We start from the raw sequence: 286,765 nt of genomic DNA, 5'->3' as shown, positions 1-286,765 counted from the left end.
ATCAGCAAAGCTTTGCTGGTGTCAGGCAAGCTATTCAGTTTTATGCAAGCAAGGAATCCAGCTCCATTTAAGTATTTGGTTCAGTGGGACTGTGTAGATGGACTCTTCAGGTGAATATGGCTTGTAGCTGAGATCCTTGAGAAGATGCTTGTAAGACAAAAGTATTATCTAACTTATCCGTGGCATTAGCATGTGATGCCTGTTGTTTTCAGTACTGATTACTAGTACAAATCCTGTGTGCATGGTCAAGTATTGCATGAATTTACTTTTGTACTCCTTCACTAGGAATATTAAAAGTTGCATGACTTCCAAGTCTTTCTATGTGCTGTTGATTAGCATTCCACCAGGATCACTAACCTATTAGAGTGTCTGTCACTATTGGTGGAAAAGAGTCTTTTATTTCCTTCTCAAATGATTTTGCTTTTCTTCAATGGTGTCCATAGCAACACATACTGGTAGTGATGAGTCCCTGATTCTGTTGCAGGCTTTCCACAGCAGTGTCTTGCCAGTAACAACAGTTGACCCGACATTGTAAGGCTGCTCAGAGGCACGTAGCCACGCTGGTTCTCCTGATGAATGGGAGGTAACTTTCCTTACGTGGCAGGTCAGTTCTCATAAATGAATGACATGGCTGATTTCTAATCAGACTAGCATCTTATGTTACTCTGAACACAATTATGGGAATCTAACTTTGGAAGGTCTTTTGACTGAAACTCCGTTTACAAACATGTGTGTGCATACCTGTGTTCCTGTGAATGGGTGTAGCTATTTCTACAAGTATGAGTTTGCCACTCAAAGCTGAAAGTTAGCTCTAATAGCAAAGAGTCTGTGGAAGAGATTGTCCAGAAGGTAGCCAGGGGACAAGGAAAGCCATTTGTCCCTTAATCTTCTCAATCTGCTCTCCCTATTTTTAACCTTTTTGTCTAGGTAAAAGACATTTCAAGGTAATGAGTACTCTGCAGTATGGACTATCTGTGCTGCGGACTTTAAATTAGAACCAACAATCTAACATCAAACCCAAATAAGAATGACTTCATTACCTAGACTGAAGCTGGCAAGGAAGACAAAATGCTCTGCTCTGTGGTCTCCTGTGCCTTAACCTACTATTCAGACCTAATAGGAACAAGTCTGGGAGTTAGTAAGAGTTGGCTTTATATCACAATGTGCATAGAGCAGGGACCAGATCCAGTAACCTTTCTTCGTGCAAGTAATTCTTCCTCACATATGTAATCAATGGGATGATTTGCTTAGGTAAAGATTCTCCGTATGTGTAAAAGCGGAAAGGACCTGGACAAAATTCTGCAGTTTTTCTTTCTCTGACTCATACTTGTCTCTGGATTTTCTTTGTGTGTGTATGTATTGGCACTGTGGTTGCCTCCAAGCCCCAAGTACATATCTGCAGTTCTTTATATTGTATTTTGGATGCCAAATAGACATCCGGAGTTTCTAATGCACCCATTGAAGAATCTGTATTTTGGAAGCAAGAAGTCTTGACCAAATGCCTATTGCATTAAATGAAAATGATTTGTGCTGACTGCAATACTCCTGCCATCTTCATTTGTGCTAGCAGTGTGTCGTTTCTGGGTTTCAAAGTTATTTCTTCCAGGGACAGCTTCACCGTGATGTCTTGGTGTAAGGGTCCCATCTGAGCTGGAGCCAAGCACAATGAATGTTATGTTAACAGATGGACATGACTGCAGTCAATAGACCATGCTTAAGTGTGAGTGTTGAGAGCAGAACTCACAGGTGGGAATGGCCAAATGTCTGTCTGTACTGTGGTTAGGGGGACATACCATTGCTAATTCTGCTGTGGGCTGACTTAACCGAAAAAAGAAATTCTTCCTTCACCACATAAGGAGAGGTTTTGGCCTGTTGGAATTGCCTGGGTGGTGCAAAGGAAGGTGGGATGTAGAGAGACATTCTAATTAAGTCTCTATCCCCTTTTGTTCATATCTTTTTAGGAAGCCCCCTATGGAATAGACCAAAATAAGCTCCTACCCCTAGCTGAATAGGTTGTCAGGGTGCAGAACTATATTCTGAAGACTTATGCATGTGTAAGGGGTGTGTAACATTTTTGTCTGAATGGAGCCCTATGTTCTCATAATTTATAGTAAGTAATCTTATTTGCAAAGCATGCCCTTACAGTTTTAAAAAACAAGTTAATTGACTTGCATAAAAATCAAACATGTCAAAGTTTTCCATCTCGACACAAACACCACATTGAGCAGCACATTGCTACAATAGCCATGATGCAGTCTGGGCTACCTATTGAGATATTTCATAAACCAAAATGGAATCTTAAAAAGTTTGTCAGTTTTGCATACCTCTGAGTTGCTGAATTTAGGAGTCCATTACTTGACTAATTATACAATGTTTTATTTTTTTCCTTGTGTAAATAAACAAACTTGTGTCTGAATTTTGGCAAGGGGCACTAGAAGCCAATTAGAAGGTGTTCCCAATGTATTACAGTATTACAAACAAGATGCCTTTTCTTAGAAAGGCGAACACACCGTGTTTCTTTTAATGAGTGTGAAAATATACCAGTTGCTTAATCACTAGCAACTTATAGTTATAAGCATAAGTGAGTCCTTTCTCAGGAATGAAAAACATAGCTTAGTTTCTTTACTAACAGATGACATTTTAATTTAAAGCTCCAGTTTTTGTCTGGAAGGGATAAAACATCTGAATTATTTGAGAGCGAATTAAGGGGCAGAGTGGAAGTATGAGAGAGCAGGAGAGATTTTCTTATCTGAGTAGACTTCACCTCTGGCTCGTTTGAGTGGTGAGGACAGTGTGTCCCTCTTGGTTTGTGCCTGCAAAGCCATCTAAGATAGTGTGTAATTTCCAGTACAGTTCATCTACTTGGTCTCAACACACTTTAGCACTAAACTAGATCCAAAACTAAAGCACCGTTGAGTAATGGATGTACAGTTACTTAAGGGTGGATTATGCTTTCTGAATGTTGTAGGTATGGGTTGGAGCACAACAGCATCCCTGGAAGAGCAAACCCCAGGAAGCACGGTGACTCAGCTGTAGTTTTTAATCATGATCCTCTTCTGGGTAAAAAACAGGGATGCAGCCTTGACTTGCTTTGAAATGGTAAAGCTTCCTCCTATGCAGTCTAGACAAATCACAATATGCAGGCTCATTATGAAGCAATAAAAATATTAAGCTGGGTAAGAGACTGGATAGAAAAAATAGCTCCATATAGAGATCCTTTATCCTTGTTTTTCTTGAAATGTTTCTCTAGAAACATAAAGATCGCTTGATTTATGACTTGTTCAGCCAGCTCCAAATCAGATGGCAACGCATTCAGAGCAGTGAATCTGTCAGCCTGGTATTACTCCACTGCAGTCAGTGGAGTGGTACAAATTCCACACGATACATCCCTAGCTGCTAGTTGCTCGTATTATGGCAGGAGTATGTTACTTGTCAGCAGATAGAAGTTTGGAAGAATCTGGCCCATCATGATTTTTAATCCTTCTCATAAAAATAAAATAAGCCTTGGGAAAGCTCTCCAATGTTGTTTAAAAATAGAAGAAAGAGTGTTAGTGGTTTTATATGGATTACATAAATTACTAGTTTATTAGAAAAAGGGATAATTTTTAAAAGAGAGAATTTCCCTCGAAGGGAATGTTTAACTTCTTTGGGTTACTTTATGGATATTTTATTTTACATTTCGAAATAATTAAATCTTTTAAAGCAGAAATTTTCATTTTTTTGTCAAATAATGCTTTTCCTGCGTCAGAGCTACACAGCCACTTGTGAGCCAGCCTCCATGCTACTCAGCAGTAAGGCATGTGCTTGTGAAGCCGTAGCTCAGTAAGTTATTGTGTGGAGCTTTGGTCATAGTCTGTGCATGTACTCTTAATGCAAGGCAAAGGTAATGTTGACTAACTTGAAAACCCAACACAGGAGATTTAATCCAAAACCAGCTATACTGCCCAGCTTTAGTTATGTCAGGTACACAAGTTAGATTTCTAAATTAGGAGTTTAGTGTTCCTAGTTCCAGTGGAGTGTTCAGAGAGGCAGAGCATGGCTAACAGCCTATTTACCACCTAACTTACTTGCTCTAAATCATGGTCAAAATTTTCACACAGGCTTTATCAGAACATCGCAAAAGCAGTTCAGGAGTCCGTGAAAGTTAAATGAGTGCAAATTGCCCAGTAAACACACAGCCTAACCCTTCTGAGGTGCAGGGAGTGAGGGCCAGTGATCCCATCTGGAACAGACTCTCTGCCTGGACATGAGTGCAGGAGACAAGGTGCTGGGGCGGCGCTGAGGATGAGAAAGCCATGGCTGGTGAACCCCTTGCATGCTAGACAGTGTAGTGCAGATGTAGATCAAAAGCAATTTCTGCTCCCTGCTCAGTACAAGGAGGGGACTGGGAAGGGGCTGTGACTAGTGCTGAGCCTACGTGACTGCCTCCCAGAGCTAGTCCTAGAGCAGTGCTGCTGGGACACAGCCCCATGCTTCCTCCCACCCACCACGCACAATTTTGATGAAGGGGAAGAAAACATAGAAAATTGCTCCTTCTGCTGTGATTTTTAATGGAAAGTTGGTCTTGTCAAAAAAAATGCTTTTTTTTTTCTCTTAGTAATGCATCTTAAAATGTTCAGGTTCAGATTCTGAAAAAATTGTGAGGCTCTGACTGAGTAGCAAACTTTCTGTTAAAACCAGGAAAAAAATCAGGTTTGCTTGTAAAAATTCTTTGGTTTTCACTACCCAAAAGCAGAGAGGAAGAACTTTGTTCAAAACTAAAACATTTCAGCTTTCTGTCGCTGAAAACCAAAAAGTTGTCATTGAATTTTTTGTGGTGAAAGTAATAGTTTCTAATCTAGTCCTGAGATTTTCCAGGACATTTAGGGAATAGTAGGCTGTGCTCTGAGTGGGGACACAGGAGGCCAGAGCTCAGTTCTCAGCTTTGTCAGATGTTTTTGACAAGCTACATAATCTAATTGGGTATCTCTATATGCCCTGATAGAGGTGGCCCAGGGCTCTGCTGGAGTCAGCTCTGTCTGGTTTGGTAGAAAATAAAAGCCAATTAATGAAGTGGCAGTTTAATGCCACTTCAAGCAAGCTCAGCTCCCTGTCATTGCTGTCCTGTCCTGAGAGAAACCCTGCCATCTGCCTGTGCTCAGCTCAGCAGGGCATTTCTCCTGCTTTCCTCGCTCCCTTCCCTTTCCCCTTTCCATTCACACCTGAGCCCCCATTTCTGCTCCTACCCCCATGCTCCCAAGGCTGATGGTGGGTGGCCGGGCAGCACACCCCTGCTGAGGCTGCCTCCGCCCAGCCTTGCCCTCAGGGTGGGAGGCTTGCCTTCAGGGGCAGCCTCAGGATGGCTGAAGCCTGTCCTCCTGATCACGCAAGACCCCAGGTGTCCAAAATGCCTGGTGGATTATCATGCTTCAGAGGGCATGGCTGCACCAGTTGCCCACAGATGGTCTCCAGGCTGTCTGCAAGGCTCCATGTGGTCAGAAGACAGCCAGATCCTGAGAGCTACTCTCATAGTCACATATTGACTGCTTTTCTGACTCAGTTTTCCTTCTGTAAAATGGGAATAATACCCTTGACCTGTTTTTTCTCTTTAGTTCTTTAGGGCGCTTTGACAGGGTCTGTGCCGATATACACTGCCTTCACAAATTAGGTCCCTTTCGAAGCTGCAGAGACATTGCTGCTAAAGGTTCCCTGGTACTACTGCTATGTAAAGAATATATATACATCTAAATACTCCCTGTTGTTCAGATTTTTATAAGCATTTTGCTTCACTGGGAAAGATCTTCAACTGTTGTAAATTTGGCAGGCGTCCACCAAAGTGAGAGCAGCTCTACAAACTTGCACCAACTGAAGAGCTTGGCCCCAAGATACGCCTGAAAAAAAAGTAAGCATGGTGTAGGAATCCTTTTGTTAATACAATTAGCATATTTTGTGTTTTCAACATTTTTTAAAGTTCTGTTAAAAATAAATTCCTGAAGTCCTGGATAAATAAATAGTTGTACAGAAGAGTCCTCTGTAGCCACGAAGTTGCCAAAAATTATCAGTAATCCTCAGTCAGATGGAATGTACAGTTGGCAAGGGGATGGCAGGAAAAAGTCCTCACCAGTTCTGCCTCATATTCCCATACAATGAGAGATGCCAAGTTTTTCCATTAGTGTCTGTGATGCAGTTGAAGATGGGAGTGTTTGTCATTAAGGAGACCTTGTTTTAGTTAAATAACCAGTGAAGGGCTCAGTTCAGTTGCATATTTTTCCATCACTAGACGTTGATTTCACACGAGCTGCTTTATTTTGTTAATGAAATTTGACCCTTGTTTCTTCTCCCTCTACATTTAACTCAATTTAGGTCAAAACACAGAATATGCAAATGAAGAACCACAAGTCCAGCCCACTAGTGATGTGGTTTTAAAGTCCTGAATAAAAAAAAAAATTATTTACAGACTAGTCTGGGGCAATATATGCCTTGAAAACTGACATCCAGGATCCTGGCAGCTGATGTATGTATTTATTTAGTCTTTGACACTGCTAGGATTTATAATTTTAGGGGTTTTGGTTTTCTTGGAAAGTGACTAGTGATTTTAAGGGCCTTTATTCTGAGTGACGAAATTGAGACAAATGGAACTGGCATGTACTCCCTGCTGTCTGAAACACTGCTTTATTTAAGCCTGATGTAGTAAAGCTCCAAGCTCTTGAGGAACCCCCAATCACTTGTCAATTCTGTGTATCTTGGCCCCTGGGCACAGTGCATGTAAGTGGATAATGGGCCAAGAGCTGTTTTTATTTAAAACTGTGGAATTCCCGCTTGGTTCAACAGGAATTACACCTGTTCAACCAAGGGCAAACTTTGGCCCAGGAATTGAAATCTAAAGATACTGCTGCATCAGAGCACAGACACACCATGCAATCACAGCCTCGCTTCACAGTTTTGTTTCAGCCTACACCAAGCACACCACGAAGATGAAATAACAAAGTAGTAAGAAAATGGGAATGTGCTCAATCTGAGGTTCTCCTGTCTGTTTGACTGGATCCAGCTCTAATAAATATACCTACTAAATGTTCCACTGTTAAATTTATGTGATTGCATTGTTCTATGCCAACAGAAAAGTTATAAACACTTTGCTGCTTAGAAAAAAACATTTGCTGAAAAGTTTAGTAGCTTAATTGCAAACTTGAAGTGTGTAGAAATGTTTAACAGTCAGAAGAGTAGAGCTGTAGTTAAAGGAGTGACTGTGTCTGCATAACACTTGCATCTTTTCAATTAGCCCTGAAGGTAGACGTCTGAGAACAGAAAAATTAAGAGAGACTGAAAAGATTTGCCATCATTGCCATGATTAAGCTCCATTCATACTCAATTTTTCAGTGTTTTCCTGACCATCAAAACATAAAGGCAAAGTCTGAACTATTTAAGGACTAATACAGCTGCAGATTAAATTAATATCTGCATTATAGCAGCTACTTACTGTGACTGTCAAAAGTTAGTTTTACCCCAGAGAGAAGGTACAAAGAAAACAATGGAGGGTCTTCTGTGTGAAACCCTGAAATCAGATACTAACAGTCACGCAGAGTTGTGCAGATGTAATACAATCTAACCTTTTCATGTTTAGACTAAAGCATTTTCATTTAACATTATACTTAACGGAACAGCTTTAAACCAGCCACAAAGAAATGACCTGGCATGTTTTGACTATAATAAGCATTGATTCCATGCCTATAAATTTTATAGTTGAATCAATTATACTTGTTCTTTATAGGATTAAAGAAAATGTTCCGTTTCAAATGGAATTTTTTTTATTCTCATGACAGAGAGGAATTGAAGGGGAAAAAAAAGAAAAATGAGTGAGCAATGCTAAAATTATTAAGAAAATGCCTTGAGTATTTTCTTCTAGAATAAAAGCTGTCTAGATAGAATATCTCAGCCTGTGGAAAGATCGACAATACTGAAAATATTTCTTACTTCCTATGAAGTGAGAAAAGGACCAGCTGTGGTCTTTCACTTCCCAGAACAGTTAGGAGATGACACTCAGATCTCACTGCAGCTGGGCCTGTGCCATCAGAGTCAGCACTGAATGGGAAGGCACATGCTTTTCTATCAGAAATAGTAGACTGGGCTTTGGAGTAAGCTCAGTTAAGTTTTCATCTTTGCCACAAGTTTCCTTGGGCTACTCAACTTTCACCTGACAGTATGAAATGTTCAGGCTTGGTACTGTGTTTTCGTAGAATGCCCAGTCAATGGGACTTTCAGTCTTTGATGGGACTGCTTGAACACAAATCCTAATTATCTCTAACTGATACAATTCAATGATGTCTATGAAATGCAGTGTTCTCAATGCTTTTTGCCTGTTGAGTGGTAGAGTTGCAAAACCAAGTAGTAGGAAAATGATACAGCTCCAAAAATCTTTGGTTTTGTGGTTTCTTTATTTGGCCACTGAAGTTGTATGGGGGTTTTGAAGTGTTTTTCAAATTACTTATCAGTCTACCATCATAAAGCAGACATATTTCTAGGTGTTTGCAGAGAATTCACTAATATTTCAAAAGCCATTCTTAGTCAAAGTTCATCTGTTGCAAAGCAAGGAATATAAGCTAGAATAGAAGCTCTGCCTGTTGAGCCACATCTCATTCTGGTGTGAAAACATCCACTTCACTACGCTGAAGTGAGATTATGAAGTAGTTTGTGACAGATATCAACAACACAAACCAGAACCCTTCACAGTCTCCAAAACTCAGACGAACTTGTGTACTACAGTAGTCTTTATTTACAAGTGCTCTGAGTAAGGTGCCAGTCCAAAAGTGCTAAAGATTACATCATATGTAAGGATTGAATTCGTACCTTTGGTTTATTCAAAAGCAACGGGAACACATTTTATATCCTAAAATTTGGGGCATACATTGCAATACGTATTTCTATGTATCCACACAAAATTTTGTTTCAAGTCGGTAAAATCTAATGTGTGACCCAAACAAAACCAACACAGTGAGCAATAAATTTTCAGCCGTAGGCAGTAAAATACTGGTATGGGTGCACACCTCTGAAAGCTCTACTAAGAGCTTAGAAACCCTTGGCTTTTGCCTGTAGGATATGGTGTGGTATGCTAACAAACATTTTCACAGTGAAAATGAAAATAGCCTTGAGCAACAAAGCATGCACTCTCATCCTAGTGACAGAGCAGTGTCTACCAGCGTGGAGGTGGGAACTGTCAGGAATCCTCCTGCCATTATCACCACCCAGGGCAGTATACGCTTGTGACTGCAGAAGCATCTCTGCAGTTGCACAATCGCTGGTGTCAGTCTCCATACTGCAAAGCAGTACCAATTCAGAGGACAGCAAAACATCCTTGCCCGGACCAGCTCACTCCACCTGTGAGGGATCCTCTAGATCAATGAAAGATCATCTGAAAAGAGAGAAAAGGAGCCGCCGGCTGCTCCTTTGCAGTTCCTGAAGGCCAAGGCCTGGGGCAAATGTAATCATTTTGAGTAATGGAGTGCAGTAGCTGGTCAAGGTGGACCAATTTGATGCTTGATTTTATAGGTCTAGATTAATTATACTTTCTTCCCCTTCCCAATTACTCTAAGTGCCTGACAAAACAGTACCCAAGCAAATTTCCATAAAATGAGGGGGGTGGGAGCAGCTTCTTTTGAAGGATACAACAGAATTTTTACATCAGAAACAGTAAAACATCCTTGAAGCTTCTATAAGCTGCTGCTAATTCAGTTATTTGTACTGTGTTTTAAAGTAGATGAGATTTTAAAAACTCTTTTGACCTAAAAATGTGTGAAAAAATACTGATCTCTCTTTGCTTCCTTTTTTGGAAACAGTATAGTTCTGATAGTATTGTAAGCATCATCAAAATAACAGGTATCAGGAGAGCTGGGAATCCATGAGTAGCTGGGATTGCTGAATTTCTTTATACTCAAAACTGTGTATGTCATTATGTCTGGTATCTGTGTAGCATGGATGTCCAGATCAAGAAAACTCATATTCATATATTACAATCTCACTTAGTCCATAAAATTTTGTAAATACATAACCTTTAAGACCTGTTGATGCAACAAGCATGTGTTTAAAGTTGTTCTTCAAAGATTTCCTGAACTCAGGCTGGAAACTGTGGCAAAGTAGTTCTGACCAGGTGAAGATGGATTCTTTTCGTAAGGAGTTTTATTTCACCCACAAATAGCATGCCCTCATTTGCCATCTTTAATAACCTAATATGGTGAGTGATAATGTAACATTTCCCTGATTGTTTTGGTTTTTATTTTTAGAATAGTAGCATTTATATAACAGTCTTGGTAGAGATTTAGGGTACAAAAAACCCCTAACTGAGGCTACAGCTATTAACCTCATCTGTTGTGTTTATAAAAAGCCACTTTAATACGGTGCTGTATAAAGTATGTATAAAAAGAAAAATCCATTACAACCAAGGGGATTTTCAATGAAGTATTAGCCTGGTAAGAGGGTTAACAAGGTTGGTGCTTTTTTTTCCCTTCCTTTATTATTTTTTTTTTTAATCAAGGCACAACTTAGTATAAGCAGTTAATGTGCAGTTTTGGTGCCACAGATTAAATTGCACAGGCAAAAGTACTGCAGGGTTTTGTAAAGACATATATTCAGTTCATTGATACATATAAATAAGATTATACCCTTTCCCCTGTATTTGCATTAGCCAAGACAAGTATTAGACATCATAATACAGAATGGTTATTCAGAGTTCACTAATTATGACCTCGTATCTTTAAATGAGATTATAATATGGCCAGCTCTGGATCCTGGTACAGCCTGACTGAGTTATGCTGTGACACTTGGAGGCAGCAGAAAAATAGCCTGGAAAAAAAGTTCACAAAATATTTCTATATCAAGTTGGTAGGAGTGTGTGTGTAAAGGGCAGGAGAGAAAATGGATATTAACCTCCTGGTTATAAACAGTTGCTCCAGGGCTGGGATTTCTGATGCTGTCAGCTGGCAGTGCAGGTGCTGAAGGTAAGTAATAGCAGACTGCATTAAACCTGTGAGTGAGGAATTGAGGATGGCTGCCTCCCAAGCACTCCCACGCTGCTCCAGTAATAGTGGAGTTTGTCCCCGCTGGAATGTTTTCAAGGACTTCCCAAAGACTTCTGATTCAGCTGAAGATGCGGCCATGCAGTTGTTATATTGGCTCTGGACTGTAGTAGGCCTTTTTCAGTTCTGTGCTGGCCACGATGGCCTCCAGGTGTTTGGGCAGACAAAGCTCTGTAAAAAAGAGAATGCAAGCTGGGTGAATTTTTATTTTGTATGTGACTTTTATGGGGATGTTATCTACATATCATTAATTTTTCTTATACCTGTCAAGTCTCTGCTGCTCTTCCCCTTCTCCACCCTTCGCAGTTTTTGAACATGGTTGCATCTCTGCCTTGCTGGGTGACAAAGGGAGCAGGGCATTGTAATGGAGGTGGCTGAGTTTTCTTTCCATTTCCTACTGAGCTACAGCCTAGCATGTTTAACATCATGTGTAAATCACCAATAACATTACAGAAGTCAGTGTAACCGCAGTAAAATACGGAAGAAGAGAATCAGGCACTCCATACTCCCTGCCGTAAACTGCTCTATAGTATTGCTCTGAGCTGTTGCTACTAACCAGGCTTCACCCCAGAGCTGGCTGCATTTCAGTGATGAATGAAGCCACCCTGTGTCCAACATATCTGTTTTGTTTTAATTCTGCAGAGCTCTTTGGAATCTTCTAGGATGAAAGGCCCTATATAAGTGTGAGGTTGTTTTTATTTGGATTTGGAAATAGCCTTTCTGAAAATAGTAACTAGTAGATTAAATGCCAAACCAGGATGAGGCAATACCGCTTTGTACATAGAGAGGATTATTAGAAATATTTCTTTAGAATGATACCCAGAATGTGAATTACTCAACTTGCCAGGTTACTTATGAAACAGAAAAAGTTACAGAAGCGCTTATGTAACATTGTTTTTCCAGAAAAATAGGTGGTGTTTTTTCTTAGCAGTTCCATCTGCTAAATGGACTAACATCTTGCAAAACCCCCTCACTGCTTTTCCTCCCAGAACTTCTGTAAGGCGACACATACAAAAGCATATCCATGCGTAACAAAGAGCAATCTCAGATGTTTTAAGTAGGCAATCGGATACAAGAACAAGCTTGGACTATTTGATGGGTGAGAAAGGTCAGTTTGTTTTTAACTTCTCTGCATATAAATCATCTATGAAAAAGTTTATTTTGCAAACATCTTGAGCAGTACAAACAAGCAATACAAAGTTCAGTGATTTGGGGAGCGGGGTGGAGGGGGCAAGTTATCCTAAAAGGTCTCTTGACATGTGTGGCTTCCTCCTTGTTGCACCAGCACTGTTACACCACTCTAACAGCAAGCCCAAATTAGCTCCTTTCTGCACAGCAGCAATGTGAAGAGGTCCGATGTCAATGCGGAGTAACTCTTGCAATATTCACCTCTGCTGGGTGCAGCAGTATTATAGATTAGCAACTGCTCCCTCTGCTTTTGAAAAGACTGGCTGGGATGCTTAATATTTGGGGCTGAATTCTTCTAGAAATGTAATTATTATTTAACACAAAAGGAAAAAGCCTTAGTCAACTCAGAGTATTCACTTCTAGGCAAATGTATGGGAGGTCTTTAGTGATACAAAGTTATGTTGTCGCTATGTAGTCTGGCTAATAGCATGTTCAATTTTTGGTACTGATCTGACAGAGATCTCTTTCAGAGGACGTATGATTTACCCCTTCAAAACAATGCTTCTTGATGCTTATTTTTTATAGTATTTTAAAACTTACTACAGAACAACAACAACAAAGAAACCTTCCTCCTTGGCTCCCCAGTAAAGCTCCGAGTGGGTGTTTATGTCACTCCTTTAATGGGAATTTGTATTTTATGCCCTATTTTAAAAATGCATTTACAGATTTCTTTCTAATTAAATTTTATGGGTGAATTTACTGCTCATGAAAGTGAGTGATTAATAATACTAGCTTGAGTCAGATGAAGTGGGGTAGGCATTATTCAAACTTCCCTGCATGGCTCTGCCAGGGCATCTCAGTCTTGACCTATTTTACCCTGGAGAGCAGGCTAGCCAGTCGTGTGGTAGTCGTGACACATGGCATGACTTTTTCATCACGTGCCACCAAGCAAGCCGCCAAGGCAGAATTTTCCTCTGGAGTGTCAGTGGCTGGCATGGTTCTGTTATTTCTGCTGCTGACATACATGGTGCTGTACTGGCATTAATAACAACAGGAGAACCTGACTGGGAGCTTTGCACTTGGCTCCCATGAAAACAGAGTAGCCTAACCTTCCTGTCACTTGGAGAGGGTCTGAAACTTCAGTGCCTGAATAACTTCAAGGATGTAAATAATCTTACTGCCTTTAAGAAGAGAGTCATCTTCTTAAAGGCAAGCATGTGCTGAAGTCATTTGTTGCCTATGAAAGTCAAAAAACAGCAGAAGCAGTAAGACAGGGGAAGTAAACATGCCAAATACTTGAAATCAAGTCATCAGAAACTAGAAATTGCTATTTCACTAATCTATCTATATTAAAGCATGCCTTAGAAAGGCAATTAATAAATAAGATTCTGTTGTTAGTCTTTAGCTGCTATTCCTTGAGAAACTTACATTTTTCATGTGTTCAGAGCAACTTAATGGCAAATATTAGGCCATTTATGATGTGACCTGAAGTAATTAGAGGAATAGCTCCATTTCCAGAAGCCTGTAATGCCCAGTGTATTTCCCAGTGACTTCTTCACAGTTCTGAAATGCGTGTCAACTTTCATGGCTGTAATACAATTCTGAGTTGATACTGTGTCATCTTCAGAAATCCTGCCAATACCAGAAACATGAAGTTATACCAGCTCTGAAAGGTACAGATTTGAGCTTTACACAGTATGATTTTTGCAACCATAATTTCGAGTATCACTTGTTCTTTGACATTTTCTGTCTCACAGAAATCCCCATCTCTTTTATTCATCTGGAAAGGAATCTTGTCTTTGTGATGACTGTCAAAATAGAGCATTTCTAGAAAGCAAAATTCCCTGTGACAGCTGTTTTAGTCTTTCTCTTCCTATTTTTAGACAGTGGACACATCCCTCAGTGGATATAATCTCAAGTAGCACTATTAGTTAAACTTAAATTTTCAGTAGCCAGAGTTTAGCCCCAACCCTTTAGATATTTCTTTCAAACACACTTTTAACTGTGACAGCCTTTAGCATATTTCATTTATATTCTTGTTACATTTTTGTAAAATAGGCCCTTTCTTCACCACATAATTTCTGTTAGCAGTGTTGCCAGCCCTCTTAGTACTTAGCATTTATACATATAGGCTTGGCCTTGGGATTTGCATGAAGACATTAGAATAGTAACTTTCAAGTTTTATATTTAAAAATATATATCTCACTACTGTGGTTATAAAGTTTGGACACGTTTCTTAGGACAAGAAGGCAAACAGGTCAGTAAATATTTACAAAGTGTCATGTGAGTTTCTTTTTTTTCTCAAAAGACATTATAATTCTGAGTCTGCGACATCATTTATTTGAACACTTCATAATGCTGTAATAGATATAAATTACAATGAGGAGGCAAAAAGGGCTCTGGACAGAATGAAATGATGCTACAGTTATATGAAGAGAAATTAACTGCAATATATAAATAATGCCTGTGCTGCTTGCCCAGAATTAGCCAAGCCTCACACAACTCATCTGATAATGCTATTTGTTCTATTTTTTCTCCCAGAGAGAGTTCTAGTAGTCCAGAAAAGTCTAATGAAAGGTATAAAGACTAATGAGAGTCAATGGAGATTTAAAGTAATGCTGGTTAATACTGTAGAGTTAGACCAAGGATGGTTGGTGAGATATTTTTAGAAAACAGAAGTTGATCCAATAACATTGGTATAATTGATAGGTGTTCCCCGGACCCCAGAATTGGTGCTGATATGGCAGTAGGTTGCACGTGGAATAGGCTTTTGCAGGGTGAGAGTCTATAATGGCATTTGAAGTATGGACTACACCTACACTCTTAAAACTGAGTTGTAGTACTGAATCAAGACTCTTGTATTGCAAGACTTCATATGAACCAGTAGTACACTTTGAGATGAACTTACTGCATTATTTTCAGCACAGATTTTAGGCCACTTCATAGGGAAGTGGCTACTTACATGTGGAAAATGCAGCAATGTCTTCCTAACCACAAACAGGATTTCCAGTGAATAGTTAATGTTAAGCAAAATAGGCATCTACAGTAAATAGCAATGTGGTTACTGTAAGTGCATATTATATATATATATATATATATATATTGTACCCATATTTTCTCCCACCTTTTAAAAATTTAGCCTTAAAATCCCAGGTTACCAGAAAGGATCTTTATTTCTAGGCCCTTACATAAATTACGTTCATATACTGCTTGGAATATATCTATCTCACAGTGATTAATCTATAATCCATTTTATTACACATTAACTTTAATTTACTCATACCGTATTCTGCAAGACAACTGTTATGGAAATTGCTTATGAAGAATATTCCACTAGGCAAATGAAATGCCAGTTGAAAATCTTAAGGAAAACTCTGATTAAGTAAAAAACTGACTGATCATGTAATAGGTTTTGTTTCCTGGTGAAAATTATGCTGTCCGTGCTGAATTTCTAGCTGTTTTTACAATCACTGATTGCAGAACTCCATAAAGAACCTTCCATCACTCCTCCTCCTGACTTTCACTGATGTAAATCTAATCTAAAACCTGGTAAACAAAAAAGAATCTTCTTGAAAGAATTTAACATTTGCTCCTTGGAAAGTGTAAAGAGTGACCATTAGATGGGACTTTGCAGAGAAAATATTTACCTGCAATAGCATTGATGTCTCAGTAACTGTGGAGAGCATTCTCCAATGAATAGTCAATGTTTGGCTTAAACTCAAGTGGCCCAACAGCTAATTCAAGTTGGCAGGATTTGTTGACCCGCAGACCTAATTATTTACACTCTCCAGGTATTGTGACCTTTCAAGAGCACATTTCAAATTGAAGTAAATGGATATATGCCAATTTACACCAACTGTGGAACCAGTCCTTAGTTTTACACCCTGTTCTTAAACATTCTGAGTCAAAACCAAAGTACAAGGATTCATGGAATTTAAGTAATTTCTGGATGTGCTTCTGGATCCATAGCCATGATAGCTTGGCCCCTTCCCTCACCTTCCTTTCCATCATTATGAGCTTCAGAAGGTGTCTTCAACATAGTTTATGCCTTCAGAAAGGCAGTCATTGCTGTTTCAGTAATTTCTATCTACACAAAACATTGCTTGTTGAGGCCTAGTCCTCTTCTGGTTAATACTGGTGAAAATCAGGAGGAATGACACTCATCTACAAAAAATTGAGAAACTTTGCTAGAGACCTCACCTAAGGAAGGAAAAGGAAGAAGTAAGGAATGTAGCAGCACAGAGCAAGTAAACTATAAAGCCAGAAATAGCACTCATATTTTCCAGCATTCTCTTAGCACCCTGTCCACTGGACTACACAGGTGTAATTAGGAGGCTGAAATAAGCTGTAAACTAAATCCATGGGAACTCTGCATAGAAGAGCTCGCCAGAATATCAGGGACAAAACTTCGTTGTTGGAATTTGAAGGGCTCTTTTGCCAAGTTCAGAGACCGTTTCTGGAGTCCATGGCGTGTAGAGCACTTAACCGTAAAGCTGACTCCAACCTCTAGATGCTAACAGACAATTCATTTTTATCCCTTGAGCAATGGTACACTTACAGTGAAAAACTGGAGAAATAAATGGGTATTAGTGCAAAGAACTGCAGCTGTCCAACACATATCAGCTGGAAGGACTAGAGAGTACTGCACTGGTAAACTTATTGCAGAAAATCAGATTCTGGTCAGGAGAATTTGATCCACTTTCTTACCAGTAATCACAGTAGGGCAGATAAGAGCACTCTAAATCTACTTATCTAAAAAATGGAACCAGATTTCGAGAGCCCCACTCTTAATTTTGCCCATGTATTGCTATGATAAGGGTATCTGGATGCACCCTAAGCACATCAGTTTATGCAGTTTTAGCCCATAGGAGAGGGCACACCACAGAGAGATCTACAGTCACTGGAAAGATTTCAGGGGTTCCTGACTCATTGTGTGACATGGGTGCTTTGATAAAAGCAATGACTAGCACTAACTCCAACCGTTGTATTATTTTTCCATAGAAAAATGCCAGATTATCAAAACAGACTTTGAATTTTAGTTCAACATTCTGATATTTAGGAAGGAATTTTGGATCAAAATCAGAGACAGACAAAGAGTGAAAGAAATTGTTCCTTCCACCCATTTCAAAACAGTCAGTAAGGTGGTAGCTGGGACAGTTACTTGGAACATGAGATAACTGGCTTCTAATCCCTCTGATTCAGAGATTTAAAGCTTATCCAACATCTTTACACTAATTGTTACTCTGGAACTGTTAGCTTTTTTTTTTTCTTCTCTAATTTTTGCACATGAAAATTCAGAGGGACTTATTTTTGTTCTGCAAGAAATGCTTAAGAGTAGGTGCTAAAATTTAACAGTTCTTACAAAGTTCAGTTCTTATTTTCCCTCTGAAGCTATGTCAAGCTGAAGCTTTCCCTCTGAAGCTCCTCACATAGCTGTCAAGAATAGTTTCTGCAGTTTTCCATTCCAGTTTCAGCTTTGGGTATGCATAGGGCCAGGGAGCCCTAAGTGTATGCACTGAGATTTCTTAGCAAACACAGAAGTAACTCAGTTACACTACACAGGAACTACTAGAAAATATAAAAACATTCTTATTATTTCAAAGTCATATTTTTATCTGTTGCCTTTAAACTTACAACCATATGTATGAGGAATTGGGTGTGCCAATCCCATTAACAATAATGGGAGCAGAGGGCTTAATTCTCCACATACTATGCTGAAAATGTGCCCCCTTAAGAATACTGCGTGTGTAATTGATTTGGGCTATTTGTTTGAACTTGCCAAAAGGATTTCTTGAATATTTGTAGCTAGTTTTGAAAGCTTTCCCATCCTCAACCAGACACACACGTTATTAAAGGATTTGATTTGACATTTAACAATTTTGTATATTAATATTCCCCTCTTTTTCCTAAATAGACATAATCCTCCTAAATCCTAGCATCAACAGTCATTACACCAAAAGAACAAGATGTTGCTGGTGTCGCTGCGTTCCAATATTGAATTTTGTATGAGCTTGGCTGATTTGGACAGATTTATATTCTGCTATTTCCTGAACTGTGAGCAGGACCTTGCAGGTTCAGCTCTTTGAAAACATTCACATAAACAATCTCACTTCATTACTTTGAAGGAAATAGATTCAGTGACATCTGATAGAGTGGTGATATTCTGTGACACAGAAAGATATCTTTTTGCTCTCAACTCTGGCTAAATAAGACTCAACACTAGGTACCAAGAGACTAGTATATGATGGAGATCTGATCTCAAATATAGTACGGATTCACATAATTTTGAGCTACTCTGGATTTCAGCTGTTGTGGGTGAGAATGACAGCAAGAAGCTTAGTTTCAATTGATGTAATGATTGGTAGTTCTTTCCATAGCCAATATGAGTTGCAAATCAAGGAGTTAAATGTTTTTTCCCCAGCTTTTCCTAGGACATTTTGTATGATAGGTCTTCATTCTATCTCACAACACTAAAGTGCTTTTCATGTCGTCTCATTCTGCCATCACAAGCTATGGTTTGCTGTCCTGCCTAAGACTGAGTATTGAATCACTCAACAGATAACTCTGTCGCAATAAACTGGGCTACTCAGAAAATTCACCCTACAGCTTCAGATCTGGGTGTGATGGAGTGAATGGGATTCACTCATCAAATGACTTCTCATTCCAGTAGGTAGTGTGAAGAATGAATGTTGGTTCTAATTTTAGAGTCATTAGCCAAAATGGCAAGGTCAGCATAGCAGGAAGATGTTGTAATTTGCTGCTGGTATAAACCAGCAGTAAGTTTCTAACCCAAAGGGCCAAGAGGAAATAATGAAAGAATAGTGACTCAGAGGTGTGTCTCTGAGTCACGAATGCCCTGGGGATTATCTTCAAGACAATGCAATTAACACTCAACCCCTTGTTTGAGGCTGTGCCTAAAGGGACAGTATACCCTAAGTGATGAAGATTGGTCTTCCCATTCTGAGTCATAATTACTGTTGCACTGAGTAAGGTGAATGCTAATCCTGAAGTCCAAAAGTTGAATATAAGTAGTACAACTCAGTCAGCCTTCAGCAGAAGAATCTTCTGAGAAATAAGAATACCTGAAATTTTCTGTGGAAGATGCTTAACTTTTTTTTTTTTTTTTAATTTTTGGTTAAAAAAACCTCTCATCAGACACTTCAAACCCAGGCTAAGGAGCTTGGAATAGGTTAATTTAGATACAGCTGAGTGCTCGTTATAGCAGAATCCCCCAGTGAGTGAATGAAGAACTATGTTTAGTGCCATCCATTTATCAGCACTGTTTTGTCCCAGTGTATCTAGCCTTATGTTAACATTGTAGTGTTTTCCAGGCCTGATTGCATCTCTCCAGGCTGTATCAATGGCAAATGGGAGAGAACAGCTGGTATTCTACAGAAAGGCTTGTTTTCCATCCCCTCCTTTGGTCTTACCACTCCTAACTGAATACACCACACTGAGCACCTCAGAGAGCAATTTCTGACCCCTTTGCCTTTAGGTGTTAGTTCAGACTTGAGACATCTGGGACGTTCTAAAGCTTGCTCATCATATAAACCAACAGTAACTACCAGCATGCATACACCTCTTCTTTTTTTTTCTTTTCTTTTTTTTTTTTTTTTTTTAATACACCATACCACTCTTCACATTTCTGTTATGATTCATGGAAAGACCTTCGGTCTATGATTCACATATTTTGAAAATCACCAGTGTTATGACCTTTATTTCCTAATGTTCTGACAGAAGTTGTGGTCTTGGTTGTGTTTTGTAGTTTCCTCCTATTAAAATGTCTTGAGAGAAGTTGTGGTTGAGGTTGTTATGTAAAAAAGGACTCTCACAGTTAAGATGACTAAGAGTGTAGCTTATTTACTGGACTCAGCAGGACTGAGAAGGGCTGCATTAGCAGCCCAGGCATTAGCTTTTGTAAGGCTACTTAGGAGGAGCAATCCAAATCTCAGTAGCATCTCCTTAACCTTTTCTGCTTCCAAAGCAAATGAATTAATTATCAGAAAGAAATGGGGTGAGAGCTTAGTCTTCTCTAACCAATCAGGAACATGTACTTTTAGCAAAAGAGCGAGATTTTTTTAGTAAAAATATTGTGTTCTTGCTGATGGTGTTGAGAACTAGCTCTTAGTGTTGGAGCCTCATGGATCCCTAAAAGAATGAAACTGGCAATCTGTCCATTAATGTTACCCCTGTGGTAACACAGCTGACTTGCCCATGGTGTAGGGGATGAAATGGTGCAGCTGGCAGTGCTTGCCTCCATCCTTCTCCACCTTCATGGCTCAGTTACTTAATCCATTTTCTGTCCTCAGAGGCTACAGCTCAACATAAAAGTTACATTAGCAACTTCAGGAGTAGTAAGCCAGATAATGGCTCCAGTGTTGTGCTTATGTAGTTCCCTGCCTCTACTTCTATCAGCTCCCACTGGCTCAGTCACTGCCAGGGAGAAGAAGGATTTCCCCTGGAAGTGAGTTCCCCTGAGGCCAAAACATTTTTGTGACACTGCTGGTATGCGGGAGAGTGACACACAGCAAATAGTATTTGTACATTACTGAAGAGACCATTTGAAATTTCCTGTAGTATAAATGTTGAAGAGATAGAATTTCTTGGGAGGTGACATTCAGTGATATTGTAATATTCCATTCCACCCTCTCCAGGTTAAGGTGCAGTATTGCAGCCTTGAAGGAAATTATTTCCCCTCTACAGTCAAACTTTTCATCTGGGCTTACACGTTTGATTTACAAAAACCTTGAATTAGGCAGGAGAAGAGAGAACTCTGAACAAAGGGAGCCCGTAGGGGAAAATGGTATCTCTCTTGTATTTATTTGAGCTGAAATTAATTACTCTGTTAACAGCCTGTCTTTGGCAGCAGCACTAAAGAACTGTCCCACATCCTGAGGAGAACAGGAACTGATCCACCCAAGCCCACCTCATCTCATGTACTTGTAGACTGGCCACACCACGTCCAGCCTGGACCTGGCTCCTGGAGCAGGAGCTGTGCACAGACAGCGGGTCCAGCCCTCCCACATCCACCTCCTCTCTCCCTACAGGGCTGCTTTTGCTGGCCTGTCACCCGACACAGTAACACATGGTCTCGCCCAAGGAAGGACAGACACCTTGCGTGGACTGCTGTAAGAGAGGCTGCCAGGGTCAGGCCCACTGTGTGAAAAGGGAGTGAGTAGAGCAGCAATATTGATGTTTGTGGTTTTGATCAATGTGGTTATTTTAAGATTTTCATGTCCCTAAAAGCAGTACATAGCCCTTTATTATATGTCAACAGTCTGCAGCTTAGCTCTGTTAGCTCCACTGAGTTCTGTGCACGTTCCATAAATATGAATCATATAGTGCACTTAAAAAAAAAAAAAAAGGATCTGATTTATCCTTATTTATTCTGTACAACTACAAACATCTGTGTAGAAAATAAATATGGACACTGAAGAAAAAAAAACACTTCACCCTTTTTCCTCCCCCTGCCTTATTTTTAAACCTTACAAAGGCAGGCCATGTGGTCAACATCTGGAATGTATGTGGGAATTATTCAAATGAGCCTTAGTGGTAGTAGTTGCCTTGTGCCAGGCTCCTGAAGTGGCAAGGAGGAGTGACAGCCCGCCATGGCTGTGTACATGCTACACTCCTGCGCACCACATCCACATTCCAGTTGTCTTCTTGTTGCTGGGTTTGCCAGTGGTGGCCCACAGGCCTGGTGGAACGTAACTCCACCTATTTCATATCAAGTGTATTTTGCATGTCTATGGTCATGTCTATTCCAGGATCTCAGTGCTTGACAGTACCCCATCTTTGGGAGAGAGAGGATAGATATCATTGCTAGTTTTAGTTCTGAAGGATGATGTTGAGCCACCTGGGCAATATGCTGTTTGCAAGGCAGAGGGAGGACAGTCACATCCATTCTTATAACTACAGAGCCCCCATAGAGCCTGGGGGAAAGCACCCAGTTCCTGCTGGAGTTGAAGCCCTTGCTGGAGCTCTCACTGTGGTACCTGCAGTGAAGCAAATTGGTGCTGTTTGAAAATTGAATTTGGTGGATCAGAACCAGGAACAGCCCACTACCCAGACACAAGTGCAGCTCAATCCTGCTCCCCAGTCAGCGCCGGGGAGGCCATGGCACTGAAGGTGAGCTGCCATCAAATAAAGTCTGTGGCCCTCGTGCTTGGGCTGGTGGCTTCTCCTCTGACTCTGCTTGTCTGAAGTGCACATCACAGGCTGCAGTTTGCCTTCCACCCATGCAGCCAGGTTTGTAACACCCCACCACCATGCTCTAGCTGGCTTCACTGAACTTGAATAAAAGCAGTAGAAAAATGTTTGTCAAGTAAAACATATTTATTTGCCATTTTCTAGCCTTTTAGCTGTGAGTCTTTAATCTTACACAGGTAGGGGCTGCAGTTAGTATCAGATAGTTTTGGTTTTTTTTTTTTCTTGTTACTACCAGGTAAGAGTCAGCGTCCATACTGATGGAAAACTTTGGCAAAATCTTTCTCTCTGTGCTACTGTGAGAAGAATCACAGAAAACACACTGAAACTAAACAGACTCTCTTCTGACCTGACAAACCTTGTTCCTTTTCTTCCCAAGTAGCCAAGCATCTTATAATTAGATGCTGGATCATGAATGCCTTACTCACATCAGCGGCTCATTACATCAGTCATCCCACTTACGTTTGTGCTAGGCTAATACTCTCCCTATTAACTTCAATGGGAATAAGCGTGTGTGAGTAACTCACAGTCCCGAGCTAAAGCCTGGCAAACCAGCCCTAAATATGTAGCAATTTGTTCTGTGAGATAAATGGTGACCGAAGCGACTGTGGTTTCATCAGCTGAGTTTACTGGGTTGGAAAGGGCTGCGTGAAGAGCGCGCTGCCCGTCCCGGCTGCTGTCAGCCCTGCGGGCCGCGGGAGCGGAGCCGGGCGCGCTCGGGGAGAGGCGCGCAGCCGGCCCGGCGCTCCGGCCTTGGCTCCCAACCACATCCACAGCTCGGAGAGAGAGAGGGGGGGGGGGGGGGAAAAAAACCATCCCTCGCAGAATGAGGGTTTTCAGCAGCTCTATTGGCTCCTCTCCTCGGAGCAGTTTGAAACTTTTTGACAGCTTAGCAGCTCAGCGGCGCAATTTTCGCACAGCCCAAGCAGGAGGCGGGTGAGCGGGCGGCAGCGGGTCGGGCCGGGGCTCCGGCAGCTCGGCCCTCCCGCCGCGCCGCTGCCCGGCGCCGGGCGGAGCGGAGCTGCAAGGCTTGCCTGCCGGGCCGGGCCAGGCTGGGCCCCCGGTGCTGTGACCGAGCCCCCGGTGCCGGTGCCGGTGACGTGGCCGGGCCGCCGGTGCCGTGGCCGTGACCGAGCCCCCGGTGCCGGTGCGCCCCGATGCCGGTGCCGTGACCGAGCACCCGGTGCCGGTGCCAGTGCCGCCCCGATGCCGATGCCGTGGCCGGGGCCCCGGTGCCGGTGCGCCCTGATGCCGGTGCCGTGACCGAGCCCCCGGTGCCGATGCCAGTGCCGCCCCGGTGCCGATGCCGTGGCCGGGCCCCCGGTGCCGGTGCCGCCCCGGTGCCGGTGCTGATGCCGTGGCCGGGCCCCCGGTGCCGGTGCCGGTGCCGCCCCGGGGCCGGGGCCGGGGCCGTGGCCGGGCCCCCGGTGCCCTCTAGCGGCGGCGGGGCCGCCCTGTCGCGGCGCGGGCCGGGGCTCGGCCTCGCCCCCAGGCACACAAAAAGGAGCCAAAGCTTTCCGTGGTGCAAAGCGGCGTTACGCCGTTGGCTTTATTGCTAATTGACTCCAGCGGAGGATCTGGCCCAGCTTGTTCAAACAAATTAAAAACGATGCAAATCAGCCACAAGTACTTGATGATTTCACTGTGCTAAGGGGAATACAACTATTTGGCACTGGGTGTGCTGTCAATGGGAGGATTGCTAAGTATTTTGCAAGCGCAGCACTTTCTAAGTGCAAAATGGCTCACTTATGTTAGGGCTGATCAAAAATATTTTGTCAAAACTGTTTTCCAGTGGAAAATTCAATTTCAAAAAAAAAAAAAAATCTTTTTCACAATGGAGATCTGCTTTTGCAGAAGAAATATACTTCCGTCATAAACAATTCAGCCAAAATTTTAAACTTCTGTTTGCAGGCTCTTAGTTTCTGTCGAAGTTATTCATATTTTGGTTTTTAAAATAAAAAGTTTGCATTTCTGCAGCAGAGGAGGAGTCATTTTCCATACAGGTCTATGAATTAACTCTCATAAAACCCCAGCCAGCAACACAAGCATAGTTTTCTTTTTATGGATGAGAAGCTGAGAAGCAAAGAGGTTAAGTGATTTGGCTCCAATCCCTACAGGCACCATTAAAAGCTCCTGGCTCCCAGTTCTGTGCTCAGAATGTTAGATCGCATGACATATCTTTGTGAGGCAGTTAAATGCTTTCAGACTCCCTTGGATTTCAACGGGAGAATCAGTCAGTCTACCGAGAACAAAAAGAATGATGGAGTAGTCTTGCCCCAAATCACAGAGTGAGTCCTCAGCAGAATTAGAGCTAGGACTTTTGACTCCTAGTTCTTCACATTACACGTCACACAACATGGCTCACGGTACAGAAAGCTTCCCCTTTCTTCTGGACCATCTGGGCAAATCTTATGTCTTAAGATGGAACAGCAGTGGCTGTTCCATGGACAATGGTATTTGTCCTGGATTTGAAATCTAGTTGATACCCATCATTGAAAATTGGAACTGTTAAGTCTTACTGAGTGGATAGTAGTACAATATTAATAGTACACTATCAGCCCCAAAATGGTGATGGTCAGCCACTAAGAAGAAATCAGAAGACTAAGTAGGCTGACAGGGTGACTGAAGGTGTCGGTCATTTCTTTGTTAGAGCGCATGAGCTGAAGTTCCCAAGCTGTATTTCTAGTTTTGGTACTTTCATAATGTCTAAAAATGGTTAAATCATAGCATTTCCTTATACCTCACTTTTCATATATGCTTATAAAGTGTTTCCAAACCTTGTAAGAGAGCAAGGTCTTACTAAAAGGAATGGTATTTAGCTGGGCAGAAACTTAGGTCAACCACACTGGAGTTTTTTGCGTATTCTCCAAAATTTCAAGAGGCAAGATTACCAGATTACCTCCCACCTGTGCTCTAAATTTACACATGTAACTCCAGAGGCCGACATCTAAAGACAGGTTCCTGCTGTAGTTAGGCATCATAATTTGAAGTGACCTGGTTTTTAGTGATTGCCATTAACATATGTCGCTTCCCAAATGTTTTGAAAACTGAATCACTTTGTATATTGACAGAGTATCTCACTGTGAGCAGCCAAGAAAATGTTACTTAAATTCTTTTGTACACTGGGAAAACACATCGTTTGTTCCTGGGTGGTACAGATCTTTTCACTTAAGCAGCTCTGTGGTTAATATTTTTACATTGAGGCTTTATTATCTTCATTCACAATCTCATTCTTTTAGGACTCGCTATTCCTTCCCTTGACATTTTTCTTTTATTCTGGACCAGTATCTTGATGAACCAGGTTGAGGAACTACACTGTATTGCAGTTGTATTACCAGGTTGTAATACTACTATATCTTCTCACTCTGCCAATCAAGTAATTTGTAAACTGTCTAGAGTACAGTGATTTTTCTACAAATAGCTGGTGTAGCGATCTCACTAACAAATTCAACTTGCATGATTATCATGTTCAGGAAAATTCAGTTTGGCAAGAGGTGTGCAGGAAACACTGCATCCAGTTCAGAGGCCACTGACCAGAGCACACCTTTTATCACAGGAGCTAGTATAAAGAAGCCATTTTTCTTCTCCTTTGCCACTTAACAAATGACTGCTTTAAAAATACAGTTCAAAAAATGTTAGTGATTAATTTTTAATTCAGAATAAGTGGTTTAAGGAGTCCTTACATCCTAAATACCAGTACTTTTTTATGAGCAACGTGAGATTATTTTTGTTTGCTGTTCCTTAGCCTATTGTGGCGTTGATAAATATTGCCAAATACTCTAAATTTTAGGAGAAAAAAAGAAAACATTTTTTTCCCACACAAAATGTCTAATCCTATTTTTCTTTGAGCTCTAATTTCTGTTCTTTCCCCAGAAAAAAAAATTACAAATGTTCATTGTGTCATGGCTCTACAGGCACTAACAGGCCTTAATTGCCCCAACCAGCCTCACCTGGGGCCTCCCCACACGGCCCTGCCCATGGAGCACTATTTAAGCTCAGCTCTGGGCCCTTGTTTGCTCTATGCTGTTGAAGTGTTTGTCTGCAGTTACATTAGGGCTCTGTTTGGCTGTGGGCCCCCATGATCTGGCACTTGTCTTGAAGACTGTTTTTCCTGCTTGATTTTGGTCTTGACTTATTGCCTTGGACTCGCCTGGCAGTCCCAGGACAACATCTGACCCCAGTCATCCTCACCAGAGCTGATCTTGACTTGACTTCTCAGCTTGGCCTCACCGCCAGGTTCTCCCCTGATGTGGATATTTGGCTGCCACCCCCAGGCCTGCCTTCTCACCTTGTTCAGGTACTGTGGGACAGGGCAGTGGCTGGCAAGGTCACAGCCCAACCAGCCTTGTTATCGCTTCCGGCCCTGCATCCCTCAGGGAGCAGCCAGCCCAGTTATTTCAAACACTTGGAAGCTAGACAAGTGTTCATCTGGCTGTTTTACTGTATGCTTACTTTTCCTTGATAATGAGGAGTTAGAAAGAGTAGGCTTCTAATGCTAGTCTTGTTCTTTTCCCCACTGTCTGAAACAGACATTTTGAATGTTTGATATTGAATCTGTATAAATAGGAGATTGAAAGAGACACACTGAGAAATTACTTATGCTGTAGCCTGATAGGAGAGCTGGAAATTAAACTAATTTCTTGAAGCAGTGATCCCCTACCCACTGAACCAAGTTTAGAACTTATTAAATGCATATTCCCCTCGTTTGGAAAAGGGAACTTCTAGTAATTCAAACAATTTTTGTGAAATTCCTCTACTCTGTTAATAAGTAGCTAGATAAATTGGCTCCTTCTAGTTCCCAGTATTTCTGCTGGTTTAAATCACAGACTTCATGTTGGTTCCATTTACTTTGCCTCTCATGCGAGAAGCTTGTGTGCTTTATTGCACTGAAATTACTTTTATTATCTGGTCAATCAAAATTTGGCAATTTCCAGTTAGTATTGATCTACTTTCCAACTCTGAGAGCAAGCAGCTGAACATCTTGGTCTGGATACACCTGTAGATGAACCTGGGACTGGTATCTAACCATTCACTTGGTGAAGTTTAGGCAGTGTAATATGTATCATATACATTGTGTAACAATTCCTGGAGAAGCCATTGCTTTGTTAAATCTTAAAAATTAACATAATCAGCCAAGAAACGCAGTTTTTCTGTCTCATACTAAGGAAATACAGGTACTTGGAGTTACAGCAGCATGAAGTGATGAGTTAGTAGCTGCTAGGGGAAAGTAGTATGTTGCGTAGTGGTGTCCATCACTGAAGTACTCTGCAAACATCAGCCCTCATAATCCCTCTTTCAAAGATACACAGAGGCAGAGTTGGTTTAAAATAGACTATGCTGTGTCTTTGTCCAAGAGCCTGTATTGAGTCACTGGCAGATGCACTATGAACCCAGGCTGTGTCAGTCCTGTTACTGTGCACCCAGTTCCCCCACTCTGGGATGGTGCTTGTCCTGGCCAGGTGCTGCCTGATTGAGCTGGTAGCCTTCATACTGGGAGCAGCTGGAAGAAAGGCCTTATACTGGCAAGATCTAAATTGTGAACTGGTGACCTACATTATTTCAAGTCTTTGACACAGCATTTCTTCACTCTGAAGAAACGGGCCTTGCTATCTCTCACAAATGGAAGGAAAACAATATTCAATGTATTTGAAGGAGGGAACAATGAGGAGCACTGCCCCAAAACCTTGTTTCAAACATTTTGTGGAGGTTGGAGCTTTAGAGTCAGGAAAAAGCAATTCATCTAGGTTTTCAATTTCTTTTTTTTTTTTTCAGCATGCTTTATCATAATTTATTATTGCTGAGGTCTAAAAAGGAGTTGTGTAAGTGGCCAGAACTTTTTCTGGTGAAAACCGCTAAAATTCACTGTAACTTGAGTAGTGTCACATTGATTGGCATCGCCTGGGCATGGTCTCTGGAATTCAGTGGAGCTCCACTTGCATCAAAAGCAGTTTTGGTCCAAGATGCACTCTGATTTGTGTTTAAGGTGCCTGGCAACATGGTAATGAGCAGCTTTATAAATAACTCTGTATTATTATCTTTATGTCTTAGTAGTAGTATTGTTATTTTTATGGTACTGTAATGTTTATTATGGCTATTTTATGGTGTAATTTGATTAGTGTGTTACCCTAATGTCACATAGAAAAGGGGAGGGCATTCCTGTCATACTTCTGAACACTACCCCTTCTGTTTTCATCTGAGGAACCCAAAGCCCTTTGGCGATCATTAATTGTCCCACACCATATAAGTAAACTCAAGCACAGAGAACTTAAATGATTCCCCCAAGCCCACACAACAAGTCAGTGGCAAAGCTGAGAGTTAGACCTCAAGAGTCCTGACTCCCTGATGTCTGTGTTAACCACTAGAAAACATTCCCATCACAGTAACAGCAGGTATAATAGAAATGAAGATTGCCACTTTGGAGTTTTTTTAGGTCAGTTGTAATGAGAACACTCAATGTTTTATAAACCCTTTAGGTTTCCTGTTTAGGACTTGATCAAACCATAAACTGCTCGTTTAAATAAGCTCCAAAAACAAAATGTACTAGAAAGCTGAGGAGTAAGGAGACAACATCCAACAGCAAACTTATGTTTATTGCTCATTTGCTTTCCTTGCTGGGATGATGCCGTGTACTTAGATTAAATATGCAGAGCCAAATTTATCCCTAGGGTGTAATTTTTTTGGACTCGGAATGACACCAGGGTGAATTTGGCACATTTACACTCAAAATTAATATGGGTTTTACGAATATTTGGAACAGTGTCAAAATGTTGTGGGTTAAATTCTGTTCTCAGTTCCACCAGTGCTAACCCAGGTTAACACCGTTCTGATCTCGCACTGGATTTACAGCAGTGTAATTCCACTGGCCCAGCATTCAGCTGGTGTGAATTAGTTTATCTGCACTGGAATGTAGGCAGCTCAGCTGCTTTACACCAGCTAAGAATCTGACCCATATTTAAATAGAATTACTCCTAAAATACACAATGGCAAATGCAATGTGAATTAGGTCCTCTGTGCCCCTAATTTGTGCTGGGGAAACACAGCTGAAGCTAGTTCTGCAGCTATGCTGTGCAACAACAGTGTCACAAACCTGAACCTGACCCCTATTCGGTTTTCTGATGCTTTGTAAGTTTTAAAATAACACTGCAGTGTTACACATGCTGTGTGTGTGTAAATCATCCCGAACTGCTGCAAATCATCATTCGTTCTCTTGTTTCAAAGCAGAGATTGGGAAGTGCTTGGTGATATTTGGGCTCAGTTCAGATATTCCAAAGCTTGGATGGATGGATTGTTTTGATTCTTTCTTTGAACTCCTTTCCCACCCCTGCTAAAAGGAACAGACAGATCCACTCAGTTAAGCGACAGACAAGTTGGAGACAATGCGCCACTGCCCTCCCCAGTACCACCCCCCACATGCCAAATTTGCAGACATCTGCTAGCTGGAGCACAACTCTGCGGTAGTAAAGAAGTGCTGGTATTCATGTGATGTACTGCCCTCAGCATTCACAAATGACTGAAATTAACCTCTGTTCTACGGGCCTTAACTTGGTTTACGACTGGGGGTCTTTTGTTTTATACCACTATACAGAGGTGCCTTTGCCATGCTAAAGATTTAACTAAATTATAATGAATGATCCTCACCAGCACTGTGCCCCTAATTAGAACAAGTCGCACAGACATATTGTCTCCTTGATTTCCTCTGTTACATTTCTCTCACTCTCCTTCTCTGCCTGAGACACATGGGTCCCATTAAACATTTTAGCATTTAATGTGGTTCCCTTAAATGACTTCTCAAGTTTTCAAGTTCCATTTAGAATTGTATGTTACTCTCCTGACTGTGGTTTTGATTTTGTTATGTTTCATGCATTTAGCCAAAGCAATTGCTCTTCTCCCCCCTCTAGTGGGGAGTAGCTTGGGTCTGTGGAAGTGTAGTGTAGCATCTACCTAGACATTTGGTAGGCATTTACACAAATCTCTTCATTTATATAAAAAATATAGATGCAAAAATAACTCCGAATGATTGGTGTATGCTAGCATGGTGGTTGTGTGATGTTTTTTCAGTGCAGTATAGTTGATTTGTTAATGAAAACAAAGCATCTGTTAGTTTATTATCATTATACTTCTATCAAGATGTTGCTGTGTTTCTGTAATACACAGAGCTTCTTATTAATCTTCAGATATTTCCAAACTAGATAGAAATGATTGACAAAAAGCTTCTGTAACATGGTTATGTGTGTGATGTATATTATCCTCATAACATATCCCTGTTGTACAGATGGAGTGCTGAAGGACAGAGATTTTGTTGTTGATCACCCTGGCTGTAATGCACTTCCTCAGTAACTGCTACAATGAGAATACCAAATTGTCCTTTCCAAGAGTATCAAGTCAAGTTGAAGGTCTGGACCCTAATCCTCAAGGTATTTTGTGGCCTGGGCCCAAAGTGTCTCATAAAGCTTGTCTGTGGTTGTCTTAAAGCTTGTCTATACCACTGTAGTTATCCCATTTCAGATCTATGCCTGGATAATTATTTTGGAATAAGAATGCCTTATTTCTCCCACTCTTTCCTAATTTAGCTTATGCTCCTCTGAAACTGGTATATATCTATTTAAAGGAAAAGGGCATTCTTGTTCCAAAATAAGCATTTCTTTCCAAATACTGTCATAACAGTAAAGAATATTATAATAGCATAACTTAGCAATATAATTATAAAAGGTAAGTTTTATTTAAGAGAAAAGCCTTGCTACAGTCATGAAGGAAATCTGTTACAAAAGTGAGGAGTAAACCTGGATTTCCAGGCATCATATTGAGAACCTGTATCTTTAAAGCTGTTGACTTCCTGAGTAGCAGACTGACACTAGTTACTGTTAGGATTGTGAATCCAGAAGCTTATTTCTGCCTGTTAAAGGCATTAATACCCTGGCTCTGGTACTATTGTCACAGTATTTTAGTGGTGAATTTTGACATGCTGTAACAAAAACATAAGACATAATTTCAATGACAATGTCTTGCTGCTTAGATCTCTCAGATGTGAAATCAGCTAAGATTTAATTATGGCAACTTACCAACATTACTTGTTCTTTAGATAATTCTTAGAAGTTTCCGTGATGTACTGGCTTCCAGGTTTAAGCCACAAGAAGCTTGAAATTTATCTCTGGAGCTGAGATTTAGGTTTCATTAACAGTTAAGCCTTCGTCTGGAGTGCTGATGTGTTCTGCAATGGGTAACTCGGCTTGTTAGTAACATTAGCAGATTTGTGAGTCCTCAAACACGTCCATGGATAATTGTGTTTCAACCTTGTGTTCTTTATTATAATCCACGGTCTGATAATGGGTGACAGGGTAGATAAGAGAAGGAAATGTGCCAGTAAGATTTCATTCAATCTTGTACATTCTACCCGCAGCTGCTGTTTCCTCTAAGGTGATGGCTGACTTGGCATCTTTTGCTTTAAAACAGAGAAAGCCACGATTGATGGCAGGCTGCTTAATGCGTTTCTTACCAGCAACTCATGGAGACTTTGATTACTGTAAAGAGATATCACAGGTATAGGAGCTGCTTTCTGGAATCATTCTTCTTGCAGTAGTGCAAATGGACAGCTTTTGTTTCTATCACAGCAATGATCACTGTTTAAATTAAATAGAGCTCTTTGAAATTTTTTTGACGGAGTAGTTTTCTGTTGATAAATGCCGTTTCTCTAAAATTGAAATGTTTCTCCAGGGAGGGTATCAATTTTGGCAAAATTTTCCATGGGAAAGTTAAAAAGAAGCATCTTGGCTTTATTGAGAGGAATTTTGTGAAGTTGAAGTATTTTGTTTTGACTTAATTTTAATTTTTAGGTTTTCACTTTTATACTGAGGTTGCAAAGATAGATATTTAATAACATACCAATTGTATTAGTATATTTCATTGTTCCTACATGAGCATAATAAAAATGTTTAACTAATTCTAAATCTTAGAAAGTCTTAGAAATCATGATTTCTGGGGAAAATATGACATTTCAATTTAGAATTAAACCAAATTTTAAATATTGACATTTCCTGTTAGAAATTCTGGTTTCTGACTACTTTCTGTATTAAATGCAGACATTACTAATTTCTCTAGTTGATCTTTTAGTTCTTTATAGCACTGCAGCCTTCTGAAAAAAAACTATTGCATGAGAGCTGTTGCCTAGAAAAGATTATTGTGATACATATTTGCCTTCCTACACTATAGAGTAGTATTTGTTCATCTTTCACAGAAAGGTAGCCCTGTTTCCTGTTGAACTTTTGCACAATACTGATCATTTCACTTACATTAATACTTTATTATGAGTGCTTCTACTGTGTTTGCAATTTCTTGTAATCATAATGCTGCTGTTGATGTAGAGATTAATTTCATTTTATGGGTTAAAAAATAAGAGGTGGCAGAGAAACTAAGATCCAGACTCTCAAAGACTTACGCTGCTTTGGCTCCAAGTTACATTTGCTCTGTCATAGTCTTCCTGTATGATTTTGGGTGAGGAATCAACATTCTTAATTTCCCTGACCGCTTTGTGGCAAGCTTCTAGCAGCAGTTATGTGCCTCTCAGACAACAGCCCATGCTGAAAAATCCTGACTCACGTAATTTGAAGGGTTAAAAATCAAGGAGGCAAACCACCACCAACAAAATGCCATGCCTTTGATTTAATAAAGAGATAATCCTCTTTCTATTAGCTACGATAATAATGACTCACCAGTAGTAAATGAAGGAATATACACAGAATGACATCATGTGAACAGCACAGTGTCTGTGGGACTTAAAACGAAGAGGATTATTCCAACATATCAGTTCTGAGCCTAAAACTGGCAAGGATGGATCTGGAGTAAAATTTAACATGAGAAATGTTTATTGAAGCACTAACATGAGAAAGGAATTATATAACTGAGGTTATTAAAAACAATAAGATCCTATTTCAAAAGTTTTCATTTCGGTAGAATAACATACACCCAGATCAACATAAGGCTGTAATTCTATTGAGTCATTCCAATGACATCATGAACCCCATGAGGGGATGTGCCATGGTTTATCGATGTCTGCAAACCACACCCCATCCCCCAGATGGAATTACAACCTCCATTTTACACTGGAGACTGGAGTCTCATCTGGTTCCTAATATGGAGGGAATTGCCCTGAAATCAGCAGAGTTAGTCTGGACTGACACTGGTGTAGGAAGAGGAGTTAAAGCACTGATAGCTCATGATTTTGAATTTCCAGACCTTCTGCTTCTAGGTGACCCATCAATGTGCTTTATCACAGCAAGAGTTTTCAGTTCCTTTATTTGGACCATAGATTATTTAAAACAAATTACAAACTGTAGCAAATTAACATTTTGGTTATAGGGTCTAAATCTGATTTTTACAGACAAAGGATTTGCTTTAAACTGATTTTGTGGGTCTGGATTGTCCCTGATCACCACAATGGTTGCCCTTCTGCCATGAAGTAGGAGCTGGGGAATGGCTGGAAGTAGCCATTTTGCCTAACTTTAGGACTAAAATAGTAGTTTTACTGTACTGTGAGAAGAGATGGGTTCTTATAGAGAACAATTCAGAGCAAAAGTCGAGTAAAATGCAGATGAGATGCTTGAGATATACAGATGCATAGTGGGAATGAGTGATACAACCACTCTTCAGTGCCCTGATACAGGCTTGGAAAAGTTTTGTTGTAGCTCTGGTGGCCTCGTCTGCAGGTACAGCTGTATAGGATGCACACCTAAATCTGGTCCCACAAAATACTTTTGAAAAATCTTGCAGCCCACCTATTTCTGTCAGAAACTGCAGATAGTATCATTTGTGTGTTATGTTGATAGTTGGGGTAGATACCAGTAACATTTTACTCATACTAGTCTTGGATTTAACGTTTTACTATAACAAGTAAGGAAATGCAATTTCGATCTAACAGGCCAAAGCCTGATTCTCTTACTATTCTTATATTTAGATACTAAATCCTGAATATCTATTTCTGGTAAATTAGATTCCAGTGTCAAGCAGAAGAATAACTCAGAGGTCAATGAGATTCACAGTGGTGCCACTAAGGACAGATCCAGTGAGTCTTGCTTGTGTTGATGTCAACAGCAGTTCTGGAGGAGAGGAATCTGCCCTGCTCCATTACTCAGAGGGTGCTGACAGAGTATCTTTTATGAGGAGTTTGAAATAGTCTGGAATCTGTTTCCTACCCTAGTCCAAAGAAGTCCAGATTTGGTGACTTTCCAGGCATGTTGCAAAAGACATCCATTTGTCAGATATCTGGAGAAAATGAGAATATGCCTCTGTTCATCTGCCCTATGAAGAGGGTCGATGAAATGCTGAGGAGCTGATGTCGGGTTATTTTATCTATGCTGAGACACCTGGGCAGACAACTTCATTATCTGAAAACTAAATAGAAAACATATATAGACTTGATTGGGGCAATAGGGAATTCGACCTACAGTTTGGGGGTAGCAACAATTCCTTGCACTTTGGAAAGAAGGCATTGTTTATAAAAGGACAGTCACAGTTTCTGACAGTCCTCAGCAGCTCTGTATTTTCCCTGAGTTTCTCTTGTCTTCCCTACTCACCTCTCCTTCTCATTGAATAAGTGTAGAAATACTTTGTTATCATTCAGTGAGCTGATTTCTTGTTTTAGATGTTGGTCTTTGGTAACATAAATTTCTAAATGCCTGATTAAATTTAATCCACTCTGCTGCTGCAGATTGTGTTAGACAATTACTAAGTGAAGCCACGTCAATAGAAAGGTGGATAAATGAACTGGGAAGACAACATTTTGGAGCAGAGCTCTAAAACTTCTAAGTAGGGTCATTTTTCTAATTATAGGATAGTGAGGCTGAAGACTCCAAATGCCCAGGCAAAGGATGAAAAAAAGTATCCAACTGAATAAATAAATCTTAAAGAAAAAGATAGTTGTCTGCCAAGAAACTTAATATGAAATGTTGAGAGCACAGTTCTGAAAAAGATTTAATTGGAGATATACTCCTAAGAATATGTAAATAGTCTTTCAGTTTCTTAACTAAAAGGAGAAACAGATGCCAGCTCCAAGATCAAATATGAAAAGTACTGAGGCCTGTAAATGTCACTTTAAACATATATAATTAGATTCTTATCTTGCTAAGAGGTTGGCCAGTGCTTTTCCAGTGGAAGGTATAAACTCTTTAGATATATGTTACAGCAAATGGTTCAGTTGTCTACTTTAAATGCAGTAAAATTCAAAGATCTAGATTTTTAAATGTAACTTAAAATTTTCGGTGGTCTTAAGACAAAACAGTGATATGTCAGTTTTGACTAGCCAGTGTTTTGGCGCTCATTAGCTTGGACCTATTGATTTGGGATCCAAGTATCTATTTAGTGTTTGGGTACCACAGTAGTAAAAATTTCAGTGATGGCATGTGGACTTGACTGCAATGTCAGTTATAGATAGATCAATGAATTTGAGTAAAATAAGTAAATCCATTTTTATTCATTTAAGGCCCCACTAGTCAACAGAATCTTAGTCCTTACACATGTCAGACAACAATTCAGTGGGGTTGGAGGTCAGTCATTAAAATGCATATATTTTTGCCCTCCCTGACTTTGGTAGGGACCATCAAGCAAAACACCGATTCATAGAGTAGAAATTAATGTTGACAGAAGGGATGGCTCAGTCACTGCTTGACATTGCAATTTTTCATTTACATGAAACCATTAGATAATTCAACAAAAATTAATATACCCCGCTATGCCTTCATCATCAGCCAACAGACTACGACTCAGGAGTTTATTTTGTTTGTCTGGGCAACAGCTCAGACTCCAGTTCTACTGATCACCAAAACATAAAATGATTGTGACATTTCCGATCCAGTAGGAATTTGTAAGTACCAGAAAATTCAAGCAGCTTTTACTCCACAAGTCACAGGTTCAGGTAGGAGGCTTGGTCTTGGGCTGATTTTGTTCAGGTTTGATTACTGCAATAAATCTGAAATTAAACCGAGCTTTCCAACACCGAGTTTCCAGTGATGCCAGGCTAGATTTATGGTTCTGGGAACAAACCATACAGTTTTGGAGAGATTGTGGTGTTGCCATAGAATCATAGACCTAAAGAGTCTAGTCCAGTCCCTCTGCCTGCTCTGAAACAGAATGAACACTACTTAAATCCTTTCAGTGAGATGCTTGTCCGGCCTGTTAGAGACCAGTAATGGTGATTCTCCTTAGATGCTCATAGAAAAACACTTAGAAAATGAAAATAACATAGGCCAGCTCCTTTGTTGGTGCACCCAGATGTACCTCAATGACAGTGTTATGTGGCTGTGGCCCTTGCATGATGAAACCAGATCTTACTTGTATTTAATGTTTCCATTTCACTGTTCAAAAACATTTCAATGAAATAGTTTGTACAAAATGATGGGGGGAAAAAAATGGTTGAAATGAGTCCATTTCCCTTATCTTGGGAAAAAATCTTGGTTTAAAGCTTAGAAAAATCAGTACTTTCTAGTTTTTCCAAAGAAATGTCCTACTGTTATGAAATTGTGACAAAATGTAAAATTCCCCAAAGCTGAAGTTTTCCAAGCATTCCCAGCAGGTCTTCAGCACAGTGCTAGAAACAGAATTTTGTACTGTTTCCCTCCCCACTCCTGTTTTGTTGGATGTGCTTCTCACCCATGTTTCAAAACTGCTTTAGAAAGACAAGCAAAGAAATAGCAAGTGAATGTCATTGTCTGTAAAGCCAAGACGGAGCCTCTCCATTGCCTTCTCCACACTGTGGAGCAGACCCAAACATAAAATCAGAGGAGGATGAGGGGTGCCTAGTTCTCCTGGGTTCTTCTGTGTGGCCCTCTGTTATCCCCAGATACAAACTGCAGCCTTACCAGAAAGCACTTCTGTCTCCACTCACTGTCGTCTGTACTAAACTTCTGCAAATCCACACCATAATCCCAGTGTGCTGCTCCATGGTAGTGCTGTCCTTTTTGGAATCGACAGCAAATGTTTAGCCTGCCCAGGAGAATATCTGGGAGGGATTTATATTTTTGTGGGGGACAGTAGCACTGACCCTTGCGCGGGCTGCGAGGGGGCCAGTGCAGACGGATGGGCACCTCTGCAAAAGCCCAAAGCATCACCTTTGCCTTTGCTGTCTGCCTCAGTGCTCAGATCTCCCACACGGTCCTGGAATGTGCCTCTTGTCTGCTACCCGGCTGGCTGGGGAAGTTTTGAAAAGGTTTAATTTAGCTCTCATTTGAGTCCCTTTGCGTTGCCAAAAAATCTGAACTTTGGTTCCAAGCAGAGCTTAGGAATCCTGGTTCCCAGGAGGGAGGGGAGGACAGGGGAGAAAAAGTTGGGCATTTTAAAGGAGAGAGGGACAGATGATACCAGATAATTTATTTTTTTTGCTTTTTAAAGGCATAGTTGTTTCATGTTCTTATCTGCTTCATGCTGTAGCACGGAAGATGAGTGACCAGCTCCAAAATTTGGGGTAACAGCGACACTCCGTGGCCAGCTGGAACCACCCACCCCGGGCTTTCCCGGGCCCTGGCAGCTTTTGTAGTAGGTGACAGTTCTCTGGCTTATACCTGTTTGGCATGTACAGATGTGTAGGGCCAGCCTGTGCTTTGAGGAGCCCCAGCATGGTCCTGTGTGTTGCTCACAACACATCCTGCTTCATGGCATCCCTAAGGCAAGAGAGCTCCTGCTGTGCCTGAAGCCGGGGATGGAGGTTTCCCAAGTTATTGCAGGGTGCCAGAATATCTCTGTTATGCTACAGTCTTGCACCTCGGAGCACAGGGGAGGTGGACAGCAGGCCAGCTAGCCTGGCTGTGTGTGATGTGAGGGCTCAGGGAGGGATCACAGAACTGCACAGCTGAGATGCCCCAGGCTCAGGTAGGCAGCAAGGGTCTGAGGAGTCCAGGAGAGTGAGTCTCATGCACTGTGCCACTGTGAGCACGCTTATGTAAGTACAGCTGTGAACAGTATCTGGCCTACAGAACTGTACCTAGGTGCAGATCAGAATCAAATTTATTGCTTCACAGACAAACCAGGAACACCGTCTTGCCTGGTGTAAATCACCGTCGCTCAGCTGAAATCAATACAGTGTTGTTAAATCTTGTCACGTTATTGGAAGTCTAGCAATATTTGGTGTGTTGCTTAGAGCCCCAAGTCCTGTCTCATGTGGATGCACAAGAATCTCAGCTTTCATTTTGAAAAGTCCTTGTGCTTGTGGGTAGAAGCTTGATAATGTGACCCAAGTAATCTATAAGGACTTAAATATCTGGAAGTGAATGGAAAAAAAGAAAAAAAGAGGAAAAAACCTAATAATCTCTACTACACTTTCAAAATAGCTTCATTATTCTGGAGATCCTGGTGGCTACTCTGATACTTGAAATGAAATTAAACATTTTGCAGTGTTTTAGGATTTGATCTAAATATCCCTAATAAAATAGCATGGGTAGTGAAATAAATTTTTCTTTCTTGGAAGAGAAGGATATACGTTAATAGCTGCATATGCCTTTTCCTACTAATCTTCCCTTTTTAGTCTGTTTTCCCCCTTTTCAGTGACATTAGTATATCTGATTACCTATTAAAACACAGCAGCTTTGATCTTCTGGCTAGCTCAGATAGTCAACATTTGTGCATTTATAGCTTTGAATAGTTTTTGGTGCCATCCCAATAGTTAGACAAACAAGACACTCCGTGTGTGCATGTAAGGAGCAATTACACAAAGTAGCAGGCAGAGATACCACATTTGCAGGAAGATATTTCTTTCCTATCTGGTTACGGCATCTACAATAGGCAGTTTAACAACCAGCTGTCAGGGAGAAAACTCTGAGACTCCTCAGATCAGCAGTGGGACATTTCCAATGATCTTGTTGACCTCAGATGTCAAACATAATCAGGTTAGCACACCAAATAGTGAGCTGTGTAGAGCTGTCAGCTTATTCCAAAACTAACACCCAAAGAGTGCAATTCTGCAGCCTGCTCACCAGTCAGTGGGACTCCCAATACAGGGGAGGGCTGCAGGAGTGGCCCCTATGAGGTATAAACAGGAGGATTTCTCCAAAAAGTTTCATACGAAAATATTACTGGTCATTAGCTTACTAATAGCTGTAGGCTAAATTATGATGGAAAGAACAAAAATAAAGACATTTGTGTCTAGAGAAAAGAGGTTTCACTGTGAAAGTTATTCATGAACTGGGGCAAGGGACACCAGTGGCCAAACACTGTCAAGTTTTCAAGCTGACTACAGCATAGGATGTGAAGATGGCACTAGTGGCTACACTGGAGATGACAAAAGATCTTAGGGATTCGGGGACCTAAATGCCAGGCACATCTGAATGGTAGTTAAGTAGAAAATACAAAAATCCCAACTTGCCCTTCAGAGGTGCTATAGCATTAAGTCCTCTACCACCATGAAATGTAGATTGCAAGGATCTAATTCAGAGATGATTATTGGAACTGTACCTCAAACTTTTATGCTATAAACTATACTATACAAAATTTTAAGTTTATACTTTAGCTGAGAATTATATCCCCTGATACCAACCATTTCCAGATGTGAGAAATGTTACCTGGTTTTGAAAGTGACATAAACTCAGACTAGGTAAAAGCCTGACATACACTGTGGGAAGGTGAAGTGCCACAATAATCTGCTGCTGGATGAAAAAGAGAGCAGAGTGAACATCTGGGAAGGAAGGGGAATGGGGTAGGTGTGTGGAATAGCCAGCTGGGGAAACATGCTGGCCATTTCAGCTTAAAATTGAAGTACCCTCACAACTGAAAGATCTTTAGTAAATTCTGAAAGCAGGAAACCTCAGCCTGAATCTGCTCTTAATAAATAATTACTTTGGAGACTTGTAGTGAAATAAGGCTGAGGTAATTAAGAGGAGAATTGGACTCTCTTGAATGGTTAATGAAAAGCCCCAAAGTTTCAAAGGAGCAAGCAACAGTACTTTGTTTCCATGTTGCTCTTCATTTGAAGTTCTTGGATGCTTCACAAGTAGTAATTAAGCTTCCAAATAACTATTTTTCAGATTACCAGAATAAGGTGTAAAGAGATTAAACAGTTTGTCTAGATTGACAGAGTGAAAGCAGGAGAAAAAGCATGGATGTGTCCTGCTTTCCTTCGCAATGCACTGACCAAAGTGCTGCCCAACAATGTGAAAATCCATTATTTGTGGAAGCAGTATCCCATATGATTGGGAGACTGGTGCTATTTCTGTATATACCCTATGCATAAAGCTAGTTACAAATTTCATCTTCCAGGATTATATTGAGATTGGCAAATAGTCCGTAAGAGGGCTGAAATAGTTCTGCTGGACATCACCAGCAGTTCTCAACAGCATACAGTGCCTCCATATATATGACTACAAATAATGTTTTATAAAGAGGGAGACTAGGAAAAGAGTTTTCTAAGAGGGTTCAAAGGTATCACAATTATAGCTCTGTATAGCCCAAATGCTGCATAAATACCACTCATTTCATACTTAATTAACTTCTTTTGTATATTAATCCATGTTTGCACAGAATGCTTTAAACCCATCCACACTGATCCCATGTATTTGCCGCATGCCTCGCAGCTGAGGGCTGGCTGATCTCACTCCACTAGCAGTTCTGTGAGCCACAGGGTATGAGCTGGCCAGCGGGTACGTGCGCCTGGCTATGGACAAGGCACAGAGGTGTGACTTCTTTGCCTTAGTCATGATAGATCCATTTCTGCAAAGTCACTGTAAATCACCATCATTCTGATCTGGCTTGATTTCCCATTTCATTCACACTGCTCTGAACATACTGACTTCAAGTGCTGTCACACCTGATTATAGCTAGGTGGGTAGAAAAAGAATTGGGTTCAAGTGTAGCTAAACATCTTAAATTCATGACGTGGGCCAGATCTTGAGCTGATGTATTTCAGCAAGGATGTTATTCTATATCTGCTGAAGACATAGCTTCTGTTTTTTGATTAGCCAGAAAATAGCTTCTAAAAAGCCTGGGAATATAATATGCTGGGAATTCTTCACAGACTGTTTTTCCATTAGAACTGGCTGCCAGCCTGCTTACAAGGCTGTCTGACATCAGGTATATCTTTCCTAGGAAGTCTCCATTATCTGATACTGGTATTATTTTTGTGCCAATGATTGAATTAAACTATTCTGTTCTTATTTCAAAATGAAACCATTCTAATGTAAAATCCATGGACAGATAATAGTCCAATAAGTTCAACTGGCTGAAGACACTTCCCTTTGTTTTAACCAAATCAACTTAAAAATTTAAACAAAATTGTGATGGTCAAGGAACTGCAGTGCAAAGCAGCTCACAAGTTACGTGACAAAGGGCTGATCAGACAGCCACCTGAGACCGTGGACATAAATACCGGTCTCATTCATGGTGATCTAAACTTATTTACACGATAAAAGTAGTAGGAACCACTTCGATCAGCTTCAGACTGAGGTTGTAATCACCAGCTATCTAACAGCAGTGTTTGGCTACAGTTGCAAATTAAATCTTACATCTCTATAAGAAAGCACCCTGTCCAACTTCAGCAGTGACTTCAGGAGCAAGGAGTGTTTGGGGATTATTTTTTTTTTTTGTCATTGACTAGAGTTGAGGAGAGACTGATGAGGTGTTATGCTGAGACACCTCAAAGAAACTGGGTTTTGGAAATCCTCAAACTATCAGGCTTTTCTGAGGGCTGGCTCAGGTTAGGCAACCCAGAACAGGCAGGCAAAATCACTAGTCCCTTTTAAAAAACATCAGTCTTCATCTGTCTAACAGACATATTGGGAAATCAGGCTAATATAGAAGTATTAGCTGTGAAAAGCCTTGAAAGTTCTACAAATCTAAAAAAGGTACTTATTAGTGCCTGCAAAATCTGTGTGTATAGTGCAGGATTTCTTCTTCCACTGAGCAGTAGAACATGCTGTACTGTAGCTATCATCCCCATAAAACTGCTAATGATGCTGTATTTATGAATAGTCATTAGAAAAAGCTCTGTCTTTGCAGTTTTGGAACTCAGCCGGTCTGTCCACTTGCCCTTATTCTAATAGAACCGTTGCTGACTGATGTGTTGCTTCTGAGAATGAATTAAGGCAGAGAAGGAAATATTTCTGATAATGATGCAAACTGAAAATGGCTTGGTTTGGTTTAGAACTGTGCTCTAGGTTGTTTGGGAACAAGCCCAAATCAGTTTGAGCCACGTACACAGAGCAGTTTACACACATTTCTCTGTGTTATCTCCTAACAGGACTAATTAACATCAATGAGATAATTTATTAAATATTTTACTTCACTTTGCAGTTAGAGACCATGTAAATAGGAGTTCCCCTGAAACATATTAAGAATGACTGCAACACATTAATACAACCACATTGTACTTTCAGCTTGATTCCAGGAACATGTAAAAAGGTATTGGTAATCCACCACTGGAAACTGAATACACTGATACATTTTTTCAGGGATTGGATTTCTTTCACTTCTGTCTCTCTTACCGGGAGGTCCTACCAGTCCTGCCCGTGACTCTCATCCTGGGATTCTGATGAGGACAGTAAAAATTCATGTGTTGGCTTTGAGAAACAAAATTACTCTACCCATCTATGATGATAGTGACATTTACTAAAAACTAATGAAATGGGTGGCATTATGATGTCAGGAGGATCAGAGCCAAAGGTGGTTTTCTGAACGGAGACTCTGCATGAATCTCCCCAGACTGCCCAGCAGTCAAGGAGATTATATTCTCAACTGTTAAAGCTGTTTACACATACCAACCAGCACTGACTGCCTCTTTGTGGCAAGTTGTTTACATGAATTTATTTTGGGAAAATTCCATTAGACGGGACCAAGATTTCTTCATAAATCATTGAGTTTAGCTTGTGTACTGATAAAATCTGGTTAGTCATTTATTCTTCTGAGCAGAGCTTAGTTATGAGTGTTCATTATTTGTAAGGAGCAACTTACATGGGTAATATAAAAATAATGGATTGCCTATGGCTGTTTTCAGTGCTGGATATTTTACTCTGCTGGGAAAGATGTATTAGAAAATGACCCTCCTTACCAATTCATCTAATAAAACAAAGGACTCATTAACTTGAGTCACAGGTCTAATGTATGCTCTGAATTTTGTTAATTTAGCCAGCAAAAATCTCCCAGTGAGACACTGTGAAACCGCTTTGAAAATGGTTTTGCAGATCTGTTTGCTGTAGTCTGTATTGCTGTGTCCTCTCTAGCAGTAGGGATCTGGCTTGAGATACTACTGCTACTGCAAAGCTCAGTTCTTTCTTAATCAAAGGAGAATCGATGCTGTTGAACTGGACAGCAATGCCCTAATTTCATGCACTAGCAGAGAGTGAGTTTTCACAAAGTACCATTTATCAAATCACAGAAGGGATATATAAAGTTTGAAAGGACACAATATTCATTCCTTAGTTTTGAACAGAAACTTATTATTACTTTGAACTAGTGTATGTGCTTGCTCTGCAATTTTAGGTGAACATAAAAAATGTCTGAAAAAATAGAATACTCTTCAAATTCTATAATTTATAAAGCATCTTTCTGCTGATTTGTAACCTCTTTACTAACATTTGCTGCAATGTGTTCATATAGCAATATCATCACTATAAAAAGATGCATTAAACAAAGACCCAAAAAGCAAAGCTAGGATCTAGACATAAGTTTTAATACAAACTTCTGGCATGTTCAGCCCCAGGATTTTGGTTGCTTCATTTCAGACAAATGGGCCGGGGTCAGATTCTTTGTCAATACAACTGGAATAACTTTTTTATAATTAACTGTCTGCATCAGTTTACACTAACATGGAATTTGACACCTTGCCATCAAATGGAAGGTGGCTTTTCATCCTCTAAATTCACACAGACATATTAATCCAACACTGAGGTTTGGCATAATCTCTAACTTTATATAGCACATTTCTTCTCCAAGTGCCTCACACATATCACTCAAACACAGCTATGTCTGGTAGGGAAGTTAGAAACATTCCACAATGCTCACCAAAGAAGGCAACTTCACGCCTCCTTTTATTAAAAATAACATTAATTCAGAGAGCCACAGTTTCAATTGTGTTGGAAATATTCAGTCACTCAGACTAAACGGCACGAAGCTCAGTTAATGAGGTGTTTAGCTGGTCCTTCCAGAATCTGTACCTCTGCTTTAGGCAGTCTCTGTGTCTCTTGGATGATTCTAGATCTTACCTTTAATAATTTGCACGTAAGAGGTCGTCTTCAAAAGATTGCTTATTGTAATGTCCAGTTCCCATAAAGACATACTGATTATGCCTTGTGCAAATAAGGCTGTTCCCACTGAAGTTAAATGATAGTAAACAGTTGGCACTAATGCTCAAGGGCAAGCAATATTTTGTTATGGAAAAAATATTTCTGATATTTGACATATTTGGTGATAATTAATTTCTTGTTCCACAAGGTTGTATCTTCACATCTACCAGGAAACCTAATATGCAAGTTATTGTGTCTGCTTGTATGCCTCAGTCCTAATAGCAGGTCCTCTGAATAAGATCAGTCTCTGTGCAAATAACTCAGATGAAGATTCAAGCTGTCCTCTCAAGACAGAGGAAGAAACACAAAATCGTGCCTTCTAGAAACAAGAAAAGACTAGAATGACACTGGTGGTTCATAAGTTAGTCTGTGGATTAATTCAGTTAGGAGGATTTAAATGTTGGTAAAACAGGCTGGAGTCTGGATGTTTGTTGCCTGTGCAGGCAAGGGAGAAATGCAGAACAGCCATAGCGCTCCCATAAGCTTCCTCCTTACATGTTACTCTGCGGGTGCTGGTTTCAGGGCTGCTGTTTACCCCTGCAGAGGCAGCAGGAGCAGTGGGTATTAGCAAGCGGAAAGTGAGTTCCACATGTGCAGGTCTGGATGGAGGCATTCCTCTTGCTGGCCTGCAAGCTGCCACACTTCTGCTGATGTTCAGAAGGACTTCCCTACAGGAGCAACAGCTTTATTTTCCACCTTAGGTTCCTGAAGGACTCTCTCAGCAACCTTTCCCTGAGAAATGCGCAAAATCAGCCTACGTCTCACCCAGCTCAGCCCTAAACTCTGATTGCTTGGCCCAACCAATTTTAGGAGCTCATCAGCCACATCTAAGCATTTGAGCCTCCCTGGAAGAACAGATGTTGCTGAGGCCAAGAACCTGGGTGTGAATTGGACCCCAAAAGAGTATACTTCCTGCTTTACTTTCACTTAGCACAGCATGGGAAGTTCTTGAGTAGCAACAAACTTCAGGCCAAGCAGTTAATTTTTTCTCTCCCTTTATTGATTGTTTGCTTTTAAAAAAAGATTGGCAAATCCAGTGATCATGAAAGCCCTGGATGCATCCACATGTAGTGTGGGCAGGATTTGCGTGAGTGCCTCCACAGAGCCCTGCCAATGCACTTTTGTCCTGGCCAATTCCTTCTCTTCCAGACCTTGGCCTCTCCAACGCAGACACTACCAAGTCAGGAAGAACTGAGACGTATTATTAGGTGGTTTTGAGCTGTGGATACTTGCCTACAGAAAATGCTATGCTTGCTTTCTCTCCCCTGACCAGACGCAGCACTTATGCTAGGCTTCCAGAGGCAGAAAGTGGAGCAAGACTAAATGTGACTAATATGGAAAGGAAATGGGGAAGAAGGGCCATATTCACACCACTCACCAAAATACGCCCTGTGGCAAGGGCCCTGCTGTGGGAGTTCCAGGGGATGTTGTGCTTTCTAGAGCATTAGGCAATGATGCGGCTCCAGTCTGTCTTAGGGATAGGATTCCCCTTGCGGGTTGAATGTGGACACCTCTGTCTTTATTTAGGTTGCTGTGCTATGCCTATCTCCATGGTGTCCAAAGCCATCTCTGACTAAGGGCAGAACCTGCAAGTCCTCCTGCTTCCAAAGAACAAGGAGGAAAATTCTGGCCTCCCCTAGCACAGAGCTGGTAGGTCAAGGAGATCCTGGCTGTGCCTCCCCCTGACGCTTCACATGCACACGTGCTGGGGCTTGCTATATCCCAGTGCTAGGCAAGGTCTGAGAGGCAGCATATCTAGTGACCAGGGCACCGGACCAGAAATCCAGAGAGCTTGGTTTCTGCCTGGCTCTGCCTGATTTTCTATGTGGCTTTGGGAAAACTACTTGGCATGTCAGTGTGTCTTCACCTTCTTTACCTTCTTAAATGATCCTTAGGGTAGGGCACTATCATGTAATTGCATGTACTGGAGGGGGCTACTGTGTTATAAATGATGAGGTGTTAAAGATCATGTTCTTCAAGCTGGAAAATCTTGGTCTAAAATGAGTAAAAGCAGAAACTTGGGAGGGCTTTGATGTTTCACCCAATAGATAGCAACTTTTAACTGATTAAAATTACAAGATTACGGAAGACATCAGCTTCCTAAAAAACAATCGAAGTAAAGATAAGTAATTAGAGAAAAACTATCAAACAAAATACAGAACTCACAGAAAACAGTTTTCCCTGTGGATAACAGCACAGGCTATAAAATAGAATTTTTTTTTCCCTTCACAAATCATTTAAACATAAGTAAGAAATCAGTAGCTCCCTCTTCAGAAGCACCCTAAGGAATAAAAATGCAGTGAATCGTGGGTATTTTATTACTAGTCTGTGTGTCTATCTGATGGCAAGCATCAATGGCTTCCCTTACACAGGGTGCCCAGGGGGATAGAAGAATGCAGGGAATAGCTTACTAGTTTCTGTGTCTGTCTAGTGGCAGAAATCCATGTTTTCTTATAGAAGACACTGTGGTAATGCACGGGCAGCATTTCAGTGTGTGTGCCTGGCTTTCTGGTGGCAAAGCATAAAGTGGGATTGAAATGTTGCCACTCAAGAAGTGCCCACTGTGCCAGCAAGGCACAATTCTTGGGCTCAGCCCCTTGCAGTAGGGGCAGAAACTTTGCATGCAGCTTTGTAAGGGTAGCCAAGGACAAGCATTAGGAGACAGAGGATGCTGGGGGGAGGGAGGGAGGAATATCCAGAGTTAAATAATAGAAACAGATTCTGATATAGGAGTTTATTCTGACATGTAGAGGGGGAACACAGGTAGAAAGAATCTTCTCAGGTAGTGGTTGATGCTCTGGTTAGGATGGAAGTGTGATAAGGCATCAAACACATTATTACATCTCACTGGTTTCAAAGAAAGCTGCTTCTATGTGAACCTTAACAGTACAAACCAGGAAGGTCCCAATACTTTACTCCCTGTGTAGTCTGAGGTTCATAAACAAGAATAGGGTGTTGAGGGGGCCAAAGCCAGCCAGTCTAAAAAGAAGAAATTTTTTATCCATATTTCTGAGTGATCTCTGTTACAGGGCTGATCTCTGATCTCTGAAAGTGTTTTTATCTGCATACTCTTTAGAGAGGGACTGTCTTCCAGGCCACGAGCATCATCCAGTGATCTTGCCATGGAGCCCATAATATCTGTCTGAGCTTTAATACTTCTTATGGAAAAGTCAGCAATGTTACATCTACACTGGAGACCACAGGGAAGAGTAAAGATACATAGGGTAACTTTAAATTAGCTAGTGGGGACAGAGAGCAGTCTAGCTAAGCTCAGAATGGGATCATTTACCCTACCACAAAGCTGGATAAATTGGCCTAATTAATTTGTACTAACTCTGCCTTTCTACTGCTAGACTCATGTTACTGTGTGAGCTAGCTAGTTTTAAAATGGCTCTCATGTCTCTGCTTTACATCGCAGTGTGACACACAGACGTATGCCAAGTCTTGATTTAAAGACTGTAAGTAACAGGAGTCTTGTTCATCCCTAGATAAGATACCACAGTGATTAACTGCCCTCATTGTTAAAATTGTGTATGTTATTTATTAGTATAGAAAAAGTCCCTAATGTCGACATTCTGATCTTAAAGAGAAAGGGTTTCTAAAGACCATGGCTGGTGCTCTTAAACCTCTTGGCTGCTTCTGAAGATTGCTTTTTTCTGATAATAACAGTGCTCCAAGATCTAGGCAAGAATAGCTATTTGCTCCTTAGTTTGGTTCACACTTCTGTTCATCATTTCCTTATAGCAAAACATAATTTAAGAAACAAGCCATATAAAATTTTGTTCCTCTAGTGATTTATTTTATTTTCACGGTGTCTGGAGACATGATGTATTCCCATCCTCTCAGAGTGGTTATTAGCATTTGGCCTGGCTGTTTCTTGTGGAAAATCATAAAAATATTTGGTGAGCAAGAGATGCTAAGTGCTTTGGTGGTCTGATCAGGGAGGGTATTTAGAAAGACTGCATGTTTTGTTTTGAATGAAATGACTAGCTGTATCCTTTATTGATGGCAGAGACACACCAAATTGCAGCAGAGTTCTGTATTTTTCTTTTAAATCATTCTTTTCATTTAGAATGTTTGAGTGTTCTGCGTGAAACTCTGAACTGGTATGTTTTCAGTTTAAACTACTTCTGGTGTTTTGGTGAAGGTAAATAAGCATCCTGACAAGGCAACCCTTGGAGCAGGCCAGTAGCCAAGGCCAGCTGAAATTTAATAAGACAGAGAGGGTGAATAATTTCCCCTCAGAAGATCTGGGAGACATGGATAGTAGGTCTGAGTCAAAGGAATGGAAATCAACCTCAACAGGCTTTGGATCAGGAAAGCAAGAGAAGAACTGGCCAGCTAAGAGAGGTCGGTTCCCCAGAGGTAACTTGTTAATGCTTCAGAAGTAATTGCTTGGAAGAAAAAAAAAAAAAAAAAAAAGCTGTAATCAAACCTTACTGGCACCAGAAATATCCTTTTTCCAATGTCATAAGCATTGATCTTATAGGCAATTAGAGGTACCAGTTCAGTGAAAACATGCTTCCTTAATTCAGTTTTAAAAAGAAAGCCAAATTTTGCTAGATTTTTCAGTGCTTTTGTTCTATGTTATTTTTGAAAGAAAAACAGTTCAGAACTTTCATAAATACATTGAAAGCAATAAATGTGAAAAAACAAACCTGAGAAGAGCTATCATTGAAATTATACTAGTATAAGACAATGGAAGCTTAAAATATTCAGTTGCTCAATATCAAATTAACACCTACAAAACTAAAACCAGGAATCATAATGTTATTAGAAAAACGAAATCATTTCATTAAAATTGCAAATAAACTATACAAATCCTAATCAAAAATTGAAGAAAATGGGAACAAAAAAAAATGTTCACTATAAACACTCTGGGACATATATAATTTCATAGTGGCATAGGGATGATAATTTTATAAATGGTCCTAAATCACTTGTGGACCAGGCATGGAATTACTATTGCCAGCATTGGTCTTGGTGTCGTCATTGCGGTGACCTAAAATAACATTCTGCTGCTTCTTGGACACCCTGTAGGATTCCTTGGATCTCAACACATCCTAATCTATTCCGCTTCTATGATTTCTGCACAGATATTGCCTACATGGTAATCGAGTGGATAAAGAGCTCGGTTCTTCCCTTGAACCTTTAATTTCAGGAGCTCAGCTGATTCAGGGAAGCACTGACCCCTGTTTCATGACTCTCTGTAAAGTGATGTGCAGGGAATTGCTTAGGGAAGCTGAAATTCCAAGTAGGAAGTTCAGACCTTCATGTATCTGCCAGTTCTTGCCCAGAAAGAAGATGTCTTAGGGAAAATAGAAAACTTGCAACAGGCAGACAATATTTTGTTCATATTCTGTATCAGCCAATATTCTATATCAAGCCCTTTTCACTACAGTCCACACTTTCTATCTCTAACTAATGTATATGCATACACATACATGTTTTGATTTGCCACTTCATTTAACTCCTCTGTGCTAAGAAAAACACTAATATTTATTTCAGAACACTGTAAAGTTTTTCTGCTGCAGTGTCTGCTTTTTGATTCCAGGAGAACACTATCATGTGAAAGAACCTATTCAAAATCCATTGCATTCCCGTCCTTTTAATTTATGCAGTCAGATTTATACTCTAACTTCACATATCAGTTCTTGTCTGCTCTTGAGTTCATTTGCTTTCATAGCAGACGGAGCTGCTAAAGTGGCTGTACACATACCAGCCTTCTTACACTGGAATGATATTGTCCCTAGGTGGGTTTCCTTATAATTGCCACAGATCCTCCCAGAAATTCTGGCAGAGCACGGAGAACATCACAAGTTCAGCAAATGTGAGACGATCAGATGATAAAAGCCTGTTTGTGCTGCTCTTAACTCAGTAGGAGTAATAGCTGATTCTTCACATGCCCAAAACGAAATTAAGGGGGCTACTCAAAGAGGTTGTGGTTACACGGTCACTTAAATCTGGCATAAATCTGGCTGCTGCTGAAAGGGGTTGTTCCACTCCTCTCCCCCCTCTTCCTCTGCACCTAGTCACTTTTTTCACCCACTCTTGTCTGGCACCAGTGTTTATATGGCTGTGCAACGAATTGGACCACAGACCTGATCCAGCCGAATATCAACTCAATTAGTTGTATGCTTTTTTTTTAATTACTTTCTTAGGGTAGTACAGCCACATGATTGCTTGTGCTGGCGTAAGAGAGCGCAGAAATGAGTGTCTGGGGGAAGAGGGAATGGAAGAACCACTTTTTCAGTAGCAGCCCAAAGGGCCATTGAATGATGGCCTGATTAGAGTAGAAGCATCCAACCCACACAAATGAAACTATCTAGGCTAGGCTTTGAACTTCTCGCATTCCTTGGTAACTCCTCTGATCCTCTCTCATAAGCGCCTTCCCATTTCTCAGTAGCCACTGAACACTTACGGTTTTCAGGCACTCTTTGTCCTGGGAATCCTCTGCCCATCTCTTCAGCAATAAACAGTTATCTGTGTTGCCTTCTTTTTCAGTTTGTAATTTCTACAGTCCCCTACCAGCCCTACTCCCAGCACGTTGAATTAATTCAAATTTCTTGTTTGTTCTCATTTTTTGCCTTTTTACCACAATGTGCATGCCATCCTAAACTTTTCCAGCGACCAGTCAACCAAAGAAAAACAAGGTATTTTTCCAAATTATCTAAACAATGAGCATTTCAGTTCTGAGACACAGCCCAAAGATCGTTTCCCAGGGCAGTGAAATATTGTCCTAGTTCTGTTGGGCTTAGGGACAACACGCACTATACAGTTGAGTTATCCCAACAGCAAAGCAGTCCTTCAGTTGTGGCTCCTGGGTTTCCTCCTTTCCAAAAGAAGCAATCCCTGTTAGCATTTGTGCTTGGCTCTGACTGCGTTCCCCTCCTTGCCGCCTGGCTGCCTCGGTGTGCGAGGGGTGCCAAACCAAAATTCCTCAGCTCCCCTTCCCAACCCACCCATTCCCCACCCGTCTGTGTGGGAATGGGGAGGGCCACTGCTGAGACCTGCCACACCAGCAGCCAAGGTAAGAGAAGAAAGGGAAAAATCCCGCTCCCGAACTGTACGATAAGAGAAAAATTCTCATACCCACTACTTGGACTGGGCAGATTCAGATCCGTGGCAACATAACTTTTGTAGCATCTGTGACCTTTCCTTTAACATGGTGTAAAAGGCCCTTGCGTGTGGCACATTCGCACATCGAACACAGTAACAGAACAAGAAAAAATGCAGGATCATCCTGGAAAGACACAAATCTTCTTTTGCATTTGTTCATGCTTGTTTCAGTTTTATCAGAGAGCTGATGATAATTATTGCTGGTTAGATGCACCTTCTGAATCTAGTTGTCTGGTGCAAAACAGCTTAACAAGCTCCACAGATTTCATCCTCTGCCATTGTTTTGACTGTAACAGCCAAGAGCCTGTGACACTTGCCAGCATTCCAAACCAGCCCATTCAGTAAGGGTAGCAGTATTTGTGTGTAAACAGATTTGTTATATATTTTCCTCAGTCACAGTGGAGGCTGATATGCATTGATATCCATTAAATCAGTGATCTGTCTAGGTTTATAACAAATGGGAGTCCAGCTAGTCAACTTAAAATCCCTTTTTTGGAGAAAAAAATTATCCTGAAATGATGTTTTATTTTCAGATGTAACCTTCAAAAATCAGTTTGCTAGCGCTTACCATGAGAGGTACTACCGTTCTACTAAAATCTGGCCTGATGGAAAATACTTGCACTATTAGGATAAAACTTAAGGTGACAGTAAGGCTTACAGCTTTACTGTAACTATGCTCTGAGATAATTCTCTGCAGGAAACTCCAGTTTTTCACAGAATCTTTTGTGTATGATTTATCTTCATGGTTTTAATTAAAACATGGAGAAAGACACTTAGCTTCTTTATTATTTTACAAAATTTTAGAAAAAAATGTGTTCTTCCTTGGGTTTTTTTAATTTTTTTTTTCTTAAATTTCTTGGTAGCTTGAAATGATTTCTTATTCTCTGAACTGCGCTGGTCTGTTATATTCCCTCTGTGCTCTTGGAGCTCATTTCCATTTCTTTGTCTCAAAAAAATGATTGTATCATCTCCAGACAGGTCACAGGAGGTACACTGAATGCACACTGGATATGTTACACATCTGGTTTATATCCTCCTCCACTGAGCCACTTCATATCCCAGAATGCAGTATTTCTGTATTGTTGCCATATATCAAAACACAAAGACGCACAGACAGTGAAGCTAAGTGGACATAGCTACATGAGACACAATTAAAAATTTAATTAATTTAAAATAACCACTTCTCTTTTAAGCACAGGTCCCAATTCTTGAAGTAGAAGCAATATCAAACTGAAGAACCAGGCAACACAATGTAAACTTCTCCACTAGCCAAAAAAGACCAACAAACTTGGTATTCTGGGTTTTCATTATAACAGCCTTTTGGCATTTGTATATAATCCTGAAAGATTAATTTTAGGGACATAAAAAAGAAATTTCTATTTAGACAGAATTTGTGACAGTCTCTCAGTTTTCATGATATGGACTAAACCAGAGATTTCTATACTTGCCAGGTTTGTAGGTCATTTCTCAGGGGTCCATTGACCATACATTGCTCAGGGGCTTCAACAGAGGGGATAACATATGTCCTGTAGGCAACCAAAGGGCAAACACAATGAGAAAGCAGATCCTCCTTGCCTTCAGACTGGCATCCACTGCCCCTTCTCTGCCAGTTCATCTACTTTCCTCTTATGAGACAGGACAAATCTTTCTTGGCCAGCACAGGGCAATAGCTCTGGAGGCAGTGTGAAAGGAAAGCACTGTGCCAACAATAATCCCTGCAGCACTGTCACTGTGGGCCAAGAGATCCTCTGGGCATGGGAGAAAGTACTTGATGCTGCCTTGTGCTTCTCTGAGTCTGGCAGTCTGACTTCAAAAGTGTTTTGTTCCATAAGCAGGTTTGGTCGGGCCTGTTATCAGCAACAGAAATTTTCTTTGGGTTCATGTGTAAATTTGAGCTAATCTTTATTCCGATCTGCTCAGTGTTTCAGACTAGTGTAGTGACAGAAGCCAGGCAGGGTTACAGCCATCACTTGATGCGATGACCTGGCACGGTTCTGAGGCAAGCAGGCAATGCTGGTGGACTGCCTGACAGGCTGGCAGATGGACAGATGGGCTGCCTGACTGACAGCCAAGCAGACAGTTGTGCTGGGCAGCCCCAGAGCAAGCAGGTTCATGAGTGGCTGGAGTGTGTAGCCGCTTGGCACTGCAACCACCGTGTGAAACTGAAATGTTATGAGGGAATCGGGCATCCCAAAGATCAGCTCTTGTAATTGAAATCTCAGGTTCTATAAGCAGCTGGGTTTGAAAAAAAGGCCCTCTGTGTGTCAGACATGGGCCCTGGAAAGGTGTGACAGCAATGGGGGCTGGCATGGGCAGCACAGGGATGAAACATGCTGGGGAGAGGGGCAGCACTGATTGCTCATTGTATCCATCACCCCAAAACGTACATGCACACCTGCACCTACACTCACCCAGTTTTACTCTGATTTGTTGCTGGATTGAATTAAGCTGAAGGATCAAAGAGCAAAGCTGGGACACTGTTTCCACACAGAGCATTGGCAGGGACTCAGCTCTCAGACACCAGCCCAGTGTTTGTCCCCGCTGGCCTTACCTGATTCAATCAAAATACAGCCAAAGGTCTTCTGTCTCCAGCCCTAGCTGCCTCCCATCACATCCCCCTCAGCTTTCTTCCTACGTGGTCTCCTTCCAACTTTGCCCCATGTTCTCCAAAATGCCAGAAAGTGTACTTCTCTTTTTTTTCCCCTGGAGTTGGCATTCAAGCTGGAAGCAAAGATATTTCTGTCTGGTCAGAGAGGGGGAGTATCTTTTCCAAATGTTTTTGAAATAGGCACATCAAACTTTATGACATTCCTTTTAGAACAGTGGATTCTATTTTCCTTATATAAACTTTGGCGGAGCAATTTTCCATGCCCGCATACATGCAGACTGCCTTATTCCTGGTTTTGGGGAGGCTGGGTCTCCATTAATTGAGCAGTGCACACGGTTTCTTAATGTGAGTTTGCATTTTTGGAAGCGTTACATCTTCAATTTTAGCCTAAGGTTCTATTGAAAGTGTGGTTCTCAATAAATAATAATATACAGTTATAGGGCTTTTTAGTTAAATGCAAACTCTTAGTGCTAATTTAAGCAGAATTGAGATACTTTATTTACGGGTTTGCTCAGAGCATACAGTTCATTATTCCACCCTAAAAATTTTAGGACAGTTGAGGTGATGTATTTATAATTCCTAAGTACCGCAGACTAATAACAATCAATTTGAGCAATGACATGCATTGTTCGTGTGATAGCAAAGGAGATCAGAAGGTGAGGTTTGTAGGCAGTAAAATCTGATCATGAGGCAAATGAGGTGAACAATGTCTGAATGCTAATGTTATGGTAAATGCTGATCTCCCTGATTTTCAGTAACCACTACAAATGCTTGCAACATCTAATCAACCCTGTCACTGCATGGGTGAACACAGCCATTGCGGTCTGAAGTGAGTAAGTTTATCTACATAATATATAGTGACATTATATGGGGAGATGTTTGTATGCCGCTTGCCGTAACAGGACTTGAGTTTTAACAGGAAACATTAGGCACTTCAATAATTGAATTCCAAAAACAAAAGGAAATTACCAAAACGTGCATAAGCTAATAAATACCTAGTATCTTTTGTAGTCTTTCTCTGCTGATAATGCTCTGTAACCATCTTTTATAGGATAGAGATAGCAGAAGAGCAAAGTTGAAAATAAATGAGACACGTGTGGTTTTTGAATTGGAGCAACAGTTAAAGAAAAAGTAACCTTGCTGTCATTTCATATATTTTCTTGTCTTGTTTAATTTAAGGAGTTGTGTTCTAAAAAAGCACGTTTTGGTGTTTCTGTTGTCCCTGTGCTTCTCTCTGTGCTGGTGATTTACTGTGTGTAGCCCAGAGCTGTAATCCATTTCTCCCTCTGTGCAGGCAAGTCATTCTGGGCACATGTGTGTCCTGCTGCTGAGAGACTGGAGCCACAGGTGCTGTTCACTTCAGACCTGCTCTTGAGAGAGTATGGTTTCAACAGCAAAGCTGTTGATGCATATGGAGCAGAATTAAAAGCTTGGGAATAAATTAACTAGGTGGCTTGAACATTTGTCATCCCTGGTATATAGGAAATAGATGAGCAACTGAAATTATGGGAGTAGCCTCCTCCTACCCCTTGGCAGCCATGAATTTCAGACCATGCAGGATGATTCCTTTTCAAAGCAGAACTGAAGATGCGTCAGCAGTCTGAGTGTGTAAATAATGCTGCAGCTCTTAGTAAGCCCAGTCAGTATATCATCCGTGCTAGAACCACGCCTCCTCGGGATGGATCCTAGCCAAAGTTAAAGCAGTGCCCTCTCTTCAGTGCACTGTCTGAAGTCTACTGTCAGATTATTTTGTTTGAGGGAAACCCCTCTCTTTCTTGGGTGGGATAAAACACTGTGAGTACCTTTGGGATGAGTCACCTCTAGGTGCTGCTGGGATGATTAGTACAAAGGATGACTGGTGGCAGAATGAAACGAGGCATCCACAATGTACACCCTTGGACAGATTAGTAGTATTGGGTAAGAAAGCTTTAACCTCCTTGGGCAGTTTAACTACAGCTACAGAATTTACCAAGTAGAGGAGGCTGTGCAGCTGATAAATGCACCCTAAACTGCACAGAAGTATCCCCAGTTCACTAAAGCTGGTGTGGAGGAGAGAACTGAGATAGTCCAATTCACACCTAAGGCTTGGGGTGAGAAATGGAAGATGTTTCTGACTCAGAGGTCATAATCTATTGTATCTAGGAGAGATTCTTTACTGAGGTTGGACTGGAAAGCTGTAACTGATACAATCACAGCTAATCAGTTCTATAGGCATGCACCAAAAAATAAATAATTTTACTTAGTATCAGCTGGAGGGATTTTGGTCTTTGACTCTATTTTTGTGATTGTTCACTTTGCTGAAACTCATTGCATAGAAGTGCCTCTTAAGAAATGCTTTTAGCCCCAAAGCCATATTAATATTTAAAATGTTTTTCTCATGCAGTGCAACAGCTGTGCAGTGTGAAATAGAAGACATTTTTCTCTTTCCCTGAGCAGCTCTAAAGCATCAAATGGAAAACAGAGAAGGGAAAAAAAAAAAAAAGTTTTGTTTCTGCTATGACTTTTATATAAAATACCAAATACTAACACCCCACCTCCCCAAGCCTCCTCGAATGCTGTAGATTTGATGTTAACAAAACTTTGTGTACCACTGAAATTCCCTCAAATATTGAGGACTTAAAAATAAATTACTCTGGGCAGAAAACATTCTTGAAAACTTTAATTTCTGCAGCTGGAATGCTGAAGTGCAATTCATATCCATCCACTGTTGAAACATAAGCTTAATTTCTATAATTCAGAGTACATTAAAATATCTGTAAATATATACATACATAAAAATAAACACAGACACAAGTCTACTGCATTTATTTGATTTGCTTTTGCTTTGAAATGAAGCTTGTTGCCTGTGAGCCTAAAATTGTGGTTTTCACAATTAGAAAATGAATAAATGTACATGCATGGTTGACAGAGCTGAAGGAAAACAAGCTACGGCCTACCATGGTGTCCCACGCTGGCTCTTGCCCTCAGATTTTAACATGGCCCTCCTCAGAATTGCCAATAAATGTTAGAATTGGAAAGAACAAGGTATGTCACGTCTTGGAACTGCTCCTTCCCTAAAGACACAGGCAGTATGCAATTCATATTTCAAGCTTTTCTTTGTATCCATGGGGGCTAGAATAATGTTTTCTAAATGCAAGATAAGATTCTGGTTTCTGCATGTGTCTCTGGGAGATGACCGGTAGCAGCTCAATCTTGATCCATCCCAGACAGTATTCCTAATACCAGACTGTTGGCCCCTTCCGTGTTAGCAAGGAAATTAGTAATATTTAGGATTTACCAAAATTGTATTTGGTAACAAGAGAAAAGAAAAAAGCTTGAATACCATGTATCACAGTGACTTTATTCCTGTGGAAGTTTGGAATTCACTGGGTGACTTTCATGGGCAAGATTTACTCATATTTTACAGAATGAGGTCCTGAATATTTATTTTTTAATTAAATTTTTAATTTATTTGTTTTTCAGGCTCAAGGCTTCTGATTATTGTGAATCATGGCATTCAGCTGTTGTGGAGTCTGAGAGTTTTCTCTACAATGACCTATTTGAAATGTGATTCATACGATAATACAGTATAGCTGTAGAGTAAAATAGTAGCAGCAGATAATACAAGATAGCACAGGGGGGACAATGTAGAATAACCTCATATAGACTAGAAACAAATCAAATCTACAGCTGCACAGTATTGCTGTGAACAATTCCCTATATGTATGGTTTTGGCCACAGATCTAGCTGGTATGTGAACAAAAGAGTATATCTCCTGATACTCTTTGTTTGCTGTGCAGAAATCTGTCCTTATTTAACCCTAAATACCTGTCAATTGCTTCCACGAAGAATTTGCTTTGTGAACATAACATTTCAAAAGATTTTTTTTTTTTTTTAAGTCATTGCAGTTTCATATTTAGAAAGGCCAGGAATCCAACACATCCTACTCTGAGTAGGGCTCTTTGATGGGTTGGGATGCTGCATGAATGATAAATATATCCACAGACTCAGAGTAAATATTCAATGGCATGTAACTAAGGTATAAAGGAGTAAATTTTATACAAGTTGGCCACAGACGCCTTGTCATTTCCCAGTAAATTAAAGAGTCTTCCATTGGACCTATAAATTTATCATACTAGTATTCTTCCATGACGACAGAAACAGCCTGACCCTGTTTTGATGGAGTGTTCTATTCCCTACAGATAACAAGAGCCCAGTGCTGTTCCCGTGTGTACCATGGCACCAATAAATTAAGCACAAAACCCTTTTTGCGGCTTTTCCTGTGGCTGCCACTCAGTGTTAGTCTTTCTTTTTTACTGTTTTTTTTTTTTTTTTTCCCAGAACCTTGATCACAGTCTTTGCCAGAAAAAAAAAAAAAAAAAAAAAAAAGTGCTCTGCTAATTACTTATAGGCTTATAAGCCATGTTTTGATATCAGAAGCATAGCAGTAGGATGGAAATCTTTCTCCCATTATGAATCACATGGTAGGTCACCAGTATTGCCCAGTGTCCCCGGTTCCTTCCCAGCACAAGCTGATCCAATGTAATAGAGTTGGAGGCCATACTATTAGCCTGGATTAATTTCAGACTCCAGATCTGCGTGTGTCTGAGGTAAAACTACTACCTCCTTTGCTTAAAATCCTGTGGGTTTACATATTTACCCCTCCTCAAGACACCCTGAATGTCAGATCTTGCCCATGATTGCAGAGCGTCTCTCCTGGCGGAGTGGAGCAATGCTGTGCTCTGCAAGGAATGGAGACTTCAACATTGTGCTGCACTTATGAAACAATCCTTGAGTGGTGTAAAGAGCCAGGTGGGAGTGAGCTGGGGCAAGGAGGGAGAGCTCTGATCTTACACCAGACAGGATGAGGCCAAACCATGTGCTGTGAAGGAACTGCCACATCCTAGGCAAGAGTTGCTTGTACAGGAAAATGTTGCTATTGCTCTGTGATTGGGAGGTAAAGATTCTCCCTCCCGTATGTTCCATGGGCACCTGCCTAGCTCTCTGGACAAAAGTGCTGCCAGGTGAAATTCAGAACTTCCTAGGTGTTGGATGATTTTCAACCCCAGGAGTAAAATGTTCAAAGTATCATGAAACCAAGTGTCTGAGCATAAAAATAGCCATGCCTGTGCTACGCAATTGTTTCTGCATAATTACTGAGGATCAGATTTTGAGAAAGCTCAATTACAATTTTTATGGACTTTTGAGTTCCCTCCATAATCAATGAAAAGATATGTACACTAATAGAATGTCTATTTTGATAATCTATTTTAGGATTAAAGGAGTCATGACCTAGAAAGAACTGATAAATCCCATCTTTGTTAATTATTAATTTAAGAATGCTGCATTTACATTTGATCCATTCCTATTACTGCTAAGGCTTACTTTTATGTTTGTCTTTTTCTTCTATGCAGTTATGCAGCAAACCCTGTTTATATAAATCACCCATGACTGATCACACCTCCGATGTCCGTGAGGTACATGAGCTCTACTGTAGTCATCTTATGGACATTGCTTGGCCCATTGTCTCCCAACCAGAGATGGGCAAACCTGTCATTGCCCCGGACTTAGTTTAAAGCTGTGTCTCTAACTGATCGATAGAGGCTGTGACAACACTCAGAGTGGTTGATCTTTGTCTGTTAGGCCTGGTTTTAGCCAAAAGCAAAACTGGCCCACCAAAATGTGAGCAATCTGCTGGTTGAACTGGATAAATATATGTACTAGAAATATATCTTTTAAATAACCAGAACAAGCTCTTATTCTGCAAATAACTGTGTGCATGAATAATTTTTCTCATCTGCTTGAAGTTTATTACTGATGCTGAAACTAATCCCAGTGTGTGGGAAATGTATAGAAGTACATCCTGATTGCATTAAGTAGAATATTGGGCTCAGTTGGTGTCTGGACAGTCAAAGTGCTGTGGATCTGATAATTGAGACATTTTGTGGACTGGATTCTGGTCTCAGTTTTATAGGCACTGTAGGCACATATTCAGAGTCACACCAAAAGAGTTCAAGAGCAAATCTCTAAGCCAATTATATTCTGAACATTTGGAGCATTTCAGTGAACTCATTTTTTGAAGCCGCTTTATAGTAGCTCTTTATTCTGAAAAATTCAAAGTGAAGCAATATTCTACCCCACTTTGTCTTTGGTCTAAGATCTATATTTAGACTCAGTTTAATAAAGGTATGTGTATGATGCTCATGTTATAGACTCAGTGCAAAAAAGAGAGATGCCCAAATGGATCCTTAGATCCAAATCCCCCCCCAAATTTTGAAAAAAATTGTGCTTCAACTGATCATTACTTACTGAAATATCATGAAAAAAAGACAGGAATTACCAAGATGAGTTTGAGATTTGGAATAATACTAACACTTCAAACTTTTGGTTTCATGTTGAGCCTACACTGGGCTGGACATGCCTCTTTGATAGAACAAGGATAGTTGTATTGGGTCAAAGTTCATTGAGCTTTTTCTGATTTTTACTGTTTTTCATTTTAGTACATATCTTTACCCCCAGACTTGAAAAAGGATTAAAATGCCAGAATGGAAACAGATCATTCAGCATTTCTAATCATGTACCAGAAATATCAAGAAACGTAGTTCTCACAAGATTTTCTACTCTTTGTAGACCATAAAAGGCTCAGATAACCTTCTAAAGTCCACTCTGATCTCTTTAGTCATTAAACTTTTACTGAGAATCTAAGCTAGATTCCTACTGTAGTGATCACATTCAATCAATTCAATTTCACTCCACCACTTCAGAAGTTGTTTATGCATTCATTCATTCATTATGACAGAGTAACAGAAGTCTTCATTCAAAACAAGATTCTAACATTCAAAACAAGGCTTTAGCTATTGCAAAAAAAGCCCCAAAGTACTGCAGAGAAACATTTTTACACACGCTATTTATTTTAGATTGTTATAAGCATTTACTTTGTCTCTGTCTGTCATGTTCACTTTTCAGAAATGGTCCAGAGAAGCAGTACTATCATCATGAGTAGAAGAGTACACTCACCTGCTCAGCCTCCATGAGAAGCAAGCAAATACTGTATCATCGAAGCTACAAAGTGGTAAGTTTAATTTTGCATTTTCCACTAACTTCACCACTATGAAACTGAATTTCAAATAAAGCAAATGATTAACCTGAATTTCTGGAAATTCCAGTCTTAGTAAGTAAGTAGTTCTAGCGCATGTTCTCCTGAAAGGTAAGGCAGTCTGTAGAAACAGCCAGTTACTTGAACTGACAAATTGCTTAGTGGAAATAGTCTAGCTACTGCATATACTATTTATCTGGATGTTGTAATATCTTTTAGTCTTGGCCTTGCTGAAGAAGTTGATGCTTTCAAAAATTCCAGCCTTTGGCTCTTTTCCCTGAGTTGTTGTGTATTTAAATTAGAGTTGATATTAGTTATCTACTTTACAAGGGGTACTACATTTGAGGCCCTGGGCACAGTCTGGCTTTTCAGCACAGCACCTAACGCATGGTTCCCCAAGCTGCTAAAGATAATAAGCGTAATAAGATAATGTCATGTCGTGAATCCTTTTATCAATTAGCCTGCAGTTTACATTTTGGGGTTACTGAAGATAGATCAAATGAGACCTACTCTGAGAGGGAAGAGCTTCTACAAACACACAAAATCCTTTTTTAGGCTCTGTGTTTGAATGACAGACACTAAAAAGTCACAAGCCACTACAATGTGCTGTGTAGAAACTTTCAACCATTTCTTTCAACAGCATAATTAAGCGCAGCCACATAACCAGGCAGACACCACACTAGCATCCACATTCACAGCAATCTTGGATCCAAAGGGGAAAAAAATCAGCCATTTGCTAATGGTCTTTTTTTTTTTTTAATGGTCTAGAGGTGACTTTTTATTTCAATCATCTGAGTTGAACATTCTAAGAAAAAGGAGTAAAAAAACAAGGGGGGAGAAGGAGGGATGCAGGATTTTGAGTCAGCCATTGAGGACTGTGATGCCGTTTATATGCAGAAACAGTGGCATCTAGTGGGCAGTTTTTCAGATGAGAAAAGACAGCAGGCACTATAAAACAACTCAGTGATTAAAGCTAATGATATGTTTATCTCTTTCATAGATGAAAGATTTTCCCAAGTCTGTTGTAATCCTTTTCTGTAAAAGCATTTGGAAATCAACTCTTTTTCCAACTTTTCCATCTTCAGCATACAACTTTCAGAACACTTTTTCTTCCTATTTTCAGTATATTAAACCCTCTCGTGGCTTTCACATGCACATTCCAATTACTTAATGTCATATAGATGATCATAAATCTTCACCCAGTAGGAAACCTAATAGTTTGCATGCATGTATAAAAGTCTAGCATTTTCCCAAAAAATTTTAGACATGGACAAAAATAAACCTCCAACTGGTCCTTGAACACACTTGATCTCGTTCAATTTTAGATGATTTCAAGCAAAGCACAAGCTTTGAAGGAAGGGTCTGTGTAAAGGAAGAGAATAAAAATGCAGTAGAGCAGCCACATTGAAAGACTCTGAAAAAAGCTTAATTACATAATTTCTGTAGCTATAACTAAGTATAATGTTTATGCAGTGTTAGCTTTTTATGCTAATTATGTACAAGTTTTTTCACTGCTGAGTCATAGTAAATACTTGAGTTTATTTATTTATTCCTGACACTAAGATCCTGTTCTTTTATTAGTCCACTGGATTACACATAAAACACTGTATATATTTTACAGACATACAAAAATTTATAATAAGCAGGATGAGGGGCTGCTACATCCATGGCAATAGTCTAAAGCAGTCATGCTCACACCTTCCCTCTCTCTTCAGACTTCAGTGTTTGCCAGTGCTGAGCAAACTTCTGAAAGTCTGCTGTGTTGTGATGGCCTCTTTTTCTTTGGATGTCTCTCAGGTAGGTTGAAGGGTGTTTTTCTGTTTACTTGCAGGGCCCAAATTAATTTGTATGAATGGAGGACTTGGCTTCTTAAATCTGGCAGAAGAGCTGGCTGTCTTAAAAATAAATACCTTGGCTATGTTCTTCATGATCACAGGATTACAGAGGCACTGATAGTCTTCAGTCTAGCTTTTTCTTCTTTACCCTCATAATTTTCTGTTTTCTCTCTTTTTCTTTACACTTTTTTCTACCTTTATTCTCTATATTTCAAACTGTCCTGTATAGTGTCTGCTGTTTTTCTTGTCTTTGTGGACCAGGAGGTACTTCAATGGTCAGTACTACCACAAAACAGAAGTGTAGTTACTTTTAAGAGAGAATTTACTTTTGTAAATAAGCTTAAGTGCTGGAATTCTAGAAACACTGGTAATGGTTTTGATTTGAATCTGAGTGCAAATACGGGTTGGCTCTTTTGCCCATTGAATCAGCCTGACACAAATGTGGGCTAAAGACTATCAACGCTATACCAAAATGTCTTCCCTTATGAAGTGGGAGAGAACATGGAACAGGGACCTGGAAGTACTTCACCTATCTGTTTCTAGTTTTCTCCTTGTAAATTAGACTTAATTATACTTAACTTTTCTTTGGAGATACCTATATGAGATCCTTCAGCCCTAATGTGGAAAAGCAAACTTAATAAGCAATCTCTCTTCCATGTGTTTGCTTTAGGATAAGCTCAGTGTTACTGAAGTAGACCTAGATTCTACTATTTAACACTACTTGCTAGTTATGTAACTCATGACTGCATATAACTAGGTGGGAGTTCTTTTATTTCAGAGAAGTACTTTAATCAACTTTGTGTGGGTGAAAATTGGCATAATTGGGATTGGCATGAATTTATCACTGCACAAGAAAAAAACAGAGCCAGGATTCCACCTAATGACTTTAACTTCAGGAGAGATATGTAAATTGAGATCTACCTATTGAGAGTATTATGAATGAAGCACACAATAGAAGCCCGATTATACTTTTTTACACTCCCAGATTTAATCTATGATTTCATCTTGACACTAGGGGAAAGCAAGCCTTTGATGCTTTGAGATTTAAATTATTTCCTTCGAGTCATCTAAGAGAGCTCTCTTACTGGAAGAAAAGTATACTAGGACAGTCGATCTATTTCAGCCTATCAAATGCTCCAGTGCAGCAGTAATTACCTTATGTATCTTAATAAAATTGTGTTTTATTTTGCTACCAGTCCTCAGGCTCTTAGTGTGACTGCAGTGAGGAACTCTGAAAGTTACTTTGGTCCATTCATAACTAATTCTATTGCCATTACAGACTGTAACAGTCATATAGCCATGAAGACATTTTTCATGTTGTTTTGCAGATATCATATGTTTACCATCTGACTGTGTACGATATTCTCTACCAAGGCATAAGCTATAAACACAGTGAGAAAAGGGATGGCTGGATACATGTGCCTGACCTGGCAGAATTATAAAGGAAAGGGAAAAGTTGTGCAGAGAAACTACAAAATTTAGACTGCACCTCAGTGCTTCCCAGCTGCTGATCCTAGAAAGTCCTCTGACGTTTCCTTAGTACTCCATAATACTGAGCCTCACTTCCAGTGATTTTTGTCAGCATGTAGTATGGAAGACTAAGGCAATGAAATAATCTGAAAATGGTTTTGAATCAAGCTTTTATTATGAAATAATACATGAAATACTCATCAGGCAATTAAACATAGATTAGTGTTGCATAAATGTTATGTCTTTGTACATTATTTTCTTTAACCTAGAAAACTGTAATTAAGGATTCCTCCAAAGTCCAGAAAGCTGGCCTTCTCTTCATGTTTATATTCTCCAATTTTCTATGAACCTCTCCCTCTAAGCTCCTTTTGCTTCAGACAGTATAAAGCTGTACCCTTAAAAAGCATACTGTACGACTAATCAGTGATTTATTCTTGCCCATACCTCAGAAACTGAGGGAAAACCTTGATTTATTTATTCATGCATGCAATCATTACTGGTAGAAAATATATGGTGGTCTATAACACATCTAGCCATTTAGAGCTGGAAGTTTTTCTATATCACTGGGATTGTACTGTATTGCAAAGAGTTTCAGCTCTGCAATGGGGATGTAGCCAATGCAGGAATAATCTGGTCCTCCTTAACACAGTCATAGTATATATCCTCTTCAGTGCTCCTGAAGAGATCTACAGGAAAAAAAAAAAAAGAAAATATAATTAAAAAACATGCTGACATTGGCCATACTAGTAACATATTAAGGGCTTCAAATAATTTAAGCACTTTTCTAACATGAATTCTTCACAATTGCCTACGAGCAGCTATTGTGAAGAATTACAATAGCTAAGTGAGACAGTTTTCAACTGTGTTTCAGCTGAAAGATTTTTTGAAAACTGCAACTTACCTCCAAGGACTAAGGTTTGGGAATTTTATAGTTTTGCTTTAAAATACGTTTCAGACCTTTGGCTTATTGTGGATTAACATAGCTTCATTGAAGTCTACTTCAACATCCAGATTTTCAAAGGTATTTCGATATGTACAGGTACAAATAGATAGCAGAATTATAAGTAGACAAACTTTCTGTCTTTTGAAAGAGATCAGCCCTGACAGACACCATCTCTGTATTCTACTGCTTAAATGCTTTTGAAAGTATGGAGCTAAATCTGCAACTTTTTAAATCTGCAATTTTTTGTTCTATAAAGTTAACTGTGAGTGATATAGCATCACTGTTATAGTGATGATTCAAATTTATCCCAGATGACAAATTTCATGTCTGTTTAAAGAATGTAAGCAGGAAGGCTTATCCTGTTACAAAAATATACAGCTGTAGGTGTATCTTTTCTTTTTGGCATCACAAACAGCTATTGGGTAATTGGAAGAATTTATGATTAATACTTGTGTTTTACAATCCTATACATTCCTTACCTCAATACATCACATTTTTCTAATGTAGTGGTAACTTGATAGTGCATGCAAAACACACAAGGAAAAAAAGGATGACCATATCACACACCTAATGTGCATGGAGTACATAGGGATGTGTTATTTTGTCACTGATTGGTTTGTGCATAGTGCCTGGTTTCTGAGCTTTGAAGTATACTTTGGAGTATATTTTCCCCCTGAACCCTATGATGTGTATGATAAACAGAGGCAGTAAAGCAAATGATGCTGTCTGATGTTGAAAATCATAAACAGAACTAATAATCGATGCAAGCTTTGTAAAAATGTTCTATGATAAAGTTTACCAACATGTGTACTAAATAGTGAATTCCACTTAAAAAATCAGCAGCTAGAAAATTATGGCAGCTGAGATAGTGCAGAAGAGGTTCAACTGCTAGCAGGTCAGACTGCATCTTAAATATCTTAAAGATTACAACTATGAGTTTAATCCTACCACAGTCCTACTGAGAGGTGAGTGAACAAGTACAAGACTTAAAGAGATGGGTTGGAAAAGGAGCACACAAGCAAACAGGAAAGAAATAGGAGCAATCCGAAGCAACATTAGTAAGAATGTTGTGCAGTCACCAACTTATATCCATATAGCAGAGAAATGCATAACCAGATGTTTTATTAATATGAACAGAACTGCAGTGACACAGTTGATGCCTAGGACACTTATGTTCCCTGCCACTGCTCTGTTGCCAGACACCTTTCAGCACAAGGTACTTCCTCCAGCCATGGGTTATTCCCTCCCCTTCCAGTTTGTGGCTCGGCCTTTTATTATGAAGAAATACACACTGTAAAAGAAATATATATACCGACTGCAGGGTAAGCAAAACCATTAGATTGGATGCACTAAGTCCCGGTTGCAGTGTGGGAGGCAATGTGGATTCAACCAGTGTTCAAGGAATTGTTCTTCTGATCTCTGCTCCAAGCGCTGGAGGTAAAGCATATACTCCTATTTAAAGAAAAGGAAAGTAATTTAATTATGTAATCACTCAAGTCTAATGTCAGGCCAATGAACTAGGAAAATCCTGTAGCTTATACAAGAGAAATTAATTTACCCCCTAAAATTATCAAATGTAATGAAATGACGTTGCTAGTCAGCTTTCCCCAACCTAGCAATATTTAATGAATGACATCATCATCCAGATCAGTAAAGGTGTTGAGCAAGAATTTTACAACCATATTCATAAATTAGGAATTCTGCATATACATTTCTTATTTGCATACTGACACAAAAGCCTCTGTTGGTTCTAAGGGTACAGAAGGATTCTCACAGATAGGTCTGTTGTAGCCTCTCTTGAAAACTGATTCCTGATGATTAAAAATTATTAACCCCTTAGGATCATGTGGCAGTACTATGAAGGGTTCTAGTAAGTAGCATGCATCAGTGCTGATTGGTCTTTCTGTGATACATAAAATAATTTCCCATATTAATTTATAGGGGGTTTGGTATAAGCAGCAAGTTATCAAACTAAAGTGGGCTATGTACCAAAAACTTGACTGCCGTCAGGAACAAAATTTACTTTTAAAAAGTTACAGTCCCAGTGCATGTGGGCTCATAAACTAGATACATTTTTTCAAAATATACCCCCATTGCTTTGCACAGTAGGCATTGTAGGAATGGAAGCTGTAGCATAAACCCTTTGCACTGGCCAAGCGTTCCTGCTGTCATCCAGTTCTGCACTCTTTGTGCTGACCAGAGGGTTGGTACGCTGGGTTCCAGCAGGAAGCATTAGTATCCTGCCTTTTACAGTGCTTTCTGTCCTCTCAGCACAGGGAGGCTTGGCTCAAATCCATCTGTGAGCCTGCGTTATGCACTTGTGGGGAACAGCACTATGTGACTGAGAAGATGCCACATGATAAAAAACAGGGTCTTAGTCAAAGTAAGATTAAAACATGCTGATAACATAAATGACATTTTTAAAATAATCAAAGATGGCAGATTTTGCTGTCTGTAACTGAGCAGGCTTTTTGACTGAAACAGCACTGCGGAAGTCAAATAGTGTCACAAAGAATTGCAAATTACATTCCCCAGCTCAGCATGATCTGGCCTAGTACAAACAGCTTTTGCTTAAAATAGATGAACAGAGGTGGGTTCATCCCAGCATTCATTTCATTCTACTACAAAGAATCCATACAAAATCAGTTTTTCTCCTTGAACCGGTGGTAGAACTGTGCAGAGATACAGCTACAGCAGTCATGCACCTTCATTCACAGGGGAAAATCTCCATGTTCCACATGGCAGGGAGGGATAGTTTTTTTATCAGAAGATATTTCTTTTTCTACTGAAAACCTTGACATTTAGTGAGAAAACCAAATACTCTTATGTTTGGGTTTTCTTGCAGAAAGTCATCATTGTTGTATAGGAAAAAAAATAAATATAAAAAGAAGGTTGGAATTTCTTAACAGAAGTTTGCTACTAATTGTGGTAGGATGGAAAGTGGCAAGGACAGAGCAGCTGAGGTCAGTAATCATAAATACACTTAGTTAGCCCTAGCTCCCTCTACTCCCCACCTAGAATCATAGAATCATAGAATATCTCAAGTTGGAAGGGACCCATCAGGATCATCGAGTACAATTCCCTGCTCCTCACAGGACTACCTAAAACTAAACCATATGACTAAGAGCATCGTATGTATGCATGTAGCTCCCTACAATACAGGATTTAACCCAAACCAACTTCTCTACTGTTTGATTTATTTTGTATTTAATATACGTTATATTTACTATATATTATATAATCATGGTGGTATATTAAGCATAAGCACAGATGGGAGCTGTATTCCCGCTAATTTTCAAAAACTACAAGGCTCATGTAACAACAGCTTAGAAATCAACCCAGTCCTGAATGTTGTGGGCAGCAGTGAAGCCCATGCCAACTGGGTTTGGGCTCTGTGGTACAGTCTACATTGTACAAGATTGCTAACACGCATGGTGCAATATCCCTGCGACAGCTTTGATTTGTGGTGGCCGTCACTCTTGACAAAGAAGCGTGTACATCAGGAGTGGTGTACAGCCAGGTGGATTCTTTTTGGCTGGTATACAATAACCATTGGAAAGGGAAAACCACAAGCTGTCTCCGCAAGCCTGGCACATGCTGAGCTCAATCCTGCAAGGTGCATAGCACTCTTCATGTCCCACGGAGTTCAGAAGTGCTCAGCACCTTGCTAAACTGAGCCCCTTGTGTTTGTCATATGTGTATGATCTATTGTGTGCTTTCTAGCTTCTGCGGGTTTTGCCTCTTCAGAACCATGTCATTTTAGCACAGTTTATTTACTTTGGAAAGAAATAGGCAGTAATTTTAAAATACCTTAAGTACCTCTTGAGAAGTGCAGAATTATATGTTACATCTTGTCAAAGCAAGTAAAACAGAATGCTCTTTAATTCTTTTTCTTGTGTTGTGATATGGTTTAGAAATAAATAAATGTAAATATTGTATGCAAAAAAAAAATGCTCCTGCATTCAGCTAGCAACTAAGAACTACCACATCGTAACAAACCATCCTATCTGTAGCATTCATAAATAAGTGAATGAAACTAAGTGATTTCAAAAGCTAGTTCAGAATACCTCAATCTCCACACTGACCACTGACACCTACATCTCCTTTCTGCCTTGAGTGCAGAATGTACTGTAAGCAGAAGACATTTCCTGTTATTTAGTTTTTCAGGAACAACCTGATGAAATCCACATTTCTATAAATGAAAAGCCACTTTATTCTCAGTAATTTAATCGGCATTTTTGAAGCATGATAAATAATTTCCACATTCTGCAAGCATAAATTTCCTGAGCAATAGTCAGTACTTATAGAATGCTGCTTAAAAGTAATTGAAAGAATGTAAAGGGGATTTTTAATATTTCACGGAAGAACTCAGGTGCTTAAAATGGTGATATTTATAATGTACTGCTGGGAATCTATAGAAATTTATTACTAAGCACAACTGTTTTGAGGGTTTTGGTGTTGGTTTTTTTTTAGTTAATGTAATTTAAAAATAAATAACATAAATCACCCTCATTGGCTCATCAGGGAAACCAGCTTTTCTTGGTCTATCTTCACGACGAGTTCTCAGAATCTGTTTGGCATCTTTTTCAGTCAAAATTGGTGAAGTGTCTAAAGACAGAAAAGCAGAAATTAGTTCTGAAATTATTAAAAAGTTAATATTTTATCTGTCAGTTGTAAAATGAAATGTCTCCAAACCTGATTTTTGTCTATATACAAAGTGTTCTTTCATTACAGCCCCTTCCCAGGGGATATTGCATTCCAGGAGATATGAGTGGAATTTTAAACCATTTTTATACTTGTGCTTTCTATAGTTTTACCAGTATGAAGAAAACCCTACATATTCATTTTACTCTCTAAAATGAGAAAATATAACAGCACCATCTAACCACTGACATTAGTAACTCTTCCAGTTATTTGTTCTTTTCTGTGTTGCTTTACTTTTTAGGACTATTTTTCAAAGTAATGAGTTAGACTTTTGTTGCAAAGGAGAGATTGCATTGAACATTTAACTTGCAGAACCTTGGCAAAATAATATTAAAATAGTAAGATAGTAAAATGAAACTTTTTGGTTTTATAATAAATGACTCGAGTGTGGTAATGCAGAGAGTAAAACATCAGATACAAGAGCATGATTGTTAAAAATCAAATCAAATATAAAAATAGTTAAGTATTAAAAATTAAGTATGAAGATACTAAAATACAAGGTGGATGAACTAATACTGTTACAGTATGTTCTGCAGCTTTACATACATACACAGGTTTGTTTTATATAAACTCCTACCTGTAAAAGTGGTCATCAGGACCAAATAGGAGACAAACACAAGTAACTTCTTCATTTTGATTCTGCTTTCTCTCAGCCTGTTCCAGAATGAGTAACGCTGGCTGAGGTATTAGCCTATTTGAAGTAGCTACGTCAGTCACAAATGTTTGTTTATGCTTTAACTAATTTGAGTTGATAGTTTGATTTTGAAGACATCTGGCCTGAAGTTTTGAATTAAGCTATTATCTACTCGCACATTCTCAGCATAACTCTGTTCCTGAGGGAAAGAAAATAGAAGACCTTTTTTTCCACTTCAGGTTTCAGAGTTATACTGGATATTTTAGATCTGTGAAAATGAAACATTTCACCTTACATTTGGCATAGCAAGCAATGGTTTTGGATGCCTAAGGTAAACAATTGTTTTTTAAAAGAAACAATTGCCTGTTACTGAATGTTAATCTCAAAAGCAGCTGCAGAGGGGCCCCTTTCTCAAAAATTGTCTCTAACTTTACTCCAGCACAGAAGTACATATTAATGTGGTTTAACTCTACCAAAGCCAAATTATCACTGCTGAAAAACAAGGCAGAGAGATTTTTATCAAATTAATAGAACCATACAAATGAAAACTCACATAATGCTTCTATTTTCAGGACAAGTTAGTAGGAAACAGGGTTATAAATGTGCTTACTACTAAACATAGTGTGAAGTAAGAATGTAGGTTAACAAATGTCATTGCCAACAGCTGGTTTCTGCCTTGAGAAATGTGACTGTCCAGACCTCTCCTGGGCAGCGCTGTGCTGAACATACGGCACCAGCATCACCAATTTGTCCGAAAATAAATAAGTGTCCCTTTGAACATAGTGTATGAAATAAGAAGTCAGAATTCATCAGCAGCTCTTCCACAAGGGACGTGAGTAATTAGCATTTCCCCTCCAAGGGAAAGGTGCAGCACATCCCCATACCCCCACACCACAGGGATTCACCCAGGGTTTGCCAGCCCAGCTCTGAGCAGGTCTCTTCATTTGTGTCTTTATTTCCTAAAGAAGTGGTGTTTATTCTGCCTGTGCCACTATGTCTGCACAAGCCAGCCAGTTTCAGTGAAATCTGATGGAGAGCTGTGGGTCTCAAAAACGTTAAGATATACAGAAAGGTTCAAAAAATCAAACAGTAGGTCAGAGAGCGGGTCTGTGAATGCCCCCTCAGATGGACACCTTTGCGGTGTCTTTAACTTCAGTAGACAGCAGTGAGGCATGTCTCCTTAGCCGGGCTGGATTAGCACAACCGCTCACACAGTTATTTATGAGTTGATAAAATTCTGACAGAATCACTGGCTAAAATGGAGAGTGCTGTAGGTGTGACGGCTTGACCTGAGTGAAAGCCAGTGATGAGAATGAAGCTTTCAGGGGTTGGGTAGTTCTGGGGTTCTGGCACCTCGTTGTGGGACTTTTCTTGGACACCTGAGTGTTGTCAGACTGTGGAGCATTTGCATTTTTCAGCATGCATTTTAAGATACCAACAGCCTAAATTCCAAGAGATTTTGTGTGTATAGTATGGATTTTTGTAGTTGTTGATACTGCTTTGAAAGTGCAAAAACCTGTAGTTTCTAATAGCAGCAACTATTTCTTTTTATAACTGCTACAAGGAAACCAGTTTAACGTGTAAGGACAGAACGAAATTATGGGGGGAGAAGCGTTTATGGTTGGGGTAGTAAGGGAACGACGGGCAGTGGCTGCGCCCGGCGCCAGGTCGGCAGCCGCCTCCTCCACCGAGGCCCTTCGCCTGGGCTTTGGCGGCCGCGGCCCTGCGCCCTGGTGTCCAGCAGGAGCCGAAGCCGGGCCGCACTGTCGCGACTGGCGCTCCATCGCGATAAAGCGGTGCCGAACCCCCCCGCCTCCCCCGTTTCCGGGCGGCGCCCTGTCGCCCGGCAACCGCCTTCCGCAGCTTCCGCTTCCGCCGCCCCGCGCATCCCCCTCGGCCGCCGTCCGCCGCCTCCCGCGCTGCGGCCGCCCCTGGGCTCCGCGCAGGCGGCCGCGGGGAGCCCCCGCCGCGCTGCGGGGGGGGAGAAGCGGGCGCGGGGCGAGAGCGGCCGGCGGCAGCTCCAGCGCGGGGCGGCGGTGGTCTGAGGGGCCTCGGCGCGGTGCCCGTGTCCCCCCGCCCCACCGAGGGCCCTAAGGGGCAGCGGGGCGGTTTGGGGCGGCCAGGGCGCTGTGGCGGCTGCCTGCGGGCGCCGGGCCGGGAGGAGGCCGGCCCTGCGCTAGGCCCGGGCAGGCAGCGGAGGAGACCCTCCTAGCGATAAGCCGCCTGTTGGGCGGTAGGTCGGATGTGGGGGCGAATAGGTGTTTAGCCCTAATAAGGGATTAAAAGATGCTTCATGAAGCTGCGCGTTGGCTCGTTGAACGAGGGGGCCGCTCCCGGGCTCGCCCTGCTATCTGCCCGGCTGGTGTGAGGGGTTAGGCTGGCGAGGCAGAGAGGCTGAGGAATGGAAGGGACGGGGAGCAGGAGCGACGCTTCCTCCTCCGTCGTCGCAGACTGGAGTTTGGTGTTTTGGACTCTCTGCTCTGTGATCCTGCCGGTGCTGATCACCTTGTGGTGCAACTTCCAGCGGTCCCGGCGGCAGTTGTTGATACGAGAGATCTTTCGCAAGAGCAAGCATGACTGGCACTACACAGACCTCTTTGGCCAGCCCTCCTACTGCTGCGTGTGCGCTCAGCACATCCTTCAGGGTGCCTTCTGCAACTGCTGCGGGCTGCGTGTCAGCGAAGGGTGCCTCAAGAAGGCTGACCAGCTTTTCCTCTGCAAGGAAATTATGAGGAGCGATGGTGGAGCCCACAGGTCTATGCTGCACCACTGGATCAGAGGCAATGTCCCACTTTGCAGCTGCTGTGTGATATGCAAACAACAGTGCGGCACACAGCCCAAGCTCTGCGACTACAGGTACAGCAAAGGGAATTTGAGTTTGTATGAGAAAGTACAATGCTATATCAATACTGTATTTTCTGCAGGGTTGTTGGAACACATTGTCCTGAAGGAGATCCTGCAGTAGTCAAATAGGAAACTGTTAAAAAAACAACTTAAAAGAATCTAAAATTAAAATGGATGCTTTTGGGTAATTTGAGTCATAGATTAGGAATATGGTATTGCATCTCGTGTCTGCTTGTTTTCTTAATTGCATTACTTCAGCATGATGTGTTAGCTACTGTATATTTACATATAAAAGGCTCTCTATGTGTAAGAGAGGTTCTAATGCACTTGTCATTTGTACAGCAGATAGCTTGAATAATTTGAGTGTCACAGCTCACAATTCAGAGCACCAGAATGTGGATGCATCTCTGCAAAATTGGCGTCTGCTCAGTGTAACTAGAGCAACTATCCTGTATTTGTTTAAGTTCATTTTTAAGGATGCTCAAAAAAAAGCTAATGGGAAGCTTTAAAAGTTACTGTAGTGTAATCTGTTGTTAAAGTTTGTGGTAAGTTTCTGTGTGGTACTGTCAAATCGCTTGGTAAGTAAACAGAATTACAGTATAGATGACCATACTATCAGAAACAAAACCTTGGAAGAAAGTGTGCGTAATTGGGGAGGGAAGGAGAGGATTTTGGAGGCAGAAGGGGAAGGAAGGAAGGAAGGAAGGAAGAAGAGGAAAAGAAGTCAGTCACAGTACAGGGCAAGTATCATCGCTTTTCTAGTTATGTGCTGGATTAGTCAGCAGGACTCCAAATATAGCTTTCACAGCTGCTTAAACCAACGCTTTGGATGTAGCAAACAAAGATCAACATTCTGCAGAGGCTGGCCATGGATGTTGCAGGATTTCCTCTTGTTCTAGTCTGTTTTCCAAGACAGCTTTTAGAATAGGTCAAAAAGCTGAGCAGTTTTGCATAACAAAACCCATCAGCCTTGTACAGTACTGTGTAACCTTTTAGGTGTCAGACTTAAAGGGGTATTATTAATCTTAAGAAATTTATTAATTAATGTTACTAGTAACACTTCGTTAAATTGAACTCTAGACTTTTTGTTGTGCTCTAGTTCAGTTTTTTCATACAAGCTTTCAGTGTAACTTAATATTGCAGACAATGCAATAGAATATTTATAGCACCTGGTTTTGGTATTAATTAATTTAAAACTGTTGGATTTTTTTCCGCAGAATTCAGATGCTTTTCTAGACTTCCAAGTACATGAACAAATTATGTAATTCTCTGTAGCAAATATATAGTCGTGTAAACTTCCAAGGAAGGTATAGCTTTCCCTGTAACATGCTTAAAATACTACTTATAATGGTGCATGTAAACAGAAGTACTTTTCAGAAAGCCAGTATATCTAAAATAAATTAGCAAGATCTATGTGCCTGTTGTTTGAGGATTTTTTTCATGGTTTTTGGCCTTTTTTCCAGATGTGTGTGGTGTCAGTACACGGTACATGATGAATGCATGATGGATTGTTTAAAGACTGAGGAGTGTACATTTGGAGAATTCAGAGACTTAATTATTCCACCATATTATTTGTCTACAATCAACGAGATGCGTAAAGACAAAAGAACAAATTATGAAAAGGTAATTGTCTACTGCTTCTTGGTTTTATAATACATTAGGAAAAAAAAAAAAACACCCCACACATGAAAACTTGAACTCAGTACATTATCAGGTTAATAACTGTCAGGTAGATGTTTCAATGTATATGGAGTACTTGCAGCGTTAATTCCGAGGTGCTTTTAATTTTGTCAACATGGTAGTTGAAGCATCAGCAGACATTTGGATTTTGTTATACCAAAACAACACTGAGATTTGGGTACCTTGTGGTTTTGTTTTGTTTTTTTTTTTTTTTTTTATTACTGTGTTCATAGCATTGTCGTGTTTGTTGTCTTAGGTACTGTAGAACAGAAATCTTCAAACTTGGTGTGTCAGAAGTATTTGTTTCTGTTTTGACTACTTCAGACTAATTGGTCACTTCCGTGTTTCAACACTTACAGGGGACAGATTTTGGACCAAGGCTTTAAACATTTTCAAATGTGTAGTAGTTGTGCAACTGACTGACTTTTACCTTTTTGCAGGTAGTACCTTACTGCAGAAAACACTGGATGCCAGTAATCATACTGGCTAATACTCGTAGTGGAAACAACATGGGTGAAACTTTGCTAGGAGAATTTAAAATTCTGCTGAACCCGGTTCAGGTATTTACAGTGAAAAGCCACTATAATAAAATAAAAGTTTAAATTAGAATAAACATCACTTTGCTTACACAATGGCAGTAGGATCTTGTGGAAGATCAGTGAAGGAAACAAATGCATGCAATTTCTTCTTTTAGAAAGAATAGCTTTTATATAGAGAGACCAAAAGGGTAGAGGCTTCACCCACCCCCAAGTTTGTTACAGTTCTAATACTGGTCATTTTTTGTTTATAGTAATACATGCAGTAATTCTGTTAATAAGTATCTGGCTCTTGAAACGGTGTACAGTTTTTAGAAAATTAAATATTTAAATCTTTTTAATTTTAAACCTGTATTTGTTTAAATCCTCATGTTACTTGTGAAAAGGTCAGTGTTTACAGTTGCTGCTTTGTGTTGTTGCTTTCCCTTTAAAATCCACTGGGATGGCACAGGATGTTGATGTAAGGCAGTTAGTCCTTCCTTGGATTTCCTGGCTGCACCTTAATACTCTCTCTGAAAGTTCAAAACCCAGCCTTAGAATAGAGCCTGATAGACATCACTGTGTTTGGTTTAAATGCATCCCAATCAGGCTTTAAAGAATGAATCTCTTAGAATGGTGAGTAATTCAAAATAACTTTTATCTGAAGTCTTTCATCTTTACAGAATTCGTCATAATGACTTTCCTTAGGACTCTGTCAGCTCAGTTTATCAAGGGCATTTATACCTAATGAAGCAGCTGGAGCTCTATTGTGAATTTAGGAAGCCAAATTCTGCTCATAAAAGTCAAGACAGCTGATTTCCTAATGTAACGTTGTAAATGGAGAATCTTTGTTTTGCATTAGAATTAATGTCTTGGCTCAGGATTTGCCACACAGGTAAACAACTTCATGTTCTGTGAACTTACAGAACTCCTTATTTTCCTTTCTTCTAGGTTTTTGATCTAAGCAAAATTGCACCTGCTAAAGCACTCCAACTCTGTACCTTGCTGCCTTGCAATGCTGTCAGGGTTCTTGTCTGTGGTGGGGATGGCACAGTAGGCTGGGTCCTGGATGCAATTGATGAGATGAAGATAAAGGTATTGTGTTTTGTATTAAAAGATGTAGTGAAATGAGTTTTGGAGCTGCTGAAGTGCTATACCTAATCGCTTACCTGCATCTATTATTTTAATCTTCCAAAATAAACCTACAGAGAAATATTTGTGGAATTGCTTATTCATGTTGAGAAGGGGGGGAAATGCATCTTTTTATGAGTCCCTGTAGTTCAGGGAAAATATTAAAGCTTCAGATTTTATTTAAAGGCATTCTTTTCTGTAAAACTAGAAAAGAACAAGCTGCAGAATATTTTATGCATTGTTCTTTCCTTTGTCTAAACAGATTTATTTTGTTGTGAATGGCATAGCTAATAATGGCTAATGTGCTCTGACTGGTTATTTCTCCCAGTGTGCTCAATCTTCTGTAATGACCTCATAATTTTGCTGGCTACACTGGTTATATTGCCAGTGCATGAATGTGTGCAGTAATTTGCTTCTGCTCCTTACCATATATTCTACAGAATCAGTCTGCAGCCTCACCTGTTAACAGCAAGGGGAGAAGGAAAAAATAAGCTGTATGTTTACTGTTGATTTGAAATGGAAGATATTCTTATTTACAGGGTATTATTAAGAACTCCTAAGAAAATTAAGAATGAAGAATAATTACTAGGGCTTTAGTGCTTTACTTAATAAACTTTTTCTCTAGTGATAAAAGGAAGAAAGTTACTCTTCTTATAAATGTCTTTTTTCCTCCAGCTTTCTTGTTAATCCATGAAATGTCGTAGTTGAAGGCCATTATTACAACTTCGTGCATAGTCAAACTGAGCTGCTTTGAGAATTTTTATGTACTGATAAAGTAGAAATGTCCCGGAGTGTAACTATAAAGGTTAATGAATATGAGTATATGGTTACTTGGTCTTGGACACTTGATATATTGTCCCTCAGAGCCCATATAGTTGATGAAATCTGGGTGGTTCTTTGTTTCCAAGTATTCAAATTGAGTCATTGGAGTTACATCAATACTGCTGAGGTTATCAGCAAAATCCTTTTATTATCAGCAGTAGGTTATTTGCTCCCTTCATTTATCTTGACTCTCAAATAAAGCCAGGTAACCTGTCTGATAACTCTTATTGAAATTATAGTAACTGTAATGCCTCTTACTGCAAATACCTTTCACAGCTGAATTTCAAAGGCCATAGTACATCTGAAATAACTGTTCACCCTTCTGTGGTAAAGAGAGCAAAGACCTTTGAGGTGAATATCTGCTTCCGTCATTTCCTCTGTGACCTGCAGAGGTGATTATCATCTGCTCCATCTGTTGATGACAGTTGGATCTGTGTGTATGTGGCATCTCTGAAACTTAGATACTGACTTTCCTTCTTTAAGTATGTGAATTTCTGCCTGTGGTTTAACGTTCTAGTATTATGTGAATCTGTTCTTTTAGAGCTACCCTCACTTCAGTCTTGTAAGAGCATTTTGGTGTCTTATGGTTCACAGCCTTGTGTGTTGTTTCTCTTGGTGTATGTATCACTTCCCAGAGGTATGTGCAGTAACAGTGTTAGTAACATACCATGGCTGCAGTAAGTCAGCAGCATGTAATTGGGAAAACAGATGAGAAGTTCAGGCTTTCACTTCTAGATCCAAACCATCCTTCTTTTGAAGGAATACTTTGTTCAGTATTAATAATGCATTGTTTCCATAATGTGTTTGTATTCTCTTCTCATAATGGTTTAACGTTTTCTTCCTTTGCATTATCCCTATGATAAGTACTTTAGTGTGCCATCTGCTATACTAATGCTGCCAGCTCTATTGCTCTGCACTATGTAACAAACTGTTATGAAGATTAATGATATTTAACATTTGGGGATAAAAGGGAGAAAGTGAGTGCTGAAGAAGGAGCTAATATGCAGTGGTTTTATATCCTAGGGGCAAGAACGTTATATTCCTCAAGTTGCAATTTTACCTCTGGGAACAGGCAATGACTTGTCTAATACACTGGGCTGGGGTGCAGGTTATGCTGGAGAAGTCCCTGTAGAACAAATCTTACGAAATGTCATGGAGGCAGATGGAATCAAACTAGACAGGTGAGTAACAGTGGAAAGATAAACTCTATAGAACCAAATACTACTGTATCTCTACTGATAGCCAGTTGCAGCAGTATATGTAAAGAAGCACAAGTATTGTTGAAGGGAACTGCAAAATAACCGAGGGCCAAAATTAGTCTTTATTTAGTTGTTCTACAAGGCTTAACTCTTTCATAATTTAACTAAATTTGAATCTTTGACTTGATCCCAGGATAGATAGGAGATTCCAAACTACAGTTTTGATAGTGAGAACAATCGGTCATGAGTCTAAGTAACGGCTGTTGTTTTTCAGGTGGAAGGTTCAAGTAACAAACAAAGGATACTATAACTTAAGAAAACCAAAGGTATGGTTTGCAGGTATAATTATGGATTCTGTGGAATACTTGCATGTTTATATTTACTTTTCTGGTTACCTACTTTCCATTAAACATTGTGACTTTTAAATCATAATAGTGATATTTAATAAGACCATAACTAGAAGTTTTGTCTTACAGGTATTCACAATGAACAACTACTTTTCTATAGGACCTGATGCTCTCATGGCTTTAAATTTTCATGCTCATCGTGAGAAGACTCCCTCTCTGTTTTCCAGCAGAATTATTAACAAGGTGTGTTTGGTAAAGTGACGTTTTTCCCTTGTAGTTGTTGACTTAAGTCTATTGCTTTATTCCCCTGCTTCCTTTCCTGCCACTTTAAGATTTTGAACTCCTTTTTCTTGGGGAGAGGATTCCATGGGTAAAATGTGTTTCCAACCCACTCACAAATGTTTTGTCTTGCCTCTGCTTGCTTGCTTACAGAATATGTTGTTTGTTCAATTTTTGTTTAGAATGTCTCATTTGCTTTGAAACTTAATGGGCTAAGGACATTGCCTATTTCCTTTTAAAGTGGAAAGCAAGTTTCTTACGCAAGTTGTAGCCTATCTCACAAGAAAGCTTAGTTGAAGGATGTGCAAATATGTATGAATTTTAGATAAGGATTGCAGAGCAATAACTGTAAATGAATATTTAAAATAGTCTTCATATGTACTGTCTTTCTAACAGTGTTTTCTCTGTTTTGTTTTTTTTTATAGGCTGTTTATTTTTTTTATGGAACCAAAGACTGCTTAGTACAAGAATGTAAAGATCTTAACAAAAAGGTTGAGGTAAGTCTTTTAACTTGCTTACTCTTTGGGCAATCAGAGGAGTGTAAAAGCTTACATTGTGAAAGGAAAGGGGAAAAGCTTTGCAGTTTGTGATATTTGTATAAGGGTGGCTCTGGACTTCAAGTAGTTTTGATGTTCCTTTTGCTATCTGCAGCTTACTTCCTGGAATTTTTGTCTGAGCTTGCTGAAAATTCCTAAATTTTTTTCTGCTCTTGACTTTGTTCTATGAGTTCAAGTACTGATAATCAGATAAAATTTGCCCTAGCACCAGAGATTTATGTGAGAGATCCTTTTTCTTTTCTCTAGTAACATCTGTTCTGGCTTAAGATATCTTGTGAAATCAGAAGTAATTTTTTTTAAGTATGAAAAGAAAACAGGTTCTATTTGTACAGGGCCAGTTTTTCTTCAAGTGGAAGCCTATTAAATGCATAAAGAGAGTATCTTATATTAAAGTACCAAATTTTGTCCACGGTAATTAACTTCTGTTTGTCTTTTAAAGCTAGAGTTGGATGGTGAGAGAATTGAGTTACCCAATTTGGAAGGCATCATTGTCCTGAATATTGGATATTGGGGAGGTGGCTGTAGACTCTGGGAAGGAATGGGTGATGAACCTTACCCCTTGGCCAGGTACACAGTGCACCTTTTTTCTTTTGTTTCCTGTAACAGCTTTTGTAGTTTAAGCAATTCCCTTCAGCAAGCTGTGCTTATGTAGCCAGACTTGTCTGAAAGTCGGAAGAATTCCTTGTAACAGTAGGCTATCTCAGATTTTTTTATTTTCCTGATGTTGGAGACTTAAAGTGAGTTCATCCACACATCAAGTTTGTTTTAAGACCTTCTCAAAATGTCTGGCATGATTAAGCAATAGTGTTGCAAAGGCTATTAAAAATAAAGGTAGCCTTGGAAAGTAGAAGATATATCTATTTCAGAATATAAAAGAGCACATCTTAATAGAGGTTAAAATATGAAGTAAAAACCAAGCTAAAAATTTTATTCCCGTGCTTGAGTAAGTTGTCTGGAGCAATACGAAAGAGGGGAATAGCTGGGTACGTTAGTTAGTCCCACTTGTGACTTTCTTCTTCAGAAGCCATATACTTCATAGTTCTGTTACAAGGCTTCTGGTCCTGGATTTCTAAAAAATACTTGTTCTTTTACCAAAATCTAAAAAATTAAGCCATTAAAAGATTTTATTGTAGATTAACTGAGTGAAAAGAGAAAATTTTACAAATTTATTTAAGGCCCACAGTGGATTTATCTTACATATGCATGATGAGCCTTGGAAAGTCATATAATCGTAGTTTCTAGAAGCTGGCTAGGGTGTACCAGCTGGTGTATTGTTTTTGTATGGCTTCCTTTGCCATTCTGTGTGGTTTGTTGTCCAGCACAAATAGATACTTTAAACGTATTTGTAGAGTAGCATTTGTCTCCTCTATAGAGATAGAAGGACTGTGTGTTATTTGGACAGGTATTCTAGAGCTTATGAGCATCCCTAAAAAGAGTCTCTTAATTCATAGACATGATGATGGACTTCTGGAAGTTGTTGGCGTTCATGGTTCCTTCCACTGTGCCCAGATTCAGGTGAAACTAGCAAATCCTGTTCGCCTAGGGCAGGCACATACAGTGAGGGTAAGTGGTGTTTATGAACCTGTTCCCTAAATTTTTTTTAATACACAGTATAGCATCACAGGCACCCAACTGTCTGATCTGAAGTTGCAGTTTGCAGTTGAGCTAGATGGTTCTCTTGCTTAGTGAAAATTAATTGTCATAATTCAGTGTTTGATTTTTGTCCTCCAGTGCTTTGGTTGGTGGCCTATGAGTGCAACTAAACACGAAATTTCTCCCTGGCCAGGCTGAAATTGTGCAGCATCAGTATACTGTAGTTGTAAAAGGTATCTTCAGAGCTACTTTGAACTGCTATGATTGTGTGTTCTTCTATTTAATACTAGCTGATCTTGAAGAGTTCAAAGATGCCAATGCAAGTGGATGGAGAGCCGTGGGCTCAGGGGCCCTGCACTGTTACCATAACTCATAAGACACATGCGCTGATGTTGTATCACTCGGGTGAACAAACAGATGATGACGCTTCCAGCGTGTCCGAGCAAGACCACCTGAGAGAGCAGACGGATGAAGATGTATAGATTTTGTGGAATTTAACATAATATAGTGATGAACTTCAACTCATTAAAACCACTGAGAATGCCTAATCTAGATTAAGGTTTATGCCGAAAGGTTCATACTTGTGAATGAACTAGAGCAGAGGAAAAAGCCATGCTTTTACATTCATGAAAACTTTCACAGCTGAATTACCACAACTGTTTTGCCTTTTAGATTAGTGGTGATGCCCAGCCATTCTAGCTGGACTCAGTTAATGTTAGGAAAGAGAGATACTGCAACCCTTCCTTGCTGTGGAATCACATACTCTGCACACACATAGTATAGTATGCAAAATGTCTGATACCCTTGGAAGGGGGAACAGCTGGGAGTTTGGCCTGCTTCTGCCTGCCCTCTTCCCTAGAACAGCTCCAGCACAGAAAACCAGACCAAGTAGAATGTGGGCTGATTTTCTGACAACAGCCTGCTCCTGGCTTCCATCTCGAGAGCAAGACAAATACTTTACTGTGCACTTGCTTGTGCAGTGTATATCTAACGGACTTGACTGGGAGAGCATAGGATCTGGGAGCTCTTGGGAAGGTGGTTAGCAAGCAAGATGCTTTTGGACCAAAGGTTTCTGGAAATGTTCTGTTAGCGAATGACCTTTTTCAGTGGCTTTGTAAGCCATAGACAGAGTACTCCTGAGGTCCCGAGTACCCAAGATACAACGTCAAAGTAATTGTACCATGACTTGCACTGAGTGATCCTGTGACTGACTCTGCTTCAGTTCAGTGAGAGACTAATGTTAATTTTTGTAAATAGCAACATCATAGTTCTTGAGGAGGCTTTTTGGAGGAAACCTTGGTCGAAGGAGCTGTCTTTTTTAGCTGTTTGGAGGATGGTTTTAAAGAAAAAATGGTAATTGGTAAATGTGGGGTTTTTTAAAGGCTTGTTAAAGATCTTGCTTCGTAATTGCCTGAAAATGATCAATAGTAGGCCAGTCTGTTCACTGTTTCAGTTTTAAGTGTGGATGTTAAGTTTGCAGAGGTTAGCAAGTTCTGGCATTCATGTGTATAATTTGATTGTGAAAAAAAAGCATGGAAGCATTTGTTTTCTGACTGGCCCTTGGGGGGGTCAAAGATACCTTGTTGGGCCTGAAACTTAATTTCCTGTATGAATATAAGGCAAGAAAAATATTGGTGGTCTACACTGATAGTAAAAGTTAAGAACACATACAACAGTACGTGGAAACTGTCAGTTTGGCTTATCTGAAGCTTCTCAGGTTAAAAGCTTCTCAGGTAAAAACATCTTAATTGTAAACAGAAGTAAAAATTTGCTTCCTTTGTTTTTTTCTGTTGGTATTTTAAGCCTGCAGCAGGTGAGAGCTATGAATTTGTCACCAAGTAATTCCGTTAAATCCAGTTGTGAAGATTATCTTCCAAGTAGGAAGAGAATTTATGCTGAATGTATACTGCATAAGACAAGATCATAAGAGAAGTTGAGAGTTTTGGTCAAAGCTTTGAATGTTGCTGCTTTTGTCAGAACTCCCTGATCTTTTTTTTTTTTTATTTATACTAACTGAAAGTGATACCATTGGGTAAAGTAGGCTATGTTTCTAGGTTTTGTAAAATCAAACTGTTTTTCAACAATCTATAAAATGATGTTTGCATTAATGGTGAATGAACTATTTATATTTTAAAATAATTTATTGAAACCTTGGCAAAGTCAGTATTTTTAAAACCTTCAATTGTAATCCTCTTTGGAGAGCATTTTTAACTTGATGGTATTCATTGTAGAAAGTGTATGTACTAGATCTTAAATACTGCTGATTATCAGTGAATTTATAGCTGTCTGAAAATGTGATTAGAATGTAATGAACTGTAAAGCAGAAGCAATTTGTAAATTCCGTATTCCTTAGCCTTATACACCTCATCTTAATTATTTTATTGTATGTAAATATAGAGAACATATTAATAGTAAAATCTATGTAAAGTGCTTAAAATACCCAAAAGTATACTATGTTAGATGAATCTACTACCCTTTTTTTTTTTTAGTTATGAGGTTCAATTTGTATTAGCTTCAAAACTCTTACTAGTTAAATTATTATTTTTTTTAATAACTTGGAACCACTAGCATCCTAAAAATAACTGAGTTCTATGCTATGGTTCTTACGTAACTATTGTTTACAAACAAATGTCATGTCTCTGGAAAAACAGGGTATGTGCTATGAAAGGCAGTATTTTCTTAAGAGAAATCACACCACTGGCTATTTAATCTAAACTATTCATAATACAGTTTAAAGAGTTACTTCTTGATCAGATGATTATTCAAAATGTGTTATAGCCTAAGGACTGGTAACTGTTCAGAAAATTTGCTCTTTGAACTCCTGACATCTAGAAAAAAAATATTCGATGCCAGAAGTCTCCCTTTTGTACAGTAGGTGAGCTGGCTTCTCCACTTGTGCTTTGCCTGAGTGGGTACCAGTGATGTTGTACTATGTTTGTGCAGGCAAGATCCTCCTGCTTACTATGGCTTGCTAGGAGTCCAGCCCTAAATGTGTGAAATTGTCTTTTGGGAAATGTAAGTCCATCATTCCTTTTGGAGAAACAAAGAATTAGAATTGCAAGTAGCATCTAATTGGGTGCTTGTTTGAGAAAACCCCTGGTAAACAGTCCTGTTTGTATTGGACAGATCATCCCCTTCTTGCATGTGGAAGTGAAGAAGTTTTGTATTTCATAAACTGTTAGTGATTGCAGCAAATTGTAGATAGCAAACGTAGCCATTGTAAGCATGGGGAAACGTCTTGTAAAATTGTGTTTATGGCATGGAGAATATTCTGTAAGGTTGAAGTGTCCAATTCCCTATAGGGCATGGGGTCATCCTTCTATTGTAACTATAGCTGTTATGTGCTTGACAAAAAAAAAGTTCTTTTTAAACTTACAGTGTTACCACTGGAATCTGTTGGGAAGTCATGCTGTTGCCCACATGCTGTCTTTTGATTTCAATGTATCCTCCTTTTCAAATTGGGTTAAAGCCTATTTTGAGTTACTTTTATGGAACTCTTTTTAGTCCAACAGTAAATGTCAGCAATGGGCTCCCAGGTTCTAATGCTAGCTGTAGCTGCTTAATGTTGTCCCCTGTGTATTGTGACTACAGAACTGTTACATGCCTTTTTAATGTTGTAGGTGCATAAAGCACTGGTACAGAAGCTATTTTGTAGCTCTGCGAAAACAGGTTGGAAACCTGAAAATACTGCAGTATGCTCTCTATCCAGAAGAGGGTACACTGCAGCTGCATCTCATGTCCTGCACTGAAGAATTTTCCCCTATCCTGTTAATGATTAACATTGGAAAAATAGTGAAAGTGATGTTTCAAATATACAAATAATGAATAGTTTATTCTGGCAGTCTTCATACAGTATACCTTTGTGTAACATGTACAGGTTGAATAATAACATAAATTGTCAAGCACTCAAAAGTGAATTCACAAAATTTATTTTTAAGTTTTATTGCTGCATACACTAGCTTAACTCAAGTTTGGTCAGATTCCAGTAACCATCTTTACTGTAGGTTCTCAGTCCTTTGATGTGCAATACAAAAAACTTAAACTTGTATGGAGAGCCTTTCAGTGACCTTCCTGCCTTGCTCAAACCTCGCTTGTTTACACACACGTTGAGAGGAGCTGTGTGCATGTTTTCATGTGCATAGAACTTCTTATCATAGGCTTTGCTTTACTTTGCGTTTTCACTTCATCAATTCATAGCAGAGTTAAACTGTTTCAAATGCCACCTGCATTTTGGCTCTTTCTCTGTCTGGACTTTTGAAAAAGGTGTCTGAAGTACAAACTTGGATTCTTCATCCTCAGACACAGCTGAGGTGAATGGCATTTACTTATGTATTTTTTTTCTAAGTATGTCTGTTGTTCCTGGTGTTTAAAGCAGGTTAGGATAGTATTTAGAGCATACTTTTAACAGCACTTTGGAATTAATTGCAGTTATTAAAGAAGATAGTCTTGTGTTTTCTTTCTACTGCAATGGTGACACTCCTTTTTCAAATTATTTTGGAATTATGTTCAAATTTGAACACTTTTCTCAACTAGCACTGTTATGAATTGCGTTTCATCTTCATAATGTAAAGACTATAGCATAATTTATGCATTTGATACTCATTTTTACATGTTCACTTTCAATGTTGCCCCTTCATAGGGGTTGTTCTTTTCCAGGTCTTGCTTTTCTTAGGCACTAAGTAACTTGAAACACCATCTACTTTAGTTAGAAGCTTTAAATATTTGCTCTTGAAAAACAGATTTGAGTTCCTCATGGTTGCAAGAGAAAATGCTACCCTGTTTGAACACACTGGGAGAAAATCATCTTGTTGAGGCAATCCTTATAGCAAGAGTAAGTTTCTTCTGTATAACTTCAGCTGATTCGGATTGATAATCTGTTCCCCTGTCTGTTCTGTCTTGCTAGTATTTACAACTACTCAGTAAGTACTTCTTTCCCCTAGTCATTTAATTATTCATTTTATTGTGGCTCACTTTCAGCAAAAGATGTCATTTGGGACAGTATCAACAGCTCTGCTGAAATCAGGATAGTGAGCTTCTCTTCTATCCACTTTGTCCTTCATGCATGCTACCTTGTCAGAAAAAGAAAATTGAAATGGCTTCCCACAGCTTATTCTTAGCCCACTAACCCACCTGTTTGGCTTTTTCAGTCACCACCACCACACCTGGAAGATATTAGAAAGCACTCTAAAGGTTCCTGGTCCCTCTGACCTATTTTGAAAGTACAACTTTTGCTTTTTGCTGCTTGGGAAGAAAGCCCCCATTCTCCCCAGGTTCTGAGAACTGATAGTTATAGGCTCTGGTTTCAGTTATGCCAATTCCTTCTGATTCTGCATTATGTTGCACTGAAGCTCACAGCTTTTAAGGTTATGTTACTGTATCTCACTGCTTTTAAAAACAACCAACCAAACAAAAGACCAACCCAGCTTAAAGCCTGTAGCTGTGAACAGCATAATGATGTCAATGTTATAATAGTTACTCTTTTTTTACTTGGCAACAAATGCTTTTTGGTAGAGCACCACTGTAACCTAGTTAGTTAATCTGTGGGTAAGAGCAGGATACTTACAAATCTTTGCATGTGTTCTAAATTAAAATCCTTTTTGTTCTGTATTTCATACCAACTACTAGCAGTTTTCTTCCTTTTGGAAAAGAAAAAAAAATTTTACCCTTCAGTTAAGAGTGAACTAGGATACATACTAGGAGTATACTAGTACGTAACTGATCCTGTTGAATGTGAACCACTTATTTTAAAATGCTCTGACTTTTTTTTCTGAGGAATGATAGGTGCTTTTTGAACACGGGAATGAGAAAACAGAGACCACTTGTTCATTTAGCAGTTAAGTATATTGAGAGAATTTACACATTCTTTGTTTCAACTTCATTTAGGGCACAGTTCTAAAAGCATGGCATGATCAAAATTTCTTTCTCTCACTAAGGGTGCTGAATTCCCAGTTCAGGGTTTGGGCATCTCAGGGAGAGACTTCTATCTGGAGTAAAGCCACATGCTTTGACTAAACCTAGTGATGTTATATGGACTCACATTAGCTGAGGATCTCGCCCTCAACTGTTGAAAAGTATGAATGTATTCAAAATTTTACTTTGTGTCTTGTTAATGCTGCCCTGTTTACTGTGCTGTATGCCCTTATTGCTGTATGTAATTCATCTTTTGCATTGTTTCATTTGCAAGTTGTTGATTTCAGCATAAAAAATAATTTTAAGTGTAAGTGGGAACTTACATTGTGAGTGTATTGCATTCTGTATCTTCAAAGTTTACATCCCTCAAGCTACTTTGTCTGCTACCAACTGCTGTAATCCTTAAAGTACCTCCAGCCATCTTTTCTTTCTAGGATTTTTATAGTTAAACAGAATGGATTTTTATTTTTGTAGCATGTAACTTCAATATGTATAGTAGTTATTTCTATTTAATAATTAGTGATCAGAATACTGTAAAAATGTTACTTTTAAGAGCTGTAACATTAAATTAGTAATAACTACTTATAAGAAAATACCGGTATGTTAACAGTTTAAAAAAAAAAAAAAAAAGTTATTCTTTAGCTTGGAAATACTGTGATGCTGTGACTTGGGATTTGTATTGAATGTGTTTGCATATGTTCTGAAATTGCACTAAATAGGGAAAAAATGAGTTTAAAATGCAATAGATCAAAAAGTAGAATTTATAACATCTTAGGTTTTATGTCAACCAAGAAAGGTGACATTTGGGATTCAGTGTTTTTCTGGTTACCCACAGAACAGTAAGGAAGGGAGTGATCTTTGTATTCTTGACAGAACAGTTACTCCTTATGATACAGTTTGATATGTATTATTTAGTGCCCAAACATAAGCAAAAGCCATCTACACCATTCCTTACCATTCCTGTCTCTCTTCTCAGAAAACAAAAACTCAGAGCAAACCTGACTGCTCACAGCTGTAAAGTCTACAAGATCTTCCTTGCAAAGAAATAACCAACCAACATAATATTGAACCTCTATAAAAATTTGAAGTCAAAATTTGCCAGTTTTTTTCTTGACATCAAGTGATGCTTTCAAATCCCAAATTGTTTTTCCTTTGTTTTCTAAAAGAAGGCAGCCTGCAAGGAGTGGCTAAGGAGGTATTACTGTAAGACTCTTAGTCATAAAAGCAGGAAAGTGGGGTCTTTATTTGCTGCAGAGGCACAGGAAATGTGATTGTGGAATGTCTCATAAAAGTATCTGCTTGAACCCATATTGACTTCATCCAGTATTTCTGAAGCAGGTGATAATGCCCTTCACCCCTGTAATGGTGACATTTGTTCAAATCATTACATGGGGGTGATGTGTATTATTTGAGTACTTGGGCCAGGTTCTGTCTGTCAGAAGCTGCAGCTTCAGTGAAGTCCCAGACCTCCACCCGGTTCTGTGGTGGTACTCCACATTAACACAAGTGAAACTGAAGAACTTTTGTCTTCAGTCAGTTGTGTCATGGCCTATCTCGTGTGACTTAAGCTCACAGAAGGCTCTTTTGAGAAACATCTGCTCCATATTCTTCATAGAAGTTTGTAAATACAGATTTTTCACAGCACTGACTCTGTTACTGAATTTCCTAATGCATCTTTTTGTTGTCTTGTTATTTGTACTGTATTTCTCTGTAGATTTAAGTGTGTGGATTAAAGTATTTAAGCTCAGTTTTTCCTTTTCCTAGCTATGCATAAAAGCAACTGTGAGTTTTCAATTCTGTAACAATCTAGTCATGATGACAATAACTGCCTGATAAGTTTGTTCATTTTGAGAACAGAGTTGTATGTTGTTGAACACTGCAGTCATGCTTCTGCCTGAGGTCCCTGCTGCAAATTCCAAGTGTTTCAAGCGTCAGATACATGGAAAAATTTCTAGACAACATGGTAATGTCATTCAGAGCTAAAACTGTTTGGTAACCTACAATGGTGTTTCAGCAGCTGCTTGCCTGCTTCTGGTTCATCCTTCTCCTGGAGGAATTCACCCCTGGGGAAAAGCTGAGTTTGTGTGGCTTTATAATAGATGTGTTTAAAAGAGTTTAAAAACCCCAGGCTTCAATAGTAAGATTAAATGTCCAGATTGCTCCTTCTGACCAATGTCAGTGATTTGGAATCCTAAAACAGTTTGTGATGCACACTATTTAGTCTAAGGGAGAAATAGGCCTACAAATTTCTGATCTCTAAAAAGCAATTTCCAAATAAGAGTTTGACTGGGAGATGTTTTGGTGGTACATGGTGTTGATATAAACTGGAGGTGGGAGGGCTGCTGAGCACAAGTCCTCAAAATACACACAGGGGTTTTTACAGAAAGGGAACATGCTGCTGCTGGAAGATGTTCAGAGATCAAGTGGCTCAATGCTTTCTCCTGATGGCAGCAGATGGGGGTTAGTTTGGGTTTCTGGACGTGAATAAATCCTCCTCTGGCCACTTTATCATAGTGTCAGTGGCCTCCGCAAGTCTTCTCCTCTGTTCCCCAATCTCATTTGCACAAAAGAGAGAACAGGCTCTGGCCTCTTAGCTCCTATATTATGCCACAATCAAACCTTTTAAAGACTATTCCTGTACTGTTTTCTATTCAAGATGGGGTCAAAGCATAGATATTCAGCTGGTTTTTTTCTTAAATGAGTAAGACAATAGTTTTACAGAGCTTTGAGGATCACTGGCACTAATGTTAATGCAAGATCTAGGTTTAATGCATTTTTAAATGTTTTTATAACTGTTGGACTGAACTGTGCACCGCGCCAATTTGAGCCAGATTTTAGCCTAAAAGTTATGTAAGAACTCAGACCGCGGGTGCGTGTGGGAAAGAACATGGGATCTTAGAAAAGTGCAAGTCAAGACTGAAATTCTATTTCTGTCTTTTGATAACGGAAGTAAAAATATTTGGTGAATGAGAAGGTGGTTGTGTGGGGGTCCAAATAAGGTTCCAGGAGTACAGTGTTAGACACTTGAGGGCTAAAACTTAGAATTTAGGATACCTACTCTAGCAAATATTTTTTTTCCTCTTAAGAAAAAGCCCTAATTGCAGAAACTCAGCAGCCAAACTGCTGCTCTTTCCTTGTGCATCTGTAGGCAATGTGAGAACACGCTGCGAACCGCAAGGTAACAGATGGCCGGAGAGTCCTGGTGACCGTGGGCGCTGTCGCGCTGAGCGCGGAACAATGCCGGGGAGATCGCAGCCTGTGCCACCCAGCAGCGCCGAGGGTCATTGTCCCGGCCCCGCTGCAAAATCCTGATTCCACGCTTAAGAGTTGCAGAAAAGAGCTTCGCTCTCTCAGACCTGCAAAAGAGCAGCTCCCCATGTCGTTCATTGAAAATACGGGAAGGGCAATGCATATAGAAATCTAATTATTGGCAAGCACAGCCTGGCTTTTAGCATGATAATTGTGCTTTCTTGTGCATGGACCCCTGAAAGGTACTCATGAAAGCAGAAGTTAAAACTATTGAATTTCCATCAATCATTCAATGTTTGCTTTGATTATGCTGACACGATTTTTGTTTGTTCCTAAACCGCCCCGAGAAACTGATATTAATCACTTTTAAATATTTTTAAAGACAGAGGAGGGCTGATGTCGAAAAGGGGTAAGAAAACAGAAACGCAGAGATCGTGATGGCAAAGCATCACTATTGTACTACACGGCCCCCCCCCCCCCCCCCCCCCCCCCCCCCCCGCCTAGTTTGGGGGTTTTGTCTCTCTGTGGCGCTGCCGAGCCCGCGCCCCGGCGGGGACCCGCGGCCGCGGTGCCGCGGCACCCCCCTCCCTCCTCCCCTCCCCCCTCCTCCCCCCAGCGCCCCCCGGGCCCCGGCACCCCCCTCCCTCCTCCCGCCCTCGCTTATAGCCCGGCCCGCGCCCGGCCGCGGCCTCTCTGGGCCGGGGGTGCCGGCCGGGCCCGGCATGGCCGCGGAGCGGGGCCCGCCCTGCCTCCTGGCCGTGCTGCGGCTGCTGCTGCTGGCGGGCGGCGGGCAGCGGCCGGGCGCCGCCGATCGCTGCAGCTGGAGGGGCAGGTAGGCGGGGGGGGGGCGGCGGCCGGCGGGCACCGGGCCGAGGCCGAGGCCGTCCCGTTCACCGGGCCCCACGGCCCCGCCTCGGCGCTCCGGGGCCGGCGGCTCCTTCGGGGCTCCCCCGTTGCCGGTTCCAGCTAACGGGGCTGGCGGGTCTGCCGCGTTGGTGGTTTTTCTTTTGCGACTTGACAGAAAAATAGGCAGCAAAACTTTCTCAAATATTGTATCCCTTTCCTTTGCATTTTGTTGTCTTTTAACTAATTCTGCTACTATGGATTCGATTTTCTGAAGTGGCATAAGCAAAAGTAACTTCTGAAAGAAATTAAATTGCACAAGCTTGACTAAGAGCTCGGGAGCAGGTCCAGCACAGCCTGCTTTGGTTAGAAACATTTTCTTGATGAATTCTTAATGGAAACATTAAAAATAATTTTAGAAATTTATTTTTTAAACCACATTTTTCAGACATAACATCACTAGTCATTGGGCAGCTCCTACTACAAAGCAGTAGCTCTCACCCCTACCCACCTACAGGTGGGATTTTCTGGAGAGCTGAGCATTGCCCAGTCCTATCGCACAGAAAGTTTTTGCTGCTATTTAATGGAGAAGTTTCCCTCTCTCATTTTGCTGGATGCTGCCAAGCATGGATTTGCAGGTGGGCAAAAGGGGCCGAGGCTCCTTTCCATGCACCCTGGTACAGCACCAGGTGTGGGAACAATCCCCTTCCCTCCCCCGTGGCACTGCAGCGGTGGTGGGAGGGGAGGGAGGGAAGTTGACTTGAGTCATTAGGCTAGAGCCAGAGTTGGCTGTGTATCTCCGGGCAGGCAGCGTGGCAGTGGCTGCTGGGCTGCCTGTGCCGTGGCTATAGTTGCTGACAGACTGATGGTATTGTCTTGGCAGCGGTTTGAGCTGGGAGCCCCGTTCCCGTGCGGTGGAGCAGGTCCATCTGCGCTGCACCGAGGGCTCCCTGGAATGGATGTACCCAGCACGAGCCCTGCGTGTCGTTCTGGAGCCCAACCTCTCCAGTGCCAGACACACCACTGTCTGCATCAAGCCTGCCAGTGACTTCCAAGGTGCCAGCATCTACGTGGAACGTGCTGGGCAGCTGCATCTGGTGGTAAGCGAGGCAGAAGGGGCTCGACCCCACCACGTGTCTTGCTTCAGTGCCCACACACCGCAACGAGTGGCCCTCTTCCTGCAGGCCAGTCCGCAGAGGGACATCAGCCGCCGGACAGCCAGCTTCCAGTATGAGCTGCTGAGCAACCAGAGCCCTGCTGGCCCTGACTTCAAAAAGATGGCACTGGTCGAAGGTAAGAGCAGGGCAACCCTCAGGGCTCTGCTACTGGGGCAGGTCCAAGGATGGCATCCGATATCCATTGCCCTTGCATCCCTAGTGACAGGAGCTGTTTTGGGGTGGGGGGTTTGCCATTTCAAGGGCGGTCCTTCTGCCGCTGGCTGACTGTTCAGTGAGTGCAGCCTGTTTTCAGATTCCCACCGTGAGGGGCATCCTGTAGGCACGGGAGGGAGTACTGCAACATAAAGAGAAACTATCTCTCCATCAGCAGCCAGCTTGGTGCTGGACGTGGCCATGAGTGTGTCCCCAGTGCCAGGCAGTACCATCGCTGAGACAACCTGAGTGGGTTTTAGAAGCCTAAATTCCCCTGTTCAGAAGGGATTTAATTTCATCAGGAATCCAAGGCCTCAAGATAGTCACTGGAAATTAGAAAGATCTTTTGAAAATAGGATTAGCCATCTAAATTGCTGGAAACTTCATTTACCTTTCTTTCATATTCTTACACCAACATGATCCTGCACCTAATAACATTTATCCCTACACACACACATTTATGTATCCAAGGAGCACTGGGGTTGAAGAAGGCTCTTTTCCAACCCAGTTCTGAAAAATTGGGACCACCTACTGCTGCCATTGTAACCCTGCTGCCCCAATAAAGAATACCCTGGGCAAACGTCCTGTTGAAAAGGGAAGTATTCAAGCCATGTTGTAATGGCAAGAAGATGCCCTTAAAACAGAGAGGATAAATAAAAAGAGCAACTGTAGTAGTTTTGGGTTGTCCTCTCCTCTTTGTTAACCTGTCCAAGGTGCAACTTTGCATGGCTTTACTGTTTGCTGGTGCTTATTTTAGGGCATGCTTAACAGGATCACTGGCCTGATTGTCCAGTATGCAAGACAGGAGCTTTTGGTAACAAACAGGGTATATACCAAGTGTGTGGATAACAAATTACGTTTATGGGGGAACAGAGCCTGATTGATTCAATGAACCCTGGTGTTAGACCTGGTGTTAGACTCATGAAGGCTTCAGATGTGGCGCAGGGTGTTTTCTTATCACTAATATATCGAATGACTTACGCTGCTATACCACGCTTGGAATAAAATTGAACCCCATCCACGCTGGATTACTAACGTTTCAGTCAGAAGTACTGGAGTGCTCCCTGGCTGTGGAGCTGCACATTGTCTGAAGTAGTCATAGCTCCCAGCACACTCATAGATGTTTGTCTTTATTCTGGTCTTTGTAATCCAGAAGTAGTATAGGAGGATCTTCCACTCCTGTCAGAACAGAACCAAATTTAAAAAGGTTGAGAAATGATGGAGGGTAGGTATGTGCCAGGTGCTGTGTTTTCTGCTATATTTTTTGCATGCTTCATCAGTTGTTAAAGGGATTATATGCTGTCGGGCCCTGTTGTTGCTCAATGACTCTTACAAATCCTCTGTGTTTATTTCTTTGCTTCAGTTGTATTTGCATAACAAGAATTTTGGTTTGCATCTGATCATAATGCTCTTTTATCTAGTAGTTCTGCCCCATTTCCTCTAATAATTCACCAGTCCTTTAGCAATGAGACATAGTATAGTATTGTAAGTAACTAACTGTTCTTTTTTTCTAGCTATGTGCCGTCCTTGTGACAATGTGGAACTTCTTATGGCCATTTGCAGCAGTGATTTTGGTAAGCAGACTAAAGGGAAGTCATTCTGCCTTTAATTATGCATTGATTATTTGGATTTATTTGCTGCTTTTCTTAAAATAACAGCATGACTGTGCTCTCTGATCCGAGAAGGAAACTAGCTGTGTGAAAAGGAATTTGAATGGGGGGAAATAATGAGACCTAGAAGGGAGAAGCTTTCTTTCAAAGTCCTCATTTCCTGCAGAAAGGTTATGATCTAAAACTGAACTGAATTCTCACAAGTGTGCTTCTGGCTCTCACATGTAAGTCGCATGTGTGTAGGTGCACATACACACAGATTGTACATGCTTGGTGTGTTCCTTTTTATTCCCGCCCCCTCTCCCCTCACAATCTGCACATTTCCAAGTTGTTCTTCTACAGAAGTAGTGAGTTGTTTGTAACTTAGCTAAGGAATTCAGGTGACTTAAATTTCCTTTAGTGATGCACTGGTTAGGTTTCAAGCCTTATGAGAGATCATAGCATTTAGTACTCCATAAGATAAGAAATAATAAACACTGATTTGATGGTGGATCAAAAGCTTTTCATATTTTCTCTACATAATAATGCAACAATTTTTTTTTCTTTTTCTCTCAACCTTGATTCATTCATTTTATTCCCATAGTTTTGCACATGAAAATTTGTACCTCTGATTATGTTCAATAGCTAAAGCAGTAGAGCTGCCTCTCCATGTGGCTGCAGTTATATTGCTGTAAACATACCTATGTAAAGAAATAAAACTATGAACTGTATTTACCCCTATGCAGTGTTTAAAAAACCCTACGAAATTGCTGCTTTCCTACTAGGGGTTGCCATTCTTCGAATCTACTGATAAAATCAAATGCCAACATCATTGTGCTAATATAAAAACAGTGTAGAGCATGCTTCCCTTAGAGTGCTCTTTATCTGGTAATTTTTCTTCCTCTTCTAAATTAATTGCTGCAATCCAGCCCATTGTTTCTACTTGATGAAGTTATCAGTTCCCATGCGAGGCACTCTCCTTCCTCACTGCCTGAAACACCAGAGACTGACAGATGTGGAGGCCCAGGCACACAATGGGGGGCACTTACACTTACAGCACCAACAGACCAGAAGAAATAGCCCTTTGAACTGACTCTATTTATGGCCTGACTTCCTTGCCCTAAGCTCACAAATCGCTATCATCAACTTTTTTGATTAGAGAAAATAGCTGCTAATGAAAGTGTAAATGACACTGGGAGTGAATAGGGGCTTTATAGTTACTCTTAAGATGGAGGTCTTCAGTCACTAGGCCCCGAGCAGCGCAGGAGCAACTTGGAGCACCACGAACAAGTGCATTATAGCTTGTCAATAGACTTGGCTGCATCTGATTAAAAATGATCACACAAGGAGGGAGATGGAGAGCAGAGACATCTGTTACACAACATGCTGGATTCCCTTGGAAATTGAATTAGATGAGGAAGTTCTCAGAAACTTCAGAAATAAGCTTTTTCTGCCTCTTGAATCTTTGAATTCTCCATACCTGAATGAAAGAGCTTTGTGGCAGAAGCGGGTTATGTTCCTGTTGTGTTGGTAACCTCTCATTTGCTTAAGAGCTCTTGGCTCAAATGGTGGCATGTTTCTTTCTGAACCTTCTCTGGGATTGAAATTCATTTAGTTAACAGAATGATGTGAAAAATGGGGTCAGTGAGAATGAGAAGGATGGCTTCAGGATAGCAAACAGTCGGATGGGATGTTTCATTCTCTTACAGTTGATGCAAAGGATGCTTTCAGTCAGAAAGACTATGGCTTATTATGCTTTTGTTCCTAGAAAACAGCTAGGATCTTTTTGGGAAAAAGGAGGTACATGTATGCTATGTGATTTTAAATAAGGCTTCAGATAAAACATCTTCAGAAGTTCTGTACGTTGTTCATCAACTCCCTAAGTGTTTTTTGGTGGATGGATGAATGGCATTTTCTTTTGAGGGAGAAAATCCCAAACCTTTAAGTGAAAAATATTGAAGAAGCTCTTATTTTTTCCAATTAAATCATATTCTAATTCTTCTTGGATCAACCTCTCTTACTGCTGTCAAAGGAAAAACCTCAGGGTACCCTGGAGACAGGAAGGAGGTGGTCTGTGACAGTCATTGTCTTGGAACATAGACTGAAAAAACTGAATCCCTGAGCTGACATCTTTTCATGTGTTTTTTTATCCTTTACTGATGCTTTGCCATATCAAGCCAGTTATATGCTTTTTCCTCACATGTAGCTGATTTGAGTAGTCACAAAGCATGCTTACAAGCACATGGCACTGTTAGTGTAGGGATCCTCTGCGTAAAGGATGCAATGTAAGCTCAGAAATATGCCCACCTGTAGGTGGGAGGTGCACAAACAACACAACAAATCTGTTTCTCCAATTATTTGATTCAGTGAGCTCCTAGTACCTGAACTACTTACCTGCTGCTCCATAACCAACTCCTGTCTTCTTCACATCTAGTGGTGAAAGGATCTATCCGAAATGTTTCCCACGATTCAGAGAACCACATGTCACAGGTTGATGTCAGCATCCAGAAAGTCTACAGACAGAAAAACAGGATTTTCCAGCAGGATGAAGCAAGTGGTGAATGGAGAGGTCCTATACGAACCCTGCTGCAATGCAAGGTGAAGAAGGGAGGTGGAGATTTCCTTTTCACTGGAAATGAACATTTTGGTGAAGCTTGGTTGGGCTGTGCTCCTCGGTTTAAGGATTTCATGTTCATTTACCGGGCTGCCAGAGAAAGAGGAGCCAACCCATGTGAGTTTCAGCTCAACTGACAGGAGTGACACTGGAGCTGAGAGTTGAAAAATTTCAGCCCTGTTTTTGGATACCGAGTCTGAAGTAGAGTTAAAACCAAGGACTAAAGCTAACAGTTTCACCAAAACTGGGGCCTGGAGAATTCCCTGAAGATAATGGCTCTGTGAGCCCTGTAAACTCTGACTTTTAATCCACATCTTCATTAGTTGCATTAATTTCCCCTTCTTCACATCTTCTTTGCCTCACAAAATAACTGAATTTTTTAAAGGTTATCCGTTTTTTTTTGTGGTTAGAAAGCAGCTTGTGTTCAGTATTACAAAATTCTCTCTAACATCTTTTGCTCTGGGTACATACTACATGCTTTTTCTCTAGATTTTTATTCTCTCTTCCCGCATCTCTACTTGATTTTCCTTCCGAATGGCTTTTTTGGATGAATGCTAACTATAATCTTAGCCATAGTTACTAAACCTTCAGGCAATTGGCAGGTTTGGCAACTTTTTTCCCTTCTGTATGTTAGCAGATTAACTAAACCTCTGGGGTAGAATCAGAGCTGATAGAATTCTGCAGTGTAGTGTCTGCACAGTTGACAGTGTCTGATGTTGTTCCCCGTGCAAACAGGCAAATGAGGGTTACTGCACCTTAGTTAATACAAACACTAGCACTGTATGCCTACCAGATGAGAAAAGGTGTTTGGGAAATGCATTTAAATAATCAGAAGTTTTGGTTGTAGCATTGTCTGTCTGAGAATGTAATATTTGGTATTCATAGCACTGGGCCCACAACTAGATCTAGTTGTTTAGTGCACAGCAGGAAAGACCTAAGTGAACGGGCCATTGTAAAGTATTGGAGGATTGTCCTGATTTTGGCTGGGATAGAGTTAATTTTCTTCCCAGTAGCTGGTACAGAGTTGTGGTTTGGATTTAGTATGAGAATAAAGTTGATAACAGTGTTTTCAGTTGTAGCTAAGTAGTGTTTATATGAAGTCAAGGACTTTTCAGCTTCTCATGCCCTGCTGCTAGGAAGGCTGAAGGGGCACAAGCAGTTGGGAGGGGACCCAGCCAGGACAGCTGACCCCAACTGACCAAAGGGCTATTCCATACCATATGACATCATGCCCAGTATATAAACTGGGGGGAAAGCTGGCCAGGGACCACTGCTCAGGAACTGGCTGAGCATTGATTGGCAAGTGGTGAGCAACTGCATTGTGCATCACTTGTTTTGTATATTCTATTTCTTTAATTATTATCATATTATTATTTTCTTAATTTTCTGTCCTATTAAACTGACTTTATCTCAACCTATGAGGTTTTGTTTTTTTTTTTCCCCCAATCCACTCCCCCATCCCACCGGGTGGAGGGTGTGAGGGAGCAGCTGTGTGGTGCTCAGTTGCTGACTGGGGTTAAACCATGACAAGGATGTACAGGGATATCTGAGTATTTAGACTTTGAGAGCTGGAGATCAATCCTGTATTTGAGATTTTAGATGGAGTACTCTTCTTTGGTTGGTAGTTACACTGTAAATATGAGATAAAATACATTTTTTTAGTATAGATTGGAGGTACTACATTTCTTCTTGTTTTGTATATTTGTAGATGTGAAACTTTTGTGGGCTTTTGCCTTTTAAAGGGGCATTTCTTATAGCATTAATGTCATAATTAACATTTGCTTTCATAGAACATCATGCCTTTGAAATAATGTGTTCTTTTTAAAGCATATAAGTAGTTTAGTGAATGAGTGGTTGAAAAACTAAAATAAGACAGTGTGAAGTAAAACAACATACTTAAAAATGCGTATGATGTGGTGATTTAATCCACAGCTCTGTGGACTTGTCAGCCTTGTAATGAGCAACTTGAAATCAGTTAGAATAATGAAGATCTTATTAGAGATCATGGATGTTAGATATATTAATTCTATTTGACTGTAATCTCCCTGTATTGTGTAAAGTTGAGATAACTATCACAGTATCGGAAACTAGTAGAGATATCCGCATGTTTCCAAGTGGTAGGGTAAAAAGTTTTTTTTAGAGAAAATCTTTTGTTTTCATTTGTTTCAGATTTTAAACAAATATTCTGACTTTTCTGGGGAAAACATAATGTTTAGAGAAAGTTCTTCTGTGCTAAATTCGGTAGTGCTACTGCTGTTTACATTTGGTCTAAATTTCTTCCAACATCAAACCTGAGGATGCTTAGATACAGACATGAGTAACAGTGGGGCAAAGCGGCTAGTGTTTTATTTGGGATAAAATGGAAAATTTCAATCAGTGGAAGAGCAGTAAGGTAGTTGAAGAATAACATAAGACCAGGTCATACGCTCTTTATTTTCAGTGACTTTATTACTGTGACAAGGTGGACAGCCATTATCACAGCAAGGAACTGTGGTTAGGTCAGGGCATTTTAATTTTGTCTCCTGGTGTTTTAAGCTCTGTCAGCCTAGGGTGATACTGTGGATTTCCAACTACCTAGTTTCAAGGGCAGCAAGCAGTGTTTCTTCCCCTGGTATCTTATCTCACATAGTTTCTAACTGAACCAGAGTCCTTTCTTTAGCCACAGTAGAATAAAAGCTAAAGGGGAATAATCTTCCTTGCACTGGCTGTATTAGGTGATGTATCATAGGAGCCAACAGTTGCATTTATGTGCTCATTTTAGTCTTCTCAGACATCAAGAAGTTGAACAGACAGATAAAACATATTATGCAAGCGGTTTGCAATACCCCACTGCTTCATTATATGTCACTGAATGTATCCCAAATTCACCCACACTGCTTAATTTGCCCCCCTTGCAAAAGAACAGGCAGAGACCAGTTGTATGGAGGGCATGAAACATTGAAACCAGCAAAAATTAAGCCAATTTGTAAAGCTAGAAAGGTGGACTGGGAGTAAGAGAGGTGAACAGCAACAAGGAGTTTAAGCTACAGCTGATAATTCTTGCTTAATGGTTGGAATCAGCATCTTCCACAAAGCAGCAATCTTCCATGTAAGATCTGTTCTATTGCTTGTTCCTTCCATAGATGATAATGCCTTTCAAAAGAGTCCTAGACATCCTAAAGGAGATGTAATCAGTATGGTTCCAGAGATCTATTACAGAAAGTTACACATCCCAGGAGTTTGTCATTCTGTGTTCAATAACCATGTAGAAGAAGAAAGCGTCTTTTATGTCACTAAACAAACTCTTCATTCCATTGTTTCTCAAAAATTCTGTGGATTTTCCTCCTTTCAAGATGGATAAATAGGGCCAGGCAGCCTTGCAAAAGCACAGTAATTCAGGGAACACGTACCTAAAAACAGAGTAAGGTTGCCAATAGCATGTTCATGTTTTTTTTCAGTCTTTGGGCACCAGTTTCTCAAACTGCGTACCGGAAAATTGGGTCACAAGGGGTTAAATACGATCACTGCTTCACATATGGAGAGTTGAGGCAATGAGAGAATTCTTGGTGGAATTTGAGTGCCAGCTCTCATTAGTGCCGACTTTAAGATTGGAGCTAGACCTACTATGGGGAAGCGGGGACCTAAGTTACGGTCAAAACGCATTTGTGAACAACTGCAAGCAAAGAAGTGATTTTCTTTCTTTACTGTCCTTAAATTTAACCCAATGAATTATCTTTACTGAGGAAAGCATGTTGCACATTTTCTCCTTGAGCACTTCAAGCTTAAGTCTTTCAGCTTCTTCCAGGAAGGAAGTGAAGCCTTTTCCATAATCCTTCTGATCTGTAACATTTCATAAAGCAGCAGGGCTCTTTATGCACTTAATCATTTGTTCTTTGCTGGACTTGTGCCTGATGTGTAGATAGAGAATCAAAAGAGGGGCAGGACGTTCTCCCATTCATTGAAAGACAAAAGAGCAGCAAGAATCTCTAATGAGCCTTTGAATGACTGGAGCAACACCATGAAGTAAAAGTTTGTGAATAGACACTGCGGGCTAAGTGTTCCTGGCTGATTTGAATGAGATTTTGACTGCTTACACCAGAGCGGATTTGGCCCTTTTTGAATGCAGCTGGTCTTTTCCTCATGTCTACCTTGCCTTTTCTGTGCAGTTTCAAATGCACTGAATTTTCAACACACCATTCTGTAGGAAATTAATTACATGAATACAGGCTTATTCCCTTTGTTAGGGGTTTGACTCATTCACTCCCTTTCTCCAATTCTATTATAATTTTTAAGGTAAATGTTTCAATATTTTTCGCTGAAATGAAAGCTCAACTTTTGTCTCAAACAAAAGGATAAGAACCCTGTTTGTATAACAAAGTAGGACGATAAGTCTTCTGTCACAGTATGAAATGGGAAAGTCATGGCTTTCAGAGCAGGAAAGCATATGAGCTGTGTGCCAGAGTCTCAAAATTGGGGGTTTATGCTGAGCTGTGCCTCTGACTCAAGTATCTAATACCTTCTGCTGTCAGTGAGAGAGACCATGTTTTAACATCTCTCCTACAAGCTCATGCTGCACTCAGATTGGTATGCTGAATTTCAGCGTGGGAAGAGGAATAATTTTTCCTCTTTTTCTGTCCTTGACCAAGAGTCTATCTTTCTCCCCTTTTTAATGGTCTTGATCTCATTCTATCTAAATCTGGCAAGGCTTCCAAAACAGTCATGGAGAGTCAGAGTTAAGAATATTTATAGTTTTTCTAAATGCTTATCTTCATTTCAAAATTATGAGGTTTGTTTTCAGTACAATGCAATGATAATTTAGAGATATGTAATTCACGCTTCTGTAATCAGTACAGTCATATTTAACATACTAATAATTTTGTCTCAGGATATAATCCTAATGATTTTTGAGAAAGCCATTGCTCTATCTTCAGGGAAATAATATCTCAACAGTTAAAGGAATACTCTCACTGTCATCCATAGACAAGTACCTGAAATAAATTGGGGGCCAGCAGGGAGTATACAGGCTTCAGGTCCGCTGTCAGACCCACAATTACAGTGTGCCACAGAGCAACAGCCCTCTTCACTTTGAATGTGAAAAGTTGCAGCTAAATTGCAATGTCCTTACCTATTACAGTGCCAAGATTAAGGGTAGCCAAACTGCTCAAGTGTCAGCTTGATGCAAAATGAATGCTTGACTTGAATCCTAGGAAATTTACTTTTGCAAGAATGATATTCCTGATTCCAAAAGAGAAACCATTATACTTCATTGAAAAATATTGCTGATAATTTGATGTAAAACTGTTTTCAACTTCTTATAAATGGAACCATACATGAATTCCCTTGTTGCAGTCAGGAGAATAAAAGTAGGATTTGTGGGATTAGTCTCCTAAGGCACAACATTCCTTTACAGACAGATGTGGAAACTCTCTCTAACTTGGGGGAAACCCTAACCCTAAAGCAAAAAAACCCCTTTCTTCCTCCACCAAGAACTACTTGTTTTTTAAAATGGAACATAGGTGCTGTAAAAAGTACAAATTATTTTCTTACATTGAAAAACACCAAGGAGATTAATACAAACACAGACAAAATAAAACTAACTTACCTCCTTAAAGCTCTGTTGATCTAATTTAGGATCAAGAATTGTTCATTATGGTATTTTCACTTAAATTATCTGCCTCTTTTCAATTAGCTTTTATTATTTTAATGGTGGCTCCTCTCACCCTCCTTTAGTGCTTTGGCTGGACTCACATAATTGCCTATATTTTATGTAAATTGAATTGTTACACCGTAAAACGATATACAAATGTGTCTACCACACAAAGTCCAATAAATGGTGTGAATAAACCCATTATTTTCAATGTAACGGCATCTGATAGCAGCCTGGGAAACACAGGGCTGACAGATGTGAGCCCATGACAAGGCCTGGAAAAAAACTGAATGAGGAACACTCTGACAGACCACAATTAATTGACTTTTGAAATAAGTCCTTTTTTTCACAGTTCTACTTGGCTGAGCAAGATTCACAAATTGCTGTCTTGAACTTTTTAATGGGACAAAATAGCTGCCAATGAAAGTCTAAATGACATGAACTTTGAATAGGAGTCATACAATGGCCACACCGTGACATGTTTTGTAACTGACATATTGATTATTTGAGAAGTAGCAGCCACTCAATTGGGAAGGAATCAGAAAGAGGGGGAAGAGATGGGAGTGATTCAGAGAACTGGGTATAAAAACACAGTGTTAAACACTAGCTAAATACAATTTTATTTTGGGAAGAGAAACCAATATTGGGAAACATCCTGATAAACGTTTTCACATGTGTTCCCAGAAAATATGATTTGGAGTCCAAGTCTGTTGTTCCTTTTGCTGTGAAAAAAAGTGATCACAAAGCTAAATCAAGAAGAAATTACACTAGCAAGTAAGAAAACAAACCTTGTATGAGTAATTGAGCATGCTGACTTCTATGGGATTTCAGTACCTGCTTGAGACCCAGGCTGTAGTCACAGTCAAGTTTACACAGGCTCAAAATATCTATTTGTCTGTCTTTGGAAACGGAGGCCAAACTCTGGCAGACCTAATTGACCTCTTAATCCCAGGGACATCATGGGACAAGAAGTTAGTAAAGATGAGGGTTTGGGCTTTTTCCCCCTCGTTTTTGTACTACCTGCCATACTGATCAAGCAGTACTGTTGTCTGTCTCTCTGGGAACTCTTCAGAGAGTTTATTCCCCAAAACCTTCAGTAGCCTAATTCACTTGTAAGTGGAAGAGTCTTTAAAAGTTTTAACTTGTTTTGTGGGTGCCTTTGTTTTGGCTAATTTTTAAAAGTCTATTGAGCCACTAGAGCAGGTCCTTGTTGAGCTGCTTTCCACTGGCCACACAGAGGCAGCAGCTTGCAAACCACAAGCCCTTTGGTTTGATTCCACTGAGCAATATTAGGAATCATCACCCATTGCTGCTTCCAGATGTAACTTAAGCTGGCAGATGCTGGGCATGACTTAAGGCTTTTTTAAGCAATCGCACTGCACATACCAACTCCTTAGTTGTTTATCTCCCTCCAGCTGATGACCATGTTTTTGCTTACCCAAAAAGGTCTCCAGTTTCATTTACAGGATAGGATGTTCCCCTCATCCTCTGCAAGAATACAGTGTTACTGATAAAGGGTGTGTAGCTCAGGTGAAAGAGATAGTTTAGGACAGCATTTGACAGTCCAGTGGATAGCAGAGCTGTCCTTTTCTCTCTTCCTCAGTTTTCATGACTCAGTGAGTTATGTAGTGAAAGACCTGTTATTCGTACACTATAGCATCTTCATTTCTGTCTTTGTTACTGCTTGCTCTGAGCAGAGAACAAAACATTTAGAGTTAGGGTTTACCATGAGTATTTAATTAAAAATAGCACAATTCATTCACATTACAGCTGAAAAGATCAACAACAGTCAACTTCTAAAACAGTTACAGGCACAGACATAAACCAGATGGCATAAAATCTATGTCTGTTGCCCTGACAAGGTTGTCTAGCTGACACATCTATATGAAATAAAATAGAGTATACATACTGAAGTAAATGGCTGATTTATCAGTACAATCAACAGGTTTATCATTATACAAGCATTTTGCTTTTCTAACTGCAGTATTTTACTGATGAGTTTCATTGAAGAAAGGATTAAATCTAAGCAGATTAATGTATTTTCAGTGGGCAAGCATTTCTCCATTTACTCACTTGTACGTTAATATGCAAATCATTCTATATCCTCATGGCTTTATTAACACCAGAATTAGTGCTTTTTCTAGACTGGAAAAGTTGGGTTCTTTATAGTATTAAAAAGAGAGGTATACTTAAAATGCATGCTTGGATCTATGTTTTGTTTAAAACTAGTACATCTTTGATAGTTACTGGCTGAGTAAAAACACTCCAGCTGTATTGAAAAGGCTTTTGAACCATTATTTATCATGCTGTAACTAATATTTTTTAATGTTATATCGTGCTGTAACTAATATTTTTTAACGTTATATGACCCCAATGTTTCAATGTATCCATGATATCTGAAGCTAACCGAAGTAACAGTTTTCAGAATTGCAGCAATTCAGTTACACAATTCTCATTTCATTCCAAATTAACAGAACCTCATTCTATCATTTCCAGTCATTCATAGCACAATAGAAAACAAACAAAAAAGAGATTCAGGAATACCACAGCAGGCTTGTTTCACTGCCTGTAGTAATCCAGAAAATCTTACGTGTTATATACTGGTGATCATACACCAGTGTAATATTAATGATCCAACCTTGTTCGACATGGCAGAATAAGAGCTCTTCTTTACTTTGCTTAACTATCACTCCAGACTATGGCTAAAGAAACCCAAAGACTTAGAGGTTAATATTAAACACCCCTTTAAAGTCAAGAAGCAAGCCATAGAAAATGTGGACTTTCTCTACTGCACAAACCACCAGAGCACTTTTTCCCCACGAACAAGGGGACAGAGTACTCTTTCAGCACCCTGCTGAGTGGGTCTGCAGCCCTGTGGCACAGCCAAGCAGCTGTAGGGACAGGATTTCTCAGAGGAAACTGCTCTTGTCCCTCACGGCTGAAAAACTGGAAGTGCAGGAAAAACAGTTTTGTATTCATTGTTGGCTGCTAGCAGGACACATCCTCCTTCCGCACCTTTTGAAGTGTTCTGCTTGGTTTGGTAGTTTTAGCGCTGACTGTGCTTTGGAAAGCTGAGACCCTTGAGATAGTACAACTACTCCAGAGACAGTCATGGCACTTTAAGGTCCACCATTGATTCCATATCCTATTCTGGCCAAAGAAATGGAAGTGTCTTATCAGCCTTATGCTATCGTTGACAAAGCACTGAGAGTTTACAAACCAAGTCAAAATAGAGACACCAAGCCTGAATTCCTGCAAGTCTCCCTCTAAAGCACTCTGGCTAATATGAAATGTAGTCAGAGAGGTTCTTCTCAGCCTTCTAACAATTCCCTTCCAAACTGCCTGCAGTAGCTTTGTGTTTTATTTCACCAAGTCCCATAAGGGGGAGTTTTACAATCAAAGTCCAGGAAATCTTTCATGTGAGCTTTCCTGTTCTTCATGGGCTACTATAAGAAATAAGAGTTAGCATAGTAAGCCCAGAGGCAACAAGATACAGGCCCAATAACTATGAAATCCAAATATCTTGATTTCCTACTGATTGGTTTTGAGTTGTTAAGAAAGAAATGCACAAGTACAGATGCCTCTGTAGGTGGTGAGGACTTCTGAAGATGTACCACAACCCAAAGCAAAGAACACCAGGAGAATTAAAAATCCATCCCCGTGGGAATGGACATACATTCTGCTTTGTGCTAATTCCCTGTATGTTTCAAGAGACTAATCTGTTTGCCCGCAGGCTTCATGCGGAGAGAAAACAGCATTTTCTAGGTACTGTGAAAACTGTCTTGAGACTCCTCAAATCAGAGTCCCAAAACCATGTAGGAAGTCCAGTTTCTACCACCTGAACAACTTAGGATACACCAGCAGAGAATACCTTGCCTCCCAAAGAGGAAAAGCTTTATGACAGGAGACTGCTTTAAGTTAACAGCACATTTATGTTTCCTATGCAAGCCAAAAATGCACCCCCTGGACTCCTCAACATACAAAAAAAACACTGAAGAGCCTTCAGTGTGAAAATGTGAAGCATGTTCTGGGTCAGAACATGAGACAGAATGCTTCATCCCACAAGCAATAGTATTACAGAGCACACACTACTACTCTGCAGGATGGCTTCCCGAAGACTCTCTGGTGTATTCCCAGTCTCCAAGTCAACGTCATCTATTTCCTGGTGATTTTGACACCATTTCTTATCCATCAACTCTAAAAGTCTCTGCTTTTCCATTCTGATGAGATTTGTCATATTGGCTTTTATAACTTAGCATCACAAGATCTAAACTTATTGATTTTAACAGTTCATTCTGTACCATCTCATGGAGTTCTACACTGAGAACACATGTATTACAAATCCTGACTATTGACAACAGTCTGCATATAGGGAAAAAGGCAACACTGAGACCTACCTCAAAGCCTGGAACCTGAATTTGTCAAAGAGTTCTTCCCGTTTCTTTCTCAAATTTCTATTTGTGGAACACATTTGGTCCTGAAAATTAATTCTGGGGATCCTTTACAGCAAACCTGCTGTAGTGCTGCAGTGGCTACTGAAAACATTTAACAATGGTTCGTATCATAACTTTGCTTTCAGAAGGACAATCAAGGTCTTTGTAATACCTTCATCATAGTTTTTACTATCATCGATTTACTAAATCACTATCTAAAGGCTTTAGCAAATCAGACCATAGAATCAGCATATTTCCCAAACTGCCTAAAAGACCTAATAATTTTTGTCTCAAACAATCTCTGAGACTTCTTAGACTAAGATATACGAAGAGTTGCTGCAGGACTGATTATCTGCATGTAAGTACTTAGGCAGATTAATTTGGGATATGAGACCTTACTGTTTCACTTGGCAGAGAGAGAGAACAGTGCCACTGGAAAATAACCAGAAGGCAGGGTACAAGGCTTCAGTAAACTGGGTTTTGAATTTATAGATCAAGTTATGCTTCTCCCCCACAGCCATGAAAATCACAAACCCTCCCTCGCAGTGGAGTAGCACACCAATCTTGGTAGCCTTCACGTTGGGTAAGCACTTTTCAACGTCATTATGCCAGGATGATATCTTGGAATTAAACCACTCAATACACCAAGAACTGCTGTTCCGCCCCAGGCGGCTCTCTGGCCCCTGCCGGCGCATGCTACCGTAGCAAATGCCAATGCCACAGAAGTTGTTCTGCAGCAGTTCCACTTCCCAGTAGTGGATGCCTCTCTTGAAGCACTGGAACCCCAGCACTTGGGAACAATCGGTGAAGCGCTGAGGGTGGTGGTTATAATTCAGGGAGGTGTCTGAGACAGACATCTTGGTGTATTTCTCAGACAGAATCACCTTGTTATGAGCTGTGTTGTAGTCCAGCGTGATGTTAGCAGCATCTGCAATGACATGAATCATTTGAAGGTACTGAAGAGCAAAGCACTTTTATTTATACTGTCCTGCCTAAGCACTTGCTCCTATGCATGTTTATCTTCTTGCTCTGCTCTCCTCCACAGTGCAGGCAGTTCTTGGGACCACAGTAATAGCTGCTGGGTTCAACTGCAGCTCTGTGTTACGCAGCAGGCAAATAGAGGGCAAGTTTGTTTCCTTCAGGCATCCCCATGGGACTGCTTCACCACCCAAATACATGCTGGCAGAAGAAGGGGATTGCCGATCTGGCAGCAGAAGGTATACTATATTGTATACCATCTAGTACAGCACCTTAAGCAAGCCATCATGGGCTCGCATAAAAGCCTGCATTTCATTTCAAAGAAAAATCCAGTGTGTTACGTCATATTTCTAGGCTACCCTAACGCAGTCATTTTGGGGGAAACAAAAGCCATTACTGAAAAAACTTCATTTACCTTCATAAAGATACATGAACACCAAAGATAAATTTGATTCATCTGGCAAAAGAACCACTTAGAAACCTCCTTCCCACTTTTGTTCCAAAAATTTTCTTTACTTGTAACAACCAGTTGATAACCAAGCTAAGCCCCCTCAAAAGTATTTTTTCCAAATAACAACAAAGGGCACATAATATCAGTGCAGAAAATTCATCTTTAAGTAGTGTAACATCAGGTGTCTTACACTGCAAAAGCTCCTCTCTGGATTTCTTCAGAAAGCTGTCAATAAGCTCTTTAGCTGAAACAGCAGCTGCAGCATTTAGTGTCCCCATGGCTGGTGCTGTATTGACAGAAGACAAGAGTTTGGCTAGTTGGAAAGAACCCCCACATGCTTAACACACCAGAGACACACTCAGGTTGGGGTGGACCTCGAGAGGTCATCTGGCTTAGCCTCCTGCTCCACACAGGGTTAACTTCAACATTAGCTCAGGTTGCTCACTGTCTTGTCAAGTTTTGAGAAACCCCTGTTGTCTCTGGGCAACCTCTTTCAGTGCTTGGTCGCTCTCACAGTGATTAGTAAGAGCCTTCTCAGAGCAAGAGTTGAACTTTCGCTTAATACAACAACAGTGGTGACCATCTACTTAACATTTTAAGATCAGTCAATGAAAATTAGGATAAGTAGGACAAAATTTTGGACTCACCAACTTTAACGGGTTTCTTTTTCTCCTCTGGGGGAGGGAAAAGAAAAAAAAAAAAAAAAAAAAACAATGAACTGTGAGTTCTACTAAGACTGAAAAGCCACTGATAGACTATGCCAGCTCTAACACCACCATCATGGCTCTTCTGAAGCTGCAGCAGTACATAAAGCTGACAGTCCAGCATGCTGAAGCCATGTACAAATACGGCCATACTGGAAAGCTACACTTTGAAGTACAGCCTACTCTTTGCTTTCTCTTTCACAGGGTCATAAGCCTGGAAGGAGCTTCATTTCTACTCTAGGATACAGCATGTTAGGGCAAGGGGCAATTACCCTGCTCCCACGAGGCACACAGACTATTCCTTTTTACAACAGATCTTCTAGTGTAGCAACAGGAGATACAACTTCATTTAACTCCAGCAATCCACAACAGACCCTGTTGAGTGCTCCACACGCAGGATTTGTGAATGGTAAGGACCATGTGTCAAGAGCTCAGTGGAAGTAACAGAAGTACTTTAACACTTGAATTTATTTGGATCATTATTTGGATCTTCCAAGTGTGCTAGAATGCCGCATCAATACCAGTATCTGGACATAACAACACTGAAAGGCCCCAGTAAAACTTGCCATGAAGACTGTCTCCATCACCCCAGCCTTAGACTGTAAGCGAGACATGGTCAGCAAAATATATGAGTAAGGCTGCTATTAATCATCACTTACTGGTATCTGCCTCCACCTGTGAAGTGGTTTGAGTCTGGTGAAGGATTTTCTCTTTGTGGGTATGCTCTGGTGAAGTGGGGGAAAGAGAGAAAACAGAACATGAACAGCTCATAAGCAGGAGTCAATACATACAAATCGATCAAACAAGCCAACAGATATTCAGTACAAATGAAAAAAAAAAAAAAAGCCTGAAAGAACCAGAGGGTGAGGAGGCTCCACTTTGCTTTACAGCCTGCGCTGACACCACTACAAGCACACACCGAGGCTAATGCACCATCGTACCTGCACAGTTTGCTGCTTTACAGCTCACAAGGCATCCATCAGTAAATAGCCCAAAACACCCTCCCTTTCCCATGCCAAAGTGTTCACTACAGATAATCACTGCATCACCGCTAGAGCAAAGAGCTCTCAGGTAACTGCTCAAATTCTTATTTAATAGTAAAACCATATAGAGGATGATGTTCTTGAGTACTTACGTGGTCCTGGAGGCTTCTTTCCAACAGTGATTTTGTTTGAAAAAGGTGCTGGAGGGGGCTTAGTTCTTCCAGATGTTAGTTTTGCTGCAATGGTGATATTTTACATTATGGTTTGTATTGCCAGGAATAGTAATGCATTAGTGAGAGCATTTTTTTAATCTTATTTTTCAGTTATGTGAATAGAACTTAAGTGATACTTGGCAGAGATGGAAACTGCACAGAAGATACCCACGTGCCAGTCCAAAAGATACTCCTGCTTAATACAGTAAGTAGAGCTTTGTTCTACAACACTTACATGATCAGCACCTTTACAGTTTGGTAACCATAGTCCTATCACTCTCAAATGTTTTATGTCTTCCCTCAAATTCACATTTTAACTGCACCCAACCCTGCTACATAATAAAAACATAAATTACTATAAGGAATAAAGGCTGAGCTGTGCCAGAAGGGCATAGTATCACGATACACATCAGTTCATCCAAGTACAGATAAAAGTGGAGAGACACTGGCACATTTTTTCTCATAGTTTAACCCAGTCTGTAGCATTTTTATATGGAAATAGAGGACTGCAGAAGTTGGAAGACACAGTTTACATTAACCAACTGTATTTGCTGCACTACTTTTTTAAATGATATTTGGAGGGGGAAGATCCCTCCTTTGAGCTCAAAGCCAAGGCAGAAAAGAAAATGCCAATTCTCCCTGTGATACAGTACCTTCTGCTCTTTTCTCCTTAGACTGAGTCACTGACTGTTTCACAGTGTCTTTAAGGTTAATGGCAGACTGATAAGCGGAATGTATCAAGTTTTGGTCCATTTCAATTACAGGAACAAAAGCATCTTTTGTTGATGTTTGTTGCAGTACTGCTGCTCTCTGAAATGACAAATGGAAGATCTCATGCAGACCACCTTGTGTAGCAGACATAGAAAAATACAACCAAGTTACTTTAAATGGAGTAGGGTTTGTGCAGTCAGCTCAAATTCAAAGGAGCAAAGGCTACAGTTAGACATGGCCCATGGCAGAATTTCAGGAGCAACCCACAGCTGGTATCTGAAGCAGCAGGAAAGATCTACTGGACGGTATCAGAGCACGGAGCTGCAACACCTCATGGAGGTGTGTTCTCTCACCCGCTAGCCCCTCTGCTTGCAGGAGAGGTAGTGGCTGAATTGGGGGGAGTTACAGACACCACTTCATTTCAACACTCTGTCACTGGTATTTGTGTACCTATTAATACATCCTTTTATAGCAGGTTGTTGTACATGACTGCATTACCATTTGACTGAAAATGTCTGGAGGGCAGGACTACCACAGCAGGCTTTTGCGATTCTGCATTCTAGAAACATGAAGAATTGGATTCGCATTTAAAGGACATAGTACCTTCAAAAACAGAATGTCATCATCTTCAGTCAGTGCCTTCTCAATCTGATCTCTGAGAGACTGAATTTCATTCTTCTTACTTCCCAGAATACCATAAATATAATCAAACTTATTGCAAACTCTTTTTTCTTCATCTGCAATTACTTTCAAGCTCTGATTTTCTCTTTCTTCAACTAAAGCTTTAATTTCTAAAAACTCACTTCTGATCAAATCTTTCTTTCTGGAAGCTGACTCCTGGAACACACAAGAACAGACAGACACTGGTTTCAAAAGCACAGTTTGTGAACAAAGTACTGCTTACTACTACTACAAGAAAGCCGTTGAGGAACACGTAGGCTTCAATTACTTGAGACCAGCTATAGAAAAGCTATGTGCTTTGAAAGCTATGTAGTTTGAAAGCAAACTCATTTACTCCCAAGGAATCAGGACAATTCTCAGTTTCCATATCCCTGCTGTGGGGCAGAGGCCAGGCCAGGCATCCAGCAGCCACCAGCACTGGGATGGGGCTGTGCCACTACAAGCCCGGACACCGCACACCCACCTGCACTGCTGGAGCTGTTTCTGCCTCTGAGATGTGGCATCTCTTGTTAATACAAAGTTATTCCTGATCGTCCGAGAGATGTTCCAGAGGAGCACAGAAGTGCTACCCAGCCGCTTTGCCATTTCTTGGTCTCTACCACTTGGTTCAGAAGGGATGGTACAAGTGAGATGTACCCAATCCAGCTGTCAGCACAAACGACAACCCTGGTCATCAGCTGAGAGCAAGGATTAGTTGTGGTAATTTATGGGGAAGAGCCATCCCAAATTTCTGCACTGGTGCACCCATTACAGCTCACTAATCCTTCAGCTTGGGCTGCATAGACACATGTTTTCTGATGCAACAGGAAAGGATGGGTTTGAGCCCCATTACTGGCCGGGTGTGTCAGCACATGCGAATATAAAACCCTTGCACAGTGGCTGGTTTACTCCAATCTCCCACTGAGCTGTCTGACTCAGGAAAACACCCTTCTGTTCCCTCCCAATAATGTCTTCTCCTGCCAGTGCCACCTCACTACTACAGCTGCTGTCACAAGAGTACCAGCATCAACAACACGCAGTGGCCAGTATATGCCAAGCAACCTGACAGCATTCAGAACAGTTACCCACTTACAGCAGTTTGGCTTTGGTTTGTTTTCACAGTGTTCATTGCCCGAGCAGCTCTCTCACTCTGGTTATGCAGCTCCACAAGTTTCTTCTTCAGCGCCGACTGCAATAGGAGAGATCAGAAGGTGTTTCACAGAAACAGTTGCCATGTCTGCTCCCAGGTCATGCTTACTGGAGTAAGAATCATATTTACAAAAAGTTTTAAATAACTATAGTAAGCATTTAGTACTATTGGTTTAAAACCTACTGCTTCTTAAAGCTTACAGGATGTAAAAGTATTCTTCTGCATGTATGGCTCCTGAAGCTGGCACCCTCCCGGCAGCTCCACCTCTCCCTACAGCAAGATGCACGCTGTTGACTGGCTCCTGATAAGGGCTGAGTGCTTTCATCAGCACAGCAGTTCCCAGTGCTAAGAGGAAATGTTACGTTAACTCCCACGTTGGACTTTGGGCACTAGGTTAACACTACTGTTCACCCATCTCGTTTTAATTGAGAATTCTCTTGCTCAGATGTGAATTACCTATCCCTTTAAGTTCAAGATGCTGCCAAGCTCAATCAGGGAGGACTTCCAAGGGTATGCAGTACACATGCTCACTGAACAGATGGGAGTTTGGCCACCTAAACTTTTCAAGCACGCTTTACTCTTCTACCCTCTGATTGTAAGATAGAAAGGCCAGGTTTCCCTCCCTTCCACTCTGTGGAGAGCCTCCAGGCTTTTATCTACGTGCTAGAGATCTCCCAATGCTACTTTTAGAATTCTTTGCTTCTTAAGAAGTACACGGAGCAACATCTGTCTACAGTTCCTCGGTCAGCCTGCAGCATGGCCACGCAGTGAGCCCCGTGCAGTGAGCAGCAGAGGAGGCTTGGAGTTGTGGGTGACACCTGGGTCTTGCCGGCCAGCCCAGCCCAAGGCAGGAGCTGGCCATCAGCTCCATGGCAGCGCCTTCCCAGACGCTCAGAGAGAGGAGGAAAACCCAAGGAATGACTCTGAAGACGCGCTTGAGTGTGCGTTGGAGGACGGGTAACAGTTTGCCAAGGCCAGGCTTGAGATGTACAGTTCAAGTCTTGGCCCAGCCTCCCCTGGGCTCTCCACAGCCCACAACCCCGCCACCCAGGGCCCCAGGGGAGCGAAGGGGAGCCCCGGGGTGCCCCTCAGAGGGTGCTCCAGCCCCGGAGAGACCCTCCCGCCCCGGCCACTCACCTCGACGTTGGCTTTGGCCAACTGCAGGGGACTGGTGTGACACAGCTTGTGCTCGAGGAGGCAGAGGGAGCAGATGCAGCTGCCGTGCTGGCTGCAGAAGAACTCGAAGAGCTTGTTGTGCTGCGGGCACTTGCGGCGGTGCAGGTGGCGGAGCGGCGGGCAGAGCTGGTGGTCGCGGAAGGCCGGGCTGTCCTGGTGCGGCCGCAGGTGCTCGGGGCAGAAGGAGGCGATGCAGGTCAGGCAGGTCTGCGAGGCCGGTGCCCGCAGGCAGCTGTCGCAGTACACGGGGCCCGTCTCTGCCCCGCACCCCACCGCTTCCTCCTCCTCCTCTTTCTCCTTCTTCTCCTCCTCCACCCCGACCCCGGCGCAGCCCTGGAGCTGCTCCACCACCCGGCACAGCACCGTGTTCTTCTGCAGCTGCGGGCGGCTCGGGAAGATGAAGCGGCACTGAGGGCAGCTGAAGTTATTCGCCAGCCCGGCCCAGGAGAGCTCCAGGCAGGAGGTGCAGAAGTTGTGCCCGCAGGGCACCGTCACGGGGCAGCTGAAGAGGCAGAGGCAGATGGAGCAGGTCAGTTCTTCCTCCAGCGCCGCCAGACCCGGCTCGGACGAGGAGCCGGCCAGCCCCGCCATCGCCCTGACTGCCGCTGCCCTGATACCAGAAACGAAACTGTGAGCGCGGCTTTCCGGGAATATCGGCGGCTCCGTCCCCGCCCCGGCGGGAGGGGCGGCAGCCCCGGGCCCCGCCCGCCTGCGGCCTGGCCGGCTCCGCGCCCGCGGAGCTTCCCGCCCCGGGCCGGGCCGGGCGGCCGCGGGGAGCCGGGCTGGGGGTGCTCCCGGCGCGGATCGCCGGGCTCGGGGCTGAGCTCGGCCGCCTTCCACGCGTGGGGCGATTCCCGGAGCGAGGGGGGCGGCCCCGAGCTGGGCGAGGCCGGTGCGGCGTCGCCCGTCGCAAGCCGCTGTGCCCGGGAGGTCTCGGGTTTGTTTCTAAACCGAAGCGAATCATCGGAGAGGCGAACGCCCGCCCGGAGCGCTGCCCCGCTCCGCGCCCGGCACTGGACGAACGGGAACCGCGGCCGCGTGGGCCCCGGCGCTGTGGGAACGGGCGAACCCCGGCTCCCACCGCACACAGGGCAGAGCTGCCACCAGCCCCGGCTGCCTCCCTCTGAGCGACCGTTAACCTGGCTGCTGAAGATCAAAGCAGCTGCTGTCAACCCGGTGTTTTTAAAGCACACAGGTGACTACTAATGGGGAATGTGGAAAGTGTCTCAACTTCCTCAAATCTATTTTTAACTCTGTCTGTTAAATAATCACTGTTTCTAAGAGAACCATTGGATGCACAATGTGTTTGACTTCTCCTGTTATGATGAACTTGACTCCAAATTCTCCCAAGTGGCCTCTTCCTGTTCCTCTTCTGCCCTGTCTGCTGGTGCCCCAGGGGCTTCCTCAGTGCCCTTCATACTTCCCCACTCACGCCGGGAGCATGGATGAAATGGAGCAAACAGGCACAAATCTGTGACTTCCCAAGAATTTAAACAGAGCCTGGTGGGCTGCAGCAGAAGCCGTCTGCTCTCAACTGCATTTCCAGTGGCCAACGGACACTAAGTGTGGAGAACTGCTGACGTTCCTTTTAGTGTCATTAAAAATCTATTAGCAGGCAACTGTGGGGTTTCTGCGTTGCCATTAGTCCTTGGAGACATCCCAAAATGTTCAGGAAAATTGTATAAAGCACTCAAAGGAGTGGTTTATCTGTTATAATTAGTGCTTTGAAAGAAATTCCTAGCCAGTTATTTTGGAACACTAAATTAAATCTGAGTCGTCATTGTAAATCTACATTATACAGACAATATTGACTTCTACCTACATCAGTAATCTCCAGTCTTGTAACACCCCTTCAGGATGAACTACGGACAGGTCGTGTGTCATGGACTCGAATTTGCCACTTGGTGGTGGTGCAGAAAGGACAACAGGAGGCGTTCAGAGCTGCTGCAGCTTTGAGAGAGGAGCAAAAATTCAGGGATTACATAATCTGTTTGAGGGTGGAAGAGTTTCCAGATGGGCATGGCTCCACAGCTTTCTTGGGACATGCAGATCAGGACTTGGTAACTGCTGTTGGAGGGGATGGGAACACCTGAGGGTACCTGGGAGGTGGCGGTTGCCAGAGTCTGCAAAGGGACGTTCTGACAGAGCTGTGGGGGGTGTGTGACCAGAGAGGTGACCAAAGAGCAGCTGTTAATGTTTATGTTTCTTACTTTTCTATAGGTGAATTAATCACTTCTTCCTGGGCTTATCCAGGCTAAGTCACCTTCAGTACCTTCACAGTATTTTCTGCAGCACTCATCTTGTACTACTGATGCAAAGGTATGCAAATATAAAGGGTGATTATACAGCTTGACAGTTGTGGCTTTTGCTTCTGGAGCAGAACACATGGTACTTACAGCTCAGAGGAGCAATTTAAATTCTCCATTATCAGAGGGCTCAAAATTCTAATTTGAGTAATCCCAACCACTCTTGCTGTCTAAAAACAAACCAAGTTTAATGTTAAAAATTACTGAGGCATTTTACCATTTAAATAGCTACTGAAGTTACTATTCTCTTTGCTTCCTTGCAATTACTTGAGAATTTCTTCATGTGGTTCTGAACTAAATCTAACCCTTTGGCCAGATATTGCTGACTGAAAGTGCCACTCAGAGTCTGAGCAGAAGTTAGAAGCACAGCAGAATAAATTGTTCCTTATGTATATGTGGCTGAGCAAACATCAAGACAGGTGCTCTGACTCTGACTTTTCTGGATTTAATATTCAGAGTGGTTTAAATAGATACAATTTTCCCATAAAAATTCTAAATAACCCCAAATTCCTAAAGAGCTGACACTGACTCTGTGTTTTTGCAAGGTCTGTAGTCAAAGTAGCAAACTTTCAGGTCTTTAAGTCTGTTCAGCAGGTTCTGGCTGCAGGTGCTCATTGTGGCTGTAGGCCTATAGTGTGTTGTGCGTGTGCAACTGTAGCTTGCTAGCTCAAACACATTCTCACATTTTGATTCATGGGACTAGAATTTGTTAAAAAATTGTAACAGAATTTTTAAACAAACCCGTAACGCTAAATTGCATAGAGGAGGGTGGGAAGGAGCCCCTGTGACTCTGGGGCTGCCCCAGCAAAGGGGCTGGAAGGAGACTCCAAAACTCAAGGGGCAGAAAGCATGTGGGGTTTGTTCAGAGCATTACTAGTCAGCCAGAAGCTAACTGTCCATTTCTCTAAACAAATGTTAATATAAAATGGCAACTAAAGAGAACCGCAAAACAAATTAGCTTTACTCATATAAAATGATTCCTTCACAAAGACATTTTAATAGGGATAATGCAAAGGTGTGCAATATTTGAATGTAATCATGCACTAGTCAGCGTACATGTTAGCTAAGCAATGATGTACAATTTTTCAGGTGTTTACGTGTATCTAGGGGGTTTTCTTAAACATCTTCTGTTTAAGAGTCAGCTACCTGTGACAAGGATTATCTTAACTTGTAAAACTTGCCAAGATGTGAGTACTACATGGGTATGAGGAGCCACCTGACTGCTCCTAATTAGCAGATGTCAGTGAACTGCCACCACCTGGTGACCCATTATGCTACTGGGAAGGAAAGGCAGCACAGAAACTTCAGCACATAAAGGGCAAAAGCACTTGCTTTAAAACAAACACACACAAACATTTTCAGAGCCTACACAGATTAACACACTGGGACCCAAGTTTGCCAGGGATTCATGTTACACTCCACTGGTTCCAGGCAAGGTTGACCGTTACCGATACTATTCATCTGCCTCTCAAAATTACAGAAGCTTGAAGTCCACAAGCTTTTCTTGACATGTTCACATGAACTCTAAATAACTGCATGGTCATGGCATTTGTATCATGCTCTGCAGCTGTAGAGGAAGAGGTGTGCAAATCAACAATATATTTAATTTTTAAATGTTGTTTTTAACTATCCTTGCAGCAAGCTACCTCTGTACAGCAGTTACATGGCTCTAGCCAAACCTAGACATTTAAATGGAGGTACTGACAGTACAAGGTTACATTTTATCATTTTGATCAAACCATTCCAGTTCTGCAGCTCGCAGCAGTAGGATATAAAAATTGTTACTGAGCTTCTATTAAGAAAAAAACCCCAACAGACCTGTATTAAAGACTTCCTATAATAAACAAAGTATTCCTGTATTACATAAAAACATATCCTAAGAAAAAAGTGTTTCTTTTTCTTTTGGCATAGTTTCTTTTTAAAACCATTTATTAAAGATAGCCACCAGTGCATCTGCTGCCCTCAGAACCAGAAGGCAGCATTTCACAAAACCAGTCTGTACAATTATTTACATTTGTTCACATCTTAGATTGTTCCATTTTCACTGCTGGGTCCGTTAACTGGAGGCTCAACAATCAGTCTTGGCTCTATCAGTGCATCCCAACTTTCAGTTATCTGAAAACAAAATACAGACAATACTGAGCATGTACAAGCCATACGGGCAGATGCAATTTTTCCTACATTATGCTTTGTCTAGACTTGAACAGCAGCACTACTGAACAGAGATCACAGATCCTTCCTGCAATTCCTCCATCTTCTTCATGAACCTCAACCTGCCCGATGTCCTGGGTAAGGAAAGATGCAGGTAGGATAGACAGCGCATGAAATTAATAACCTTGTAAGAACCGATACTCTCTCCAGACATGACATTGCTTATTTTATTAGCCAAAACAAAAAGTTACAGTTTGGTGACTGGTTTTGAACCTAGTTAACTGAATATCATGCAAGAAGTGATTCTTATCTTGAAATCATGCACATTCTTGTTAGAAAGGAACGGTTATTTTTGCTTCAATTCATTTAATCAGATGCATTATTATAAAGGGAATCTCACAGAGATGAGCAGTTATAAACATACCTTTGTATCCTGAGGAACAGCATACTCTATCAGTTCTGCTCCATCTGCAGACTGGTAAACCAGATCGAATTTCCCTGGCTCTTTAGCAACTTAAAAAACAAACAACTTCATTAACTATAAACAAAAAAGTTTAAATGCCTACCATATTTAGAAAGCTAATCAAAACCAGGTTTGGTTCTGTTTTGTTTGGCTGGTTTTGTTTTTGGGTTTTTTTGGGTTTTTTTGGGTTTTTTTAGTTGGGTGTTTGGGTTCATTAATGTAACAAAAAATCTGAGGTGGAACTGAATACTACACATCAAAATTAAGGTAATTATCTAATATGTATGAAAAAGTTAACAATATGCTGCCTAAATTTGAGAAGTATGCTCATATGATGATGACTCATTAATTCTGGCTTTAAATGTCAACTGCAGTATACACATTCAGTTTCAGAAACGTTCAGTTTCAGGACTCTGAAGTGCGGTTTGTCATTGCAGGGACTCAGTTCCACATCCACTGAAGACAGTGGCCTCACTAACATCGCAAAGAATGGCATTATGATCTAAAATTTTCTCTGTAATTCCACATAATGATTTTAATTTTTTCAGGAAATGACACCACAGTAGAGATGAGTTAACTGACTACTCATATTGATGGGACAAATGTAATTTTGTAAATACCTATGAGCATCTTCAATTCAACTAGCAGGTGTTAGAACTTCTCCATTTAAATAGACTTTTCAGGGAGGGAGTGAGGAGAGAAGAGGTGTGTTGAGAAGGAACCCTAAGAAATAGGAAGTAGTCCTGAAACGTGAAGTCTGCCTTGGACTAGCTGCCTTCCAGTGATGCAGGTGACAACAAGCATTTAGTGTCCCAGGGTACGTACATTGTCCTGCTGGCGACAAAAGGATTTCAAGCTCGATCTGTTTTTTATCAGCATTCCAACCGATTATTTTTCCCTCCTTCATAAAGCAACAAGAAAAGAATCAGATATTTCAGCACTGGATAACTATTCCATATTTACAACCACTGTGGTACTTGATCACAGTTAGAAGAAGTATATCTGTCTGTCAAATACTTCTATCTCAGTGTCTAAAATCTGCACAGTAGTAAAGCTCAGCAATCTGCAGTTACTGGCATCAATAAACCGAAGTTATTCATTGTCACCGTCTTTGTAGTTTAAATCAGTACTTATCCAGAAATCAAGTTATCTGAAGAAGCTACAAAATTTTACGTGCACCAGTTTCAAGAATTTGCCTTGACTTCAAACAGCAGTAGACTCAAAATACAGCTACATTTTTCTAATTGAAGGTCTGCATTTTTTTCATCTCTAAAATATTAATGATGATTAATAATGCTTGTGGATTTTTTTAAAATAACTGCTACACCTTTCAAAATTTCTTTCAGTTTTGGGTTCTGGAGTTTTCATTTTTACTATGACATCAGGAATAGCCTGTGGAGTCAACTGGATGAAAAGAAAAACACTACACCACCACAAAATATTTAGCCTTACTTCACCTGTAATAGTGTTGTGAGTGTATTAAGGGAGGAAAGGAAAATAGTACCTTATAGTCTGAAACTTCAGGACTGTAATTTTCAGTTAGTTCCAAGCGCTGTTGAAAGAAATAGAAATAATAAATTACAACTTTTTCCAATCCCTGATGATGCCACCTATAGCCAGACACCGTTTCTTCAGCAAGAGGGATGTGCAAGAACCAAGTCTCCCGCTCCTGGATCCTGATGCTGACTGCAGTCCCAGGTAGTCTTCCAGGACTCACTGCTCCAAAGGATTTACGTTCAGGTCAGGCTGCAAGAGGAGATAAGGGAGATGGATCCCAGTCTCCTCAGCTGAAGTGATTTCATTTTCATTTACTTTTTTATTTTGCAGTGAAGTGTCATTATTTGTATGGTAAGATTTGCAACAATATTGTAGAAATGCTATATAGAAAAGTAACAACTCAGAGATTTTTTTTTTTTCCTTTTTATAGCATCTAATTTTAATGCTCACTTTGCTTGCATGTTGGAAAGAGAGCGGTAACATGCTTCTTTCTGGCATTGTTATTTAAACAAAAACCTTGAAAACATGCCCACAGTAGAGAGAGACTTTGTGAAAGTACAACCAGAAAATTGTGGTATCTGTGAGCTGACTTACATGCTAGCTAAGAGTCATTGTACAAATGTACATGGAAATTCAAGCTGAAATGACAACGGAGACATTTCTTTGTTTGTGTTATACAAATGTAAAAAGTCTAGAGAAATGCATTTAATTTATGCACATGCTCCAAATCTTTGTAAAAATCAAAATCAGACTTTACAACAAAAGTTTTTTTTAGAGCCAACGACAGAAGAGGTAACGGTTTCTGTTGTATGGGAAACTATTAGGTCAGAAAGACAGCAAGAGAGGAGCGAATGCCTTCAGAGATGCCTACAAACATTAGACACAAGACAGGTGCTGAACCATCTGCTTAAGTTTAAAAGAAAATTTTTGAAAAAGAAGAAATTAGTAGGATGAAGACTACTGCCTAACTTTTCTACTTCAAGATTGAAGGCCCCAGAACAATGTAAGATTAAGTTCTTCAGTGTAAGCATTTAGTTGTCAGGACTATGCTATCTGTAGTGTGTCCTGAAAAACTTACAGTGGCCCAAATGAAACAATTTTAGCCCGGTAGCATTCAGCATTTCACAAGTTCTTTACCTTAAAGGCAATTCTTTCTCCCACTTGTGGCGGGGCAGCTAGAAGAGGTAACATACTATAGTCTCTCTTGGGGACCTCCACAGGATTCTGTGAACAAAACAGTAAACCCATTTAGATACTGTATTAATAAAAATAGAAGACGATGTTTATGCTCAATCGATTGTATGAAGTTCTCAGTAAGGTATGTATCTGAGTGCTTTGTTTTGATGTATGTAATACAATCACTTAAATATTGTTTCATAAACACTTCCTCAGGCTGCTAAATGGAGATACAGTAAATATCAGATTTACTAAGTTAAGATCAATGTTTATCCTGCTAATCTTTTTCTGCTTTTATTACTCTCATGCTATACATTTTTTGTATAGTTAAAGCTGCAAGAAAAAGTTGACCTGTGACTGGGTAAGTCACTCACCTGGACAAGAACAGAAGTGTTTGTTGCAGCTTCATTTAGCTGCCTCTGTTTCTGGCCTTCACTGCTGTAGTTATAAAAGAAGACAGGGTTTGCTCCTCTCCCACGGCCTTGGGCCCTCATCATCCCACGGAACCCACGGCCCCTGGCTCCTTTCCAGAAGTTATCCTCTCCCGTGCCACGCCCCCTTCCACGACCTGGGCTGGCAACTGGTCCTTGAATACTGGCTGGCAACTGTTTAGTACAGTTTCTGACTATGGAATTACTCAGTCCAGCATTTGCTGCAGGTTTTTTAATAACAAGTGTTTCTGAATCTGAACTATCAGACTCTGAAGAGGAGGTCTTTGCTTTGGACACCTTGGTGGTACTGGGTTTTACACCTGCCGCATTGTTAGGCAGTGACTTTTCCTTTGCAGTATTGTCTTGTGCTGTTGCCACTTTCTCATCCTCTGTACTCGAATCAGAATCTGAACTAGAGGACTCAGATTTTTTAGCGTTTTTACTAATTGCAGTCTTAGTGGAATTTTCAGCATTAGACTTTACAGTCACTTTATTAGAAACAGCAGTTTTCACATCAGAATTCGTAGCAGCTTGGGATTTGTCTTTGGGAAGTGTTGTCACCACAGGTTTATGGGAAGATTTATTTTGTTTTATGTTTAATTCACTGCTGTCACTGTCAGATGACATGCTGGAAGAATCTGAAGATCCCAGCCTCTTTTTTCTGGACTGTGTTGCGATTTTTTTGGTAATATTTTTACCAGAATTTAGAGAAGAGCTCTCATTTGCTTGTTCTAAAGCCATCTTTGCTGCAGTGGCCTTTGTCTGCTTTTCATCCTTCTTTTTTGTTGCCAACTGTTTCTCCCTCTCCATTTTTTTAAGTTTTTTAGATTGTTCAGTAGAGTTCTCTTCCTTACCTTCTGTGAGTCTATTTCTTCCACTAACTTCTTCCTTTCTTTTTCTTTTCTTGTACCTTTTTTGAGAGTCCCACATCTCTACAGAGGCTTCTTCCCTATAAGAGGAATACTCCGGATTCTGTTTATTCTTTTTCTTTTCCCTTTTATGCCTGTCGTATTCATTTCTAGAGAACTCTTCCTCTTCCTGCTTTTGTCTATGCTTTTTTTTGTCTTCTTTTGGTGTACAGAAGCCATCATCTGCCTCTTCATAATCATCTGTGACTATCTCTTCCAACTTTACTCTGTCAAAAAAAACCCCAAACATCCCCAAAAGGCACACTTTAGCATAATTAACACCTTTTTCTTACAGATTAGCTCAGGTGAGCTTGTCCTTTGGGGTGCTCCACCAGTCACGGGGACGGCGCAGCAGCCCCCCGAGCGCGGGCGCTGCCGCCTCTTTTCGAGCCGCCCGCCCAGGCGGTGCGAGCGCTGAGGGCAGGCGCGGGAGCTCCGGGGGATGTTGGCGGCGCTCCCCCGCCAGCCCCTCGGCTCCCCCCGGCCCTGCGGAACGGCGCCCGCCAGCTCCCGCCGCGGGAAGGGCCCGAGGGCCCCTCTGCGTTCCCAGGGGGGCCCCGCCGCTCTCCCACGGGGCGGAGGGGGGGCGTTTCAAGCCCCTACTCGGGGACACACCCCCCCCCCCCCCCGCCGCACCCCGGTGCCGCGCTGTGCCTCTCCCCCCGCCGTACCGGAGCGAGTCGTTGTCCCGCACGAGGCGGGCGCTCTCGGCGGGGGGGAGCAGCGCCCCTTCCAGGAAGAGGCTGAGGCGGGCCCGCCGGCTGAAGCCGAACCTGTGGCGGATGAGGCTGACCAGGTCGGTGACGAGGCGCACCTGGCTGGGCTCCAGCAGCAGCCAGCACAGCGCGCAGCCCGGGCTGCCCGGCGGCGGGTAGTCGAAGAGCAGCCGCAGCCGCACCGGGCCGCTGCCGGCCGCCGCCATCTTGGAGAGGGGGGAAAAAAAGGGGGCAGGGGGAGGGGGGGAGGCGGGAAGTGAGGGCAACGGCGCCGCGCGTGGGACAAAAAGGGCGGGAGGCGCGCGAGGCTTGGCCGCGCCCCCGGGGGGGGGGGGGGGGGTGTTGCGGGGAGGGCCTGGCGGGCACGTCAGAGCGCGGCGCGCGGGCTGTGCGGGCTGCAGGCGGGATGGCCCAGGTGCTGCTGCCGCTGCTGCTGCTGCCGGGACTGGCGGCAGGTATGGGGCTGAGGGACGGGACGGGGTCGCGGCGAAGGGGGTGGCAAAAGCGCCGGTGTTGCGGGGAACCGGGCGAGCTCGGGGTGGGGGCTCCTGCGCGGCCCCAGCCAGGGCTGTCGCCGTGTCTCTGCCGAGGACAGTCGCGACCTTGGGAGTCGTCTCCTCCCAGTCCGGCTGACGGCGGGTCTGCGTCCCCAGGGAGCCCTTTTGGAGCAGGAACGTGGGAATTCAGGTCCCAGTTGATTCACTGGGTAAGCTACGTGGGAGAGGGTCCCCACAAACCGGGGCAGCTCTTCTCATCTCTGTTTTCCCCTGGGCGGTCAGCTGTCCTTCCTGAAAAGCACCCCCAGACCCTCTTCTGTTCCTCGGCAGCTGCGAGGGAGGAATGAAGAAGCCGCCTGAGCCAGCGTGGCTGTAAGCGCGGGGTGCTGTGGTGCTGCCTGATCCTGGCTGGCAGCAGCACAGGTTTTACCCTTCGGGTCAGGGGCTGCAAGGAGCAAACCGGCTGTATCGGGGTGTCACCGCTGTTGCAGTGGGGGCTGATCAAGAAAGTGTGATGTTGTCCACACTGAAGAGCTTGTTCAGAGCTGCGTCCTTTGGATCAGCAAAGATTCTGGGCACTGTGGCTTGAAAAAGGCTTTATTGCTGTTTCTCTAGCGGACTGCTGCCTTCTGTCATGATTCAGAAGATGAAGGGGTATAGGTTCAGAGGTCTGTTTCTGGGAGAGTGTCTGTGTCCTAGATGGAGAATAGACTGCTCAAGTTGACAAGACTACTGATTTAATTGAGTTTAAGATTAGATCTTGGATTCACTTAGAAGCAACCCCCCTGTCTACCCTGCATTTATTCTCCTTAGAGACTATAAAATTATTTGATTTTTCCAGAGACTGGGATCAATGTTGGATCCCTGAAGGAGCCCTGGTGCCCCTGAAGCTGGTGTGAGTTACTCCTTTGTGTCTAGTAGGTCTCTGCCTTCAGCCCAGGCCTTGAAAAGGCTTTACAAGTTTACCTGATAGGAAAAAATTATCCTAGCTATTGGGCTGCTATTTTTGCAGCAGCTGTATCATCAAGCCCTGATAAGTAAGCACTTAATTACACACTTCATTCATTGATGATAACTCAGCTGTGTGAGTGGGTGTAAGTGTAGGCAGGTTTCTTACAGTAATTTTTTTTAATGGAAGCACTTCTAATTATCACACCCGAGATTGAAATGTAATGTTCTGGAATAAATCTGGTAGAAAGCCCAAAGCCAAGCCTTTTTACCTAGCTGACTTTTATTTTTATTTCCCCTCAAGGTGCAGTTCTGAGGCAATCCCAAGAGCCCAAAGAGCTGTGGGGATATGTGCAAGTTCGAAGTAAAGCCCACATGTTCTGGTGGCTCTACTATGCAAATAACCCAACTAAAGACTTCACAGAATTACCTCTCATCTTGTGGCTTCAGGTAAGGTTTGGTGAAAGACACTTAAATGATAATTCTTTCCATCTGTGCCTGGTTCAGTCTGAAGAGTATCTTGCAGTACTACAGAAATAGGGTTCAGAATTGTCCGATTCTAAATGATTCACCTGGTGAATGAGGTATTCAGGTTAGGAAGAAATAATGAAAATACCATTCTGCAACTGTGGGGTGTCCTCAACTGCTCATCTTCCATCAAGTTAAATTGCAGAAATAGAGGTGGTTCTTATCATTTATACAACAGTAGTGTTGTCCTGAAAATTCAGGTTCTTTACCTGGTGTGCAAAAAAAGCAATTAACACAGAGTCAAGATGCATGGATGCCCATGCGTGGGTGCTTGTCCCAAGACAGCACACCACAGTCCCCAAAACTAGGATCATTTATACTCACAATTTTTACATTTTCAATACACTGATACATACATGTTAATATTCTACTAAATGTTTGGTCATAATCATTTTGTTTAGCATGTAAAATAGCACACATGCCTAGTTTGCCCTCTCCACCTTCTTTTGAGTCTGGGGTGTAATCTCTCTTTGCCAGAATTACCTTTTACCTAGTTTCCTCCTAATTTGGCAGACATAGGCAGTTCATAGTCTCTTCTTCCCATTAACCCTACCTAGGCTTCTGCTTTTTGTCATGCATATACAACAGTGGATTGTTTCAAGGTTAATCATTTGTTTCTACCATTGTTCTAACAGCTAATCATTTGGTTACACTGTGTAATCCTGGTTACAAAACAAAACTTTGATTTCAATCTGCAGATTGTATGAGAAACATTATTTTGTCTTTTGCTAAATTTTTGCTCTTTTATCCTTTCACAGTAGTAGTGCTTTTTATGTCAGACACTACCAGTACATTGTAGCATCACAGCTCCTTTCCTGAAGAACTTACAGTCTAAACAATGTTCAGAGAGAGAGCGAGCAGATAAAATAATCAGAGATTTGGAATGGCAACAAGTAAGAGAGACTCTCATTGTTTAGAGATTGGTCCCATTCAATCACAGTTTGATAAAAGGCAGTGGTGTGTGTTCCACATTCACCTCCAGCAGTACATTTCAGAAATTAATATTGAATATAATCACTTGATGACTTGGTCTTTTTCTTTCTGGGTCATTTCTTCAGAGTGAAGGGCACAGGGCTGTACATGCTGATAAAACTAATCACTTGCAAACCTCTGTGTACAGCTAACTTTTTCAGTATTAAGGGAATAAGGGGAAGGGTTTTTAAACTGCACTCACATAGCATGCAACTCATTAGTTGCTTTCACAAGTGGGTGATTGCTTCTGTTTCAATTCTTGCTTTCAGAAATGGCATGTGTACACATAATGAAAGACGATGAGGAAGAGAGCCTGCTTTGCAAATTAACATGTGGAAAAGCCATTTTTAAAAATTTAAAACCTGTCATTTTACTTACTGGTTTGCTTTTCTTTTTCTCCTGTCTGTCATATCTACACCATGCTGCCTTTTAACTTATTTGTCATTTGGTATTTCCCCACAGGGAGGTCCAGGAGCTTCAGGCTGTGGATTTGGGAACTTTGAGGAGATTGGTCCATTAGACAAAGAAATGAAACCAAGAAATACAACCTGGGTATAGTAGAGAGTTCAGCTTCTGATTACTGATTGCAAATGTTTGTTGCTTGTGTAAGCAGGTGATTGCTATGAAAAAATGCACAGAACAGTTTTCATTTGAAGTTCAACAGAGCTACAATATTTCCTCTTAGAAAATATGGTTAATAAATTGGCTTATAGGACTAGTCTTGTTAAGAACTGAAGAATAGACCTATTGATTTGATGGAATATGTCTGGGCTTCTATGAATTTGAATTGCAGATGTCTGGGAAACTGAGAGCAGGGAAATTCTAGAAGGACGTTATTTCAGATCATAGCTTCATTGCGTACAGTAGTAGAGGTTTTTCTGGATGGCTGGTAACGTATAACCAATGGCTTGTAACTAGAAGTCCAGTGTGGCCTTCAAGGGAAAGCAAATTACAGCTGCGTATGAAGGATGGAAGTTTATTCAATTGTATTTGTGCTCTGAGCTACCAATAGCCTAACTACTCTGGAGTTCCCTGGATTGTATGGGTGATCTGCCCTTGGATCACTGGGATTTTTTGGGTGCCTTTCTTGTTGCCGACTGAGCAAATTGGAAGACCTTAGGTTGTACCTCTTTATTTTTGAGCCTTACTGCTTTGAGCTGTGCTAGCTGTCTCAGTGCTGATCTACTGATTTTATTTGTACACTTGTAACTATACAACTATAGGAATTTCACAAAAGCCCAGCAACCCAAAAGAAATACTCTCTTATTTTACCTTCTGACAGACAAGTCTCACCTGTACCTTTCTCTCTTTTGGGCTTGCACCTAATTTTTCTGCAAATTCTTTCAGGGCCAGAGATTTGGTGGCTCAGATAATAATTGGTGCCATCAGAACTAAGGTCTTTGCTGGTGCTGAACTGAGGTTTCATACAATCCTTCTTTCTGCTTGTACAGTTGCAGGCAGCCAGTATCTTGTTTGTGGATAATCCTGTGGGCACTGGATTCAGTTATGTGGATGACTGTAGCTTGTTTGCCAAAAACCTTACTGCAGTAGTTGCTGATATGATGGTTTTTCTTGGAGAATTCTTCACATGTAGAACAGAATTCCAGGTAAGTGAATTGAATTGTTGGTTAGAATGATATTTTTCTTTGCTTTTAAACGGATCTCAAAAATAATTAGCAAACAGACTTCCAGATGGGCAGTGTTTACTACTAGGTAGCATGCATTTGGTGGGTGTCAATGCAGATATAACCACTGCCTCTTATTTCCCACAATTTGGAATTTGTATCTTGAATTTGGTGCTGATTAGATAAACAATAACCCATCCCATTGCTTATCATGTGATCCAAGAAACATATAGGACCACGGCTGTTTCTAGCTCCAAAATACTGAAGCACCTGCTTCAAAACTTCCCCCAGTAATTATGCCAGGTTGTTACAGAAATCTTATCTGCAGCTTAGAATCAGAAAAATATCCAGTGTTTGACAGCAAGAGGTGAACAGCCAGTGCCTGGGTTCTGTGGGATGTGGGAGATGGTTGGAGGTATCTTCTGCCCTCTGCCCAACAGATTCATTGTGGGGCTTCTCTTTCCCCAGACCATCCCATTCTACATATTTTCTGAATCTTACGGAGGTAAAATGGCTGCTGGCATTGCTTTAGAGCTGCATGAAGTAAGTAGTTGGAGGATGTAGTTCATTTTTTACTTGGTGTTCTACAAATACTTATATTTCCTGGAATACACTGTCCCTATTAACAAATTCAAACTGCTCCTTATTTTTCTCACTTAAAGAAAACTGGTTCTAGAGTCATGAATATCTAACTAAAAGTTGTTTGTTTTTGTTCTTCCTCTTACTCACCAAGGCTGTTCAAAAAGGGACCGTAAAGTCCAATTTTATGGGGACTGTTCTTGGAGACTCATGGATTTCTCCTTTGGGTACGTTTAAAACCCTCAGACTGTGGGCGGTTTGTTGTTATTTTGTTTTGTTGTTTTTGTCATTCCGTAGGTACTTAGAAACAAAAATGCCAGCCCTGCCTTAAGTGAAATAAATCTCTAGTAAGTCTGGTAAATCAAAAAGAAATACTTTAACATTGCAAGCTGTGATTGAAAAATCTATCTTTAGAATGTACCTAGATTATGAAAAGTCAGAGAAGAGCAGACTTGCATTTGAAGTGGAGTGGTGGTGAAATGTCCTTATACATCTCTCTAGCCTCTGAGGTGTTTTGGTAAGAGTACTGCACTTAAAATTGTGGTTCACAAGGTTGCAACTGAGGTTTTCTTTCTTTCACAAGAAGACCTTGTGCTGAGGAACTGATGTGCTCACAGACCTGGAAGAGATAGGGTGTGTATCTGGTAGAGGACAAAAAGCAAATTAAAGGACTCTTGGTCCTTCAATGAGATTTGCAAGGGCAGGCTTCCCAGATTCTCTGCAGCATGGGACAGTATCGAGAAAACTTCTGTCTGTCTCCTGTCAGCTGATCCTTGAGACCTTAAAACAATTTTGTTATAAACCAGATTTGGTTTATAACTAGATTTTTTTTCCCCTTGTAACTTTTCTAAACAGATCAGTTTAGACAATGCCCATTCACTTGTCAGATCTCCCCCATGTTCTAGCACTGTGCTGCAGTGATGGAGTGAGAACATTTTGGTAAGAACATGTCTGTTGCTTTAAATACATTTCACTGTTTATGGTGTTAATGACGCTGCATAATTTTTATTGGTTCTCAGGATTTATAAAGAGCCTGCTCTGTGGTATATAACCTTTGGGCTAAACTGAGCTGACAGTACCTTTTTACTGATTAACTAATCTCCATATATTTTTGTCACAGTCATTCTTGCTACAATAAAGGAAAAGTAAAGGAAATCATATTTTAAAACTTAGATGTTTGAAATATGTTCTATTTCTTTAGACTCTGTGCTGTCTTGGGGGCCCTACCTTTACAGCACTGTAAGTACCTTCTTAAATTCTTAGTCTTCACATGATTACTTGTACTGCCATACAGTATAAATGGATGTTGATTTTTAAGGTTCGCTCTTAGTCAGAATAAACCCTTGATTGCGTGGAGACTGTTAGTGATAAATAATGTGAAATTATAATTAAAACTATCCTCCTTTTGTGTTTTGTCTTCCAGTCTCTCCTTGATGATAATGGTCTGGCAGAGGTGACTGCTGTTGCCAAAGAAATAATGGATGCAATAAATAAAAATCAGTATGGGCTGGCTACAGAGCTCTGGGGCAAGGCTGAAAGTGTCATTGAAGAGGTGAGATCTTCTTTGACCAGCATTATTAACTGGTGCCTGGGGCGGCACACAATTTCAGGTTATCCTTTCTGTGAGCACTGGGTTGGCATGAATTTTCCAAGTGCCTGCCCAGTCATTTTTGCCAGTATTTATACCAGTGCTGATGTAAAAGAGCTCTTCGTTTGCTGTGCACTACTGTGTGACTGTAAGAGGCAGTGGGTAGGGTGACCCACACGGGCTTGCAGTATTGTATCAAGGTTTCAACCTGGCACATCACTTAAATAGATGCTTAATCTTCAGCATGCAACTAGTCCCACTGAGTTCTATAGAATCCTGAATGAACTATGTCTCCTTGAAAGCTTTGCTCTGAATATTGAAAACTACATCCATCAAGACACAAACTTCAAGTTAAGCATAGATCTCTATATTTAAAGAACTATAGCAGATAAACAGGATGGAAAGGAACCTCAAGTTATATGTCCTGTTACTGTGGGTTACTGCATCATGTTACTTAGAAAGTTCCAGCTTAAAAGATAGGTAAAATTTTGTTCTTGGCCTTCCTGTTGAAGGGTTGCTCCAAAATCTCTTGTGTTTTTCTTTTAGTACAAGTAAGCGTCTGGCTTCCTCAAATGGAAAGTCTAATCTGGAGCTGTTTCCTTTCCTCACTCTTTTTTTTGTTTGGTTTGTTTTGTTTCGTAACTGACAGTGCCTTGCACATAGTTGGTTTCACTTCTTACTGTTTGGAAGGAACTTGTGGTTCCCATTTTGGCTTTCTCTTCAAGTCTGCTTGTCTTCTCCCAGTTGTGATATTTCTGTCAGGGTGCAGGCACTTCAGTTCTTCTAGGGTTGCTGTTGTGAGCTAATTTCTGACCTGTGCATCAAGACTTTTAAAATTCAGCAATTGAGTAAAGCAGGGCTTCAGGAATCTGGAGTAACTTCTCTAATGGCAACACTGATCACACTTGTGCTTTGGATGCGGGCAGTCTGCTGTGTGCATCAGAGCTGCCATTCTACAATTCTAGGACATGTCCAGATGTCAGCAGGGGTGACTGATACCTATCATCGCGTTCTTGAGGAAGCATTTTAGATTTTGAAGGTTGGGAGAATGTTGAGCAAGAGGCAGCATTAGGCTAGACTAGATCTAGCAGAAGAGACCATCTGAAAGCAACATCTGGCATTGCAGCTCTATGAGTAATGAGTATCTGAAGTCATCTGCATGCTGTAAGGCTTCCTGTAGCTTCACATCCATTTCAGAGAAGTAAATAGCATCTCTGGCACAACCCATGTGTGAACAACAGACTTGAGAAATGTCTTCCCACTTCTCAAAGCAAACATAGAACTGAAGTTTCTCCTTAAGTGTCTCCCTGACATGTAGGTAAAGTGTTAGGTTATGGTGTACTTTATTTAGGATTTACTTACCTTTTTTTTTCAGAAGAGATTCTGTTCCTCATATCTGAGAAACGTTTTGTTACAGTGTTACTGAAACTATCTTGTGTTTTCAGAACACAGATAATGTGAACTTTTATAACATCATGACTAAGGAGGTTCCAGAAATGAAATCGAATGAACAAGAAAATCTCCATCTCAGTAAGTTGTATTTAAGTACTTGAGTTTCTGAGGCCTTATGTTTGCATTTGCGTACCTTCAACTCTGATAGTGGGAACAGCCTCGATTTAGCATATCCTTAAAGTGGGTTCTTCAGATCCAAAGGATATTGGTATTCTCCTGAGCAGAACTTGTTTGCTCTTGCATAAATAGGAATGTGGAACAGCCCTTCCATAGATTACACCTCCACCTATACATCCTGCACAAATTACACCAAGGAAGTTGTTGGTTTAATTATGACATAGTTTTATGACCTTTAAGTTACTTCCTCTTAATGTCTTTAATTTCTGTCTTCAAGCTAGGACACAATAATGTCTCATCAATATAAATAGTCTGATTAGACTCTTTTGCTCCGTCATGTTTATGCATGAAAAACACATGTGTAGAGTTTCTTTCAAGCTCTTTATCTCTTTCTGTTGGCTTCAGCAGGGAAGGTGAATGGCAGTTAACTCCCAAAAGTAAAGCATTGCAGCTCAAAAAGTACTGGTCTGCTGAGAGGAAGAAATTATGTCTGTACTGAGTGGCTAAAGCAGAAGCTGGTCCTCTGAAAAAATACTAGATTAGCCAGAAGTAGAAATGGATGTTTGGGTTCTTCCTGGATCATCCCCTGACCTAAATAAGGGTTAACTTCTGTGGTTTCTAGTAAAAGTAAGCAAATCTCTCTGGTGTTGCATTTTCATTAGAAAAGAGTTTGTTGGCCATGACTGTAGCACTGAAAATTAATATCTATGCAGGATGACTGTCTTAAATGTGCCACTAATCAAAGCGTGTTCTCTCTTTTTCAGTAGGACTTTACCAGCGCCATGTCAAAAGTATGCATAAGAACAGCCTAAATGAATTGATGAATGGACCCATCAGAAAGAAGCTAAAAATTATTCCTGACTGTGTGAAATGGGGAGGTACTCTCCTGTCTGTTAGTGTGGATCTAATTATTGCTGTTTACAGTATTGCAGTCTGTAGGAAGATACTTTACTGTAGTAAGCAGTTGCACTAAATTTTCATTATCTTTGGGCCTAAGAAGAAGACTTCTTCTCAGAAATTAACATGTAATGGGGCAGGCCTGTGGGAGCAGATGTGGTTCTAGTTTTGTTGCTTGTATCTATCTTTAGACAAGCAGCTAAAAATACAGGAGGAGGAAGAATATCCTCTGTATCTCAGCAGCTGGTTTCTGTCTTTCATGTATTATTGCTGAAATTCCTGCCAGTTTTTCTCTGCCAGAAATCTGGTCTCGTGTAATGCTGCATGGTGTGGAGGGGAGGGCACAAAACAGAAAGGAAGGCTTAAAGGACTGATGCCAGCACCCTGTATGTGTGTAACAGGAGCCAGAAGCTACATTGTTTTGTGTGATCTCCAGTGGGAGCGTGGCTGCTTTCTGGTTCTCTGTAGTTTCTCAGACTGATAAATCACTGGCTGCCACTTTGGGCTAGGACTGGTTTTTATGCAGCTGTGAACTGCATTTTAGCACCCTTAGCCAGTGTCTTCTGTTCCATCTTGGGGATGACATTCTTCATCAGTTAAAATTTATCTTCTTTCTGGTTCCAACCAGGTCAGGCCAGAAATGTCTTTGAGAACATGGCTGAGGACTTCATGAAACCTGTCATTGACATTGTTGATCAGCTTTTGGCAGCCAACATCAATGTTACAGTCTATAATGGGCAGCTGGATCTCATTGTTGACACCATGGGTAAGGGACTTCTTGACTGGGGTTGGGAATGTAACACGTGACAAGTAGAACATGAAGTTGCCAGTAATATTGGTACCTTGATCTCTTCAGTATTCTGTGCAAACCTCCTATCTAACTGGCAATGCTTAAATACTGCAGTCATAAATGAGCAGCTCTTAGAATGTTTGTTTACATCCTTCTGACAGAGGCAGTTCCTTTACCTCCATTATACGGTTGGGAAATGGATCTGTAACATCAATAATTGCTTGTTTCAGTGAAGCCCATAAATAAGTAGGCAGCTAATAATTCATATAATTCTTCTGGATAGACACATATTTATGTATGTATGTACACTCATTCATAAATGAAGAATGAGGATAGATGAATAAATATATGGAGATTATCCTCTCTTCTCCTGGTGTGCCTTGAAGATCCTGTTCTCTGGGGCAAAGGCTGTATCTTGCTACAGATCTGTGCACAACGCAGGTCAGCCTTCACTGAGTGGCCTGTATCAGAGAGCATGGTGCCAGGTGAGATGGAACAAGGGTGTTGGTAATTACCCAGGGAGGGTGCAGTTGCAGAGTGATCACACTGCTGCTCAGTGACATGTAGGCTCCTGCATGGCTTGGCCACTGTGGGGCTTTATTTGTCCCTTACTGCTTGCAAGATGCAGGCTTGATCAAGTAGCATTTTGGGAGTCAGGCCAAGTGTTGCTGAAATGCCTCATGCTGCAAGACTGCTGTGCTTTCTTCCATTCACCTTTTCTTGTTGATTTAAATAATCTGCAGTCCCAGACTGGGGAAACATCTTCCTGTGTTGTGAAAGGCTTTATCCTTTGTCTGTCTCTGCCCACTTTGATATTCTGGTGACCTGCATGAACAGTATAGCAATCAATAAATCAGGAAACAGAGTATTTGGGCTGTCAAAACAGATTAGCAGTTAGTGGTGCTCCAGTTTATCACATTTTGAGCTAAAATTGAGCTGCAGTTAACATATAAATTCTTCCAGTAGTTCAGAGGCAGGCTAAAGCTTTGTCCCCCTTGGTGTCCTGGAATTGGTCTTTTTTGCTGTCCTGACCTCCGCCTTCTCTAGCAGGCACCTGAAAACAGAAAATTTTTCCAGGCTCTTCTTGATGAGTGACTAACAAACAGAGAAGCAGTGTCCCTTCTGATTTCCCAGAGGGGTACTTTGTGGCTGATCCTTTTCCGTGGCAGGACATTCAAGGTGCTTGAGGAGTAAAGCAAAATATGTCAGAATTGCTAGGGTTGCAACTTGGGCAATCATAAATCCATTTCACATACATCTTCACTGCTTGCTTTTTCCCTTCTCCCTCCATTAGTTTGTTTCAGCTCATCCTGAAAGCAGCCTTGATCATTTTCTTAGGCATAGCAAAATTGGTTTTAGAATCTGAGCACACAGAGACTTTCTTCTAACTGCTATGTTGGTATCTACTACGGTGGGCATCCAGCTTAACTGGGACTCCCAAGTTGCTGGGTCAGTATCAGTAATCAAGCATATTGTATCTCTAACAGGCCAGGAGGCATGGATCCGGAAATTGAAATGGCCTAATTTGGACCAGTTCAGCCAGCAAAGGTGGAAGGCTCTCTACGTGTCTCCAGAATCCACTGAGACAGCTGCTTTCCACAAAGCCTATGAGAACTTGGCTTTCTTCTGGATTCTTAAGGCTGGGCACATGGTAAATACGTACTTCTCGGGGTGGGATGCACCATTATCAGCAAGAAGACTGAAGATGCATATATGCTTGCTGTCTGCTTCCTTATAAAAGCTGCTTACCATGTGCTCTTATCTCTGTACTAGGTACCATCTGATCAAGGAGAGATGGCACTGAAAATGGTCAGGATGGTGACCCAACAGCAGCACTAGGGAAGGGGAGGCCAGCTGGTATGGCTTCCTGCCGAATGTGAGTCCAGAATAATAAGCCACAGGAGGAACAATGGCTATTTGGACATACAGCCTCTCTGATCTTGCTGATACTGTGTACAAGCACACAGAAAGGCATTTTTTTCCTTGAATGAGTTGTTGCTTTGGAATTTGTAAGATGTGATTTGCTGCCTTAACACTGTTCATAATGACTCTTCCAGAGGGAAGTCCACTGTCAGAAACAACTAGCTCTGAGCATTTGCCTTTGACTTGGAAGGATTTTGTGCTGTTTTTAAAGCCCCTCCCTGAATGCTGTCTTGTCTGTTCACATTCCAAGACTAAACCTGATTTGAGTCCCACTAGATTTGTTGTTTGTTCCTCTCTGAGAGCTAACCTGTTTCATGAGACTCTGGAATGTTCCTTCCTTTGTCCTCAGTCCTCTGCTTCAGTCACCTGGCTGGATTACAAACTGAAGATGTGAAGATGCCAGGATAGGGGACCTGCCTTAGAGGAATTACAATCCATCTCAGTTTGCTGAGGTGCCCAAGTTAGGATCCAAGATTCTTCAGGCTTCCTGTGCTATGGAGAGAGAAAAACACACCCCCCAGAGGAGGCTTTGACCTTTTTCATCTGACCATTTGTTTCTTGTTTTCATTCTCTTTAATGATCATTACTTAAACTTTGCCTTTAGCCTTAACACCTAAAGCACATCCAGCAGGAATTCCTGCTTTTCTATAGGCTGAAGCAGGAGCCCTATTAATATCCTACTCTCATACTGAAGAGAGTCCTAATGGACAAAAAGAAGCCTCTTAAAACCATGTGAGCTTAGCCTGGAGAGTGGAAAGGAGAGCACTATTTCAGCAATAATAGCATAATTCTGAAAGATAACAGCAGTGTTTAAAAGGAGGATATACAATCTAGAACCAGTATCTTGATCCATACTTTTCTAGAGCTTTTTTTAAGTCTCACAGAGACCTATTATTTTGAAGCTTTTTTTTTTTTTTTTTTTTTTAAATATATAATATGCAGTCAAGGGTAGACTTGGTCAGACATCATTTGACTTCTGCTATGGAGCACAAAGTGACTGTAGTTTATTGGTGTCTGATAGGAGGTGCCACAGCTTGTTCCAGCTGTCAGAATCCTAAATAGCAACTCCTCAATTACTCCAGTAGCTGAAACTCATGAAATGTCTGATAGTGTTGGGTTACCAAGGACTGAAGCATAATGCTGTATAAACACATGCAATCACCCAGCAGCTGGAGTATTGGCACCTAATAATTGCTTTCCTTCTTCATGTTCTCTGCTTGAACTGTATTCTTGAGAACTTTAGCGATGCAAATCCAGATTATTTTTTTAAAGTATGTTTTTCAATAAACGCAGTAGGTCTAATTCATCTCTCTTCAGCATCTCATGTGATTTTTCAAGCAGTGAAATCAATCTTTTCTGTTTTGGCTTTTCAGTGTAAAGCCCCTGCCAATGAGAGCAGATGCAGTCACACTTGACAGGGAAGGGTACAGGTCTGTGCTCCCCCCATGACTGCACAACATGATGAGGAGCATGTGCACCGGGGACTGCAGGTCTCCCTGTCCCTTCCACAAAATGCACTGCTTCAGAGCATGAAGGGCAACCCAGCAATTGTTTCTACTCTTGCTTGTTGAGCATTAGATGAAGAATAAGAGGAGGGTCTTAGAGGTGTGTAAATCTGCATAGCTGCGTTCTTGGAATATTTTAAAACAACTCTCCAAGCAAGTAACTCTGTCTGAGCCTGGGTAGTTTGAGTTGGCTGGTAGTTCTGAATCCTGTTACATACAATACTTGGCATTATGCCTAAACAACTAATACTATAGGGCTTGATAGAGGGAAAGAGCTGAGAAGATGGTATCTCCAGACAGCATTGTTTACTGCTGTTCCTGCACTTCTTTATCAAATGGGACATTCATTCACATTGCCTAGAGCTTGTGCTCAGTGATAGGCCTGAGACATCTGTTTCTTGTCCTGCTTTGTTTTAGCTTCTGCAGGTTTTTCCTGTTGGCAAAGAGATGGCTTATAAGGAAAAAAGATGGTTTTGAGAAGGCTGCTGGTAATGATTTGTTGGTTTCAGGGGCTATGTCAAATCTAAACATGTTAGACTAAAACTACTTGCCTGTGGAGACAGGCTCTTAAATAGTGTCTAAATGCAAACAACAAAAAAGCAGCAATCCTGTAATATCAAGGAGGATTCTTTCCTTTTATTTCACCAAAGGCTTTATAACTGGCACATAGCAGCTTTAGATCATCATAAAGGTAGGTCACCTGTCCAGCAGAAGCTGTATGAAATCAGTTGATTTGAAAGGAGTTCAAGTCCTGCTGTGTATCTGATTAGCGGTGACGTACTTTGTCCATTTTGATTGCATGCAGTAAGCTATTTCCAGATAAGAACTGTCACTGGGCAAATCCATTAAAATGAGTCATTCTAAATATTAATAAGATTTATTACAAAAGTTGGACTAGGCAAAAGAAAACAGCCCCAATGTTTGTATTTCGTACTCTGCAGCTGGAGGCTTTGATTGCATAGGTAGCCTGAGAACCACTGACTGACTTTACTCACCATCAGTTGAGCATAATTTTCGCAGAAACAAATCCAACTGTGTTAATAATTCAGCACTGCCTTTTCAGCATGAACAGGTTTGGGTTTCTGTAACTACTTCTTCCAAGTCAGAAACCAAGAAGTCATCCACTATGTGATGAACAGGTGTCTTTGTCCCTTTGTCTTTGTTTCTATTTTGCTGGATCTGGGAGGATGTAGTGGGGACAGACCACTTGATGCATCCACTGTGCCTTAGACCAGTGTGTACCAGTGCACAGAGGATATGGGACAGATGGACCTTTGATGTGGCTCTTACAGCTGTACCTATGCAGTAGAGGATGAGACTGTTGCAGACAGATGGATGCAGGAGGCAAGAGATCTGTCCTGTTTGCCACCACAGGGGGATCTGTGCAGGCACAGTATTTGTGTATAATGTATTTAATCTGGCATGCAATATTTTTCCCTAGGAAGAGTGAATCATATAAGCTGTTTCTAAAGGGAATTTGGCACATAATGCTCATTGACTTTATGTTTTTAAAGTTTGAGGCTTAATGGTGGGCATGTAGTTGTGTGTTATCTTTTCTCAGAAGATGAACGTTTTGAAATGTTGCAACATCTGCTTATTTCAGGATTCAGAGTTGCAACAAAAGAACATCTGTGTACTGAGGCAAGATGGAAATCTTGGAGCACCTCTTCATTGTCATGTTATGTCTATTATCCTGTAAACATTTGCTGTATGGCAGCATAATTTGTGTGTGTCACTTCTGAACTCTGGGGTATGTTCATGTTTTTCCAGAAGGGATTCAGGAAAGGAGTAGTAATTTATCTGACCCACAGACAGTGATGAAGGAATAGTAAGAATTTGAGTAGAGCACAGTTCACCCTTGCAAAGTTTCTCTGAAAATTGCTTTTTGGTATTTGCTATATAATATATTTGGTAGTTAAGGAGTAGCTTTAGCTCTTGTGGAGGAACAAATGTACCATTCTGGTCACTGGGGGGGGGATTGTTTTTTCTTTTTTTGTAGCTGTAGCTGCTGATTTGAGGTAGTAGGGAACTATGTTGGATATATCTGCAGGAGAGGTGTGTTAGTATGAATGGCCTAATGCAGTAGTTTTCAACTTATCTTACTTTACAAACTCCTCACCTGAAATATTTCCAAGGAAAGCAAAGCACCCTTACAAATGTCGTATACTGACCATTACTTTTCACTTGTATCTGATAAGTAATATAGTTTAGCAGCGAGTATTTGCAGAATTGATGCGCTAACTATACCACTGGTCTAAAACAGATGGAAATTTTGGCAGGCCATGTCCCATAGGGGACTTGAGAATTTCCAGCCTTGGTCTGAAATAGTCCTAAATTGTTAGTCTTAAGGACGTACTCTCAAGCATACTTTGATGCCTTTTTTTTTTTTTTCCCCTCCCCCTTAACTTACTAGAGGTTGAAAAGCAAAGCAGTAAAAGGGCATGGCATTGTGCTAATTCATCTCAATTAGCTCTCACAAACTGATAAGTGAGATGGACTGTTAAAGATTTCTCCTATTACAGGGACCTCTGGAACAATGAGCCAGACGATAACCCCTCCTTGCCTACTCTTCCAGGGACTGTGCAAGCACCAGACAATCTACCTTGAGATCAGTGTATCAGGCCTCAGCTCAGAAAGGGGGCTTTCCACTTAAGTACTTCTGTGGTCCAGAGCTTTGTTTTTCTGTTTATTCTGTGGCTACAATACTGCAGGGAGGAGGTTGGGATGTCTCAGAAGACCAAAACCATCCAGGTAACATCCAGTTCCAGTAAATGTCTCACTGTGGCTCTGCTGTTCAGTATTTCCCTCTAATGCATTGCGCAGATCTGAATCCAAAGTACTGTTGTGGTAAGGCAGGGGTTTAGGATGTGGAACTCACTCATCCAGAACATTTACTCGGATGTCACATAGGCAAAAGCAACTACAGATTCACAGGGGACATGAACAAATATGGCCAGAGTGACTGTATGGGAGGCAAGCAAAAAGAAAAAAATCATACTTTTGCTGAAGCTGATTCAAATCCAGGAGCTCATTTCTCCCCTAATTTTTATCCTCAGTCTCAATACCAAACTTCATAGGTAAATACTGTGATGAATAGGGCTGCATCAGATTTGAAATGCTGTGAATCATCTGAGCATGAGACAGCTGGAATAATTCCATCTGCAAAGTGTAGTCAGTAGATTTGATAATGCCTGCCACAATCATTGTTGAAGGCAATTATAAAGGCTGCTAGAACCATCCTGGTTAAGCTGCTTTTCTAATTGCTTCTCTGTTCCTAAAATGTCCTTTTCAGGACTGTTTCTCTACCAGCAAGCTGGTTTCAGTGTGTCTTCAAAACAGTCAGGCTGTGCTCATCACCATTAGCCCCAAAAGCCAGTTTGGTCCATTGATGGTCACAGCAGTAATGATTCCGCACCTACATTCTCTTGCATAAATATTTTTGTTCTGTCCTTTATCTCCCATTAGTCAGACAACTTGGACTCGTCTCTCACAGTCTGTTTCGAGATACTACAAGTAATCACTGTTTGGCTTTAGCATCGGTATAGTATATGTTGTTCTAATTTTATTATTCTGTCCCAGATCTTGTTGCTAAATACAGCAATATCTGGGAATTACATTCCTGTAGTCAGCTGTAATAAAACTGCAGATGGAACATATTTATTCAGATGTTGTGTAGTCCATCTTGGATAGGACAAAATAAGCAAAATTTTAGAAACTTTATTTGAAGCAGTAAGGGATAACTTACGGAACAGTTTATATGCTGTGTTATGGTTAAGTTAGCTTAAAGAAAATACCCTGGCTGGTGCATCCTCTGTCTTTAACAGCTGCTAGATGATTTTATTTTCTTTTTATTTTTTTTTTTTTTTAATGAGGCATGGTAAAAAAAAAAAAAAAAAAAAGAGGAGTCTTTCCCTTTAAGAATCTGGGGCTTAGGTCTGTTAATGTTTGCTTGTTAGAGCCAGAGAAGAGTGTTTTCATGTCTCTGGACAGCTCTTTTGGGCATAGATGTTGAAAGTAACTTGACTGTAGCTACCACACTAGGTGTCCTTTTTACAGAGTTGTCTTGGAGTCTTAACACATTTCATTGTACCCAGAATCTCCCGTGAAGGAGTGGAGATCTATTGCTGAAGCACTAAGGGATATAAATGACCTGGTGGCCCCGCAGCTGTCAGGTGCTTTCTAGCACCATTAACACTTTCAGGAGGCTGCCAGATGCTGTTGCACATTCTAATCTGATGCAAATGTAAATCCACCCAACTGCTTAGAGTTTGTCACAGAAAAGTTGACAGGTACTGTCCTTTCCCTAAGAGAAGGCAGCAGAGAGGCTTCTGGCATGTAGGTAGCCAAGAGAGATGTTTGGTGCCCGGGCATTTGGAAGACTGTGGGACTTCTTGTAACGGGAATAATGCTTGCTTTTTCTACTCTGTTCATTCACCTTTTCTATTCATCTATTCTATACTATTCATTCACCTCTGTTTTACATACTATTTTTCTTACCAACCACAGTAGCCTCAGTTTGCTGCCCCGTGCAAGGTGGCCAGCAATGGATTCTTTCGGCTGATGGCAAAAGTGCAGTGAAATGACTGGCCACGTGGTGGGGTACAGAGACCTTCAAATACCGTGGGAACAGGCTGGTGTTAGCCCCTAACTCCTGCTGCCGTCCCTGGAAATACCTGGTCAGCACTTGGAAACATCAATTTGCTCTTGTGAATTCACAGTGGAAATGATTTTATGTGAACCGGTAGAGAGGATTATTTAATTTTAGCAATAACTTAATGAGAATGGGTATTTTGGTCTTTGTGAGCACAACCCCAATTACAAGAAGGCTTTATAGTTGTGACAGCCCAGCCTGCTTTAACCAGCACATACCATTTGATCTTGTGATTTGTACTTAGGCACACTCTTTTTCAAAGGGTGTATTCCCTGCCTATCCTTAAAACTTTGTGATCAATGTCTTGAGGGTAGTATTTGTGTTGTAAGAAGACACAAATAAAGGCATTAGTGTGTTTGCTGAGGTAACTGCAGTTAGCTGTCTAACTGGGTTCATCTAACAGAGTTATGCACATACCTAATTCATAATCCAGTAAGAGTGCTATTGAAATCAAGAAAGAGCATTCATACTATTTAAGCCACTAAAACTTTTACAAGGTGAGGTCCTTTAGCAACTAGAAAATTGCAAAGGAAGATACTTACTTGTTGAAACATTTCCCCAAAATTTGTTTGTGGGTTTTTTTTGTTGTTGTTATAATAGAAAAAAATATTTGAGAAAATTACAGTAACAAAAAAATCAAGTATCTTCCTTCTGTGCCATATCTAATTAAGCTAGCCTGAGAAAACTCCATTAACTTCTAAGTAATATTTTTAAGTTTTCAGGGAGGGAAAGAGTATTAATAAGCTAGTTCTTGCTGCCTGTTACCTGTTCTTTATGACACTTCAGATCAAAGAGAATACCAACTGATAAAGCACATCTGTTACGTTGCTAATCAGAGCTACAGTAGTTAATGGGAAACGGGATTTGATTCAAAATACAGTAAGCTACATTGTGCATACTATAAACAGAAACTGTGCTGTGAAGCTGTTCTGAGAGTCTGGGTCTCAAGATGTTGTTACTATATGCTGGAACACAACCAGAATTGTAGATAAGGTCAGCAGGCTTGGGGAATGCACTCCTTGGATGCTGTTTCTGACACCAGATTACAATTTGCCATGTAAGTGGAAGTAACATTAATGGAAAAGCAGATAATTGTAAAGAAATCCTGCAAATGACAGCCATGGCTTGTGGTATTCAAGGAAACGTTTCTTCTTGGACTATTTACTGTTAACAGGCAAGTATGGTAGCACCACCACTAGTCATATTTCAGGTTCAGATTTGCAGCATCTAAAATATTTATTCCACATAGTGCATGAGCCAAATGAAGAAGTTGCCAGCCATCTCTGATTAAACAAGTATTTTGATATACCAGTAAGGAAAAATAGCCAAGTAGTACTAGCAGACATGTTCTACTTAGAACTGGAGAAGCAGAGATCAGCAAGGAACAACACCAACTACATCCACTGGCACTAAAATTGACTTCCTCCTTGATTCAGGCTCACAAATTGTACTTTGCCAGTGCAGTTGCTCAACAAGTGTGGCACATGCTCAGCTCAGTGCCCTTACTTTAGCACACTTGGGGCACCCCCAGCTTTCAGATCCTGGACCTTTATTGACAGCATCTCACATACCAATTCTTCTGTGTTCAGTGCTGTCAAATCATCTCCCAGCTGTCAGATCTTTGCTCAAAATATTCAGCTGTCTACAATGACAGCTTCTACAGCCTCTTCAGCTCTCCTATCGGCTTGATTCCAGTGCTCTCTGGCACTCAAGCTGTCTGCAGCCATTCTAAGATTTCACTATTAACTCCCTAAACTGTAGTGTCTATACCTGGAGCTTTTTATTCCTCTTCCCACCCCCCACCCCCACCCCCCCTTTAGAAATTAATGCAAGAATGACACAGATTTTAATGCTGACAGTTTTGGTCTAAATCTATGTTGCTGTTTACTTGTGTATCTAGAATAAGTTCCTTCTTCCTCCAGCAGAACCACCGGTGGAAATTAATTGGGTTCCATGAAATAGAGTGTGACCCCTTATCGTGGTTTAATGCCAGCCAGCAACTAAGTACCACACAGCCGCTCGCTCACTCTCCCTACCCAGTGTCATGGGGGAGAGAATCAGGAAAAAGAACAAGTAAAACTTGTAGGTTGAGATAAAGACAGTTTAATAAGACAGAAAAAGGTAGGAAAAAAAATAATTAGAATATATAAAACAAATTATGCACGATGCAGTTGCTTACCACTTGCCAGTCAATGCTCAGCCAGTTCCTGAGCAGTGGTCCCTGGCCAGCTTTCCACCCAGTTTATATACTGGGCATGATGTCATATGGTATGGAATAGCCCTTTGGCTGGTTTGGGTCAACTGTCTTGGCTGGGTCCCCTCCCAACTGCTTGTGCCCTTCCAGTCTCCTGGCTGGCAGAGCATGAAAAACTGAAAAGTCCTTGACTTAGTATAAATACTACTTAGCAACAACTAAAAACATCAGTGTCTTATCAACATTATTCTCATACTAAATCCAAAGCACAGCACTATACCAGCTACTGGGAAGAAAATTAACGCTATCCCAGCTAAAATCAGGACACCTCTCTGAGGTATGTGAATTCCCCCTCTGGTCACAGTAAAAAGGAATAAGTATTCCTTTTTATTTTCCCTACAATACTTGGTGTGACTCCACTTCCCTGTCTGGGACTGTATAGCTCCCCACCTGTACACAGACTGGCGAGTCGGATGGTGCAAGAAGGTACTCTGAGGAGATCTCAGCAAACAAGGTGGGACAATGACAGATGAGCTCTGAAGCTTTGAAGAGGTTGAATTTCACTTCAGAGCAGTTAGACTAATAGTATCTGATTCCTCATAGGTGTGCTTTCCACAACTCAGGGGTATCAGCTCACAGATATGTGAATACTTTGAATAGATGCCCCTGAGGGGTGTGCTAAACTCAATCCACACATAATTGGAAGATGAGTTCAAGGGTCCTGAGATAAAAGCTAAATGTCCCAACATCTTAAGAATCCTTCTCTAACTAGACAACTTCAGAGAAGTTTTCTGATCAAATATTTTTCTTCCCTTTTCTCTTTCAGACCTCCTCACATCTCTTCATAAATTCTTTGCTTCCCAAGGGTCGTATCTGATCTCTGCACTTTGATTTTTTTCCAGTCTGAAGAGACCCTTTTGTACATCAGTAACGGAACAGGAGAATTCTTCTGTATTTATTGTAAAACAAAAAAAGTAAGGTCAAGGTAGCAGAGGCTCTGAAACCAGTTCCTTATCTGTGTGTCAGAGGGTGGATATGTGGAGAGCTGTTTTGTTAGTACGGTGTGTACTGTCACTGTATTGTTGATAGACTTACAGCCTATAGGGCCGTGAGATACTCCTGCTCAAAGAAACAAGATTTCCTGAGGAGAACGCTCCTATTGGTTCCTAGAAAAAATAGTAATTTGACTAGCTTGCTCTAATCATGGGATTTTCAGGGTTGCTAAGGGCCATATGGACCTCTCTTGCTGCAAGAAGCAAATGAATGGATACTCTCTCAAATCAAAATCTGCTGCACTTTCGTGGTCATTTTAGATGGACAGCTTTATCAATCAGCTACAGAAGATTCACTTTCACTCAGTGATGGATGGTCACCTGTGCTCAACAACCACAGTGGGCAAGAAGTGCTGGCAGAGGCAGTAAATACCTGAGCTTGAGTTGGCCAGTGCTCCTTCTTGCCCTGTCATTCCTCGTCTGAGGCACAATGCAGGAACCAGAACCATTCCTGGTCATCCCTCTGGCAGGTCACAGCTGTGGGCTAAAAACGCAGTCAAAAAAATTCTGAGAAAGGAACAGAGCAGAGAGATCAAATTAAAACCCAGCCATGGAGCACAGCAGTTGCAGGCAGCTTTAATGAGGAATCCTGCAAAGGCAGGGACATCCCTTCATTACCAGCTATGTCTCATTACAGTGTGGGTGAACAGTATCTGTCCTAAGCCAAACCCAGCTGTGAGGAGTGCCTCAGCGTGGCTCTGCCTGGTCACTTGAGCGTAGTGGAGCATGGGAAGCTTTGCTTGTCCTCCTTTTCCTTAATTGCCCCGACTGTTGTTCTCCCCCTAGCCTGGGCCTCTTCAGACCAGGATCGATAGCTTTTTCTCAGGACAAATTGTAGCATGACTGGTGTTTTATGTGGGGCGGCAGGGAGGCCTGAGGTGCGGAGCAGTGAAGGCACGGTGAGTCGGTCTTTGACAGCCAGGAAAGGGACCCAGGGGATGCCAGGCTTCCTATCCCCCGGGCGCTGGAGGGGAGCGCGCTCTCCATCCCGCTACCCTCGCCGTTCCCTCCACCCTGCGGCGATTCTCCTGCCCAGGGAAACTCCCCATGGCTGCCGCCCCCCCAAACGGCCTCTGGCCCCCACCGCGTTTGCCGCCGCTCCCCGCCTCGCCCACCACCCTCCCCTCGCGCCCCGCTTCCCGCCTCTCCCCTCACCGCGGCGCCCCCTGGCGGTGGCTCCGCCCCTGCCGAGCGCGGTTTCCCACCGCCCTCTCCCTCCCCATCCTCCAGCTCTGCCCTATTGTTCTCCCTTCCCTCGCTTCCTCCCTCCGCTCTCCTCCATCCCTCCCTCCTCCTTCTCGCTGTCCCTCCCGCCCCGCTCCCCGGAGCTGATGTCACGCACCCGCTGAAGGCGCGGGCGATCATGGGTGCTGCGGCCGCGGCCGTGCCGCCGGCCTTCAGCTAATGCCCGCGATGGAGCCGGCGAGCCTGCTGCGGTTCCTGCGGAAGCTCAAGGAGGTTTTCGACGTCTGCGACGAGGATGCGGACGGCTTCATCCGGGTGGAGCACTTCGTTGCCCTGGGGCTGCAGTTCGGCCAAGGGGATGAGGTGAGTGGGGCGACTCCCGGTCCCGCCCGGCCCCCAGCCCCGGCCGCCGCGCAACTTTCACCTGCTGCTCCCGCTGTGCGGGGGCCGCACCACGGCTCTTGCCTGGCCAGACCCCGCCAGGACCACCCTGTCACCCACCTTCCCTCAGGGAGCCCCTGACTCCGTCCCTCACTCAAGGTGGCCCAGACCCTCTCCTCCCAGGGCGGTTCGGACTGCTCCCCGGCCCTCAGGGGGTCCCACAGCCCTCTCCATGGCGGCCTTGGATCCTTCTTCCCTCGGGGCCATCCAGCCGCCGTCCCTCCCCCGCAGAGTCCTCCCCAAAGACAGCCCTGAGCCCCCCTTCCCTCAGGGCGGCCCAGACCCCCGGGCTGACCTGGCTCCTGGGATAGAGGGACCGGTCACTCTCCGATCCCCTTCCCTGGGCCGTCCCGGTGCTGGGAGCGCTCGGGGGTCACAGTGCCTTTCGGGGAGGTGCGTTTATTCTGGTGTCAGCGTGGGTTTTCTCCGTCCTGGCTGAGCTGCGACCTCAGCAGGGTCCCAGGCTCCGTGGGGTATTGGGAGCAAAGCCCCAGGCTGAGGGAGCCGCAGCCGGGCGCGGGCAGGTGAAGTGCAGCAGAGTCTGAGCAGCCAGGGAGGCACCAGCCCAGCTGCACCCCAAAACCTCCAGGTGAGAGGTGGGAAGGGAGGGTTCCATCCAGCCCTTCAGTGACACAGCGTAAATCTGGAGCCGCGCCACTGGTCTTGCTGGAGCAGTTGCGTCAGTGGGGCCACTGTAAATTTGTGACACCAGTGTAAATATGAGTGGGACTCAGGCCAGTCTCTATGAGGGTAATGACATACGTTCTGTTTGAAACAGTTTCCTTAAGTGATTCAATCAAGGGCTGCAGCTCCAACAGAATTAACCAGCAAGAAATGCTTGCTTTCCCTTGGAAAACTCTCAGGATATTGCACTTAACTGATGCTTCACAATATGCCCCAGCAATTTTGGGTGCTGGGTAGGAGGAGTGAAGTTAGGACTAGGGTAGGATTCAGAAAACCAGTATCAGCAGACCTTTTAAAGTTGAATAAAACAAATTAATGTGAGGAGCTAATAAAATGGTAGTTTATAAAGAGATGCCAAAGAGACAGCAAAAGCAGAGTGAATTCACAGTAATTGTTGGAGCAAATGACTTATTTTTGGCTTACCGCTGGTAATGAAACACAGCTTGTGAATGGAATCAGAAGACCGGGAGACAGAAGGCTTATTGCTTGCAGATAGTTGCAGGCCTGTTAAACATTTTCTTAATGAGAAGATCAAGTTTCTTGTTTTAACTAGCAAAATAAGGAGGAGACATGAGTAATAGTAGAGAGTTTACTTGATTTCTGGTCATGTTTGTCTCTTAGTAAAATGTATAATTTTATATAAACTAATAGAAGTATTTTTAACTCCCTACCACCAGATACACTGCATCAGAAATGCTTTTTGAAATACTGCATGTATTTGGAAGCAGATTAGTGGCTTTCTCTTGCAGTACTAAGGAAGACTGGTCAAATTCCACTGGCTGTTTTGCAGCAGGGTGGCACTGATGATCATAACAATCCTTTATGGCCTTACAAATCTCTAAGGTTGTGAGAGGGGAGCAAGTTTTTGTAAGATGGAAATGAGGATTCATATGGTGGTCTCATAAGCTTCGAGTGAATTGGAGTACATTGGTTGGAAAATATTTAAATGGAATGGAAAGGAAGCGAAAACTGGAAATCTCAACAATGACAGCAGTAGAAATGTACCACTTGTTAGTGGTAGTATCTAGGTTTCATAATGGGCTAGTTTAATGGGCAGGCGTGGGAGAGTTTACCAGTGATGAGAAGTACATCCTTTGTATTTTGTTCAGCTGTAACTGGCAGTGTTCAGTAAGATATTTGCAAAACTGTGACAGAAAAGTCTTATCTGTATATCAGTTATAACTTGTTCTGGTTTGCTTCCCTGTGTCCATTGTAGTCATTGGCTAGCAGTCCCTTGACTTCAAAGGAGCATGTGTTAGCTGAGTAAATGGGATTTGTAAATCACCAAAAAGGCTTGCTAGGGAAATACAGAATCAATTTTCCAAGTGCAGATTTACTATAGAACAACCACTGTAGGTGAGCTAGTCTGGTTTTAAGTCTTATTAAAAATGAACTTTGTGTGTGATGAATCACAGTTGAGGTTTGGAGACAGTGAGAATGTATTCTCCCATATAGCACAGTGCTTTCAACCTTGTGTTTGCAGGAACCTAGTAAGGTCTGTGCAGGAATGTGTCTCATGAAATTAAACCGAGGATACACTGCCAGAGAGCAGTTCCTTTTAACACATTGGAACATTTACAGTCATTAAAAATTAATTATACATTTGAACATGCTACACTTCTTGGGCCTGATCCATCCACCTCAGCTCCCTTTACATTCAAAAGAAATCCTTCCATTGGTATCAGTAAAAGATTGGCTTGTCCTCATGTGTAAGTTATTTGCTCCTTCTGTTTATGTAATTCATCTGGGCACAGGAAGGATCTTATTTTGCAGCATTGTGGCCTGAGTAATTCTCTTACCAACAGTAGTCCTGTTTATGAAATGAGGGAGTATCTGTCTCTTCAGTTGTGCCAACTTGATGCACCCAGCCTTCCACCTCTTCTCTGCTTCCTTGGAGCCACCGCCATCCAGTTTGGTATTAACCATTTACAGACCTCAGTTTCAGTAGGGTTTGCATCTTTCACTGTGCAGGACATTTAGCCTTTTCTGGTCTTTGTTTTTTTTTTTCATTTCCCTTTTTTTTCTTCTTTGTGTGTGTATGTGTGCATGGTAGTGTAATCAACATGCTGAAATTTATCTTTCCTGAAGGATAACATCTCTCTGAAAACTGCCCCAAGGCAAAATGTTGCAGCAAGACAGCAGCTTTCTGTTCAAGCAAAGCAGTCCTTACCTGCACAACCAAAATAATAAACTTCAACTTCTAGTGGGCTTTTGAGGCCTCTCCTTCTAGGAGCTTGATGCGTTTCTTCTTTAAGATTGCACCATCACTACTATACCTCGTTCCATTCTGCCTCATGCACATTGAAATCCTTTTTTTGTCATGCAGTCATTGAGAGTCCACTGCAGCAGAATACCAGTTGCCTCAGAGCAGCTGTTTAGGTAAGGTGTTTTGACTGGAAGCACTTCTAGCAAGTTTGCTTGCAAACTTTTGCTTTGCCCTACAAGGCATGTGGTTCAACTAGAGGAAGAAATGACTTGGCTGTGTTAATCTGGCAGAGCCAGGAGGAGAATCATGTCTTTAAATTTCTGCTATGGTACCTGAATTAACAGCAGACTAGGCTAGCTGTTGAGCACTTCTTGCCTGAACAAATACTTGTGGAACTTAACACTTTCAAGCACTTTGGGATTTTGGCCTCTGTTGGTCCTACCTGAATGTAGGTATTTAACTGAGTTGTCTAAATTAATCTTTCTTTAAGGTCACTGATGAGCAATTGAACACTCAGAGGGTGTAACAGGACCTAAGGGTGAAATAAATCCTTCAGAGGTGCTTCTTTATCTCCACTGACAACAGAAACTCCTTACTGAGACTGTTGGTTCAGTACTTAAAAACAGCAGGTTTGGGCCTTGCTTCCCTGTTGAGTGGTCTGTTTGCCGTTTGTGGAGAAATCTGAAGACAGACATGAAGGGCTGTTTCCAAAGCGACTTGACTGCATGGCATATACTCACTAGCTGGAGAGACACTTCACGTAACATTGAAAAATGCCAAGAGTCGCTCACCATCTGGTTCCCTTTCACTGGGAAGATAGTTGCACTAGCAGCTGAGTGTCTAGGAGCATTGTGAGTGACGTGTTCAGCAAGCCCCAGTTCTGGCAGGGGATTGTGTGAATGTGTATTTCAGGATAGTGCCAGTTGATGTTTCGTTATGCCAGATTCTATTTAAACTGTACATTCAGTTTTCAGCAACAAGTGAAACATGCTGAACATGTTGACTTCTTTTTGAGATACATAATCACCTTTTGGAGGTGTGCAAACCATACAAGTGCTTAGACAGTAATCTTTGTCGTGTTTTTATCAACAGATGCTCCTCAACTTGAAGCAGTGTCACACTTGAGAGGGAACTGGAGCAGCTAATAAAGTCTATAGGCCAGTATCAATTATTCTTGCGAGTGGACAGTAATTCACTTGAAGTCGATGGTTAACTAGTGGTGTAGAACAGAAGTAGCTTAAAACGTATTCACATATTTCACGTGAACAAATGAAATTTTTCTGGCCAAAAGAACCTATTGAAATAGGAGGATGTTTGTTGCTATTTTTAGTCACTTCCATTTGTCCCCATTCTGGTCTGGAATTGAAGGCACCAACCCCAGGTGCCGCTGAGGTAGCAGATTGTGGCCACTGGCCGAGTTTAATGACAGTCCTGGTGCTCCATTTTGACTTGCTCTCAGATGTCTCCCAGGGACACCTGATGAAGTCATGCTCTAAACACAGCCCTTCTATTGTAACCACTCCGTGCCTAGCTTGTCCTGTAAAGAGCAGGAGTGTAATTGCACAGCGTGACAACACAGAGTCTTTCTGAATGGTCTGGGTGAATTTCAGGCTCCTAGCCATAGTGCTGGAGCATTGCACTTTCAGCGTTGCACCCAGAAATTAATGGAATCCCTGCAAATTTATGTTGATGTGCATGATAACAGAGACTAGTCCATACCTTCTTGATAGTGTGCAGTATGCTCTGGATTTACCCACAGCCATGAGAAAAAAAGAGACTTTGGCACTGAGACATTCAAAGAAAAGTATTAGGGTGTTAACAAGAGATATTGCCATTCTCATAATGGAGGCAGAAAAGAGTTATGACTTACTTCTTTGCTTTTCCTGGAAACAATTACTGAAAGAAAAATTAAAATATTTGCCAAAATGTAACAAGGACACAAAGAGCACTCCCCTGTGACAGTGTTCTCTAGGTAGCAGCAAGGCTGCCACACATTTAGACTTCTTAAAACTGTATTTGCTAATGACCCAGATATTTCATATCATTTACAGTGACTTGGAAAAGATGCAGTTCTGAAATGGCATAGTGGGGTACTTAGTTTACAGATTAGTCAAGGTACAGTTACTGTAGCCTTCCTAATTCAATAAAAACTAGCAGTGAATATGTTTAAAATAGCCTTTTGGTACATTCTGAAATTGAGTATATATTTCTAAACAGCTGACATAAAGCAAGTTTAGTACATACTGTTAATCAAATATTTTCTGAAGCACTGTTGTGAAGAGAAGCTGTAGAGTTGCAGTGCACTCATGAGTTGGTAATTCATTATATAATATGTTTGCATTTCAAAGGTGAGAGCTCTGAGGGGGTTATATGTATAGTTAAGAATTGATTGTGCTGTGTTTTGTGGTCTGAAATAGTAAATTCTTAATGCCTAAAGGAAAGGCAAACAATTTTCATAGCAATTCTTGATATTTAAATGACTGTGACAAGTACAGGTACAATGACATTGTGTTGTCTTATCATTAAATGCAAAAGTAAAGAAAAAAGTTAGTATATGGATCAAGCATAGAAGACAGTACCGCATCTTTTGTGTACAGTAGGTAAGGTAGTGTATGTAACTGGGGAAGTTAAAACATTCAGCTGGCTAGCAAGACCAGATATTTTCTATGTAAATTTTTCTTCCTCTTCATGCCTGATTCAATCCATGCTGTTAAGTTGTAAAATTGGTATTCTTCATATGTGACATGTCTGTATGTTCTCCAAAAATTTGCTCTTGCAAATCCTAGGGAGGATTTCAGATTTCTAGCATGTACTGATTTTACTCCTCTAACATAATTAAGCTTTGAAAAGTTACTTATACGAAATTACTGCAGGGGAGAGTAAGTTTTGGAGGGGGAACAAGCCACTACCATATAGTATTTGTGGGCATGATCCCCAATACAGGGTTTTTCTTTGTTTATAAATTTCATTGTTACCTACAATTGACTTATGCTCAGCAGTAGTGCTTTTATAGCAACAAAGTGGAAAAAAATCAATTGCCTTATAATGTTTAGGTAAGTAAGTGTGATTGCTTTTATTCTATGTTTAGCTGACAATATTATTTCCTATTAGTTTTATCTGATCTTAATACTGATATTCAAAAACATTTTAAAATCCCTGATTTGTTTTTTGAATCAGACTGTCTGCTCAAGAGCTAGAGATGAAGTTCTAACAGTTCTTAAAATATGCAGTATTTCAGGAGACACATGTGATCTCAGACCTAGATACTTGCACAGGCAGCTGAATAAATACCCATCCGTGTGCTGAATGCAGTTAACTGTGCAGGGTGTGATTAAGTACATGAAAGATAAAAGAGAGCATCAGACACAATCACTAGTACTGTAACATATGGTTTTACAACAGCAGTGTGAGTGTAAATAAAGCGCTGTATAATACATCTCAGTTCCTTTTTACTCGAGATATAATTGAAGGGCCTCACTTGAAGAGAATGCAAGCGTTTCTATAGAGCTATGAATGCTGTGTTCACATTTTGTGTGCAGTTAAAACCCAAAATAGTAGTGCTTCTTCCTAAGCCTTGCATCCAATTCAGTTTTGCAGTATGTTTGGCCCCAGAGTGACTGACAGGAGCGAACTGTGTGGTCAAAATACTGCAAGGGTGGCAGGATCAATGCACAGGGCACAGACCTGGAAAATTACAGTGCACTCTTCAGATTTTAAAGCTGCTTTAACAATTAGTTTGGGTATAATGTTACGGTTTTAGAGGGTCAAGTGAAAAGCCTAGAAATGGTAGAGACTTTTCTCTGTTGGGTTTCCTGAAATTAGAAGGAAAGGTACTGGAATTGTTTGTTCTGGAGTGGAGAGGATGTTGGCCTGGTGGAATGAGGGGTGTCAACCAAACCAATTTCTTCCTCTAGAGTGGTGTCAGTTTTAAAATGATCTACATTTCAGTGCTCATATACGTGTCTTCTCAAGCGTTCCATAATATCATGCATACACCTGCATTGTCACCCCCCTCTCAGTTCAGGGCTACTCTTTGGAGAACAGATCAATTCCCTGCTGCCCCACAGCAGGCTGTCACGCTGGCCTCCACTAGAGAAGCAGGGTCATGGCACAGCACTCCTGCAAGCTGGAGATCTTCAGCCTGTGGCAGTGTTTTGTGATGTTCCAAACTGGGGCACATTTCTGGTACACCTGCTGCAAATTTGCTGATAAAGCATGCTTCACATTTTTCCCTGTGTGTGGGTCATTCTGGACATCCCCAGTGTCTGGTTTATTGTAAGGATTTGCAATGGGACTGTGAAGACATTCCTGGTGTTGTTCCATCACTTCCTGATGAACTGACCCTCCCCAATGGGATCCAGATGGCTTTCGGAACATGGGATATTCTTTTCCAATGACACTTCTGTTGTTATGATAAAAAACCCAAACAAATGTGCAGATACAAACAGCTTTGTCCATATGTTTGCATGGTATTAATAGATTTGAGAAACTGTCCTAAAATATTGGTGATTTCACTGTTTTTGTAGCAAGTGACTATATGATCAGTTGAACATATTTTACCCTATTAAACTATATGATGTATATGTTAGGATACAGTAGCTAGTAGTAATTCAGAAAGTGAAATGCCCCAGAGATGTCAACACAGAGACCATTTGTAATTGTCAGCCCTTACCGTTTTGTCCCTGTACAGTAGTATATTCTGTCAGCATAAAGTAGTACAGAATTCTCTGGTAATGGCTCTAAGGTCATGTTTCTCAGTGTTGATAGCTGTTGGGAACAGCAGAAAGCTGTAGGTCTCTCATTAGAAGAATTTTGTTGCAGGAGTCTGTGTGCTGGATTGGTGTGGTATTGTGTTAAAATACAATAGTCTGCTCAGAAAAGGGTTAAAGGCAGCCGTGGAAGTCTCCCATGGATGCTCCTGGGGATGTGGGGTGCTGGTGAAAGGAACAGGGATGTGGTAAGACAGAGATTCAGCTGTTCTTTCTCACTAGGACTACAAGCAGCATCAGTGAGAGCAGGTTTGGCATTTTGACCCAAGGAATCCCGGTCCCATTGCATTCAGTGGTGTGACCGTTGTGTGTTGTAAGGGAATACGGGTCGACTGTAGGATTTGAAGCCTTGTAGTAAAGACTAGGTCTGTGGCTGTTTCTCTAGCTGGTTCTTTATTTGGTTTTGATGTTCATCATGCAACAGACCAAGCACAAGCTTGTGGCCAGTGCTATGGAACAGACCCCCTTTGCATCCAGCTTGGAGAAGATGGGAACCTGTAGGTTTTAAGAACATTTTGCTCTTGAGGGCCCTGGTTCACTTGCTGGGTTGGCTGGCCAGCATGGCAGCTGTTGTGTTCAGTGGTGCATCTGGGAATGTAATGTGGCCATGAGCTAGCTGACAGCCTTGTCAAGCTGGGGTGGCCTCATGTTGGCTGCTGGGCCAGCCTGTTTGAACTGTGAGGGTCATGAGAGTAGATGTGTTGGAATAGGCACAAAGCCACCTTGTATCACATAAAAATATATTTCATGGGAGTATAAGTTTTATAAAGTACTATTTCAGGCTTCATGCAGCCTCCGTAACAATTGCTATATAACCTTGTGCTTTCTTCTGGATCCATGCACCACCAGGACCCGTTCCGTTATGCCTGGTCAAAAGGTGCTAATTCAACTGATTGATTCTGTCCATGAGAGCTGTGCTCAGCGAGGGGAGGGACAGCCCTGAGCAGCAACTTTGACACAGGGCCCTCAACTTCAGAGGCTGATTGAAGCACTGTACAGAGTGAGAACATTGATTTGAGGATTCAGTCTGAGGCATGGCTGTAATAATAACAGTTGGATCCTGAACTTAACTGTTCTTCAGGTGTGTGCACAACAACTTTAAGTAAATACAGGTGTTCTCATGATGCAGTAAGTTAATGTTTGTTAGTTTAGTTAGCAGCTTGGATAGCTTTGTAGAACAGAAGAAAAAGTGGTTTGCATTTGTTGTTAGAGGGAAATATCAAGGAAAAACAGTGCTGAAGAACTACTGTACTGGCCTACTGATTTTACTGGGGGAACCTAATGCTGGTGGGAGGGCTAAAGAGAACATCTTGATGAGAGTACTCTGAAACAGTGTCCTTGCTTTGGTCTAAAAAGAACTGCAATGTGGAATAGTGTTTCTCCTGTTCTGAATGGGTGTCTTTGGGATTTTTTCCATCAGGTAATCCATTTTCATAATGAAAAAACATTGTAGACTAAGCTGTTCCAAATCAAGTATCCTAACTCTGCCACAGGCATATTCTACAGAGGTTGGCAACTCACTTCAAACCTGTGTGTTTCCTCCTGTTGTCAGACATAAAATTTTTATGGCAGGATGTGGACAATTAATTATGCATTTATTCAGTGATGAGAAACTCAGAGTGTTGGCTCATTTGGAGTGTGCCAGCATCTCAGCAATACAGAATAACAGTATAACACTGCCACAGCTGAAGCTGATGTTTTCTTCCTCTTTTCTTTTGGCAAGTAACATATAGATCCAAGTCTGGTTTGTATGTGGAGAGTGAAAAAAAAAACAAAACAAAACAAAAAAAACCCAAACCACAATTTCTAAAATTTCAGATGAGTTTGGCAAATTATTTTTGCCTTAAAAAAGTAGAAATGTAAGTAACAACATCTTTTGAGTTTTTTTTAAAAGAATACCTTGATTGTTTCTATTTGGAGTTAGCTTTTTATTGACAAAATTTAAATTGAATTATTTGGCAAACAACAAGTGAAAATGTTCCAAAACATAAGATTTTGCTCAACACAAAGCACTTTTTTCCTGTTTTCTTCTGAGAAACATGAAAAAGAAAAAATAGTTTTAATTTCCTTTACTTGGCAAGAAATCTGAAAAATCAATTATTTAGCAGGTTATATATTGAGCAAATGCAGAGACTTTGTGGATGTAGGAGGAAGAGAAAATATGCTATTCAGTGTATCTCCTCTGCCTAATTTGAGTTATGTTCAGCTTGCAGTTATCCAGAGCTGTGGGGAAAATAAAGCAATAGGTATAAAGCAAAAGCATGGATAATGCCAAGCTGTGTAAGAGACTAGAAAAATGGAATCTTTAGGAAAAGAAGATCAGTGAGTTTGTGCAGGAAGCAGGAACATCTTTAAAGTGTGGTACAAGAGAAGATAGGATTTTAGCTCATGAGTATTTGTTTCTTTGGCTATTGGTTTTCACAGCTTGTGACCACAGTTGCGTGATCATTCACTGGTCTTAAGCAAATCAAGTCTGAATTCATTTACTGCAGCCAGACACTGGTTAAACTTGTGAATTTTAGCCTCCAGTGTGAAGAGTGAATTGTACGTTTCATTCCTCAGTTCTCTTTGGGATTGTCTGAAAATAAAGAATTGAGGAGTCTTTTGGGGCATATCTCCAAAGGAGCTTTGATAATGTCAGTTTTGCTCTTCTTACTGAGCAATTACAAGGCATGGAAGTTTCCACTGAAGAAAACTGCATCTTGCCTTCTCACCTGGGAATTGTGTGCCCTTTGCCAAATGCAAGCTCTTTTGCACAGTTGGATGCATTTACTGGAAAGTGCTGTGATATTTGTTCCCAATCAGTCAGTCCAGTATGTCTTGTTTAGAGAGTGAAATAGGCTTGAACAGTCTGCTGTTCAGAGTTGAGAAACTCTGAATTGGAGGTGAATACATCTATAACTGCCAGTGCTACTTTGGGGGGTGACAGATTACTATCTTTATCAGTAATCTACCACCTTACAACTGTCCTAGTAGTCACCTTGCTAGATGACTCTATTGTTAATCTAGAAGATTTCTGGATACCTGTCATCCAGACTGGAAGCTTGGCTCTAACCAAGCTCATGATGTCTTTCCAATGGAAGAAAAGATAGCTTACTGTTGTGGAGAGGGCAACTGAGCACCACACAGCTGCTCACTCACCCCTTCCCCCTCAAGAATGGGAAGGAGAAAATACAACAAAAGGCTCGGGAATCAAGATAAGGACAGGGAGGGATGACTCACCCATTATGGTCACCGGCAAAAGATAGACTCTCATTAGGGGAAGGAAAAAAATAATATACAATTAATTTAAACACTAATAACAGCACTTAACAAACAGAGTAGAACAGTGAGAAGGATTACCATGTCTTAGAAACATCTTCCTCTCACCCCTTCCTTCTTCCCAGGCTTTGCTCTGTATTTCTCTACCTCCTCCCTCTCTAGCAGCACATGGGGCAGGGAATGGCGGGGTGCAGTTAGTCTGGCACTCTTTCCTTCTCAGGGGGAGGACTCCTCGCATTATTCCCCAACTGCAGCATGGTGTCCCTCTCATGGGAGACAGTCCTCCATGAACTTTCTCCAGCATGAGTCCTTCCCACGGGCCATAGCCCTTCCCAAGCTGCTCCAGCGTGGGCCCCTCTTGTGTGTTGCAGTCCTCCCAGTGCCAGACGACAACAGCAGGGGCTGCTTCTTCCCTCAGAGTCCTAACCTTCTTCAGGCAGATCCACCTGCTGCGGTGTGGGATCCTCCACGGTCTGCAGGTAGGCATCTGCTCCACTGGTGACCTCCATGGGTGGCAGAGGGGTGGCCCTGCCCTCTCACCAGAGGAGAGTCTTTGCTCTGGCACACCTTCTCCCCTTCCTCCTCCTTTTTCCACTGACCTCGGTGTTTGCATAGGTGTCCTCCTCATAACTCCCCCAATTTGCCCCAGGTTTCCCTTCTTACATACGTTATCACTGTCACTAATTGGTTTGGCCAGAGGTGGGTCCAACTTGGAGCCAGAGGAGCTTTGAGAAGCTTCTCACAGGGGGCCACTGCTATAGCCCCCTGCCCCTGTACTAAACCCCCTCTGCCACATACACAAACCGAACACAGATATGTACAGTGAATTTGGCACAGGTCAAGCTTACTGTCCTGGTGCAAATGCTGGCAGATGCAGATCATTTGTTTCTTGATTTAGGTAGTCACCCAGGTAACCTCAGAAGGTAAAATACTCACAAACTACTTTCATTTTGCTAAAAGTACAAGGCAACGATTGCTTTTTCTTTGTCCGTAGGCCCATGTGATTTCTCTTCCTGTATTTTTCTTGTAAACCTGGTATGACTGTTGTGAACTACTTTTCTTTTCCCAGTAATAGTTTTCTTTCCCCCATGGCATTCTAAATACGTTTTCAGAAACTTGACAATCCTGGTGTGTAGAAGCATCCTCTTGGTACTTCTGGCTTGTGCTCAGCGCAAATAAACCGTGCTGCTCCCTGAGCAGGTGGAGCAGCTGGTGGAGGCTGATGATCTTCTGTATCAGCTGTTCCTTTTCGGTGGGCATGGAATATTCTGTGTATTGGCACATGCTGGGCCAAATTGCTGCTCTCCATCTACTGCCTGGGGCCACAGAATGGTATGAGACAGAGGAGAGCACCAGGCACCAGGGATATTTAATGCATGAGAATTGGTGGTGCCTCAAGGGACACATCACGAATGGGCTGTAATCACCACTGTCATTCCACATCATCACAGCTCTGTCTGGGTGCTGTTTTTTTTTTTTTGCCAGAGACTATTTGAAGTAATGCATGATGTTCTGGCCTCACTATGTTATTCTCCCAGTTTATTCCTTCCTTCTTCAAGGACAGCTTCAGTTTTGGGCTCATCGTTGCTTGTGCTTTTTGGTGAGTGGCTCCTGTTTAAATGACAGTGGTCAGCTAGCTCTAGCTGTGTTACAGCAAATTAGCACCTGTTTGGAAGGGTATGGAGCTTTGAAGGAGTTGGTCTAAGTGATTATAAACACAGATGATTTACAAAACATTCTAGGTGAAAAGCTTGATCGATTGAGTTGCTGGAGTAATGTGGCTGTACATTACCTTTGGGTTTATTGCAGTTGCCTGCTGCAGTGTCTGTTTAGCAATACATTCTGTTCAATGGCACTTCTAAGTCAGTTCTTGCCATTGCTTGCATTTTGTAGATGTTACACTGTCCTGTAGCACTGATTCCGTGGATTTACAGTACAAGGTGAAGAGAGTAGGAGTATGGACTCTCCTCTGATGGCAAGAAATTGCTAGTGTCTCCGTTTTGGGGAAGAAGTGTGAAGAGACACATTTCAAATGACTTTTTTTAGAGGAGGAAGGGTTGTCATGGATAATAGCTGTGAAATATTTGGTCTGATTTTTTTGTGCCCCCTCTCTTTTAGTTTACTCTGTGATGAGATATCATATCTCATAATTCTTAGAATCAGGCTGATCTTCCAGATTTCTGTATGGCACAGGGTAGCTGAAGGGACACTTGCATTCATTGTTCTTGGCTTTACCCAAGATGGTTCCTGAGCTTACAAGGACACCAAGCTGAGCATCCTCTGGAGCACCTTCTGCAGAGGCAAAGATGCAGAACTGGCCTTTTAATTTGTGATTTTGTATGGAGAAATTAGACTCCAGAAGAGTGTTCATGGAGTCCTTTGCAGGTACCTGTGTGATCTGACTTCATTGAGCTGGTACACTGGTAACTTTCTTTCCTGTTTTGCACTGTGTAACAACTTTAAAGCTCACAGTGCTTTAGGAGCTTGTGTCATTCACTGAATAGCAGGTGTGTCAGTCACTATTTCTCTAATTAACCAAATACTATTTGAACTTTAATTTCCTTTTTTTTTTTTCTCCTGTATTTTCTTTCCCACTCTTGCTACTGATAGAAACTTTCCCATTTTACAGTCAGTCTATTAGTCATTACGCCTGCTTAATTTTGGTGAACCTGCTGTCAATAATGTTGATTGTGTGCTATCATCACCACCAACCTGTGGTTTCTCTAAATGAATTGGGCAGAAGGATCCCAAAGGGAAGGGGGAAGGTGGATGTTCTCTTCAAGTGGATAGACTGCAAGCAGATGGACAGCAGTGAATGAATACAGAGGAGATACAGGTGAAACACATGAGAATGTGAAACAGGATATCAGTGTTTACATTGTTTGAATATGTATGTGTGTGTATCTTAATACCCACATGCAGGAACTGATTTCTAGGAGTAAACTGCCATTCTGGAAGGGAGATTGATTTTGATGGCAATTTCAGCACAGGACTGAACTTTAACCTTTCAAAAACTCATTCTTCCTTCAGGAGCTCATGGGGCTATTTATGATATCAGTGATGAACCCAGGGAATGTCGTAGGCTGTCAGATGGGAAGGAAGGGAGAAGCTATCAAAAGATGAAATTTTGATGGCATTTTAAATGTAAACCCCCAAAATGTATTTGATGCCTCTCTAATTCTGCTGAAAGTCAGTGACTCCAAACAGCTTCAGTCATTTTTGAAAATGTGATTTTATTTCACAAGTATAGCAGAGGCTTATCAAAATTTTACCTTGGCCCTAGGAAAAGACTCAGGAGGTGCTAGACCAAATAAGACATTTTTCTCAACAGAGCAATTTTCCCTGCGGTTGGAACTGGCTGTTGTGCTTTCTGTTATTAATGAGGGAGTTATTGTTCCCTTTAGATGAGGTTTCCATGATACTTGCTGCTTGGCACTTCAGAGATTCTTATTAAAGAGCTGATGTGATTCCCATCTAGATTTTGTGGTCTCTGCTAAATGGGTCACTACATGCCAGATAATATAAGCAGTATCTGCACCACTTCTTGGGACCAGCAAGGGAGGCAGGCTTAGTACAGTGCTGAGCTGTGTGTCGGCCACTGCTTGAAAGAAATGCCACACACAATTTTAAAGTATTCACCTTTGTTCAACTGATATTACCAAAATAAAAAAGCCTTTTTTTTTTTTTTTTTTTTTTTTTTGTGCTGGATTAATAGATTTAGGTCACAGGCTGTAAATGAATGTGACTCAGCTGTGTGAATAAATCAGTTTGCTTGATTGTGGAATGAATTTACACTTTCAGGGCTTTTAATAGGTAATGAATATTCTGTGTCTGCCACATGGTAGGAGATCTAAAATGAAGGCTTAGATTCCTACAGCCTTGGCTCTCACTCAGCAAGTGTTGTTACAAAAGAGTGTCTTGGAGTGGTAGATAGCAGTGCTGCTCTGATCCCTCTTTTTTTTTTTTTTTTTTTTTTTTTATTCTCTTTGCTGTTGCTAATAAGAATGCAACAGTGCAATACACTAACTGATTGCTCTAGAAGACAGGTTTTATTTTGCTGTATTAATGCTCAGAGTGTGTTGTCCTCTTAGTACTATTTGTAGACATGAAATGGAGTTGCACAGGCGTAAAAGAAGGGGATTTGAAATCTCTCGGTGGCTTGCAGAAGAATCTGGGATCAATTACTCACTCCAGCCCTGTAGGCAGAGGCAGCACCAGACTGCTTTTCGTTTGGGGTAAAAGGCCCAGCAATCCTGAAACTCGGTTCTCTTAAATGTCATGTTCAGCATACCCAAAATTTCAAATGACTCATGAGAAACCAAATAAACTCATGATTTTGTCTCCTCTTGGGTATAGTCTTCCTGTATATGAGTTGGGTTATGGGTTCTTCAGGGTGAGAGGAACTTTGAGTTTGTAGAGCCTGGGCTGGACTCTACCCTAGAACCCCTTGGCACAAACACAGAGCAAATAATAAATGATAAGCCCACACTGTTTCTGGGGAAACTGTCTCCTACAGACATTTTTTTGCTTTCTTGTAAAGAGATGACCTTTGATTTTGATCAACTGCAAGGTGGTTCCTCAATCATGAAATCTGTGCAGTAACTAGAAGTGATCTGTGGAACATTTATCAACTAAGCTCATTCCAAATAAGACAGCTCCCCTGGGTTCTTATGATTGGATACAAACTTTGATGTGGTAAAAACCTGTGTCTGCGAGAATCATGACATTGATTAGCATGGTAGACCCCACACTTATGTAGGAAGCAGTCAAGAAATGCATCAGACCTTCCTGAGCTCTGTTGAGTGACTCAGCATCCTGCAATAATTCTTAGTTTGTTACTTTTTGAAATACTGTTCACAGGAGTAGTGGTAAAGATGCTGGTGCAAAGTTTGCCAAGTTAAGAATAGCCTCCAGCGTGGCTGTGAAGTGTTTTAAGGTTTATATTTTTGCTTGCAATAGAGATTTCTTGCCAAAGCTCTCTGTGGAATTAGTTTGAAAATCTGAGTTCAAGGTAGCTGAATAAGAAAAAAGGATTTGGCAGCGCTGTGAAAATAAAAAAAAAAGTCCATATAGCATCTCAGCAGAGTTCTCCTTGGCACTGCCTTGCATGTGCCAAGAGTGAATCACAGCTGATGATAAAGTTGAAGAGGTGGCAGGGCTGATCTGGAATATGTCTGTTTTAGGTGTAACACATTATCCTGCCACAGCAACTTTGTATATGGCTGGGCCCAGGAATGCTGCTGATGGTCAGCACATCCTAAAGTGGGGAAGAATGAGAAACACATTTGTTATGAAAGCTGAGCTGATGATCCATGTGCTGCCAGGAACTTCTGATGTTTCATGGATACTACAGTGCTGCAGTTCCAGAGTTTGTGATGCAGACAAGCTTGTTAAGAAGCTCTGTTACTTGTGCTGAAAATCCATCAGTACAAATAGAAAAAAAAAAAAAAAAAAAAAAGTTAGGTTTCTAAAAGGCAGGGGAAGATCTAACAGCAGCACTGTTGCAAAGAAGTTTGGTATGGCCTGCACAACTGGTGGTCTTCTGCATAAGTATAGTCAGATGCTGATGGATAGCCTGATATGTGTGGCAGAGTTTATACCATTGTTCAAGGCAATGAATAAGAGGAAAAAACATGAAACATAGGCTTCAGTTGTGCCAAGCACTTAGGTATGTACTCAGGTCTCAGTGATGTTAGGAGGGTCTAGGTATATGGAGATAAAAGCACTGATGGTTTCTGTTGAACAGGAACGGAGTTGAATAAAAGGTTCAAGATGTGATTTTTAATACAGCAGTGATTTTTTGAACTTAAGTCTTATTTTTTTTCCCCCTCAAAAAGTCCCATATGATTGGGGGCATCCATTTTAACAGTATTCTCTGCAAACTAATCTGAAAGCACAAGGGATGTAAAATCTGACAGCTTTCAAAGGTTTTAACCATGCTGTAGAATTCCACAGCAAAAATACATTTAGTTATTAAATTCTACAAGCAGAGTAGAAATCTATCATTTCTGTTCACTGCTACAGGGTTTTTTCAGAAGGGAGGTTAATTTATTGTTCAATTCCGTTTTATTATCTGTAAGGAAAGCTAAGAAGTAGAAGAAGCTGCTGAGAGTAGTTGTAAAATTTTTAAGATATTTAGGGCTAGGCTAGACACCTGTCAGGAATGCTGAGATATTGCTAAGGCAGTCTTCCCATGCTAGAGCATAATATTCCTGATGAGCCAAGGGCTACCTCTTCAAGAGATAACTCTAAGGGAATAAGGCTAGGAAACAGAAAATGGAGAACCAGAAACTTGTGTTGACAGACAGAGGATTTGATCTTGTAAAATTTTGAACTGGCACTTAAGCTCATGCTTGGCAGTGTACATGAGCAGTCCTGACTTCAACAGGACTGTTTGTGGACTGTTTCATAAAACTGTCCTGCTGGGCAGCTGGGAATAGGTAGGCACACCCTGCAAGCATGCTTCATCCTTTGAAGCACACTGTCTTTGGCTGTGCCGAATTGGGGCTGAACTGCTCAGCTTTCCTGCAAGGTGAGAGTCTAAATAGCAGAGTGGGGCTGGGAAGGAAATTAGCTTGCTGATCAAGATGTTCCAAAGTATATCTTCAAGACAGGTCTGAGTCAACACTTTGAGATAATGCTGTCAGACGAAATGATAACAAAAAAATATTCTGACAATTTACTTGGTCTAGAAGCAAACACTGTGCTTTCCTTGGCAGTGATTTCTGATTAAACTGGGGGCTCCAGTTGCCAACAGCCAAGTGCTAGCCACTGTGACTCAAGCCGTTGACATAAAACATTCAGATATTAAAATTAAATAAATTCAAGTGAAAGATAGGAATCGTCTTTTTATTTGGAAAACTAAACTGCTCTATAGCTTTATTAAGGATCTCTGAGATCCACCTGAATCACAGACAGCAGTAAGAAAGCTCAGATAGACATGCCACAAAATAAAATATGTAAGAGAATATTTTTGATACAGGTACCCTCCATCTACAGTTTGCAATTATATGTGACCTTTCAAAATAATCCAGGTGCAGAAAAGGTGCTTGAATACATCACACCTAAGATGAAAGTCATATATACTTCCTGGTTTCCTGAGAGCTCTGCTTTTTGCAGTAAAGAGTAATCAGGTTAATCAAAATAACTGAGAAAAAGGAAAATATATGCAGGAAATTCTCTGGTGTCTCACCCAAGTATACAGATTGCGTGCACTACTTTCATAGTAAAATCTTGCAGGCTTTAAAGGCAGAGACCTAAGACACTGAGCAATCACTGGTGTGTGTGCAGCTCTTTGCACACTGAGTGAAAAGCACATGCTAAACATGTTGCTGATCTTTTCCTTCATGTTTTGTTTCTTCTCCTCTCTGTTTTCTACTTCTGTGTCAGTTTCTCTTGCTACCCATAGCCCTACTTTGAGGCCCTTGGCAGGATTTATGTTCTGTCTTTCTTGCAGGGATAGCAGTCTTCCCAGTGACTGTTTTCATACACCTTCCTGCCCTTAAATCTTTCTTAGCTAGTGTAGGTTTAGAACTCTTAATGAAGTTCCCGTCTTCTGTGGGATTTCAGAGGAAGCTCAGACCCTGGAGTTCAAAAGCATGAGCAGCATTGTTTAACCAGAAACAACACCTCCACCAGCTAGACAACATCCTTGAGTTGGATAGTCTGTGCATTGAGAACAAAAGGACATACGCAGTTCCATCAAGCTGAATTACAGTAGGAGGATTACCAATAAAATAAACAGGTTCCTATTCGCTATGTAAAGGTCTGTCAACATATTTTGACAGTTTGTTGCAGTGATGCATTAGTCAGCACAACAGAATGTTATGTGAAAGTGTCATATCTGTATCTGGCAGGAAATTGGCCAAATTACCTGTAACTGTCATGACGTTTGCTGTCTTCAAATAGCTTTTTCTTATATGCATTTTTCCCATTCCATCTTCTTCCTAAATCAAAGATGGAGTGTTGTCAGAAGCTAGAGCCTGAGATGTAGTATCTCATTTTCTCCTGTTATAAAATGACTGAATGTACATTGCTGATTTGGACATGAACTTGCTTTGCCATTTCACTGTTTGGTCTGAGTGTTCATGAACAAATCTTGACCAATTGCCTGGAAACCAGTCTGTAAATTTAGAAAAAGATGGTGTGGTCATCAGCCACAGTCTTCCCTGTTGCTATTTATGAGTATGTTGCTCATACTGAAGAGAGCAAACCCCACCAATATGTGGAGTCAGACCATATTCTACACTGCAGTTCAGGGTTAGGTTCGTGTTTGCTTTCCATGGAAAGATTGAGCATGTATGAATGTGGCCGAGTATGACACAATCTAATCCACCAGCACATGTAAGTCAGCGGATAAAGTTTAGATGTACCTGAGTGTTGGCTTATTCTGCAGGGGCTCCTCTCTGAATGCGTGAAAAGTCTACTAGGCTATTGAGGTGACCAGTAGGAAGTTTTCTCAAACAAATGGAAATAACAATGTAATTGCAAAACCTTTAATCATTTTGCATATTTGTGGAGCTCCATGAACTTCAGGAGGGCTCCTTGTGTCCACAGAGGATGGCCGGATCAGAGCCTAACTTATTTGCTACAACTACCTTGGAGAGGAGGGGAAATAGGATCAGCCATGTATTTAGATCATCCTTTACCAAGAGCCATGGTGGTTAAAACAGAGCTAAAAATAGGTGCAAAGAAAAATAATAAGCCTCAGAATCGTTCAAGAGAATCAGGAATCCTTTCTGGTGTCTGTTCAGTATGTTTAAAATTTACTTGGATTTTAAAATTATGGGACAGACTCAGCAAACAATCAGTCCTGACACTTTCAAATCAGCTAGAGGACACTCAACAGAAATGCTAATGGATGAGTTGTAGTGAACGCAGAATGGAGAAGGATGGAAATACTGTCTCAAAGGGTATCAGCAGATTTCTCTGCAGTACTAAATGCAAAAGACTAATGAACAGTGGTTGAACACACACACGACCACTGCATTTATTCTGGATGTCTTTCTGCAGTATTCGCTTTTTCTTACCAATGACAGCTGTGATTTGTAATCTTTACCGACTGCTTAAACACAGATCATCTTGTTCCTGCTTTAATATCTTGCTCAGGAAGGACAAAAACTTACTCCTAGCTCTGTCTGCATCTTTACAGAAAGAGTAGATGTGTCCATGCCAGTGAAGGCAGATACAGTTCTGATTGTATGCAAGATTCACAATTTTGCCTGAACTGGACTCAGCCAAACCTGGACCAAAATGTCTGCGAACTCTGAATTAAAACTTCTAAATGCAAACTGAGCACTTGTTTAAATCTTTTCAGTGTCTTTGTCCTTGTGGTAAGATTTCACTGATCTTGTCAAACAAAAGAAAAGATGTTTCATCTTAGACTGACTATCTTTGGTCTTTACTGCTGAAAATCCCAGAAGCTTCATATTCTGTCTTTTATCAGCATAAAAGAGATAACAACAGGGAGAACCTGTCTGTCCTCTGACACTTTTGAAAATGCTGAAACATGAACAAAAGAAAGCAGAGGCTTTAGTAATCTTGTGGAAAACCACCTGGAAAAATTTAGAGTTTCTCTTTGCATCTTATTAAATGAGCAAATCCTGCAAATGATTCCCTTAGATTGAAGGACATTTCAAGGGTCTAACTCTGTTTTCCATTACTCTAGCATTGGTGTAAGTGAGCTATATTGAAATTCTGATTGTTGCCACTCTCAGATTGGAATAGGGCCTGTAGTGGTTCTATTAGAGTAAAAAGGATCTGTACCAGTTTATGCTTAAAACTCAGGAGCCCTATTCCTAAAGCAGTTATGTAACATTTATACAGAAGAAACAAGGAAGTGATGAATAAATGCTGTTTTAAATATTTACAGGTGTCTCTGTCTCGCTTCTTAGAGATGCAGGTATGAACAGCCATTGTGGAAAAACTGCTCAAGCTTTCTGCCTGACCAGGAATTTCCCCCTTTTTGTGCACCAGAGACTGTCAAAGTGGTGGATGCCAGCCCAGCTCAGAGCTGCTGTGCTGTGCAGAAGTCCTTAAGCAGCTGGTTCCAGCCTCACAGCCCTGTGCAGGAGAAAGCAGTGTGTGTCAGCCATCCTTTGGAAACCTTTAGTAGTCAGTAGTGTTTTGGTCGCATCCTGATCTACCTCCTCCCTAACTGTGGGTCCAGAACTTCACTCCATTCACTCTCTTGCCTTTCTGGCTATGCACAAAAGTAGCAGAGCCAAAGGAGAGCAGCTCCAAGGAATATCTTCTCAGGTATGCCCGGAGTGCTTCTTCCCGTTCTTTGTGAATTCCACATATGCCCTACTAAACATGGAGTTTGGACTCCAGCACCAGGGTGGAAGGCTGATGAACTGCCGTACTAGCATCACTTCTGCAAGAGCTTTGCTGTGCACATTGCAGCTCACGGCCTGTCTACAGACTTCTAGACTTAAAAATCATAATATGTTTCTCTGCTGCCATGGAAAGTGGGAGCATTGGTATTATCAGCTCTTCTGGTGGATGAGCAGGAGCAGTAACATCTGCTTAAGGGACAGTGACAGAAGGGTACCGTCTGCCCTTTCTTGCCCGGTATTCAGACTGCATCAGCACTCCAATGCTTTAGAAATATACAGCACTTTTAAAGCTCTATGTGTCGTTTTTTGCCACTTCTGAGAGGAAATATTTTAAATTAGTTCCGTGATTTTAGTGTCACTGATCCCTGTTTGTGCTCAACTTCAGTGGCCCAAGCTTAAAGTCTTTTCCCTCGTTCCAGATCTTTACTGGTGAGTTATTTGCACAGGATTTGCTGCTGCTTTTCCTCTGCTGTCAGAATTTGAACTTGCTGGGTGTACGCTACGTGCTAGGTGGTGATTTCTTTGGCATATTTCCTTTCTTCTTTTGGCAGGTCCTGATTTTTGTTCCATTCTCTTTATGAAGTGATGTGAAAAATGCTAAGCAGAATTTGCAGTCACTTTCTCTTTTATTTAATCAGTGCTTTATCTTAACATTGTCTAGTGTGTAAATTTTGTCCTTTTGGAGATCAAGAGTAGTTGATATATGGTAGCTTTGTCACTGGGCTGCACTGGCTGTAGATGCTTATCTGCTCAGCAATTGGTAAGTAACACAAGTTTATTTCTGGGATGGGGAAGTGGAATCAGTATTGCAATTCACTGAGAGTATGTGATAAATTGTTCTGTTCGATAGTAATGTGAAATGTGTTGTTTTATTGCTGCCACCTGACCCTCTGAATATTCCATTCTACTCAGGTTCTTACACTTCACCCTTCATTATTTGCTCCAAACAGGCCATGAGTCTGTAGTATCCTGTGCCTCTTGCTTCCCTGTCTTATTTCCAAAAGTTGTAAGGGGCAAAATCCACATCAGTGCTGAGCGCATATACAGGTCACACTGCTTGCACTGGACAGTCCAGATGCTGCCTGTGAATGTTTGTCTAATGTTTTGGATAAGCGTGGGGCATTAATCTGCCATGCAGTGTGATACTCTGGAGAGCCCCTGTTGAGCACTTGGTGAGATCAAAGCCCACAGGGACTTTTCAGGAGTCTGTGAAAAGATAGCACAGATCTGATCAGCTGCAAGAGCAGAGACAGTGTTTGCTGTATCATATAAGCCAAATTATGTTTATTGTATGCCATTGTGAGATGAAGTTAAACCAAATGGTGTAATGCCTGCATTTCTGACTGCATGAGTTGAACATTATTTTCTTGTGAATGGAGTGCTGCAGAGACTTGTGAATCTGAGTGAGCCATCCACATACTGTACATCAGGAGAAGCACAGTGCAGTTTACCCTGCACAGTCTACCCATGTCCTGGGTTCAGGTATGTGTAAATGCCATCCACAGAGCAGGACACTTAAAGCTGAAGCACTAACTGTAGCCTAAGGCTATATGATAACAACTGATTTTCCATACAAATCAATGACTAATATTGAAAGATTGAAACTAAGGTAAAAGTAGCTAGAGCCATTCCCAGGTTTGAACTGAGAGCACAGCTTTGTCATGTGTTTGTTGGAGAAGGAAGAGCCTCCAAACCATTTCACTCATGCAGCGCCCTTGCTAGAGAAGAGCAAGTTAATTGTACATCTGATGCAGCAGGAACCTTTCTGGGTTGTCTTTCAGATGAGATGACAACTGATAATTATCCAAGATCTACAAGCTCTGAACGCTTTCACTAGGGGAAAAATAACACAAGGCGTCTGAGAAAACCTTTGATTATAGGGAATGAAGTAAAATTTGTTGTTATTGTTGTTGCTTGCTCATATCCTAACTAGCCAACTGTTAAATCTGGCATCTGATATAACTGCACGCAGTGTTGGGAGTGTTGCTGTTGTGTTTCAAGTCTTACTCTAGTGTGTGGCTGGAGGAGATCTGCACATCTAGCCAGACTTCCCCCTGTGTTTTTGTTCCACCAGGACAGACTCAGTTTCAAGGGCAGGATTTGGGATACAGTGCATCTGATGGCTTTAGTGGTATCTTGTGCCTAATCTCCTGTTCTTGTCATATCTGCTCATCTCTCAGCAGTAACCTGAAGTCAATGTCAGTGATAAAATACAAGGTGGCTGAAAGTGTTCGATGAAATCTGGGTGTTACGTCTGCTTGCAAATTGTTCCCAGGTACTGTATAAACTTAGCTCTGTGACTTAGTATAAAATGTGCTGTATGTGCTGGGACCATTAATCTACATAGACCAATTACATCGCTTTCATCACTTTTCGTAGTACTTTATGGGAGGCCTTTTTCATTTATGTAGCACGAATTGTGCAAGAATTGGAATATGCTGTAGTTAAATGAGAATGGGAGTGGGAAGGGGAGAAGAACATTATCTCTCTCAGCATGCCGTAAACTTGTGACAGGACTCTGTGATTCAAATCTGAGCCTTGGGATAACAGTCCAGCAGAGGAGGAAAGCTTGCACACAAGAATATGATTTTGCATTGGCTTCCCCAGAGTGTTTTGTTCTGCGGAAGCAGAGGGCAACATGTGAGTATGAATTTTTTTTTTTTTTAATCCAGTTTTACAGCTCTTGTAAGAGACCTCTAGCTGAACAAACTGGGGACTAGATTCCTGTTACTGCATTAGCAGCTATGTATATTTGATTTAGCGTCAGGGTGATGTCCTACATAAGTTCCCTGACAGCTAGATTTTGGGTTTTGTCAGAGTTCTCTTTTGGCTGATTTGTGGCAATTTCTGGCCTGTCCTCAGGCTGAAAAAAAATACCTTCTTGCATGTCTTACATATGTATTTAGGCCATGTTGAGTTTCCATAAATGGTCTGCCACTGAGACATTAGGGAGTGCAGTGTTGCTAGCAGAGCAGGACTGGAACCAAGTGTTCCTTGGTCATTGTGAGCTGCTGCCCAAACTGTCAGCCAGGCCAAAGAAACAATTTCTTCCTCATCCCTCTCTCCCTTTCCCTGCACTGGTTATTTTTAGAATCTCTCCACCTCTGCATGTCGGTTGTGAGAGCTGTGTTGCAGTAGATGAGATTACAGGCCAAATAGGTTCAAGCCAGCCAGGCTTGGTGTTTCTAATGGGTTTTATATAACACTGCATAAGGTATTTGCTTCTTTTCATATGTCCATTATATATGCCATCTACCCACTGTAGTATTGTTCCAGTGTCTGAAGTGGAGTAACATTTTATTTTTCAGTAATGCAGCTGCTTCATGTAGGACTTATTTTAAATAGATCTAGGGACAGAGAAACATGTGCTTGACCTCTTAGAAATTCTTGGAGTGTGGTAATTGCTGCAAGTACTTACTTTTAATGTATACAAACCTACTTATGCACACAGATTTGGATTCATTGCTGTAGTATCTAAGAATCTCAGCCAATGTGTACTTATTTTCACTGTCCTGGGGGTTTGGGGACTGGACTTGCAGTGAACAAATGACCTGTCCATGATGAAAACACCCACCCTGTGGTAGAGTTGGTAATTTAACACGTCTGCTGAAGCTGTGCTACTCTTTCAAGAACAGAAGGAGGTGCTGGGATGAATATGTATGTGTGCACCATCCAGACCACTTCAGCACAGAATTAGCCTTAGTAATTACTTGCCCTCCTTCCTTAATTGAGTATTTACTTAACATTTGACCTCCTTTAATGTACTCGGTCTGAGTTGGCTTTTCTTAGGAGTTCAGTCTGCATCTCTTTATTCAGGCAGAATTCCCTTTATACCAGTTATACTCACTCTGGAGCAGGGCCAGCAGCTCCTACCCAGGCTAAACCATGGCCTTACAGGCAAGGAGCAGATTTTTTCCACCCTTGCCATTAGATGTTTTATGTGCACTTTGAGAATTTTGCTTCAGTGAGGACAACAGCAGCATCCTGGGGATAAAAAAAAGTCTGTTTCTGTAAATGACAGAGGTTTGTTGTTAAGTTCAGCAGGGACTAGAGAAAAACACATCAAGAATTGTATACAAAACTCTTATGTTCTGGAGATATTTTTCCAGTGTCACAGATTCAAGAAGCTTGGAGCACCCAGCTGTAGGGATGCTTGCTTGACACAGACAGAGGCAATGCAAGTGCAGATGAGAGCTGACTGCACTTTGTGTTGCTCTGTCTTTGAGGAGAAATCCCTCTCCCCTTCACACTTTTATTTCCCATCACTTTGCTCTTAAAGTTTCAGAGTCTCAACTTCCCTCCAGGGGCAGCTTCCTGGCCTTATGGACTTGAGTGATGCTTCTTGTCTCTTCTGAAAGAAGTTGCTGGTGTTGCTGTAGTTTTGAATGATAAAGAAGGAAGACCCTGGGGCAGAAAAAGCCTCATCGACATTTGCAAACTTACACAGATGAGCAGTCAGTGTATGCAGCTTAAACTACCATGAAAGGACAACAGGAACAGAAGAGTGATTTTTTTGAGAATAGCATCATATTATATTCTTCTCTGAGCAGATAATTTATTCAAGGAGTGACAGATTGTCTAGTCTGTCTGAGGCACTAGCCTGTGACTCTGATCTAGCTGTGGTTGCCACAGATTCCCTTTGCTGTCAATATGTAGTGTATCCAAGCATAAAATGAACCCTCAGACCACATTTTAGAGGTTTGAATGACCAGGATGAGAAACCTTGAAAGGCTATTGCCTGCACCTGATTCACAGATGCTCATAAGGCTTTGGTCTGCAAGGCTTTAATTCAGCATGCTGTATTAGCACTAAATTTATATCTCTCTTACATGTACAGTAAGATATTAATAGCCCACGTAGAAAGTGTCTTTTGGAGCAAGTGTAAGGTAGTCAGTTTAAATCAGCTGAGTAAGTGGTCCTGGAATATAGGCACAGGAAGATGCCTGAAAACCAGATGAGAAATGCTAGAGCATACTCTGAAAGGTCAAGTATACAAGAACGTAAAATTTATTTAGAGAGCTAGTGCAGGAAGGAGATGTCCTAGAAAGGGAGCATCCCATCTTATAGTTTTTTCTAGTGCCGAGAGAAACAGCAGAAAATCATCAAGAGAGAAGCAGTTTTTCAGGAGTCTGACACTGAAAAGGTGAGTCTACAGTTTGCAGGTTCTTCCTGATACATGACAAAACTTCTGGCAGAGTTCCATAAGGCTGCTGATCTCTGTCAAATCCCTTGGTAAGTCTCACTTCTCCTGCTGAGTGCTGCTGCTTGTGAGAAACTTGACCAAGGGTGAAAAGGGCTTACTACTAATTGGCTTATCCTCACTGCTGATCCTGCACACTGACCAGGGCCAGGGCAGCAGCCTTTAGAAGGCCTTGCCATCATTATCTGCAAGTGTGGCAGTAATTCGGCTACTGCAGCTTTCCATAATTCTCACCAGTGCAACAGTGTAAATAAACGGGGAGCAGTGAGACACACCATGGAAGCCAGTAGCAATTTAGCCACAAGAGTTTATCATCAGTATACAAAACACCCTGGAGCAAGGGAATTGTTTCTTTTGCCAGCTCATGGCTCCCTGAATGCTGGCCATATAGATGGTGCCCTTTTCTTTCACTGACAAAATAATCCTTTTTGCAGAGCCTTGGTGCTTCCCTTCAACTCATTGCTGGACACACTACATGGAAGAGCTGTGCTGATGCTGTTCCAAAGAGGCATGGAGCCTCCCTGTATGCAGAGAGGGTTCAGCAGGGGACCAAAGATACCTGCACAAAGTTAGATTAGACAGCTCTGGTTTGGTGGCTGTGAGAGCATTTGCAAGGCTTTGCTGATGGTCCCTTTAAAGAGAGATTCCTATTACAGTGAAGAGCAAAACCATTTTGTAAACTCTGGGCAAGAAGTTGGGGAAGAAGATGGGGCTCATCCCATCTAAGTCTGTAAAGAAATGGAGGTGATAAACTCCTGTTTCACGAAATGTATGGAAAGATACTCTTTGTATGCAGGTTTGGAACAACAGTCTGCACTGGTATTTCTGGACTCTAGGATGATAGACAGTCCAAAATCAAGAATACACTGGGTGAAAACACACAGCTGCTGAGACCAGCAAGTAGGAAGGTTCAAAACAGGTGCCTATTTCTAATTCTCAGCGTCTCACTTTTGTACTGGTCTTGCCTAATGAGGCTTTGACAAATCTGGCTGTAGAGAGATTCGTTCTGGACTAGTGAAGGTGGAGTATGTCCTGTAGATAAGGAGTCCAGACTACTGGACTGTATCTGAATGATGGTGGCCACTGGAAGGTGATATCCATCTGGAGAAGGTTCAAGTCCTGGTATGGGACAAGTTTGATTTAAGTCCCACATCATAATGATGCCTTCCAGCATGTCTCAACAAGGGGGTAAGTGTTGTTTGCCAAGGTTTAGAAATTTATTGCAAAAGCACTTTTCAGAGTTAAATACTTCCCCGTGGTTTTGGTGATTTATAGATTTTATGGCCATTAAGTTATTCTAGCATAACTTTGATTGTATAATATAGTACAAGTGGTTCCTGCGTCAAGTCCATTGCTTCTGGCTTTGTTCAAGGTCAGGCTTAGTAGGTACTAAGGAAGCTGTTTCCCCTTCCTATCTACTCCCCCCCTGTTGTTAACCCTGTCTGGTGTGATGTGAGCTTTTAATGATGTGATGGCTCTGTGACTGCCTCACTACCTCCATACCTTCCTCACAGCTTCCCTACCTGGGCAGCAGCTGGTCATTTAATAAAAATGCATCAATCTTTATTCATGAGAAATGCGAATTTGTACCTAGAAAGAACAGCAAAGCTGAGCTGTCATCAGGTACATTTCATTGTGGCTCAACTTACATATATGTATTTGAATGGCCCTGTTCTAGATCACCTTCATCCAAACTGTTCCCAAACTCCAGGACCACATCCCCATTTCCCACGTTTGGTAGGCCATGCAGCTCCAGCCTGCTGCCGTTACACAGAGAACTGCAGAGACCTGTCCCACTGCTGGAAGACACAGCGCAGTTTGTCTAGGACATTGTGTTTGTCTCTTGTCCCTCCAAGAGTCAGTGTTGGCAGGATGCCCATCTCTGTAATATCTGTACACTTTGCCTGGGAGGTTGTTATTCCTAGCCTTACAAAAAGTGCATGGATCCTGTCCAAACCAGTATGATTAAGAGATATGGCAACTGCTGGCTATTCAGCAGGTCAGTCTGCAGGGTGAGGTGCTGCAGTGGGGGTAGGAGTGCCTCCCTGCTCTTACCAAGGCACCAGCACTGCATTTTGGCATCAGCTTATTTTTCCTTTGGTGTTTCCCCTTATATATTGACCAAGCCACAGCCCTGAAGTCCACTCCTTCCTGAAGTCAGAGTCTTCATAGAGATATTTTAAGAAAATATGTACAAAAAGGCACCCAGCCCATGAACATGTTAGGCAGAATCAGTTCATCAGCACTCTCTGTGTTGGGAGCCCTCATACACCAGGCCACAATGCAGATGTAAAAATGGCTGTTTAACTTGAGAGGGTTACAAACCATGGAACTATCTACTTTATAGTGAGGAAACCAACTGTACGCTGCCCAGTGAGGATACCCTTGTTGAAGTGGTCTGGTGAAAGGTGTTCTCAAAAGGCTCCTTTTGTTCTTTCAGGCTTTCAGCATCCCACCTCATGTGTCATACACCTACCTTTGCTACAGGGCTTTGCTGAGCCTTATCACTGAAGGGTAAACTACATCCTTGTTACTGTAACAAGTATATTCTGAGCAGTTGTAGATAATGCACATGAGAAACTGTGCCCCTGGAAATGCATAGGGAGTAACCTGTGATTTCTGTGGCTGGTACATGTCTAGCAATTAGCAGTAGACTGGCTTCTCAGATCCAACACTGCAGTGAAATGCAGCTGGGTGAGAGCCTTGCAGTATAAATCTGTTGTGACTTCTGCATTCCTTCACCTCATGATTGTAACTCCTACAAGACATCTTTATGTTGGATGAAAAGAGATACAAGTACAGTTTTGGCAGAAGCAGAAGCTCTGAGTATTTGAGAGAAATTGCACTGTGGAAGGTCTGACAAATACACAGTAATCAGTTTTTGCCCAATTAAGGATTTCACAGGGGATCAATAAATAGTCAAAAGCATTTAAACTGGTAACTATGAAGCAAGGAAGAGCCTGTGAACTGAAAAGCCAAGAAGGGGGCATAAGCTCCTACTCCAATTTTTAAAGGGACTCAGCTAGTTTAGAAATAGTGTTATACCGTATGTGTTATACCTGGAATTATGGTGAGATATGGTGATAAAGGATAAACTAGTCCACTCTCATCTTGTATAGATGCTCCAAAGTAGAACTGCACATAGTCTGATTGGCAGTGGGTAGGGGATGTTCTATACCAGATATAATAATTTGAGCTCCAGTGGGCAATTCTTACCTTATTTCTGGAGGTTGACCTCAGGAGAAGCTCTCCTGATTCACTGTAAACAGTGTCTATTCTGCTTTTACAATGAAAGCATTACTTGGTTTTGCTTTCCAAGCAATTAATTTTCATTGTCTGGGACTCTATGGTGATGTATTGTCATAATACCTACAGGGAACATAGATTAGCTGGAAAAATCAAACTAACTATTTTTTTGGTCAGGCTGTTTGGTTTGATTTTAATGTGGGGAAAAATAAATTCACATACCGATACACAAAGCATCAACAGATATAAAAAATAAATCAACATCTACCACTGAGAGATGATAAATATATACCCATTGATAGAAAATGCTAACTACACCCCTACTAGAAGTTGGTTGAAGAAGGCACCGGTAGAAATGAGCAAGACCAAATCCATTAACTTCTTAAAAGGCTTTAGGAGGAAACAATTTCACACAAAAGGAAGAGCCCTGTGGACTTGTGTGCTGTATGTATGGGCATGAACAGTCACAGTCCCGCATACAGGTGGACAGAAATGCCTCTCTAATGACTATTATCTCGATTGACAGCTGGACTGGGAGAAGTGACCTGCTTACTTGAGCCTGTGGAATGCAGTTTTTTAGCTGATGGAAGTAACCATGGAACCACTCTTCCCTCTCCTGGTGTAGACCAAAGGGTAGTGCGAGCACAGGGCTAGTGCATACCGGCTGAATCTCTGGCTGGTGAAGTGCTGTACTGTTTCTGTTTGTTATTGGTTCTGTTGGAGGGCTTGGCCCCTTGCATACAAGAGGAGAGTCAGGTGGAGTGGTGTCTCTGTTCAGCTAAAAGGTGAGGTGCTGTAGCCAGCTGGTGTCCTCCGTGAGGTAATCCCAGGGACAGCACAGTTGGTGCACAACACATTGACAGGAACACACAAATACTCTGATTCCATACTCAGTGATACCACAGTCCAGTTCATATTTCTGCTCAGGAGAGTAGGGTTTTCCATTAGCCAAATCTCTGTTTCAAAATATGCTGTTCCTACTGAGTCCCTGGGCCTAGCACTCTTTAAAACTCTTTACTACTTCTGGATGAGAAGGTGAAATCACATGCCAGCAGATAAAGTTACCATTGCATCAGGTATTATCTTTTCAGTAGTGTGTACAGTGAGCTGAGAATACTGGATCCAGTCCCTCACCGAGGTTCTTACAATACCAATACTAACTGATAACAGCTGAAACGGGCACACTTCTAAAACACAAAAGTACAGTATCATCGTAGCTGTGCACCTTTATTTCCTTTGTGTTAGGCTTTGGATCTTTCTTCCATTCAGTCTTCTAAGAGTGAAGAAGTACTAATAGTGACCAGACTGTAATGGCTAATAAGGATGCCAAGTATAGTAAGTGCTGTAACATGAAGCACCCTTATACAGCTGCTAAGGCTGGAAAGAGCATGCATTTTCTATGCATACAGGCTTTGTAGTTCACCTATCCCTTTCTACACAAAAATGCTGGCTAATTATCATTCCTTCTAATGTCTTTCCCAGTGTAGACCAAATAGGAATGTGGATTTCAATGTGTGATTTCATACAGTGAAAATTTCCTCCTTTGCAATTGAATGATGCATTTCTGTATAGGGGAATTGTTCATGAAATGGCAACAAGAGGTATGAGGGGGCTTCTGGGCTGTTACATTGCCTGGAGCTGGCATTTGCAACAAGGCACTGGGGAATTAGAAATGATTAACACTGCTGACTGTACGAGTGCTATGGTCAGGAATCCATCTGCTTGTGTGAGCTGATGCAGCAAGGACTCCCTCCTTCCCTCAGCCCGTGGTAGCTTTGCTCTTGGTGGGGTTTGTTGCTATCCTCTCAGCATCAGCAGTCCTGACTCGTGCTCTGCCACTGCTGTCACAGCCTGCTTATCTGTGCTTCCCTTGGCTTGACGTCAGAGGAGTCAGCTGCTGTTCAAGCCTGTCAACCTCATTTTAGACTTGGTAATTATCCCACCATAGTGAGTGGTACTTACTGCACATGTCCTCCTCTGTTTCTCTGGGGAAGGACATTATCTCCCAGCCACAGTTTTCTGAAAGGTTAAGCATCTTTCTCTTCAGTTAAGTGGAAGGTTGTTCCTGTAATCATACCTTCCTGCCTGATGTTTGTCATCTTAACTAATGTGTGTCTCCCTGTGCTGGATTCATCCAAATCTCATTCCTCCCAGGATTTGTGTCAAAGCATTAATTTGCTGTGAAATTTATTTCATTTAATTTAATTTCAGGACTGCTGCTCAGGCGTTTGCATTTGAGATCAGATCTCAAGACCTACATTTCATCCTCTGTATCTGTGATCATGCCAAAAGCCAATCACATTCCCTTTTAAGAACTGGGTTCAGAACTGATTTCCGGAGACCAGGCTTGAAAGAGCTGAGGATGCCCAAATTGCGCTGCCCTGGGCAGGTGTCTGGCTGGCTCTCAGACCACAATCTAAATTGTTTTTGAAAGCAGATGTTGTTGTGTGTGAAATATAGTGCTGAGTTCTGGTTGCATATTGTTTGGTTAGTTTTATGCATTAAGGAGAGAAAGTAACAATGAAAATACACACTCGAGAAGTGACTGTCTAAGTGTAATACTTGCTTTGCATCTTTGAGGCTAGAAATCCAACCTGTAAGGATGTTTCTGACAAAAGTGGGTGATACCGTATCTCAGGAGTCTGCCATTGCACTTAGCCACGTTTTTGACCTGTGAATCAGAGAGGAACAAACGAAATGCCATCATATGGCTGACAGAAAAATGTCTTGTTCTGATTTTGTGTAAGCCGTACAATCTGGAGTCACTGCCTGGATTTCAGCACATGCCTGAAGCAAACTTGTAGCAGTGGCACTAGCTTTAGGCTCTGGTTTGGTGAATTTTCTGCAACTTCTGTTTGGCATTGGGCACTGTTTTTTCACTGGTATAGGGGATGTCTGAGCTGCCTGCTGTGACCTACCTGTTAGTCATGGTTCAGACTTGCTCTGTTCTCCCCACCCTCTCCGGTCTCTTCCTGCTGGTCTTTGGTATTTTGTTTGTTCTTTGCATTTGATAACATCTCAATTAAAATGTGACTGGGGATGTGTCAGCAAGGATGGCCCTGAGAAGGTGTTGGCTGATGAGCTGGCACTGTGTGCTCCACCCCTCTCCCCAGTTTTACTTCGAAAAATGATTATTATTCCTGGAGTAGGTCCCATTTGTCTGATGTCTCACAGCTGGAAGCCATGAAAACCATGATTCTGTGTAAGTTCTTTTTATGTACTGATGAGAATGATCACACACACCACAAGTTGCAGAGATGAATAATATTTTTTCTGAAAATGAATCCATGCTGCATCACTTGTAGATAAGCCTGATGTTACCCAAGCATTTTTATCCTTGTTGTTTAATGACAGAGCATGCTATACCCACATGACCAATTGCCTGCTGTGTCTCTTGAGATCTGACTATTTTATGCTATATTTGACTTATGCTAATGAAGAAGACAATAAAGGGCTCTGCCTCATTTCAGCTTGTCACAGCTTTTGCTAATAGCCTTGTTTTCCAGGAAGCTTTGGTTTCTGTTCTGGTAGAAGTGGAGGAGAAGGTGTTAATGCAGCCCTGCTTATTTTAGCAAGTGAGTGAATCAGTGGTTTTAGGAAAACAGTTCAACATGTTAACCCTTTGTTTCCAGAGCAACACAAAAAAATCACTGCAGAGTAAACAGATGGCTCTGACATATTTTTAGCCTTGCTCTCTGTTCCCATGGTATTCCAGACTGTGTGGGATTCCCCATAGACTGTTGTGAGATTGGTGGGCCCAGCCAAATGTCTTGTTTTGCAACACAGCATCAGAGGGAATGAGGGAAACAGAATCCTGTTCAAATCAGCTCTGATTCAGTAACTTTAAATGAGAGGTTCTCACGTATGGGATCATGGATGGTGGGGGAGTCTATAGAGAGAAGTTGGTTATATGATTCTGATGCTTGCTTGTTGTCAGCTGCTGCACTGCATTAGGAGGGACAAAATAAATGAGAAATACTGTTCTAGTGGTATCGTCTATATAAGCAACTGATGCATCCAAAGGTGTAAATGGTAGAGGTAAAACCAGGATTTTGGTGGTCTCTGGCTTGCAGTTAGGATGGGGGAAAGTAGTTTCTGTAGCTGTGAACAGTCTCTTTGCAATGTATACTCTGAGGAAGTTCAAGAAAACTTATTAATTCCAGGCAGTGATCCTTTCTCGATGTGGTCAGCTTCAGAGATATACACATGCACTCTGTTTCAGAGTTTACTGGTAATTCTCTGTGGTCATAAAATGTTTTGTTCTGTAAGTAGAGAGGTTAGCCAGTGAGGTATACAATGTAAGAGAAGGGCTTCCTTAAGTGTAATAACTTCGGAGTCTCAGCTGTGGTTAGAGTCCCAACTGTAAGGATGTCAACTACAAAATCTGGGTGTGTAATATTGTAAGAATTGTCTTTGTTGTCATCCCAAATTAGGTTTGTGTTATCATATGTATTAAAAACTGCAAGTGATTTATTGATAGCAGAAATTATAGCATCAGTTTTCCTGACACTGCCTGGATTTCTGTTATGTGCACACATTCATGGAGTTCATGGAGTATTATGTTCTCTTAATAGCTTATTTGCATATTAGAATGTTTTAAACAAATCCATTCCTAATGTGTTCTCTCTGTGCAGTACCATAAGGCTCAATCTTTTACTGCCAGAAGATAATAAAATGCTATTTGGCAGAAAACAAGATGATAAGGGTCTGCCCAGTGGGGCAAGTTTCATCGCAACACAGAATTTAGTAATGGCTGTGTATTGTAACAGGCCAAATCGTTAGCATGTCTGGTGTTCCCTGTAGAGTCAAGCAGATGTATTAAGAGGTGACAGACATCAGTCCATAGTGTTGAGAAATTAGAAGGCAGACTACAGTGGGCAAGTGAAACAGGGTAAAAAACCCAACAACCTACAGAATGGACGGACCAGCTTGGTGTAGATCTCATTGCTGTCTTTGGTATCATCACCTTTATAGTGCCCATTTAATGCAGTTTAAGTATTGCCATAGCCATTTTAAAGAAAGGCAAGCCGAAGCAGATGAAGTCTTTTGTTGTTAACAGCATGCTACAGGTAAACTTGCCACTCTTACCCCCATGCCACAGTCCCATGGTCACTGGAGACCATCTCATTCCCCAGCAGCATAGATCTCCCAGTCTAGACAGTTAAGTCATCCTGCCCTGGAGGCTGTGACATGAATGCTATAGCTCCTGCCCTCATCACTCCCATGAGCTGAGAAGAGGCAGTTAACTGCCCTCCTCTCCTCTTTGTCACTTCTCTAAAGTGCTCCAGATCTTCTCCACCATGAGTGGGCAGGTGCTGCTCAGCAGATGCAGAGCGCTTGCTGTCCTTGCATTTCTGAAGGATAAGCAGCTGACCTCCTGTGTGCCTGCTGCAGATCCACCGTGCTCTGCCATTCCTGTTTCAGTACTTCAACTGCATTTGCCATCTGTCGCCCACCTGAGTCGAGGTAATGCTTACACAGGGCATAATAACACACGAATACTAGAAGCCTGCCTTTTTCCATTGAATGCACTCAACCACCTGCAATGCCTCTGAAACCACCTCTTTCTTTCTGTAGCTTTATAATTCACTGATACATTTCACACACTCAGCAAAATGATACATCATGGATGTTTCTCCATCTGGGTAACTGATGGATAGTTTTCTCCTATTGGACTAAGGCCCCATGGACCCAGGTGATATTTGGAAGAAGGTGCAATTCCATGTGTTGATGATACACCCAGGAAAGCCGGTGAATGATCAGATTTTTTTCATTGTAGTCATTAGTAGGTTATGAATTTGACAGATCTAGGAACTTGTTCAAATTCAAAGCCAAGACTGTTGAACAAATTTCTTATGTTGCTTAGGTTACAGTCCCAAAATCTGCCTTCTAGCTGGTAAATCAGGTGTCCCCAGTTAAAGCAGAAACAATTGCTTCTGCTTACAGAAAACTTACAGACAAGCCAATTTTCAGGCTTGGAGCTTGCTGATAAAGTACCAAGGGGCAATGACTGATGCTTGAAATCAAAATTCAAAGCAAATTCAAAGCCATTGTTTCCAGCAATGATGTATGTTCCTGCATGTTTTGGGATCAGACAGCAGCTGATGGAAATTCATGATGCTGTTTGCAGTGGTATGAATTATTTATGATACACAGTCTGCCAGAACTGAATGGTGAGGGCAGGCTGTTTCTTGGACTTTAGATTCCTAAATGCTGGTCTTCTATACCTTACACGTGTCACCAGGAATATGGTCCTTCGTGTGCTTTAGGGTTAAGTTCAGGGAGAGCATTGGGTCATCTAGTGTGATGCCCTGAAATGGTGACAACACAGCTTTTAACCCAGTTACTCCAGGCTAGGTAAATCTTCCAGGTATATCTCATTGTCTTCTCAAATGGCCTCATATGAGGGAGTCCAGTTCCCTTTTATAGTTCCAGACCAGTCCCATTTTATAGTTCTCAAGGGTAAACAACTATGCTGATAAAAAATTGTGCCTTCTTTTTAATTTGAGTTTGTTCCGTTTGAATTTGCATCTAATGGTTCTTTATGTCTTTCCTCTGCTAGATTAGAGAGTCCTTCAGAACCTGCAATTTCCTTCTTGAAGAAGTCTTTTTACCTAGTAACAACAAATTGTCACTTGGTTTCCCTTTTGCCAAATTAAACAGAGAAAACTCTCTTTTAAGTTTGGTTGCATAAGGTGTTTCCACAGCACTTGAATGTTATGCCAGTTCTCTGCAGCCTCTCTGGGTTTTGAGCATCTCTTGTGAAAGTGGGCACCACAACTGTGTTAGTATTGGTTTCTCCAATGCAATGTAAAATAATTTCCCTCATCTTGCTCTGCTTCCCAGAATTGCCAGAATATCACAGAGAAGCCTCATTCTTCTGCCCTGCATCTGTAAGTCCCAGCTCATCAGAAGATAGTCCTCATCACAGTAGATGTGTTACTCTTTTTCCTTCTCTTTTATATTCTTTTATGTTTTGTGACCTTGCCTGGCAGTGCTTAAATGGGCCTCACTTGTGAAGCTATCCAGAGGAGTGTGAGATGATCTACATTGTTGTTATTTATCAGCCTGTCATCTGCAAATTTCATCATCATAGTTTTATATTTACTTCTAGTCTGTGGATGCAAACACCAAATAGCTTCAAAGAAGGACCAATCCTACCAAATCCCAATATAGATACTGGTATCCCACACTAATGGGTCTCCTGAGCAACCACTAGCTTGTGCATCTCTGATATGACAGGTTGTTTTTAGTAGTAGCCCTTTAGAGGGAACTAATTAATAGCTAGATTCATCATTTAGGAGGTTTATACAAGCAAGGAAACAGCAAAGCCTATTCTAGTCTTGTCTGTAAGGAGACAAGGTCAAAAACTGCTGGTGTCTAGATGGCTGTGGCCAGTTGCAGAATGAAGTAGTGGAGGACCAGGACCTGCAGAGCAAAGGGAAAGCAGTCTGGGGGAGAGGAGAGTTGCAGTTTTCAAGTGGCAAGGAATTACTGAGCTGCAACAGGACAAGTCCCTCTTGCTTTATTATTCAAGGCCCTAGACTGGGGCCAGGGATGACATAGCCCTGTGCAACAGTGGGGGTAACTTACTGAAGAGGACCCTGACAGAAGAGCTCTAACATCCCAGACCACATGGATGCTGAAAAGGCCTGAACCTGGGGGCTGGTTAAAGAGCCTGGGGTGGGTCTCAGCGCACATGGTGGCCACATTCCCTGGCACGAGTCCTGCCTCTGCATTTCATACCATGAAAGTGAGAACTTACACCCCTTCCCCAGATGCAGAAGAGGTCAGCCAGTCTGTTAAAATCAGGCTGAATGCAGTTCTGCTGCTGCCTGTATAAATCATGTGGGAACCTCTCTAATTCCACCCTGCAGCATTTACATATTTAATCTCCTTTTGCTATTTTTTGAGGTTTCTCACAAATGTTCCTGGTTCAGGAGGTCCTGCCCAAATGTCGCTGCCACAGCACAGCCTGACCTTTCCTGCAAGTGCTTGTCTTGTCCTTCTTACAGCTCCCAGGTGTTCCCTGCTCACACTTCAGGGTGAGACGTGCTCAAAGACTCCTGCAGTATGAAGCTGAACTGCTGAGACGAGTTGTTTATTTCAAATGGCATCTTCTGGCTGTGACTTGGATCCTGCTGTAAGATTTCAGTGGATGGAGCCAGTGTGGGGTCCCTCAGAACTCAATTACATCTAAATCTAACAAGTTTTCTTTGTGTTAACAAAATCTCTTTTGTGCTGGATGAGGTCAGTAGAGGTCTGAGATCTTCTTGCTTGAAAATGGAAGCAGGATTCAGTTCCAGTCAGAAAATCTTTGCTGAAAAAAAATACCTAGCTGTTCTGGCAGCAGCAATATGAAAGCTGGCCAGGAGTGCTGGGAGGTGACCCTGTATTGAACCCACCTGCAAGAAAAGATCCATTTCAATAAATCTCTTATAAAGTTTGTCAGTGGGCTGTCCTGTTCTCTCCTCTTCCTCCACTCCCTCTGCTACAAAAATCCTTTCCCTTTTTCTCTTAACAATCATTCAGATGCCTGGTCACGTCGAGCATGTTGGTCATACGCCAAGGTACTGCGAGTCCTGGGGCAGCAGACATGCTCAGTGATGCTGGGAAGGGAATTAGTGTGAGCAAAGGCTAACAAAAGTTCCCCTTGCCTCTAGTTAGAGCAGCAGATTGCAGTGACTTCACCCCCCTGTACACCTTGGTGTGCCTGTGACTGGCTGCTTGCTGTGTTTCAGTGTCTGAGTTAGTCAAGGGTTCCTGGTTTGCATCCTTGGCAGGATGGCGGGTGCTTCAATTTAGGTGTGAATTTTCTCCCAAGCAGTATGACTACAGAAGACTCTTTACAAGGCACTCTGGGTTTCCTTTCTGCAGTGAAGGCTGGTGCTCTCATGTGGACATAGGAGAGAGGAGGGGACCGTTCACACCTTCACTGAAGCAGAGGTGGGAATGGGAAGTTCTCTTCTGCAGTAAATTCAAAGCTGCCCCCAACACAGTTAGGGGTGCCTCTAGCTAACCTAGAGAGACCCTTTGTGCTGAAGAAACTGAGGAAACACATTTCCTAGTAGCTGAGTTGGATGACTTTGCCAAAGCACAACTCTTTTCCTCATACCCCAATTGCACCAAAATCAAAAAGCTTATAATATTTCAGCAAGCTCACTGCATCTACCTCCTTCACTCCTCTTCTAAGAGTTAAAATGGCTAGATGGAGTTCAAAGAAAAATGCCCTCCTCTTGTAATTTTCAGGACACTGAATTCAGTACAAACACCACATCTGAAAACTTTAGACTTCAGGGTTATGTGGCAGGGCTCCATCTGAAACCCTTCTTGAAGCAAATGAACAAAGGATATCACAGCTGACTATATCAGTGGGCAGAAAAATAGCCAAGTGCATACTGGATTTAAAACCCTTGCAGGTAAATTTTTGACCAAACCCTGGGCTGACTGTAGTTTTCTGCTTTGGCTTTGCTGACACCAGGATTTCACCTCTGTTTTCCTCCTGTGTCTGGACTCATTCTGTCAGACAGCTCTGCAGCAGCCTAGGTATCTAAGTGTTAAGCCTTTTGACTCAGTTACTGTTCTCTCTTTTCTGGGAAGGGTTTAGTACAGCAGATTTCCTGCTGCAACTGTTTGCTGTGTTTAGTCTCTCTATAGAGCTGGGTTGTAAATAATTTACTCATCTTTTTAGAGCTGAGAATCCAGCCCTTCCTGGCTCCTCACCTAAGCCAGTCTGCTTGCCTACAGAGTGTGTGCACAAAGTTTCAGCTGTTCACCTCTGTGTTGCATCCAGAATTTGTATTTTGAATCAGAGGCTCTCTGCTAGAAGAATATTCTGCATCACTTTATTGTCCACTACTTTGTACTGCTAATTCCTGCTCATTAATATGTATCTCTGCCTTGGTCAGTTTTGATTTCAAAATGGTTTCTTCACACTGAACTTCGTCCCTTTATTTTTATTGTGAAGACTTGTTCCTAGCCTATTTTTATGTGTCAGAAAGTATCAGGGGCCAAACACCTCTCTGCAGAGCAGTCAGTATAGCTGGGAAACCTAACAGAGAGGAGGCAAATGCCTTGGCTGAAGTGACCTGTTATTACAGTGGAGAAATATGTTTGCATTGAAAGGATAATCACCCATTCATCCAAGAAAGTTAAACAATGGGGACAGAGGGTTTGGTTTTCTCTGATTGTTTCCCAAAGCAAAAATGATTTATGTCTTCTCTCTGGGACTATAGGATGTCTACTGAAGGGTTCATTAGAGAGACCCTTGCAGCTGCCAAAACAACCGGCTAGATTACTGAGCCTGCAGCTAATGTCTTCTGTCCTTGTCCTCTTCCTACAATGAAGAACTAGGTTGCAATCCAGACCTTGTTTGTGCTGTCCCACATGGTGGGGGACTGCTCTGTGCAGCAATGCAGAGAACAGTGCCTGTCCCCAGCCCCAAACACTGTCTCTAGCTCATTGTGATGATTTATGATGTTAAGCTCTGGAGCACATGGTATGCTCCCTATGCTGCCTGTAGGTACCACAATAATCACATGGTCATTTCAGCAGTGAATTTTGACAGCTGTTAGCTTTGCAGTCCTGTGTCCCTTGCAATGGGATCATCCGAGGAGGCAGAGCCAGCACTGCCTGGAGATGCAAGGGACTCAAGAGTCTGACTGTGCCCAGGGCTGGTGCAGCCTGCATATTCCACACGTGCAAAAACGGGCTGCATTGCCCATTCCATTAACAGTACTGGGAGGCTGCTGCTTCCTCATTTGCTAGCAGACTACCATAACTGTAAGCCCAGGAGGCTGTTGACTGAAAAAAGGTTTGGATATCATGCAGCCTGGCAGCTAGGCTGACAAGCCCTTAACATTTCCCGAGGCAATAAATAAGCATTACAACTTCTGATTAATTGCTGGGAGCCAAACCCTTCTGAGAAGGAGGGGGATAGGACGTTATTTCCGTACAAAGTGAAGAAGAAGGATGGTTGTCACAGTATAGACAGCAGAGAAGATTTAGGGGTAGCTGTGATGGCATTGTTTATTTGACCACAGCTTGAAATTGAGCTCAAGTAATGCCTTCAGTCTGGAATTAACTAGGAAGAGCTCCTTACTTTATCTCAGAAAGCTACTGGTAAAAATGCATAATCAAGTGCACTAGAGGCTTGAAACTGCAAATATGCAGGGATTTATGTACAATACATGTGTGCATATTAATGCACAAATGCTATGCAGGTACCCACCTAAATGTAGTCCCAGTTGATCAAAATCCTTGTAGCCCTTGACCTATGCTGGGAGCTGTGTTGTTTAGCACTGGCTAAAGATGTGAGCACTAGTGGCATAAATGCCATCAGGCTGTTCTGTAAATTCTTTATCATCTCCTGCACTGATTCCAGTTCTTTGCATTACAAACTCTAACTGAAAACCTGAAAAAATAGATTTGGGGGAAACTAGAGACAGAAGCACTTTGCTCAGGTGATAATTTCATTTACTGTTAAGACATTGCTTAGAACTTAAAAGTGAATATATTCTCTGTTCCTCCATAATACACACACAGAGACATATAACATCTTACTTGATTTTATTAAAAAAATGTAATTGCATATGGCTGAGCAACTGGTAGACTAAAATCATTGGATCAACTTTGAGAAATAAACAATGTGCTAGATTTACTGGGAACACCCAGTGACACTACTGTGCTATAGCACAATATTAAATAGTGTAGAGGCTTCCCAGCTGGCTGCAGGAATCTGTACATTAAAATCTAAAACACAATTTGTTGCCTCTTAGCAAGAGATCTACAGAAAATACGATTCTCTAAAGGAACCCTGCAAGCATCTGAAATAGCATTTACTTACATTATAGCAATGGGAGCTTGCCATTTGTCAAAGAGAGTTATAGGCTGATCTTGTAACCTAGAAGACTAGTGTCTGGTTAGATTTTGTTGCTGTATCCATGAGAGGACAGATGCTCAGCTAGTGGCCACAGCAAGGTCTTCATTAAAGCCTCTGGAGCCAGGCTGATTTACACCAGCTAACAAATCTACCACGTATTTAAGCTACTACAGTGGTCAGGAATATTTTCTGCTGTAAAATCTTGGCTGCTCCCAGTCTCAGTGGCCTGTTTGATTATACTGCTTTGAATGCACCCCAAAGTAGTTTGAAGAAAGAAATTTCTGCCACCGCTTCATCCTTCCGTAACATCTGTGTTGTTTGTGAAGGTGAGCAGGGATAACATTGACTCAGCTTTCCGGTATCAGGTGTGTCTCTACTTAATTGGTTTCAGTAAGGATTTCTAGCTAGTCTTGTATGCATTAAACTCACACTACAGTTTCTGGTGAAGTGGCTGTGGTTTGGAAACAGAAACATGTCTTCTGCTGCTATAAATTAATGGAGCTACAGTAATTGCTTGCGGTGCTAGATGTAAGAATTTGATAGTTGACAGGTGGGCTCGGCTGCCCGGCTGGCAGGGCTTGACTTGTTGAAGCCTTCTTCAATAAGAAATTTTTAAGAAGATTTCTAACTTGCCATGGGCTCTGAAGTCATCATTCAGCTTCTTATTTGCCCTGCCTACATGAGCTGTTGGTTTTTTTTTTTTTCTAAGAAAAGGAGAGGGGAAAGAAATCAAAGTAAGGACCAAATTGTTCCTTTCTCATTTGACATAGAATTTGCATGTGAGTAAAAATTTTGTAATTTTCTCATCCAGATTTGCTTGTTTTAAATCAGGCTGATCATGGCATTTATTGGCACAGAGGGAATTTATAAGCATTGAGAGAATCTGAAGGAAGAAGAGTCATGCGCACACATCAGTGCATTACCTGCAGGGCTTTAAGAAACTGCTGGTGTTTTACTAGCATGAAAAAAAAAACAAACCAAAACACCAACAAAATAAAAAAACAAACCCTAAAACAAACAAACAAACAAAACACCAGAAAATTGAGAAACTGAGTCATCTGGATTCATTTGCTGCGTATCTTTCCAGCTGGGCTTCTGTTGCTGCTCAGACTGACATATATCTGAGTTCCCACTGTAGTCACCAGGATTGTGCGGCATCCTACATGTCTGCTGTCCTTGCTTCCTACTCTCATCTTTTTTATAGTCCAGGGTGTCTGGAGACCCAGATCAAGGTCAGAGTTGTGCTGCAGCTGATTCTGAGCTTGCTTACAAGCAGCAAGAGGCTGCCTCTGCCTCAGTGAGGGTACCTGCTAGATACAACAGGCAAAGGCACAGGGACATGAGGGGACTTCTACAATGCAGCATATTTATCACAGAGAGGAGAACAGCTAGGTGGAGTGTCCCAGCACTCTGCTCACCTCCATGGACTGTTCTGCCTTTCTTCTTAGTTTTCTTCAGCTATTCGTTTCTCTATTCTGTTATTCTAGAGAGCACAACACATAACAGCCTCTCTAGTCTAGAGTGCTTTTCTCCCTTTTCCTCAAAACCCTCCTGAAAAATCTGCCAGACCTTCTTTGTGGCAAATGCCAGTTTGGTGGCTGTGTTTAAATTCAGTGTAATCTCCTTTGCTGTTGAGTAGTGATCAGAAAGGCTAAACCGTGAAGCTGAGATTAAAAGCACTAAGCATATTGCTTGTTTGTGTAGTATACTGAACAGAACTATTCTCTGTCTTACAACATGAATCTTTTTGTGCTGTTAATATACTTCTATTTTCCTATACAAAACTTGTATTCTCTGCTGTGGCGAGGAAGTTTCGTTTGATCGCAAGTGCCCAATGAGTTTTCTCTCCTATAGTCTGGATTCTTCAGAGAATGAGGTTGCTATGGGTTGTGCACATCTTTGTTCTTTCTCCTTCCCCAATAACTTTTGATAAGAGGGATGGAGTCCACTAAGGTTTTAAGCTCCTATGAGCTGCATGCACAGCAAAGGCTCCAAGGGAAGGAGGTTGTGTTAGCACCCTCCTCTACAATGAAAGACTAGGTCACAGATTCTCCTTTTATTAAGATCTTGAGATCCACATAGGAGAGTTAATTTGTCCCAGCTGCAAAAGTTTGGTCAGAGCACTCAGCACAAGATACTCCAGCTGTAAGACATGATTTCTCCTTGCAGAATGATTTGTTGGCTGATTCAAGTGAACATTACAGGTATTCTTCCACTTAGGGTCTTCTGTAGGACATATAGACGAACTGAGCAACAGATGGTACACCAAGTCAACGCGTATTTTATGATCTTTTGTTTCAGGTGGAAAAACTGGCAAAGTACTTGGATCCAAATGATTTGGGAAGAATCAATTTTAAGGACTTCTGTCATGGAGTTTTTGCTATTAAAGGTATGTGCATGTTTCTTAAAAATAATCCATTCCAGTTCCACTAATGTTTCTCTGGTTACAGAAAACGTGATGATCAAAGACATTCTCTCTTTTGGCTGTGGCTATTTGTAGTGACAGTAGGGCAACTCTGGGAACAGAACCGATATATATTTCCTTTTTGTGCATCTCATATATCAGTGGTGAACAATGCTAGAGTGCCTGCATCCACAGGTGCTTCTGTATTGACTTACTGTTAGTTTTTCAGAACAAATGTGTTTTAAAGACAAATGTAGCAGAAGAAAGAGTAGCTTTGTGGTTAGCAGGCAGTGCCAAAATCTGATACTTTGATTGTCATCTGGTTCTGCTGTTGATTTACCTAAGGAAGTTAGAGAGCCCTTGGGCTTTAGTTTTTCTACTAGGAAATTTAAGACTATTCTACTCTTCTTGAGGTATCTACAAGATACAGTTAATTCATGTTTTCAAAGTACTTGGAGATATGTATTGTAATGAAGAGGGTTAATTACAGGTAGATCATGCAAGTGCTGAAGATAGAGACCAGGTGGATCAAACCATCTCCTTTGCAAGGAAACACAGTCCCTTGACAGAAGACACAGACATTATTATGTTTTATAGCTTAGGCAAAGGGCAACGAAGCAAACAGTGAAAAGGGACTTTAGCTGTTTTGCTGCTGATTAGTTTTCTAGCTTCTCATAGAAAAATAATCCAGCCTGTCCTTTTCCATACACGTAGTATCGTCCTTAGTAAAGTGCCAGAGTGCTGTCATTGCCCAGAGGCTTCACTTCAGCGCCAAGGTGAATGTCAGTGACTGTAGTGTGATTCCAGGAGAAGCCTCTGGAGAGTCTGCTACAATGAGATTATTACAAAGCTGTAATGATGCAAGAATGTAACACCACAGCAATTTTAATTAAAGTTTATGGCAGCCGAGGACAGTGTATAATTATGTAAAATTACAGTGAAAAGCTGCTTTCGGTCCATGTTCGTGGAGACACCTTCCAAGGTGACACTGATGTGTTTGAAGAGAAGGCAATAGAAAGCCCAGAAGGAAAAATAATATGTTAGTGTATGGACACTTAAGTCTATACTAGAGGTTTTCTTTGTCCAGGGATATTGTAACAATCTGTCTTCTGGCTTAAATAAAACACAAGCTCTTTAAATCATCTGATAGTCCTCTGTAATTCACAGTCTAAAGGTGTGCACAAATGCACAAAATATGATCAGGATGGTATAGATGTGACCCAGAACATCTCTTCTGTAATAACTGTGCCCTTGTCCACAGTGTGCAGTACCCTCACTGAAGAAGTGGGCAGCTACGTTTCCTTTTGCATGAGGGACAGTTGTGCATATTGACAGTTATCGGAGGGTGGTGATGCCTTGAGAACTTTCATCCTTGCTCACCTTGTGGGAACTGATTCGTGTATTCATATCCTAAGGCCCAGTCCCGCAAAGATGTGACTGAATCCAACTGGCATACCTTACACTCCCAAGTTTATGGATAGTTTAAAGCCCTTACAAGGAGTGTATTGTCGGTACAGTCCAAATCATATGGTTGATGGATATTAGTATGTATATGTGAACAGATGCAGAGAAATCATCCAATTCTGCAGCATCACCTAGAGCTCTCTTAGCACATCATTAGCATTGTCAACACTTACACAGTGTCAGTGCCAAGGGTGTATAATCACAGCAGCCGTTGTATCCATTTCTGATAAGACATTGTTATGCATGCTTTCACAGCATCTCTTTAGAAAAGCTGGCTCTATTGCTTACTTCACAGCATGGAAGTTATATTGGTCTTTAGCTACCAGTTATATTTTTCTTAAAAACGAAATTGGTCATATTGAAGTTCAGAATGGGTCTGTCTACCTTTCAGAATGGAAAGCCTCCACCATGTTGTTACCCCTCATTTTTCAGTGCAGCCACATCCCAGGGGTAGCAGCAGACTTGTTATTGCACAAAAGCAGTTTGTTGTGGCAGCAACAATTTATAAATATGATTCTTTGACATCTCAGCCTACTGCAATTGCTTGGGGCAATCAGATTAATAGAGCAAAATGAGATCCTACTATAAATCTAGTGGGTTTTTTTTAGTAATGGAATATGAAGCTGTGTTCTTCTTAGCACTGGAAGCCAAATGTTTAAGTTCAAGCTTTACTATTATAATGCCTTGACATAGTTCTTATTTATGATACATCAAATTAATTTGTCTCAAAGATGCTTGCCTTTATAATATGCTGAAGAAATATTTTGCTGCACAGAGGTGTTATAGTGTCAAGATTTTTTTGGTAGTTCAGTGCCTTGAATGTGTTTAAAGCATGAGGTTTGAAGCATCTAGAACAACAGATTCAAATCTCAGTGGTAAATAATTGACCTCTGATGATGATGATCTGAGCATTTCAGATCCAGGTATGGATCTTAATGAAAAACTAAATGTTGGAACCTAAAAAAAATCCCAAACATTGGAATGTTCGATGTCTGCTCTGTAACTAGTTGATAGCAGCTCTTGCTGCAAGGAGAAACCCCAAATCCTGGATCTAAAATCTGCAGCTGGGCCTCTCTCCTCCATAAACCAGGGCATTGTTCACTCTTGAGTGGTACAAATGAGAACCGTTGTGTTCCTTTACAAGTGGACATTAAACCTCTCCTCCTTAGTGCTTCTGAGCTGGGTAAACCTCATGACATATGAGTCATGTACCTCCACAGCAGCTGCTGGGACTATCCGGTGGAAAAGACAATCTTCTTCAACTGCTGAGTAACAGGAACTGTGGAGAAGGATGTGCTGCAGAGTCTCACTAACAGCAGGGACCTTTGGAACTGATGGAGAGGGTTTTTCAGGCAGAGGTATCTATGCTAGAGGAGAGAAGTGTGTTGGAGGAACTCGTTCCTACTGTGTCTCTGGGGTGGAATACTGGACAGGCAGGGTGCTTTCTATTTATGGTAAGCTTTGCTTCTTTTTGCTGGTTCTTTGTGGATTAAAGGACTTTGCCTCAGCATCTGTGCTGAGCCCCTGCTGTCTAGGCTGCTTTCCCCACGCAATTAGGCTGTGCCAGGGACAGGCTTGCCATCAAATTTAAAGCTTTGCAGCAATTTCATTGGAATGACAGAATGTGAAGGTTTTACTCCTGCTGAAGTCGCAGTCTCTATCTTCTCACTGCATGGCTTTATTTCTAATAACTGCATCTGTCTGGAGAGCAATTGCCATGAAATAACACCTATACCCTCTTACCTAGCAGCTGTGTCAAAGCCAGTATAGCCTAAGAAGTGGCACTGCTTAGACTGCGAGAGCGGCCAGAACATCACTCAAAGGCTGAATTCCCATTCATTTCAGCAGGGTCAGCGTGGGATCCATTACTGTTTGTTCAGTGAAGTCAATGACTGGTTTTGCTATACTGAATTTATTGTACTGATCCAGTAAATATTTTCTGCCACTTGTGATACTTAAAGGCTTGAGTAGAACTGTTATTTCTAATGTGCTCTGCAGGCTGGTAGGTTCCACAGTCAGATGTGTTTGCAGGACCAGGCTCTTAGTACATTTAGCAGGCTCTAATTAAGTCTGACCTGTTCCTTCTATTTTAAGATTTCTGTTGTCTTTCCAATAGCTTCTCTGCTTTGATACTCCACTTAAAAATCCTCAAAGCCTGACAAATAAAGGGTGAGCTCCCCCTACTGACTTGGTGTTGCCGCTCACAGAGATGAGAGGGTACAGCATGAATACAAATTAATATAGAATTAAAAGATAAAGGCAAATGTGTTCTGACTTTATAGCTTACTTTAACCATGAAAACAACTCAGACCACTGTGTACTAATTATAGGGTAATGGCTTTCATAATGGGAGAGACTGAGCTATGTTAGCACAGAGCATTTCTGCAGTAATGAATCTTTGTGCTTTAGTAAGATCACTTTTTTTTTCATATTAAATCATACAGCCTGTTTTTCTTCTGGAGCAAGAGAGTATTTTCCTCATCTTGTAGAAGTTTTAAGGACATTTAAGTTATGCTCTGATATATTTGAAAATTGGGAGTTGTAGGAGCTCCTTCATATTTATTAATGGTGTGGAAGAACCACAGTTGTGAATTTATACGCTTCCCCACCTGCAGCAATAGCAACCTTTGAATCTTCAAAATAGTAACACAGACCATTATATGCCTTCAAAAATCTACCTCTGTGCTTTCCTGGATCTTTAGGCATCTAATTACTGCAGTTGGCTGGAAAGCTTCTAAAAGCAGTTTTTACGTGAGCAGATAAAAGCTAAAAAGTAGGTATGTTTCCCCATGAGTTCCTAGCCATTTTGATGAAAATTGCAAGAATACAGATTTGCCCAAAGCTCTAAAGAAATGTTCAAAAAGGGAAGTTGGCTGTTCTGGTAGTTCAGACTGTGATGGATTATCTGGACTGTTAAAGCATATGAAAAAAATACAGTATGAAATTTGATGGGTTTTTTTCAAGACAGTTTTCCAGACCAGAATATATCTGGCCTTCTTTTTCACTAGAGATTATGTTGGTTTTTTTTGTTTGTTTGTTTTTTTTTTTTTTTACTTTGCCTTTATAGTTTCATTCAGATGCTCCAAACATACATATTTCTCAGAAAACCAGTGCCATGTTTTGACTGTCTCTTTTAACTAACTTTTAAATCTAATTTGCAATCCCTTAGCTGAGAACAGTATTGTACCAGCTTTGCCCTGAAGATCCAGTTTGGAATAAGAGATGGATATGTTGCAGTCATGTAAAAGTTTACTTTTATTTTCCAGACACCAGTATTTGTAATATATCTCAATACCTAAGACAGCTGCAGTAGCACAGGAATTTCATTAAAGCACTGCAGAAAACCTCAAAGTCTTGATGAACCCATTTAGACTCGTACGTGTACATCTTAAACTTCACCATACACCATAACTGGAGAAGATTTGATGAATCCATCCATTTTTTAAAGAATAACTTACTGACAGAAGAGGTTCTTGGGATGGCTCCAAGGAGGACTGTCACGTAAATGTGAAGAGCTGAGCTCTCCTGTTGTAAATTACACTAAAGCTGTTTAATGATCTGAAGTTAGTTACTCTTAAATGTACTTCAAAATTTTCTAAGACTCAACTAAATTTTACTAAATACAGCCTGAAACCATACGTGAGTCTAATACACCATTAATGATCCAAGGGTAGATAAAGTAAAAAGCTATTGCTCTTAGGAAAAATGCCAGGAACCAGCTACATTCAATTAGGTAACCAGATTTGATTTCCTATAGTATTAAAACTGCTTAATTGCCTGTGAAGATTGCTTGATGCAGTATGGGTTAAATATCTTCCTTGGTGAATTTGCAGAAAATCGCTTTGCCACAATTGTCTTTATTTGTGGTCAGAATGGATGTTTGCAAATTGACTGTTCCTTAGGGTGTGAAAGCCTATTTTTTAAAAATGAAACTGAAGGTAAATTCATAAAATTGTCTTATAAGTCATGCCTGCCATCCTGAGTGAACTGAAAAAGTTAAAGGTTCATGTCTTCCCCTTCAGTGACTTGTAAAACACTTTCATCATCTTTGCTTAGGACTAAAGATGATCCTGTCCTGCCTATGGACAACCAGCACTGTTTTGAGAGTTTACAAGTCTTAGGCAGCTATTTTCAAGAAAGGAAAAATCTTAGCTGGTTATTTTCACAAAAAGCAATGATAAATGACCTAATGGTTTTGGTACTACTTAGAATTCTTGATCTGCAGCAGACTTCTGACAAGGGACGGGGTCACTTGCCATTTTACTTCACTTTGCCCTGCAAAGTGCAAATAATTCCAAGCTCATATGCTACTACCTTACCCAGTTCTGGTGAAATGAAGTGTGTTTACTTATGCATTTTTAATATTAGGATAAACAGTTTTTAACTCAGATAATTTTGACAGACTAGACTAGACAATGACTCAGTGCTTTGTTAAACAAGAACTCACAGTTGTCTGTGTGTCAAATGGTCTTCAGAGTGGCACAGAGAAGCTGCCTCCGTGCCAGCTCCTCAGGTGTCGTTAGCCAGAGAAGAAAATTCAGCAGCTTCTAGCCTCTTCATTTTGTGATCTGATAATTAAGGTCTTTCTCCAGATACAGGATTCTTCCTGATCTATGTCACCCTGCACAGTGATTTATATAATGCTCAGCCCTTTAGCAGAGTGTTCCTCCATAGAAGGCATCCTTTTCTGGAGCCACAGCAGGACTTGAAACTATTCCTGGGTTAGCTCTTTGCCTCTACTACAGTTGGGGTGCAGCTAAGTCTCCTTGCCAACTGCCCCCCAAAAATGTAGACAAGGAAATTTTTCCCAACCATAACAAGGGAGAGAGAACATCAAGCACATTAATATCTTATGATACAAGTAGACATCCAAATGAAGTATCTCTAATCAGCCATGTAAGTGGCTTTCAGTTTTACCATTTCCTGGAAAATGAAGTTATAGCAAATATGGGACATTTTAATGCAAGAGGTCCTTAAAGTAGAAAGGAAGTATTCCTTTGCAATTGATTATTTATGGACAGATTCTAGCCTTGGGTGCATACTGCTGCACAGCTTGCAATATCCATCATGGCAGCTCTGCAAGCCTAAGCAAACATGTTTATTCTCAAGAGCGATACTGGTAGCAGAGAGCACCATGTGTGCCAGACTAGACCGTTCACTGTGCAAACTGTTGTCCAGTATCTTAATATTTCCATATTGAGATTTGTCAGAGTAAACCTTGATTTTTCATTGTTTTCTGTCTGGACTGTGACACACTAATTTAGCTCACTGGCATTTCCCAGGCTGCCAGCCAAAATATATTCTGGTAATAAGATATATGCACAGTATTTGCGACACTTCAGTGTCTCCTCTATATTATGCCCCTTGTGCAAACCTCTTGGAGTACTTGGAAAATTCAAATTATCATTTAGGTAAGGGGAGAAGAAGGTGAGGTATATTAGCACTGTTTCAGAAAAACACTAAGTAAGAAAGCTGATGCATTTTCCGACAGTGTGCCAAAACCCACCTTCATGGTGATATGTGGTGGCCCAAGGAAAAGACGAGCACCACAGCTCTTCAGCTTTAAGAGATTCTGATTTGTGTTTTCACATGGAAAAAGGGCAACAGATAATTTATTCTTTAAACACAGTTCTTAACAGGAATAAAACCAGTGGCACAATTCTAAAATTCTTGAGGGCAGTGCCAATCTTTCCACTGGTTTGATGGAACAGGTTCAGATATCTGCAAGGTAGCAATGATGTGTTTTAGTGATTTCAGAGGAAAATGGCCTCCCAGTGTTTCCTTCTCTTCTTCCCTCTTTTATGGAGTATAACAATATGCAGATCTTCCTTGCAGGATGAACAGATCCAAGCTGTCGTGCCAGCTTGCATGCTAAGCAAACCTCTCCCACAGAGGACACTGATTGCTGCACACTAAAACATCTTCCCACCAAAAAGTAACCTTTGCAGAAGATAGTCTCAGATGAACCTACATCCTGAGTCTGACAGTGCCAATGGAAACTTGGTGTGTGACTTCAATAAAAGCAACATTTGTTTTCGTTTGCCATTTTAAGCTATGCAGTTTAACAAATTGGATTAAATGCCCGGTGGTGTGCTGGAAATGGGTCAAATGCTTGATCAGCTTCTCTGGTTCTGGATCAGGACATAAAAGCCTGTACCAGGTGGCTTTCATGAAGAAGTGGGGCTGCCCTGAGTAGGTTAGAAACAAAGGAGACAATGCTTTTCTCCCCACTGTTTTTACTGAATAAATTATAAGCTTTAATTGAAATGGTCAAGGGCTATCACGAAGCTGTCTGCCTTAATGGACAAGGAAGATAAAATAATATGATCAGGAATAATCTTAAGTAGGAACTGGACAGCAAAGAGGGAACACCAAAGACCTTGCAGCTAAACTCTAGATTTGAGACCCTGGAGATCTGGGAACTATTTGTGACTCCAGCTCTAATAGACAAGTCTGGCTGGCATTTCAAAGGGAGGGAAGGCAGAAAAGTTTCTGACTTCCCCTGTTTTGGGCAGATAAATCCTTTTTGAAGACCCCAGCCTTTGTGACTTTTCGCCACCAAAAGCAAAAAGTTGGGGGAGATGATAACTTCTCCTTTAACAGGCTTAAATGAGGATTGACTGCTTAGAGGTCTTCAGCTAGAAGCACTGTTGTTAATACAACTGATTTAGGAAAATAAGGCTTGAAATTGTAGCTGAGGATACTGTTGCTGGGAATTTTTAGAACTGTGTAAACACATCTCCTTCATTACACTAATTTACATCCATTACTGTGTAGCATGTGGCATTTATTTTCTTTTTTGCTGGAAGTAATGCACTTTAATGAGTTGGTGCTCCATATCATGCAGAGACCTTTTAGCAAAGTAAGCAGTTCATACATGTAAAGACTCTCACAGTGGGTGCTCGCACAAGGCAGTCTGGTGAGTAATAAGCTTTGGTTATTGCTCTACTTTGCTTATTACTCTACATATTACTTCATGTCTAAAGGTATAAACAGTAAATTGAATTTTCCTCTATAAGAGAGGACTAGAGAATAACCTCAGTCAAGCACACACTGACAGACTTAATGGTAAAACCAAGAGAAAGAAAATGATCGTGGCTGGGTGTCACAGACAGGGCAAGTTGTGTAGAAAGATGCCCTCTCTAGCCAAACAAGTTTAACATCTTGCCTCTATTGGCCAGTAGATTATTTTTTGCATCGTTATTCCCAGGTGAGCTCCTCTTTGGGAAGTGACCCTAACACACCATTCTCACCCACTGACTTCTCCAGCAAAGTGAAAAATGCACAGAAGTGTGCAATTAATGGCTTAATTTATTCTCTGTTCTGTGCCACTTGAGAATCTCAGTTCACTGCAGAAGCTGGAAAAGGGAAGAGCCCTGCTGCCTGTTGTCCATGTAACACTCCTGAGATCTTAATGGTTGCTTCATTCACCATGTGCTGCCTCTGACATACGCCTGTGTGTGGGAGACAGGGACAACATTTTGATCCCTCATATTAGGCTTCCTCTGTCTGGTCACCTTTTCTGTTCTTTTAAGTACTCCTTTCCTTTGTAAGGGACTCCCCTCCATAACCACAAGGTATTTTCACCCCTACAGATGTTATTCCTTTATTTTAAAAACAAGAGAGAAAATCAGCTAACAGTATAAACCTGTGCAGTTCTCATTTTCTTACATTACTGTTTCATCTGGCTTACCTGCCTCATGAGTGGATATCAGTGTGTACTGTCATAGCCAAATGTATTGCATCAGTGATGGGACAGAAGGGAAAAATACTGCTGGATAATTGCAGCTTCCAAGTAGGATAGTGTACAGCACATTCTGAGAAGGTTTCACACAGTTTAGGCCCAAGACTGTAAGCTGGTTATTCTAAAATAACCTGGCCTGATATTACTGCTGTCTGTAGCTCAACATGCAAAGCGCAGTCATTGGTAATTAATGGGGAATGAGGCATTTGGTGATTTCAGTGTTTCTATATTTGTCTCAGGGTTTCAGATGAGAGGGAGTGAGGGAAACAGACATTGATTTTTCCAGCTCTTAATGTGGTTGTTAACAAAAGCAAACACAGAAGCTGAAAATCTCCAGTTACAGTGCATAGATATTTGCTTGCCAAACACTGTATGCTCTGTAACAGAGATCTTTTTGAAGGGGAATTTGTGACATTTAGGTATTGCCCCTCTGTCACTTAAACCAGAGAAAATCAGAAACAGCTCCACTGACACTAATGTGCAATAGACACTGGCTCATGCCAAGTCTGCAAATTCAGTGTTTGACTTCAGAGTTTTGGGTTAGTTGGAAGTGTGTATCTATCCCTCAGGATAGCTTACCAAGCCAAGTAGTGTTCAGCTTTCAGTTTCATTGCAGTGTAGTGTATCCATGCTGAGAGTCAGCATTAGTGTAATTGCAGTTATTTAAGTGCCACATGCTGACTATGTGCTGTGCAGAACTCTGAACGTGAAGCTTTGTTACAGCTATTTAAACATCTTATAGAGCTAGCTTTCAAGGGTTCATGCATATAGATTAGCAACAAACGTGTTCTTTCCTCCACTGTCCATGCAACCTCTGGGAAGATAAATTCTCAGCCTGACAGTTTGCTCTTGTTTCTCTTTGCCAGGATGTGAGGAGTTACTAAAAGATGTCCTGTCTCCTGAAAACTCTGGGCCTCAACACTATGAGCCGCAGTATGTTGATTACTATTACCAGGTAAGAGAGGCACTGATTCTGTCTCGTGTTAGTGGGCTGAGGAAGCCTCTGGAGTGATGTGTAGTTGGGTCATTGTAAATGCTGTTGTTTTCCTTGGCCTGTCGATTCTTCCTTCCTAGATTCATGACTGTTAGCAAGCCTTCCATATTGGTTTAAGCTGCATTTAACACAGGATAGCTGTCAGCTGGTATGAGAGTATTTAGGATTTGGATAGTATTCCTCTTACAAGCCTCGGTATTTGTTTGGCTGTGAAGGGAGACATCACATACAAGCTCTCTGGCACCACACAAGTAGAAAACACTGATTTGTATCTAATTAAATCAGTCAAACTTTAGGTGAACAAGTCCTCAGAGACCTTCTGCAGATAATAAACAGGGACTCAACAGCTGTTGGGAAGCAGAAACAGTACACCTTTGGTAACCTTAATAGTATTTTGGCTGATGGGTATAGCATATTTTCGAACCATTAAAGGTCTTCATCTGTATCCTTAATTTGACAGTGTCTGCACAGTCTAACAAGCAGGTCAATGTTCAGTTTTCCTTTAAGCATCTCTTTGTCTCTCCTTCATCTTACTTTGCTTTTAATCACTTCCACCCATGTAAATTCTTAAGACTAAAGGTACAGTTAGCATTGTACATTCAGATAAGGTGATCTTGAAATCAGTAGGGAAAGCATTTTACCTTCCCAGGTGATGAAGTGTGAGAACAATACTCATGTATTAAGGAAAGATGTGATAAGCTTGCTGGTGTTACAACACTTCATGGTGTTACACAAAATGGTTTCCACTGTTTATACAGAAAGTATAGAGACATTTCCTTTACCTCAGTGCAGAAGATGTCTGTCACAAGATGGAAGGAGCCCTCCATAACTGCAAACAGGAGGGCAGAATTTGGTCATAAACTTTTTTAATAAGGAAGAGTTGTCTGGGCTTACTGGCTCTTTTTGCTTGATGAAAATGCCAGGCTGGTTTTAGTACCTGGTCTGTGGCAGGCTAATACCACCATAACTGTGCTTGTTTCTGAAACCGTATTTTTTTTTTAAACTGGTGACATAGATACCCACCATGCTGTTGCTTGGTTACTTTAATAGATACTGTAAACCAAAACTCCCTGTTTTGAAGTAGATGATAGAGGCTATCAAATGGAAAGCAGGCTCTGTGCAAACACTAGATGTTCCCCTCTTGCAGCGCAGACTGGTTCTGACACTCTTTGAAGGTAGGCAGCATGGTTGTTGGGTCTTTGTTCCTCAGGGATTTCACATCTGCTGTCATGCAAAGATGTTCTGTGGAGGGTGCTTGAAGACGAATTCTGAGATGGCTGCCAACTGCACTGCTCCTGCCAGGAGAGCCTGAGGTCGGGAGTTGCAGTTGCTAATCCAGATGATGAGTTATCTATTTGAGTTCTAGGCTTCTGCCTCTGGAAGAGGAAGGGAGCAGAGGGTGACCCTTCCTGTTCAGAAAGAGTTGATCTGGTAGTGCTGTGGTGGAAGCCTTGCTGATCCCTCCTGGATAGGACTTCTCACGTCCGCTAGCCACCCTGTATGGTCCCAGCAGTGGGCAGCACCATTGCAGCAGAGTCCAGCAGCTCTGTTTGCCCACTTCAGTTGGGCCAGTGCAGTGTTTGTGCAGCCTCTGAGCAGAACCAGGTTCTTCCCCACCTGCTCAGAGCAGATGAGCTATTGTGGTGGGGAGAGGACAGGAAACAGTGCACACTGTTGTGCACCCCATGCTTTTCTCACAGCTCCCCTGGAAAGCTGCCCTCCAGAGGGGAACGTTTCATCTACAATCTCCAGGTCTTCCAGGTGCAGTTTAGAAATTGTTCGCTAGATGTCAGCTAAAGACTGGGAAAAGGCTGTGAATAGGCTCTGCACTTGCTTTAAGGATTCTCTGCTGTGGCAGAAAGTTGGAGTTTTCGTTCAGATAAAACTGAGATGTGAGGCCCAGGTGGATTTGAGGTTATCACCATTGATGAGATTTGTTTCCCCTTCCCAAGGGAGCATGTACTGATATCGTATGAGCTCTCCTTGCTTATGGTGATGCAGTCAAGTTTATGGGCAGCTCCCAATGGCACAGTGGTGGTTGCCTGTCTAATCTGATTTTGATCCCAGTATATCCATTGCATGCCTGTCTAATTCTCAGGTGCAGTCAAATTCTCAGGCAGCAGAAGGATAAATCTGTTGTGATGGCACAAATAGATATTTTAAAAGGGAATGCATCTTTTTTATTCCATCCAGGGGGCTGTACTTACACAAAGGCTGGTACTGAGCTGGTTCGTTGTTACGCTGTCTTTGTATTCACAATATGATTTAAGAAGAAAATTATATTTATGCTTGTCACATGTTATTTCCCCTATCCCCTGCTTTCATTTTTGCTTCTCCTCCCAGGTGCCCACTCCCTGTATTGTAGCTTTCCAAAACCGAAAGGCAGAAACCTGAAGAGGTGAAGGTAATGCCAAGAAGTGGGATGAAGTGGCAGGAGCAACAGTAGGGTGCTGAACTGATCCTGTTGTTTATATATGTTGAGTCGAATGGGGAAGAAGAAACTGCCAAGCTTCCAGCCTCTAATTACAACCAACTGGATGCAATTAATTTAAATTGATACATAAAATCCCATGATACCAGGAACTTGGGGCATTTCATTTGACATTTTCTAAATGGTCTGCTTTTACTTTTTTTTTTCTTTTTCTTCAGTGTAAACAAGAACAAAAGCTGACAAGCTTTTAATGTCTAAAAACTTTGTCTGAAAAGGACAAAAAAATCCTATTGTATATGCAATTTAAAATGCAAAGACCATTCCATGGAAGGTTTCTAATCATCTATAATAAGAGACTGTGTCAGTGGCATTTCAGATGAATGGAGAGCTCTTCCTCTGAGCTCAAGCCTGTGAAGGTGTGATACGCAGAAAGCAAAGAGCAGCACTTTGTTACTGTCAGGACTGTCAGATCAATCTCCCACAGACTTCCATCAGCATTGATTCAGACTGCAAAGAGTATGTTTTCTTTTTGGACCAGAGAAAGCCAGTCCAAAGAAACAGGAGGATGGGTTTGCGGTTAGGAGTTAGCAGTTGTGGAGCCCTTCAGCTCCAGAACCTACAAATAAACCTGCCCCCCTCTGTCTATGAATTCAGAGTGTGTTGATTTGATTAAGGTCTGTATTGTCTCCATTTAAGGCCCTGCTGTTTATTAGTAGAATTTCTGTCTCTTACAGCCTCTAGGGAGAAAATAGAAATGCCCTGAATTAGCCGAAAGCCAATTTATCGATCCTGAATTCCTTTCACAGTGTTTGCTGCTGTGGCCTCAACTCTTGTTTTGGCTTTATTTCGAAGGGAGACAAAAGTCTCCCTAGTCCAATGTGTAGGATTTTCATTGTGGCAAGCATCTGGTAACACTTCAGAGCCCTTGGATAGCCTTTTGGGGTTGGTAACCAACAGAAAGTCCACAGCTGAGGTATGTGTGTGAAAACCCAGACCCAGATGCAGCCAGCTCAAACAAAGCAAAGTGCCTGTGTCTAGTATTTCCAAATGGCTGGCTGTGGGCCTTCCTGGGCACCTAGCCAGCTGGGAGCACTAGCCACAGGACTCAGAGGGAATTAGGCTGGCTGCATCTTCAGCTCCCTGGCCAAGATTTGGATTGCAGACCCTGAGAAGAAGTGACCTGGGTCTAGGTGCTCTTCTGTCTGAGCATCTAAGTTTGGGGAAAAGGGAATCACCAACAGGAGCTGAATATTTCAGCTCTCCATCTGGTGTATTTTGGCTGTTCAGATTTGAAGGGAGCCTGAATCTAGATCACCTGGATAGATGACAGAAGAGGAGGTTGAATAACAGATCTTAGAGCCTCTCACCACCAGGTAGCAGGGCACCTATTTGAGTAGCTGCTTGTTAAGGGATAGACTATATATTTTTACATGTGAGTAGTTGCCTTTTCATCTGAAATCAGTGCCCAAATGCCATACATGCACAAGAACGTATTGTAAGATACAATAATGGCAGGGTCCTTGTTTTAAACAAGGCTATTTGTTTCTTATTAATGGTTGTTGTATTGAGTTGCTGCTTTGCATTTTTTTGCTGCTCTTGCCTGTAAATAAGAGAGTGAATCTGTTTCTTAACAAGGTATAGGATGATTGCTGCATGTCAAAGAATGAGCTGCCTTTTCAGTCCTGTGTGTGTTCGCCTGCCTGCCAAGTGATTAATTACACTGTATGAACAGCAGAAAAATTGTTGAAACATGACAAATAAATTGTGTTTGCCTCTGGGATGGAGCTAGGACTACTAGCTGATCTGCTGCTTTGAAAATATTTTCAGTAGCAATTAGGAATCTCCCACTGGCTTCTGAAAAAAGTTTTTTCCCCACTAGCTGCTTGAGGATATCTGCTAACACCTGTGTCAGAACAGAGGTGGCCTTTCTGCACTGGAAAAAGACTGTGATCCAAACAGGTTTTTCATTAGGCCGAGGAAGAATGAAGTGGTCTGAGGCACAGCTGGACTGAGGAAAGGTGAAGGCCCACTTGCATAGGTCTCCTTTGTCAGCCTGGAATTGCAGTTATTATCTCCAACTGTGCTGTCTCTTGCTATTTATTGAAAAGCAAAGCCTAGGAAAGCATTGAATATTTTACTGAATTCAAACTTGCAGTTATCTTCTTCTTGTTACCATCATAAACAAAGCTCTCCTTTTTTTTTCCACTGAGGACATCCCTTTCACCAGGTATGCCAGCAGTTGCAGCAGTGCTGGTTTGCTAGTGAACAAATCCCTCTGGGTCACTTCAGTAGAGAGGATCAAGCAAAGACATCAAATCTTACCTGAGCCCAAGAAACATCTGCCCTATCACTTCTAGTTTGTGAGAAGCCTGTTCTGTCCAGTTTGAGGTGGTGTCCACCACAAAGAAAATGACAGTCAAGGAATACTACTGACCTGATGCCATAATGCACATTTTTATATAGCATCATGCATCTTTCAGAGCTTGACTGTTGATGTATTTTTATCATTTGTGCAGACTGGGCATTGCTGAGCCCCTAACAAAATGTCTTTCCACATAGTTCGCTCTGGGTCTGTGCACCCTTGCTGTACTGAGCTCACTCTTCCTTCTGAAAACTGAAGCAAAGTTTGGGTGAAGGATGTCACATCTAGTGGGGAAAATTTGGAGAGTCTGTAACCAGAATTTTTAGCATTTTTCATCTCATATATGCTGTGTTTTGAAACAATGACTCCACCTTGACCATTGAGTCACCAGTGTTCTTGGTCAAAATGATTGACCTCATTTGCCAGGAGGGTTTTCTTGATACTATTTTTCCTAACATTAAACCCAGGTGTTGCTTAACTGTTAATGCAAAATGTATCTTTCCTCCAGCCTTCTGTGGTAGCATTAGCAGAGGTAAAGCAGCTAAGAACATTAAGGTGGAAATACCTTTCTAATCGATAGCAAAGAGAAAAAAACAGCTTGTGTGGTAAGGAGAAACAATATTAGACACAGCAAATTGGAGCTTTACTTTTTTCTGTTGCTTCTCAGCCTCCAGTTTTTTCCACCACCACAGTCTCTCAGTCATTCTTGGCTCCCATTGTGTTTTCAGCCCTGCAGATGCTCGATGTCTGCTTCGCATGTGAAGACTTCCCTCCCTGTGCTTGAGACTCCTGGAGTGTTTTTGCCACACAGCGATCAGCACACTGCATGTTCACAAATTGCTTCCCTTACAAAGCTGCTGGTGGGCTCTTCTGTCCTGCTGTTGCTGCAGGACCTGTGCTGTGATCATGAGCAGCTCATCCTAACATCTTTCCTCAAGAAGCTGGGAGAGAGGCTGCATCTTAATTTCTGCAAGTCAAAACCTGGGACATGCATGTGTCCTAGTACTTCAACTGGGGAATGTTCTGGCTCAAGCCTCTCTCCTGGGTATGCCAAGGGAAGCAGAAGGTTCCCTGGTCTAATCTAGAAGTCGGTTTTATATTTGGTGCTCCTAAATCTGCCAGATTCTTCTTCCCCTCAGCTTCCGCTGCATTGCCTGGGAAATGAGCATGCTCAACATCTCCAGGCATGGCCTTTTGGGAGGTCCAACCCAAGGATTGGTGCCAGCCCCTGCTGAAATCAGTAGAAAGACTTCTTAGACCCTGGCAGGAGTTAGGTCAACACCTTGGGTTGCTCTAAGGTGGTTGTTGCCTGAATCCCTCACTGGAGAGGAGAATGGGAAGAAAAACATGATAAGGCACAGCCATGCCGTTACAGAGAGAAAAAAGCCCATGTTCCTAGGTAGGACGAGGCAGGATTATACACAGGCAACACACTGGCTGCACCAATGGGAATTTTATTGTAACCTCTAAGGGCAACACTCTCAGCAATTCATTTTTTTCCAAGCATCAGAAAGCAACATTAACTACAACTGCTGAGGAACCCCCAGTGAACAATTATGAAGAGCAAGGAAGAGCACAGCATGCCCCCATTTGGGACTAATTTACATGGAAATTGCCTTCTTTCACCTGGCAATACTCTGAATTATATTTTTTATGTTTGTGCATACATGCAAAAATAAGCGTCCTTGGTACAAAACACCTGCATAAAAATAATCTACCTCTCTCGCTGCTCAAGCTGATTACAAAATGCTGCCCTGAAGAACTACTGTTCAGAGAAGAAGCAGTTTTGCACTCGGTGCAAGGTAGGCATCTTCCAACAAAATAAATGCTGACTCCTCCAAAAACTGCTGTAAAAGAGATTGAAGACTATTTTCTTTTTCAAAACCAGTTTGAATTTTTGATTTGGTAGAACACCACACACTGACATTTTTAAAGGGGAAATTACTTTTTTCCTGACTTGTTTTTGCTCAGTTGTTATATAAAACACACATAAAAACACAAAAAAAGTGAATCACTCTGGCCCAGTCAAAAAGTATTTCTTCCCTTTCTCAAAATGTGTTTTGGATTTCCTTTTGAGAAAAATCCGAGGTTTTGACCTTCTCATCCTGAGCTGGGCCAAGGAAATACTTTGAAACCTAAGAGCTCCCAAGCTGAGAGAAATGTTTTCCCACCCAGTTCTTGCCACAACACCCCAAATGCAATCTCACTGTCTGAGGCCAACAGGAGACTGCCTGGGGCTGGGGCATGACCTTGATAGAGATGTTGCTTGAGTTGCCGTAGCCCTCAGATGTATGTTGATGCAGTAGTGTTTTTCAGATAGTGCCATCTTTTGGGGGTTAAGAAGCTGGGCAGAATTTGCATATGTCTGTGTTTTTGCACAGGTTCTGCCAGTTAGCTGGCTAAAATTTTAAGTACCTGCTCTTGCAGGTGAACTACTTGCCTCGTGTAATAGAAGCTTAAATCAGTGAGGGACCAAACATTATGGACTTCCTGAGGGACTTGTCTGAGTAAAAATTTACCATTTCTTAGGGCTATATTTGGCTGGATGGTTTAAAACAGGTAGAAGTATGACTGCCAAGTTCAGCCACCTTTGCTGTGACTTGGCAACAGAGATGAAGTTCTAACCATAGGCTCCTTCCAGCCATCTGTAGGAAAGTCACCTCATGCACTTATTGTTATCTATGACTCTTTTTTGAGTATTTATTTCTGTTCTGTGGCCCAGGTAGTGTTGCATAGCATTCAAAAGCTTTGCCATTTGAAAGTCTCTCACCTATCTCTTTGACAGAACCTCTGTCTAATAGACACCTTCTGTCTCATCTCCATTTTTATTTTCAGAGGCATTATCTTCAATCTTTGAATCTGCTGATTCTTTGACTGAGCACAGTTTTGGGGGTGTTTTTTTGGAATTGTCAGTTGCCATGGCAAAATATTCCTCCCATCCTTGTCTCTCCATGGATAAACCAATTTAGGCTGTGGCTCAGTCTTTGGGTAGAGGCTGTGAAATGACTGAAAGCTAAAAGTTGGTCTCTTTCTATTGGCGAAGTCGCATCCCTATTGATTTAATCCTTCAAATAAGTATGGCTTTGTGGTTTAGTCCTTTTTGCCTTCTGTTTGCTATACCTAAAATCCGCCCACTTTAATTTGGGTGTGTCTTAAATACAGAATTCTTAACAACATAAGGAAAAGAAATGTTATGACAGCACTCACTGTGTACTGTACTCCCATGAAGGAAATACAACTGCTTGATCAGAGAGTGGTGAACGAGTCCTGACTCTGATATATGGCCTTTGGGAATACCAAAATATCCGTAATAAAAGTAGCTACGTAAGAGGCAGTGCACATAGCATTCAGTGGGTTTCTTGACACTTATGTGACAAGATGAGGATATCTTTGCCCTCCAGTTTGCAAGCTTCAAACTGGCTCTTTCTTTGTGGGTTGGTTGGTTTGTTTGTTTTTATTTCCTATTCTGCTTCATATCTTTTCTCCTTGCTGCTTGGGGAAATTTGTGCTTCATTTATGGAAGATTTTGGGACACAGAGTGTTCTTGGAATATTTTCAGTGAGAAGGCTGTGAAATTGAAATATAGGATTTTTTTTTTTTTTTTTGTAGTAAAAAGCATTGGTTAAAATAGGTTTATTTTTTTTCCCTCTTTCATCAGAAGGAAGTTCTGTGTAGACCTGTAAAAGCTGGTTGATACAACCAAGATTCCAGGTCATAATGAAACTCTAGAGAGAAAGACAACCACAAAGAGATGTTCTGGCTAAATAAGGCCAGCAAAACCCCCCATTGCACAAGGAAACAAAGGATTTGACTGCTTCTTTTCTGCCTTCTAGGCTCTCTGACCAAACTGAGAGCAGTGTATTTTTTTGAAGGCAGCTTCTCTCATTTTTCAAAACAAGAGCTGTACTTACTGCTAGGAATTTTCCCACTTACATAAAAAATTTCTTCCATAGGTGAAATCTTACAGAAATAATTTCTGTCACATAGCTGCTGCTATACTGCCCACAATATTTTAGGGTTCAAATATGTGATTTCAGTAGCCTCAGAAATTGCCACCAAAGAGACCCACGCAGTTCAAGAAGTTACCCTATACTCTTCCTAGTTACGAAAGCTCTAGGACACCTTTCCCACTTCCTTCTTCTTGCATTTCACACCCAGTCCTTGCAATGTCCAAAATCCCCACAAAACCATGTGGACTTTGGTCTGCCCATTCGAGTGTCTCCCCTGGCTAGGTTTTCCCAGCAGCGCTGAGACCTGAGGTGCCACACGGGGCAGACTGTGGCACTGTCCTCTATCAGAGGCAACAGAACTGTTTAAAATGAAGCCATTGTACTCAGCTGGGCTCATAGAGCTAAAAATTAGATCTTGATTATCTTGTATATTTTTAGAAGCTGGAGAAGAGTCAAAATGTGGGGGTTTTGGTTTTTGGTTTTTGTTTTGTTTTGTTTTTTTGTTGTTTTTTTTTTTTTTACATGCTGCAGTGTGGAGAATGCATTTGTTGGGGTGGAGGCAGGCTTTTCCAATACTGTCACACATCTGGGCTGCAATAAGCAATTTGTAACTGAACAGAAAGAAAAAGTAGGCCAGCCTACAGGAGAGTATCTAGGAATTACTCCTGAGGGATTTGTACACTGCCTCCAGCAGCTGAAATAACAGCATGAAATTGCGATTAAAAGTTAAGAAGAGATATGGGCTATTTGACCTTCTTTTAATCAGGGACACAGAGGCCCTATCTAGAATAAGGATACAGATAAATGCAGCTTCTGTTGAGCGGCTGCATGCCAAGAAGAGGCAGCTGAAGTTCATCCTAAGCTCGGTGGAGTAGAGAGACCACTTCTTTCCATTCGACAGGGTTCTTGCAGAGCCTGGACCAGTTTCAGAGCTGTGTGCACACTGGTGGTGCAGTGCCACCAGGTACGGGGACCACTACCTGCCAGCTACTGTTTAGAAGTAGAGTGAAACAGTCCTTGTTCCAAGAGCTATAGTCTAAACAGATGAGAAATATGAAAGACACTGTCAACAGTGACATTTTCTAAGTTTATAGAAATGCAGACAAGATTAATTAGGCCCCTGAGATGCCTTGTTAATTAGAAGTTTTGGTATTTGGCTCACCTTTTTACACAGACTGTTACTGTAATTACTCAGTTGACTCTAGTATCAGTTGGGGTATAGTCCACAAGATACTCGGCGGATGTGTACACTGGATCCCAGGCTTGTTTTGGTGCTTGGCATTATGATAAGCTAGTAGGAAAGTTAAGTTGGAATAATAGTGTAGCTATGGCAATGTTGATTCGGAGTTGACGCAAATGCTGATGAGCGGTTTGGGCTGACAGTGTGAACCTGGCAGCTTAGTCTCAAGCCACTATGACTAGGAAGTGTTTGGAAAGGGAATGCATAAAGTAGACACAGTAAGGTAAAAAGGCATATCAGAAAGGGTGATTGCTTGGAGCTTTTGCCAGCCAGTGTAAATAGGACTGTGATTGGCTCTGCAAGAGACACTGATGGGCCTGCAAGGAGACGTGCCTAGTGTGAATCCTGTTCATTTGTTGCCTTTCTACAGAAGTCTCTGGTCACTCAGCATATTGTTTGGGGCAAGGCCTTTCTCACTAAGTGTACAGCATCACGTAGGGCTAAAGCAGGATAATGACTGGAGGAAAGTTTACAGGTTCTGTACTCTTTGATAGATACATCCCACATACATAAACATGGTGTAAATACATTGTAGACCTTTTACCAGCCATTTTTATGGAATAATGCAATAGTTAGGTAAACTTACTTGCCATAATAGAAATTCCTTATTAACACTGTATACAAAGCCTGACCACACTTAAAATGCAGGGAATTTCTCAATTTACGCAGAATTAATATGCTACCACTCTCTTCCAGCAGAGGAGAGGACGTTTGCCTTGTTTTTGGTCACAAACAGAGCAATAGACAGAACCTCAAGTATTTTTATATATTCTCCACAAGAAATTTCCTATATCGGTAACTGTTCTGCATTTATTACTGGCTTGTGTATGTTGAAAAAATTATTGCTGTTTTGTTGCTCCAATAAGTTTTTCATTACTGTGTCCTTGAAGGCTAATGTAATTGAGGAAGATTTGTTGGGGTAACTGTGGCACGTGGCTTTCATCAGGAGATGGACCACATGGTTACAATGCCCTAAGGCATGCTCATGGAAAAGTCTAGTGCATGGAAGGTGGGAACCTGTCCAGAACAGGGAGGGGTGTTGAGGAACCACTAAGAACTGTTGATCAGATTCTTAGATGATGCAAATTAACCTAAAGACATGAAAGAAACAAGCCTGTGTTCCTGCTGTGTTGGGTTTTCCCCCACCGTGTAAGCTTTTAAGACTGTTATAGTAGGAACGTTTTCTATATATATGCCTCCTTTCAACTTCCATAGCTTCACCTCCACCAGGGTCCTCTTTTGTCTTTCAGAACTTAAAATGGCTTGTCATATTTAGATCACTAAAAGGTTTCTGCCGTAAATCTCTGTATTTTAGATTAGTGTATTTCTTGGGATCTTTGCTCCACTGCCTTCTTGTTTCGCTCCTCAGAATCTTTCACAGACCAGTTATTACTGGACTGTGTTCAACCAAATTTTCTCTCAGTGCATTGTACAAGAGAGCTCACATCTGAGACTGAACGAAGAACTGATGTCCTACTTTCCTTTCATCTATTCACAGTGCAGAACTGCCTCTGAGCAGAGCATGTGTGCAAAACTGAGCTCTGCACACGGAGTAGATAGGAATGCAAAGACAACCTACCTAAAATGTATCTGTAGAAGGAGTGTGGTGAAGGATGAAGAAAAAAGGGAGTGGGAGATGAATTCTCAGAAATCAGAAGAAGGTAAATCTACGGCCACAAAAAGGAAGTTAGTTTGGAAGATTAAAGCAAAACCAGTTGTGATAAGTCTGAACTGTAATTAGAATAGCTTCTCTTGCTCACCTGCTACTTAGGGAGAATGGATGTTCTGCAGAAGTTTAACTTTAGCATAACTGGAGGTACTAGATAAAGAATCCCATGCACCATACAACCTCTAGACAAAATCCACAATCCTAATTGAATTCGAAGTCTTTACTGTGGTTAAATTTCATCAGTAAATTTGGAGGAGAAATTTCAGAATTTGGTTTGACGTATATAAAGCCTGTGGCTAAACTAAAAAATAAGTGCTCCTTCTTTGTTTTTTTTTTTTTTTTGTTTTGTTTTGTTTTTTCCTCCTGAATCTATGCATGATAACAAAATAGAAAGCAAAATGATCATGGGTAATTTGTGATTCTTTTTGTCCTTCTGTGATCATCTTATCCTTTTGTCCGTTTTGTGATCAGCCTATCAGCAACAACCCAGAAGTGTTAAATTCTGAGAATGCTATGTCCATTGTTCTGGAGTCACTAGGCCTTGTCCAAGTAACATCAATTCTGCCCATAAAATAATGCAACTCTTTTCTGGGAGTGGAAGAAGAGGCCTTTCCTGTCTGGGTGTCTGTGCCACTGTACACACATTTTCAAAGCTCTGGATTCATGCATTTTCTACCTGCATTTCATGGCTTGATTATCTCTGGGAGCACAGAGTGTGCCTCTTGAAGAAGAGATGCTGAGAACCTCACTGGTGTTCTGCCTCCCTTTCCAGTGGGACATTTGCTACATGCATATGTACTGCAAAAACCTGGGGGCTCTAGACTGGTAACCAATGTACCCTACATCAGCATGGGATTTGGGCTGTAAGAGTTTGTGAAAATCTTAGCTTAAACCAATAGTCTTTACTTTGTTAAATTCTTGGCTTTTTAAAATGAGCTTGCACAGATGTTTCCAAGGAAAGATTCATAAGTTGCTATTAACCATGTGGAAAAGTGAGGAGGGAGACCTAAATAATTAAGTCAGTATTTCACTGCGTCTCTGAGATCTGATTTTTATGGAAATCAGTAATGCACAGTATTTTGTGAGACTAATAGATAAATATTGCCCTTCATAAATATTTGTTTACCTCTGAACTCTTCAGCACAAGGATCAACAACCAACCCTTTATGATTACTCTTTGCAGGGTTATCTAGCTGTAGGAGCTGCTACGGTTTTCTCATCTGGGAAGCTGTCAGTTAAGTAAGAGTAAATCACCAGCTTTCTATTTCTGCTGTATTTTGAAACTCCACTCAAAATCTGTTTGTCTCATTGCCAAACCAACAGTGAGATATTACAGGGGAATTATAAAAGGGATTTTTGTGTAGTAAATTTAGAGTTTTCACCTGTTGCCTAATACAATTCCTTGCCTATAAAGAAACTCAGAGTAAGATTTCTCCCATTACAGCTCCATGACAAAACTTTGCTATCAGGAGACATCCTGTGTCATGTTGTGGTACTCAAATCAAAGGGGAAAGATACTGCAGAAGATGGCCTGCCAAGAGTGACTGACATCCTGCTGGTCTACCAGGAAAACTTTTATCAGTGAAACGTACTGAATAACACTGACCCATGTGCTTCATGAAGCAAAATCCTAGGACCAGGGAAAGTCCTGGAGCACTTTCTCTGCAGTTATTGGAGATCAGTATTTTTCCCAATGAACAAAATTGTCAGATGTTTCCTGATTTAGAGCCAGGGCATTACTTGCTGTGCTGCTGAGTGACATGCTTTTCCTTTAGCTTGTATGTAGTCTTACTAGATCAAAAACATTTACAGGAAGAGGCAGCCTCTCATGATTGTATTTTTATAGTGCCTGTGATGTGAGACTCTTCCTTTGCCTCTCCCCTGGGAGGACAGGACCACTTCGTTTTAGAAGGAAGAGATGGGAAAAGGAAGAAACCAGCACTATTAGGAGTATATCAATGTTTACTGTACCAAATGTTCATATTTAGTTTGACTTAGATACTTGCATTCTATATAGACTCACCTTTACGTGCAATGTCTTCTTTCTTATAAGGGAACTGATACTCAAGAGAGGAAGCACTCTCCTGAATCAGCTCCCAGGAGCTCAAACTGCATTAGGACGTTCTCCCTTATCTGCTCTTGGTTCCTCTCTATTAGTATGGCTCCCTGGGACTGGCTTGTGCAGGTCCACTCAGGGAAACCCAACATCCTTTCCCCAGCTCCCGCTTTCCAGGAGGCTGGGGCTGCCTTCGCACTCCTGCCGCTTCCACAAGAGCTAGTGGGTAACAAGTACCACATGGACCACACGCGTTTCTGTTTCCTGAGGTAATTCACCATCTGTAACTGCTTCTTAGATGACATGGGGTCCCAGAGCTTCCCCCCTGCTGACAACTCACTGCCTCACAGGACCTCTTTTCTCATGGCATTTAAGCACTTCCATATTGAACATGATTAATTAGAAGGGAGAGGTGAGTGTCAAGGGCAGGGATCAGTGTTTAAGAGTAATTCAGTATTTTAATTTGACCAGATTATGGAAATAGAATGTGAAAGGTAACTGGAAGTAGTTTACTCCCTGCTGAAATGGTAGAAAAAGCCATGTCACGTTTAGCAGAGGGAGAGGCTCTTCCCTGACCTGTTCTTTACAGGACATAGGGCACTGCCAGCCCCTAGCTGGGCTCGCCCTGCAGTCATGAGGCATCTTGGTTTTGCATGGATGTTTCCAGCCTGCACTGCTTGTCTTGGTGCAGCTGCTTGGTGCCTTCGTTTCCTTCTAATATTGTATATTCAGAAGTATCTGTGCAGCACCAGAGCCGTTGACAATACTGCTGATTACGTCACATCACTATTTAATTAGGATAAAAGTCAGGGGATGAGCTATTGGAGATTTTACACTTGGGGAAGAAATTGATTTATGGAACAATCAGTCTGTTGGCTCTGGCAGGCTTTTCTTTAAAAAGCAAGAAAAGTATTCTTGTCACTTTTGGGTTGATCGAAATCAAGGAGGTTGTGCAAAATTATTCCTCTCAGCCTGTGACTGCAGAGACCTAACAATGGGGCAGAAATTGATCCTCTCTTAAATTCTGTGCAGTACCTCAGGGAGTACAGTAGGGAGCCCAGGCCCTCTATGAGCCTGGAGTTCACAAGGCCTTAATGGGTCTGCATTGGAAGGCCTTGCCTGGGCTGTACCTTTTCAGTCACAGAGGACTGCTCTTGCTATAGCAAGGAATATCTTTTCTTTTGCCAGTGTGGATTTACCTGGGAATTAAAAGTGATCTTATTTTAAAGGCAACTATGGGATATATGTACATGCTACACTCCCCCATTCCTTGTACATGTGAACATCACCCAAAAGCAGTAGAAAATCAATGCAGTGGCACCTCAGAAAGGTCTTGACAGTGCTAATATTGCTAAAACCTTGCCCACACTTAGGAGCTTTATTGGAAGAGCTGTATGTTTTTCCTGAAGCTGGGAGTTTTCCCTATGGCATGCTGAAAAAATGTTACGTGAATTGTAGAAAGTATCTTGCCTCCTACAACAGATCTGCACCTGCTGTTCCCTGCTCCATGTCTAGGGCCCAGCAGCATCTAGTCTAGCGTCATCACACCCGGCTTTTGCCAGGCTGCCAACAGCCCATATGTAAAGGCTGGCCTCTGCTGTCTGAGACGAAATGTCTTTCATATCCTCCTCACAGTTAAGCTGAACCAGAGGTTATGTTTTTACTGGTACGTCTGTGTTTGTCGAGGAAACTTCTCTATGGTTATATTTATACTCTCATCCATGAAGGGACTGTACTAGAAACAAAAGACTGTTTCCTGTGACTCTCTGAGGCTGCTGCACCACTTGTTGCTCTGGAGCTGCTGTTGGGAACTATAGGTTCGGCTCAGCTATAGCTGAGTTGCCTTCTCTTCAAATTTCTGTAGCTAGAAACTGTGACCAGGATGGAGAGGTTGATGCAACTACTTGGCCAATGAACATTCGTCAGATAAGAAAAATGTATTCTAACTTGCCTGTTAATGAAATGTGTATTTGGAAGGACCCTAATGCTAAACACAGGACCAGGAGAGAAAACAGCTGAATTCATTTCCTATTGCTACAAACCTCCTGTGATTTTGAGGCAGGACAGCTGAACCATGCCCTCCATCATACCGTGTTGTCCTCCCTATCAGTAAAATAAGGATAAAACTATTAGTTCTGGCTATTTGGGTGGCAAACTAGCTGGCAGAGGGCATTCCCCTGACTATATGTGCTGGCTGTGCTGAGCAGAATAGCCCCCTCCTCTTATCTGTTGACCAGCTCCAGGGAACTGTTGGTGAATTAACACACTGTGCCCCACAGCATGAGAACAGCAGCCACATCCCTCAGCAAACAACTCCGAAAGGGCTTGACAGTTAAATAATTGCCTTTGCTGCCTGGCTTTTAAGAAATTAAGTGAAACTTAAATGAGAGTTCTGCAGTTTGATAGCCCTTCCACTCTGCTGGCATCAGTCACGGTGGGCATTCAAGCTTCTAGCCTAATGGGGATTTGTGAGAAGGCATCAACTCAGAAAAAGTGTCAACAGCACCGCAGGTCAGACAAGGACATATTATTATGCACCTTTGTAAACACAGCCAGACTTCATATCTCAGCCCAGCATGCAGCAATCATTAGTCACCCTGCATAATCCTCTTGACCTTTTTTTTTTCCCCCTTTCACAGTGGTCACATTTGAAAATACTGTCTAGAGCCAGTTGGGCTCACACAAAGTTGTTAATTGGGATCTGTCTAGCTAAGGGGTAACACAGAGGCAAAGTTCACTGGAATGTGCTCAGCACCTGGGCTCAATGCTGCATGTTCCCAGGAAGGTGATGGCCAGGAGGCCTTGTGTCACCAATATGCACAGGGACTTGATTCCTGTTGCCTGCAAAGGGACTGGTCACCTGGGCACTTTGGTTTATCTGGAATTGAGGATTTTACAGGATCTCTGGCCCAGCAGAAGGGTTTGAATGTGAGAGGCGCTAATGGCATTTACATACAGGAGAATGAAAACACTAGTTGGAACAAGGGACCAGCCAGCAAAAGCCTGCCCACCCATCTCCATCCCAGAGAGCTGGATGAGCATGGCCTTTATCATTAGGGGATTTTAAAGGGGTTGCCATCCTGGCTTCTTACCCCTAAGGATGGTGCAAAAGATGCGCAGAGCAGCGTAGTTTACAGGCTCTGTGTGCTGAGGCTGTTACTCACCATCGTCTTACAGTAGCTTGCTCTTGGTTATCCTGGAGGGACAAGAGTAGGGTAGCCCTAGACAGGTGGTGAGATGTAGAAATGATATGCAGTCTTGGTACAGAGGCTTGTTACTTCTGAGAGATTAATTCTGCAAACTACGTATCTGTTAAATTCCTGGAGGCAGCAGCCACAGATATGTAGATGAAGGAATTAGCATAAAAACTATCTACAGTACTTATTCCATTATTATACTATCAAAGTGCTTCATAGGCTCTAATGAATTCATGTCACAGCTTCTCTGGGAGCTAGAAAATTGTTACTCACCCCAAGTTTGAAAAAGATAAATTGAGCTGTTCAGTGATAAGGCCCAGGTAGGTGGCAGAGCCAAAGTGGTTTTCAGAAGAGCCAGGTGACTACACACCACTGAGGTTATGGAAGATGGCCATCACCGAGTGGGAACCTGTACCTGTGTCTCAGCTGGTACCCTGTCTGCTGGCCCAGCTTTTATATCTGAGTATATGTAACATTCAGCAGTACTTTTCTGCATGTAGATGGAATTGGATATTAAATTTCATGGGCTAATAGTTTTCCAGAATGCTTTTCCTTGTTCCTCTGTCTACAGAGCCCACCCAAATGAAAGGCAGAGTACAAATCAGGGCTCACTTGCTTCAACTGGGGAGAAGATCAAAGCTCTGGTTGAGATGGTGCTGAAGGCATATGCCTTTCTTGCTTACCTACATTAGTTTATGAAGCCACTAGCCTAGCAAGATTAATAGGTGTCAAATCTACTTTATAAAAACAGTCAAGGGTGGCATTATAAGTTTGCTGCACCCTTGTACAATCAGGCATATTCCAGCTAATTAGGTCAGGCCGTATTCTGCTAGAAGGAACTGGTGTTGGAAGTCTTGCCTCTCCCTATTATATCATCCTTCCTGTCTTTTCCTGGTGTCTCAGGGGCCAGAGGTATATGTGCTGTTATCCTCTAGTACCTGCAGGCATCTGTAAAAATTTGCAAGGCTTGATTTGGAGCTCATGGTCATGAAGTGTGGAGCCTACACTGCCATACATAGGTGGCCAGAAGTTGTTTCTCTCCCACTGTAAGGTTGCATGCTTGTCAGGAGTTGTGCATTCAGTGTATTTGAGGGATGGTGCAGGTAGGATCTTACTTGGTTCTTGCTCTTTGTGAAGCTGTTTTCCTGTCTATTTTTGACCCGCTGTGACAGGACTGGGCTGTGTCAGTCTGCCCTGCATATTTCTAGCTTCATTAAATCCCTGGGTACTGAGTGCTACTGTCTGTGCTCTTTTGCTGTTCATTTCTGTAGGGATTTAGGGCAGAAGTGCTTTATGCTGCCATCATCGTCTTGTAAGGAGCAAAGAAGAAATGCACTGTATTCCCTAGATGCCGGGATAATCGTATCTTGATGGCATACTAATTAATCATCTCGTAATCAGGTAATTATTTCCCATGTAGCTGTCTAATTACCATTTAGTAGCGCAGATTTCAGCCTGCAAATAACTAGTATTTTCAAGTGAGGGTTTCAAGGGGAGGAACACAGTGGGCCATAACTCCTGGTGTAACTCCTCTGTCTTCCTTGAATTACTCTTGGGATTAATTTGGTCTGCCAGTTCTTTCAGTCTGCTGAACCGCGCAGCAGCCCTAATTATTGCCATATTGGCAACAAGAAAAGAGTACGACCATCGCTCAGTGTAATGGACTTAGTTGCTATACTACAGCTGTTAATGTGCTCAGAAGTACATCCATATGTTGGCTCTCTATGAGCTCTTACTGACCTAGCAGATTATAAACTAACGAGCTTGAGCCGTACTTTTGGGATCAATATACAGGATGCTCTTAAAAGGTGAGGTTATATAGTAGAGCATGCTGAATGTCTCCATGGCAGAGGAGAGATTTACTTGTGAGCAAGGGAAGACCACAAAGATAAAAATTACAATCTACAGTCAAAGCTTACTTAACATTCGTACCTTGACAGTGTTTTCACCTCTAACTCCAGCTGATTCACTTCTGTTTCCCGATGTTTGTGATGTGTCTTGGGTGCGTGTGTGTGTGCACGCATGTGTGAGCCCAACTTCCATCCATCAAAAAATTTAGACTTATGCAAAAATTGTAACCACATTTAGAAGAGAGGCAGGAACCTCAACAATATTAAACTCTTATGTTTCATAAAAATAGGTTTTTGTATGGGTGTAGTTAAAACAAGACAGGCTTTCATTCATGTGACTTTACCAGTGTAAAAATGATTTAATGTATCAACACTATTCCCATATGTGACAGAAATCAGTGTAGGCTAATAGAAGGCACTTTCCCACTTGCGGAACTGCCTTTTGGGCTGGTAACATTATTTAGGTGCATGCGGTTTGTGTTTTTGTTAGCGATGTCCCGCAGTATCTGTGTCAAAGTTATAAAATTAATCCTTAAGACATCAGAGTCCAGCTCAAGTGGCATACGTACACCTACCATGATGTTGGCCAAGGACACAGTGATGAGTTAATATGTCCCACTTTTAAAAAGCTGTGTGACCCTAACAAAGAGGTAACTTCATGTCTTGGTGTCAGATTTACCCCAAGCAAATTGCTGCAATTTTCTCTTGCTTTTTAGTGCTCAGTTGTACCCAGCTGCTTCTGTATGTGTTTGCTACATGATTATGCCTTCAGTTTTGTGTCTCTATTCATGTGTCCAGATCATCAGACCTTTGCCCAACCCAGCCTCAGGATGGCCTTGCAAATACTCTGAGGAACTGGAGTGTGTTTGATTTTCCTTGGCTTGTTTTGTTTCCATTATCTATCTTCACGGTGATAAAAATTGCTGCTGTTGGCCTCAGAAGTGCTCTGGCAGGCTTTGCTGTGTGGAAGACACAAAAGGAGGAACAATGTGCAAGCTCTGCTCTCAATAGCTTCCTTCGTGGAGCTTCTCCCCAGAGAAGCCAAGAGGAGGGAAATGGACACCACATAAATAGCAGGGACTCTCCAAGAACATGTGCTGAAATAAAAGCAGCTAAAAATAGTCTCTAAAGCTAAATGTGAATCATCTGGAGAGTAACTAGCAAAAGTTTCTGCAAGAAAATCCTGAAAGGAGGAAGCCATGCTTTCGGAAGGAATTGTGCAAGCTGGAAGCAAATAAAGTCTTCCTATGAAAAACTGCCCTCTCCGACATGTGCTGTTGGGATACTTCATATCCTTCCCTGGGTCTGCCTTCTCCAGTTATGCTGGGGCTCAATCTCATTCTTACTGGTGCAGTTTTCAGTTAAGTCTCTCTCAGGATGGGATTTTTTTCCAAATTTCACTCACGTTTCAAGAACTGGATCTCCAGCGAGTGGAATCAAGTTTTGTGAGAACAGCCAGTCCACATGTTTTCTTTCTTTCTCAGTGGTCAGGCAGTTCCCAGGTCCTAGAAACATGACAAGGTGGTAAAACTTTTTAAAAAATAGTGGTTTTCCTGTGCATGCTTCTTCCCAGTGCAAATGCTTATCCCCACCCTGTCGTCCCTCTGCCATTCATTCTTCCCTCTTTGCCAGCTATAATCTGCTGCTGGGGGTTACCAGAGCTATTTCTAATGCAACATATTTAATCCGAAACTGAAAAGTCTTTGTGAGCTGAGGCCTCAGTGTCATGTGGTGAATATCTTAGATGCAGAAAGGGATCAAGGTGGCTTCTTAGTTACTAGTAGTTAACACAATCTATTGTGGTTTATTTAATTGCCATTTATACGTGTCTTTGTATCTCCTACTAGGAAGAAGTGTGATCTGGAAATAAGAGAGTTTATAAATAGCTGTAGTTTTGCTGTAGCACCAGGAGAAACTTCATCTATAGTGCATTCTGACAGGCATTGAGGAGGCAGATTGAAGCCTTTCTGCTATACAATGCTGGGCTACAAAAGCAGCATTACGGCGAGCAGCCCTTTCTAGGCGGGAGTAGCTGATCGCAGATGTAGCGTGCGGGACGGCGTTGGCTTGCCAGAGCAGCACACATCATGCACAGCCACCCCAAGAAGTAAGAGGAGGAGACACGGTCCCACGGCTGCACTGCTGTGCCAGGAGCAGGTACTGACCCGTCGCACGGCTGCGGGAGGAAGCCTGGGCCTCCAGGCACTGCTGCCACCAGTCCCTCACCTCTGCAGTCCAGCTTGACGTGATTTTTCTCTGGGTCTCTTTCAACTTTTCTTTCTTGTGATGGCATTACTAGCTGAGACACTGCATAGAGTGCCAAGTCCAATGGTAAAGCTGTTTTCTGTCAAAGTTAAAATGTCAGTATAATACTGATTTTGACAACATTTTGGCTCAGGAGAAAGGAAATTATGTCTAAATTTCAGAGCATCTCATTTTGATGTCTTTCAGATTGGAGAGTTTCAATTTCATTTTGACTGGATTTTTAACAAATCTGTTTAATCATATAAACATTTAAGAAACATTTTAAGAAACTGATTTACCCTAGTTTTCAAAAAAATTCTTTTAGTGAGAAAGAATTACACATTTTCCTTTATTTCTTTTCAAGGGTATCAGAATTTCTCTTTCAGAATTCCTATTTTCAGCCTGCGGCTGGTGAAAGACAGGGCAGCTATCCAGTAAAGCAATCTAGGAATATAACAGGAACTATATTTCATCAGAAATTGTTCTTTTCCATTCAGAAGAAGAATGGGTAATGCTGGTGCCTTTCTACTAGCTGTTAACAATGCATTTAGTTTTTCCTGATGTGTTTAGAAGAATGCGACAAGAGCCCCAAGACATCTTGTAACAAAGAAATGTATCACTTGGCATTTTTACAGCGAACTGAGGCTTTTCTGGGTTACACATGTCAAAACTAAGTAGTGGGTGTAACTGCCATTACCCACCAGAGAGGAAACAGAAGGAAACAGTCTGATAAAATCACAGTGTTTTATTAGGCAAATTTTCCCATGTAAGGCTAAAAGATTGCTGCCTGCTGAATTTATTCCAGACTTCAGGCCTGCTTTTTAAAAAGCTTGAAGTGTGAACAGATAAGGAATTAATTTACCTTCTTGGATTTAGACCTTTTGAAAGATTCATGGAAAATGTGAGTGGGAGAGATACATTTTTAATCATGCTTAGTTTATTGTAATCTTTGCTGGTCTTTGCTGTGGAGCATGGAGCCCTTTCCTCTCAGTTCACACTGTGCACCCCTGGCACATCCTAACTCGGTGGGAGAACTGGCTTCATCCCCTGTCCTGTAGCCCCTGGCTCTTGGGAGAAGGACCCTGAGCTGCAGAAAGCTCCGTCACTGCTCCTGGTCTGGGCTGTGGGGACGCTCCGATGGCAGCCTTGCTGTGGAGCTGAGCAGACCCATTCTCCAGTGCAGCCTGAAGCTGTGGTCCTGCAGCAAGGCTTTCAAATAAAGAGTAAAATTTCCTTATGTTGGGATATCTCCAGCAATCTCCAAATGCAGAGCCACTGAATTAAGAAGCTATACAGACTTACTGTATTCCTAAATTTTATGGAGTGGGTGCTACATCAGGCCCAGCTATGCAGTGATTTGACCTAGAAGCTGATCCTTGGCTGCTTGAGAGTAATGCTTCAGCATCTGTGTGTGAAGAACATGAACTGTCTCAGGTGTCTCACTTACTGGGGTGCCCAGTGTTACTAACAGATGATCATCTTTTTTTGCAGAACTATTCATGCTTAATCTCTTTTGATTGAATGATGAAACTGGTTGAAGGCTGCACACACCAGAGCTCAATGAAATTGCAGTGCCAGGAGTGGCAGAAGAGCAATTTATTCTTTTCCTTCTAAAATGTGTCTCTGGAAGTATAAAGTGTGAAAACTCGTATGCAAAACCAGAGTTCTCTTCCCTCATTACTTCCTTGACCTTATCACCTCCATTTGCTTCCCACCCTCCTTTACAACACTGTTAATTGAAATCAGGATCTGAGACCCTACTGGGAAGGTATATTTAACTGGTTTACTTTAGCCAAACTACATGTGGTCATGTTCAAGGGATTCATTTTAAGTTACTCACACACATAATGGTAACTGTAGGAAGAAAGTAGAGGATTAAAGTATATCCTCCCTGAAAACTTTTAATCTTCTAAATGTCTGACCCTTCCCACTTTGAGCAACCCTCATCATCAAAATTAAGGGATCATACATTTCCGTTGTTGCAGAAATCTGAATGTTAGAAGTTCATCTAGTTTATGATTAACTAATAGGAGAGAGCAGGAAATGCTTTTTCTATAACATTAAAGATTGAAAGATACTGAAAAATGTGGCTTTTCCTAACTCAAGACAAGAAGTAATTTTTAGAACTGCGATCTATAGGGAAAAAAAAAAAAAAATCTGTCAGATCAGTCATACTGATAATTTTTAAATGCTTTGATCTGACTTCCATAATGTAAGCATTTTTAATGTAATCAATTTACCTGTAGAAACAAAGATTAATATTGAATGAGGAAGCTGGAGTGCATTCAAGATCAGCTGTAAGAGAGGACCAGTGGAAAATGGGATCCTTAAATGCCTCTTCATCTCTTCTAGCTTTGCACAGGCTTCCATGAGCTCTGTGAACCTTTTTCCATTTTAACACCACTAAGCTATGGAATAGCCATTAACACAGTTAACAAGCTATGAAAGGGACAACAAATTCAAAAGAGTAGGAGTCAAAATGACACCTATTATACTGGTTTGAGGTAGCAGAGAGGTGGTGTTTTTTCAGACAGGCAGTTTGGCTTCTGCTACACTTCAGACTTCTGTTTTCATTTCATCTGGCTATTTCTTGCTCTCTGCAGCTTCATACATCTTGTACTTTGGACTCTGAGATCTTTGGGATAGACCTTGTGAATTTGTACCAGCATCTGGCATCACCAGACCTGACTGTGTAGGATCTGTTGCCATGATGCAGAAGTTTAGTCATGTATGTTACTGCAGCAGATGATTTTATGATTTCCTTATGTTTCCAGATGTCAAGAATCTTGCAACCGCAGGTCATAAAATTTTGACATAGGATATTCTTATAGTTGTTCAGAAATAACTGATTCCACTGCAGACTTCAGCATCAAATCTGAAGGCAGACTTCAATCCTACCATTGTTTCTGTGATCTCCTCTGAGCAGCACAAAGCAGGGGGGTGAGACAGAAAATCTATTTGTTTCAAAAGTAAGACTAATGTAAAGAGCTTGTTACAATTCCAGATAGAAAATGTTTTGTTAATAAGCAATATTTCAAACTGGTGAAAGCACTGCATGGAAGTTGAGCTTTACCTGAATCAAAGAAAATGATGCTGTTTGCAGTTCTGTGTGATACCCATGGCCATGCTGGAAGCCCCTGTTGAAAGGAGCATTTGATTAGGAATGCCTTAGCCAGAGATCTGGAGGCTTTGGAGTCTGCCCCGGGTGTCTTGGCAACGATACACAGTTGAGAGCCCTCATCAGCACAGACACAGAGCGTGTTCCAGGTCTGGCTTCACATCCCACTTGTGCAAAAGCAAGAGAGAAAACTTAACTGCTACCAAGACAGACTTAGAGACCCTGCAATTCCCTAAAGAGACTTCCACAGCCCTTCTCAGTAAGTATAACTTTAAATTAAGGAATGATAAATTTTCTTCCCCTAGAAGTCGTGTAGTGTGCTGTAGCAGGGATGTAAATCAGGCTAAAAGCCACAGCTAAAATATACAGAAGTCTGCTTTCAATTATTGTGAAACTGCTCGAACTAACCATTAACTGAATCGTATAAGATTGAAGGAGATGAGTCTTAGAAAACCTTACAGACTGGGAAAGCAGAGCCTGACCCTGCCCCCTTTGTCAGCTTTTTCTTTTTAGGAGTGAGCTAGATGCATTGTGTGTGCAGTGCTACCTACAGCAAAGCTGGCTGTATGAGAGGAGAGCCGGGACAGCCTCCGGCTCTCCCCGGAGCAGATCTCCCCCTGCGCTGCTGCTGCTGCGACAGGGTAGCCTAGCAGTGCAGCGGGCAGCGAGCCATTTCCACTCCTTATGCACCAAAGACAGATATTGTGATAAAGCAAGGTTGTTTTGAAGATGAGAACTTCAGCAGGGCTGGACTGTATTTTCCAAGATGTCTGTTTTCTTACGCAGAACTAGAATGTGCAGCGAGCTCTTGTTCCATCTGAGTTTTTCTGCTTTCTGAAGTGTTTGTGTTTGCTTTTAATGGAGTAAAAAGTGATTGTGGAAATACGGGCCCTGCAGAGGTATCCCAAACCAGAGCAGAGGGCACGGTTGTGGCTGCATGACTGGTGTAGGATAGGGGTGTCTGAATTCATTTCCAGACTCTGTCAGAACCTTTCAGTGTGACCTCAGGGAAAGAGCTAATCTCCCTGTGCACTGTAGCTGCTGCTGTTAAAGCAGGCCTACACACAGCCTTCTCTTCCTGGCATGTGTCATGCCTGTGGGGTTTGGACGTGGGGTGGGTGGGCATGGCTGGCTGGTTCGGTGCTCATGGCAACCTCTTCCCATACCTTTGATGCAGACAGCAATCACTGCAGGTATGACTGCACTCCTGGTTTAAATGTTTCAGGGCAGGGATGTGCACAGACAGTGGATGCATCCTGTGAAGGAGGATATTCATATGAAGAAATATGAATTAGGGTGGAGCCAAGGGACTTGCAGGGACAGTGGAGGGCTGGGCTGGCTGTGGTCCTCTAATGAAAGGCCAGGGCAGTGGCGTGGCTCCCTCATCTGCAGTTCCTTCACTGCTCAGTTGTCTAAAACTACATCCTCAGGAAGGCAGCTTGCAGCAATGCAGAGAGCCCGGGCGCCTTCTGTGCGGGGTGATGACTCATGCAGCTGCCTGCGTGATGAGTGTATCTGCTTGTCAGTCAGCGAGGGGCAGGGGCTGCTCTGAGCCACCCATCCTGATACAGCAGCTCTTCTCAGCAGCTCCTTGTGTGAGGATGAAGGAGATTAGTCACAGAGTACAGTGAGTGAAGAATTCAGAGCTGCTCCTTTGGGAATAGTGAACGCTGCAGTGGGAGGAAGAGAAGTCAGGACTCAATTTATTGATGCTCTTTGATGGGGCAATCATACAAGTGCTTTTTGTGGGGAGGACTGGGAGTTTAAAGAAACTTAGTTCAAAGGCTTCACACATCTGATGGTTGGGCCTGATCCTTGTAGCTTTGGTTCCTTGTTTGAATGAATGTGTAGTTCAAGTAAGGGCTGTCGTACTTGAATGGCAGCCAGATGAGACTGCTGCACCTCATCAGCTCTCCTGCTGTCCAGAACTGCTCACAGCAGGGTGTCTGTGGGAAGCCAGCTGTGGCTCAGTCTGAACCTCTCTGACTGAAAAGTGACAAGGATTTGGCTGGCCCTGCTCTTCTCTACTTCCAGAATCATTTCGGAGATATCAGACCAGAATCTTGCCATTTAAATCAGCAGAGCTCACTGAAGTCAGCGCTGAGATGGTACATCCTAGTTAAGGGTCTGGCCTGTCATTGTTTAAGAGAGAATGTAACAGCCGTGGCAAGTAATAGGTGTGTCCCTTTTGCTCCCCCTTGGCAGAGGGTGGTGGTTCGGGTGGCCTGTGGGCAACTCCTTGCGTTTAGTGTGTTATTATTAGATGGTTTGGGCATTCCAGGGCCTCCTGCCTTGGAGAGACAATGTGTTCATGCACTCTACAGCAGTATCCATGTGGATATTCCTGATTACTCCCTTGCAGCCTCTTGTGATGGCCTCAGGAGTTATAATATTGCTTGGTTTGGAGTTGCTAGGCCTGTTCCCACAGAGAACTGCAGGGTCACCCAAGTAACCTGTGCATGTGAACTGTCCTCTTCCTAACTCTTCAGAAGTGCTGGTTGCCTCTGAATTGTGTTTCTGCTGTGACTGATGGGGAATCATTCTGGGAAAGACACAGAATGGATCACATCCATGGCGCAATTCACTGTGATACTTGTTTCCTACAAGCTGCTTAGGGACTCCTGACCCATTTTTAGCCCTTAGAGAGAAATGTGATATTTTAGTAACAGAAACCAGTGTGGATATTACTTGTTCATTCCAAATCCCCACAAAATGTGATGTTTCCTGTCCGTTTCCCTCATTCATCTCAGTGTGTAAAACATGCTCCATGAGGAGACTGTCCATGAGTATGGAGCAAGTACCCTTTCATCTGTGCCTCCCTCATCCCTCATGGAGTGTGCTTGTGCGTGTTAAATAAAGCGTCAGCTCTGGTCAGCTCTAGCTTGAACTAGTCTGCTGAGTATTTAGGCCTCTGTTTCTCCTGCCTCTATCTTCCCCCTCCTTTCTTTCTGTTTCTTCCCCTATTCTTCCAGTAACAGTGCCACCTAATTAGGTCATGGATTGTTTCAAACTTAAAACCTTTCAGGAGGTTTTCCAGTAGCTGCAGGTTTTGTTGCTCAAAGCCACTTGTTCTGCTTGCCCAGCTTTCCTGCTTTGTGCCTCTCTTAACTGCTCCTAACAGTGAAATATTTCTTATTCACGTGGCTGTGGCAGTAAAAGACATGTTAGCTCTATAACAAGCTGCTGCTGACTCCTCAGGGAGCTCCGAAAGAAACATTTTACTCTCAGATAAATCTGCTTTTCTGCATTCCCTACTGTTTTATTAATAGGGATATTTTCATGAGAAAAAGATTCTTACATGAAGCCTTCTGCAGCCTCAGCTGCTGCTCCTCCCTGGAGCCTGAGCACTGCGTCTTGCTTGCACAAGCTGTTGAGAACCACATCTGGGTAACGACACACGTTGCTGCTTTCAGGGTGAGACCAGCCAAGTGAGGGGTCAGCAGCACATGTCAAGACCTGGGAATGTGGCCTTTAGATTATACGAAAAAGATGTAATCCAAGGTCAGGTTGGCCCAACATTCTACTGTATCCCAACCCCAAGGTCTCATTTACCTACAATGATGTGTTATTTTTTCCTACAAACAAGTTCAGTTAAGCCATAAGGAGTAATTCCAAATGAGATGCTGGTCAGTATAAGCAAGAATGACAGAACTGGATTTTTTGTATCTGTAACTAAAATCTAAGAAACATCGGATACATCCAATGTAATCTGCATCCAGAAGTCAGTGACAGGATGGGCTGGGACTAGATGCAGACCATGGAGTTGGGTATTTGCAGAAGATTCCTACCTGCAACCCTTGGAATGAAACACTAATTGTCTCCTGTTCTCTAATCCTATCTCTGAAATGTGCAGTTTAATACATCATCCCAAATTATGGTTGTGAATTATGGTACCACTGAATATTCTTAATAGCTGTATAAATATCCAGAGCTTTTAAAAAATCAGATGAAAGAAGGGCTGATAATTTAGAACAATTAAGAAGATTTCAACTTTTCTTCAGAGTTAATTGAGAGCAAAGACTGTTACCCCCTCTCACAGCACAAATTTCAATTAGGCTGTCAGCAGAACTGGTCACAGTGGTTGAATCTGGCCTGTAACAAATTGTTAAGGGAAATCTTTCCTGTTTCAATTATTGAACCTTATTAAATCAATTTCATACAATGTTTTAGTCATTGCCTTTCATTCATGCTCAACTAAAGCTGCTTTTTCATAGCAAGCAGTGGCAACAGAGTTGCATGCTGGAAATAACAAGACTGGCTTTGCCTGGTCATATGCAGCATAAGAGATTGTTCAGGAATTTTCATCTGGGGGTCTGCTGTATAAAAGAGGGACAGGAGGTGCTTTCCAGCTTCTCTACCAAGCAAGGCACCAGTGCATCCAGGTGAGATGGTGGTATATAAGTTCTTATCCTTAGTCAGTACTTCACCTGGGATGTTTTGTAACACTTTTCAAGGTGAAGATCACATATGGCTGTGGAGGAGACCACCTTGGCTGGCTTTTTTCATATGACATTCTTCTACATTGCTTGCTAAATGGGGCTTAGCAAAAGAATGGAAAGATGTTGGAAGTTGGGAAATGAATGAGAGAGACAAGAAAGCTACAAGTAAAAGGGATAAGAATCAGGGGGCAGTTTTTCAGTGCAGTTAGGATGTCCCAGATCTGAGCACCGTTCCTGTCTCAAGAAACCTTTAAGGATAGGTTATTCAGTAAACTTCCTTGACTAGTAGATAAGGTCTCTTTTGTGGTGCATTTTTGCTCCAACTTGTATCCAAGGTTTGTTGTGCCACCTCTGATTTTTTAGAGATTCACCTCTCATTCCTTAATCACCTCAAGCACTTAAACTCAGTGAGAATTTGGAAGAAGTCAAGAGTTTTGAGCTCAGCCTCTCCTCTGCTGTCTAGGGTTGAAATGGGTCAACAGGAGCTCATTGACATAACCTTTTCAAGCAGGATACCCTGTCAGGTTTACACGGAAATAACCACCGTCCTGATTTTTTTTTTTTTTTTTTAATTGCTTCATCTCCCTGCTGCCAGCAGCACATCAGAAATCAGGGATCCAGGCTGACCTCCTGGAGGAAAAGGCATGCTGCCAGGGAAGTAGATATCAGGTCTTTATAGAAGGAAGTGTCACATTACCAGCTGATCAAACAGGTCTGACAGCCTAAAGCATAAAGCACTGAGCCCGAAGTTGTAATCCGATAACTGTTTTAAGAGGAGTCTGCATAATCACTGGGGGAGTTCCCGGGTGACGGCAGTGTCAGCAACCTCAAAGGAGAGTCCCCTGGATCTTGTGTATTCTTCTGGGTTTCAGGTGGAGAAACTCAGTTGCTGCTTTTCCACTTAAATTGCACTTTCCAGAAGGGACTGGAGGGAGGGTGGATCACACAGCTCAGATCATGCTCAGGTTATTAAAAAGGGTGACAGCTCTGACTTGGGGTACCTTTAGCTCTGGGTACACAGGCATCCTAACAAGCCCAGCGAACTGAAGCTGGGTAGCAAGTTGGTGTTTGCATCTCAACACGGGCTGTGGAGCCAGGTGCCAGGAGGGCCCTGTGCTGCAGCACCCATGGAGGCCGTGTCTCTGGCTCCTCTGCCTGTGCCAGTAGTTGCGTGGTGGGTGCTGCTGTGCGGGCACAGTCTCCCAAAGGGGCTGTGCCACATCTGTGTGAATGCCTTGAATGTCTTAGGGATTTAGAGAGGCATTATATGTCTGTGTCCAGTGAGCTGAAGCCAATCTTCAGTCATGCTGGACATCAGATAGGAGTGATTGACAGTGCTGATCCATCCTTGGGCTGTCAGTGCTGCCTCTGCCTGCCTGGGGCTGAGCCACCAGGAAGGAAACAGAGCAGACAACCCACAATATCAGGGATAATTGACAGCAGGGGCCCTATATGGACACAGCAATTATTTTCTTCATTTTCCTTTTGTCTAATTGTAAGATGTGTGATTGCCATAGGGGGGACCACCTGCGGTTATACTGCGATTTGAGAAAGCCTTTGAACTTGTTTCTCTTGAGCTTTGGTCACCCCGATGTAAAATAGAAAAAAAAGAAAACATGGGAGAAGTGAAAAGGTGTGGAAGTCAGACATGTAAGGCTGGTCTGAGTGTTCTCAGAACTAGCCCTGCAAAGAGGGTGGAAGAGAGGGAGGGCAGGTTTATCTCTGGCATGAAGGGTGCTTTTCTGCTAAGGCTTGCACGAGGTCTTACACCAGACTTGCAGTTTCCATGTTGTTTCCAGGCAGAGCAGTTGTGTCTGCAGGACAGGTATGAATATCTGTTGCTATTGACAAGTGCATGAAAATGCCAAAACGCAAAAAGACCATTTATTTTCTGTGAGCCTGAAAGGTAAAAATTATTCCTGGCAAGGAAGGGCTAGCAGCATTCAGAGAGTTGTAGGAGCAAAGTGGTCTAGTAGGCCACACCTTCCATTCCCCTTTAAGCTTAGTTTCCAACCCTTGTCTCCCAGCCTCGGGGAGATGTTTGGCCTGCATGGAGGAGCCAACGCTGTCAGCACTGCCTCCAGGCAGGGCAGCAACAGCACCTAGCAGGGGAACCAGTTCAAATCAATGGAGATGTTCATGAAGCATAGCTGGGACTCAACTTGAGCAAAGATAACAAGATGAGGGTTTTGAGGGCTAATGCAAAATGTGTCTTTAATGAAAGGAAGTTTTGCTACTGTTGTCAGTAGCTTTTTAGTCCAGGCTTTGGCAGAAGTGCTGGTGCTCACTCGCTCATTGTGGGCTGCCTGTATCTGGAGGCCAGCTTGCTTTAGCATATTTGGATGTCAAAAAATCATTGCTTTTCCCAGGAGCAACAGCTGAAAAATTGGTTTCAGCTGAAGAGCTCTGTGATGTACTTTATTCAGGCCTTGAGGAGACTTCCAGTTTTGATGTTAACTATGATTTAATGATAAAATGCTAGTATCACTTAGGAAGGAAAGACAATTGGTCCAGTCAACCACCTGCAGAAATAACTGCTGTGCTGTGAGCTCAGGAGCCAGAGCACTGCTGTCGCTCCAGATCGCTTGCCCATGGCTTAGTCATTCGTCTGAGCACCAGTGAACAAAAAGACAAATGTAGAAGGAAATGCATCCTTTCTGCCATAGCAGAAAATTAATCATGTGAAATACTCTCTCCCCATATCTGTCCATTGCTCAGGGAGGAGGGAAGAAGTGAAGCCAAATTTGTGAGGAAAATATTTTCTGGATGAGGATAATTTTAGTCCTGCGCAACATCCATCCTAGCAAGGTACTTCATCAGAGTCCTGGGGGTGGCATTGCAAGAATGGGGAAATGAGCATCCAAGTCCTAACTTTGCAATGGTTTTGTTTTCTAAGCTTAGAGAAATCACCTGAAAGTTTTAGGGCTGGAGACCACCTAGGCTGTATTTCTGCTGTTTACCAAGGCCTTTAAGTGTTTCTTTGAGCTTTTATCACATGAATATGGAACAAAAGCAATTAAAGGGTGGGAAGTAGGTGTCTGAACACCTTTAAAAGCCACAGCCTCTCTGTGTCATATTTCTTTGCAGTGAAATGGCAAAAGCCACTCTTTCTTTTCATGTAAGTATTATGAAATTACACTGATACTATCTAAGCTGTGTTACCCTGGAACATCCTCCCTTGTTCTCCAGCATTTGCCCTGCAGCTCCAGACAGCACCTCCAAAGGGCCAGTCACTGAGCAAAGCTTCTCCTGGGGCAATCTGGGGAGATCAGTGCAACTGTTCACAAAACACCAGCATTGCAGGTGAGCAGCACAGAGCTATCTGTGCAGGCTCCCCGTGCAATAACCCCAGGTTTCTCCATGTCCCTTCTGGTGCTTTCCATCTAAAACCAAGCTCAGGTTGGAATAAACTTGTGGTATGTAGAAACTATTGCAACAATCCCAGAAGAAACCACAATCGACAGACCTGAAGTCCTGACTGCTTCCAGTTAAGCACAAACAATAGGTCAATTTTACATCAGCTGGCATTTGTCAAACGTACCACAGTTTAGGTTTACCACAGTGTTCTTTTGGGAACCATTAATACTGCATGTGTAACCTAGGTAAATGACCACAAGAATCGGATTAAATATATCTGCATTGCTTACAGCCGGGGTTCACAGCATGTCAAGGTCGTTTCACTGTGCTGGGCTTTTGGAGGTGGTGTTGTAGCTGTGCTACCGGTATTAAGCTGGGAAGTAAAGAGATGGCAGAGACAGAAGGTGACTGGAATGCTGTGCATGTGCTGATCCGTGCTGCTGAGGCTGGATTGCATACAGCCACATCTTCCTTCTTTACTGGTGTCCAGTTTTTACTCTCTGAAAAATAATGATGGAAGACTTGACTTTAGTAGACATTTGCATTTGTGATGTTTGTAGTATAGGGCCAGCTCTTCCTACTTAAATATATCACAGGTTAATCCATTCATTTCCATAGCAAAGCCTGATTCTGAGTTGATTTACCCTAGAGTAATTCCAGGTTAATTAAGATGCAGTCATTGAACAATCCCAGTTACAAGAATATTCTTGAGTGCTGGGAGAGAAATAAGGCAAGGTGGATGGACAGACACACCTTGCAGGTAGTCAGACTAGTGCTTACTCTGAAACAGGAACATGAGTCTGGAAAGTGCTTGTGACTGTGTCTGAATATTTAGACAAACACTAGCCTCAGAGCTAGAGAATTGTGGTTTTGTGTCAAAGCGGGAAGTTTGACAAAAAGTGCTGATGAAGACCCGGCTAATATCCCAGTATAGACTAAAAATACACTGCATTTGTCATTGTGAACATTTGCACTTATTAATAGCCAATATTAAAAAAGCCCTCTGAGTCCATCTGTTACAGTTTCTGATTCAGGCACTGAATGTTCAGCATATTTGGTAGGTTTTTGAATATCTCTGCCTTGTGAAAGGTTTTTTTAGCTGAATTTAAAATGACAACAGAATTCTTCTGAAATTTGTCCAAAACATTTCACTTGTTCAGGTCAATAAATCAGAACCAAATTCTGACTGTTGTACCACTGTCTTGAACAGTGGCTGAGGAGTACCGAGATTAGAACTGGACATGAGTGATGAATCTAGCCTTATATCAGCATGGGTAGGAATATAGCCACTATCAGTAAATCAAGGACTTGCATAAAACACAGAGAGGTTGTGTACCAGGTGAATGATTAATAATACTCAGGTTTTGGATAGCCACTTATGATGGGGGATAGCAAGTGGATACAAGATTTAAGTCCTAGGAAATCTATAAAGAAAAAGGCCCTTAGATTTTTGAACCTGATCACAGGACATCACCCTTGCAGGACATAAATCTAGATGACAGTATGTGCATTGTTAAACAATTATCTCCATACGAGTGATAGCTTGGGATGGAATTGAAGGGGCTGTACGCTTCAGCCCTGGTAGTGTGACACAGATCCAAAGGGAATCTCTTCATGTGACCCATCCAGTCTCTTGCAGTGAAAAGGCAGGACACAGACTGTTACTCTGTCTTTGAGGAGCCTGTTGCTGTATTAAAGCTGCTATCACTTGTGTTGTTCCAGGCAGCGAATGCATTTGAGGGTGAACATCCCTTATCAGTAGTTCCCATGCTAGTGACTGGTTTGTCCTGTTGATTGACAGCTGTGATAATGAGGTTATTGTGAGGAGGCAATCAGTGCACAGAAATGTTTTTATGTCTTGTGGTCTGGGATCTTGGGCTTTTTGTGTCCTGAGAGGCTGTGTCTAGTTGGCTGGGCCAGAGCAAAGGGCAGAACATGAAATGACTGTACAAGAAAACTGCCTGTTGCTTTCTCATCTCTGCATTACGTTGTTAGTTTGCCATAGCCCTTGTAGAGCTGTTTGCTGTAGTATTAAGAGAGTTTTCTAAGCCTTTTTATGTACCTTTGGAGTGAAAATACCTGGGGAGAAAGGCAAGTCCATTAGTCCCTATGAACAACTCGTTCATAGATGCTCGATTTCTGAGTAAATCCCCTTTGCTGCTCAGTCTCTCAATGTTCACTGAACTCTGTTGACTTAGCTCCTGGTTTGCATTCAGCTGGCTTATCGAAATACAGTTCTGTGCCCCCGGGGAGCCTTGAGTTTGAATCTTGTCTTATACCAGAACAGGGTACTGAGAAAGGGATCTGGTGGCTGGGCAAGTGTGGTGTGGAGGAAGAGAGCATAATTCTGCTTGCAAGGTTTGGCAAAAAAGTTTTCTGCATGTATCTTTTCTCTTTTATTCTCTGTTTTTGTCTCACTGGAGGGGTGGAAGGTTGTTTTCCAAAGCACCACTTTCACCATGCAAAAATCTTGTTTTCTTTCTCTTTCCACTGATCCTTTCCTTATTATGCACCTGTGATTTGCAAAAAAACCCAAACCAGCAGTAGCTAGCAGCTCCTGTCTCTTGGGGACAAGATTAAAATACACCAAAATGAAATGTCATGGAAAGTATTGAGTTGTCATTCTCTGGTGCTACAGAAGATTGACTGCTTGTATATTCCTGCTGCGGTGCAGAGCTGATGGAAGTACCTGGCTTGCTAGATTTCAATATGAATGCAAATGGGTGGTGAATAGGAACTACAAATCACAGAGGTAAAAGGAATGTTCTAGGGATGGGCCAGGTTGGAAATCAGATCATTTTGTATACTAAGTCATTAAGGCTAGAATGCAATTCAGCTGATAAGACTGTCCATGTGTGACTTTTAAATTAAAATCTGTATGTTTCTTACTGAGACTGGACTTCCCTCTGTAATATTCAACCATGCCTCTGAAATGCTTTGTAGGCATTACTTACAGAAAGTAGTGGAGGTTTTCCATCCATATGTTAATATTTTGGTGGTTGCTATTTTTTTTAGCCATATCGAGGAATGAAAATAATGGTTCTGGATAGATCTAATGATTGACCCTATTCCTGACTTTCTGTATGACCCAAGATACTAAACCCAAAAGTAATCCTGAACCAGGCATGTACAAATTTGCAGCAGCTGCAACTTAGAGATGATTAGTTACTGAAACACGCTTAACCTGACAAGCCGGCTCCTCTGCTCACAAATGTTTCAGTGTCTCTCAGTCAGAAGGAAATGAAAACATCTGGTTCCTTGTTTGGTGAAGCAGAGCCAGGAGTCTGCCAAAAGGTGAAAGACAGGGAACACAGCAGCTGAGTGCCACAGCATCACTGAAGTGCAGTCACTGGAAGCGGACCAGTTCGTGTGTCTCTTGTATCCATGGTGACCTCAGGACTGCAAGGGGCTGGGATGTCTGTCACGCTGTGCTGTCACCATGCAGCCACAGGTGACAGTGGAACATGGGAGCTCAGCCCTGGCACTGCAAGAACTTACAGATTGCTGTAAGACAGCAGAGTGCCTGAGCCCCTGACGCAGGCAGATCACCACAGACTTAATCTTGTGAAAATGGTCAAACATAGCAAACAGCTCAGCTCCTGCACTTTCCAACCTTCTCGTCCCTCTGTCAAACAACTCACTGCTTAGTCTTGATGGAGACGCTATAGCTGTCAGTGCCAGGGGACTGAGTCAAGGCTACCTTATTCCCGATGGGTGTGTTTTTCCTGGTGACAGCCAGTCCGTGGCATCAGTGGCATTTGGCTAGACAACCAGCTCTGCTTAAGGAGCCCCACTTACTAGTTATGTGCTACATGGAGTTGGCACTGGATTGACAAGACAGAGAAGGTTATTGGCCTCAGCTGCAGTTTTCCAAACAAATAAAACTTTGATGTGCAATGTCATTTAAATTATCTAAATCATACACAGTCCGGGAGGCCTGAGATTTATCAGGAATCTCAACTAAAAAGCATTTGTTGAGGCACAATTTGGTGTCTTTTAGGCATAACAAATGAAAAAGGCTTGGTTTTTTTTTTAGTTTCCATGTCCCTCGTCTCCTCAAGTTTCATTGTCTTTCCTAACTGTTCACCTTCCTCACTCATCTGCTAAAAACCAGGGCTGGAGTCAGGACTTTGTGTTAGGCAGACCTGTGTGCAGAGCCAGGAGGATACTTCTGTGGCCTTCTGTAAAAGAGGTCATGAAGTGCTGCAGAAAATAATGTCTATGTTGCATTAAAAAAAAAAATCAATATTTTTATCAGAGAAGTTTTCTTTTGAGACAGAAAAGTGTCCATTTTAGGACAGAAGAGGGAGGATCAAGCATCCTGCAAGCTCTGATCCATCATCATATGTTGCATGGTCATGTTATCAGTCTAAACACTCTCCTGGATTTGCAAATCTTCATAAGCACAGATGTGCTTTGGGCACAGTGGGCTCATTGTCCCAAGAAAAATCGAAGGGAGGTCTTGAATGATGTCCTGTTATATACATGTTGCTGCTAAAAGCAAATTCTTCTGGCAAGTAAGTGCAGATTGTTTCTGTTATTGATTGCCACAATGTCTGCTTCATTGAGACCACATGGCCCACTTTGTTTTTGTAGCTGCCTTTTATTAAAACTGACAAAGAGGTATCAGTGTTTGAAAAGATGAGTCTTGAGAGTCCCCTGGGTGGCATTTTCATGCTGTAAAGTGATACTGGCACATTTGATCCACAGATGCTTTTAACACACTAATAAAACAAAAACATTCCTTCCCAGGGTGGTCTTCTACACTACAAAGCTTTCTGGTTTTGTCCATGCTTAATGGGCCAGACCCCAAGACATGGAGAGACCCTGCAATTCCTCCTACCTTAAACTGTGCTCTCCGGATTTGGTCCTGTGTTGTAAACTGCAGAGAAAAAATCCTACGTGTATAGTTTTTCATTGTATATTTTGCTACTTCATTGAAGGCTCACAATGTGTTTTATATTCACATGAGTTATCTGTACTGGTTTTCAGTATTCCTGAGACTGGTAGTCAGAAATCTTGCATCCTTATTTCTGGTGACCAGCATTTTCAGTTCCTACTTCTCTCCCATTCTTGTAATACCTAACTTCATAGGGAGCCAGTGAGAGCTCTATTTTAACACACAAACCAGAAGGTTTTTGTTTTGGTGTTATATTTGAAGATATCTAAAAAAATGTAGATCTGAGACATTTCATATTAAGACCTATCATGAGTGGAAATGTTTGACCTCAATCTGTCTGTGCAACAGCTCCTGATCTGTAAAATGGGAATACCATCTTCTCTCATTTTGAAGAGGCTTTATGAAGATAAATTAATCTTTGCAGAACACTCAGATGTCAGAGTGATGAACACCACAGAAAAGCTTGAGGGGAAATAAATAGTTCTGTCTACAGAGCAGGCTCTTAGTAGTAGCCGTAAATAAGACATGAAGCTACACTTTGATCAAGGAGACTAAAGCAGATATTGAATAGTTGCTGATAAACTAAGCACCATCCAGCCTGTGTCCTGAACAAATCCAGACCAGTGCGAAATAGCATGTGATTGTGTGATTAAAGAGATACGTTAATGCAAACAAGCAATAGGACCAAGGTGAAGTTGCACCCCTGAGCCCAGCACAGACTTTTCATTGCTTAAGGATGCTCTGTTCTGCAACCTTGCTGTTAGCCTCATGTCATGTGAGAACTATTAGCCACTGGTGAGCATGAATTATTCTTGTCCTGGCCAGCTGATTCTTCTTCTTTTCCCTTCCTCTGCTAACAGCTTAAAACCATGTCATGAAAGCAGGCTCAGAGCTGAAACTACCAAAAGGTGTGTTCTTTAGCCAGAAGCTTGTCTTTTACAGACTATGCAAAACAGAATCCAGCAGAGCTACACGTCCATCAGAGGGGCTGTCAGAGCCCCCTGCTCCATCCACATCTCCAGGCTCGCCTAACTCCTGGCCAGTTGTTTGCTCTGGTAAACCAGCCAATAAAGCTGACTGTCACTGCAGGCAGAGGAGCAGAGTTAATTTGCCACAGCAGAGACAGCTGAGTAAATGCATTTGTGTCGTTTTGGTGCAACATGAAGCTGCTTGGCTCCACCTTGGTTTAAGCTCTGAGGTGGATGAGGGATGCTGTCATGATTTAAACCCAGCCAGCAACTAAGCACCACACAGCCACTTGCTCACTCTTCCCCCCTCCCAGTGGGATGGGGAGGAAAATAAAAAAAAAAAGAGTAAGCTCATGGATTGAGATAGGAACAGTTTAATTATAAAATAATAGTAATGAAAAGGAGTATAACAAGGAGAGAGGACTAAAACTCAAGAAAAGAGAAGCAATGCACAATGGAATTGCTCACCACCCGCTGACTGATGTCCAAGCAGAGATCCACTCCTCCCAGCCAACTCCCCCCAGGTTATATACTGAGCATGATGTTCTATGGTGTGGAACAGCCCTTTGGCTAGTTTGGGTCAGCTCTCTCGGCCACATTCCCTCCCACCTTCTTGTGCACCTGCTTGCTGGCAGAGCATGGGAAAGTGAAAAATCCTTAACTTAGGATAAGCGCTACTTAGCAACAACTAAACCATCTGTGTTATCAACATTATTCTTACACTAAACCCAAAACACAGCACTGTACCAGCTACTAGGAAGAAAATTAACTCTATCCCAGCCAAAACCAGGACAGATGCTCACTTTCCTTGTTGTCTTCTGTGCTCTTATCTGCAAAGTGAATGCGTCCATGCCCTCAGCCTGCAGTCCTCCCAGCCCATTTCTAAAGGACAGGCTGTATATTTTTCACTTGAATTTGCTCATGTAACATGCTGTTTTATTTTAATTTTTTATTCTTGGGGATTTTGACCAAGGCTAAATAGAAGAGATTTTGTGCCTGACATATTTTTGTAATGCTTTTGACAAAGGTGCTTTAATTGTGGATTCACAGCTACTATTATGAGACACCTTCAGAGCTTGATATGAAAAACGTAATGATACAGTTACAGTGATGAGCAAAAATTAAACTACTTTTCAGGGGGGTTGCACATCCTATTCCATTATCTGGCTTTTGGATTCACAGTTCTTGACTTATCGGCCCTCAGGATTTTGGAGAGGAAGACAGAAAATCTTAACAAATGCAGCCTCATTAAGCAACCAAAATGTAACCTACTGATGGCAAAGAGGTTGCAAGTAGCTCATCTCTAGAGAGAGCAGTGGCTAAGTCCCCTGAAATATCTCTATGCTATAATTGCATGCCATAGAGCTAGGTCCAACTTCATTACAGGCCCAAGGAGCTGATGCTGCTTGGGCCCTCAGCCAGCCCCATCCTGCCTTCGGTGCTCTTGTCTGCTCAGAGTCCTTCTGTTATGAGCCCTTTGTTTGACCCATGGTGTTTGATCTGCCAGGCTGCCTGCCGTATTCCTGAGGGTAGCATACAAGCAAGCACTCAGCTCTTATTAATGTTAATGGGGATCATAGGGAGAGCAGATCCCCATGGTCTACCCCATGGTGTAGAGTCTAAAGAGCTGCTTCCTTATTTGCTAAAATAAGCCTCTCTGCAGACACTTGGGGTCTTGTTTTTTGGGAGTGGGAGCAGGCGCTGAACTGAGCCTGCTCCACCCAGAGCAATGTCCCTGTGCAGTCGTAGTTTGGAGCTGACCTCCTCACCCTGTCCAGGGATGGAGGGATGGAGAGGTCAGGGAGGAAACTGCAGAAAGATCTGAAAAGGCTCTAGCAGCTGTAAATGCAACCTGCTTCTTCCCCTTCTACAGTCTTCAGCTCAGCAGCTCCACACTTCCCATCTTCATCCTATCTTAGCCTCCTCCTGACTTCTCCTTCAAACAAGTCATGGGAACAAGTTTTAGTTGGGAGAGAGTTCATTCTGCACTCCTTCTGTCCCCTTTTCCCTTCCTCAAAGTCTATTTTTGCCTATTCTGATTGAAAGATCTTTGGGGCAGGGACTGTCTGCTCCCTGTGTTTCTGAAGAAACTAGCTTACTTAGGGATCACTCTTGATTTGTTCTGTCATAATAAAAGGGATTCATAATAATACTGCAGTAATTCACACCAGTCTCACTGCATTTGCTTCAAGGAGACACTCCAAAATAAGATGAGAGTAGATGAGATGAAGATCAGACCAGCTGTAATTACTAGTCTGCGATATCTCATTTTGAAGCAGAGCAGTTACATGCAGTAGTAACTTGGCCGGCTATTATTGTATAGGGAAAACCCACACAAAAGATATTTTTACATAAGTATCTGTGCAAAATAGCCACCAATATTCATCAGAGAGAGCATGATTAAAGGCCCTTGAAGCATGATTGGAGTTGCCAGTTTTCATGAGATAATTAAGATGTGGGTTTGGTATATACATTCTGGTGATCTCATTATCTTCATTATTAATTAGTATCTGTTCTTCACATTTCAGCTCCAGTTTCTTGTCATCAGGGTGACTAGCCTGTGAGCGATGCGTTAGTGAGATTCAGAGGCAGGGTTCTGCCTCTGCAACAGCAGAGGAGGTGCCAGCCTTTGTTCAGAATTGCTCCAGAATAAATTGCAGTGCTTTGTACAAGATCAGCAGGTTGCCCTTCCCACAACGTACCCTGCCCAGCGTTTCCTGGCCAGGAGCCCCTGGTTTCGGCAGGCACTCTGGCTGCTACTGGAAGCCAGCAGTGCTTGTGGTTTAGGTACTCAGCTATGTATTTAGCAATCTGTCTCTAAGCACCCAAATACTAATATTTTGCCCAAACTTTCTCTGGCATGCTTCTGCAAGCACCTTTTTTCATTCAGGATGCTTAGCGTTATTCGCCTGTGGAATCTGGCAGTACCAAGCATCCTTTTGACAGTGTAGCCTTCTCTTTTATTTCCTGTGGTAATGGGGATAAAAGTCTACTCTCCATTAACAGAAAGGTAGTTGTCACAATCCTAACCTCAAACCCCGAACAGGACTCGAGTGCACGTACTTTGCAAATACTGCTACGTACAAGTAGGTGTGTGGCAGATGGGATTTAGGGAAGACCAAGATGCATTAAGATGGAAACTGAGTGTGAGGGAATACCCTGCCATTTCCAGAGGCCAGCTATTATGGTACCAGAGGAGCACGTCTGCCATTGTACGGCTCTGAAAAGCAGAAAGTCTGCTATTAATGGAGTCAGAAAATACCATGCTTATGAGAGCCTCAGTGTGCAGATCCTATTCATACAAACTAAGCATGAAGCCTGGAGCATATTTCAATGTCTGTGGTCATCTGAGCTGTTACCAACCTGCACAGATTCCTCAGCGGCCTGAAATCATGACAAGACAATAGACTTCCAATCTCAGATGGGAAAATTGTGCAGCATCTCCTTCTGTGGCTCTGACTTGAATTTAAGTTGCAGCTGCCAGTCTTATCAAGTGGAAGCTGCTATCCTGGGCATTTCATGCAGACATGCAGCTCTTCCTCCTCACCCTCACTGCTCTCGGGCATGAAGCAGATACAGGTCTGTGTCACTCCAGATGTAGTTCTCATTCCTCCAAGAGAAGGCAGTGATGGCCACCTGCCCTCCCCCAGCCATGACAGTGTGCTCAGCTTTTCCCTTTGTAGGAAACAAATCGTGATATTAAACAGAAAGTTATCACTTTACCATGAAATATGGAAAAAATCTGGTTTTTGTCTCAATGGAGATCAAAGCCAGCCTGCAACAATCTCCAATTAATCAGGCTTAGCTTTAATGAAGTGAGAAATTGACCTGTATTATAGCTATAGTTATTACTTAGTAAAGTTTTTATGCAGTCATTCCTTAATAAGGAGTGATTGTCTAAAACCTGTACGTTTTCTGGGACTGTTACTGAGGAATGATTCTATCAATGAGACATTTATGCCTTCTCAATTATTACTGTGCAATAAACGGCAAAGCCCTGGGTAGCATACTGAGTAATACATTCAGCAGGTGTACCCAGCAGTTGTGCTTATGTTCTTAACATCTCTATTAAAATATTAAACTGTTGCTGCTTTATCTGTTAGGGAGGTGCTGGTGTGTTGGCTGAATCCTGCTGGACAGTGTTCCCTTCCATGTGTAACACTCCAGTGAAAACTGACAGTCGGTAAGGGAAGGGTTTGGCTCCTGGACAGGAATTTTGCAGAAAATGTTTGTTTGAATACCACCCTCTGCCTTTGAGTCCTCCACTGCAAAGCTACAGAAACAAATATTTATTTATTTTTATTAGCACAGACAGCACAGTAAACACAGTTCTTATGAGGCGTTGCAAAAAAGGAAGTTACACAACTTCTAAGAAGTGAAGTGAATTTAAATAACGAAGTCAGTGTGAGTGTTCTCAGACTTTTTGTTTTGCTTTTCTTTATCTTGTAACTAAAGGGATTAAAATCAAGGACAAAACAGACATCACTTCCTAACAGGATCTGTTTTGCTCCATAGCACACTGAGGGTGCTTTAGACTGGCACCACCATCACGGGGAGGCCACACCTGTGTTTTATCATCACCCAGTTGTAGGAATGGGAGCACACCAGGCGGGTGAGGTCATCCTCAGCGAACCCCGGTGCCCCCAGAGACTGTCTCCATCTGGGGACCTGACACCCGCTGCCCTGGGGGGCCCTGTCCCCCACGGCCACCCTGTCACCTTACGAGGCACGTTGGAAGCCTGACATCAGTCTGTGAAAATTCCTCCGTTGGTGTGTCAGATGTGTTCCTTGCAGACTCCTCACCCCCAGGCAGGGGCTGGCTGCCCCCCCAGCGGGCAGGAGAGGCTGGTGGGTGCCCGAGGCGATGCCCTACCTGCCCTCACCCGCATCTGCGGGGCCCTCCTCCCGCCGCGCTGGCGCCCCAGGTTTGAGCAGATAGAGAGAGGTAATTACGGGGGTTTTAAGCCACATTTCATTTTTCGGGAACCCCAGGCAGCTTCCTCTTTTACCAGTAGCTACGGCTATTTTTGACGAAAACTGAAGGATTACGACCAAAAACACCGGCACGGTCGGGGCAGCGTCACTCACCCCAACAGCCGGAGGAACACAGGAGGAGCCAACCGCGCACAACACACCCCGACTCCCGCGTGGGACGGGGACGTTCGTGTCCGTGTCCGTGTCGACACCCCACCCCACCCCCCCCATGACGTCACGGAACCCCGGTACCGAGAGCCCACACCGGCCACACACCCACACACACACACCACCCCCCCGAGTCGCTTAGCAACCGCGGGGCGGGGCGGGCCGGCGCCGCCAACCGTTGCCCGCCCCCTCTGCGGGCGGGGCCGGGGCGTGGGGGGCGGCCCCGAACTGCCGGGTACGGGAACGGGCGGCCCGGGAGCGGGAGGAGAGAGGCGGCCGGGGTCGGGGTGAGGCGGGAGTGGGTGGCGGTGTTGGGGGGTTTCCACGGCGGCGCGGGTTCCGCCCGGAGTGGGTTGGGTTGGGGTGGGGGCGGACACGGACAGAGCGCCGGGGTCTGCGGCGTGAGGGAAGGGGGGTCCGCGGGGCTGCTCCGCTCCACCTGCGCCTCGCCGCCCACGCGGTGCCGCCAGCCGCTGCCGGCAGCGTGCCCGCGGGCGTTTGCGAGCGGGCGTGGGTTGTGGCATTCCACCAGACTCGCGGGTTGGGTGTGTTGGAGGGTCAGTGGGCTTCGAGGGGGTTGGGGGGGAGAGCATCTCCGTGACCTTTATGCTGCGGTATCTGCATTTTCATGGTTGCGTGGAGCGTTTTGAAAGCAAGGAAATGGGCAGGTACAGCGAAACCGTGCTGGGTTTTTTCTGTCTTGTTTGCCTAGGGAGGGGTTTTTCGCTCCAGGGCCATGGGCGCTGGAAGGTTGGACTCGCTGTGGAAGTGTGGAAGGGAGCGTGTTCTGGGGAGCTCTGGCAATACTGTTACATGGTGAAAATGCGAAACTGGATGTGGCTGTGTCCGCAGCCAGGCATGGCGAGCCGGGGGTGTCTTCTGCCTAGCAGAGACTTCTGCAGCCCTCGGCTCTGTCACCTGGAGATACCGAGTATCTGGGCTTTACATTTTTAAAAGGGGAGGAGAAAAAGAGTACTTTTTAAGGGTAAATACGAGCCACAGGCTTGTTCTGTAATTATTTTCTGTGGCCCTGGTGCTGTGTTTGGATTGCCATTACTTATTGTTGAATGTTTTTAATACCCAACTGTGGTTCTGAATGCATTTGCTGGCTCTGGGATGCTGGTGACATAGCCAGAAAAAAATTATTTGCGGTTAATATGTGGCTGTCATGACAGTCTGTTCTGTAACTCCCACTCAGGGCTGCAGCCCTCATGCGGGACCTGTGTCGCCTTCAGTGGTCCTGCCCCTGCCGAGCTGCGTGGAGCTGGGCATGTGTTGTATGTGCTTGGCAGCATAAAAAAGCAGTTCACAGCAGAGATCTTCCTCTGCAGCTTTCAGTGGTGGGAGATGTTAACGGTTCTTGGCCTGGAGTTTGTTGTGTCTCTGAAATGGAGACAGGCAATTGTGCTTTTTTGTTACGCAGAAGTGCCTATGGCAGAGACCCCAGCGTGGGCAAACGCAGTCCGCACTCTGTGCCGTTCTAGTGTCGATTTTTGGGTGGCAGTTTAATGTTGCTGCTTTGATAGTAGCAATAATCTTCATTTGTTCTGGCAGATGTGTGAGGTTAGTGGCTTTGGGGGCACAGATAATAATCTATCCTCATGTTATTTGGCAGATTTAACTACTTACGTTAAGGAGGAGGGACAGATGAGAGAACACTTCTGAAATAGGTTCAGAATAGGCTCCCTGAACACGGACTTCATGATATCTGTATTCAAGCCTTTATACCAGTATAACTTATGATTCTTTTGATATGCTATCATAGCTGCTCCCATTCAGAATAGTCATACTCCAGTCAGGTGGCGTGCCAAATGTGGGCTTGCTCCCCAGTGGTGGGGCTGGATTGCTCTTCCCTAATTGGTTCTTAGTAAGAAGTGAAGTGTGAACTTGTTGGTGATCCGAGTGATCTTTCTGCCTGTGCCCCTTGTGATTTTTGGGGAGTGGGAAATAACATGGTGTCACCACTAGATATGTGCAGTAGTGTGGAATGTTATTCACACAACTGGGTACAGAGGGAGATAGTGGAATTTCTCCTGGCTGCTTGGCAGTGTCTGTCCAAACAGAAGAGCTTGAGCTGCTCCCGATGCTAGATGTGGTAGCCTTCAAACAGTTTTAAAAACCTCTTTTAATGGGCTTCTTTTAACTTTGTTATTTGAAGAATTACTGCAAAAGGCAGCAGTTCTCCCAGAAGCCACCAGACCTGCAGATGTTTCTCAGCTGTGGTTGCCTTCTCAGGGCTCTTACTACCACGGTGGTTGGGGGATCTTAACCATGTGTAAAGGCTGCAAAACACAACGCTTTCCATGCCAAAATATCAAGGGGAATGGAATAGCTTCACCTTAGTTACTGATTAACCAGTCCTGTTACATGTGTTGAGCATACCTTGACCTTAATTCTTTTCAGTCTTTTGAATACAGTGTCCTAGCAAAATATTTTGAATTATTATAAAATTAATCATGGGTTGCTGCTGAATTAACCGTTATCCAAACATTAACATTCTTAAATGCCTGCCATGCTTGGGTAGCTGACCCCCTAAATTCTGAATTGTGGTGTAATAATGTAATTCCTTTTGTTCTTTCTATAGTCATTTAGGTTGATTGCTGCACAGAACATAAGACAGGCTCTGTAAGTGCTTCCTGACATAAAACGGTGCTTTGAGCACTGTGTTGCAGCTAATACTGCTGATTAGTAGTAGGGGTCTCTGGTTCTGCTTTGAATCTTGTTTTCAGTGTGCAAACTGATAACAAATTGCTTCTACTTGGTCCCTATCTGTTTTGTCTGTGCAGGTTCAAGTTAGAAACATCTCCTGCCTATGCATAGCTGTAAACTTTAAAATAAGCCATGTTTTGTATTTTACGATATAAGTGAAAAAACACAATTTGTTGACTGTGCCAGAGTTTATGATCACTGGGTTCTTAATTTGTGCATGTCATGTGAGTGCTATGATGTGCTTGGCAGCCCCTCTACAATTCAGTTCCTTCACTTCATTGTAAGAAAATAAAATAGCAGGTATGTGAGAGTCTTTCTTCAAAAATAAATAAAATGCCATTTATAAATACATGGGGAGACTGAACATTTTTAAAAATTGGTGCTGGCAAACTTTGCTGGATAAAGGCTGCAATTCCAGTTATTTCTCCAGCAGAGATGCCTTAACCTGTGGTCTGCCCTGCCACCAGCTGAGGAGCAGCCAAGGTCCTTGAGCTCCTTCCTCCTCCTAATGAAGAGCTCTTCAGAGCTACTTCAGTGTTTCTTAAACATGAAGTAAATTAGTTCCTAGGCTTGTCTACATTCAGACTGACCAATGAGCTCTGGGAAGTGTTTCCTTATAAACTAGGGCAAAGCCACATCCTTAATGTTTTCCCTCTGCTTGCCAATGTAAACTACTCATCATCAAGCATGGTTGGATTTCTTACTGTGCTGGGGAAACTTGAGAAGTTTCTCTACCTCTTGGGGTCTGAAATTGCTCCCATTCTCAAATCATTCCTCCCCTCTGGAGACTGCAGTGTAAGTTAACCCAGGTGGGTGGGAAGACAAATATGATTTGTGAGGCAATTTTTTTTTTCCCCCTCTTTGTTTTTCTTTAAATGTCCTTATTTCCTTGTGTTTGCTGGAGGCCAAACTTGCAGTAATATAGGAAAGAAATGCAAGTGGTATGGTTTCCAAAGTCTTTGGGGGAAGGGAGTTTGACCAGGGCTCCTGTAAATAATTAGTTTAGCCACAGGCAGAAAAGTTCCTGCCTGGGACAACTTCTTCCTGTTCTTTGTGCTGTTTGTGCCTAATGGTATTCCTGGAGGTACCAGGAGTACCCTCTTACTTGCCCTGCCATGATCTGGAGCAGCACCAAATCTGCTCAAGTCGCTCCTTCACCCATGTGCCTGCAGCACCCACGGGCAAGTATGATGCAAGATTTTTGCTATTTACTGAGTACCTGACTGGGTGACCTTGAGGCTTGTCAAGGAAAACAAGTTAGTGTGTGAGCTTAACTTTTTCCTGCACAGCAAATAGCAGTTGCAAAGAGCATCTTGTAACTTACAGACTTGGTTAGCTAAGGAACTGAACTGAGAAGCGAGTGGTGGACTATGCTTTAGGCTTAAAATAAAGACATTTCTTTGCAAGCAGCCTCCAGCTCTCTTTGACATGGTATCGGTGTTCACCTGTAGCATTACTTCAATAATGTAATCTGACCATACCTCTGACCCTGTGTCTTAAGGCTGATCTATACTGGGGTGTCTTTGGAACGCCTTTAACTATGAACTGCAGCTCTGTGTTTCCTGTGCACAAGGAACACTGTGACATCTGGCCTGTGGTTGGCCATACATTGCCCAGGGCACAGCGATCTGCATAATTTTGTCGCCAACTGTTCATGCCAGCTTCATGGTAAATGCTACTGCACAGTGTACTAGAGCTACCTGCACTGGCCCCATAGCCCCAAGGGGCAGGTTTAACAGGGGCAGGCCTGAGCATCAGTCCCAGGAAACAAGCCCTGGTAAGAGTTTGACATTTTCTGTCCTGCCTCCCTGTTACTGCTGCGCTGACTTTAAAAATAGAGATTGTCTCATCTCAAGGCAAAGGCTTCTCAAGAGGGTTAATTATGTCACGTTTATTATCTGCTGTGCAGATCTTTTTAGGCAAATACCATGAATCTTTTTTTAGTTGTATACCAGCTTTTTTTAAACCAAGGGCTGCAGCACCCCTATGCATGCTGCAAAGGTGATGCCGAGTTGGCCCAGCTGGTTTCACCGTAGAGCTGCCTGCCCGGAGTGCCCTGCCCTGGAGGAGCGGGTGGCAGGCAGGTACCTGCTGTGGGCTGTCCCAGCAGTTTGCTCGATGAGAAGGGCTGTGGTACGAATCTGCAGAGGTCTGGTAGCTTGCACAGTAAAAAGAATTTCACGCTAGAAATGTTACCAGAGACTTGTTCAGATAATTCAGTCTCATTCTTTCTCTTACTATAACAGACACCTTATGAGTTCCTGGGTGATATTTATGACATCCTCATGGTGTACCAGCATGGTGCCACTTTGCACTTCTTTTTGTAGGTGTGTGAAAGAGAATGGAAACTGTCTTGCAGCTCAAGGCTAAAAGCGCCATGATCGATGGTGGAACAAGGTGCCAGACGATCTGGTGGGTTTCATTCTGAACTCTGGTTGATGTGCTGGCCCTGTCCATGCTGAAGGTGAAGGGAATGTACTCTTGTTCCTGACACTGCAGACTAGGATGTCTTTTTCTTCTGCAAAAGAATGCTCCTTCCTTTGAGCCTCCAGTGGCGGCTGATGAGGGTATGATAGTCCAGCAGTGGGAAGCAGCCCAGGGAGTGATAGGATGCAACTTCAAAGTAATAGGGAAGAGCTTTTTTTTCCCCTTCTTTTAACTTTCTTTAGAAGATCAAATTGGCAGTCTGCTACAGTCTTTTAATGTTAAAACTTTCAGCGTGTAAGCAATGACCTGTGAAAAGGAGTGTTTGGATGGAGACCCTGTGCATGATGAGGTCTGGCATGTCTATTATGGCCAATTAAAGTGACAGGTAGCAGAGTGTAAACACTCCTGACTCCTGCCGTTCCCTGGCTGGCTGCACTCGCCTTTCTCCTCTGGCTTGGAAAAGGTACAGCAGTTTGAACTTCCTATCCAGAGCACAAAGCAGCCTTTCAGAACCTCTGTGCCCTCTGCTTGTGTGGTTCAGCATGAGCAGCCCCGAAGCTGAAGCTTGGTCTTTCAGTCAAAACCTGTTGTCCCTGAATTGCATGATTGTATGCGATACAGATGTTATCTTTCGAAGGAAATGGAGGCTGGCAGTGCACTGCAGCACAGGCATAGCTTGCCCTCTGTCTGAGGACTCTTTACCAGCTTTCCATGATGCTGTCCAGCACTTGATCCTAGATTTGGATCCTGGGAATAAACTTGCCTTTAGAAGTCCTTTCCAATACCCACATCAGCAGTGTGTGAAGGTTTGCCTTAAACTGAGCTTCAAATATTAGAGTAATGAAACAGTCAGAGGAAGTTACTGCATTGAACAAACTAACTTGTGGCCATAAAATAGCTTCTTACTTGAACAGCTTAGTAAAATAACTGTCCTCTGCACACTGATCTTGAACTATGAGAGATTTTAAGCTCCCAACTATGTGGGGAGACTTGGTGTTCTTCCGTGCTGCAGCAGGAGTTGGAAGCAGTTTCTATGACTTCCTCCCTCCCCCATCAACCTACCTGCAAGCCTCCTCGCTGGATGTGGCAGCCCCTGCTCTGCCTTGTGCTTGGCTGCAGCTGCGTGGGTGAGAGCCAGCAGTCGCTTGCTCAGCTTCCTGGTGGACACAAATGCAGAAGTGTGGTCACACTTAGTGCTCTGCATTTTCCTCTTACATAGTTTTTCCTGTTGCCACTCAGATCACAGAGTAGATCAGCATCCCCCCACTTCTGCCCAACAGCTGAAAGTGAAATATGTTGGGGGAAAATCTGTGCTTTAAAAAAAGTTCATAGCCTACTTGGTGTAAATATGCAAACATTTGTAGAGAAGAGGCGTGTTTCTAAAACACATTGGTAAGAAATGCTTCACACCCATCTTTGTTACCCATTAATTAAGAGAAATACTTGTCTTCCAATGCAGTGGCTTCTTAAATAAAGGTGAGAGTGCCTGGATTTTGTCTATGATGGCCGTACAACAGTAAGTCATGTTTCATCTAAGTCTGCCAAGCCTGGCACACTTCCACGTGACACCTCTTCCCTTCCAGTTGTGGTGAGGTGATTTTTGCTGGGAAGAAACTGGATGGGGGCAGTGCAGGGACTCAGACTTGCATCTGTCCTACAGCGAGCAGATTCAGGTTGTTGGACAGGTACAGGTCAGGGGCGTGATCCTGGTGAGGGAAGTGCCATGGCTGACATGCATGTGGCATTTCTTGTTTCTGGTTGTGTGTGATGGTTCTAGCTCTTGCTAATCAAATTGTCCAGTGTTGTGAGACTTGGATCTTTTCTTCCCTGTCTCCTCTGGAATACTGTGAGGCTGTCTGAATGTCAGGGGTGCTGGTGATTTGGCTGTGATGGGAGTGAATTTTAATTAGGCTTGCTTTTCAGTGTGAATGTATCGATATAGGCATGTTTATGTAGCCTGTCTGTCAGACAAGTTACTAGCCTTCAGTTTGCTTTATGTGCATATTTTAGGGATGGCTTCCAACCTGAGAAACCCCAGCCAGGTCACTGCAGGGCAAGGCAGAGCTGTATTCCCATACCTACCTAATGCTGATGCTGCTTTCCTGCCCCACAAGGATCAGAAGGAATCCATGGGAATTGCTGTCTTCTGGCTCCTGCTTCTGTTTGGGGTGGCTGTGCAAAGGCAGACTGTGCTTACTCATCTGGCTTCAATGCAGCCACACAATTGCCTCTTTCGAGGAAGGGAATTCATTAGTTTCTGTGAAGTGGCCTTGGATCTTTGGGCAGCAGGTGCTTCTATAGAGCAAATTGTTGTTGAATATTCAACAGTTGCTATACAAGCGTCTGGCCAACTGCCTGTGAAGCACTTGGAGTTATCTTGAGCATCCGATTAGATAAAGTGCAGAGTACTTACTGCTTTAAAGCTACCCACGGCTAGGTTGTGTTGGTGGCACTTTAAAGATCATTTGTTGTTTGGGGTTTTTTTATGTGAATCTTCCAAGATTCATAAGCAGTAACTTCATCTCTTTTGACTCGGCCAACAAAAGAGAGAACTGCCTAGCAGAATGAGAAACACAGTGATTCATATTCAGGTTGTCAGAACCTCATTCTCTTACTGATTTTCTGCTAATGGCATGTACACTAGAAACAAGTGACTCAAGATAGAAGTGTCTCCTAATCTTTAACCTACTGTTTAAACTCAGGTTAGCTCTTTTAAGGCTACCTGAATAACACTTGTTCTTGCCAGCCTCTAATTTGGTACATGAAGTACTATAGATATCTAAACTATGAAGGAATAATTTGAGAGGTTAAGCTTGTGCAATCAGTCTTGTCTTGTTCTTTTTTTTTTTTTTTTTTTTGAGTTTAATTTCCTTAGGTGTGGTCTGTAAACAGCTTGTGCTAGGTGGCATCATTGAAAGTATGGTCTTGTGAGAAGCTGTGATCACTGAACAATTACAGCTTCAAATATCTCATAGCTTTAGTCAGTAAGGTGTGGATGCCTGTATATTGTTTACTAGTGATGTGCCCCAATTCTGACTTCCTGTAGTTTTCTTAACTTGTATTAGTTGTTTTAAAGGTGATCTGTCTGTTTTCTTCTACTGGATATTTAGGCCACAAAAGAAAAACTTTTCATTAAATGTGGAATTGTGACAGTTGCACTGAAGGCTGGTTTCACTAAGGGAGTTGATGAGACACCTCAGTGGTGTTATCCAGGTCCCATGCTTCACAGGATTTCTGTCCTGCACATCAGATGTGTTCTTGTGCCTGGAAACACTGCATTATTAGGGCTGTAGTGATTCCCCATCCCTAAGATCTTAAAGCTTAATAGGTAAGAATGTAGTTTCTACCCACAGAAAACAGTCATGCAGGCTTCAGCACAGTGCCTGTCACTGGTCCTAGTTTCTGTACATCTTGCTGAAAGCCATGATCTTTTAGTACTGATTGTAAGTGGACCTTGAGCACTTAAAAGCATTAATAAGCAGCTGATACAGCTGCTGGAGCTGAGCCTCCCTGGCAGCATTGTTTGTCCTGCTGCTTGCTTTGAAAGGGCTGGGGTCTTCAGTGTGTGATTTGGCTGCCAGGTACTTGGAAGAGCAGCTAAGACATGCTTCCTAAACGTCTACTTTGTTTGTTCAGATCTGTGGGGTAGATGCCAGATTTGCAGAGAAGAGGAGTCTGGCAGCCTGGGACGTGGTGTGCTGTGAGGCGTCTGCTTTCCCCGCTGTGAGGAAGCAATGGAGAGCAGCTGAGGGGGAGCTCCTCAAAGGAGCTTGGCTGGCCCATGATCTTCACTTATCCGGTGCCCATCAGTCCCTGAGCTCCCCACAGCTCAAGGATGGGATCAGCAGAAGGGAGGACCACCTTCCAGGAGGGGTTCCAAGTATTGCAGTGAGGCATTTCAGAAGCTGTAAAGCAGGTGTTCAGGCTTATGATGGGTCATTGCCTCCAAAAGCTGATTTCTTTTTTTTTTTTTTTTTTTTTTTTCCCATGGGGCTTAGAAGTGAAAGCTTAGGAGTAGAGCAATTACACTTTGAGAAAGACTGCACAGTACTGACCAGCATGGGTACAGTGTAGTCTGTGCTGTAGCTATAGATCAGAACTCTAATACAAGTAAATATGTGACAGTTAGGTTGCCAGAAAGTGACAGAAAAGTAAAGTAACCCCTTAGCCTTTATAGATGATGCTGCATATTTAATTGCTAGTGGACTTTTTTAAAGACCATCTAGGCCGCTATTAGAAAAAGCAAATGTGTGATGTTAGCTACAGGGAACTAAAAGGGAGTCTTTCATGATCTTCTTGACCTTTACTTTCTTGTATTAATTCGTTTAATACCAGTGAGATTTTCCTGTTGTAAAAACTTGCTTAAGTAGAGACTTCTCCAAGATCTCTGAAAAAGACTTGCCAATTGAGAGGTAGGGCTGTGCAAGAGCTGTTTCTTCCTTTCCTCCTTTGATTTGTGAGGTCCTACTTCAGGGATCCACTGTGTGCTCTGTATCTTTTCTCTTTCCCTCCTGGATGAGACTTCTATCTGGTGCAATTCCCTAACAGCAGTCAGGGCTTTATTGCAGTAAACTTTTTAAGACAAACAGGAGCTCTGTGCCTGTGAGGCTTAGCATGCAGGAGAAAACTTTGGGGAAATGTTAGATAAACAAACACTCTTGGATACTTCTGAAACATCTTAATTGCTCTTAACAATCTTTACTTTTTCAACACCTACTGAAAAGGACTTAATGCTTGTGCTGCCTGTTTGTAGATCCCCAGGTACTAGAAGAGCCTCCAGATACCTGCTCTGAGTATGTACCTAGTGATTCAAACACTGCAGGTGAAGCTGTCCTTTTGACTGCTTGATGTTCATTAGTTAACTAGGTTTGAGCAGGTGGTTGTTTTGAATTTCTTAATCCTTTGCATGCTAAGAGTTTTCACAGTCATATAAACTGGTATTTCAGGAAAAAAATGGAAGGCAGACTTGCATTGCTAGTAGCAGTTTTTGCAAACCTTAGAAGGATACAGCTTCTGTCTGACTTCCCATGTTGAGGTGAAAAAGACACTGGGAAAAATCTGTGTCATCAGCATAGAACATCACTAGTTCTGTAAAAGCGGATTTAAGCATCTGTGGTTCTAGCATAAGAGTGTTGAGAGGCTACAGGGGTTGACTTGAAGCTGTGCTGCTGCAAGTGGTGCCACTGTAACAGCATCCCAGCGAGGACAGCTGGTGCTTGCGATGGTGCCAGGCTGCCAGTGCCTTGGAATTCCTGGGGAAGGAGCCGGACAGGATGACAGCTGGGCCTAAACATCAGGTGTATCCATGAACTAAATGTTTCATTACCTGTGCCAGTAAAGTAAGGTTTAAATGCATTGTTGTCTTGACTCGCTGACAGTAGTTCAATGATAAAGCTGCCTGTAGAGCTTGCAGATGAGCTTTGGAGTGGAGCTCAGAGTCAGAGCATTTGCAGGACTCGCTCTAGAGTCATGAGTTACTGTGTCACGCTGGATGGGAATTGTCAAAGCAGTATTGTGTTTCTACATATCAAAGGACAGAGTAACATCTTAGGCTTTATTTTTTCAATTAAGAATTTTCATTTGTCCCTCAGGGACAAGTAGATAGAAGACATCCTGTCTTGGCTATTGTGCCTGTTTGTGGGGCAAGAAGGGGAGGGAAGGGATAAACAGCAAGAGCAAGGAGTTGCAGTAATGAGAATGACATCTTATTTTAGTTGATACTTAATCAAGATGTGGTTCCAGGAAGCAGGAGCAGATGTCTTTGCCTTTTCTTTTCCCACTCTCTTATATCTTTGATTGTCACCAAGACTTAAATGTTTTAAGACCTGTTGACTCTTTTTTCACTTTATATATTTTTGCCCATACTCAAAGACAAACTAAACTGTTAGCCTTACCTGGCTTGCTTTTGTTTAATTCATAATATTAATCACAGGGCTAACTCTCCGTGACTTCATTTATTATCTTCTTTCAAAGATTGCCTCTTTTATTATAAAACTTTGAGGATATTTATTACTTGCAAGTGCATTTTGATAGTAAATTAGGGTAAAACTGACTGCATTTTTCACCTGGTGTTGTGTCCCTCTCCTATAGAAGAGCCAGAGACAGTATTTGAGCCCTTCTGGAAGCTGCAAGATACCTTAGGGGCTTGCAAGAAGGGGCTTTAAAGCAGGTCAGCCTTTTTGTTTTATGGCTCTTATTCAGTATCATTGTTGCTTACCAGCGCATCCAGAGAATGGCTAATTGCTTCTCCTGTGTTAATTGCCTTTGAAGGATGATCTGAATTGACTCCAAACTCTTCTTTTGCCAGGGTGGTGAAATCCAGGACTGTGCCTACTTGGACAGTGAAAGCACCTACAGCGAGTTGGAACTCTTCCCTGATGACGACACAATGACTCTAGCACAGCAAGAGGTTCACCATGAGTCTGACATGGACAGTGCTATTGAGAGTGCCCAGAGTTCGGAGGCCTCTGACGTGTGTCGAGGCGAGGAGAAGGACAGCATGCTTGGTGGCCTGTTTCTGCCTGGTGACAAGTGAGTGGTGGTTTCTCCCCATGGCAGCCTTGTTTGAGGCATGTGCAAAAAGGACCAGGGAGGAAGTAGCCCTCTTGACAAATCCCTGCTGTGGGAGGCTGAGGATGCCTGAAGGATTGGAAACTTAATATTCATTTACAATGTAAGGGAGATGGATGTCCAGGTCCTCTGAGTGGCTTAGTCTCAGCCCTGGCTCCTTTTGGCATGTTCTGTGATCACTCATGGGACTTGCATGTTGTACATTGAAGAGAAAGTGTTGGGTCTCTCCAGAATGGTTCTTAGGATCTTCTGTGTTCCCACAGCTTCTATATGCTGGAAATAAAACAAATGCTTCCTGCAAAGCAGTGCAATATGGGGAATGCTACTTTAGTCTTTTGTACATCTAGTTATCTGAAGATGTAGGCTCTGCAGATTTGCTTTGCAACTCCATGTACCAGGTTAATTCTGTGTGTTTCTAATTTTCCATAACCTTTAGTGTGCTACAGTAATTTGTGTTTAACACAGGGTGTCATGTGCATGTGTAACCATAGTTTGCTGTTAACACAAGAGTGTCTTCGTAATCCTAAATTGACTCTTCCCAGTTGTGTACCTGGGGGTGTTGGTAAAAGCTGGCTGGGGGGAAAAAGGACCCAATTTGATTTAATCCTGCTTTGAACTGAGCTAATGCAGTACTGCAGGACAGAGCTCATCTTGGCTTGCTTTGCAAGCCTCTGTCCTGTCTTCCCTGTTTCGGGATTGTCATCTTGATTGTGCCTCTTGAACTTATTTCATTGCTAAGGCAGTCCTTCTGTCTTCTGGGCCTCCTCAGATGCTCTCTGTGCAGCCTCATTCCTACTCTCCTCAATTTCTCAGCTGTCTGAGATCTGGCCTTCTCCCATTTGCCCAAGCAACCTCAGACTTTATCAGATAATTCCAGTTTTCATCAGCTCTTTATCAAACTTGTCTCCTTGCCTTGGCATTTACTATTCTTCAAAGCACCCATCCTTGCGGTGACCGACTTTTACCCATACCGCATTTGAAGGAGAATCTTTCCTGCCAGCTGTACCATCCAGGCTCTTGTGAAATGGGTGGGGGAGGCATTGTGCATCCTGTACCTCCTTTCTGGTGGGGGCAGGAACTACTGAGGCTTCCTTAGCTTTGGTAAATCTGTGGGAAAACACTTGGGAAGCCTCATGATTTTACCTTGGCCAGACCACAACACCTGCTTGTTGAAGAAGTAGGTGGATTGTGTATGAAGTGTGCCAGCCCCCTGTGAAGTCCTGCTCTGAAGAACAGGAAATAGTTTTTAAAAATAACGAAACAAACAAAAAAACCCTCACCAAACAAAACACCCGAAAGCCTTCTTTAGAAAGTGTTAGAATGGGGAAAACCAGTTGCTTTTAGCAACTCCCTTGAAAATGACTGTGATTCCTAGACAAGCCTGCAGCTGGTTATAAGCTCAGGATCTACCCTCAGCTTGGACTGTTTCAACCCAAGCAGTTTAAAGTTTGGCAAAACTTATAAATAACTACAAATTACAAGTTCTGAGCAACATTATCAGATGGGTCCAGCAGTGGTGACTGTTTGCACAGCTACCATAAGAGAAACTTAGCTATGCAATGCATGAGGGATAATGAAATACTGAACTTCAGTCTGTTGGCGAGTGGTGATGTTCCAGGGCTATTATGCTGGAGAGTAGATTTTTTGGACAAGTATATGTTATCATCTCCACTGAGGACTGATCATTTACTTCCGTTCCAGGTGGAAGTGTTATGGGGAGCTTCTTCCTAGACTGACTTGGTTAACAATATTGAGATGCAAACAGCTGTTGTAGTTACACAGATCATAGTCACCCAAAACCTTATCAATACAGTATGTCTGTGGCCCAGCAGCTCTTTATGAATAGATATTAATGTGATGTGTTAAGCATCTTACTAATCCATCTCCCAGCCTTGTTAGATAAGTTTTATCTATTTCTAGTATGAGTATTCCTATCTTAATGATCTTCATCCTTTAATAGTGTGCCAGGCTTGACTTGCCCTAATTTCTGTTCATGTGAATTGGATAAATGAATTGCAGGTTATAAATGGATCTCATCAAAACAGGAGAAACAAAAGAGCATACATCTGAAACGTTGGCAGGCTTCCTCTTCTGCTAATTGCTTCTGGAGGGAAGGGATACACAAATAATGCTTGCACCATCCGCCAAAGGAACACTGTGGCATCTCTTGTTTACAGCTCACAAGTGTAGTGTTACAGAAGGAGGAATCTTCCTGACCCCAAAAGTGTAGGGCATGGTTAAGAGGATCCAGGTAGACTCCAAAGAAACCTAGGAGGCAATATTGTTGAGCTGCTGGAGAACAACATCAGCTGGGAGCTACTGACCCATGGCTTAGCTAGTGGAGTTGAAGATACAAGCACTGTGCACTCAAACAAAGGGAGTGAAAAACTTAACCCAATCTGCACAAAGTGTCTGCAAATTGAATCAATGACTGTATTTGCAGAGAGGCCCTGGATTCTGCTTTGTAGTAGGAACAGTAATGTCTTGGGCAACTCTAGGGCTTCACACAAGTGGAACGTGTTTCAGGCCTTAGAAGTGCATTTTCCATAGGGAGAAGTTTGCTTATAAGAACTTGTATGTGAATTTACTGGCTTGTCTGTTTGAGCGCCTTACTGAGGCGGGAGCTGAGCAAACCTATGTAAAATACCTGCCTGTGCAAGATAGCAGACGGCATGACTGCAAGGTAGTCTGGACTCTGAGCAGGAGAATCACCATGCACTCTCTGCAGCATACGTGCTCCGTGATGTGCTCAAAACTGCTCTGCCAGCTGCTTTTCTATGGTGCCTGGCTTTGCTGATCTATTTACCTATATGTTTTCTGTCTCTGAGGTCACAGGGTCCTGCCGTTCCCTACTTGCTTGGCATTATCTGTGGTACTTCTCTGGTAGTAAAGCAGCCTTTTCTTGTCTCTCGGAGATATGGAACACATGTTTTGTCACAATGGAAGGAAAGGCAGGAACCCAGCCTCCGTTAGGTCACATTTGTAGCTTTAGTGACTCTCTGGCATGTGACGAGCTGAAGTTTGTTTCTGACCAGAGACAGTGGCTTGAATGTATGTGGGAGAGGTTTTATGGGGATCGCTGGAAAACTGTCTTGTACATGTTCCTCTCCCTATTCCATGCATTTTGGAGTTGAATGCAGGAACTGTGCATACAGAGCAGAAGTCTCATAAGCAGCTCTCTTTACCACCATGTGGAAATGATGACTGAGGTTTGTCAAGTTGTGCTCTTTAAAGTGAAATAGTTTGTGTTGATCCAAACCTGTCTCACAGGTAGCTTGTTCATAGGCTCTCATGCTTTTATCTTTCAGGGCACTATATCAAATGCACATCAGGTGTGTTTAGCACTTCAGGTTTTTTAGCATAAAGTGGGTTACAACTTCAAATGAGGGGACAAGCAGTAAAGGTGGAAGATTCCATGTGAGGTGAAATGCTATCAAAGTCGGCCTTCGAGACGTTTTGACCTCTTGTTTCAGGTCAAGTCCTCACAACCCTTCTGCAGCATCTGACCTCTCAACTTATTCAACCGCCTCTCTGATCAGTAATGAAGAACAGTTTGAAGACTATGGGGAAGGAGATGATGTGGATTTTACTCCCAGTAGCCCATGCCCTGATGATGAGACCAGAACCAACGCCTACTCTGACCTTGGCTCATCTGTGTCTTCCAGGTTGCTCCTTATTCATTAACAGACAATTTTTCAATTTTGTTCTTCTCTGAGCATGGGTGACCATACCAGAGTTTATTCTGGTTACGTAGACTGAGCTTAAAAGCAAAATGTTATCAGTTCATTTCTTGTCCTCCGATTGATACACTACATTTAGTAATAAGAGCTGTAGCACATACTCTTTCTGATAACCTCTTTTTGGTTCTGTTGAAATAACTGGGCTGTTTTACTTGTAGAGATTTCTTTCTAATGCAAGCAGTAGGTTTCACAGTTAAGGGCTATTATTGGAAGTTATCTGCTGCAAGCTGAAACCCAGCTTAGTACTAGGAACAAGCCCTGATACAGTGGGGAGAAGACCTGTAAGAGAGCTCTTTCTCTTTACTGTTCTGATACTACAGATCCTTAGCACTAACCTGTATGGTGACAGTGCTCTATATGGACAGGAGAGGTTTGTTGGGAACAGGCATCCATATTGACTTTGAGTGTCTTAGAGAACATAAGCGAGTAGCTGCTTTCTGTTAGGAGCTGGAAATGCTGCTACAGTCCACCAGTTTCCTGCATGTGAACTCAGTCTCTGTAGCTCTTACGTCCTGTCACCAAGTCAGTTGCTGATATTAAAATCCTTCTCTAAGCAAGGGAATGGGCGAGGAGGGCTGGGGAAGAGCTGACCATGAAAATGCTCTAGGATTTATCTGCTTGGATCAATAGCACATGAAGATCTTGTGCTTCATTGCTAACACAAGACAAGCTTGCTACATCCCTCTATTCTGCATGCAACCCCCATGTTCTACCCTCTGTTTCAAGAACTTCTGCAATCCAACCTTGCCACTTCTGTCATGCATGCAGAGCCAGCACCCCTCTCCGCTGCCCCTTCATGATGATGGCTTGTGTCCTTCATCCCGTTTCCTCAGGTTTATGCAGCCCCTTCCATCCTCATTCCTGGGGCTATGTGCACTTCATACCATGATTACTCTCTTTTATTTGAGTTTATTTTCTCTTTATCATGCCAAGAGCTACCGTTATCTCCTTTTTAGACCTATGTCCACTTCTCCCTTCCTCCTCATTCTATGGTTCCTTCCACCCTACCATCTGAGGGGGTTCGTGTGACTGCTTCTTACCAGACCACTGTTTTTCATCTTCCTGTTTCTCTCTTGGAGAAAAGACTCTTCAGGTTGCATGCCAGGCTCTAGTGGGAAAATGGACACGATGAGAGGGGACACTGTTGAGGTGGAACATACTGATGTAGCTGCTTTTGCTACATGCATGGACTCTCTGTACCTCTTCTATTCTTCCAGTCACCCAAACTGATTCTTTCCACTGACACCCAGAACAAGTCCTCTGTAAGACTCAACTCAGAGAGGTAGACTTGCTCACAGACTAGCACTCTCCATCATCAGCTCTAAGTTAGATATGCTGTGGTTAGAGGTGGTTCCCCAAGTCCCTTGTCTGTGATTTTGACACACAGTCAAGAGGAAAACCTGTTGTGAGTTGGTTACTATAGCCAGTAACGTCTTTCCTTTCCTGCAAACAGTGCTGGCCAAACACCCCGAAAAATGAGGCATGTTTATAACAACGAGTTACTGGATGTTTACTGCTCACAGTGCTGCAAAAAGATAAATCTACTCAACGATTTGGAAGCCAGGCTGAAAAACTTGAAAGCAAACAGGTAAGCAGCCTATCGCACTGCTTTTAGCAGTGCCCCCTTGAAATGGGACTAGGTAGTAACAGGAGGAGAGGAAGAGGGAGCCCTCTCCTTCCCTGTATCCCATTCTGTCTTACATGTATTGTTCTTAAACAGTGAGAAATTCAGACTTTGACGTCTAGCCAAAATGCTGTTCTTCATTAGCTAGTAAGTATTTTTCTGACTTAAGGTGCAGACAGCATTAATAAACTCAAATATTTTAGCCATTGAGCTCTTTGGTTACAGAGTAAGAGTGATACTTCCAGGATTTTTTCCCAGGAAGTGGGCTCTGCTGTGCTGCTTAATGCAGATCTATGGTTAGCTACTGTTTTCTCCAGGTGGGAAGGAGTGATGTGGCAGATCCTTAGCTAATGCATATAACCTTACACCTCTCCTAAAGCTAGTGGTAAGCAGATGTACTTCATTCCTGTGGGATTTTTTTTATCTTCAAAGGAGCTTGGAAAAATGATGATTCCTATGACAGAAGTTACTTGTGGGGTTCTTTACAATTTCAGCTTTTTCCTTACGTTTCTATCTCTGCCATTCCATCCACTTCTAAACTGTGCTGAACACTTGGAAAGAATCCAGTGCTTCCAACAGTCGTCTACAGTTTTTGAAGCAAATTTATTTGGTGGGCTTCTAGCTCCCCCTAGAAACTGAATATAAATCCTGCCTGTCTGCATAATCCCTGGCACAGGGCACATGGGACTGCTGCTTCTTTTGATGACACAGCAATATAGTACTTGATACAAACAACGCTCCTGCTGTAGCAAGGAGTCTGCTAACACCCAGACCATGACCGGCTAGGGCTTTGGTAATGCTGTGAGTGAGGCTGTTTATACCTGGCTGAGAGTGATGCTCTGACAGAGAGCTGTGTGTCTGTGTGCACACAAAGATGTGATACCCTCTTAACATGAGATGCAGCTGGATATTATGGTTTGGTTCTAGTGCTGTTGTCTGGAGTCTGGTCCTTCATTTAGGTAATACTAGTCTCTGGCTGCAAAAGGGAACTGGGAAGCATTATGGGGAAGGATAAACTAACTGTTTATAAATTCATCTAAAAACTGGGAGTCCATATTAAATCACTAACTCAGTGTCCCTTTAGTGGTGTTTCTAATACTAGTTTCATTCTGATTTACACTGACAAATCTCTGCTGAATATAACAATATTTGCAAATTGACTTATTAATGGTCACAGTAATTTGTGGCTCTACCCATCTTCGCATTGTTGGTAACTGCAGCTTTTAAGTTAGTTGTCTAAGAATATTGTTCACAGAATCGGGTTTTTTTACTTCACTAAAAAAGTCAGTATTAAGTTTCATTGTGCGATTCAACTGGAGTTTAAATTAAGATTGAATCCAACGCTGATCAAATAAGTGTTTAATTCCTATATCATTCCTTCTGTATCTATGTAGCCCTAACAGGAAAATATCGAGCACAGCTTTTGGGAGGTAAGAGTCTTCAACTTTTTTATGAATACATGTGGAATCAGCTGTAACAATTCCCTAAGTGGCGGTGGGAGGAGAGAGGACAAATAAGTTTAGGAAAACAAAAATGTACCAAGACAGGTTTTCAAGGGGAGGGACCTCTATTTGGATAGGGATGTTACAGAATATAGAAGCCATGGCTAGTCTTAGAGCAGGGCCCTGAACTGTAAAGAGCTTTGTTAAGAACATAGATAGTTGCTTCCTTGTCTGCCAGCTTTCTTCCTTTTATACTGCTATTCCATCAGTCCAGCTACTGCTTCTTTCACCCTCATAATGTGGTCCTTTTTGTTGTTGTTGTTGCCAAAATGCAAAGGAAAGCAAAAGCATCCCTTTAAAAAGGACAATCAGAATTGTGATCTTCCTCTGAGTGAATGAACCAGCCCTGGGCTGGGGAGGGCTGTGAGTTTCAAGAATATTTTAGATAATCTCCAGTGTTATGTATTCTGACACTATACTGTAGTGGGAACTGCTTGAGATTTCTTTTTTTTTAAAGAAGTTTTTACTGCATGAAATTTTCTAGATTAACTGTACCAGCCAGTGACAGGGGTGGCCTTATTTTAAATTTCTAATACGGCAAATACAACACAGTACATAGTGTGAATAAGGCCAAGTAGTTTTTAAACTATGTTAATGGTGGTGGCAGATCCTATCAAAAGCAACAAAGAACTCACACCCTAGAACTAATGTCATTGATTGTACTCAGTATGACTTCATTTAGCTACCAGTCTCTTGTAAGATTTGTGCTTAAACAGTTGTAATTTTCATTGAAGTGGTTACACAGATTTTAGCATCAAATGTTCAACGTGCAAAGCAAGCCTATAAGACAGTACCAGACTCTTTTGCCTTCATCCTCATCAAGCAAAATAATTATCCTTCTGATCTTTCAGACAACTCTTCCACAACAGTAACTTCAGCAGCAGTAATGGCAGCACAGAAGACCTGTTCAGAGACAGTATAGACTCCTGTGATAATGATATCACTGAAAAGGTGAGTAGCTGTGTGCATTACAATTAATGTACCCAACAAAATCCTGCTGGAGACATGTATCAATTGACAAAGATCTCTTGCTTACAATTACCAGTAATCTGAAGTTGGTCATTCAAAGTGTCCTTGATACTCCATTAATATTATGACTTTGCTTCACAAAAATGCAAGAACTGTGCAAATACAGTTCTAGGCATTGTGTTAGTACTTCTTTACTGTCTGTTTGCATTGATCACCGTCCAGGAAGATGCAGGGTCTGGGGAACTCAGAATTTCAGAGCTTAATTTTGCTGCTGGCTTTGCAGGGAAATATGCCCCCTTTAAAAAAGATAACATAGCTAAAAGCCAGTTAGGAACAGTGAAGGGGTCTACAAAGAGAGATTCAAACTCTCAGTTCTTTTCCACTTCCCTTTCCAGGTAACGTACCTCGAAAAAAAGGTGACAGAACTGGAGAATGATAGCCTGACAAATGGTGACCTGAAGAGCAAACTGAAGCAAGAGAACACACAGCTAGTTCACAGGTAAGAAAGCATGGAGCCAGTTCTCTTTATCCTGTCAGAGCAAAGCTAGAACAAAGTTGTAGGGAAGGAACATCTCTACCTGTAAAATATGACCAAGTCTTCTTCCTTAATGCTGACATATAAGATAAGGCTTCATTTGAGAAGTCCAAGTGGAATAGGTCTGCTTTGCTGAATTTTCAGCAAACAGAAGCCTTTCAAACAAATTTCTTAGAACAGAGGTGTTACTGTCTTGTACAGAGCAAGCTCTAATGTTATAAAAGGGGGGTTACCACTGTGGGTTTTTTCTTGTGTGTAGCAAAAACAGAAGGCTGGATCATAGTCCCAACTTCATGAGACTGAGAATGAAAGAATAATAGATGAACTGATACCACTTAATTCTATGTGAGAAGATATTGGGAGAAGTTAAATGGCAAAAGAGATGAAGTAGAATGAAATAAAGGAATGGGGAGGAAAGAGAGAGGCAGTGAAGTTGCACCCTTTTTCTTAAAGTACTTGTGAAGCTGTTACTGAAATGAGATCTGGTTTCCCTAGAGTTCATGAGCTAGAAGAACTATTGAAAGACCAAGAAACATCAGCAGAACAGACCTTGGAAGAAGAGATAAAGAGACATAGAGAAGCATATAGCAAGTATGAAAAAGAGAAAGGCACTGAAATTGAACTGCTAAATACAAGGTAAAAAACATCGTGGTGCCAGCTAGAACAGAGCACAAGTTCTTTTCTTCATTTTTACTTTGCATATAAACATAGGCTGCTCACAACCAGACAGTGCACAGATTGTTACAGGTTAGTAGTTCTATAGAGTGGCTGTGCAGTTTCATGTCTAATGCCCAGAAGCTTTCAGGATGCTTTACATTAATGTTTTAATCCACGTGGCCCATGTAGACAGCTTAGCTGGATATTTGGCATGGATTCAAGGAGGGAATTGTGACCAGCTGTAGTGAACACTTGTGTCTGCATTTGTTTCTTGCTACTTTAATTCTTCTTAGATACCTGTTGTTAGGAGCATAAGAATCTGAGGGTCAGTGTAGCATTCCTGGACCTAAAAACAAACAAAAAGCACCCAATAGCACATGATAAAAAAATGCTAAGATTGGAAAGATTTTCTTGTTTGGTCTTTCTATCAAGTGCAAGTGAAATGGCTTCTCAGAGCATGCTACTTTGCACGTCTGCATTCTCGAAGAGGCATCTGCTGTATTATTTTTATTATTGACACAGGGTTCAGCAACTGGAAGAAGAAAATGGAGAGCTGAAAAACACTGTCGCACGACTGAAATCACAAACGGAGAGATTAGACGAGGTAACAACTCATGAGTGCTTGAGTAATTTAACAGCAGCTTGATTTGTGTAGGAGCGAATTAATACAGTGATTGGCCCAGCTTCTTTAATTTGCCTTCCCTAAACAAGATTATTAATAGAATTGGAACACTGGTCACCTTTAGTGGCAGGAATGCCCTGAGACACATGCCAGCTTATGACCAGCTGTGTCTGTAGTTTTGTGTTGTAAAACTGAAGATGGCTCATGCCCTTGCAAACTAGCTATGACGTTCCCATTTATTGTAGGAAAGGCAACGCATGTCAGATAGGTTGGAAGACACTAGTCTGCGACTGAAGGACGAGATGGATTTGTACAAGAGAATGATGGACAAGCTGCGACAGAACAGGCTGGAATTTAACAAGGAGAGGGAAGCCACACAGGAGGTAGGTGTAAAGATGGATGTAAGACCAGGCAATCGCATCTCGTCTGCATGGAAGCCCATCTGAAAAAGAATGGACAGATAGGATGTGAAAACACAACTTCCAATGAATGTATTACTGGATTGTGTTTCTATGGCAGCAGTACCCATAGGGTGATTAATGCTGCAAGAATACCTAATAAATGGCAATCCCTGACCCAAAGGGTTGACAACTCTTTGAGAACTTGCAGTGTTGAATGTGTGCCCCAACATTTCCTTTACTATGTTTGCAAGGGGAATTATACCTTGCAGACACAAAGCTTCGAGATTAGAGCTACTTCCAGCTCCAAAGCAGTTTAAGTGACCTGTGCTTGCATAGAAGACCGAGTGGCTGTATTGTAGGACTATCTGGCCTCAGCCATGATCACAGAGTGGTCGTGTCAGAGTACGGAGTTGCAGCACAGAGATGGCTGCTGCCAGGGAGCGCTGGTTGTGCAGGGGCTGGAGAGACATAGTCTGCTTGTATGCCCACAGCTCATTGAAGACTTGCGGAAGGAACTGGAGCACCTGCAGCTGTACAAGCTGGAATGTGAGCGTCCTGGACGTGGGAGAAGTTCTTCATCCAGCGTGAGTGAATTCAACGCCAAAACCAGAGAGGTGGAAATGGAGCATGAAATAAAACGGCTGAAGCAGGTGGGCAGGGAAGGGCCTCTCGATCCATGTGAAATGTACAGGACTGCTCTGCCCATAGTTGTGACCCCTAGCACACTGTCTTTAGATTTTATCCCCTGCTTCTCACACAAGCACAAGACCTGCATTGCTTCTGTCTAGGACTTTGCACAGGTGATGTTAATTCTGGATGTAGGAAACACCTGTGATTCAGGCAGGCAGGACTTGTCACTGGTGGCACAGAATTCCTGTTAGCTTGCAGCCTTACTATATGTCATCCAAGCTACCTGTGATTTTAAAAATTTATTTTTTTAATGAAACCTTGTAGGAAGAACTTAATGTGTTTTCATCCTTAAATAGGAGAATCAGAAACTTCGTGACCAAAATGATGATCTTAATGGACAGATCCTAAGTCTTAGTCTTTATGAAGCTAAAAATCTCTTTGCAACTCAAACAAAAGCCCAGTCACTGGCTGCTGAAATTGATTCTGCATCAAGAGATGAGGTAATATGCTTTTTTAATCAAGTATTACATCCAGAAATACACATTTTTCAATGTCATTAACTGTCAGGGTTGAACTATCTGAAAATGAACAACTGACATGAACAACAGAAAAATGTGCTTTGCTGGGAGTTCAAGTGTTAGAAGATTGCCTTAAATCTAACTGCTTTTGGGTGTTCCTTCCATTTGTATGACTCTTCCATTTGTGTGTCTCAATTTGAATTACTACAGTATCAGTGAACTGGTTTACAATTAATTTATTTTAACAACATCTGTCTTACAGGGTACTGTGATATTATGACATTAATTTCATACAGAAATTAACCATAGCTAGTTACTTAAATTTTTACTTTATAGACTTTGTTCTAAGTTACTTCATTTACAGGCTCTCACTTAGATCTCAACTGGAACTATATGTTCCTTGTAGCAGAGCTGAATTCTTGGAGATAGTATGTAGTGTGCAAGTAATAATCTGGTAATGCTTTGGAAGATACTGTAGAAGACCCATTTGTATGTGGGCTTAGTCAAGCCTGTATAGCTTCCTTTAAGCTCCAGGACAGATCGTGAGATCAGACCAGTGGATATGTAGGAGCTCCCAGGGAAAAAGACAAGTTATTGGTGAAGGAGATTAAAAGGAATTGTTTGCCTTTCATGCTTTGTTTCTTCTGGACAAAGCTTCCCATTTCTTCAAGAGGAGTCCTGAGACAGACCTTCTTACCCAATCCATACTTGAATGACCCTGTTAGCCTTAGCTTCTGGGCAGTCCCTTGAAGTGAAGTGCATACTTGAGTTTCTTGCTGAACCCAGAGCCCTGTGAAGAAAGACTCTTTAATTGTTGAACTCTAATTAGGTAAAAGCAAATAGGGCTTTTGCTATTGTCAAGAAAAATCTTTATTTCTCCTTCTGAATTTTATAACTCTGGCTCATGTAAGGAGTACCCAGCACTCCCTCTCTAAAGGAGGAATGTGTCTTGCAACTGTGGCCCAATCTTTGTAAACCTCACAGACCTGCATATAAACTTTTCCCATTGTGCCATTTTTCTTATGTAATCAAAATGAAGGTAAGAAACTGAAGATTCAGGATGGGACTTTAATGAAGGCTAATGAGAATGGGCACCCAGATCACATTAGCTTTAGGAGGATCTGGGGCTCTGACACTCCTGGGCAGCTTTGTCAGTTTGGCATTAAGCATGGGGAGTACAAAGACCAAGCAGTCTTCATCTTTGGTGAGTTTGAGGGGTGTTTCTCATCTCAAAGGTCTAGTGAAACACATGTATTTAATAGAGAACATAGAATATTCAGTGGGTTGTTCTTGAGGAGTATGTAGCTGTGTTGTTTTGGGGGGTTTTGGTAGGTTTTTCTTGAGAGAGTATGCATATGATACAGAGGCAGTCCATATTATTCCCATTGCAATACACTGAAATCCTTGTTGTCTTCAGCAGTCTTTCATGCAAAGTGCTTTAGATTTCAGCAGATAGGGAAAAAAATTCTTGCACTGAGATGAACAAGGTCATCCATGATGTGAATACAGGATGGATGGGTATGTTAGATGGGGAATTTGTTTCAGATGACCTGCCAAAAGATCCCTGGTGATGACTGTTCACCACCTTCCTTAACTGTAAAGATCTTTAACCTATAGATCATTTCTAATACAGGTACAGGGAGGAGCTAGAGGTAGAATGCCAATCACAAAAGGGAATTGGTGATTCTGAGCAGGCACTAGTCTCACCTGTCTCAATTTCATGCTATTATGTAAACTAGTGAGAATATTTAAAGAGTAACTCTGAAATGTTGTGTCTCAGCTCATGGAAGCCCTTAAAGAACAGGAAGAGATAAATTACAGATTGCGACAGTATATGGACAAGATCATTTTGGCAATCCTAGACCACAACCCGTCTATCTTGGAAATAAAGAATTGAAGAGAATATGAGAAGGAAAAGCAGCAACTGCCTGACATTTCTGCACATGCCACTGGATCTAAACAACACTCTGATACTGTAAATTAACCTATAAATATATATATATATATATACAGTACGTGTGAGTGTGGGTACGCGGGTGTGTTTATATGATGTTTGGTACACTGTTATTTGTCATTGAATTGGCTTGGTTAGACTTTTTCCATGCACTTTCAATACCTGTGATAGGATGGATACTGTATATTAATGTAATAACAATATAACTGGATCATGCTGTCTTAGATATTGGACAAAATGACTCTACCTCTAGCTGTAAAGGTAAAAAATACAATGGAAGCATACAGATGTGGCCCTAACTTTAGGAGCAAGAATTGTTCTTTCGTTCTTCCAGGAATTTGGGTACCACAAACCAATTAACATACCCAGGTTCAGTTCCTGACTGGTGCTGACTGTGTAATTTCCTATTTGATTTAGTTTTAGTACTTAAACCACACATAGGATTTAAAAAAAAAAAAAAAAAAAAAAAAAAAAACAAACCCACACAAACAAACTTTGGGGAAAAAGACACAAAGTAAAAGGGAAGAAGAGGAAGATATTGCAGAATTGTTGCTATTTGTGAAAAATCATCTTCTACTGGTTTGCCACTGTCAGCATAAAGTGCTTTTTATGTAAGATCACTTTGGAGCTTGCTTTGGGATGCTCTGAGCCAGCCTGCTCTTTAGCGTGTGTGAGCATGTGTATTTTTTTATGCCAGGGTCCCTGTAGCATTGAGGCTAAGAAGCTCTTCACATCTGTTCCCCTATTTTCTGGGGCTTATCATGGGCCGTTAAGATGAATTCTGGGATCCTGCCCCTTCCTTTCACCCTGAATTTTAAAGATTTCACTGAATAAACATGTTCCAGTTCTTATTAAAAAAAAAAAAAAAAAAAAAACAACCAAAAAAAAGAAAAATTGCATGAAATAGCTCACTTTTTAGGGGCAGGAGGAGCAGCCCTTGAAATTGTGTTGAGTTGCCTTCCTGCCCCAGATACACTGTACTCCGTTGGGATTGACATTTTCTGGGCAAACTGTGTGGAGGACCAGCTGGGTCCTAACGCAGTGATGGAGAGAAGTCTGATGTGGAGTACTTTTACCTATAGGACAGTAAAGAGAAAAAAGAGCTTGGTCTTGCAGAAGTTGCCAATCCAGACAGTACACACATGCATATCTAAAGCTCTGAACAGGGAACACATCCTGATTTAGATGAGCAGTTGTGCAAGTGCTTAACTTTAAATGTGTACTGTGACTGCTCATAGAAGTCAGTGGGACAGAACATAAAGTTGAGTGTATGCTTAAATGCTGCTTTAAATAGGGATGGACTTCAACACATGCCTGTGTTCTCCTGAGCTGGATCTATGTACTGTAGGGCTAGGACCTTTTTACTTAAAAATGTAGCTTATATAAGGTAGCTTATGGAATTGTTTGGGTAGTTGAACACTAAAAGAAAGAATTTTATTCCATGCACTTTTTTTAAAGTAAAAATTTTACATTTTTGATTCACACCAACTGGCACAGAAAAATAGGCTCAAGTGTCTGGCTTTCCCCAGTGCATAGAGATGTTTCTGCTATTGAATACGCTCCCCAGAAGAATGTTACAGTAGCAATGACTGTGCTTTCCTGTGTATTTCTTGCTATTGGCAGTGTCTTGCCCCTAGTATTCTCTTGATGTATCTTGGTGTGTATATGTGATGCATTTTTCCTGAATTTGAATACATAAAACATGTATTCAGTTATGGATGTAAATATATATATATTTTTCTGCAATCTCTGTGCTTTTGCCTTCAGTGATGTGTTACTGGAGTGATGGGAAGGGGGGAAGTACTGAAATCAGGCTTTCTTGAAGGCAAGAAAATAAAAACAATTTGTTTCTATGTATCTGCATTAGGCAGGTGTAAAGTAACTGGAAAGCAGAAGGGACCAGAGGAATAACTATGGGCCACAACACCCCAGTACACAAAGGTATCTGTAGGACTTCAGTGCTCTGGGAGAAATGGTACAGTGATGTCTCAGGGCTGGTTTCCTGAGGCTCTAGGGTAATCTGGAGGAAGGGATTTAAAGACTACTACTTTGTCACCTGGGATGGTGTAAAATATCCTGTGCTAAATTGCAGCAACTTCTGTTTGTGGAGAAGCAGGTGGAACACCGTGGACACTGCACCTTTCCCACCTGCTGCTGTTTCTGGATGTGCCACCCCAAAGGTAGGAGAGGAACAGTTAAGACAGCTTGGTGCTACCTATAGCTCCCTGCCTACAGAACTCTTTTTTGCACTTTAGTGATGTCATTTCCTTCTGCGTGGTGCTGTCTGTGGGTTGTGCCAAGGACTTTGCTCTTTTTATAGGCCACAGAGAACTGTTTCAAATTGTCAGGTGGCTGTTGCTAACCCACTGTGACAAGCGGGGCTGGGTGAGCCAGCAGCCCTGCTGCTGGAGCTGGCTGTGTCTGGTAAGTCACATTTCTGTCCTGCTCTCGTGCAGTGGATTTAAAGATGAGTGAAGCTGTTGCAGGTCAGACTGGTGACTGAATGTTTTCCCCTAAATATTTTTAAGTGAACTGGACTTAGCTTCAAAATATTAATACTCTAAAAACCATTCCCATTAGGGTAGAACATCAACAAATGTTGAGGACTATTTCACTGAAAGTTACGCTGAGCACTTGGGAAGCAGAGAGCCTGGCTTACTTCACTGAGACCACAGAACCTGTGGACATGAACAGAAGATGGCATGACTAGTGATAGCCAAGTGTTTGTGCAGGTAATTATATGTAAGAGGTGAATAGTCACTAATAGTGACAAATAGTCAGTAAACCTGGCTGAAATCCTGAAAGCAGTATTCTGGCCAAGGGTACCAAGCAGTGGATTTTCTGAAGACTTGCAGGACTTCTTGTTTAGCTCTGTATCCGACAGCTTTAGCATTTAGAAGCCTCTCCTTGCTCCAGTGTTTGCATTTAAAGACTTGTCTTACCACCATGTTGGTGGTGTTTGTAGCTTTGTTTTATTGCATGAAGGAATTATACTTCTGCTCCTGTGGGGCCCTTGGTGTGGTACTGCTTTATGTTATTGTTCAGATACATACCCAGATCCTTGCTGTGTTTGACGAATAATGCGAGTTGGAAGTGGGAGAGGCATTTTACTGGCAGATGCATTTTCCTCTAAGGTATCCACCTCTAAAAATACTAATTAGTAATTGCATTCTTAGACTGAGTAACTACAAATACTAGAGCAACTTGGTTTGCAATCTAAGCCTTGGAGAACACTTCTACCCCAGAAAAGTAATCATCATGTTTTATGACATGCAGGTAATTTGGCAATAAGGAATCACTTGATGGGTCACTGGGACTGGGAGAGGAATAACTTGATGATGATGTTACAGAGTGCATATTTTGATAAAATGTCAGACAGGCACGGCAGAACAGACAGGAGATGTGGAAGATAGGGAGGCACTGGTTTCTGTGTCTACTGTCTGATAAACTTACTACTTCACTGTGGGCTTCCTTTGTGCTCACAGGCCAGCTGGGGAAGTACAGTCTGCCTCTGTCAGTGTTACTGTTGATGGAACAGTGGCTCACTTCTCTGGGTAAATAACTTTAAACAGAAATGTGGTATCATATTACTCTAGCAATACTCAAATGCAGTAAACATCCTTGTGTCAAAACTGTGCTTCTCCTTTAACCCTCGGGGATGCAAACATAATCCAAGGTACTGTATCTTGATCTGTTCCTTAGTTCGTTCTTCTGTAGATTCTGAAAAGCTAAGTGATACTCTGGTCAAACCAGTTGCAAACCACTGCAGGTGTTTTTGTACAGTGAAAAAAATTACTTGCTTCTGTCTAGAAGCTGTCCTCCATCAGGCTAATCCCACACACAAGCTACTACAGAAAAAATACCTCTTTCAAAACTTGCACTTAAGAGTACCTGAAATGTAGTCTCTCAAGGTTTTTCTGATATTGGCTGTTTCCCTCCAGACATCAGTCTTCAGATGCTGCCTAGTTCTGGTTTCAGAGTGTGATGCTGATTCAACACTGCCTTGACATCCAAAGAGTATTTTTCAGCTTTTTGAATAACTTCTATTAGAGACTCAAGCTATTTGAGAGTTGGTCATGTTTTGAAGTACAACAGTGACAAACTGTAACCATCCCATCTGTTTTTAAGGAGTTTTTAATGTACAAATTTGTAGCAAGTCTCAAAAAAAAAAAATAATCCAGTACACTTTTGCTGCCAGCTTTCCTTTTATGGTCTTGGGAGAAATTCAGATGTTTCTCAGCCAGATCTGTAGGGAGTTGAACCAGCATTATTAGTTCTCAAAGATATGTGTATCAACAAATATTTTGCTGTCTGAATGCAGCAATTCTCCATTTATTTCAGTAGAAGTGCATTACTCTCCAGAGAGGATCTTGGCCTACAGTATCTAGGCTCCCTAATCTGGTTACTAATTGAGGGCTTGGAAGCTAATATGTAAACATACATTGTGGCCTGCTACATCAGTCACTGTTCAGCGGTCTCTGCATCATAGTGCTAGTGACATGCGATGAATCTAAGAACTAGAATTTACAAATAAATTAATATTTTCCTTCGTTAATGGCAGTGAATATACAGTGGTTTTGTCTTTAAAACAAATACTGCATGGTGTGGTCTGAGGGGTTTTTTCCAAGGAAGGAAGTAAGTAGCAGCTGATCAAACACTTGCCAAATCAGTGGCTTGGCTTACATTGATTTGAGTGAAAAATGACTCTCAAGTTTAACTGAGCAGTTTCTAGATTGGTTCTGGTGTACATAGCAATGCTTGTATTCTTGTTATGTCATTTGTTACTCAAGGAACATTGTCAAGAAGGCATGCCAGGTGATGTAACACAGCTGATTTCAAAGGATATGGTTCAACAGTTGCTGGCATTTTGTTCCTTTGCAGCATCCTCAGGGTTATTTTCTCAGTATTTTTAAATCCAAAATATTGATCTTAGGAGCAGTTTACTGTTGAAACATGTGATGTGTGTGGGCTTATTATTTAATGAAACTGCATGCGCCCTTAGTTTGATAAGGATTTCAGTAAGTATTTGGTCTGAATCCTGTAATCCTGCACAATGCACTGGGAGTTGCCATGATATGCAAGAGTCATTTCTTTGTGAAATTCTTCCCCAGTATATCTTCTGTTGACATTTACACTCTTGGTCTTGTCCCCAGCCACTGTGCCCGCTGTCAGAATGTCTGTGTGCCTTGAAGCAGCCACTTTGAGCAGATGGGAGGGACAAACACAATATTCCTGACTTCAGTGCTGATTTAGCTACTGAGATGAATTTTAGCCCTGTCTTTATACCAGGCCAGTCCTGTCCATGCCTTTTGTGTGGCCCTGAAAATAAGTTGTGTGACAAAATGTTGTGGCTGATTCTCATGGTATGCAACCACATAGGGTGAATAAGTTTGATATCCATCCAGGTAGGGGTCATTGGGATGTCCCTGTGGGTTTTGCCTTAATTCTGTGTAGCTATCCAATTGCATGTTGTACTTACCCACTCTGCAAGGCACAGCCCTACTAGTTTAGCCTAGCAAGCATGCCTTACAGGTAATGACAGCAGCCCAGTAAGATAGAAACATCTGCAACTAGGGTCACCGTACCATAGTCTGCCACAGTGTGGAGCCAGCTGACAGTGCTACATTGTCTTCCTTAACCTTTTTTTTTGTTTGTTTGTTTACTGGCATAAGTATCGAAGTTTTGCTCAACCATGAGAGTAGTACCTATTCAAACAGATAATTAGAGAGAGATTACTTTTAATTAAACTTCAAACCTAATGAAAACATATTAGCAAACATTTGCTTCTATGGTATAGTTTGGATACTTACCCCTAGAACATGTATTTCTTTTTTGTGTAGGTGGTGTTAGTGGTGCAGCTCTGACGTCTGAGCTGTCAGCTTTTGCATCACCATTCTCGGCAGAATGACATTCACCCTGGCAAACCCCCATAAAGCCTGCTGTGCCCTGGCACGGGTCACGGAGGTGATTGTTAGGGCAGACACACATTCAATATGCAGACAGTAAGGGGTGCAGGAGGGCTGCAGTTACTCTTCCACCCCGTCAGAGCAGTGACCTTACACTACCCAACATCAGCCCCATTTTATTTAATACTTCATGCATAGCTAAATTATTCTGGGTTTGGAAAAAGGAAGTCAGAAGGGGAACCAAGAACTTCATATCATGTGAACACTTCAATATGTTACAGGGCAGTAACTGTTGCACTGACAGTATGTTTAAATACTGAGATATTTTGAGGATTACTGTAAAATCAGTGGTGGGAGCCATTTGTTTTGCTTTGTTGCACAGACTGTACTTACATTTTTTGCATGGTTACATAGTTTAGTACTTGTGCCTTTACTTCTCTGTTGTGAGGATACATTTTATTTTCACATTTTATCTCCCATTTTGGGCACTTTTTATATACACTTGTTTCATTTGATCTTCATCTCTGGTTTTCGTGTAATGTACATGTGTATATATAAAATAGATCAGATTTGTATTCATGTGCCTCTGAGATGTAAAAAATGCTCATTTTGTACAGTTTTTTTTAGAAGTACTAGGTCATGGTCTAAACTACGTAGCAAATTAAATTTAACATAATTAGCAGTTCTTTGTCTTATTTTAGAAATGTTGTGTCAGATGGCTGGTCTCTTTTGTAAGGCAATGTCACACACTCCACAAATTTATTGTTCTAGTACTGTTATGAGACCGATTCTATCATGTTGTTGGTTTCAGTTAATTCAAAATAATAAAACACCTAACTAAATGTTACAGTCCCAACTTGGCAATTACAGTTTTTATTTGCACTAAAGCCAATTTTTTGTATGTGAAATGGACATCAGACCAAAATCTCATTTGAACATCTTGTCTATTTCAGGTTAACTTCAAGTTCTGGTATTATTTTTGTGGGAGTGGGCAACTGATTTGCATTACCCATGGAAATGGAAAGACAAATAGCATTACCCAATCCATAGACCCTCCTTCTTAGAAAGGGTAAAATGCTTTCGATTACTACTTCTGTTCCATCCCTGGCTCCTGTGGCAGCTTTTCCTGAGGACAGACCCTGGATCTGCATGACTAGAGATCTTCCTCTTGCAGATGTGAGAAATTGGGTGTCTCACTTTTCACATTTTGGCCACTGTGAAATAAACTCCTTCCCTTGGGGTTTGTAGCACAGCACTCTCCTGCAGCATTTGGGAAGCTAAATAGATGCATTGAGAGACTGGGCCATCTGTAACTCTGACAATCGGGGACCTGGTCCTAGGAGTGTTGTTCCCTCACACCAACCTCTTTGTGAGCTGGTGCTTTCATTTCTTGTGTGTTGACCCCCTCATCTGGTGAGATGCTTGAATTGTTCCCTCTCTTGCACCGTGTGGTGTATTAATACCCCATGCATCAGCCACTGGACACAGTGAGATAAGAAATCGTGGTAAGTCACAACAAAGGAATCACCAATATCCCCTAAATCTCCCAAAATACAAAGTTTAGATCTATAAAATAATATGTTCCCTTTTCATGGAGCAGAATTTTTTAAACTGAATTTGGCATCCACTTGATGGATTATAAAGCTGCCTGAGAAGCAAGGAGGTGGTTTTATTTTTTACTTCAAAGGCTGCTTAGTATGAAAATGGGCAAAGTCCACTCACTCCATTGTTACTGAAAAAAAACTGAAAAAAGCAGCCTGCCAAAGTGGCATATGACTATTTTTAATCTCGTTCTGTAATTTATAACACAAGTGATGTCAGTACTGTTGCAATGTGCCATTACACTATTTTCTCTGTATTTTCTTGAAATACTTTCTGAGGACAACAAAGCTGTCCTTGCTAATGTGGATCCTTTCAGGTAGCTGTAATGTACAATCAGATATGTAAATAAATGATTTGTTTTCCCTGCATGACTAAAATGTTGTCTGTAGTGGGTGACTGATTCACTGTCCCTCCTCACCCTGCATCCCTGGCACATGCAGTGTATACCCACCTCTATTTCTGTACTCCATTTAAAGATTGCACAGTTCAGCTCTCGCTTGCCCAAATGCCAACTTCATTAGCTTTGGCTGAATTACACAGATGTCACTAGGGAATGAGTTTGTCTCAGTATGTCCCTTATCTGACAGCCACAACTCTGTAATATTTCCAAGAGCTTTGTGGGATACATAATGCTGAAGCTTCACAGGACCAACCTGTTAATCTCTCCACCCACGGTGCTCCCCTTCTCAATTGATGGGAACTCCAGCTGTGAGCTGTTTGCAGGATTTGGAGCCAGCTTTTTAGTCTGACTTAATTACTTACTGACCTGTGTGGCTAATGACAATGTGCTCTGACTCCTTTCCTGGGAAGCAGCGAGCTGCTGTGGGATGTGCGAGGCCTGGGCAGGTCCTCGGGGGGCTCTGGTGCACAGTGGGTGGCCAGCACTGACCGCCCCAGGGCACACTCGGGGGCACTGGAGAGAGGAGGTTTACTGCTGGAGGCAACAGCTTTCCCACTGCTCCCCTGTGCCGGGGAGAAGCCTGAGGGAAAGCTCTGCCATGGGTGGCCCGGCAGCAGCCTGCCCCGTGCTCAGCTCCCAGGTGTGCTCGGATGAGCCCTCCTTGGAGCAGGACAGCAAAGTTTGCCCGTGAGGGGCCAGGGCGGCAGCAGGAAACCACAGGCAGCAGCCGGGGCCCATCGCCCGTGCGTTGTGGAGACTAAAGGAGACCCTTGGTTCAGTGCGGGCTCAGGCCAGGACTCACCAAATCGCCGTCCCCAGCAAAGGAGGCTGTGCGAGGCAGGAAGGCAGAGGACACACCGGTGCCTGCGACACCCCCTCGACAACGCTCTGAGGTAATTTTTTTTTTATCTTCTCCTGTCTGAGCTGCCAGACCCTCTGGCCCCTTCTCTGGTCTTTATTTTAACTGCTAGAGTGAAAAAATAACCTAGTAAGTGACTGGCTGTTTAGGTTCAAGGCTACTTTTTGCAAGAGTCTGTGTGGAGTGAGGGGAAGGCGCCACGGGCGTGGTCACCTCAGGGGCAGTGGCCCCGGGGCTGGTGTCTGGGCACCATTAATGAAAAGAGAGGACCATTAACTTGGGAAAACACTGCTGATAGAGGGGCCGCCTCAGGCTACATTGCTGCTGGGTGCTTGCTTCTTACTGGGAAAAATGGGGCCTTTCTATTGTGAGCTGGGGAAACTCCTGGGGTGAAGCATCTCCTCAAGCAGCCCTGTGCAGCTCGGTGCCCTGTCCTACCTGCCTAGCAGCATGTCAGAGGGAAACCATCAGAGTTAGCCTGGAAGTTCCAGCAAAGCCCACGCTGACATGGCTGCAGGGTGCAGAAGGCTCATAGCAGTGCTTCCACGGGGGGGGGAGGTGTTTAGTGGATAAAAGTTCACTTCCTGAAAAGTTACTGCTCCCACCCCCAGCCTGCTGATTCATCAGGTGTCACTTGTGCCCTTGATTTTTAAAAAAAGTGACTGTTTTGCACCTGTGTGAATGGTGGTGAAGGGTTTAAAGCCAGAGAACTCAGCCTGTGGTGTATTATTTAAAATCTGAAGTGGAGTCTAATGTGGTAAGATCTCTGCCTCCAGCTGGGTTTGAAGCAAGGGAAAGGGGGAAAGAGAATTTTAAAAATACTTAAGTGATCAGTTCAAGCCTTGCAGGGAAAATGTTTTCCTTTAAAAAGCATTTTGATTATCTTCAAGTGATCCTAGTGTGCAAACTGCTTTGATTTGGCTGTCGGTAGTTTCTAAACCTGGTATATGTCTTTTACGACATCATTTCATGTGGTTGCTGGGCAGCTTTTCTCCCAGTGAGTACAGATATTTGGGGAATCAGAGCAAAGACAGTGTATGAATAATCCATGGAGCGACTTACCTGCATGTTATCTGCTCAGGCTTCCCCATTCCCAGATTCCTCATGGCAGTGAGATGTTGGATATTCAGATTTATAACAGCAGGCTCAAAGAAAACTCCCTGCTGTGTATGCTAAACCACTTCACCAGAGAGACACGGAGCAGTTTTGTTCCCAAAGCTCAGCAGCTCAGCCTATCATGCTGTACTACTGACCTACTTCCAGATCAATTACTCACCGGTATGCAAGAAAGACACACTGGGAAAGTAAATCAGCTGTTACTCTGGGGATAGGAATACATCAACACTATGTATCACAAAGTCTGTAATAGTTTCTAACAAATGATGCTGTTCTTACTGGGCTGGGGAGAGCAGAGAGCCTTGGGTCATTTTGCAACCAGTAATTAAAGCTCAGAACTCCCTGGGAGGCGATTGGTTTCTTGCTCTTATCTTTTGGGGGGAAGAGGGAAAGGGGGTTTGAAGCCAGACAGAGGTTAAATGAGGTAGTAGCAGAATAGGAAATAGACTGCAGGAGTTCTGACTCCTGAAAACTTGGATGATGGCAAGGAGAGCTGTTACAAAGAGGAAACGCATCTCATGTGAGCACCAAGTGAGTATGCTGGCCAACTCCTCTAGTCTGGCAGCAGGCTCTGATCTCCTCACATTGTCTTGGCAGACACGTTTTGTTCAGCATAGTAGCCTCAAAGCTGTGACATTGATGCTTTCCCTTGCTCTGTTCACTGTTCTTGATGGCCCATTTTACAATGTTTTCCCATATCTCTGATGGGAGACGGGGGTCTGGGATGTGTCACTCCACTGTAAATGTCTTTTGACCCATGTAATGCAGCAGGGACTCTCCTAGCTTGCATAACTCAGAGTAAGTTTTGACCTTAGAGTCAGCTGCTTTTTGGATGCAAAAAGGGGGTTAGAGCATATGACTACTAAGTTGAAGATTGTCCCAGATGTATAACCATAACTATTTGGGTTAATGGTGACTTTAAAACAACTTTGCAGTGATAATGTGTCAACATGTCTTCTGGCATAGTGTTTAAACCTTTACTCCCTCATACCGAGAGCTTTGTGCCTTAGCTTGCTAACAGACAAGGTGGTTAATATTTTGATGCAATAGCATGTAACATAAGGCTTACAACTACAGTACAGACTGTTTCTGAAAAGAAAGAAGAGTGGATAACTGGGCTGTGGCAGCAAATTAGGTAATGGAACTTAGCTGCTGAAAGGTTGTGCTCGTTCTTTCCCTGTTGTACTGTAACACAAGCAAATTGAAGGTTGTGTTTTATGAAAACTGTCTCTTTTGGCCAGTGTGTGGCTTTTCTTAATGTGCTCAGGGGTTTTTTTAAAACCTGAGCAGTCACTGGGCAGGGTTGCTCTCAGCCCTTCAGTAGTTCTCTGGTCTGCCTGAGCAACACAGAAATAACCCCCAACCAAACCTGTCCTTTAGCCTCTTGGATCTAAGCATGGATTAAGCAGCTGAGTGCTGGCTGTACAAAGCCATGAATTGGGGGGGGGGGGGGGGTGCCCTTATTAAAAAAAGTTTGCTTTAATTCATGGAAATGCTGCGTAAGGGTGGTGTAAAGGTGCAGCCTTGAAGCCCCCCCTCAGCAGCCCCCACCCAGGGGAGCAGTGGGGTCGGGCGATGGGTGCAGCGAAGCTTTCTCCCAGCAGAGCATAGCTGGGCTCTTCGCACAGCTGCTGCCAGAGCTGGGGAGGGAGGAGGAGCACTGCCAGGGCTGCCATGTTCAGAGGGACGTTAAACACCGGCCACCTGAAACACAAAGTCCACGGCCACAGAGGGTACGGGATATGTCTGAAACAACCCAAACAGCTCCTGCCATCCTGTTGCTTTCAGCCTCTGGGTATCACTGGGGTGCTGGCTTCCCAAACGATTGTAGCATCCAAAAAGTAAGCCTTAGCATCAGAGACTGACTTGGAAATACTTGGCACAATATTTGTATTAACACCTAAAAATGGGACTTACCTTTACAAAAGCAACTGTTCCTCTTCAGAAAGAGCTGTTCAGACCTCATGTGTTTTATTTATTTTTGCAAGGAGCATACTGCATTAGCAGTATGCAGTCTTGTAATAAAGGTTGTGTAACTGGATCTGATTAAACAGTCAGTGGTGCCTGGTTACAAATTCACAGATACAGAGTGGAAAGAGGGATTGTATAATGTCAGATTGGTAGTAGATTCTAACTGTGCTTTTATTTTTTAAAAAATTTATTTTATTTTTGGTTGGTTGGTTTCTGTTTTTCAGCAGTATGTAAGCCAAAAAATACCAGATTACTTTCTGCTACCCAGCAATGGTTGAAAACTAGAAACCAGAATGAGAAATTTCTATGCAAAGCTAAATAATGGTTCAAAACCACATCCTTCAAATTATTCCCTCCTGCCCTACAGCTAGTGGTCATAAAAATGAGAGCTGATTCATTTCTTGGGTTTTAACCAAGCATTAGCCGTAAGATTAAATATTTGGTATCTGGAAACCCAAAGGAGGAAATATTAATAATGCAGTATTGTATTTATGATTTATGCTATTATGATTTTACTATGTAAACAGAATGTGATTGAAGTAAAATGTGAGAATTCAGTTTGAATATCAGGAAACACTTCCTGACACAAACCTATGTTAGATTGCCTGATATTGTACCGAGGGCAGGGGTGGAAACGCTGTTGCTTGGCTCACAGAGTGCTGGGAGGCAGCGTGCCGGGGCCGGGCAGGGGTGTGGGGCCTGGCGGGAGGTGGGGCCCCCCCGCAGGACCGTGCAGCGAGCAGGGCTTGCTCCCACTGTTCTTGTTTCGGGGGGGAGTCTCCCTCCCCCCAAAACTGGGGGCTGGGGCCAGCACACTCTCGTTAGCAGGTGCCAGGCACTGGAGAGCAACAGGGCTGAATGCATAAGCTTACCAGTAGACTTTTTTCATACAAAATAGCTACTGTTTGTTTCCTTGGGCAACGCTGTGTTTCTGTAGCAATGCCCAGCTTTACTCTGTCATGAGAAACATCAGGAGTTGTTCACCAGGGGAAAGAAAAACACACGTTCGCCAATACCGCCATGGTCTTTTTTTTGCGCCACCGTGCTGCCCTGGCGGGTGATGTCTGGTGGGACCTGGGGCAGGGCCGGCCGCGGGGGGCCGCAGGCTGCGGGGAGCCCCAGAGCCGTCCCGAGGGGTCTCGCTCCGGGGCCGGGGGGACGCGCTGGCCCACGACCCGCGCGTGCTCCCGTCCCAGCCACCCCCCGGGCGGTTCCGCGGCGCCGGCGCCGTCCGTTCCCGGTGCCCCACCCATGCCTGCAGGATCCACCCCGAGCCGCGCAGACGGGCGGCCTTCGGCTTCCCGCGGGGCCGCGGCCCCTGCCCCGCTCGGCCGTGGGGTCGGGGGTGTGGAGGGGTCCGGTCCCGCCCCGCCGCCGGCAGCTCCCCGGGCCCGGAGGCGCGCCCGCCGCTCGCCGGCTTCCACTGGCGGCGCGGGGGTGCAGCTAGCCCGTCAGGCGCGGTGGCCAAGTGGTAAGGCGTCGGTCTCGTAAACCGAAGATCGCGGGTTCGAACCCCGTCCGTGCCTGCCGAGGCAGCGCGGTGCGCTGGCAGCCCCGCCGCGGGGAGGCCGCGGACGCCGCCTCGTTTGCGGCTCGTTTTTGCTTTCGGGTGTGGGAGATCCGCTCCGGTGCCACGCTCTGACCCCGGGGAGCCCCACGCGGCGGGGAAGCTGCAGATCCCGGCGAGCGGGGCAACAGACACGTTGCGTGGCCGCAGTCCCCCGTGGATTTCCACGCAGTGGGGTGGCCTCGGTCCCCTCGAGTCTTCCGCCACAGAGCTGTTGGGGGTGGCTGTGGGCGTGGTGGTGAGCCCACGGGTGATATCCATGCAGTCCATGGGCTGGCAGTCTCCGACACGGCATGCAGCGTGGCTGTGGGGAGACGGGTCTGGCAGCAGAACCCGGTGCCCAGGCACCTCCTCGGGAGCCTCCAGCTCGACACAGACACGGTGCCCACCGATGCCCAGGGGGCACAGAAACCACTGTCTCGCAGGAGGGGTTTCTCCGTGTTTCACTTGAGAACACTTGTCTCGAATGCAGTGAAATCAGTCAAAATAAAGCTGACGTTTGCACCTCATCGCTGTGGAGGAAGTGTTCGGTGAGCTTGGAAGTGATGAATCCCTCCTGCTGTTACTTTCTCTATAGGTGCTGGTTTTGATGTAATTCTCACATATAAAATCCTTAAATGGTAGAGGGAAGCCAAATCCTGGAATAAACAAATAGAGCTATGTAAAGCTTAGTGCAATTGTACCGTTTATACCAGAACTGACCTTGATTGCTTGGTTCTTAATACATAAAGCTGTGCAAAGCTATTCACATGTGCAAGGGCATTTTGGCTAGCTCTGTATAACATCACTTTGATTACTTCTGCTTTCAGACAGCTTAAAATATGTAAGGAAAAGAGTAATTTCACTGCAAAATTACAATAGCCAGATATCTGGAAGGAGCTGAGGAGCCACTTCCAAAAAACTAGCTGCTTCCTTTGATTCTTAGGAAAAGCTGATTTCTGCTGTTTAATATGTCACACTTAGAATGGGCCTAGCTGGGTAGGAGGCTGTTTGTCTTTCTCAGCAGGTATTGGAAGTGTGTGTGTGTGTGTGTAAGATGCTTGGGGAGGTTTGTTCAAAAAGGTTGTCTAGTATGTTATTAACAAGCTACAAAAAAAGCCATAGTACATTTGTACATTTTGATATAAAAACAGGAAATGCACTTTAGAATGTGCTTAGAAAATTGTAGATACAATTTTACTTGGAAAAAACGGTGCTGTCAAAATCCTGTCAGCTTTGTTGGACTCCTTTGAGGATGGAAGTTCCAGTTTTGAAACACCCTATTTGACATCCTTTTTAAATTTTATTTTGTTAAATTCTACAGTGTCTCACATCAGAATGTCAAACCAAAATGTTTCCAGTGATTCAAAAGCTATCTTGAAGCTTTTGCAGAGAATTTCAGAATTCTGTGGGTTTGTTTCTGGCTGAAACCAATTGTGAAACTGAGGTCCTCCCTGAAAACAGGCTTGCCATCCTGTAAACTTGAGCAGTTGAGTCTTGCCCAAACGTGTGCCACAAACCCAGGACTAAGAGCCAGGTATTTCAATAAAGCTCTGGCATTGCTGTTCTCTGTGGCTATAACACATCCAGGCAGCTTACCAGTTGCTTAACTTTGGTCTCTGTAGAACTGGAATATTTGCTTCCAACTCCCAGATGTTCTTGTGAGGAAGGTCCTTCACAGGCTCTTTGCCCAGGTTCTCGGGGAGGACCCCACAGGAGAGCTCCATACCAGGACTACTATTGTGCATCTTCACTCTTGGAACAAGCTCACCAGCCCAGGTCCTTTCTGTTCAGTGACACGCAGGTCTCTGTGTACCATCCTTCTCACATTGTTGTCTTCAAGGCTCCCCAGCTGTTATCAGACACACTGATCCCAGGGCAGAGGGGTTTTTTTCAAGTCTTCAGGACCATCTTTTTAGAACTGTTGGTTTTGCTGAGCACAGTCCTGGAGTGCAACACAGGCCCTTGCTCACCATCAGAGTATGGCTGAAAAGTTGATTTGTTGGTTGTAATAGTCAAGAAAGTCCAGAGGAAGCCAAGGAGGTGTTCCTGTACAGCAAAGAATGGGTGGAGGCCTTTCTATAGATACCACATTTCAATAGGTGAAGATCTTGGAGCATTTTGTTGCCTTGAAAAGTTCTGGTTAGCTTATTAAAAGGAATGGAGCTATGCCTCCGGGCTCACGTGTAAAGTTTACACGAGGGCAAGATGCTGTGCTGAGCCTCCTGGATAACAGCCCTGGCTCAGGCAGGAGTGGAGGCTGCAGGTTACTTCAGATAACTGAGAGATTTCTTGCAGCAGGAGTTCAGGATGTGAAGGTCTGGCCCCACACGTGTCTCTGTCACCTGGCGCTTGGCCTGCCTTGCCTGGGCCAGGAGCACTGCACAGTTTGTTAACAAAGCTGGAAGTCAACGCCAGACCCTGACTGATGTAAATTAGCAGAGAGCTGCTCAGACTAACAAGACTGTGTCAGCTGACCCTGGGTGTGAGCAAAGTCCAGCCTAAAAATAAAATCCATATAAAATGTCCTGCTCATCACATCCAAGCAGAGCTGGTCCTGCCGCTCCCTCCCCTTGTGACTCACTGGTGCAGGCACTGCTGGGGCTTTTGGTTCTCCCGGCTCCTCTCTCTTTGGTGTCTCTGCGCCTTTGCTTTTTGTGGGTGCTCCTGGCGCAGCAGGGGTGTGTTGAGGAATATCACGTGTTCTCTTGTCTGCTAAATTCCTGGATCCCCTCTTCTTACTCAGGCAATAAATTTGATTTTGGCTTTAATTTAATAGCTAAAGTCCTGAGGTGTCAATGGGCTTTAATCAAGATTGTTATGATATGATCATAGCTCTGCTGGAGATGGTTTTGATTTGGGTTTTTTCTGGTGGGAGAGTTGTTTATTTTGGACACAAGTCCTGACCAAAACCATAAAATTTTTAGGTGCCCCATTTAAGTTTCTTTAAGACCTTTGATTTTATTCCAGAAAATACTGATCAGCCTCCCTCTGAATATAACACCTCTATTAAATGCAAAGTTATTAAATGAGGATTAAAATGGGGCCCCTTTTAATTACCTAATAAAAACAGATTACAATTAATGTACTTAAAAGATGTGATACTGCTGAAAATCTTGGCCGTATTTAGATACAGAATTTCCTGACCTTTCTGGTTTGACAAACCAGTTATTCAGAATCCAGATATCTTCATGACCCCTTTAAAATAACTGTAAAAATGAATCAATTATAACAGCAGTATTTCTGAATTGTGTATTATAGATATTTTTGAGAGACTGACAAAAAATGCTTGCTTTTGAAAGGTAAGATGTGAATGGGGACTAAAAACATAATGTTCTTTGTTCGGATTATAATAACGTTTTCAGTGCTTTGCAACTCTCTAGAGTGTCTGTCACATCCTCCCTAGGGTCAAACTTCAACAACTGAAAACCAGTGTGTTAGAAACACGGAAGGAGCTGTGTGTCTGGTTCAGAAATAGTAGTGAGATCATTGAAAAGCCTTGCTCAGACCTAGCTGTGTGGAGTTGGGCAGGGGGATTGTCCCAAAGGCTGTTCAGACCTGCTCATCCTGTTAATACTGTGTTGGATTGTCTTCACACCTCTCTTGCTTTTTTGGTATCCCTCCATGGGACAGCTGACACCTATTTTTCTTAAAAAAAAAACCAACCCAACCACCCAAGCCCTGAAACCTTGAACTTCGAAAGAAAAGACGTGCAGAGTTGTGCAAATAGAGCATGGTGTGCCAGGGGTGACCGGGCTGCCTGAGCCAGCTGGGCCATGTGCTGGCGCCAGCCCTTGCTCTCCACGGCAGGGCCCTGCCTGTGTAACTGGTAAACGACAGGGCCAGGCTTGGGAGGATGCTCAGCCTCTGCAGTACGAAACTGCGTAACATTCCCTGCAGGTTAGACAACTAAATGTACAAAGTATTTTATAAAGCTGCGACCACCAACAAACAAGTGGTGATGAGGCAGTGATCTTAGATGAGGCAGGAGAACAGTATTTGCAGTATTGTCTGAATCCCAAATATATGGCTGAGTAAATTAACCCATGAGTAAATAAAGCCCAGACTGTGGAAATCTTCACATGGCTACAGCAATGCTATTCCCATTTCCATTATGCCTGGAATTTAATGGACTGCTGAAGTTTGACCAAAAGGCATTTCT

General features: G+C 42.1%; 7 protein-coding genes and 1 non-coding gene across 20 annotated transcripts; 5 read left to right on the top strand and 3 right to left on the bottom strand.

Moving 5' to 3' along the window:
- Positions 1 to 64,892: 64,892 nt before the first annotated feature.
- Positions 64,893 to 71,044, bottom strand: CUNH17orf67 (chromosome unknown C17orf67 homolog). Its single transcript, XM_009972725.3, has 4 exons — positions 70,958 to 71,044; positions 70,184 to 70,284; positions 66,989 to 67,128; positions 64,893 to 65,419 (listed from the first exon to the last, which is right to left on the bottom strand). The coding sequence occupies exons 1-3, from the start codon at positions 71,010 to 71,012 to the stop codon at positions 67,012 to 67,014; spliced, it is 273 nt and encodes a 90-aa protein (XP_009971027.1). The 5' UTR covers positions 71,013 to 71,044; the 3' UTR covers positions 64,893 to 65,419; positions 66,989 to 67,011.
- Positions 71,045 to 72,898: 1,854 nt separating this feature from the next.
- On the top strand, positions 72,899 to 89,876 carry DGKE (diacylglycerol kinase epsilon). The gene is made up of 11 exons (XM_009971411.3): positions 72,899 to 73,870; positions 75,322 to 75,481; positions 75,979 to 76,098; positions 77,005 to 77,148; positions 79,030 to 79,187; positions 79,480 to 79,531; positions 79,682 to 79,795; positions 80,257 to 80,328; positions 80,828 to 80,955; positions 81,840 to 81,951; positions 82,272 to 89,876. The coding sequence occupies exons 1-11, from the start codon at positions 73,416 to 73,418 to the stop codon at positions 82,461 to 82,463; spliced, it is 1,707 nt and encodes a 568-aa protein (XP_009969713.3). The 5' UTR covers positions 72,899 to 73,415; the 3' UTR covers positions 82,464 to 89,876.
- A 1,972-nt stretch (positions 89,877 to 91,848) lies between these two features.
- Positions 91,849 to 119,513, top strand: LOC104368615 (meteorin-like protein). 6 transcript variants are annotated; one of them, XR_004408503.2, is made up of 7 exons: positions 91,849 to 91,972; positions 92,867 to 93,276; positions 94,868 to 94,927; positions 97,377 to 97,540; positions 111,055 to 111,148; positions 116,861 to 116,959; positions 119,144 to 119,513. XR_004408503.2 is itself a non-coding variant. In XM_033002195.2 (5 exons), exons 1-5 carry the CDS (start codon positions 91,863 to 91,865, stop codon positions 97,691 to 97,693), a joined length of 813 nt encoding a protein of 270 aa, XP_032858086.2. In that variant the 5' UTR covers positions 91,849 to 91,862; the 3' UTR covers positions 97,694 to 98,938. The 6 variants fall into 6 exon arrangements, 3 of the variants coding, with proteins under 3 accessions (XP_032858086.2, XP_032858085.2, XP_032858087.1); XM_033002195.2 differs by lacking the exons at positions 111,055 to 111,148; positions 116,861 to 116,959; positions 119,144 to 119,513 and having other exon boundaries at positions 92,867 to 93,083; positions 93,168 to 93,276; positions 97,377 to 98,938; XM_033002194.2 differs by lacking the exons at positions 111,055 to 111,148; positions 116,861 to 116,959; positions 119,144 to 119,513 and having other exon boundaries at positions 97,377 to 98,938.
- TRIM25 (tripartite motif containing 25) lies at positions 104,898 to 115,282 on the bottom strand. Its single transcript, XM_033002192.2, has 9 exons — positions 114,602 to 115,282; positions 113,408 to 113,503; positions 112,258 to 112,491; positions 111,597 to 111,753; positions 110,884 to 110,967; positions 110,408 to 110,473; positions 109,692 to 109,718; positions 109,235 to 109,330; positions 104,898 to 108,543 (listed from the first exon to the last, which is right to left on the bottom strand). The coding sequence occupies exons 1-9, from the start codon at positions 115,229 to 115,231 to the stop codon at positions 108,011 to 108,013; spliced, it is 1,923 nt and encodes a 640-aa protein (XP_032858083.1). The 5' UTR covers positions 115,232 to 115,282; the 3' UTR covers positions 104,898 to 108,010.
- COIL (coilin) lies at positions 117,924 to 124,510 on the bottom strand. 3 transcript variants are annotated; one of them, XM_033002425.2, is made up of 7 exons: positions 124,244 to 124,510; positions 122,608 to 123,799; positions 122,195 to 122,281; positions 121,065 to 121,112; positions 120,386 to 120,461; positions 119,522 to 119,610; positions 117,924 to 119,061 (listed from the first exon to the last, which is right to left on the bottom strand). In XM_033002425.2, the coding sequence occupies exons 1-7, from the start codon at positions 124,492 to 124,494 to the stop codon at positions 118,972 to 118,974; spliced, it is 1,833 nt and encodes a 610-aa protein (XP_032858316.2). In that variant the 5' UTR covers positions 124,495 to 124,510; the 3' UTR covers positions 117,924 to 118,971. The 3 variants fall into 3 exon arrangements, with proteins under 3 accessions (XP_032858316.2, XP_042658420.1, XP_042658421.1); XM_042802486.1 differs by having other exon boundaries at positions 124,346 to 124,510; XM_042802487.1 differs by lacking the exons at positions 117,924 to 119,061; positions 119,522 to 119,610; positions 120,386 to 120,461; positions 121,065 to 121,112 and adding an exon at positions 121,202 to 121,306.
- A 130-nt stretch (positions 124,511 to 124,640) lies between these two features.
- Positions 124,641 to 137,516, top strand: SCPEP1 (serine carboxypeptidase 1). 2 transcript variants are annotated; one of them, XM_042802756.1, is made up of 13 exons: positions 124,641 to 124,743; positions 126,038 to 126,183; positions 127,696 to 127,785; positions 128,685 to 128,840; positions 129,327 to 129,401; positions 129,592 to 129,664; positions 130,639 to 130,676; positions 130,861 to 130,989; positions 132,471 to 132,555; positions 133,362 to 133,472; positions 134,120 to 134,257; positions 135,769 to 135,932; positions 136,055 to 137,516. In XM_042802756.1, the coding sequence occupies exons 1-13, from the start codon at positions 124,695 to 124,697 to the stop codon at positions 136,118 to 136,120; spliced, it is 1,320 nt and encodes a 439-aa protein (XP_042658690.1). In that variant the 5' UTR covers positions 124,641 to 124,694; the 3' UTR covers positions 136,121 to 137,516. The 2 variants fall into 2 exon arrangements, with proteins under 2 accessions (XP_042658690.1, XP_032858084.2); XM_033002193.2 differs by having other exon boundaries at positions 133,359 to 133,472.
- Positions 137,517 to 146,794: 9,278 nt separating this feature from the next.
- Positions 146,795 to 269,709, top strand: RAB11FIP4 (RAB11 family interacting protein 4). Of its 5 annotated transcripts, XM_033002311.2 has the most exons (15): positions 146,796 to 147,154; positions 191,118 to 191,205; positions 201,295 to 201,383; positions 255,789 to 256,012; positions 259,525 to 259,716; positions 261,245 to 261,379; positions 262,810 to 262,845; positions 263,769 to 263,868; positions 264,282 to 264,385; positions 264,917 to 265,057; positions 265,601 to 265,682; positions 265,946 to 266,083; positions 266,593 to 266,751; positions 267,088 to 267,231; positions 269,030 to 269,709. In XM_033002311.2, exons 1-15 carry the CDS (start codon positions 147,011 to 147,013, stop codon positions 269,144 to 269,146), a joined length of 1,893 nt encoding a protein of 630 aa, XP_032858202.1. In that variant the 5' UTR covers positions 146,796 to 147,010; the 3' UTR covers positions 269,147 to 269,709. The 5 variants fall into 5 exon arrangements, with proteins under 5 accessions (XP_032858203.1, XP_032858202.1, XP_032858205.1 ...); XM_033002312.2 differs by lacking the exon at positions 259,525 to 259,716 and having other exon boundaries at positions 146,795 to 147,154; XM_033002314.2 differs by lacking the exons at positions 146,796 to 147,154; positions 191,118 to 191,205; positions 201,295 to 201,383 and adding an exon at positions 225,686 to 225,798.
- Positions 269,710 to 282,511: 12,802 nt separating this feature from the next.
- TRNAT-CGU lies at positions 282,512 to 282,583 on the top strand. The gene has a single exon. It is a non-coding gene; the product is annotated as a tRNA-Thr (tRNA).
- The last annotated feature ends 4,182 nt before the right edge of the window (positions 282,584 to 286,765 follow it).

This window comes from Tyto alba, unplaced genomic scaffold, assembly GCF_018691265.1.
Source record: "Tyto alba isolate M040663 unplaced genomic scaffold, T.alba_DEE_v4.0 Super-Scaffold_39, whole genome shotgun sequence".
NCBI lineage: Eukaryota > Metazoa > Chordata > Aves > Strigiformes > Tytonidae > Tyto > Tyto alba.
Note: the sequence above shows the minus strand (reverse complement) of the source record. Positions and strands in the feature narration are given on the sequence as shown.

Bases quoted from the DNA above. Each gene is read 5' to 3' on its own strand.
- CUNH17orf67 (XM_009972725.3), bottom strand. From the start codon at position 71,012: ATGAAGAAGTTACTTGTGTTTGTCTCCTATTTGGTCCTGATGACCACT. The intron at 70,285-70,957 runs GTAGGAGTTTAT...TTCTGTCTTTAG, and splicing joins CCTGATGACCACTTTTACAG to ACACTTCACCAATTTTGACT. The intron at 67,129-70,183 runs GTGATTTATGTT...TTCTTTAAATAG, and splicing joins TCCCTGATGAGCCAATGAGG to GAGTATATGCTTTACCTCCA.
- DGKE (XM_009971411.3), top strand. From the start codon at position 73,416: ATGGAAGGGACGGGGAGCAGGAGCGACGCTTCCTCCTCCGTCGTCGCA. The intron at 79,532-79,681 runs GTATGGTTTGCA...TTTGTCTTACAG, and splicing joins ATAACTTAAGAAAACCAAAG to GTATTCACAATGAACAACTA. The intron at 80,329-80,827 runs GTAAGTCTTTTA...TGTCTTTTAAAG, and splicing joins ATCTTAACAAAAAGGTTGAG to CTAGAGTTGGATGGTGAGAG.
- LOC104368615 (XM_033002194.2), top strand. From the start codon at position 91,863: ATGGCCGCGGAGCGGGGCCCGCCCTGCCTCCTGGCCGTGCTGCGGCTG. The intron at 93,277-94,867 runs GTAAGAGCAGGG...CTTTTTTTCTAG, and splicing joins AAAGATGGCACTGGTCGAAG to CTATGTGCCGTCCTTGTGAC. The intron at 94,928-97,376 runs GTAAGCAGACTA...CTTCACATCTAG, and splicing joins CATTTGCAGCAGTGATTTTG to TGGTGAAAGGATCTATCCGA.
- TRIM25 (XM_033002192.2), bottom strand. From the start codon at position 115,231: ATGGCGGGGCTGGCCGGCTCCTCGTCCGAGCCGGGTCTGGCGGCGCTG. The intron at 110,968-111,596 runs GTACTGTATCAC...TCACCATTGCAG, and splicing joins TAAGGAGAAAAGAGCAGAAG to CAAAACTAACATCTGGAAGA. The intron at 109,331-109,691 runs GTGAGTCCAAAA...CTGTCAATACAG, and splicing joins AAAGAAACCCGTTAAAGTTG to CACCAGCCATGGGGACACTA.
- COIL (XM_033002425.2), bottom strand. From the start codon at position 124,494: ATGGCGGCGGCCGGCAGCGGCCCGGTGCGGCTGCGGCTGCTCTTCGAC. The intron at 123,800-124,243 runs GTACGGCGGGGG...TTTTTTTGACAG, and splicing joins CGGGACAACGACTCGCTCCG to AGTAAAGTTGGAAGAGATAG. The intron at 119,062-119,521 runs GTATGTTTATAA...TTTTGTTTTCAG, and splicing joins CTGTTCCTCAGGATACAAAG to ATAACTGAAAGTTGGGATGC.
- SCPEP1 (XM_033002193.2), top strand. From the start codon at position 124,695: ATGGCCCAGGTGCTGCTGCCGCTGCTGCTGCTGCCGGGACTGGCGGCA. The intron at 132,556-133,358 runs GTAAGTTGTATT...TCTCTTTTTCAG, and splicing joins ACAAGAAAATCTCCATCTCA to TAGGACTTTACCAGCGCCAT. The intron at 133,473-134,119 runs GTACTCTCCTGT...GGTTCCAACCAG, and splicing joins TGACTGTGTGAAATGGGGAG to GTCAGGCCAGAAATGTCTTT.
- RAB11FIP4 (XM_033002311.2), top strand. From the start codon at position 147,011: ATGCCCGCGATGGAGCCGGCGAGCCTGCTGCGGTTCCTGCGGAAGCTC. The intron at 261,380-262,809 runs GTAAGCAGCCTA...GTATCTATGTAG, and splicing joins AAAAACTTGAAAGCAAACAG to CCCTAACAGGAAAATATCGA. The intron at 263,869-264,281 runs GTGAGTAGCTGT...TTCCCTTTCCAG, and splicing joins ATAATGATATCACTGAAAAG to GTAACGTACCTCGAAAAAAA.